Here is a 261,347-nt window from a genome sequence, read left to right as displayed (position 1 = left end):
ACGGATCTTTTAGAGGGAAATTAATGTACCATATTCAAACCAGATTTCTCTCGTTTGCTATTTTTTTGGCTCCAACAACAAGCAATATTTTTTAGAAATTAGAAATGTTTAGAAAGAGCACTTAATGTTTTCTGAAGCAGACATTGTTACTATTTGTATAAATAACTGACAAACCATGCTGCTGTTACTTTTCTACAAAGAGTTTTATTGCTTTTTGCCTTCGCACTTAATTCACAGTGTGATATTTATTTTCTCTTGCAAGTGAGGGATGGGTAAGGGGAAAGATGTCACCTGGATAAATATATATATCTAAGCAGAAATGTAAAACTGAATGAATAAAATTGTGCAATATTGTAATGTGTTATATATATATATATGTATATATTTATATATATATCACACATCTCTAGTTTTACAGAGATCACTGGTGCTGCTATATATATGCATGCAGTGATATTTGTTGAAACAAAGTTTTTATCACAGACATTTCAAGATTGTGACAAGATCTGAAAGCTATTATGTCTCTTTTTGGATCCTGAGTGAAATAGAAAGTGAGAGAAAATGCTGATTTGGGTGTGATTTTGTGTCTGGTGTGTGACAGACGTTGCATAAGTATTTTTTCTGCATTGAAGTATGTCTTTCCATTTGCAGGCAGGCCCTGTGAATTCCATTTTTGTTTAAAAAACATCATAAAAATGAGGCATATTTTTTCAATGTGGTGTTCATGCATTGTGTGATTTTTTTGTGTGTGTGTGTTTTGTGATTAGCTATCATATTTTTAATGTATAGGTTTGAGTTTTATAAGAGAGATCATCTTTCTAGATCCATCCTATTGAAGTAATTAAGTCCTTGACTGCATAATAATTTTTCCTGTGCAATAGGTGTGTCATTCTAGACAAGCATGTTATCTCCCTAAGGCTGCGACCCATCTGCAGGAGGAATCCACTCAGGATTTTTTTCTGTGTCCCTCCTACTTCACTGTGAGCTCTACTGCCACCTGCAGGTTTTCCCTTCTGCATGTGAGCCGGAAGGCATATTTCTGTTCTGCTCTCTCTTTTTGTATTTTATTTTATATTTTTCTTTTTTGATGTTTTCAGTGCTCGAAGCTTTCACCATCAGTTCTGCCTGCATAGAAAGAAGCAAACTATACAGTCTTTAGCTTGTGGTACCTGTTAGCCAGCCTGCACTAGTATCTTTGAAGCACAGAGCCGTCCCCGCATTTAATCTTCACCTACTGTTTAGCAGGGGTTCAAGCACAGGATGTTAGGCATCCTTAGGAGGCTCAGTGGCTGCACTTTTAACCTCCCCTCTTTTGTAAGTGTGTTCACCGGTCTGTGGGTGTGGGAGTACAGTCAGGCTCTGTGTCTGACTGGCAGCCTGAAGATCAGCATTGAAGAGGCATTTTCCAGCTACTATAAAGGGCTGAGGCAGGCTGCAGCACAGGTCACAGTGAGTAAGGCAGTTACAGCTTATGAGATGAATCTGGGGGAGGTTTGAAATATAGGTTTTTGGGAGTTTCTGCATGTTTCCCTATGCCCCCCCTCCCGAAAAATCCTAATTTCACCATTTTTTTATTTAGAATGTTTTTATTATCGTTTTTGAGCACAAATTTATTGACGGTGGTCATATTGGATTTTATTTGGAGACCCATCCTGGACCTTGTATGAATGCAGTGCTCAGAGTTCCTAGCCTCTCTAGATCTGACAAAGGCCTATTTGCATATTCCTATTTTCACAGGATACAGGAAGTTTTTTCCAGGTTTCATGTCCTGCAAAATCCATCAATTTTCAGTTCTACCCTTTGGCCTGATGACAGCTTTTCATACTTTCATCAAAGTCGTAGTAGCAGCTCACCTACACAATACGGGTCTGCAGGTGCACCCCTACTTGGATGACTAGCTGATCAGAGCCCCCTTATTTTCCGAGGAGCAACGCACAGTGCATCAGGTGATCTGGGTCCTGGAAGACCTGGGTTGGATTTTGAATTATCGTAAGAGCAATTTGACATTTACTCAATGAGAACTTGGGTGTATTGTTCGATACAGCAGCCAGCCAAGTCCATCTACCAAAGGCAAGCAGACAGTTGTACTCTCAGATTTCTTGTCTCCTGGTCAAATGGACTCCGTCAGCGTGGGACTATCTTCAAGTCCTGGGATCCATGGCTGCTACAATAATGTGGTGCCTTAGGCAAGAGCCCACATGCAGCCTCTCCAACATGCATTCTCATGTGGTCTCCACAGACGGGTGAGTTGCAGAAATGTCTACTGTGGACACTAGAGACTCGAGCCAGTATGGAGTGGTGGCTTTTTCCTCAATCCCTCTCTAAGGGCATGCCTTTCCAGATTGCTTCCTGGGTGGTTGTAACGACAGATTCCAGTCTTCTGGGCTGGGGAGCCCATTGCAACCACTGACCAATTCAGGGGCATTGGAAACCTTCACAGAGAAAATGGTCGATTAACAGGCTAAAGTTGTAAGCCATTCGGTTGGCTCTAGTGCAGTTGCAGAAGACTCTGGAAGGCCATGCGGTCAGAGTCTTTTCTGACAATGCCACAGTGGTAGCATATGTCAATCACCAGGGAGGCACCAAGAATGCATATCTAAGGCTAGTAGCCCACCTGCTCTTCCATTGAGCAGAGTGTCATCTCCAGGTGCTCTCAGCAGTGCATGAAGAGGGAGTGGACAATGTTCAAGCAGACTTCCTCAGCTGGGGTTGTCCCTATGTAGACCTCATGGTAAAGGCAAAAAACAAGAAGGCAGACTGATTCTTCAGTCAGAGATTCGAGCCTGGAAGCGGCAGTCTTTGTACTCTAGTCCAGCCATGGCTTCAGGGAGTCGTGTTGTATCTTTTTCCTTCCTGGCCTATGATAGGCTGAATCATCAGATGGATTGTGGCTCATCAGGGAATAGCCATTCTGGTGGCTCCAGATTAGCCTCAAAAGCCGTGGTACTCAGATCTGATGCATCTTCGAACAGGCCTCAGCCTCAGGTTGCAGGTGCATCCAGACCTGCTTTTATGGGGTCCAGTATGCATGGAGGATCCCAATTGTTTTGCTCTTAAGACATAGCTATTGAACGAGAAGTGTTAGAACGAAAAGGATATTCAGATGTGGTCATTGCCACCCTTCTCAAATCAGAAGTTGACTACAGTTTCTGCCTATGCTAAGGTGTGAAGGATTTTCCAGCATTGGTGCGCCCAAGAATGTGTGGGGCTGTTTACAGCTCTGGTGTTGGTGGTGTTGGATTTTCTCCAAGTGTGCCTTGACAAGAGGCTCACTGTGGCTTTGCTTTGGGTCCAAATCACTGAGCTCTCTTGTTTCAAGGCCTGGGACCGTAGACAATCTAACATCTCATCCAGATGTCGCCAGATTTATGAAGGGCACTCTACACATTAGACCACCAATCAAGACACCATGCCCTTCGTGGGACCTCAACATGGTTCTCAGAGACTTCACCAAGACTCTGAACCTTTGGAAGAAGTGTCCCTCTTGTTCTTGACGCTTAAGGTGGTTATTCTGGTAGCAGTGACATCAAAGTGGCAAGTTCTGGAGCTCCAGGCTCTTGTCAAGAGCATTTCCTCAGAATTACGGAGACTGGAATCTCTATGTGTACTATTCCTTCTTTTCTGCTGAATGTGGTGTCTGCATTTCATGTTAATCAGGAGGTTAATTATAATTTGCCTGTGTTCCATCCTATAGGTTCTAGGAAACAGGACCACATTTTGCTCAAGTTAAGACATGAGAAGGGTGCTTCTTCACTATCTAAAGGTCACCAATGAGTTTGGGCTCTCTGACAATCTGTTTGTGCTGACTCATTTGTCTTAAGTGAGGTGCACCTGCTTCCAAGGCCACAATCTCCAAATGGATCCATAAGGCCATTTCATCAGCCTACATTGTCTGTGGAAAACAGCCTCCTGTTTATGTTAAGGTGCATTTGACAAAGTATAGCTTTGTCGGTGCTGAAGCTAAAGCAGTCTCTCCAGAGATTTGTAGAGTGGCGACTTGGTCCATGATACACACTTTTGCAGTTTTACAGGGTGGATGTTATGGCATGAGAAAACTCTGCCTTTGGTTCTTCCATGTTGCGGGTCAGCATAGGCAGCCCACCCTAGATTCCTGGGACTGCTTTTGTACGTCCCGCTTGTCTAGAATGATGCACCTATTGCACTGGAAAGAGAGATTGTCCTTACCTTGATAATATCTTTTTCAGTAGATAGGTGTGTCATTCTAGACTCCTGCCCTGTCCTTCCTGTGCCTGCCTGCTGTCTCATTCTGTTATGCTTCTCCAAGTTGCATCTTGGATGCCAGTCAGCCCTTTGGGCCCTGAAGAAGGGGTGCTTCCTGAGCTGCTTTGCTTCTGTTGGCTGTTGCTAATTTTTAGGTTTAAGCAGAAGAGTTAATTTGTTTGGGATGTCCCCTTTTTTTTTTTGTCCTTCACCTAATTTAGATGGAGCTTTTGCATGCTTGGGTACTAACTGCAGATGGCAGTAGAGCTCACAATGAAGTAGGAGGGGTATAGAAAAAAAATCTGGAGTGGATTCCTTCTGCAGATGGCTTGTGGCCAGGGGATATAACCCGCTTGTCTAGAATGACACACCTTTCTACTAGAAAAGATATCAAGATAAGGACAATCTCTTTTTCACTGGTAAAATAATTTGAATGACTGATAAGATTGCTAGCAAAATATCTATATCATAGTATGTTAACCTGTGTATTCAAGTACCAGTACCCAATAGCTATTTAATAGTTACAACTTACAGTAGTTAAGTTCAGTCTTACAGTTTGTTCCGTATCACCTATAGCAAATACTTTGAGTCCTGATTTAACAACATACAGATTTGCTACTATGTTGGAATATGTTGGAGCTTCGTGTCAAGTTACATTTATTATACTTTAACATTTGACTTATAAATTTGCATTTTTAAATATAAAACTGGGGATTAATCAAAAGAATACTGATGTATTAAAATAGTTAAGCCATATATATTTGCATATATATTATATATATGTGTGTATATAGTAACAGGAACAGATAAACCAAAAAAGTATTCCTTAATTCTGGTTGGCATAAGAAGTTTGAAGAAATTGACAATATTTGAGGAAAGCAATCTTTTTTTTTTTTTTGGAGGGGGGAATTTTAAGCTTTGTATTTTCTATATATTATTCCTCGATGTTTTTTAACATATCTTTTTGATTTGTTTAGCTATCTAAGCAACAACACATGTATCAATTCCAAAATGTCTAAATGGGGGGGGGGGGAAAAACCTTGTATCTTTGTTTACATTTGTATGAGAGGAATGCTGTGCTGGTGGTGTGACAGGTTATGCAAGAGTCAGTATTACTGCTTTTTATAGTAATGCCATTTACTGTTTACATCTCTGAGATCTTTTTATGTGCTAGGCTCTCTCAGGAACTTAACTGTTATTTATTGATATATCGTTGCCTTTGAAAGCTTTATATTGGCAGTTTACTATTAAAAATGTATCTAAAAAAAAGCAGATGTCTGTTATTTATACTATAGACCATATAAAGTTTGCATGTGTTTGTTTCTTCATCAAACTGAAATGCCTTATCCTGTTTAGCTACTTTCATTAGGAATTATTTTGGTGTTCTCTGAAGCTTTTCTGGTTCTGCTCTGTTTTTAGAGATGGGATGACTAGAGTTGCACAAAATATGAGGGTAAATCAAAAAATAAAGGCAAAATGCATTTAATGGCTTTAATAGAAGAAACTGTGAGCAATTGAACATATCACTTTTCCATATAGTTACCATGCAACATGACGCATTTGTTGTATCGTTCAACTAGCTTCTGCATTCCCGCAGAGAAGTTTTTTGGCTGCTCCCAAAGCCAGGTGAGCACTGCTTCCTTTACTTCATCATGCTTTCTTTTGCTCTCCAGATTACAGTGATATACACTTGTCTCATAGCTGGTGACGGTTCTCTCTAGAAAATCTTAGATCTTCATACTGTCTCGGGAACTGGGTCGCAACCTCCACATGCTGTTGCAGATCAGTAAGATGTTTGGGAAGCCATTGTGTGCAGATTTTCCTGTATCCCAAGGCATAATGCATTATGGCAAATGCAGATCCATAGCTGATATCCAAACTTGCAGCCAATTGCAACGTTATCTGTTGGTCTTCTCCAATCAAGGCATCCACCCTGTTAGTGTGCTCGTGTGTGATATGTTGATGGACAACCAGAACGACCTTTGTTGGTTACACCTGTTCTTTCTGTTTTAAGCCTTTTTACTTACTCATAAACCTTTTGTTGATTCATGGAACTATGTCCATACTGAGTCAATATCTGACAGTGATTTTCCACAGGTTTTCACTCCCTCTTCTCAAAAAGTGCACTACTTCTTCAACGGTGCAATCTTGCAATGGAGCATCCATGTTTCTGACCTTATGGCTGCCACATGACTAAAGGCCAAAGCGCTGCACTGTGCATGGACAGACTCCCAACAGGCAACGTATAAGTACTTATATTGCATCTTGCTAGCTCTGTTCCGGTTATTGTTTATTCCTTAGCAACAGCAGCAGATGAATCCAGAGACCAATGGGATAGCACACATCTATCAGCAGGGGGAGATAGAGAAACTGATTTAACAACAGGTGGTCCTATTGGCTGGCACTCCTCCTGTATCTTCAGTATGCTCTATCTCCCAGCAGGTGATGGTCGCTATACAACTAGCTCCTGAATTCTGGCTGTGACTGGAAAATTATTTTCTCCTGTTGAGGTTTCTCTTTAGTGAGACTGCCATTCTGTTTCTCCTGTTGAGGTTTCTCTTCAGTGAGTTGGCAATTTTATTTCTCCTGTTGAGGTTTCTCTTCGGTGAGACATGGGTGTCCAGCTGAACAGTGCCGGCTATAGGGGTTACACCTGGGCCCCCCCCCCAGGTCCCTGCCTCACCCTCCCTCCATTGCTAGAGGGTCTGACTGGGTCTTGATTTTTTTTTCTTCTTTCCCTTCTTTGTTTAAACCCCCCACACCCCCCCAAATAAAACCAAAAACAAGGGAGACCACAGTTGCTACATTCTGCCCTGTTAGTGCTGCACAACCAGCTCTTACTGGCTTCAACCGGCCCTAACAACAAGCTTGTGAGTATGTATGTGTTTTTTACTGTTGTTTGAACTTTAGGTTCTGTTTGGGAGTCTTAGTACTGTGGGTTCGGTCAACGCACGTTTAAGGAATGGATATTTTATTGAGGCTAAGTTTTTATGACTAGAAATCCATTGAGGGAGCCGGGACTTTCCCGCCCTTTGCATGCACGTACTTGATTTTCTTGTTGGTTACAGCATGACAGTAGCAGTGCGATTTCATGCTCGCACTTGTTCTCCTCGTTGTGTTTCAGTGCAGCTGTAGTAGTCCTGTTATTCCGAGGCTCTCTTTCATCTGTTTGTTGCGGTCATGTGTAGCTGATTGTGCAGGTGCTGGTTTATAGCAGCGCGCATGAGATGGGACATGTTTTTTTCCGGCGCTGTGGGAAGCATCGCACCGTTCTTCTAGTTATTCCCCGAGTCTGATTTTCTTTCTATGCAGGCCACGGCAGGGTAAATTTTGCGGGGCTTGAATCAGACTATGTTTCTAGGAGCGTTGATGCAGCGGCCACGTGTCGGTGAGAATCAGGCGCGTACTTGGGTCTCCGGCGATGGCGGGAGAGCTGCAGTAGTTTATTTCCAGCTGACTTTGGTCAGGGTATGCTGCGGCTTATCTCCTTTCCGGTTCAGACAAGTTGTTCGTGTTTCACCAGCTTTGAGACAAACTTGGACAGATTTATATGTCTATGTCTGTGTTCCTGCTGTATTCATTTGAAGAAAGCTGCTAGTTTAATCGGACTCTGGGGTTAGCACTCAAGGGGATTACCAGAGAGACTCTGACCTGTACTAGGTCACCCAGTCTCTGTTTGTCTCCGGACTGGGTCGACATACGGCAAATTACGACACAGTGAGATCAGCAGTATGATAAGGCCCTGTATTTCACACGGGTATCTCATTGTCTCTCTTGGGGTCCCTGCAGTTTGAGCCTTTGTCTGTTGGTAACTATCCTTCTTATTTGGGCCTCTATGCTGCGCTGCATGTGTCTAGTAGTGGCATAGGATATATATGTCTAAAGGTAGTACAAACAGTTTCCAAGTTCGGGCTGTCTCTAAGGGCATAATGACACTTCGCATCTTCCTGCGGCCAGGCCCCTCTATTTCTGAGGGGGCCTGGACTTCAGATTTCCATGCTTATCAAGCTGGTTTCTCCTGTCGCCATTTTCTCATGGCACATGCTAGACCTGTGGTCTCAAACTCAAACCCTTTGCAGGGCCACATTTTGGATTTGTAGGTACTTGGAGGGCCTCAGAAATGACAATTTTGCATGAGGTCAAACTCTTTATAGTTTATAAATCTTTCCTTTTGGCTAAGTCTTAATAATAATATTGTAATTTATAGCTAAAGAGACATATTTTCAAGAAATGGTTTTATTTTACTTTTGTGATTATGATAAACATACAGAGGGCCTCAAAATAGTGCCTGGCGGGCCGCATGTAGTCCCCGGGCCGCGAGTTTGAGACCACTGTGCTATTCGGACCCCCTGACCAGACAGGAAGGACTATACAGCTCCTTCTAACCAGGAGCCCATTACCTATTCTGTCAAACCTGTGGAGGAGCATGCGCTACGTGGCTGTTAGCCTCATCCCTGAAGCTCTCATTAGCGATGTGAGCTTTTCCGATACCTGTTAGGATGCCGTTGTTTTCCACGGGGCGGTAGATGCAGCATCTTGATTGCGTCTAGTACGTATTCACTTTAAAGGACATACATATTTCGCTCACGTTGCATGGAGTTAGTACTGTTTTCATGTTTCCGGTATACACCTCTTTGCATTGCGAAACTTGATTTTTCCTAGGAGAGTTTTTCTTCTTACAGATCCTACAGTTCTCATCCTGCCGTTCCCTGACCTACTGCACTTCATTCTGAGAGGATCTTGACTTCTTCCAATGACTCTTCAAGCTTTCTCATGAGGGGGAAGATGCTATAATTTCAGGTCAGGGGGCTGTGAACATTTTTCAGGATGCTTGCAACTTTGCATCCTCCTCAGGTTTACGGTTCGTTCTTGGAGTCTCTATGTTTTGTGTTACTGGTCCTCAGGGCAGTTCTTGTAGTTCATCAGGAACTAAGGGACGTTGTTCCACTTACTGCATAGTGCCCAAGACGGGGGCATTGGGCAGGCTGGATCCCATTCTGCTGAATTAGTTTCTCAGGGTTACACATTTCTGCAGAAAAACTGGGAGAATATTTACATTTTCACTATGGACTCCGAATCGGCACTAGGTTTGCTTGCATTTCTTGGAGCAGCGCTTTCGGTTTTGGCACATGCCATTTCGCCTACCCAAGGCTTCACGAATATTTTTGAAAATGTGGGCAGTGGTACCGTTTTGGCACTACCAGGCAATTCACCTACTTTCTTCTTGACTGACTGCTCGATTCGGACGTCTTCCAGTCGGGCCATTTGACTGACACGAAAAGGGTGGTTTCTTTTCCTCAGTTCTTTGGACGTGAATCTTCGAATTTGCACAGTGCTCTTTTCTCCTGTACTATTTATAGGTATATCGGGGAGATGTTTTTATTCTTATAGGAGAGAAATGTGTTTCTTCCCAGAGACTAGGGCGATGGGTCACAGTCTCAGGTTTGCGTTCTTCTTCGGTCACCATGACCAAGAGTTTGGGATTCTGTACAGGTTCTCTACAATTGCTGACTCCACTGGGAACTTTGGCTTGCTTTCCCATTACAATGCTACAGCAGTCGCTTTTGTTCTGTTGGTTCCGGGTATCTCAGGCTCCAATTATTTGGTAGGTTCCTCAAGTATCGCTCTGTATGATTTGGTGGCTCAGCGAGATTTCTCTTTTCAAAGCCATGCCTCAGTCTTTGCTGGACTAGCTCATGGTCACCAAACATCCGGGGCTGTCGGCTTGGGGGGCTCGGTGCCTTCCATCCGCAGCTTTAGGAGTCTGGTCTTAAGAGGCGACTCAGTACTTGTTCATTCTTCTACTCTGGAGCATGGTCAGGCTACTGTTTCTGGAGCTTCAGACCATTCTTTTGGAATGATGCTGAAGGTCTTTTCAGTCAGTATTATGATGGGGGTATTTCTCCAGCCTGGGCAGTAGGTGATGTGCTCAATTGGCGGGTAAAGTTGTGGTTCTACTTCAGTGGGTGGACCCTCATCTTCTGTTGGCAGATCATTTTACGGGTCACGAAAAGAGTTTGGATAGACTTTCTCTCTGCGAAATCTGAGCATGGCCCATTTATTGTATGTTACAGTGTACAGCCCTGTGTACGCTCTAGAAAGTGTAAATGTTAGTAATAGTGAAATCTTCTACATCCTGGATATTGAGAATTTTGGCTCGGGCGTTCCAGCTCTTTTTATGGAAGTGAGATTTCCTGGAACTAGACCTCATGGCCTCGTCTCGAAATTCTAAGCTTCCTAGCTTCTTCAGCGGGCACAGGGAGTGGGTGTCAGAGGGGGTAGCAGCGTGGCTTCTTTCTTGCCCCTGGTTTCTTTTTTTTTCAGTGTTTTCCCCTGGCTGATGATGGCTTGGATTTGCCATCTCAAGCTTGCTTTCAGGGCACAGTATTGTAGAATCTCTGGATTGGCTGCGCCATCCTTGCTATGCGGATCTGATGAGTCTTTCGACAGCCGGACTGTTGAGTTTCCTGGTATCTCTGGATTTGCTCACCTAGGGTCCGATCAACATGGATATTCGTACTACTTTGGTATTACGACCTAGCTTTTGAAAAGTCATGGCTGATGTGTAAGGGTTATGCGAAGCAGGTTGTTTCTTCTCTTATCAAGGCGATACAGACGTCTTCACCTGTGGCTTCTGCTTTCTTTTGGAGGTTTTTCCCTTTCTTGGGTACTTCTCAACATTTACACCCTTCCAGAGTTCTTTTTTGGCACAAGTGTATTGCCAAGGGCTTAGCGTTCAATTCCCTTCAGCTTCAAGTGCCATTCTTAGCTTGTTACAAGGGCTAGGTATATTGCTCTTCGATTACTTCTCAGCTTCATGTAGTTAGTTCCTAAACAGAGTACGGTATATTTGTACACCTCTTAGAAAGCCCTGTCCAGAGTACAGTCTTAAGGTACTTCTTCGCAGTTTACCGAAGGCTTGATTTCAGCCTTGTCTTTTGAGACTCTAAAAGGCTGTGCCGTTGAACACGGGGTTTCTTGTGTCCATGACTTCAGCTCGGTGATTTTCTGAGTTGCAGGCCTTGTTCGGCGGGGATTCCTATTTCTGATTTACAAAATCTGGGGTGTCAGTTTGGATGGTATCACAATTCCTTTCTAAGGAGGTATCATCCTTTCTTGTATGACACTCTCACTTTTCCTTCTTTCTTCCTGGGAGGAGAAATGGGGAGATGTGCTTTTATTCACTGCATTTTTTTTGAAAGTGCGGAGCGTTCTCTGCGAGCTAGGTTTCTAGCGACTTTTAGTTGTTTAGATCACCTTTTTGTATTCTTCAAGGGACGCCTCAAACATATGGCGGCGTCCAAAGCCTCCATCGCTCGATGGGTCCAGGAGGACATTCTTTACACTTGCTTGATGGCAGGGAAGTGGTTGGCGAAAGAACTTCAGGACCATTCCGCCAGAGCGATGGCTACTTCTTGGACTCGGTCCAGAGGTTTTTTTCCTTAGAGGAGTTTTGTCTCGTGGCTACTTGGTCTTCCAAGAGTGCTTTATCTCAGCATTACCGGTTGGATGTGGGGGCGCATGCAGTGGATGCGTTTAGTGTTTCGGTTGTTGCTGAGGCGGCGTTTGCTTCCCACCCAGAATGAGGATGCTTTGCTACATCCCATTGGTCTCTGGATTCATCTGCTGCTGTTGCTAAGGAAGGAAAAATTATGTTCTTACCTGTTAATTTTCTTTCCTTTAGACGCAGCAGATGAATCCAGAGCCCTACCCTTTCTGGATATTGTCTGTCGGTTTTTTCTTTTGCAACTTTCGGAATTTGTTTTTATTGATGGTTATATTCTGTATTATTGCCTTTTGAGATTTGTTATGGGAAATAAGTTTTTTACACACTATTGATGGTTACGGATGCTTGGGCAAGGAGCTATACTGAAGATTCAGGAGGAGTGCCAGCCAATAGGACCACCTGTTAATCAGTTTTTCTATCTCTGCCTGCTGGTAGATGTGTGCTATCCCATTGGTCTCTGGATTCATCTGCTGTGTCTAAAGGAAAGAAAATTAACAGGTAAGAACATAATTTTTCCATTTTTGATTTACCCTCGTACTCAAGGCTTGGTCATACTAAAATTTAAAGTGTTTATGTTAAACTCCTCTTTCCTTTTTGACTGCAGAGCTTTATAAATTCTTACAAGAACATATATTCCTTTGGAAGCGTATTTTGATCAGCGTGTATGAATGGGTTATTTCTGGCATATGCAAATTGTCTTACAATCGTAGTATTGCCCAAACCTTGTAGAGATCCATTACTGGTGGATTCTTAGACTTATATCAGAGGTTCCCAACACGCGTACGTGTACTCCAGGGAGTATGTGGCATTCGTATCTTCCACCCTTCTACCGCTGTTGTAATTTTGTCTCCTTGTCTCCTGTTCCCCCCAGAGCAGCAGCAGCAGCTTTGCCTGCACAGCTGCCATAGCATCAACTCAGGGATTTTCTCAAGCAACCTGGCATCATCGGATGCAGCTTAACCTAGAAAATGCCCCAAGGCTGCCCGAGGGAATCCCTGAGCTAACTCTATGACAGCTATGCAGGCAAATTGAAAAGGAGAATTGCTGCTAGGAGGGAGAGATGCTGCTGGATCTGGTTGGGGGAGAGGTTTTCTGGATCTGGGTATTGTGGGGGGTGAAGGTGAGAGAGAGGTGCTGGATGGGGAGGGGGAAGAGAGATGCTGCTGGACCTAGGTGGGGAAAGGGGGGGACAGAGTTGCTGCTGGACTAGGAGCAGAGGTGAATCTAATCTGTTATTTATGGATCATACTATACCTGCATAGGTTCAGGATGAATTACAAGCAAGAGAACCCTTGTTAGAGTAGGGGCGACATACAGTTGAAGGTCAGATCAGATTTACAATGAACTCATTATAAAGACTGAACAGATAATAACTTGGGTAGAGACAAATAGCAGCAAATGTTTTACGATTTGATATTGGGCACTGCTGGAGTAGAACTGATAGTTTTGTTGTAGAGAGGGATTACTGTAATAGGTTACAGGCTGAGGAGCATTAGGGATGAGAGTTGGATTCATAGTCATTGGAGCTTTCCAGTGGACATTGCTGTGGTTGAAGTTCAAACAGGTTGCAGTAGAGGTATGTTTTTAGGCTTCTGAATTTTAGATATTGGGATTCTTTTCTTGTGTTTGTAGGTAGACTGTTCCAGAATTTAATACAACATAAGTGAATAAAGACTTGAATATTCATTTGTATCTGACTCCTCTAGGAGTAAGGAGTATCATTAGCGTAGCGTTCAGTATGAATGGCTTGTTTCTGTAAACGTTCTAAATTTGCCAAATGTTCTGTTGCATGTTTCACTATGTGAACCAAAAAGAGGAGGTGCTGATAATAAATTGTAAAGACATGTCTCTTCGTTCTGAACTGCATGCTTTAACTGTGATAGAGTATTTGCTTGTTAAGAGCATTCCACGTGGTTTGAGAGTTTTAAAGGAACCCTATCTATAGCAGGAAGATACAGAATTTGTTTCTAGTTGGAATAGAATTTTGAATAAGCGTGCCATGCATTTAATGATCTTGATATTTGAGAAGCACTAAAAATATCTATGGCCTTGAAAGTGGAGATTTGCAACAGAAGATGTCCTAATGTAAGCAGTATTGTCAAACAGGTAACTTTGTAGGGCCAGCAAAAGGGGGGGGGGGAAACAGATGCAGTATAGACAAGAGAAAACCGGACCATGGAGGGAATAGGGAATGCTACACTTGGACAGAAGGAGGTAAGGAGATGGGAGAAAGGCTGTACTTGGATGGAAAGGGGAGGAAGAGTGGGAAAGTTTGCATATAGATGGAAGGGAGAGGGGGGAAAATACATATGGATGGAATGGAAGGGCTTAGAAACTGGCCCATCCAGTCTGTCCATCTGCAGCATCCACTATCTCCTCCCTGAGATCTCACGTGTCTGTCCCATACTTTCTTGAATTCAGACAGTCTTTTGTCTCCTCCATATCTATAGGGAGACTATTCCATGCATCTACCACACTTTTTGTAAAAAAAAAAAAATGTATTACCTTAGATTACTTCTGAGCCTATCACCTCTTAACTTCATCCTATTTGATGAAAATTCCGGAAATTCCTTTCAAATGAGAGGCTCGCCTCATGCACACTTATGCCATATAGGTATTTGAACGGCTCTTATCTCCCCTTGCCTGCCTTTCCTCCAAGACATGGAGAGGGGGAAAAACTACACTTGGATAAGAGGGCAGGGAGAGGAGGAAAGGCTACAGCTGAAGGGAAGGGAGAGGGGGACATGTGCATGGATGGAATGGAAGGGCAGGCAGAGGGAGAAAGACTGCATATGAAGGAAGAGAGATGTACTGCACATGAAAGGAAATGAAAACTAGATTTGAGGAGGCCGAAAAATTGAAGAAAGCTAAAATCACTTCCTGCCTTGTGTCTGGCACTGAAGAAAGGAAGTGAGAAAAGAAATAAATGGAAAGGAAGTCTGGAAACAGAGTTAAGACCACAAATGGAGGAAAGCAGAACAAGATTATTAGAATAATAAAATCACCACACAACAAAGGCAGGAAAAATGATTTTATTTTCAGTTTAGCGATTAAATTATACCAGTGGTGAGAATTTACATCTGTTGGCTTTATTTTGCACTGAATATGAGGACATGCATTTCTTTATATTTCTCTGATGGTGCATGACATGCGAGTCTGGTATCTCTGCCTTCAGTTTTTGTTTCCATGTTTTTTTGCAGTTCCCTATTTTGTATTAGGTGAGAGTCATGTTCTGCATTTGCAGCTGAGGTTAAGGATTCTTCTGGCAATGTGTTATCTGGGTTCATAGACATAATCGCGGAAGACAAAGGCGTGCGCCGACAACTGAGCGCAAGATGGAGGTGCGCGCCGAAGAAAATTACTGTTTTTAGAGGCTCAGACAGGGGGTTTTGTTGGGGAGCCCCCCCACTTTACTTAATACAGATCGCGGCGGCGTTGTGGGGGGTTGTAACCCCCCACATTTTACTGGAAACTTAACTTTTTCCCTAAAAACAGGGAAAAAGTGAAGTTTTCAGTAAAATGTGGGGGGTTACAACCCCCCACAATGCGGCATGATCTGTATCCCCCCATTCCCCCCGTCGGAGCCCCTAAAAACAGTAATTTTCTTCGGCCCGCGCCTCCGCACTGCGCTCAATTGTCTGCATGCGCCTTTGTCACGGTGCGCTTTTGACTTGACACCGTTATCTGTGTAGAAATCTATAGCAGTCCATCTTATTCCAGTTTGCTGGCAGCAGGTATATTGGTGCTCTAGGGCAGTGTTTCTCAACTCAGTCCTGGAGTACCCTCTTGCAAGTCAGGTTTTCAGGATATCCACAATGAATATGCATAAAAGAAATTTGCATATAATGGAAGCAGTGTATGTAAATCAAGTTTATGCATATTCATTGTGGATATCTCAAAAACCTGACTGGCAAGAGGGTATACTCCAAGACCGAGCTGAGAAACACTGCTCTAGGGTCTGCCTAGACAGCTTGATAGGCAGTATATCAAAATAAAAATAAAGCTTGGAAAAACTTGATTTATAGGTGAATTAGGGCTATTATGGTTTGGTCTATGGTAAGTTTTCTATATAGGTTTTGATTGCCTTTCTGTAGGGTTTTATGTTGTTTGAAAAATAAAAATGCTCATAACTAGTGGCCTCTCCAAGTCTCGTAGAGCAATGCTGAGAACACTTTGCCAGTTGAGTTTTGGTGATAGCCACAATAAATACGAATGAGATTTTCATATAATGCCTCTGTAAACCGTCTCCTCAAAACCTGACTATCTGATTTAGCAGCACTGCAATTGTGTCATCACACAACTCCATCTGCTCCTGGTGCTGCACTGGCATGTCTCAGAAAAACAAGAGGGGCTTGGCATCCTAACCTATCACCTCCCATAGGGAGATGATGTGATGGAGCTACCAAGACTCTCTTGCTGATTTCTATGGGGTGAAGCTGACATGCTGGAACTGCTGAGTAGAGAATGACACGGTGGCGGTTTACCCGCGGCCACCGCATTTTAGCCGCGAGTCACCCGCCGAAAACGGGGAAGAAAACTAGCAGTCGCTGCGGCGACGGGGACAAGGCCATTCACCGCCCGCGGGGCGGTGAATGGGTCTTGTCCCCGCAGCTCACACCCGCCTGCCCTATCGATTCTAGTGTTTAGCCAGCTCTCTCCCTTCTCCTCACCTTAGTTTGTAGATTTTCTTTTTCGGCGACCCGCACGCTATCAGAGAGCCGCGCACTCGATGCTGCTCAGTTTCGATCTTCTGCTCTGATGCAACCGGAAACAGGAAGTTGCAGCAGAGCAGAAGATTAAACACTGAGCAGCCCCGCGTGCGCGGCTCTTTGGGAAAGCGTGCAGGTCGCCGAAAAAGAAAACCTATAAACTAAGGTGAGGAGAAGGGAGAGAGCTGGCTAAACACTAGGATCGATTGGGCAGGCAGGTAGTGGCTGCGGGGACCGTGCGATCGCTAGTGTTCCGGGCTCAAATTGTAAGGAGGGAGTGAAAGGGAAAATGATTCTGGGCCAAGGGGATGAAGTCGGAAAGAAAAACCCACAGCAGGAAAGAAAGGGAAGGACTGGCAGGTGAGCCAGATGCTAGAAGCAGGGGGGGGGGGAAGAAAGAGGGAAAAAAGCTAGATGGGGTTGAAAAGAAGAGACACACTGGTATGGAAGAGGAAGATAGGGGAAATCTGGACACAGGAAGGTAACAGAAAGAGGGGAAATTATGTGCATGGGGCATAGGGACAGAGACATAAAGGGGACATGCCATGGGGATGGTATATGGACACAGGGGGGGGGGGCAATGACAGATACATAGGGGAGATATTAGAAATGGAGAAAATAGGAGCACAGAAGCGAGATGGTTTGTGGGGATGGGACAGGGACCGAGCTTGCAGGCTCCAGTGGCTTGCACAAATTACATTGTAACGTGCCATGAAAATAAGAGGAAGGAAGGTAGATAGGCCACGCGAGAGGAGCTGAAGGGTAGTAGAAAGGAACAGATGGTAAAGGAGGGAGGGAAGGGTGGTGGTGGAAAGGAATAGAACAGACATTGAAGGAGGGTGGAGAGGAACAGACCCCCAAGGGAAATGTGGAAGACAGAGTGGGAAGAAGACAGATGCCAGACTATGCGGGAGCGGAGGGAAGAAGATGGGTGCTAGACCAATTGGGGGGGGGGGGGTTAAGGGAGAGGCACAGTAACAGCAAATGGAAGACGCAGAGAGAAGACACACAGTGGATGGAAGGAATTCAATGAGAAGATGTGGAAAGCAGAAACCAGACAACAAAGGTAGAAAAAAAAATTATATTTATTTATTTATTTTTTGATTTAGGATAAAATAGTATATTAGTTGTGTTGATAAAAATTTATAAACAAAGCCCTGCCAGCTGAACATCTCTTTCTCTAGTTCAGCAGCAGGAACTTTGATTTATAAGAAAGGAATAAGCTAAATATTACAGTACTAAGGCTTATATGGATGCAGCGGGGACGGTGACGGGGCGGTGAATGGGATGGCAGTGGCGATGACGGGGCGGTGAAAGGGATGGCGGTGACGGGGCGGTGAAGGGAACGGCGGTGACGGGGCGGTGCAGAGGATGGTGGGCCGGTGACGGGGACAGATTTTTTCCCCGTGTCATTCTCTACTGCTGAGCACCTCTCTTTTCTTCTCTGTGGTGTTAAATGTTGAGATTTTAACTGGTATTGTTTTGTGTTAAAGAAATTTTCATGGATGTTGAAAGCAGCTGTACCATCAGTTCAGCCCAAAGCCACCGGATTTGTGATCAAGTTAACTAGTTCTGTTTCAAGTGTTAAGGACAGTTTCATGGATGGTCTTCTCCCTTAGACATCCTCTGTGCTTTCTTGAAATCAGTCTTCATCTCGACTGGGAGGCCGTTCCATGCACCCACCACCCTTTCTGTAAAGAAGTATTTCCTCAGGTTACTTCTGAGTCTATCCCCTTTCACCTTCCGTCATCCTATGCCCCACACCTCTGCTCTTTTCCATTGATCTTTAAAGGTCTCCATCATAACTTTCCTTTCTTCCGAGATTTTTAGTTCTGTCCTTATGTATGTTCTCTCTCATTCTATAATCTTGCATACACATTTTTGACCTTGCACGAACAAGGCCACTCCTCACCTCTACCCCTTATCTAGTCTGTCTGCCTGCCTGTAGTGTATGAATAAGAAGTGTGCATTCTTAGGGCCTTGGTGATATAATGACTTTCTAAGTCTATTGGAAAAAGACTCACAGAGAGTAACACAGGGTTGGGATTTATCCCTTTCCCTGTGGATAACTGTGGTTATTCATCCCCGTGTCATTATTTAAGGACAGAGGGAAGAATTGAAGTCTAAATGGGCCCAGCCACTGACCCTCAAACCTTGCATTGAAGAATGCTGGTGTAGAAGGATTGAGGTTGAGAGAGACACTAAAGAATGACAGTCTCTGGTATCCAGAGCAGATATTGTGATGCCATAATGTCTCAATCCACCAATGCCTAAGAGTTAATGTCATCAATGATGTCACAATGGCTTCATTATCCTATACTTGGCTCACATAATAATCAGAGTCTGAATGGGCCCAGCCACTGACCCTCAAGCCTTGCATTGAAGAATGCTGGTGTAGAGGGACAGAGGTTGAAATGGACACTAAAAAATAACACGGGATAGTTTCCTGTGGTTACTCACAGGGACAGGGTTCTCAGCTGTGTACATGCTGCTTGTTTACTCTAGGGCTGCAGGTCTCCTTTCTCTGGGGCACCAGACCTCCCTCATACAAAGGCCGGGAATGCAGTAGGGGATGCCTCGGTAGGCTGGACTGCATCACGGCACCGGCTCACTGCTCAGCCACTGGGAACCCAGATTTGGTCCTGTTCTGGGTGGAGGACACTTGGGGGGAGGGGAGGAGGGGCTTGTTTGCGCCATCATGTTGGCTCACCACTCTGCTGGCAAAAGCACAGAGTCTGTCCCATTCTAGGGGGAGAAAACCTAGCAGGGACCTGGCTGCACCACAATACTGGCTTCTAGAAAGCACAATGGACTGGGGGGGGGGGTCTAGCAGTGTATTTGGACCCATGTAGACTTGCACGGCCATTCTGATGCTGATCTGAGGTCCCTTTCTCTCCAGCATCTTCCCTCTCCTCCATTTCCATCCAGCATATGCCCTCTCTCTTCTTTCCATCCAGCATCTGCCCCTGTTTCTGATCTGTCTCCTCTCTTCCTCCTTTCAGCCCTCTCTGTCATCCCATCCATCATCCACTTTTCTCCCCCTTCCATCCAGCATCTGCCCATCTTTCCCCCCTTTCAGCCCAGCATCTGCTTCATTTCTCTTTCTCCCCCTTCTATTCAGTGTCTGCCCCATCTTTCTCTTTCCTCCCTTCAATCCGTATCCTCTCCCTCTCCATTCAATGTCTTCCTCCCCTCTCCTTTTCTTTACATCCATCATCTGTCTTTTTCTTTCTCCCCAGGCATTCCAGCTTATCTTTCCCCTTTCATCCAGTGTGTCTGATCCCTCCCCCTTTCTATCTACAGTCTGTCTCCTCTCACCTTCTACATCCAGTATCTACCCCCTCCCACCTGACACCTCAGCTGCCACCAGACTAATGCAAAGCCTTCCCCCCGATGTCTGCTCTGATTTCGGGGGAAGACTTCTGGGTCGGCTACATATGGCGTGCTGCAGGCTGCCTCCAACCCCTGCTGTTATCTGGACTCGAATGAAGTGGTGGGAAGGAGTGCATTTTTGGACACAGAAGTCATGAACTGGGGAGAGAGGAAGGGAGGGAAAGAGATACTGAGATGGGGGAGGGAATAGAAAGGGAGAATTGGGCGTGGGTGTGTCAGTGAGCGGGAAAGAGAGATGGTTGTGTATACACGGCGAATGGAAGAAAGAGGAGAATTTTTGGTCGAAGGGAGGGAGGTACAGAATATGATAGGGAAGAAAAAGATGAGAGTGAGAAATGTGGTGGCAAGGAAACAATGGGACAGATTGAAAGGGATGCAAGAGGGAGGAATGTTGGACAGTGGTGAAGGGAATGGAGGGAGAGATGTGGCATGGTGCTGGAGAGGGGTGATAGAAGGAGAAATGTTGGGCATGGGGCTGGTGGTGGGCAGGCACGAAAGATGAGAAAGGGATAAATGCTGGACCATGGTAGGAGGAACCAATGGACAGCAACAGAAGAATTACAGAAGATGGGAAAGTGGAAAAAGACCAACTTGATGGAAAAATAAGTTTCCAGACAACAAAGGTAAAAAAACAGAATTTATTAAACTAAGTTTATATACCATATCTTCTCCACAGATGTAGAGCTTGGCACGGTTTACAAGAACTTAAATATAGGAAGAGCAGAATAAAGGGTTGGGGTTGCATAAAGGGGGAAAGAGACTAAAATATGTTAGCTTTGGGAAATGTATATAGCAGATGTCTTTGTATTGTGTTCAAAAGAAAAGGAAATGCATTTCTGGTTTTATTTCTATAGTGTTGAAGTACTTGCTGACCCTTGCTGTGACTGGTGGGGATCCCCAAGCACCGCCAGCAGAGGGCCTCCTCTAGAGATGGCCAGAACTCCCCTCCACCAAGCACAGCAGTCGCTGGCAACATCCATGAGGTGCCAGCATTTGTGACTCAGGGACGCTACTGCTGCCTGCCAAGCTTGGCAAAAGCCCGGCCAACTGCAAAGGAAGTCCTCAGCTGACAGCTTGGGGGTTCTCATCAGCTGAGTATTTATATTTTATATTTACATTAGAGGTTCTGGTAGAAACCCATTTACAAAGTATGTATTCTTCCCAATTAATATTTCCAAATTAATAAAGTCTCTTTGCTTATTTGTAAATGGGTCTCTACCAGAGCCTTTAATTCAATAGCATAATTAAATGAAATAACTATTTCTGAAGTTTATAGGGACAGGTGGGATTTTTCGGGGACGGGTGGGATTTCTGTTCCCGCGCAACTCTCTAATGTGCAGTGTGTAGGAACTGCTGCCCACAGGTCTGTGAAGAAGTGCAGCTTGAAGGCAGATGGCTCTAATACACACTTGGGACATAGGAGGGAGTAAGCGTATTGGGACAAGGGAGAGAGGGGACACGAACTTGGGCCACGGGGGGAGGGTGGGGAGGACATTTAGACACAGGAAGGGAGGGGTATGAACTTGGGGGACACAGAAGGGTGAGAAGAAGGTGGAATGAACTTGGGACATAGGAGGGAGGGAATAGAAAGGGAGAATTGTTGGGCAGGGGTGTGTGATTTTTTAAATTATGGGGAACCACAAGTACAAGGGGACACTCAGAGAAATTGAAAGGGGGAAGGTTTAGAACAAACGCCAGGAAGTTCTTTTTCACCCAGAGGGTGGTGGATACATGGATTAGAGGATTAGAGGCAGTTACAAAGTTAGTCATGGGCACTGTTCAGGCAATTAGGCCTGATGGGCCGCCGCGGGTGTGGACCGCTGGGCAAGATGGACCTCTGGTCTGCCCCAGCGGAGGCAACTTCTTATGTTCTTATGTGAGAGGGAAAGACAGATGGTGCACATGGGACAAGGAAGAGAATTGTTGGACATAGTGGTAGGAGAGAAATGAGGTAGAGATGCAGGGGGAAGAGAAAGATGAGAGGGAGAAATGTTGGATATGGTGGTGGAGAAGGAACGATGAGACAGATTGAAAGGGATGCAAGAGGGAGGAATATTGGACATGGTGGTGGAGGTAAGGAAGAGAGAGATGTGCCATAGTGCCTGTCTAGACAAGAGTGCTTTCTTTTATACTGCCGCACAAGGTGTGTCACCTTGCTAGACTTGGTAAGACAGGAAAGCATTCGGGGCTACCAACGGCTTTTAGAAGTTTGGGAATACTGGATATAGCGTCCACCCCTGGGCTCCGTTGGGAGACGTCACCCAATTATGTTTTAAGCATTTCACATTTTTATAACGTAGCCTTTGTTTGGAAAAGCAATATACAAATGTAATATTAGCTCTGGGCAATAAAATTATTCAAAGCGTAATACTGTCAAAGATAATTACATTAGGTCAATAATGACCAATAGAAACCCCAGAATAATCACCTCGAGGGTGATGATTCTTACAGAACGATACTTATTTGTACCACGGAACAATAATTCACACCCGGCTTGATGATCAGTAGTACCCTGGTCGAAAGCTCATAACCCGCGCAAATAACGCTACTTTATTTTAGAGTAAAGAAATAATCCGAAGGCAATAAGTCTAAGGCAGGGCATCAAGGCTAATGATTCTATGATCCTTACCTCATGATTATTCTACTTCGGGGTTGTGGTCAGGACCCCGGTATAAAAATCTTATCCTACCCACTCAAATAACCGCCGGAAACACCGGTCCCCACTAACGGTGCGCTCGCGAGCGCGACCCAGCCGCTTGTCTGCCCGCAGCCGCCCATTGGCTGGTAGCGGCGCTTTCTCCCACAATGCCCCGCATGGCGCGTCATTGAAGAGAGACCATGATGGCGGCCGTCGGTGCCCCAGAAGTGATCACACAGCTGGAGAACGCAGCCAAAGTTTTGATGGTAAGGTCGGGCTGGGAGGCGGCCGCTGTTCTCCGGCTCTGCCGTTGCCGTGACCGAGTCCTGCGGGGCTCGGCGGGAAAGGGCTGTGAGCGGGACGGGGCACAGAGACTTTGCTTGTTCAGTCTGAAGTCGGAGCTCTTGGGGGGGAGGGATAGGGGCTCCGTGTGCCTGGCAAGACTTTTCTGGGCAGCGCGCACTCTTGGTTGCCTCTGTTCTTCTTCTCGCTCTTGGGACGCGCGGAGCTCTCTCTCACTCCTCCTCTGCTTTTCCTGGGTCTTTACATTCGCTTTCTCATCCACTTCTCTGCAGTGCTGAAGTTTGACTTCAATATTCTACAATAATAGGGTCACTTTATAAAGCACTTATCGGGTTTAAAGCATGTTCCATTGGTTGAAGATGCTGATTATAAACGGTGCCGGATTAATACTATATTGGGCTATAGACAAAATATTTGTGGGTTTCCCTGTAGTAGTGGTCTGAGAATCAGGGAAGCTGGGCAAATCATTCTCCATTGCCTGTGGTACAAATCAGAGACTCCAAAGGTGGACTTATCAAAAGAGTGAGATTTCATGGCAATGTACAATATAATAAGATATACATTTACAAAGCTTGACAAGTGAAAAAGGTTCACATGGAAAAAGCACAATAAAATATTTAGTGGTTTGGCTTTTTTTTTTAATGTTTCAGAAAGGATATAGGCAGAGTGGAGACAGTTTTAGGACATTTGCCTAGGTAATTTAGGGTAATTTTTTGGGCTAAAAACTTCCCTTCACTTAGGGCCCCTTTTACAAAGCTGCAGTAAATGCACCAAAGCCCATAGAAATTGAATGGGCTTCAACGTATTTACTGCAGCAACATTGCTATGGCGACTTTGTAAAAGAGGCCCTTAGTATGTGCACAGGTACCAATGAACTCTCTATTCTAGCCCAGGTTTTCAAAGGGAAGCTTTATTTATGAGACTCTCCTCTCCAGAGACACAGAAACATAAACAAGTGTATGCACACTCTAATTCTTTTCTAGTTCTGTCCTATTGCTTATATGCTCTTTCAGGCAGTGCCCTGAGTAGTTCTGCCCATCTTGTAAATCCTGGCATTTGCTGCCAGTTCTTTTCCTCAGCTGCCAGCAAACCCGTCACATTTCCCCCATTCTTCAGTTCTAATCCTTTTCAACAACCCCAACTCCTAGATCATTCACTAGTTTCACTGATTCTCTTTCAAGACACCATGCAGTGTTCAAAGATCTGCTCAGCCCCTCCTTCCTGTGACTAGAGCAGCCGTGACTGGCGCTTTCCACAGCCTCTTCAGTGGAAGGAGAGATCATGGGAGCTGTAGTGGGCTAAACTCTGAAAAAATATCCACACATTTAGCCATCCTTCTGGCTTTGTGACGTGTAATTTACAACTTTTTAGAATCCAGAAAAAAATCCAGATAGTTGGCAATCCTAGCTTCCTGAATCCTGAGCACATCTGACAGCCCCCCCTCACCAAAAAAAACCCTTTGGGTGCATGCCTTAATCTAGCTCTGGTTAAAAAACTGCCTACAGTTATGAGAATGCTTAGGTGTTCTCAGGGGCATGTGAGCTGTGATGAATGCATGTATTTTGTAAAATATCTTAATATGAGCATACAAATTATACATACCTTTACATCTTTGAAAAACATATAGTCTATTTTATAAGGACACCTATGTTACTTTTATAAAATAGGCATGAAATAGAACCTCTTTGGACATTTCACATCAAGGTCCTGTTATGAAATTAGTATGCTCATCCCTGGTATGTTCTGTTACATTTGTACCCTACCTTATCTATACTGATATGAACTTCTGTGTAAGTTGCTTTGGGTGAACCAAGTAATTGCTCATCCCCAAACATAGATTGTTGATCATGCTTGCCATACAAAAGAATAGGAAGTCAGGCTTGTTGCTGAACTACCAGCAAATCCAGTAGGATGATGTCCTTAAACTTTCCAAGAAAGTGAATCTCAAAGAGGGCTGATGAAGCAGACTGCATAGTTTGTTGCCATGCCATATTACTATCGGCTTTTCTGGTTGGTGGAGGCTTAACCTTGTGTTTACCACTGCAGCATGTGGTTATGGTGGGGGGGGGAGGGGAGGACCCAAAAAAGTAACCATCCATGGGCTGGATTCAGCCATGGATGGGAAACATCTGGTTGGTTAGAGAAACAGGCTCCATGGGTTACAGTTTAGGTACTTGTGCTATAAGACCTGGCTTGATGCTCAGAAGGGGAAACAAGCTTTTGGAATCAAAACTTCAAGACCTGTCTGAGTGGAGAAGTGGACTTTCTCATTTTCTTTCTTCTAGTGCAGCATTCTAATAATTTATCTTGTTTATGATTAAAAAAACAAAAACCTTCTGCCCTCTTTCACTCAGTTTGATAGTATGGTATTTTACATGGGTTCTTCAATAAGTTTCCACACTTTCATATTTTTGTGGAGAATGGGGCGGGAGAAGTGTTAAGAAGGACGTGTCTTAGAATGTCATGTGACTAGGCAGGCAACAAGGTGATTATGTGGAAAAGTGATGTAATTTGCTTTTGAGATATTTAATAAATAGTATTTAAAAAAATAAGTGCAGAAACATTTTGAAGATGTCTCATCCTATAGTTGTTAGTGCATTATTTTTCTCAGATGATGTAAAGTTTGTGAGGATGGTAAGCTAATGTATTGAACAATATTGCATACTTTTGCTTCAGACTTCTCTGATATGTAAATGTTCCCAAACTTACATTTTAGGCCATAATCAAGACACACAGTTTGGGACTCTGGTGGTTTGATATATTAGTGGAATATTTGATGTGTTACTGTTGATCTTGTTTTCAGTGAAGCAAAAATGAAATTTGAACTTCAACCTGAACATGGTACATGACATTGAGTGTTAGAAAATGTTATTTCTAGTTTGTCTCCATTGCTGGATGTTTATGCTGCTATCAGAATTAAAGAGCATTATGGAAGTAATTATATAATCCTCTCCTGAGCTAGAATCTAGTGTTTTCTGGCTGTAGTTTTAAGTAACTAGTTATCGCATATGGTACGCTTCAAACAGGTGTTCATCTATCGACATCCTCAGTTCCTTTCTCTTGAAATAACCTCTGTGCCTCACTCTTCTGTTTGCTTTGATGTGACTAGTCTTACAGCTTTTTCCTATTAGACTTCTTTTCTCTGTAATTTCTTGCCTGCTTATCTTTGAATTTAGACTTGCAGGATCAAATTTAAGATTGCTCTATATATTAGGATTTAGATTTGTCTTTTAACTTGGATACAGACTAGCAAAGTCCATAAGTTTGTGCCTATTGGAGGTAATGGGGCTTTTTGGAAGTGGTGGTCTAGTTTTTTTTTTAATTGACTTTCAAAATTGTCACTGCAAATATGTAATTGATAACAGTAATTTAGAAACAGAAGTATATAAATTCCATTTTGATATTTCTTTAAGAAAGAACATAAGAACATAAGCAATGCCTCTGCTGGGTCAGACCTGAGGTCCATTGTGCCAAGCAGTCCGCTCAGGGCCGCCATCAGGGCAGTACTACCAGTCCTGCATTCAGGGGCCCGGGCTCCCCCAGGGTCCTAGGCAGTGTTCTAAGGCAGGGGCGCCAGTAGCTCGCCAAGGCAAAGTGAGTCGATCACCCAGGACTCACTTTGTCTTGGCAATCTAATCTATCGGGCCGATCAGTCTTCCTCTCCCCGACGTCAATTCTGCAGTCAGAGAGGAAGTTCGGGCCAGCCAATCGCTGCCTGGCTGGGCGGAACTTCCTCTCAGACGGCAGAATTGACGTCGGGGAGAGGAAGACTGATCGGCCCGAAGCAGGGAGAGCATGCGTCGGCTTTTGGGGCCTGTTATCCATTGGTGGGTCCTGTTCCCCGATGGCAGTGGCAGTGGCTTGGGTAACGGCAGGGAGAAAGAAAGAAAGGGGGCAGGCAGGGAAACAGAAGGAAAGAAGAGAAACAGAAAAAAAGAAAGAAAGGTCAGGGAGAGAGGAAGAAAAAGTTGGGAGAGGGAATGAGGTGTGGAGGAGAGAAAGCATACAGGCTGATAGAAGGGAAGAAAGATTGGATGCACAGTCAGAAGAAGAAAGTGCAACCAGAGACTCATGAAATCACCAGACAAGGTAGGAAAAATGATTTTATTTTAAATTTAGCAAAGTGGAGGCAGTATTACCACAGTTTTCAAAGGAATTTGCCCAAATAACTTAATAGTTAACTGGATAAATTCCCAGAGATGAAAACTTCCCTTCACTTACTATGTACAGTTCTGAATTTATATCTGCTGTCTATATTTTACAATATGGTCCCCTTTTACTAAACCGCAATAGTGGTTTTTAGCGCAGGGAGCCTATGAGCATCAAGAGCAGCGCTGGGCATTCAGCGCAGCTCCCTGCGCTAAAAACTGCTATTATGGTTTAATAAAAAGGATGGAGGGTATATTTGTCTATTTTTGTATGGTTGTTACTGAGGTGACAATGCATAGAGTCATCTGCCTTGACCTCTTTGAAAAAACCCCAGAATAGGAATGATAATTAACATTTTCTCAGCGTATAGTGTGCTTTGTGTTTTTTAATTTAATGTTGGTAGATCATTTTGACTTGGTCATTTTAAAGTTTGGGCACCTCTGAGCTAGAGCATTGAAACTGTGTATTTCTATTTTATCCTCCCTTTTACAAAACTGTGGAGCGTTTTTTAGCGCCAGCCATGGTGGTAGCAGCTCTGATGCTCAGAATTCTATGAGCGTCAGGGCTGTTACCACTGTAGCTAAAATCCACACTACAGTTTTGTAAAAGAGTGAGGGGTTAGTTTGTGATGACATATTCCATACTAGGCGAAGGTGTTTTCTGTGTTCTGTGTGTTCGAAAGACATGGTTTTCTGTTAGGATTGACTGTGTAGGATTGATTGGTCTGGCTTGTTTAGTTTTACAATGGGTGTATTGATGTACTGCTCACTGCAATATGTAAGATGCTGCCTTTTCCTAGGTACTCATGTGTGACGTGTCGTTTGTTACTAAAAATCATGTTTTTCTTACAGATGGGGGGGGGGGGGGCCAAAAAATGATGGGTCCCGGGTGTTACATATGCTATGTACGCCACTGTATGTAAAGATACCAGAAAGCTGGCGTAGCAAAAACTTTAAGTAAATTGTTGTTCTTCTAAGTTTTGAGTATTTAACCCTCCCACAATCTCACGGGCACTTGTTTCAAGTTTATTGAGATTTTGATTTAAACGCAATATCAAATATTTTCAATGCGTATAACAAAAATAAATTTGGGGAAATAAATAAAACCATTTGAACAATAAACATACAAACATATATATAGATGATTAAAATTACATAAGGAGTACAAGGATAAACTACATTTGTTTAAAAATGCGTTCTCCGCGCCTTCTCATAAATTTGTTGACTGGAAGGATCCAGCAATGTGGCCAGATGCCATTCAGGACAAAGACAGAGAAAGAATTGTGCAATTTGGATTAACGATGGAAGATGATTTAAAGCAAATGGCACAGTCTATGAGTAAAGATCTTGACGGATGTTCTTTTTATGAATATCTCCTCTATGCCAAATCACCCAATGGACGTGAGAAGATTTTACGGGACTGGCTTAGGTGGAGCATTAGCAGAAAAGTATGTGTGTATTCGGCCCATGGAAGAAGGGGGGGGGAGAAGGGGTGCGTGGGGGGCCCAATAGGATTGCTTAGTAAGGGGCCCAGAAATTTCTGATGGCGTCCCTGAGTCCGCTCACGTGGCGGCCCAACAGGTCCAGGACCTGTGCAGTAATCCTCTATCTATACACCTCTATCCCCTTTTCCAGCAGGAAATTGTCCAATCCTTTCTTGAACCCCAGTACCATACTCTGCCCTATTACTCTCTCTGGAAGCGCATTCTAGGTGTCCACCATACATTGGATAAAGAAGAACATCCTAGCATTTGTTTTGAATCTGTCCCCTTTCAACTTTTCAGAATGCCCTCTTGTTCTTTTATTATTAGAAAGTTTGAAGAATCTGTCCCTCTCTACTCTCTCTATGCCCTTCATTTCTAATAGACCACAATTAATGAAAAGAAAAAGAGGGACAAAGAAAAATATACTGGAGATAATTAACATCAGTAAATTTTATATTGAAAAGGCATAACTTCCCTCTACTTCACATCCTTCTACTAATTATCCATTAGGCAAAGAAGTTTATCTGGTCAACTTCTTAATATCAAAAAACAAATGAAGTTGTTCTTAGTACAAAGTACATATTGTACATTAACATTGACATTTACAAAGCCGCGGTAGAAGTTTCTACCGTAGGTCTGCGAGGTAAATGCTCATAGAATTCCTGTGAGCATCAGAGAGTTCACGTAGAAACCTCTACTGCGGCTTTATAAAAGGGAGCCTAAGGTATTTACAAGGATAATGAAGGAAAGAAAATGTGGTAACCAAGGGAAGAGTTCTTGTTGCAGGTTTTAGGGTAGAATTGATCGTAGCATGTTCATATGTTTGCCTTAAAATATTTATGTATTTATTTTAGGTTATGACAATTTTTTTAATATGTAGAGAATTTCTGACTGGGCATCCCTAAATAGAAACTAATGCGAATTTCTTTCTGTGGAGTGAATTAAGTCCAGAAACATTAGAATGAATTCCTCTCTGGCAATTTTGAAGAATTTATTCAATATATCTAAAATAAGTAGGATGTTTAAATATTTGGTTCTGCCTGGGAAGGGGCAAAAGCTACAAAATGTTAGGAGAGAACCTCCAGTATGTGCCTTCCCCCCTTTCTCATAGCCATATTTCCTCTGAATTTTTTTTTTTTCTAGGCACCACCTTCCATGGTCAATACTGAACAACGCCAGCATGCAGAGCACATCTTCTTATCCTTTAGAAAATCAAAATCGCCGTTTGCAGTCTGCAAGCATATCTTGGGTAGGTTTCTTATATGGTGCATTCTGTTTTAATAGCAGCAAAAAGAAGTCCAACGTAGCTGCACACAAGAGTATCAATAAAATCCAGAGCAGTGTACATAGGTTAGTCCCATTTGACTTAAGCTTCAATTTATTAATAGCAACAATAGATAAAAGTAGAAACTAAATCTAATTAGATTGTCCATATGCTCAACATGTGTCAGCATCTTAGTATCTGCTTAGAGGCAATAGTGCTCTGCTTGCCATTAGCTGATCATGACAGGGAAATCCCTGATCAGCTGAGCTGGCAGGACTCCCTGAAATTGCGGCTTCAGGGAGTTCTGCTGGCTCAGCTGATTGAAGATTCCCCTGCTGTGATCATCTGAACTAGCAGGGAAGGACTAAGGTCCTGATTGGCTTAAGGCAGTAGGCCCCTCCCAGTGCATCCCAAGATACACTGGGAGGGGGAAGGCCACCATTTTAAAGAGGCGGCCCTATCGGCAGGAGGAAGTGGGCATCCCATCTGATGATGTTTCATCCAAAGGTGTGTGGGGGTGTTGGGGGTGTGTGTGTAGGATATCGGGAGGTGGGGTGTCACGGGAGCTGTGGGAGAGAATCTCTTTAGAAGAGTGCTGGGGGGATTGGTGGAAGGGAGGGAGAGAAGAAATGGGATCTCCCTACTAGTTCAGCTGATTGCAGCAGGGGAATTCCCAAGCAGCTAAGCCGACAGGACTCCTCGATGTCATGGTTTCGGGGAGTCCTGCTGGCTTAGCTTATCAGGGATTCCTTTGCCATGATCAACTGATGGCAAGCCTAGGACTATTTAGATTTTTGAGATGTGATTCTATAATAGGCACCGTCACGTGATTGACACGTGATCGCCAGCTACTTTTAAGGTGGCCACCACCTTTGGTGCTGGTTAAAGAATCTGGCTGAAAGATCTTACATGATAGTGAGAATTGAATTACTAGTGGAACCCTCAAGTGTGAAATTAAGAAACTGATAAATCAGAACCAAAATTTTTACCCCCAGGCATTCTGAAACTCCAGGCATAATTAAAAAAGAAAAAAATACTTAAATCACAGCTTAGAAGAACCTTTTAACTATATTAAAATATAAGCAGTGCTAAATAAGAGAAAATATCCTTGTTCCAGAAATGATGGGACCAGTTAGTGCAGGTCCATTTGATCATAATAAATCTTGTTGAGCAAAACTGCTCTTAACACAATTTATTTTTAAACAATTTTATTGTTTTTTGTTTCACAATTAAACACTTACATCCAAGCAGGTAACAATGTGTAAACAAGAAGCAGTCCATCCCCAACACCCCTCCCTTTATGCATTTTAATAAAATCTTATGGTACAGATCTTAAAACAAAAGCAGTCCAAACCCCCTATGTACTTATCTATTCATTGAGGAAACAGGACCACATCACAGAGGCATACCTCAACTCACACTGACTTCCAATTCTGGCAAGAATTCTATTCAAATTCTACTGTCTACTATTTAAAACAATAAACGGCAACATCCCAACCTACCTGAACTGCTTCATCCAAACTACCTCAACTAGACATAGGAAAACCCACACTCCATTCACACACCCTTCAATCAAAGAAGTTAAATGGAAAAAACTGTAAGATGGCCTCCTAGCCACAAAAACAGCAAACTAGACAACCAAATTTCCAACCTACTGACACCCTAGACTACAAAACGTTCAGAAAAGAAATAAAGACACTACTGTTCAAGAAATTCCTGAAATCAACTTAATACCGCAAGCACATTCCCATTTCCCTGAAGCATCCTGATCTACTCTTTACCTCCCTTGGAAATTGCCAGATATCGTCTTTTGTAATCCGCCTTGAACCGCAAGGTAATGGTGGTATAGAAATCACTAATGTAATGTAATGTACTTCTAGAAATTCATAAATCTTCACTGGCATATAGTACCTTTTAATATTACCTTAGTCCTCTTGGGGGCACCCAGATGACAACTTTTGGCCTCAGTAAATTCTTTCCATAAGTTCTGTGCTTGTACCATATTTTTTCACGAGAACTGACTGCAGTCATTCTGAAAGCAGGGCGGGCCCAGGCAGCAGCGCAGACAGCATGCTCCTGCCAGCCCATACAACGCTGGATCAAAAGGCTTAAGGAGCACTTAAAAAGGTACTGCGGGGCGGGGAGTGTTTTAAATGGAAAGGCCGGCAGGTGTGTTTTAAAAGGAAGGGCGGGCAGGTATGTCATGTTTTAAAAAGTAGTACCGTGGGGGGGGTGTGGAGGAAAAATTGTTAGTTGGTTGGGGCAGATCCCACATGTCCCAGCCTACCATTAGACCACCAGAGGTGAGGGGGGTGGTAGGTTACAGGTCAGGGAAGGGGGGACAGAATGCAGAGCCTGGCAGGAAGTGAGGGAGGCTGGGTGCACAATTTGGTTCAGAATGTTTTATTTCTTGTTTTCCTCCTCTAAATCTGGGGTGTCTTATGGTGAGGTGCGTCTTACAGAGCAAAAAATTTGTATATTAACAAAATATAAAGGTAAAAACAACCCCATTTAAACCCCTCCACACACACACTAAAAATAGGAACCATTGGAGGTTAAATTAATATAACATAAGAGCTCTCCTTAGAGTGTGCAATGTATATATACAAATAAATTTTAAATGAAAAAAATTCTAAAAAGCCTAATGAAAATGACTTAATCAACTGAGGAGTAAAAATTATACATATTAGTATGTATTTTTATTTATACCTTTTTACTCATTTAAGCATATATCTTGTGTAGAAATAAAGGAAAATCAATTTTAACTGCTATTACAGTAATAAAATTATCACTACAAAATAACCCTGAAGGGCTCCTTTTACAAAGCTGTGCTAGCGATTTCCCATGCAGCAAATGTGATGAAACCCATAGGAATTGAATGGGCTTCATCACTTTGGGCTCCTTTTACTAAGCTGCGTTAGCGTTTTTAGCGCATGCAGCATTTTAGCACATGCTAAACCCGCGCTACGCAGCTAGAACTAATGCCAGCTCAATGCTGGCGTTAAGGTCTAGCGCGGGCAGCAATTTAGCGTACGCTATTCCGCATGTTAAAGCCCTAACACGGCTTAGTAAAAGGAGCCCCTTGTCATGTAGGAATTGCTAGTATTAGGCTTTAAATTTTTTTGTTCTGGATTTAAAGTACTGGTAAACATAGCTTATATTTTTACTAGTACTTTAGATCAGAGCAAATATATGCATGTGTGTAATAATGATGTAAGATTGTGTAGTTTATTTTGAAGCTGGTGTTGGAGTTGGTACATTTGTACCGAGTTTAACTTTCCCAAAATTGCTTCTGACTCTATAACCCTTTTATGGTGGAATTTTTTTTTTTTTTTTTTTTTGTGGGGATTGGGTAAGTATTTGAGAGTATTTAAAAAGAAACTTCTAATGAAAGTTATCCCAGGACAAGCAGGCATCATATTCCCATATGTGGGCGACCTCATCCACGGAGCCTAGTACAGACAGTCCAAAAGTGCAGTATCACTTTAACTCTTCAGAAGTCTCGAAATGGCCCATACCTCACATGCACAAGTGCCTTCCTGCTTGATTTTGGCTCATGGGACCATCAGTTCTTAATTTTCTGTGGAGCTAAGATGTGTTTTTTCAACTTCTTCCAAAGCACTCTTTCTCCTTTCATTTTTTGTACCTTCCTGTGGTGTGTTTTTCCCATTTGTTGCTCTTATTTTTCTTTGATTTCCTGTGAAAAAAATCAAAATTTTTCCCACTCTTCTGGGACTAGGCCCTGTGTCCCCTTTAAAGCTGGGGTTCCTGCGGGGTGCTGTGAACCTTTTTCGGTCTTTCTTTTATTCAACCCTTGGTAAACATTGAGACCATTAACTTCATCAGTGGTGTTTCTGTCCATGTCGAAGCCTTCCATGGGCTTCAAGAGGTGTGGCTGTTGCAACAAGGCCATTTCCATTACTGACCCACACAACTGGTGTCTCCAGTGCCTTAGCCCTGAGCACCGAGTCAACTCTTGTGCTTGTTGTTCTATGCTACAAAAGCGCTCCTTGAAGGCTCAATGTCTACAACAGGAGAAGTTATTCAAGTCTTTTGAGCTTTCCACGATGTCAGCTGTGTCTGACATTGATAAACTGACATTGACACCTGTGTCCCAGCCTTGCTTGATGTTGGCTTACCGGGCTTCATCTGGTAAACCAGCTAAGAAGCATTTCTGTCCTTCTCATCAACATTTGTTGCCGGCATCTCCAGCATTGAGTAAGTCAGTGCATAAATATGTCATCGAAAGTAGTCTCTATCACCATCCACATACTGGTTGCCACCCTTGCGGTGTGCCTCTATATCAAGGTCCCTAACGCCTTGACACCCTTTGCAGCCTGCAGTACCATTACAATCTTTGGGACTTCAGTTAACCATCCAGGATCAACTATGAGAACCGCTTCATAAGAAGTTGGCAGCCATGCTCCAGAGCCATTCAACCCTATCTGTACTGACTTCAGCTGTACTGGCCCAACCTGAGCAAGGCTCATCAAGACCCCATGGTATACGCTCAGTGGCTCCTCTTTGATGCAAGCCAACATCTAAAAACTGCAGTACTACTACTTCTTCATCGGACTGACATTGAAGGAGACATTGAAGTCCTTCTTGACGCTCCCATCGGCACTATAGCTGTCGGTCTTCTTCCAAGAGTACACATGCTAAGTCTCCAGGTAGAGAATGATGTGTGGAAAAAAATTGTCCCCACCCATCCCCGCGGACTCTTGTCTGATACCATCCACACAAGTCTTGAATAGCTATTTTATATTAACATAGTAATATTGAAACATATTGAAATTGTTTTAGTAAAGTATAAAAAGGAACAATATGCTGTACAACTGTCATTTTATAAATCACAAATACAGAAAAAGGATCAAGAAAACCCATCTCCCCTCACAATATCCCCTCCACTATCAGGAAAACTGAATGCTACATAGAAAATTCATCCTAACAGAATACCTCGGTCACACACACAGAACACAAATGGCAAATACATAATAACTGACTAAACATAATAAACATAAATTAAACCAAAATCCCAAGAAGCCACACTTCCATATAGTATAGTACAACACCAAAGAAATAAAAAGATTCATTTCCTCCTATACTGTGCAAAATGTAACGATCACACATGCCAGGGATGGTGTTAGGCCAAGGAGTGCAATTAGAGCAACTGCCCCCTGGCTAGAGAAAGCCCTAAGCCTGCTGGAAGCTGAAAATGGCATGGGCTAGGAGAGGGTTTTGGGGTCCCCTCCTAAATTTCTGCCCAGGCCCTACCCATGTCTAACACCAGCACCAGCAGGATAAACATTTTAATTCTTAAATATTCTAATCACGAAATAGAAAATAAAATTATTTTTCTACTTTTTGTTGTCTGGTCATTATTCAATCATGTTGGTCCCAGGCTCTGGTTTCTGTTTGTCTTCTGATAACTTGCTTGCCAGGGTCTCCTGCCCATTTGACGTTTTATTTTCTTTCTCTGTGCTCACCATCCATCTTCCATCTCTGTTCTTCCCTTTCCCTTCCCTTCCCTTCCCTTCCCCGGAGGTCTGGCATCTTTCCTTTCTTTCTTCACCATCCTCGCAGTCCAGCATTTCTCTAATGACCACTCCCTCCCCCGCCGATCCTGCAATGGTCTCCTGCATTCCTGTCCTCCATGGGATCCGATATAGCAACTTGCGCTCTTTGGGCCACCAGCAGCATGAGTGAAACTTTCCCTCTTCTACTTTCCCTCTTCTACTGCTTCGCACCTAAGTGGGGCCAGGAAGTAGTAGTAGAGGGAAGGCAGAAGCCACAGAAGGCAGAATGTTTACTTCACTCACGCTGCCAGGGGCCTGAAGAATGAAAGAGCGACTGCAGCGATGGATCCCACCATCCCTAGATCACCATCTCCTTTTCTCAACTACCCTTTCATCCAGCATCTCTCCCTCCTTCCCCACCACCCTAGGGTCTATCATCTCTCCCTTTCTCTTCCCAACTGCCCTCCTTTCCAGTATTTCTATTCCCCCCTTCCCTGTATACAACTCCTTGGGTCCAACTTTTCTCCCTTTCTTTTCCCTCCCTCCATCCCATTGCCCACCTTCTTTCTCCCTCTCCTCTGTTTTCAGACCCATTATTTCTTCCACCCCCTCCTCCCCCCCTCAGTCCGGCATATGTCTCGCTCATTGGACCCTTCCTTCCCTCCCTCCCTGTACTTCTAATAGCTACACCAGGGGCCTCCCCAAAGGACAGCATGCTTCCCCTCACCACCATCATCGGGCATCTTCCAGTCTCACTTTAAAAACTAATTATGGCCTGCGGAGGATCACCTGTTCACTTTCCCTCTGCCGCGGTCCACCCAAGACCAAAACAGGACGTTAGGTCAGAGGAGGGGTGGCACCATGGCAGAGGGAAAGTGCACCATAATCCTCCACAGGCCGTAGTTAATTTTTAGAGTGAGACCGGGAGGTGAATCGGGCGGCACTAGCTCGCGGGTCTAGACCCTGGCAGAGCAAGCCATTGAACACTGGCTTACTTGACAATTCTCATGGCTTTCCCTCTGCCAGGCTCTTCCTTATGACGCAACTTCCTTTCTTTGCCACCATGATTCTCATAGCTCCAGGGAACTAATCATACTGCAGATTTTTCCAGCTTCTATTGACCCAGAACAAAGGATCCCTTCTCCATCCCAATCTATAGTCTCTCCACCTCACATTCTGGTTCCTGGCTCCCAAGCCATGGATGAAATCGAACTCTCTGCTCCAGTGTCAGCCATCTTAGACACCTCCAGGAAACTTTCTACACAGTGATGCTCTCACTTTAAGTGCCATTTCACTCCAGATGCTAAGGGTACTGTGAACAGAATCCGCACATTCACTATCAGATGTATACAAGGTCTTTGAGAGCAAATGAGAAATCTACATAAGCCTATCCAGCTATTATACTATAATCTGTGTTTAAGAATCTTCAGACTGCCATTGGAGCAAAAGGCTCTCAATTTGGCACCATTTTTCATTGATTCTTCATTAGCCCTTTGCTTCTATGAAACCTACTGAGTAATATTTTAATTTATTGGTTTTTTGTTGTCTTGTAAAGTATGTTTCATCAAACACCAATGGTGACTGTTAAGGGGTTTCCCCTTAACAGTGAGAGTGAGAACGCCGCAGCCGTTTGTAAGTGGTTGCACACCCATTGGTTTCTAGGTTTATGAAAGGTCTCATGCATTCTAAGCCCCCGATTTGAACTTCTCTGGTGTCTTGGGATCTCAATGTCATCCTCACCACTTTGATTACACTTCCATTTGAACCTCTGTCGACTATTCATCTTAATTATCTCACTTGGAAAGTAGTATTTCTCATTTGTATTACAACTGCATGCCGAGTCAGTGAATTGTAAGCACTTGTCTCAGATCCTCCTTACACAACTTTTTACCATGATAGAGTTTTCTTTGCATTCATCCAAAATTCCTTCCAAATGTAATCTCTGAATTTCATCGCAACTAGTCTATAGTACTACTGATCTTTTTTCCAAAACCACCTTCTTATCCTGGTGAAGCTACTCTCCACACATTGGACTGTAAACGAGCATTGGCTGACCATCTGGATCAAACGAAGCCTCACTGCTCAACTACCCAACTGTTTCTCTCCTTCAATCCTAAAGGCTAAGAATCCCTATTAACAATCCGCTTGGTGATTGTCCTCTTGGTATCTCATTCTGCTATGCTCAGGCTAGGCTACCACTGGAAGGTCATGTAACAGCATACAAAGTATGAGTAATGGCTACCTCAGTAGCTTACCTCAATTCCACTCCTATTGAGGACATTGGTAAAGAAGCTACTTGGTCCTCAATTCATACTTTCACATCGCATTACTCTCTGAAGTCCCATTCCAGACAGGATAGTCAGTTCGGCCAAACAGTTCTATAGAATTTATTTGCTACTTAGATGCCAACTTCCTCTATTCCTTCCATATCAGCTAGGGAGTTCCACATATGAGAATATGCTGCCTGCTTCTCCTGGGATAAAGCACAGTTACCTGTAACAGGTGTTATCCAGGGACAGCAGGCAGATATTCTCACAACCTTCCCACCTCCCCTAGTTGGCTTCTTAGCTTTTTTACTGAACTGATTATTCTGCGAGCTCACTTTGGACAGGAAGGCACTCGAGCATGCATGGTGCAGGCCGTCTTGAGACTTCTGAATTAAAATGATATTACACTTTTGGACTGCCCTTGCTGGATGATGTCGCCCACATGTGGGAATATCTGCCTGCTTTCTCTGGATAACATCTGTTACAGGTAAGTAACTGCTTTATGGCCTCCAGCATTGACCATTAGATTATTTTGTGGCTCCCATTGGCCATTATCCCTAAATTTGCTTAATGTTTATCTACCTTTCTTTAACAGACTTAATAAAATGACCAGGATACATCTACAGCAAATTAATATTAGTGTTGCTAATTGCTGCAAGGTATATATTCACAATCATAATCCATAATTTAAAAAAAAAAACAACAAAAAACTTGAAGCCATTATATAGGGGCAGATAGTCTGCATTTGAGGGTTATATGGACCAGAAAATATGTCTAATTTTGTATGCAAAAGACAGTTTGCTTTATAGACTGTCTTAAAGAACATACTTTGTCTCCAACAGAAACTAGTAAGGTGGACTATGTCCTTTTTCAAGCTGCCACAGCGATAATGGAAGCAGTGGTGCGAGAGTGGATCCTGTTAGAAAAAAGTAGCATCGAATCTTTACGAACATTCCTTTTGACCTACGTCTTACAGAGGCCAAAGTAAGTGTGTTGTTGAAGATAATACATATACAGGTTATCTGTTGGTCTAATGTAGAAACAGTGTAAAGGTGCAGCACAATAGTTTTACATTTTAAAACCAAAGTATACTTCATTTTGTCTTCGCTTCAGTTTGTGTGCCTCTTTATCGTTTTGGGTATTGTAGACTTAAATTATATTTCCAGTGTAATAGGGATGGTATGCTGAACCATAGAGTTCTCCATGCGTGCTCGCAAGCATTCTTCAGATGTCATTTACAGCTTTTCAACAACTCCTCCTCCTCCTCCCTGGTTTCTGCTGCCCCTTCAGTTCTTCCTTCTGAAGATAGGCTGGAGAAAGGCAGTTGGTCCCGTTAGGAAGGAATGAAGCACCTTCTGGAACCCTGGGACAGCAGCCCTATGCATCATAAGGGCGTAGATGCATCGCAGCCCAAGAAAAGGTGTTTGCTCCACCCTAAGGGTCAAGGAGAGTTGCCCTCTCAGGCTTTTACCCCAGAATTTATTAATCTTCTGTGGCAGGCTTATTTATGCACAAGGCAGAAATCCACTGTTCAAGTCTGCAGACGAGCAGACCAGTGTGCAGTCTTCCAGGAGTGTTTCTGAATTGCAGGTCCTGTTGTGCAAAGAGTCGTTCTTCAGGATCATGCAGTTCCCTCCTTCCTATCGAAGGTTGTTTTGGTGTTTCATGTCAACCAAGAGATTAGACTGCCAGCATTTCACTCCACAAGGTCTAAGAAGAAAAATAAGGCTTTAAAAGTTTTGGACATCAGGAAAGTCCTATAGAGTTCCCTGGAAGTGACCAATAAGTTTTGTGTCTCTGATCATCTTTTTGTGTTAACCAATAAGGCAAGATGAAGCAGACCCACTTCCAAGGCTATCTCTAGATGGTTGTGGCAAACAGCTGCCTATCTAGTTGAAGGCGCATTTAATGAGGAGTGGCCCCATCTTGGGCAGAAGCAAGGGCAATTCCTCCTGAGGAGATGTTTAGATCAGTGATTGGTCCTCCCTTCATACTTTCACTAAATTCTACAGGGTGGACATAGCAGCACAGGAGGATACCGCTTTTTGTTCCCTCAGTACTAAGTGCATGCTCATCTCGCTCACCCTAGACTTTGGGGACTGATTAGGTACTTTCTGATGGTTCAGTATACCATCCCTATTGCACTGCAAAAAAAGATTAGGTTCTTACCTTGATGATATCTTTTCAAGTAGATAGGGATGGTTTGCTGAGCCCCCCCCCCCCCGTCCAGCAGTTTATCTGATGCGCCTGCTTTTTGACTTGTTTAATGGTCAGCTCCATAGCTAGGGAGTAATGATTGCACTCCATAAACATTTGGGTTGTTTGTTTCTTATTTAACTTGTATTTTCTTATTCATTGTTCCTCTCAGAGGCTTGTTGATGTTTTAACAACATTGCTATTCATTCAGTGACTACCAAAGGTTAGAATCTAATCTTCCATTGAGGGAGCAATGGGCTGAATGTGTGACAGGGAGGGTGGGTGGTTAGGGAGTTGAAATTTAACAAGCTAGGGAGGGTTATGGCTATTGGTTTTGGGACTGCTTGTAGAATGGAATGTTGGGACTCATGGGGCTATCATTTTCAGGATGAGGAGGGATTTCCCATAGGAACTATGAGAATGGCATGGTGCAAACCTTTCTTAAAACCAGCTACGATATCCACTCTTACCACATCCTCTGGCAACGTGTTCCAGAGCTTAACTATTCTCTGAGTGAAAAAAAATTTCCTCAAATTGGTTTTAAAAGAATTGCCTTGTAACTTCGAGTCTCCCCCTAGTCTTTGCAATTTTTGATGGAGTGAAAAATCGATCCACTTGTAGCTGTTCTACTCCACTCAGGATTTTGTAGACTTCAATCATCTTCACTTGGGAGGCTGGTCCATGAATTCATCATCCTTTCTGTAAAAAGTATTTCCTTAGGTTATTCCTAGGTTTGCCTCTTTCACCTTCATACTATGTCCCCCCTCATTCCAGACTTCTTTCAATTAGAAGAGGCTTGCCTTCTATGCGTTTATGCCATTTAAATGTTTTTTGTATTGAGTGTCACATATATGATTAGCTCCCAAAGAGATTGTATGTGTGCTTGATATAAAGAGCTCCTAGCTCTTGGAGAACGAGTTGGCCCATTCTCTTGTGGCTAAGGTTGCAAACTTGGAGAAGCTGAGGGAGACGGAGGTACATAGAGGAAACCTACAGACATTGTAGAGAAGAACCACCTCAACTCTGGTAGCCCCTATGCTGCCTTGGAGAAAAGAGGTCTCTTAAAAGGAGAGCATCATCTTGGTGAAGTAGGAAATAATCATGTAGCCAGAACCTACCCACTAAAGGATGCAATATCTTCTTGAACTAAGGATGTGTCTCGAGGAGCTTCTGCTCAGGAGGAAATGATTAGGACAGCTATTATATTTTGGTGATTTTATCATTAGGCATGTACAGTAAAACCTTGGATTGCAAGTAAATTGATATGCAACTGTTTTGCAAGAGAAGCAAAACATTTTATTAAATTTTAACTTGATATACAAGAAAGGTCTTGCAATACTAGTACATACAGTATACACATCATATCATCACAACTGAGCCAATAGTTCTTCTCTCTCTCTGACACTGCAGGAGTGTAGTGACTGTTCTAAACAAGCAAGGTCTTACAATACGAGTACATACAGTATTTTGTATTAAAGGTTTTGGGTTGTGGAGTTTCTGTTATTTCTTATGGGGAAATTTGCTTTGATATGTGAGTGTTTTGGATTTCAAGCATGTTTTTTGGAATAAATGATGGTCGTAAACCAAGGTTTTATTGTACTTGGATTTTTAGGTTATTAGGCAGGATATAAGTTTGTTAAGTAGCTGAGTGGCTGCTGGACATGAAGATTGCCTGGTCACTTGCCTGCCTGGTGTGAAGGTGTCGTACCTCATGTGTCACCTAGATAGGATTTTAGATAGTGTTGGGGAGGAGCCAGCTATCTTGGTAAATGTGGGTACCAATGACATAGGGAAATGTGGGAAAATTTAGGCTGTTATGTAGAAAGCTGAGATCTAGATCCTCCAGGATAGCATTTTCAGAAATGCTCCCCATTCCCATGCAGGACCCAAGAGGTAGGCAGAGCTCCAAAGTCTCAATACGTGGTTAAGACAGTGCAAGGATGAGGGATTTAGATTAGTTAGGAACTGGGCAACATTCTGGAAAAGGAGAAAGGGCCTATTCTGAAAGGATGGACTCTATCCACCTTAACCAAGATGGAACCAGACTGCTGGTGCTAACATTTAAAAAGGAGATGGAGCAGTTTTTAAACTAAAATGAAGGGGGAACACCGACACTCGCCCAGGAGCTCATTGTTCTGTGTGGAGCACTTAAAACAAATCCACTGGATTTAAGACTGCTTTTTCTTTTGACTTTTGCAGGCCCCCCCCCCCCCCCCACTTCTATAGCTTTGGAATAGTAACTAATGAATCTTGAAAGTTGTCTTTCCCAGGCTCTCTCCCCTCTTGCCAGTTAAGGCTGTTGACTTGTGGTATTTTAATGTCATCACAGATAGATGGCACTGCTGCTATACTACTCACAAGGTGATTGGATACATCTGCATATGATTAAGCAATTGCTTGGATGAGACTTCTCTGGTATAAGAAAATGCCTTTCCTTACTTCGCAACAGTGCTTTTTCTAGAAATAATTAAACCACAGGGCTGACCAGGAAATGTTAAATGGTAAATGCTGGCTAGTGCATGGTTTGATCAATGTTGGGTCCCTCGCTCCTCAGATTAGGGACAGAATGTTGGGAGAGAGTAGTCACTACTGCTAGGATAATGAGTTGGGGTTGGTTTTTAAAGGGAACTCCCATTCTGAACACTCAAGTTAAAAACCCTTTAAAACAGGGGTGTAAAAGTCCCTCCTCGAGGGCCGCAATCCAGTCGGGTTTTCAGGATTTCCCCAATGAATATGCATGGGATCTATTTGCATGCACTGCTTTTCATTGTTTGCTAATAGATCTCATGCATATTTATTGGGGAAATCCTGAAAACCCGACTGGATTGTGGCCTTCAAGGAGGGACTTTGACACCCCTGCTTTAAAATATCCAGTTACATCTTCTATTACTAGTCCAATGGATCTTTCTCATACTTATTTTTCTCCTACTTGTAAATCTTGTACCTTCAGGGATTAAATATAATGCATTTGCACATACACCAAGGTTATGCCAGCCACAAACATTCTTAAATATTAGCATGTCTTGTACCCATATAGAATGAGGTTAGTTGCTCAAATATCTCATCAGATTTTTCATTTACCTGAATAAATGGTGTTTTGGAAAATACCTTAATTTACCTGAGGGTGTATATAATTTTGCATTTGTGTACTAGGCATATCCAAATTGATATGAAACAATGATTTAACATTTAAAAAGGTGTAATTAAGGGGCTAATTCATTAATATGCCATGTTAAGTGTTTACCATTTTAACAACCAACACAGCTGTTAGTTCATATTAATTTTTGCATTAACCACTTTGTCCATTCCACATTCTCCTTTGTGCTGATACTTCACCATATAATTAATGCAGAGGTAGTTAATGTGCACTAATGGGGTGCAATTAATGTCACTTGAATAAGCACAACTAATGATTTGGGCTATCTGCCATACAGTTAAAACGTTAAAAAAAACAAAAAACCTCCCTCGGAGCTCTGACCTGATGGCAAAACTCTTCTCACAGTTAATGCACAGTAACAGTAAAAGCTCTGCATTAACTTGGAAATTAATAAAACTACTATGCAGTAACTGCAAAACATTACTACAAATTATTAAATAGGCCCCTATATGTTGTTTACATGTTGTACTGGAAGGGATGGTATTGGGTGATTGTAACTGATTTCAATTATCCAGATCTCTGGAGAGGAATGTACAGGGACCTTATAAGGTTGAAGGTTTTGTGTGTGTCTTTGCATAGGGTATTTAATATTTTTGTGCCTTCCCCAGATACAGTTGAATGAAGGTTTGGCAACTTGTGTTGTTTGGTTTCAGGAATTCAAATTGAAAATCAATGTAAGAAAGAGGAATTGTGGGTTAGTAGATGGGATATGCCACTTGACTTCTCTCTAGAGATCTATGACTGGTTCAGGGTAATATTTGGCACAGAGTTATCTTTTCATGATTGAATTTCTAGATGTCTAGTGTTGGTGCATTCTTTGCTAGTCTTAGGCTACTGTGATGACTTAGCATGATCTTTCTGCTGTAGAAAACATTTGTTGGTTGATGTATTTGTAACAATGAAGTTGGACTATTGTAATGGTCTTTTTTATTGTCTTCTTCCCAAATATCAACTGAAATGTACAGCAGCTCAACTGTTGACTAATAAGAAACGTTCCAGTCATATATTTTTAATAATACATAGTGATTCCCCCCAAAAAAACACATCAAAATGTATTTTTGTTGTATCTTTCACAGAACTCTGCGTAGTCTTATGAAATTTAGTGCATCATGTCCTGAATGAAGCTGATGTAAAATGTAGCAAATATTTCCTACCGCACCACAACACTACTTTGTGAAAATGAATTGTGAAATGTGAATTGAATGAAAACACGCACAATTTTTTTTATGGCGTTTCTTGCAGAAAAATGTAAAGTCAAAAAGTAATGTTTCAATTAAGCAGATGTTCGAATGTGCTCCCTTTGCAAGAAGGCACACCCTCGACCTTCACAGCCACTGATCTATGGACTTGTCAACGATGCTCTTATTCCGCTCAGCTCAAACAGAGATGATGTGCTATTTAATGTCTTAGATGTCCGATATCGCTGTCTGATAGACACATTCCTGTATCAGTCCCCAGATCCAGTAGTCAACTGAGTTTAGGTATGGTGAATTTGCAGGCCAGAGGTCTGTACCAATGAAGTCTGGGGTCTCCCGATGTAGCAGTTCTAAGGTGTCCTTTGCCCGATGTACTAGAGCATTGTCCTGTTGGAAGATAAAGTAGTCTCCTGACATTGGACAGATCGTTGGCAACAGCTTCTGCATCAAGAGGATGTCCCAGTAGTATGCGACATTGATCTTAACCCCATGATCAATGAAGAACAGATCTGTGAATTTGAGTTTTGAGATTGCGACTAAGACCATGACTGATTTGGTTGAAGGTCAGGCAGATCCATAGTAGGCATTTGGCATTAACCTTTTGCTTTGGTGTTTTTGAATGCACATACAGGCGATCATTCTGTGTGTTAATCTGTGGAGCTATTGTAAATACCTTTTTTCATTTGTAAACCAGATGAAGCTGATGCTGTGTTCCAGGTACTTGATCAAAAGCTACTTGTACCTTTTCAGGATTAATAATAATAACAGTTTATATACCGCAGTTCTATACCGTGAAGTTCTATGCGGTTTACAATTTTTAGAAGTGTTACAGATTGGAAATGTTACAGATTAAATGGAATAAGCAAAGTACAGACTTAATTATTGATAGATCTAGCGATCATTTGTTGAGGATTGAGATTGTATAGGTTGGTTTCCTAAGTATTTCAGGAACAGATGTGTTTTTAGGCGTTTCCTGAATTCCACATAGGTAGTGGAAACAAGCAATTGTTAGAGGACGTTACCCCATAAAGCTGCTTGATGTGCGAGAAGATGTTGGTAATGACTTTTAAATTTACAACCTCTGACCGGATTGTGCCTATGTTGTGTAATGTTAACTCTTGGGCACAACACTTTAATTTCAGATCATTGTGAATTATCCTAACCATAGTTGTCAGGCTTATTTCTGCTTCTCTTACTATTTGGTGAGTTTGGTGTGTTTGCAACTCATCCTCCTGACTCAATACAACAGTGTATCGCAAACTGTGTGCCGCAGCACACTAGTGTACCTCCTGAGATTCCGAGTGTGCTGCGACTCATAGAGGAGGAAGAGAAGCGCCGGCCAGCTGACTTGCCTCTCACTGCGAGGCACCTCCTGTAGTGCTGGCGCTGCATCTTCCTGCTGCCGTTGCATTTCTCTCTGTGTGCGCACCCCCCCCTACAGACAGCATCTTCCTGCTACCGTCACGTTTCTCTCTGCACCCCCCTGCCTACCAGCAGCAGCAGCTCCGTGTGCTTTTTTTTAAAATCAATATGTTTTTTTAAAGTTTTCAAAAAAAGATAAAAAACACACAATACTCATGAATACATGGTGGTCAACAGAATACATGAATACCAACATTCTCCTAAACTTCACCACGTACTAAAGCTCCCACCCTCCCCCACCCCATCCCCATACCAGTCCCAATACAACATAAAACACTCCATTCCAGCATACGCTATTGAATAAAAATCAGACATTAAGCAAATGACTACGAGCTCTGTGTGTTAAAGTGAGCCAAAAGGGTTCCCAACACAGACTAAAAGTTCGTCCCAATTCAGTGTCCAAAGAAGAAAATTGTAAACGTTCCACAGAGGCCTGCTGCAACATCAAAGTGGTCAATGAGAGAGCGTGGGGGAATCCGAGGAAATCCAACAGTGCAGAATCACCTTTTTCCCCAACAACACTGAGCGCGCCAGAAAACTCCGAAACCCCTTCGAAGAGGGGAGCGGAAGATGGTCCAATGTGAACAACATTACAGGACCGAGGACAAAATTGTAGTTCCACATAGTCTGGATATGTCGATGGAGCTGCTGCCAAAAGGTTTGTACCCTCAAACAAGACCAAAACTGATGTCCAAGAGTAGATGGAGATTGAGAACATTTGAGGCATTGATCAGAGGCACCGTGTGCTTTTTGACTTGGTAACACAGCTGCCACTAGGATTAATTTAGACGTGGTTTCATCCAAGAACCTTGGGGCCTTTGCTAGACTGGCCAGCATTTTCACAGTGTAGTGTTGTGGTGAGGTGGGAAATATTTACAATATTTTACATCAATTTCATTCAGGACACGGCACACTAAATTTCTGTGGAAGATATGACAAAAAACATTTTGCTGTGTTTTTTTTTTTTTTTTTTTTCTTCAGTTCGGTGTGTATTCTTTTTAAAATTCTTTGTTTAGTCTTTTCAAGCTTTATTTGATGGACCATTGTATTTCAGGTCATTAAGTGTTATTTACATGGGAAGATCTTTAGATTATTGCAGCAGCTTTTTTGTGGCTCCAAGTGGTTTTCATCTAAAGTGCACATTTTGAAGAGCCTTTGCAATTCAAGGTCCACAACTGTGGAACTTATCACTAGAGGTGCTGAAAGAGAAGATCCTATGTTGTTAGAAAGAAGGCAAAGACCCGGTATTTAGTCATGGAGGGCAGTTTTGGGGGGAAGTTAGGATTGAGTTTTTCCTTTTGATTTATATTTATATAGTAATATACTTTAATATGTACACATCACCATAATGTTCAAATGTGTAGAACAGGATTATATAAAGCATTGCATTAACATTGATATAGTAAAATTTATCACCTTTTGTGGTAACACTAACCCCCTCTTCTATTAAACTGCGCTAGCAGTTTTTAATGCAGAGAGCCGCATTGAATGGCCCATGCTGCTCCCGATGCTCATAGGAACTCTTTGAGCGTCGGGAGCAGCGCAGGCCATTCAACACGGCTCCTCACACTAGAAAACTGCTAGCATAGTTTAATAGAAGAGGCCCTAAAAGTGGTTAATGAAGGCATATAACACATACCAAAATACAAAGTGATAATATAATAGAGTAATATATACAAATTACAGGAAAAAAATGTTTTATATATTCAAAAGCATATAGTGGGAAAGAGAAACAGAAAACTACATATTCATAGTATCTTGACTACCACTTTGCTGTAATGCCGAGCATGTCACCATGCATTTGCAAACATTGGGTTGCATTTCCACAGAGACCACTTTGTTTGGTGAATGCTACAACTTTGAGCATGATTCCAGTCTTAACATCACCATGAAAGCCAGCCATGTTAATACTAGTGTTCAGTTAAGAGCCTTGAAAAACTTTATGCCAAGCCTTGTGGCATATCACTGGGTATATCTTACACCAATGACCAACTGGAGCTGAGTGTTAGTTGCTTCTCTAGAAATACTACATTTTTGCTATGAACTATTTTTCCAAACTTAGCACTTGGTCATAATCTATGGACTTTGGGAATCTTGGGAAATTCATTGAATGGCATACATTTTAACTGTACAAAATTCCAGATCAGTTCTAAGAGTTATAACAATCTCTAATATTTCATAGTCTGCAGAAGTATGTGCGGGAGCAGATCTTGTTGGCAGTAGCAGTTATAGTGAAACGAGGGTCCCTGGACAAATCCATTGACTGTAAAAGCATATTCCATGAAGTTAGCCAGTTGATAAGCAGCTGCAACCCTACAGTGGTAAGTTCTAGAAATTTAACTTTTGTTTTCCATGTATTTCATTTATACATTTTGCTACTATAGGGTAGAATTCCTCTCTCACCCATTTGTCTTAAACCCATGCTTAAAAGTTTGATTTTAGTATTAGTAAATGTTCATTACATAGAAAAGCTATACAGTGTCAATTGCAAAATCATGACAACATTCAATACAGTAATTTATATAACCTAAAACTGGAACCAAATCCTCTCCAAGGTCCCTTTCCTCCCTTTTCATGCTAGACATAAGTATGTGAGCTTCAACATGCTTTCTAGTGCAAAAGGCATATGAGTTTTTGAGCCAGTAGATTATTCACCTCTGCTTGCTTCCCTGTATCAGTGGGCTGTGCTAAAGCTCCCTCAGTTTTATCTTCTACATGTGAGTTGAAAGTGTCTGTCTGTCTGATCTGTTCTGATTTTGGTTTGGAGACTCTGCTTTCAGGCTACATTGAGCAGGCTACCTTTCACAGGCCAAATGCTGGATGATCTTATGGCCAATGTGGCGATTCGTCACCCTAAATCTTTGCCAGACAGTAGACCCTGTGCCCTTGGAGATTAGGAGTCATGGTTCTCAACAGTTTTGTCAGCCCTCAGTGAGGTCCTTTGCTGATTGTTTTATGGCTCTCAGCAGCAGTTTGAAAGATCCAGGCACGCTCAACCCTCAGGTTTACCACCCACAACTGCTTACAAGAAGTCCCAGAAGCTTAAAAAAATGACTAATTCAGTATAAAAGACATTATCATGATATATAAAAGACAAGTATAAATGTCAAATTAAAGGCAAAAGATTGCTTGCTTGAAAGTTTCACATGCTCATATACACAGATATATGTGTGTGAAAAACACACATATTACATACTCCTACAACCCATGTCCACACACTTACATACATGTATCTATTTTGGAAGGTAGGTGAATAAAATGAAATGCAACACTTAGCTTAACAGACCTAGTCCAGAGAACTAATTAAAACATAGTTGTACTTGAAACTATATGTAGGACATATGAAATTAGTGTTGACAGGAAATGTGTACATAGTAGCATCATATCTGCAAACACACAAACATTATGACTAATAGAGTTCATTATCCTATACACAAATAAGAATTACTTGAACAAAAGACTATGGGTTCCTTTTACAAAGGCGTGTTAGGGCCTTAACGTGCGGGATAGCGCGTGCTAGCCGCTACCGCCTCCTCTTGAGCAGGTGGTAGTTTTTCGGCTAGTGCACACTATAGTACACGCTAAAAACGCTAGCGCATCTTTGTAAAAGGAGCCCTTTATATAGTAAATAATGAAAAAAACTATAAAATATAATAATCAACAATATTTATGAAGTATTTATGAATTATTTATGAATATCTGCATATAAGTATTGTAAATAAAAATATGATTCAAAGAAAACCAGAAAGATCAATGTCTGGAATTCAAGTATTAAAATCATAAATAAGTCTTTGGAGGAACAATCAAGATAAGGAATTTTAGAACATCAATGACATGTCCCAGTTGATACCAATGATTCACCAAAGGTGTAGATATATTTCTGCTGATGTTTCAATGTTCAATAATATGGGGTTTTACCATACGTTTTGTTTACCTATTGTATATCAATGGACAAGGACATTGTAACAAATATATAACAAATTGCTGTGTTGCAATTGGAGCTGTGTTTGTTTGAGAAAATAATTCTGTTTTGTACATGAGTGTATGACATAGTTAGTAACTAAGGCCTGTTGATAAACATTATACCTGCCACATTTTTGATGACCTTTGTGTATAGAATCCAGTTGTGGATTTGGATCTGAAGGTAGCAAGGATGGTACCAGTTTTTATTTAAGATTTTTCTCTCAAGTATGTGACAAGTCTGCCTTAAGTGTCATCAGAATTTTAAGTTTAAGCCTCCATGTGCTGGTAAGAGGGACATAACATACAAATCTGGACTGGTGTAGCAGGGTTCAAGGAAATTTAGTAAGAAAGAATATATTTTACCATACTACAAATATCAACCAATAAACAAGTGGTTTCAGAATAAAAATTAGATAAAATACATCAGTCTAAACAACAAAGAAGACCTAAAACCAGTCAAGCCCTCTTCGCTAATATTTTAATTCTAAAAGTGCCTCTACTCATTTCATCCTATAATCAAACTCCTCTGACACCAGACTTTGTTCTATGACCTATCCCACTGGAAAGAGTTTTAACCAACTTGGCAAAATTTCCTATAAATAGTTTACATTCTAGTCTCCCTAGGTAGCATGTAATGGCTGTTGAAATACTCTGTTTTGTAATCTAGACCCCCTCAGTTCTTTCTGAGTTGGTATCCAACAATGAAAGAGAACTCTGACTTAAACATCTATTCAGAGCATACTTCAACCTTGTTGTTGTTATAAGCCATTGACCCATGATCGAGTCCTAGCGACTTGATAAATTGTGGATCTAAAAAGAAATCGGTTTTGTGCTAGTCCAGAAAGGTTCTCCAGTGTCATCCCCATTGTTGTTTTCAATGTGTCCAGCCATCTTGATTGCAGATCGCCTTCTTCACCTGGTTCCTTCGATCTTCCCAAACTTGATGTCCTTCTCCAGTGATCTCTCTTCTGATGGTGTGACCAAAATAAGACAGTCGTAACTTCATCATTTGGGCTTCGAGTGACATAGCTGGTTTGATCTCTACCAGAATCAATTTGTTAGTTCTTCTGGCCGTCCATGGCACGCCTAAAATCCTATAGAACTACATCCACTTTCACATAATTTCATTCTCACACCAATGACACCCTTTATCACTTGGTCTCTTCCCCGCTTGTAGTGCACATTATAGCATCATATCTTAACTCCTGGCAGGGTTGTGGAATCGGTAGATAAATCCTTCGACTCTGACTCCTCAGTTTCTGGTACCCATGACTCTGACTCTGACTCCAGGTACCCAAAATGTCTCCGACTCCTCGACTCTGACTCCACATCCCTGCTTTTAGGTCCTAGTTCACGGTTGCTGTCTAACACCAGCTCTGACAGGATACACATTTCAAATTTGACATATTGTAATCACAAAAGGAAAAATAAAATTATTTTTTCTACCTTTTGATGTCTGGTCATTTTGTTTTTCCATCATCTTGGTCTCAGTTTCTCTTTCTGCCTTTTGTCTATCTTCTACTATTCTCTTTCCAATGTCTGCTGTCCATTTTTTCTCCTCTTTCTGTTGTTCCATTCCCTCCTTATGCCTGTCTCCAACGTATTGATTTTTCCCATTCAGCTTTCTTAACTTTTCTTTTCTTTTTTTTGTTTCTGTGCACTCAAATCTTGCCCTTTCTCACCCTTCTTTTTTAAATTTTCAGCTACCTCTCAATTATCCATATTTTCTGTCCCTAGCTCTCCCATTTCCTTTCTCAGCCTCCTATTTCCTTCTATCTACTCCCCATTACCACATCTCTCCTCCTCTCTCCCTATGGTCCAACATTTTGCTCCCTCTCTTCTGTTCTTCCCTCCTCTCTTGATGCTGAACAATGAGATGGAAGGAAAAAAAAGAAATGCTGCATCTCTCTCTCCCTTCCACTCCCAGGCCTAACATTTCTCCCTCCCTTCCATCCCCAGATCCAACTTCTCTCCCTTTCTCTTCCCAAATGCCCCCATCCCATTTCTCCGCCTGCCTCCCTCCCTCCCTCCCCCTCACGGTCCACCATTTCTCCCTATCTCTTTCCCTCTTCCTCTACACCACTCCAGGGTCCACCATTTCTTCCTTCCTCTACACCAGCCCAGGTCAAACTTCTCTCTCTTCAGACCATTGCCCACCATCTCTCTCTCCCTCTTCCCCCTCCCCCCACCAAAAGGACAATCTGGCACTGCTTTTAATACCCTCCCCCTTCATACTTTAAAAAAAAAAAAAAAAGCCCAGAAGGCTTCCTTGGCCTAGCATGTCCTCCTCCTTCTCTCTGCACCGGTCCGATGTTGCCCTCACCTTCTGTCACGCTGAAAAATCTGCTAGCTTCGGCAGTGATTCAACAACATTGCCCGCAGCTCCCCTTCCTGCTTTCCATCAGCCGTGGTCTGTCTCCAATGAGGCAGCATCCTGTTTCCACATAGGTGTACCACGTCAGATGGAAAGCAAGAAGGGGAGTCATGGGCAACGTTGCTGAATCATTGCTGAGGCTGGCAGATTTTTCAGCATGACAAAAGGTGAGGGCGACATCAGACTGGTGTGGAGAGAAAAAGGAAAAGATGCTGGGTCACAGGGACCACCCAGAGCCTCTGTGTCGGGCCGTGAGAAGGGGAAGTTTCTAGACCATGACTCCATGGCAGGGGGCACTGCTGCGGGCCACATAAAATGGACATGTGGGCCGGATTCAGCCTGCAGGCCTTGTGTTTGACATGTACTTTAGATTCAGGGTGATGAAAATGATAAAAGGATTGGGGCAACTTCCCTATGAGGAAAGGCTAAAGTAGCTAGGGCTCTTCAACTTGGAGAAGAGATGGCTCAGAGGTGATATGATAGAGGTATATAAAATCCTGAGTAGAGTGGAAAGGGTAGATGTGAATCGCTTGTTTTCTTTTTCCAAAAATAGTAGGACTACAGGGTGTGTGATGAAGCTACTAAAGTAGTAGATTTAAAACAAACTGGAATAAATATTTCTTCACACAAAGTGTGATTAAACTCTGGAATTCTTTGCCAGAGAATGTGGTGAAATCAATTAGCTTAGTAGGGTTTAAAAAAGGTTTGGATAAATTTCTAAAAGGGGAAGTCTTGGGGAAATCCACTGCTTATTCCTAGGATAAGCAGCATAAAATCTGTTTTACTACTTGGGATATAGGTTGGCCACTGTTGGAATTGGGATACTGGGCCTGATAGACTTTCGGTCTGTCTCAGTAAGGTAATTCTTATGTTCATTGCAGTGTAGCTGTCTAATAATAGACTGCTTGAGGAACCTTATTTAAAAATAAAAATGAAGCCACTCTCCCTGTTTCCATTCTTAGTAAGTTGCTTCAGGAACCACAACAGCCTGATTTAAAAAATGGATTTTTCATTTACTGGCAGTTATATCCAAACACTGTCCAACTGACATATGACCTCCCTTAAGGCCATCTGTCCACTCCAAAATTTTGTTAGCTTTTTCACTCCTTTGCACAGGATAGAAAAAAAAAGTATGTTTCTGGAAATGTTCGATCCAAACCAAGAGTGTTCATTCACTATTGTCTAGGGTATGCTAACAGTGCACATTATCTGTCAAATGGCTCATTTTATTTTTAATAGGTCTTGTGGCAGATAATGTGCACTAATAGTGTTAGTGTGTGCTAAGTGTTGGTAAATGACCCTTCTTATTGGGAAGGTGGGTTTCCTCTTCTGCTCCAAGGAGAAAATCAAATGCATACCACGTTTTACTGTATATACTCTAATATAAACCGAGATTTTTGGACCAAAAAATGGCTCAAAAATGAGGTTCTCAGTTTATATTTGAGTCTGCTACTATAGTTTAAAAAAATATCTAGAGTTGCGGGTCAAGGGCAGACCCGACATGCAAGGCAGGCAGCTGATTCCTCCTGCTTGCAGCTGCGGCAGTCCTCCGTGCTGTTTGCCAGCCGCCAGGAGGAGGAAGGGGGGGTGAGGAGTCGGCAGCGCATTCAGATTTTGAGCAGTTCTGCCTTCCGTTCTGTCCTGATCCTGCTAAACCGGCTGGCAATAAGAAAGCCAGACACCGTGGGGCCTTCCCTCTTTCCAAATCATTAAAGGCTCTGCTGGTCTCAATCCTGCCCCTCTGAAGTTGCTTCATGATTTTGAGGGCGGGATTGAGACATCAGAGGCTATAGCAATTTAGCAAGAGGGAAGGCCCCTGGGATGTCTGGCTTCGGGACAGGATTGAAGGCAGGGCTACTCACAATCCAGATGTGCTGCTGACTCCTCACTCCCTCCTCCAACTGGCAGCTGGCAAACAGCATGGAGGGCTGCCACAGTTGCTGATGGGAGGAATCAGCTTCCTGTGTTGATTGTTGGGCCTGCTCCTGACCCGTGACTCTATTGGAAGAAACAAAGGGAAGGCTTCTGGATTAGCCACCGGCCAAATAAGAAGGAATGCTGCCAGTGGCCTGAAGAGAACGAGAGTGGCTGGACCCGGGACCATCTGCCCCCCTCCAAAATAAAATAAAATAAAAAATTGGTGGTCGGAGGTCCTCCTTCCCTCCTCTCGACTCCACCTACGCTCCTCCCTGGCTGCTATTATTTTAAATCTTTGGGCAGCCGGCAGCAGCAGCGAAGTGAACCTGCTGGCGTCTGCCTGACCCAGAAGCCTTCCTTCTGCAGCGACTTTTTGTTCCTGCTTAGGCGGGATGCTGCAGAATGAAGGGTTCTGGGGCAGATGGCAGCAGATTCGCCTCATCACCACTGCTGTCTCCCCAGAGATTTAAAATTACAGCGGCCGGGATGGAGGTAACTAAGGGAGTTGGAGCTGGAGAGCAAGGTCTTGCCATAGAATCCCACTGGGGAGTGGGGGTGGAGAACATATGCTGCACAGTCTAGGGGTGGGAGGTTTGGGAAGGCAGGGAAGTACAGATGCTGAATGGAGGGGGGTAGGAAGGCAGGGAAGAATAGATGCATGGGCTGGAGGGTTTGGAAGGGAGGGAAAAAGAGATGCTGCATGGATGGGGTGGTGGGAAGGGAGGTAAATAGAAATACTGTCAGTGAGAGAGGAAAGAGAAAGGGAGAATTGTTTCACATAGGTGCATATGGAGTAGGAGGAAAAGAGGAAACAAGGAGGATTATTGGACAGGATAGTGGTGGAGAAGGAGGGAGGGAGAAATATTGGATATTGTGGTGTAGAGGAAAGGATGGGATAGTTAGAAAGGGATACAAGAGGGAGGAATGTTGAAGATGGTGATAGAGGGAAAGGAAAAGGAGATGCAGCACGGTGTTGGAGACAATTGATAGAAGGGAAATGTTTGGATGGGGCTGGTGGGGATGGACAAAAGATGCTGTACAGGAGCCAGGAGATGAGAGAGGGAGAAATGTTGCACTTGGCAGTAGAGGGGGTGGGAGAGATGTGCCCTGGATTCCCCACCCTCTCTTTTATTTCCCACTCCCTTTGCAGCAAGAGAGGGAATGAGGAAGATGAACAGTGAGAGAAAGGGAGGCATAAGAACATAAGAATTGCCGCTGCTCGGTCAGACCAGTGGTCCATCGTGCCCAGCAGTCTGTTCCTGCTGTTCCTGCAGCGGCCCAAAGGTCAAAGACCAGTGCCCTGACTGAGTCTAGCCTTACCTGCGTACTATCTGGTTCAGCAGGAACTTGTCTAACTTTGTCTTGAATCCCTGGAGGGTGTAAACGCATGTATTAGACGCCTGAGACGCATGTATTAGATGCATTAGACGTATGTATTAAGACACATGTGATTGCTAAACACATGTATTAGATGCATAGGATGCATGTATTACACATCAAATGCATGTGTTAGATGCATGTATTAGACGCATGCATGATTTAGGTTGTGAGAGCTAACTTCCCCAAAACAACCACTACTATCAGTAACTGGCTACATCTTAAGAGCTGAATCAATCTGTTTGCTATCAACTAAACAACCTAGAAATTGGGAGTGTTAGGGATACCAATATAGCTATTGCGACAGGAAGAGACATATTACCCTGCAAACATGAATTTCCTATTGATTTTATTGATCTGTCTAATAAGCAGTAGCATCAAGATGTTAACTCACTCTATCCACAATTACATTCAGTCCATTACCCTGATCTATCAATCAAGCACATAATTAACCCATAAGAAGACAATACAAAGACATCTGCTATATACATTTCCCAAAACTAATATGTCAGTCAATAAATTCCTTTTTTTTACTTTTGCAGTCTGGAGATTTATTTTTCTATCACATCAGTACCAGTTTCTCTTTTTTACTGCTTTTCTGTCTTCTGCATTTCTTCCTCTCTCCCCTCTACTCCCATGTGCTCAACAAGGTCCTGCATGAACGACTGCTTCAAAAAATTGCAAGCCATGGAATCGAGGGTGAAATACTCACATGGATTAAAAACTGGTTGGCAGATAGGAAACAGAGAATGGGGGTAAATGGACAATACTCGAACTGGAAAAGCGTCACGAGTGGAGTACCGCAGGGTTCGGTGCTTGGACCAGTGCTCTTCAACATATTTATAAACGACCTGGAAATTGGAACGACAAGAGAGGTGATTAAATTTACAGATACGAAGTTACTCAGAGTAGTGAAGACACAGAAGGATTGCGAAGACCTGCAACATGACATAAACATGCTTGAGAAATGGGCTGCGACATGGCAAATGAGGTTTAACGTGGATAAGTGTAAGGTGATGCATGTCAGTAACAAGAATTTTATACATGAATACAGGATGTCCGGGGCAGTACTCGGAGAGACCCACCAGGAAAGAGACTTGGGAGTACTGATCGACAAGTCGATTAAGCTGTCCACGCAATGTGTGGCGGCGGCAAAAATGGCGAACAGAATGCTAGGAATGATTAAGAAGGGGGATCACAAACAGATCAGAGAAGGTTATCATGCCGCTGTACCGGGCCATGGTATGCCCCCACCTGGAATACTGTGTCCAGCACTGGTCGCCGTACTTAAAGGAGGACATGGTACTACTAGAAAGGATCCAGAGAAGAGCGACTAAAATGGTTAAGGGGCTGGAGGAGTTGCCATACAGTGAGAGATTAGAGAAACTGGGCCTCTTCTCCCTTGAAAAGAAGAGACAGAGGGGACATGACTGAAACATTCAAGATAATGAAGGGAACAGACTTAGTAGATAAAGACAGGTTGTTCACCCTCTTCAGGGTAGGGAGAACAAGAGAGCACTCTCTAAAGTTGAAAGGGGATAGATTCCATACAAATATAAAGACGTTCTTCTTCACCCAGAGGGTGGTGGAAAATTGGAACGCTCTTCTGGAGGCTGTTATAGGGGAAAATAATAATAACAGTTTATATACCGTAGGACTGTGAAGTTCTATGCGGTTTACAAAGAATAAAAGATGGTACAAATTTATTGAACTTAACAGAGGTGAAAGCTAGTGATTAACAGGTCAAGGGATCAGTTATTGAGGAGAAAGAGTTGTATGGGTCAGCTGCCTATATACTTCAGGAACAGATATGTTTTTAGGTGTTTCCTGAATTCCCCATAAGTAGTAGGCGTAAGCAATTGTTCTAGATCTTTAACCCATAATGCTGCCTGATGTGAGAAAAGGTGTTGATGGTGTCTTTTGAGTTTACATCCTTTAACTGGAGGGGAAACGAAGTTCAAATGTGAGCTTCTCTTATGTCTGTTGGCTGAGAAGGAGAAAAGGTCAGTTATGTATTTAGGGGCTAGACCTTATAGTACTTTAAAGCAGAAACAGGCGAACTTAAACTTTACTCGTGCCTCCATCAGTAGCCAATGCAGCTGTCGGTAGTAAGGTGTCACATGATCAAACTTCTTCAGCCCAAAAATCAGTTTGACCACTGCATTTTGCACTAATTGCAATCGTCACATATTCTTTTGGGAAATTGCTAAATAGGCGATTTTACAGTAATCAGCAGTAGTTCAACAGAAAAAAGAAATGCAGGTTTTATTTCTCCAGTGTTGAAGTCTTGCTGATCTTTGCTGTAGCTGGTGAGGATCCACAAGCATGCCAGCTCCAAAGGTGGCCAGATCTCCCTTCTACCAAGCGTAGCAATCACTTGCAGCATCCTTGAGCCACTGAGGTGCCAGTATCTGTAACTTAGGGATGCTGCTTCCTTCCAAGCTTGGTAAAAGGGATTTTTGGCCATCTTCAGAGGAAGTCTTCAGCTGACATAGCTTGAGGGTTCTCATCAGATGGAATATTTTATATTTACATTGGAGGCTCTGGCAGAGATCTATTTACAAAGTATGTATTCTTCCCAATTAATATTTCCAAATTAATAGTGTCTTGGCTTATTTGTAAATGGGTCTCTACCAGAGCCTCTAATTCAGCAGCATAATTAAATTAAATTACTACTTCTGAAATGGGAAGAGATTACTTGCAGGTGCAGCCAGGGACAGATTTGATTCCAGTGGGCACGGATAGGGATGAGTTTGGTTTTGTCTCCGTATGACTTGCTAATGGGCTCAGAATCTAAGTTAATGGCTTAAACAAACAAAAAGTTACTTTTTTTTTTAAAATGAATATATGCCAGTTTGTACCTTTTACTTTCTGTCTTTAAAAAATAGTATCATAAGTAATGGAATTGCACCTACATTGCATAGATTAAGTATGCACATAAGTGACATATTTTTATAATTTATGCACATAGAGCATGAACAGAGTTTACAAATATCTAAACTCTGCCCCTGTTCAGCCTGCTGGCTGAGTTCAGGGTACCATATCTGTGCGTACTTTTTCTCTGAGCAAGTAGAGTAGTGCAAGCCTCACAGATGGGTGATGACATCCAATGAAGCCTGCAAGGGTAACTTTTCACTCTCAAAATTGTGTAGGTCTGTCAGTGTTATACAATACTCTTCCTTAAGCTTCCCACATATTTGCACAATGATTTTTATATGCAATTATCCTGTATATGTGCTTAAAGGGTTTCATTCTTAGCTGTAGTCAACAGAATATAAAATTTGGCTAGAGCTTAGTCCAGGATTAACTTTTATATCTCTATCTTTATTGTGCCTCTATTCTGGTGTGGGAGTGCAATGAATGCATATTTTTGGTAACCTTTACATTGTTTTACTCATCCCAGCTGAAATCTAGGTATGGTGGTTTTTAAACTGTAGATGCCCAGTGCATCACATGGGTTTTCATGGCATTAGAAACCCTGAGGAGGATGGGGTCAGGCTGCTACAGGGCCTATGAGTGCGAAGGCTTTCCCAACTTGCTGCTGCTGTACAGGTCAAATGGAGAAACCACAGACCTGGATGACAGTGGCAATAATATTCATACTTCTGTAAAGGTTTGGCATTGAAGGTAGTTGCCTATGTCTAGATTTGGGCATGAGTACCAATGAAAGGCATGCTTGGAGGGAGGGGGTTGTGCAGCAGAGAGGGCATGCTGAATCAGTGTGGTGTGAGTGAGGCAAGAAGATGGTGTGTGTGTCGGGGAAAAAAATCTGTTGGCTGGGGAAGGGAGGTCAGATTTGTCTGTATATGTGTCCAAGTTTCCAAGTTTATTGTAAATTTGATTGAACGCTTATCAAAATATTAAACGTATTACAGCAATAAAATAGGGGTAAGAACAGAATTAAAAACAACAGTATTAAACAGACGAAATATACTCGACTCATATTCTGATAAAACCAATTTTGGTCATTTTTAGTCCCAAAACTGCACTCAACTTATAAATGAAATCAACTTTTATAGATGAACATACGTATTTGTCCTTTATGCTGTATCATTCCTACCTCTCCCATATATCAATCATTCAGCTTTGTATTTTGAATCCTTGAGCAAAGCTTGATTTTAGAATTCTAATTTCAACCTTTATTTACATCTGTTTTAGGTGATGCGTTGTGATACAGAAATATTTAAAGTTTTGAAGACAGTTCATATTGCTTAAGCCTATGTTTCTGTTCAGCTGAGTGACTTTTGCCAGTATGTGAGCTGCAGTCATAAGTTATGTTTATGGCTGATTATACTACGACTTTCAGCTGATCTATGTGGAAACATTTTGTAAAGTTTATTCTTGGTTATAAAGCTCTACTGGGGCAAGAGCCAGGGCTATTATAAGAGATAATCTAGTCTCCAAACAAGAGGAGGATTCTGTTTTGTCAGCTGGAGTTTGAGTATGTTGCTCTTGTGACAGAACTGCTGAAATTTCTGGAGAGTGTGACAAGTCATGTCCATGAGGTACTCCAAGTGGTATGAAGTTCAGTTACTTCATTGGGAGATAAAACATCGAGGTAGATATCTTGGACAGACACAATAATATATTGCAGTTTTACCAACTTAGGTGGTGATGACTACTTTCTTTTTCTTTTTTTATATTATCATTTCAAATGCGTTTTTGTTTGCTTCGTAAGGTAGCAGTTTTCAAACCTTATTTTGGGACAAAGTATAAGAATAATGTACTTTCTACCTGCTGACTTTGCTCCAGTTTTGAAACTGAAAGTACACTTGGTTCTTTTTTTGTATAATTGGTCCTTTTTTCCCCCCACTTTGAAACTTACTACAGGTAGAATACCTCAGAGGTTGCACTGGGAAACATGCCATTGATGCCTGTTTTCCAAAACACATATGCAAACATTGAGCTATATTAAAGGAGAGCGGTTTCCCAAAAAATTATTTAACTGGGGTAAATTACTTAAATTATCTTATAAAATTGTATTTTTTGACCTTCAGTTTCTTCCTCTCTAAGAGCCAGCCTCTACTAGACTACAATATCACAATCCTTAACTTGCGTTTACCTAGGTGTTTTCCCCCTGCTTTTGTACCTCAAGCAGCTCAGCCGCTGCTGTAGCTAGGAGATGGAGCATCTAGAAATACAAGCAATCTGCTACTAAATTCATATTTAACAGTCCCTAGAGGGGCATTTTTATGATTTTTTTTTTTTCCATGGCACCTATTTGTGATCTACCTTGTCTTTTATGGCTTGTGAAGAGAAATCCTCCACCCTGAAATATGCCAGTCAGTTTATGTGCATCATGAAGAAAATACAGTACAGGCCATTATCCAGATTGTGTTGAACCTGCTACTTAGCATACCAGAAGTAGCTGTTCCTGCCTCTGTTACCAAGAGGCTCCTTGTTGGCATGGCTGTGCTTCCACAACAGTAGGAAACCGTGCTTAGAATTGGCCAGTTGTTCATGGGACTGATGATGATAGAGAAGTCAGCTGTTAATGATTATGACTATATCTTGTGGGAATGACCAGACTTTGAGGACCTATATAAAAGAAAAAAGGGGAAATTATAATTTTTTAAAAACTTTTGTGAACTCTTTTCTCCTTACCTTCATTTTTTTTTCCTTACAGTTTTAAACTAGTATCTTGTGGAGAAATACTTCAGTAGAACACAGTTGAAATCGTAATACCTACTCTATCATATAAAAAAAAAAAAAAATATATATATATATATATTTTACTGTGTTTAATACTTACTAGATAGAGTGGCATATTTTGCTATCTCCAGGCTTGTTTGGGTTGGAGGTGAAATAGTAGGCTATCTGAGTATACAGGGAAAGTGGCTATGTATCATACTATATATTGTTCTCTTTGGATAACGGTCATTTGTGTTCGTATGTATGTGTGGGTGGGGGGGGCATGATCGTGGAAGTAAATAGAACTGAGAGTACCTGGGGTAGGGGTGGGAGAGATAACTTTTTAGCATGGATAGAGATGCAGAAGATTTTTGACAGCATATTTTTTTCCTTACACCAACCCATTTGATAATCTCATACTCCCTTTCCCTCTTACCCTTTCTCTCATTCCTCTTTGCTCCCTAAACACTGGCATCGATGCCCCCCCTTCGATGTCTCACTCGGTACCATCATTGACATCGTCAGGTTATCAGGGTAAAAGCATGCTTCACCTTAACACCATGCGTCACTGGCATCTCTAGCATCAAGTAAGTTGATGCATGCCAAGTGATGACACAAGTTGCACTGTCGGTGTTCTTTGCTAAACTTTGGCACTAAGGCGTCGACATCGCCAACATCGAGTGAGTTGAATACCACAAGATGTCAGCATTTCTATCATCGAGTGAGTCAATGCATGCCAAATGATGTTGTAAACAATCTCTCTCTCCATTATGGCAAAAACTATCTCCTTTGAGGCGTGCCTATACATTGAGGTCATCAATGCTTCTGTACCTTGTACCACCAGCGATACATCTTTACCGCTACTTGCCATCCAGGATAAACTTTGTGAGCTGCTTCATAAGGAGTTTAACAGCTATTCTTCAAAGTTGTCACCAACTACTGCACTGACTCTTCTGGTACTGGCCTAATTCAAGCAATACTCTGTGAGGCCTCATGGTACTAGGTGTGTCTCCTCCTTGAAGCAAATTCAGGCCCCATCATCGGAGCACCTCCTCATGAATGTAGGACTGTCATTGAAGGAGACATAGGAGACCTTCCTGACACTTTCACTGGCACCATATCTCATAGCGTTATACTCCTTGAAGTATATTATTAAATAGTTACCTCCTTCTTATGGCCTCAGTCACCACCAAGAAGCCTTTTTCTTATAAGATTCATTAGATATGAGTCAAATTTTTTCTCTCAGCATAGTCTGAATCTGCACCGACTGCTGAGCTTTTCGATGTCCTAGATTTTGAACAATTCCCTATAGGCTCTTTGATCCTCCCACTGTTCCAACAACTGGAGTGAAAAACTGGAGTGAAAAATATGGTATGTGATGCAGGGTTCCATGTTAGGAGTCACTGCTTAGGAAAAGGATCTAGGTGTCTTTGTTGAGGATATGATGAAACTCTCTATTTAGTGTGCGGTGGTGGCTAAGAACGCAAATAGAATGTTAGGAATTATCAGGAAAGGATTGGGGGAGAATGTGGTACAGTGGTTAAAGCTACAACCTCAACACCCTGAGGTTGTGGGTTCAAACCCACTCTGCTCCTTGTGACACTGGGCAAGTCACTGAATCCCCCCCCCCCCTTTTCCCCAGGTACATTAGATAGTTTGTGAGCCTGCCAGGACAGATGGGGAAAAATGCTTGAGTACCTGAATAAATTCATGTAAACTGTTCTGAGCTCCCCTGGGAGAATGGTATAGAAAAATTAATACATTAAATAAAACAAAGATAAATGCTATGCCTTTGTATCACTCTGTGGTTTGGCCACACCTCAAATAATATGTGCAATTCTGGTTGCCACATTTAAAAAAAAAAGATATAGCAGAATTAGAAAAGGTACAGAGAAGGGCAATAAAAATGGTAAAAAGGATGGATCAATTTCCTTTTGAGGAAAGGGTAAAGCGGTTAGGGCTCTTCAGCCTGGAGAAAAGTCAGCTTGGGGGGAAGATATGATAGAGGTCTATCAAATACTGAGTGGAGTAGAAATGATGTTATTTATTTGGATTTATATCCCATCCTCCTAGAAGAATTTGGAACAGGTTACAAGTTTACACACATAATAAAACTTACCAGGGTTTACATAATAAAATAGAATAGGGTATAGTAATGTAGAGCTTGAGTACTTAAATAAATTAATGTAAACCATTCTGAGCTCCCCTGGGAGAACAGTATACAAAATGGAATAAATTGAATAAATAAATTTTTGGTAATGATATGATAGCATGATTGTAGTCAAAAAGGTAGCATGACTTAATAGGACATGACAGAATAAGACCTCATGACAGCATGGGGTTGTGATGTTATGAGCTTGGTTTGATATTGCAGTAACTAATAGAGCTTGATACCACTATATCATGCCTGACAGTATGAAGCGTGGTAAGGCAGTACATAACAGTATGGCAGTGCATTAGGATGCATGATAGTACATGGTATGTCAGACAAATACATACAGAAGCATGGCAGGAATATGACAGTGTTTGGCATGATAGAACAATATGGTAACCTGTCATAGCCATGTGGGACAAACGCGCGCTGACAATTGCGTGCAGGACTTATGCGTGCAGATTAGAACAGTTACTGTAAGCGCTCCGAGGGTGTGTGTGTGTATATATGTGTTTGTGGGACTCCCCCCCCCCCCACTAAACTTAGAAGTGTTCACGCTTCCGTTGGGGTGTGGGGGGAACCCCCATTACAGAGGAAACTGCCGATTACCCCCCAAAACGAGATGGGAGTGCTTATTGTAACTGTTTTAATCCGGTACGCATAAATCCTGCACGCGATTGTCGGCGCGCATTTGTCCTGCGTGTTTTAGTTAGTGTATAATACATACCTGTGAATAATATATGCTAGCATAGAATGTTTGGCAAAGTGGAATTATTGGCATCGGAAGTGATGAGGCAGAGAAAAGCCCCTGCCAGGGCTGGCCAGAAGCAGCCTGTTTATGGTGCTTCCTCTTCTCACTGGCTGCTGCTACTGCTTTGGGGGAAGGGAGGGGGATTGTCAAGACTGGCTCTGCTGCTTTAGGAAGGGAGGTTCTCAGGACTGGCTCTTCTGCTTTGGGTAAGTGAGAGAGGGAGGAGGGGTTGTTAGGACCGGCTCTGCTGCTTCGGGGAGGGAGGGGGAGCTGTCAGGACTTGCTCTGCTGCTTCAGGTAAGGGAGGGGGGTTGTCGGAACCAGATCTGCTGCTTCAGGTAAGGGAGGGAGGAGGGTTGTCAGGATTGGCTGCCTGCTTCTTTGGGGGTGGGAGGGAGGGAGATTATGGCTGCCATTGATGCTTCTGGGACTGGAGGGAGGGAGGGGATTGTTGGATCAGGAGCACAATTTTGGACATTGTCTGAGGTGCGCGGGAGACAATTTTTTTTTTTTAATGGTTGTGTGCCAATTAGTTTAATACCAGTTAACTGAGATTCTACTGTAGATTTAAAATAGGAGAAAATATTTCTTCACTCAACATGTAATTAAACTCTGTAATTTGTTGCCAGAGAATGTGATGGAAAAGCTTAATAGGGTTTAAAATGGTTTGGATAACATCCTAAAAGAGAAGTCCATAAGCCATTATTAAGATGGATGTGCAGAAATCCAGTGCTTATTTCTAGAATAAGCAGCATAAAATCTGTTTTACTCTTTGGGATCTTGCTAGGTAGTTGTGACCTGTTTTCTCTAAGCAGAGTATGTGTGCAATCGCTCATATATTCTAGAACAGATTTTATATGGTTACTAAACAAAAAAATTATTGGGTTTTAGAACTTGTTGCTCACACCATAAAAACATTTTTAGAACTTGTTGCTCATGTGAGAAAAAAAATATGAATGCACCTGGCCAGTCCTTAGAGAGATCATTGCTTGTGACCTGGGTTGTCCACTGTTGGAAACAGAATACTGGGCTTGACGGATCTACGATCTGTCCCAATATGGCAGCTCTTACGTTCTTATGCTATGTTCATGCTATTTAGATATGCCAGCACTGCCCTATAAAGGGGCAAGCCTATTGGTGGGCCAACCACTTCAGAGCCATGCCAAAGGGCCCTGTTCCTAAGTGTGTTTTAGTATGAACTGAAGAGTGGGGCATTTAGGTTAATTTTTAGCTGGTTGTGGGATGCTGTGGGGTTTGGGAAGCTTGGCACCATAACTCTGCCATATTGGGTAGGACTAAAGCTCCATCTTTTACCTAGTATCCTGCTTCTAATAGTGGTCATGCCAAGTCATAAATACCTGTTGGAATTCTAAGAAGTAGCAAGATTCCATGCCACCTATTCCTCGGGATAAGCAGTGGGTCCTGCCCTCCACCCCTGTACCTACCTTAAGTTTATTAACTTTTGTCTCAGGAATTTGTATAAGCCTTATTTTTTAAATCCAGCTACACTAACTGCTTTTACCATATCCTCAAGCAGCAAGTATCAGAGCTTCCATTGCAAAACAGATTTGAGTCTTGATAAGTTGTTTCTTCCCTTCACCCATGAGGATTGCGGAAGGCATCTACATTTTTCAACTCTGCCTCCTTGTGTCACTGGGAATTGCCTCAGCTCTTTGTTTTTTTCTTCTGAAAGTGAGTTGAAAAGGAGTCTTTTCATCCACTCTGCATCTTATTATTTTGGGGGGTTTTATCTGATTTTTTTAGGCTTCCTGGTGCTACAGAGGTTACCAAAAGTCCTGGAATAGCTCTGCCTGGAAGAAGGTACAGCCTCTGTGTTTAGAGGGCTATAGCTGGGGTGCAGCAACTCTTTTACAGGGAACCTACCTAGCAGGTGTGCACTAACTTTTAAAACAGCTCAGAGAATCCCCCTGGGAGCGCAGCTCACCCCTGATTTTCAGGTGCCTGAGCACAGGCTGAGTGGCCCCATGTCAGTCCAGAGGACTTTAACAGGTGCCGGATATGTCCTCCCTGAAGACACAGAAGAGAAAGAGGGGTCAAGGGTTTCAGATACTGACTAAAAGATAGCCTGAAGAGACAAGCCCCTGTAGGAATTTATAAGCTTGTCTGAGGCAGAAATCTTCTCCAATCCAGCTGCAGGCACAGCATCTTCCAGTTCTGTGAGTACAGTGTAGTACTGTCTAAGGGAGACATTGGTGGAGTCCTGAAAATCAATTTTTTGAGGGTCTATGGGGCTTCCATTAGGGTCCCCCACCTCCAAAACCCCTTCTCTGAATTTTAGAACTTTACAGCTCTCCCAGGATGTTTTATGACACTAAAACAGTGCTGTGGCAGCCATCTTGGATTTCCCAATTTTATTTTAAAAGCCTTTATTTGCCTCAAAAAACTGTTTTACTAAAAATTGATTACTATGGACTCCTCAAGTTGTCTGATCCCTGTTTTCATGCCAGATTTGCTTTGCATGGGCAGCTGAGGAGCATCTGTGTGCCATAGGGTCTTTAGTTGGGCATAAATCCCCTTAGAGTCCTCGAATAGTGACTTGGCGTCAGTAGCAAAACGCAAATACGGAGACTCCTCTGAATTCATGAGAACACAAGAAGTTCCCCTGCAGAGATCCTCAGGAGATCTGGGTCAGGGATTTGACTCTGATTTTGTAAGTTTAATGTTTGAAGCATATGTGAAGTATAAAGCATCTGCCTTCAATCAAGTTTCCAGAAATTTCATAGCACTGAAACTATCCTCGATATCATTGACGACTGCGGGAAATTCATGGACAAAGATACCTTGTTGGTGCTACTTGATTTCAGTGCAGCATTCAACAACATGGACCATCTCGCACAAACACGTGACAATCCTGGGAGATTTCAATTTCCCAGACTACCCCAACACTTCAGGACAAATTGACAACTTCCTCTCCTCCCTCACCGACTTGGGATTCCACCAAGCTATAACCACCCCCACGCACTCAGCAGGCAACACCTTAGACTTGCTCTTCACCCTCAGAGACCCAACTGCAGAGCCCCAACAAACTTATACCACCACACCTGTCCCATGGTCAGACCACCACCTCATTGAATTCGAACTCCCACTCGAAACTACCCTAGCCCCGCGTAAAGATCCTACCCCTCCCACCCTACGTCAACTCCCTAATTCAGTCAGCCCTCCAGCCATGGCCGCGGGTATTCGCACCCTAAATGAAACCTGCACCCAACATTCCCACTCCATTTACCTGGCAGCCTCCACATGGCACTCCAACATCCAATCCCTCTATAATAGCCTTGCCCAGACAAAAACAACCCAAATAATCACCAACAAAGCATCTGCTCCCTGGTACACTAGTGACCTCCGCTCCATAAAACGATCGCTGAGAAAAGCAGAAAGGATCTGGATCAAACACCCGTGCTCTGAAACCAAAGCACATTGGAATAACATATCCATCACCTACAAAGCTGCCATTCTAGAAGCGAAAAAGACCTACTACTCTCGCCTCCTACAACTAGCCCCTTCTAGATCCAAACAACTGTTCACCCTCACAAACCAACTCTTCACCAACGCCCAAAGAAAAAGTCACAACAACCAAACAGAACTTGATAGCGAGACTCTCTCGGACTTCTTCCAATCTAAAGTACAAACCATCCGAGATAATCTTGACACCAGCACCACACCCACTCCTACTCAGCCCCACCCGATTCCAAATACCCCATCCTCCGCCGCTCTCTCCCAATTTCATATGGCCACTCATGCCGAGGTTCTCGAAACTCTGAGGAACTCAAACCCTCCAACACCATCCTCGATCCCTGCCCATCCAGCCTCCTGCTGTCCACAGAAGACGCCATGGCAGAATCCATCCTCCCCATCATTAACACCTCTCTAACCACTGGGACTGGAAGTCAGCTATTATCAAGCCCACTCTCAAAAAACCCACCCTTGATCCTAACGAACCTGGCAACTATCGCCCAGTCTCCAACCTCCCATTCGTCTCCAAACTCCTTGAACGAATTGTGCTCCACCGACTATACCCTTTCATTGAAGAACAAGCTGCTCTATCCCCAGCCCAGTCCGGCTTCCGAAAAGGCCACAGCACAGAGTCAGTACTCCTTGATATCATTGATGACAGCTGGTCAATACTCGACAAAGGCAGTGATGCCCTACTAGTCCTACTTGACCTCAGCACTGCCTTTGATACAGTCGACCACCACCTCCTCACATCCAGACTCTATGACCTCGGAATCAAGGACACAGCCCTCCAATGGATCACCTCCTTCCTCCATCAAAGGACACAGACTGTCCTACTAGGGACACACAAATCTAACCCCAAGCCTATCAAATATGGTGTTCCTCAAGGCGCTCTTCTATCCCCCCTTCTATTCAACCTCTACATCAGGCCTGTCATTGATATAGCACAGAAATATAGCATTAAAATCCACTCATATGCAGATGACATCCAGCTGCTCCTCCCACTAGGCGAGAACCGGTCGTCCCAAATTGCTAACCTCCAACACTGCCTCTCTGATATGAAAACTTGGATGTCAAAAAACAAACTTCAACTGAACGCCTCTAAAACCGAACTCTTATGGATTAGAAAAAAAAGCACCAAATACACACGTCCTACACTAGCATGGGACTCCACTCTACTAACGGCAACAGATCAGGTTCGCAGCCTAGGAATAACCCTAGACGGACACCTATCCCTATCTGCCCACATATCCCAAGTAATCTCCACCTCCTTCTACTACCTTCGCCAACTGAAAAGGATCAAACTCCTACATCTCCACACCTGACCTCGCCCAACTCCTCTACGCATATGTCCTCTCCAGAATGGATTACTGTAACTCCCTATTTAATGGACTAACCAAAAATAATCTCAAACGCCTCCAACGGGTCCAAAATGCAGCTATCCGCCTCCTACACAACCTCAACTACCATGATCCCATCTCCCCAGCACTCCGTGCTGAACACTGGCTCCCAATTAGCCAACGCTGTGCTTTCAAGGCCCTGGCAATAGCCCACAAGAGAATTTACTCCACCACCCCCTCCTACATAAAATCCAAGCTTCCCATCTACACCCCTACTCGCACCCTCCGCTCAAAATCGGAGATACGCCTATGCACCCCCCGGAAGGTCCCTCCTCTCAGAAACTGCCCGCAAACGATCCTACAGCCACTTCATTCCACATCTCTGGAACCAACTCCCCTTTCAACTCAGACAACAGAACTCATTATTAACATTCCGTAAAATGGTAAAGACCCTCCTCTTCAACTAAAGATCACACTCAGTCTACTCCCCCCCTTAAGCCCACCTCTCTCCTCTCTCCCCTGTCTATCTTCTCCCTAAATTTCAGTATAGTCTATACTCTGACAAATTGTATCTAAACTCAAATAACTTGTACTTAAACTAAACTACTTATTCTTAAACTCTGCTCTTAATTTGCTGTATACTCCCTGTATTTAAATTATGTATGTAAATCTCGTATGTCCAAACACTTAAACCTATTGTACTTCTTATATGTCTAATTACTCTCCATTGTGTATGTTCACTTGTAGACCGTTCTGAGCTACTGGGAGGACGGGATAAAAATCTAAATAAATAAATAAATAACAACCTCCTCGCTCGACTTGCTGACGTCCGATACAGCACTACTCTGGTTCGCGTCCTTCCTAAGCGATGGATCCCAATGCGTGCTACTCAGTACTACCCTATCAAAGCTAATCAAGTATGGGGTACCACAAGGAGCACTACTATCCCTTATGCTGTTTAATCTCTATATTATGTCTGTCCAAGATACAGTCCACAAACACCAAATCAAGATTCACTCATGTGCCGATGACATCCACTTTACCTACCGCTAGGAGACAACCGTGACTCCCAGATTGCAAAACTACAAAACTGTCTCTCAGAAATCAAAATCTGGATGTCCACAAACAAGCTCCAACTAAACGCCACAAAAACTGAACTCCTTTGGATCCATAAAGAACATTGCGCCTTCAACTACCTCTCTAGGAATCATCTACCAAACCGCCAAAAAACAAGTCCGCAGCCTAGGGGTACTTCTCGACTCTAACTTATCACTTACCATATCTTGCAAGTGATCTCGTCTTCATTATACGATCTATGACAACTACGGAAAATAAGAAACTATTTCTCTTAACCGGACTTTTCACAACTTCTCTGCCTTCGTCCTCTTCCGCATGTACTACTTGCAACACATTAATCAATGGACTGACGGCAAAAAATATTAAGAATCTCCAACGTGTACAAAACATAGCAATCAGACTACTCAAGAACCTTCACACCCATGATTCAATATCCCAAGTGCTAGCGTCTCTCACTACTGTATTTACATAATTCAAACCATGGCAAATGTGTGATCTTTTCATGATGCTTGTTTTCTCTGGTATTTAATTTGCATATTGTTGTAACTTAATGAACAATGTTCAAATGACATCACAATATAATTTGATTGCCCTCAAATTTGATCTAACTAGATAACAGGAAAGGAAATAAAAGGATTAAGTATCAGGGACATTAAGGTCAAATGAAAAGCACAGATCGGGGGTCACTGGACACAATACACTTCTCCCTCCGTATGTGCTGTGATAGGGGATTAACAGACCCGCAAATACAGCAAAACCACAAATAACTTTTTCATTTGTTATTTGCGATTTTCTATTAAAAATCATCGTGAATATGGTGAAACCGCGAATAACATGATGGGAGACCTGGCCTGTTCTTGAAGGAGAGGCAAAACACAATGAAGAAAGTGCTGGGAATCAGCGATTTCTCTATGCAAGCTGATGTAATTTGGGGGGCAAGCTGATGTAATTTGGGGGGAGGAGCCAGCAAGCTAAAAACTGCAAATAATCAAAACCGTGATTGCTGAAACCACGAATATGGAGGGAGGAAGTGTACACTCTATAGCACAGTGGTTCTTAAATCTGACCTAGATGACTCCAGCCAGTCGGGTTTTCAAGATATTCCTAATGAATATGCATAACTCAGATTCTTAAAACCAGCTATTAAATATTTAATACAAACAAATATTATCTGAATCAATTAAATTTTAATCTTATCTCCCACAATTCATTTCATTATAGTACTTTTACAACTTACCAATACTTAATTTATCAATAAATTATCAGAATAATTTTGTCAGTGAACCTAATCCCCATCACTCACATTCACACTCGCTTCCCAACTTTCACATACATACTACAGTCAATGTGATTACTTTTATCCAAAATTGGATCTTGGTTAGTTCATGGGTTCATTAGCCCATGATCATCTAGTCAGAGAGGCTTCAAACTGAGAGTTGCACTACAGTCTAGAGCACATGAAAATCACAGTTTCTTAAACACAATCAGCAGGCTTCTCTGTCCTCATGATAGTCCTGTTTTTCAATTCATAAAGTATTCAGCTCAACACAAGACTGTGTTTTGCCACCTGGCGTCTTCAGGAACTGTGTTTGCAAGGCTCACCAACATCACAACTTCACCTACAATACAAAATAATTCACATACATTCCCTTTCATTCATGCTAAAACCTCACCAAAATCTTAAAAACACCTTTCACCTACCAGCAAACTAAGTATGACTCGAGCAGGGACCCAGGGTTAGGCATAAGCCGGGATCAGCTGACAAGCAGGAAACACACCGTCTACCAGGAAATCAAACTGCATGTCCTCACTTCCTCTCCATAAACCTTATATCCCTGTTCAAACAGCTCCCATTCCAGTTATAACAACTTCCAGTCCACTTCTTTGTTGAATACAACCATATTCAGCCCTCATTCCTGTTACAATAGATGCCATTCCACTTCTTTGTTGAGTCCATAAGGCTCAACCGTATTCCACTCATAAATTAATCTCTGTTCCCTTCTAAGCAGTACCTCAGAAATATTACCACCACTTGGTAAAGACACTTGAATCAAAACCACAAACCGCATATCCTCTACCTCAGGGGTGTCCAACCTGTGGCCCCGTGAAGTATTTTGTGCGGCCCCGATCGTGGGTGAAGCAGTGTTTTCCTCTGCTGACCCCAGGTGTTTACCGTCTTGCCGGCTCCCTCCTCTGTCTTGCTGCAGCGTTTGCACATTTGTGTGGCCCCAGAAACATTTTTTATAGGCCAATGCGGCCCAGGGAAGCCAAAAGGTTGGACACCCCTGCTCTACCTTATGAGCATTTGTTTTGCCAGTGCGAAAAAAGCGGGGTATCCTCCTTACCTAATCTGAGAGTACTAAGATGTTGAGCCACCCTAAATTTGATCTTTCGTCACGTTTGCTCCGAAACCATTTATCACACGGGCAAACTATACCATACACAACCTGCTTAGTGTCACAGTCCGTGTGTGAAAAATTCACAATCACTTGCAGGGACCACAACCCTGTCAGTTACCAAGTCAAACTAGCAATATACACACCCTACACATTTAAAATGAATGAAAGGGAATGTATGTGAATTATTTTGTATTGTAGGTGAAGTTGTGATGTTGGTGAGCCTTGCAAACACAGCTCCTGAAGACGCCAGGTGGCAAAACACAGTTTTGCGTTGAGCTGAATTTTTTAATTTAATCTAATTCTTATATACTGCTAATAACCGTGAGGTTTCTAAGCGGTTTACAAAAATGATGCATTAAAAAGATACAATAGATAAAAATAAATAAGATAGGTACTTGGAAATTTCCTTAACTGTCCCAAAGGCTCACAATCTAACTAAAGTACCTGAAGAAACAATTAATGAAAAGTAAAGATAAAAATATAAAGAGAGAGGTAGAGATAGAGATAAATATGAATATTCCAACAAGTAATGTATAAATAACTATTTTACATCTTACAATTGAAAATATTCTAACATCAGCGAAATATCATGATACAATTATGAAGAAGGAATTTTTAGCAGACAGGGAATGTGGATACCTAGTGTGAGGAAGAAATTCAGGATAAGGTGTTGAAGTTATGTTCGCGGGAGAGTGTCTGGCTAGGACAAGAATTTCTTAAACAAAGTGGTCTTTAGTTCTTTCCGGAAGATGCTGTAGGTCAACCTAGCGGTATCGATGAGATAGCCTAGCCATGATTGCTGTCTACCAGCTTGAAACTTGAAAGTTCTGTCTAGGAAGGTTCGATATCTGCAGCCAACGATTTATGAATTGAAGAACAGGATCATCATGAGGACAGAGAGGTCTGCTGATTGTGTTTAAGAAACTGTGATTTTCATGTGCTAGACCAGCAGTCTCAAACTTGTGGCCCACGGGCCACATGTGGCCCTCTGGGTACTATTTTGCAGCCTGCGGTCTGTACGTAATCTCAGAAGGCACACTGGGTGGGAAGAGAGGCTCCAGCGCCACTGCGAGCAACGCCATTAATCAAAGCACTGTTTGGCTGAAGCCTGGGATATTTTACCCAATGGACGCCAAGTTTAGAGTGATCGATGCCACCGTTGTCAAATGAGAGGCATTGCAATTAGAAAAAAAAAAGGTGTTTTATTTGTGTTTTTACAACTAATTGACCAATGAGTTCTCACGCTACTCTTGATGGACAAATTGTTTGTCCAACCGGCTATCAATGCTGTGCTGTTTTTGCCCCTTGCACGGGAAAAGTTTGCCGTTGCCATAGAAATGCCGACGGGGTTCGGTAGCAGATTGGTTTGCTTTTACGGCGGCATAGTTGCCCTTCTCTGAGGCATGTTAACATACTTGTAGGCCACAAATTATTTTGCGTTTCAATAACTCTTTATCGTCATCAGGATGGCGAAGCTGACGGCTGAATTCATATTGGCAGGTGAGTGGGAGTTGGCGGAGGGGATCTCTTGAGGCCTTCCAGAATGATGTGTTTGTTTCGATACTTTTTCTTTGAATGCTTGCAGCGCTTTTGTTAGGTCTTTTCTGGTATTTTATTTATTTATTTGAATTTAGCTTATACCTTTCGGTAATGGTGGTTCAAACCTGAGTTACTTTCAGGTACACAAAGCATTTCACTGACGTCTGAGAGCTCACAATCTAATTTTGTACCTGGGGTTAATGAAGAATTAAGTGATTTGCACAAGATCACAAGGAGCGGCTCTGGATGTCAAAGCCTAGTGCTTTAACCATTAAGTCTCAAATTGTTTTTTCCTTTAGTTTCTGTTGGTAATCAAATGAAGATGCTACATATAATATAGGGCCCACTGAACATGTGGGGATCAAAAGGCCAGTCTTGAGTGCAAGGGTCTGCTAATAATACTAGGGTCTTTTGGAAGACTCTTTTCTAGTTTGCTTTTTTGTCCAGGGAAACCGGACATCTGGAAACCCGTGCACCCACCATCACTGCGCACCTATCTGGCGTCCCCTGCTCCACCCCCCCAGCCCCTTTGAGATCCAGTGCTTGCTCACCATTCTCACAGTGCTGCTGCTTTAACTCTTCGGCCACAGGCAGTGTGAATGAAGCAAACACGCCGCCTTCAGCGACCTGGAAGCTTTCCCTCTGCTACTGCCTCCTAACCCCCGCATAGGCAGGAAGCACTGACAAAGAGAAAGGCAGCATGTTTACTTCACTCACGCTACCCATGGCCAAAGAGCCAGAGCAGCATTGGATTCCACGGGGGGGGGGGGGAGGGAAGGGAATAGCATGCGGAGGGTAAGAGATGCTGGACCGTGGGGATGAGGAGGAAAGGGAAGGAAAGATGCCAGACCTCCAGGGGATAGATAGAGATGCCAGACCATGGGAGAGAGAGGAATTGAATGAGAGAGATGTCAGATCATGTAAATAGGGAGGGAAGGAGAGAGACAGAGAGAGAGGAAGGGAAGGGAAGACATGGAAAAGTAGATTTTGAGAAGAAAGCAGAAAAATTGAATGCTAAGTTAATGCCAAAGATGGATGCAAGGCAGAAAGTGAAGAAGGAGAGAAAAACAGTCAGTGGATAAGAAGGCCCAGGAATCGTAGTTAAAAGCACAGGAAAATAAAGTCACCAGACAACAAAGGTAGGGAAAATGATTTTATTTTCAATATGGTGATTGAAACGTGTCAGTTTTGAGAAAGGAAAGATTTTAAACTTTAACGATGAGGGCTGCAGAAAAAGGAAAGATTTATAAATTATAGAGTTTTACCTCATGCAAAATTGTCATTCTTTAATAAGACATTAACTATTTTTTTTCTGCAGCCCTCCAAGTACCTACAAATCCAAAATGTGGCCCTGCAAAGGGTTTGAGTTTGAGACCACTGTGTTAGACTGTTGTGCAACTCTGTTTGAAGCCTCTCTGACTAGATGACCATGGGCTAATGAACCCATGAACTAACCAAGATCCAGTTTTGGATAAAAGTAATCACAATGACTGTAGTATGTGTGTGAAAGTTGGGAAGTGAGTGTGAGTGATGGGGATTAGGTTCACTGACTAAATTATTCTGATATTTATTGATAAATTAAGTATTGGTAAGTTGTAAAAGTACTGTAATGAAATGAACTGTGGGAGATAAAGATTAAAATTGAATTGATTCAAATAATACTTGTTTGTATTAAATATTTAATAGCTGGTTTTAAGAATTTGAGTTATCCAATAGGTAGCTATTTAATTAACTGAAAAAAAACCCCAAGCTTAGGCTTTAGGTTAATGAATATGCATGAGACAGAGTTGCATGTCTGTCATCTCTGTTATATGCAAATGTGCCTCATGCATATTCATTAGGGATATCTTGAAAACCTGACTGGCTGGGAATCCCCTAGGACAGGTTTAAGAACCACTGCTATAGCAGATTCTGTGTTACAAAGTCAAGCACTGCAAAGTGTACAAAAAGGAAATGAATCTCACTCATTTAAGATGACACTTTAAAAATCTTGCTAAACAAGCCATCTGTGATTTGGAAATATTTGTTTTCATTTACTTCATAACACAGTTTTCAAGTCTTCAAAATGTTATTCCTGAAGGGCTAAAAACCACATTTGATCTTTGCTTCAAGAGACTGGCTTCCTCTCAAAGGCAGTGTCCAACATTGCTATAACTTCAGAATTACCAACTTTAATCCTAGACTAATTGGAGCCAAGTTACCATGGATGGTCAGAGGGCTATAAATTTTTACAGGGTCACACATGCAGGCAATTGTCCAGGGGTTAAATGGAAATATGTATACTACCTCGGAAAGATTAAAGTTGAGATGATACTATTTATGCGAGCTAATTTAACAGCTGAATGCCATGCCACCCACCCACCAACTGCAACATCTTTGTTCAGAAATGCTTCTAATGTCAGTACCTTGACCCTGCAGACACAAGTTGTCTTAGCACAGACTGAACTAAATCTCTGCTTGCAGCAAACACCTAATCTGACCAGGCTTAAGTTTTAACGCATGTTTCCAGCAAGCATTAGCTACATGAAAGCTTTCATTGATGCAGAACCTCAGTGCCATGTCTTCAGTTCAGCAATAAATCTTTACTGGTTCAGATGTACCCGCCAATACTCCCCCTTTATAAAACAGTACTTGAGCCCTGGAACTTGAAACTGTTGTATGCAATTACAAAACTATTAGAGCTACATTTTTTTAAATCATAAAAATTTTAAAGCCTTCAATGAAAACAAAATATGGTTCCAGTTTAGGTTTTATTTATGGTGATGTCATCTCTGCAAAAAAATAAAATAAAAAAATTATGCTTTGATTAATTCTAGAGTCCAATGAGGCTCAAATTTGGATTTCTCAAATAAGCCCTTCATTGAGACCCATAACCAACAAGCAAAAGTGCACAGAGTATAAAGTTGCACTGTATGACTCAGGATAAGAATCAGAGATCAATTAATTTCACTCCTTTTGGAATTTCTGCACAATATTTTTGCTTCTACCACCTCTTGAGAATGTATTCCCTGCATCCCCACCCTGTCCATAAAAAATAATTAATGATTTTATTTTTTAAAATATAATTTTCCCAATCAATAATTTTTCTTGAAAAAGTTAAATACACAGCCAAACCAGAATATTCAATTACAAAATAGCAACCCAAAATACAGAACAGAAGAAACCCAAACCCACCCCCTATCCCCATCAGTGAAAACATTTAAAAGCTGAGTTCTGCACCCTCTCAGTGCCCACTGTTTCTTCAGCCAGCATCCTATTCAGGTTACCCCCCCTCAAAAACAATTAACTCATTCAAATGGGTCCATTTGTTTTATGATGGATCAAAATACCTAACGCTTATCCTTGAGTTTCTCCAAGTCTCAAATCACTTTTACTCCTAATATCCAGTCCAATAAATGTTGGGCCCTTGCAATATTTCCGTTTTAGAGCAATTACACGTGTAGCTTCCACCAATACGTTTAACTCTAACCTGCCACTTGAGACCTTTTGTACTATGAAGACCCAATAAACATGCTGCAAGTAGAAATCAAGTACCCAAGCAACGTCCCAAATTGCCAAAATGTGCAAATCTTTCGACAGCGGCCACCTTTGTGACACACGCCTGCCATACTAGGTTACGTTAGATTCCAGAAACATGATGATGTAGGCTCCTAGTTTGTGCTGGTGGTGATGGATTGTATGGCAGATGCTTCTGCTTATTTGATTTCCACCTGCAGAATGCTGTGGATCAGACAATGGGCAAAATATTCATCTTCTAAAGTCACGTTGAGCAGGCTTCCATTTAAGGGCCAGATGCTCTTTGGTAAGGGGCTGGCCGCTATTATGGCCACTGTGGTAGATCACCCTAGAGCAGGGATCTCAAAGTCCCTCCTTGAGGGCCGCAATCCAGTCGGGTTTTCAGGATTTCCTCAATGAATATGCATGAGATCTATGTGCATGCACTGCTTTCAATGCATATTCATTGGGGAAATCCTGAAAACCCGACTGGATTGCGGCCCTCGAGGGATTTGAGCTCCCTGCCCTAGAGGGTCTGGTTGGGGTAATTATTTTTGTTCCCTTGAAGCTTGTGCGTATTAGGGATTGATTTTACCTTTAGTGATTTGGCACTGATTCCCAAACCAGGTCCTAGAGGCACCCCATCCAATCAGGTTTTTAGGTTATCCACAATAAATATCCATGAGAGATTTGCATGCACTGCCTCTACTGCATGCATATACCTGTGATATTCTTTGTGGCTTAGGTGCCTCCAGAACCAAGTTTGGGAATCACTGGACTAGTGTATTTTTATTTATTTATTTTAAGTGACTTGCCCAGTGTCACAAGGAGCAGCGTGGGTTTGATCCCACAACCTCAGGGTGCTGAGGCTGTAGCTTTAACCATTACGCCAAAAAAGCTTGGTTTGTGCTCATTTAATTTTCACAATTTTTGGAGACATTTTCATGCTCTTTTCATCCATTCCTTCTTTGAACGTTTATTGTAGCTTTCTAGAACTTATATGTATATTGATTTATATATATCTACAAGTATTCTGCAAGTGCTTAAAATTTTAGACACCCAAACAAATGTGCGTTCACATATGCACATCCTTGTTAGTTATGGCAATGTCCCCCTTCTCTTTTCTGCAAGAAAAGCAGGTACTTTCTATAATTAACCATATTGTTTGTTTTCTCTCTTTAGCAAACTTTGGCCTGTTCCATTTTAACAGCACTATTGAGTGAATTCTCAAGCTCCAGTAAAACTAGCAACATTGGACTTAGCATGGAATTTCATGGCAACTGTAAACGAATATTTCAGGTAAACTCAAATACTGATTATTTCTGATGCCTTAGTCCGTAAATCACTTTGAGCACCTGCAATGAAAGGATATACAACATAAATATGGTTACTGTATATCTTAATTTGTGTTATGGATAAGTCTATATGTATGATGTAAATCGGTGTTTCTCAACTGCTTCAAGCCAAGTACCCCCTAAGCCTAACAAATACCAACCGAGTACCCCCGCCCATGGTTCACCCCCACCCCCATAATAATATTAATTGTAAAGTAATTTCTTCCATCCATTTTTCATATACACACAATATAATCTTATTAATACATACTGACAATCACAACATTAAAAAAACACACAACACACTGTACGCAGAGAAATTGTTAATTATCATTTATATTCTTTTTTTTTTTTTCCCAAAGAAGTCAAGGCAGATGACTTTAAAATATGCAATGTCACCTCAGTAACAACTATGCAAAAATAGACAAATATACCCCTTCCCCTTTTACTAAACCTTGATAACGGTTTTTAGCACAGGGAGCTGTGCAGAATACCCTGCGCTGCTCCCAAAGCTCATAGGTTCCCTGCGCTAAAAACCGCTATTGCGGTTTAGTAAAAGAGGGCCATAGTGCAAAATACGGATAGCAGATATAAATTCTCAAAACGGACACATTTTGATCACTATTTTGATCACTAAATTGAAAATAAAATAATATTTCCCACCTTTGTTGTCTGGTGATTTCATGAATCTCTGGTTGCATTTCCTTCTGCTTGTGCATCCAATATTCCTTTCTTTCTGCCTCCTACATGCTTCCTCTCCGGACCCCATTCCCTTCCTCAACCAACATCTCTCTGTCCCTCCATGAGTCCAACTTTTCTTCCTCTCTCTTCCACCCCTATTGGCAATATGTCTCCCTCCCTCTCTCTCACTGTCCATCTTTCCTGAGAGATCCAGGCATCTCTCCCACTCCCTCTACTGCCACATACAACATTTCTCCCTCTCTCATCCCCCAGATCATGTACAGCAATTTTCACCACTGCCCACCAGCCCCATGCCCATTTCTCCTTCTATCACCCCTCTCCAGCACAATGCCACATCTCTCCCTCCATCACTAGGACAGAGTACGGTATTGGGTTTCAAGAAGGGATTAGACAATTTCCTGAACGAAAAGGGGATAGAAGGGTATAGATAGAGGACTACTATACAGGTCCTGGACCTGATGGGCCGCTGCGTGAGTGGACTGCTGGGCATGATGGACCTCTGGTCTGACCCAGCAGAGGCACTGTTTATGTTCTTATGTTCAACATTCCTCCCCCTTGCATCCCCTTCAATCTGTCCCCCTGTTCCCTCTCCACCACCATATCCAACATTTCTCCCTCTCATCCTTCTATTACCCATACATCTCTACCTTAGCACTCCTCTTTTTCTCTATGCCCAATTTTCCTTTCTTCCTTTCCTCATGTGCACCATCTCTCACTCACACACTCATTCCCTTCAATTCTCCCTTTCTATTCCCTCCCTTCTGTGTCCTTATTCATGCCTCTTCCCTTCCTTCTGTGTCGAGTTCGTTCCCCCTCCCTGCCTTCCAGCTTTGTCTCAAAATTAAGTTGCATGCCTGGGATCCCTGCCTGCCTTGCCCGCACCCCTCTCCCCCGAAGCCGAGTTGTCCACAGAAGCTGCAGGCGCCGGCGGGGATCCCTGCCTCCCTCCCTGCTGCACCACCTCCCATCCCCAAAGCTGACCTTGTTACTTTATTGGAGCCGGACTCGCTCCATCCTCCCCCAACAGCATACGGGGAGGCTCCATCCTCCCCCAACTCCATACAGGGATGGCACTTGCAGCAATTCACACACAAGCCTTCCCCCTAACGTCAATTCTGATATCGGAAAGAAGGTTCCTGGTCAGCTACGCAGCGTTGAGTCGCTGCCTGCATCCCTGCACATAGTGCTGCTGCGTACCTCCAACAAACAGCCCGCGTACTCATACCGCATGTTGAAAAACACTGATCTAAACTGTATAAAGATACTTTACTTTGAACTTTATTAAAACATTCAATGAAACATTGTATTGAACAGAAATGATTCTCATTTGCTATAGGTACAATGCCTTGTAAAGATTTCACACCTTTGTACTCTTTATATTCTGCTAAAATTACTATTCAGAATAAGTTTTTTTTTACTGATTTATATAATGTGAAATAAGAATTTTAGAAATATTGAAAAAGAAAAGAATATGAAGTTACTCTCTCTTAGTAGTTTCTGGAAGTTCCTTTTGCAGCAATAACTATTAGTTGTTCAGGATAAGTGTCTGCCAGGGATGTACACAAGCACTTTACTCTTAAATTTTTCCCTGGTTTTCAGTTGGGTTATTTTGGTTCATTTTAGACTTTGTTTTCATGAAATCAACATGCATTACAACATTTTTTAATGTGACACCTCCCCCCCCTTTACAAAACCATGCAAACACTGGCTGGCATGTTGAATACTCTGCGCTGCTCCGACTTTCAAAGAGTTCTATGAGGATCAGAGCAAGGTTAATTTTTAAGTTAACATGCATTAAATTGGTATCCCCTGCACTAACTTTAGAATGAGTTAAACAAAATGCATGTGAACTAATGCACAAATATCTACCAACTTTGCCCAGCAGATGGTGCAGTTTTTGCCCATTTTTCTTGACAGGTACATTGAGATATTTCAGGTTGTATGTGGTACACAATCTTCCAGTTTTGCCACAGAATTTCTGTTGCATTCAGGCTTGGATTCTGGGGTTTAACAGGGAGGCTTGAGGATATTTGCTGAGATGCTTTTGCTTTGTATTTAGGATCTTTCTAAAAGGTAGAAATTCTTCCCAGCCCTAGGTTAGTGGCAGTCAAGAATCTTATTCTTGCAAAACTTAGGGGATGATTCAGAAAGGCTCATGATACAGTCATGTACAAATGTCTGAGCACATGGCTTCCACAGAGAGTATAATACCACAGGCTGTAGTAAATTAATTGGTGGTACCTGAGGGGAGTTTACTGAACACGTGTGCACATGTCCAAACCGAAATTGTCTGCACACATTGATGCTTGTTTTTCTGTGCCTAAGTATATGCCTTGCAAAAATTGTTTGCATTTGAAATTTTTGAGAGGCTCATATTTAGATGCAGAAAAATAGGCACCAATGTATGCTTTCATTTTCAGTTTTGTTCAGACATGAGCACGTATTTAGAGGCAGATGCTAACAAAAGTTGCAAAACAAGACAAAATAAGGGCTTAACATAGAAACATGATGGCAGATAAAGGGCAAATTGCCCATCTAGTCTGCCCATCCGCAGTAACCATTATCTCTTTCTCTCTCTGAGAGATCCCACGTGCCTATCCCATGCCATTGTGAGTTCAGACACAGTCTCCATCTCTACCACCTCTTCCTGGAGATGCATCTACCACCCTTTCTGTAAAAAAGTATTTCCTTTGATTACTCCGAAACCTATCACCTCTTAACTTCATTCTATGCCCTGTCATTGCAGAGTTTTCCTTTCAAATGAAAGAAGCTCGACTCATGTGCATTTACATTACGTAGGTATTTAAACGTGCCTATCATATATCCCCTCTCCCGCCTTTCCTCCAAAGTATACAGGTTGAGATCTTTGTCTATCCCCATACGCCTTATGATGAAGACCACATACAATTTTAGTAGCCTTCCTCTGGACCAACTCCATCCTTTTTATATCTTAATGCTTAAATGTGAAGATGGCCAAAAAATCATCTCTGCAAAACCTATGCAGCTCAGACCTGGTGAAAAAATTATTGCTTTTATGCACACGTCAGAAGTGGTGGCATACTTTTCACTCTGCATAGAATACCTTGATTAGCACATTAGATACCTGCACACAATTTCTCTCTGCATTGCTAGGCATATACAACCTGCAGTAACCTCGCAGATAAGCGCATGGTTGCTTTCTGCATTGGCCCCTTAGTTGCACACCACAAAAATTACATGGAGTTGAGTGAAACTCACTGAGTGAAAAAAATAACAAAAACAAGTTCTGTTCAATTACTTTTGTTATTTCATATCCAGGCATGTGAATGGAGAACCATATAATTTCATTGTCACAAAATCCAACTGTTTCCTCCTTATATACTGCAAACTGTAACTCCTTTTCTTATCTTCCAAGAAAGGAGACAAGGTGGCAGACTTAGGGCACAAGAAGTTCCCCTTTGGAGATCCTCAGGTGATCCAGGGCAGGGATTTGACTCTGATTTTGTAAGTTTGATGTTTGAAGCTTATGTGAAGTATAAAGCATCAGCTCAGCCTGGAGTATCGCCGGTGGTGGTGCATGGGGGTTTACCTTAGCAGAGCACAGTTCCCCAGTAGAAAGCTTTGAAGTAGAAACCAGAGGTCCATTTGGAAAAGGACTGGGATGAATGTGGGCCAGGGTTAATGCCTTTACTCCCTCGAAAGTGAATCCTCAAGTTTAGAGGATTCCTGGTCTCAGGTGGGTGATAACATACAAGTCTGTGGTAGCCCTAGACCAAGGAGAGCACCTGATAGTGTGCAGACTTTTTAAACTGGTGCGTTTGATGGTTTTGCTTTTGACCAGTTCTAAGATCCAGTCCACATTTTTTCCTTCGCATCCTGAGATCACCATGATGCTGATGGAGTACTGGGAGGTGCCAGAGGGTCCTCTGAGGGTTGCCAATGCTATGACAAAATTGTACCTGATGGCTCCTGATTTCCAGCAGCTTTTTTTGATTCGTTATTAACACAGGTACATAAGAACATAAGAATTGCTGCTGCTGGGTCAGACCAATGGTCCATCCTGCCCAGCAGTCTGTTCATGCGGCAGCCCCAAGGTCAAGACCAGTGCTCCAAATGAGTCCAGTCTCACCAGTTTAGCATGAACTTGTCCAACTTTGTCTTGAAACCCTGGAGGTGTTTTCCCCTATAACAGACTCCGGAAGAGTATTCCAGTTTTCTACCATTCTCTGGGTGAAGAAGAATTTACGTTTGTACGGAATCTATCCCCTCTCAACTTTAGAGAGTGTCCTCTCGTTCTTCCTACCTTGGAGAGGGTGAACAATCTGTCTTTCTCTACTAAGTCTATTCCCTTCAGTATATTGAATGTTTCGATCATGTCCCCTCGCAGTCTCCTCTTTGCAAGGGAGAAGAGGCCCAGTTTCTCTAATCTCTCGCTGTACGGCAACTCCTCCAGCCCCTTAACCATTTTAGTCGCCCTTCTCTGGACCCTTTTGAGTAGTACTGCATCCTTCTTCATGTACGGCGACCAGTGCTGGACGCAGTACTCCAGGTGAGGGTGCACCATAGCCCGTACAACGGCATGATAACCTTCTCGGATCTGTTCATGATCCTCTTCTTGATCATTCCTAGCATTCTGTTCACCTTTTTCACCGATTTAGCACATTGTGCAGATGGCTTCATGGACTTGTCGGTCAGAACTCCCAAGTCCCTTTCCAGGGAGGTCTCTCCAAGTACCGCCCCTGTCATCCTGTATTCGTGCATGAGATTTTTGTTCCCGACATGCATCATTTTGCACTTATCTACATTGAACCTTATTTGCCATGTCGATGCCCATTTCTCGAGCTTGATTATGTCCTGTTGCAGATCTTCGCAATCCCCCTGTGTCTTCACTACTCTGTATAACTTCGTATCGTCCACAAATTTAATCACCTTGCTAGTCATACCAATGTCCCTAGTGAGGGAGGAGTGTTATTAAAGAATGCACAGGATTTCAGGGTGGACTTGGTTCTCAAAAGACATTTTGAGGCTTTAGCTCTGAGTTTGAAAGTCAGACAGTGGCACAAGTTATACAGCTTCTGCAGGACCTGAGATGGATTATCAATTTCCGAAAGAGTAATCTGGACCCAGTCCAATCCCTGGAGTATATGGGAATTCTGTTTACATGGAAGAAGACCATGTTTTCCTTCCGGAAGCACACAAACTGAAGCTAAGATGCTAGATTTTGAAAATCCTGGCAATGCCAATTCTTATGGCTTTAGCCCAAATACCAGTAAATAAAATATGCTACCAACCCTCTCTAATAGAATGCATAAACAAAAAGGACTAGGTTGGTGTATTTCAATGTAGGAATCTTAACCGAAAACCCTCAGCCCCACCACTCCACCGCTATAATGATTTCTAAAGCGGGAGATTTCTGTGGTGCCTCATCATAGGTAATTCGTTGTTCACTGCTGTGATTATATTCATATAAATGTTTTTTGTTTCTTTTTTTCTTTTTTTACAATGAATGAAATGATATAAAGGTGTATAAGAGTGTATACTTAACTTCTATACACAGCTGGACCTGGGAGTCTGACCCGACATGTTTCGCACATTCCGTGCTGTCTCAAGGGTCTCCCGAGGTCGCCGTAGTCATCCGACTCGCAAGTACAAAGTCTGTGAAAGATCTTTCACAGACTTTGTACTTGCGAGTTGGATGACTAAGAGCCTACACTGGGTGGGAAGGCACTTGTGCATTCGCGGTACAGGCATTTTTGAGACTTCTAAAGAAGTTAGTGACAGTGCACTTTCATACTGTACATACCGGGCTCCATGGATGGCGTCACCCATCTGTGAGAATATCTGCCTGCTGTTCCTGGATAACACCTGTTACAGGTAAATAACTGTTCTTTTTTGTTAGATATTTTGATTTACAGATTTTTTTTTTTTCCCTCTGGAAGTGATGTCCTTTGTAGATATTGCTATACTGCATTTTTAAAGAAACTGATGTGTGAAAAGGTAACATAAAAATAAATAACATTAATACAGATATATTGTGCTTCAACAATTACGTTTGCTGGAATAGAACAGTGTAACATTTCACAGCTCAAGTTGAAATCATTCCTGTGTGGGTGTGATGGGGGAAACTAAGATCTCACTGTTCAAAGTTTTAAGAACCCAATAAATATTCTTGTGCTTTGGCTTTTAGGAAGAAGATCTTCGGCAGATCTTCATGTTAACAGTAGAGGTACTCCAAGAATTCAGCAGACGAGAGAACCTTAATGCTCAAATGTCTTCAGTATTTCAACGGTATCTTGCACTAGCCAATCAGGTCTTAAGTTGGAATTTCCTTCCGCCAAATTATATCCTTTCACTATGTGAGACTGTTAACTTGTAACAAACAATTACCTGTTAAATCATTATCTTATTTGTGTTCACTGAAGTCCTGTTTCTTGTCATTAACTAATAGATGTTAATATTCATGAGTTGATCTCAATAAGGTCTTATACTTGGGCTATCCTTTATTGGGTAGACCAAAATGCATTGTATGCCTCTTTCTACAGTTTATTCAGGTTCTGTATGCTGTCCCATTTTTGCTGTGTTGGCTCTTTACTCATGACTTGAGTACGGAGGTAGTTAGTCATATGAAAAAATTAGGCCACCCCATGAAATATTCAGTTCTTTCTTAAAAAATGTTTACATATCGATGTCAAATCATTTTTTATTTATCTCTGGAAAAGAAAATGATGTAATTGCAGGTAAACAACAAAAATTTTCCTTGATTTCCTCATGAAACAAAAGATATCCACAAAAATGTGTATTCTAAATGAGGAATAAATTAGGTGTACACCCTACACCCTACTAGCTAGTGTTACCCCCCCTTGGCTGAAATAACTGCAGTGAGATGCTTCTTGTAGCAATCTACCAGTCTTTGAGGAAAGTTTGGCCCACTCCTCAATGCAGAAATCTTTCACATGTGAGATATTTGAGGGGTTTCTTGCATGTACAGCCCATTTCAAATCACCCAATAGCATCTCAGTGGGATTAAGAGCAGGGCTTTGACTTGGCTACTCCAGGTATTTCCATTTCTTAGTTTTCAGCCGGTCTTTGGTGGATTTACTGGTATGTTTTGGGTCCAGTTCCGCTTCAGCTTTAATTTTCTTACAGATGGTCTCGCATGTTCCTCAAGAACCCTCTGATACACAGTAGAATTCATGGTGGATTCTATTATGGTGAGCTGGCCAGGTTCTGCTGCAGCAAAGCACCCCCAAACCATTACACTTCCACCTCAATGCTTCACAGTTGGTAGGAGGTTCTTTTCTTGGAATGCTGTATTTGGTGTACGCAAAAAATGTCGTCTTTTCTGGTGTCCATATAATTCAATTTTAGAAACCTTCTCTCATCTCTGATCTGAGGCTTTCCTTTTCAGTTCTAGCACAACACAACAACATAACACAGTGAGTAAGGCTATTGCAGCCTATGGGAAAATTTTTTTTTTGGGGGGGGAATTCTTAAAACTAATTTTTGAAGGTTTCTAAGGTTAGAACTCGGGTTCCCCACCTTCCAAAATCCCTTCCCTGCATTTATTTGAGTTTGCATTTTTTTTTCCTCCACGGGCTGTTTTAGGCTGTTGCTATCTTGGATTTCCCAGTTTTATTTTAAAAGCCTTTATCTACCTCTATACCCCTAATTTTGACAGAAAACAATATAGATGGATTCCTCAGGAGGAGATAATTTGGATTAATGTCACATTTGCAGTGGATGCCTATCTCAATGGTGTTCCATGTGCCGCACAACATGTGAGAGGGGCAGTGTTCCCTCTAAGCTGCGCTGGCGTGCGCTGGCGCACAAAATATTGCCTCGCAGCGCACAATGTCACGTCACAGCGCACGGCGTACGGAGATGGCAGGCCGCGGCGAGAGGAGAATCGGGCGAGTTGGCGCTGGCGCCCGATATTTTTAGCGCACGGGGAAAAAATTTTGCTCACACCACCCGCCCGCTTAGAGGGGACACTGGATGGGGGCTTTGTCTCCCATTCTGCTTAGGGTGGCTCAATTGGAGTGTTTTTGTTCAGAAATTCTGGAAGGAGACAGAGAAAGAAGATGTTGTGTCCCCGGTGAAGCGCAGCCGAGTCCTTTTAGACAAACACCAGAAGCCACCACGTGAGACCCTGCCAGGATCCTCTAGGCAACCTGGGCAGTGGTTCTCTCCAGAATTCATACACATGATGTACAAAGCCTTTTTAGGTTTTAAAAGCCAGCCTAACCCTGCGAGGGCCTCAGCAGAGGTAGCACCAGGATTTTTACCTGAAGGAGCAGGGTCTACCTCAAGGAGCCATGCTGATTTCTCAGGAATAATATGGACCCCTGCTTTTATTTGTAAATCGTTTTGAAACTATGATATTGCGATTGAATCAAAATTTTAATAAAACTTGATATGTGTAGATGGCACACAGGTAGGTGGTTCCTTTTATTACCACCTAGAGAATGACATGGGTACAAAGTTTTTCCCCATCCTCTCAGGAACTCAGTTTCCCCGCGCTGTCCCTGCCCCATTCCTGTAAGCTCTGCCTTAACCACACAAGCCTTGAACACTTATGATTTTAAAGTGAGTGAGGTTTGTGCAGGTGAGGACAGAGCTTGCAGGAATGGGGGACGGGGCAGGGAAAATTTTGTCCCCGTGTCATTCTCTATTACCACCTTTTATGTTTTGTTTAATAGTAGTTTATAGTTTTATTTTTAGTCTGTCTGGTTTTATAGTCTGGTTTTAAAAGCATTGTTGTTTAATATTTGTATTTTGAGCAGAACAGACGTGCGTAGTTTCTGGGAGCTTCTCCACCCCCCTCTCTTCTGTTTGTACTCTAGGACTTGCTAGATGCTTTGGTACCAATTGATGGGAAGGAGCTCATCCCAGAGTGATGGGAGGTGGAACATGAAAACAAACGGGCTCTCTACAACCCTCGCAACCAGAGGGGGTTAAAACCCGATGGTCAAGTCCTGGTTACAAGAAAGAAGATTAACAAGGTAAGAACCTACAGTAATCTTTTCATATTATGCTTGGTTCATAGTATATTATGTTAACTTTTGTTGAAGCTTAATTTAAAAAAATTTCTTAAATTCTAATCTGCTTGAGACCAGTTATACTGTAGTAGTTTACCTATCTTGAAAGGTTGACAAAATATTGAAAGGTTTGAATGCATGCCCAGTTACTCATTATTGGTTGAATTCTTAATATTGGTCATAGGCAAAAAAAAAAATTAAATGTCAATGATTTTAACATTTTTAAACTTGAAAACTGAAAATTTAAGGTTTGTTCTAGTGGACTCAAATCTTGAACTTTTTAATGTTACATAAGAAAATTTGCGTGTATGTTATATGTAATTTGTTGTGGTGTGTCTTTGAAGTGTTTTGTATGACAAATGTAAAGGTTTTATTTTGTATGTTAATATTAACTCCCCTGGATAAGGGCGGGTGAGAAATAAACAAAATATATCTTAAGACAATTGATTCCTTTTGGGTGTAACTTTGTCATGCTTTGTGTGTGTGTAATAGAATATGAATTGCTTAATGAGAGCTTGTTTTCTTCATGAATAGGAACAGTCTTTAATCTATTGTCAAATGTGTCAACAGTCTATTAGTATGACACCCAGTGCTAAAAATATTGTTGTTAAATACTGAGGCTTGTTAAAATAGTGACTTCCTTTTTCTTTTACATGAGGTACCATATTTTTTGCTCCATAAGACGCACCCCAGATTTAGAGGAGGAAAACAAGAAAAAAAACCATTCTGAACCAAATTGTGCACCGAACCTCCCTCACTCCTTGTCAAGCTCTGCACCCAACCCCACATTCCTTGCTAGGCTCTGCACCCTGTCCTTCCTTCACCTACCACCCCCTTCACCTCTGGTGGTCTAATGATAGGCTGGGACAGGAGGTATCCGTCCCAGCTGACTTAACAATTTTTTCCTCCCCCCCACGGTACTACTTTTTAAAACACAGTCCATACACATGTTCTGGTCCTGCCCTGCTGTTCAAGATTTTTGGGCTGCTGTTTTTGCTTTTGTGGAACGCATTTGGAAAATTACCATTCATCGTCCCCTTTGCTCCTGTTTGGTATGGTTCCTCATTATTTCCCTCGTATGAAGGGAGTTGCAGCTTTTCTCAAGTGGACTGTGCTTATTGCTCTGAAATGTATCTTGTTAAAATGGCTTGAGACTGATGCTCTGGACTATTCATTATGGCGATGCCAGATGATTACTCTCTTGATGTGGGAACGAAGGGATGTGAAAGATATGTCTTCTCTTCCAGGTCATATCTTTCAGCGCACTGGGAACTGTTTTGGACTACCATGACTCCTCTGGCTCGCAGCCATTTGCTTAATTGCTGAATTTTTGTCTAGTGTCCCTTATTTGTTATGCTTGGTATGACTGCTTCTTTTGGGTTTACTTTTGTACTATTTATTTGGATGGAGGACCCGGGGTGGGGAGGGGAATGCTTTGTGGGTTGGTTTTGGGGTGGGGGGGGGGTTGTTTGGGGGGGTTGGGATATGTGGGGAATAGGTTACTCATGACAAAAGGTTGAGCTGTTTTGCTTCTTGTATCGTTACTGTGATGCTGTCTTTTACTTGCTCAATAAAATATATTTGACTAAAACACGGCCCACCTGCCGGCCCTTCCTTTTAAAACACCCCCTGCCCCGCAGTACCTTTTTAAGTGCCCCTTAAGCCTACAGCGTTGTATGGGCCGGCAGGAGCATGCTGTCTGCGTTGCTGCCTGGGCCCACCCTGCTTTCAGAATGACTGCCTCAGTTATTGCAGGACTTGAGAAAACTCACTGCAGCCTTCTGAAAGCAGGGTGGATCCAGGCAGCAGTGCAGACACCATGTTCCTGCCTGCCGATACAATGCTGGACCACCAGGTTTAAGGGGGCGCTTAAAAGGTACTGTGAAGCGCGGTGGGGGGGTGTTTTCAAAAGGTACCTGGGGGGGTGTTGTCATCTTCTCTCCAAAAGATGCACTCCCTTTTCCACCCCCTTTTTGGGGGTGGAAAAAGTGTCTTATGGACCGAAAAATATGGTATCTTGGTTCATGTCTATGCTGTTAAATCTTGAGGAAATGTAATTGTAACAATATATTCTTGGATTAACTTTTACTAGCATTTGAGTATAGTATATATTTGAACTTTTATTTCCTTATCAGTAGATTTAAATTCGCAGTTAAGAAAAAGTTATAATTTCTATGCATGTACTATGGGAAAATTGTGCTATGAAACCACTTGTAGAACAGGGCTAAAACAGTGTTTATAGCAGGAGATACCACGATTGATGGCTTGACATCTGTGAGTACAGTAAAAAGCTCAAGTTTTAGCATTGACTGCCGATAAATTCATCAAAGTTTCACTGCAAAAATATATTTCATTGTCTGTCCCCTGCTCCTTTTGAGTTAGAGGACTTGATGTGCTACAAAATGTCAATATCTACATCAGAATTATAAGAAATCAACAAGTGTTTAAGCCTGTTACATTAACGGGTGCTAGAGTAGATGTGTCTTTCTTTCTGACTCCCTCTCCTTAGCTGCTTTCTACACTCAGGCCCAACAATTGTCCCTTTCTATTCCCTCCCTCCTTCCTTAGTGCCCCCATTGCCTCCTTCCTATGTCCTTAGGGCCGGATTCTGTATAGGACAGCCCAGGAGAGGCGTTCTGTACAGAATCGGGCCTACACTAAACCCTGATTCTGTAACCGGCGTCCATGTTACAGACGCCGGTTACAGAATCGGGTTAGAGTAAACGCGGCCACTATACTTATCGCAGCAAGGGATCTCTCTGCCGCTAAATGTATAGAGGCCGCGGCCGCCTGTCCGATTGCCAGCAGGAGGGTGCCCAACCCCTCTTGCTGGAAGATGCCCCCCCCCCCTACACTACCGATCACTGGCAGGAGGGTGCCCAATCCCTCCTGCCAGAAGACGCCCCCTCTCCGCACCCCCCCCCACGCTAACAGCCCCCAATCCTCCCTCCCACCAAGCTAACCTTTAATTGTTGGCCAGACGGGTTTTGCCCGTCCAGCCGGCAGGCCCGCCTCATCGAAATGAGGCGGGCCCACCCCTTCCCGGCCCATCCCGCGAAGCCTAAGGCCTGATTGGCCCAGGCTCTAGAAGCCTGGATCAATCAGGCCTTAGGCATAGCGGGTCCGCCCATCCCCACTAAGCCTAAGCCTAGGCTGGAAAATATGTATAGAGCGAGGAATCTCCGCTTGGTTAATTTCCCAGTGACTCATTTGTTATCTCCTGAAATATTGTTAAGAAAATTTTTTTAAAGAAATACTGGGATTATCCAATGCGGAAAATTTCCCAATAAATAATTGTTATTATATTCCGCAAAAGAAAGTACAATCCGACCAGGAGGTGGACCACCTGGTAGCAGATGATATAAACCTGACAGAGTTTTTGGAGGATACTCAGGATGTGATCCAGAGTAGGTCCACCATGGTAATAACATGCATGAGTGAGAGAGATGAAATGCTAATAATGAAACTTTACTTTAAAAACAGGTTGACCAAATTTTGTGGAGATTTGGTTAGAATTTTTCCTGATGTCTCAAGAGCAACGCAACTAAGAAGGAAAGAATTTTTGAAATTAAGAATAAGAGTCTTAGCACTTGAGGCATCTTTTTACCTAAAATTTCCATGTAAATGTCTTGTCAAAGTACAAGACATTGAATATATATTCTGGGATCTTATTCAATTGCAACAATTCCTAATAGCTCGAGAACAGAAATGAGTTTATTTTTTGTTTTTCTTTTGCCTTAAATGATTCACTACTGAGAAAATGGTAGGATGTTAAGAGTCCCAATTTGTAGGAAATGGTTGTGATTCATCTGAATCAAAAACCAACTTCTTAGTTTTCCTATATTTTGTTAGTTGTAAAGTAGCATGTCTCCCCATTATTGTGGGCTTGAAAAGGATTTTTCTGTGCTGTACAATTATTGTTAAACTTTGTGTTAGAAACCTTTTTTTCCTTGGTATCATCTCATATTGTTAATTATTAAATTTATAAAAAAAAAAAGAATAAATGTAGATTCTGCTGCATATCAAAATAAAGGCGAAAATTATCAGTCAGCATTTTAAGGACAGCATACAAGGTAGGCCATATTAAAGCTTATGGGCTGGCCAGTATAAAGAGTAATATGTTAGGTGTTTTCTGAAAATTTAGCAGTTTAGGAGCTAGTGTGATTCCCTCGCCCTCTTTTTTACAAAACCATGCAAGAGGTTTATAGCTCCAGCCGGTGAGCTGAATGGTCTCCGATGCTCAGAGCAGCAGAACATTCAGTGTGCTGGCTTGCGCTAAAAACCTCTTGTGTAGTTTTGTTAAAAAAAAAGGGGGGGGGAGTAAATGTTGGTGACTGATAGAGTTGGAACTGATTTCTGTTTGCTAAACAAGGTAAAGATTATTGAAACACGTGGGTGGCTTTAATGTACTAGATACACTGGCCAGTTCAACAATATGATTTTCAGACATCCAAGTATAGTGAAGGGTTGTACTCTGACCTTTTGTTGTTTGTATGTGTCCTTTGTTTTGTTTTCTTTCTTCAGGTTAGAGATGACAATCGGGTTCCAGTGAGCATGCACATAGTTCCTGTTCCACCGATGCCAGGGAGATGGCTTCAGCTGACATGACAGGGTCACTTGCCAAAGAGCAGCACAGAATTTCTAAAAAAAATAAAAATTTAAAAAATGGGTCAAGAGCATAGGTGCTTTGATTCAGCAGTAGTCGAGTATGCCACTACTCGTAAGGAAATGAAGTTATGGTCTATTAAATCAGGTTAGTGATTTCTTTTCATACAAAGGCAAAGAACTTTGTATTGGAATAAATCTTGTACAGCTTATTTTGCCATCTACTGCTAATGGAGAAATTGGAATCTTTTTTTATTGACTTTTGACTCTTTCAGAGCTAGGGACTATGGAGTTAAATGAGTGCTCTCATTCTGTCCAATTGGACATTTTTAAAGCTTGGCCTACAAACCTTATGGCCCAGATCAGTGGTCTTCATTAATTTTTAAGTGAGGGCTAAAGAAGAGAAAACAAATATCTTCGTACCAGAACACCTGGCCTTGGTCACACAATGAATCCTGTGCAAATACAGGACAACAAACTAAAAGTCCTAATATAGATAACTGAAAACCATGATGCCAGACTTTGCATACAGCACACCACCAGAGAAATAAAGAGAAATACATTTCCTCCTGAACAGTGCAAAATATAGATGGTAGATTTAAATTCCCCAAATTGACATATTTCAATCACTGAATTGAAAATGAAATCATTTTCCTATCTTTGTTATCTGGTGACTTCATTTTTCTAATTATCTTTTAACTTCCTTCTGTCTGTGCTCTTAACTGTTTCCAAGACCAACTTATCCATTTGCTGTTTTTCTCTTCACTTTCTGCCCTTATATCTATCTTTGACATTAACTTTTAACATTCAACTTTCTTCCATTTCTCTACTTTTCTCAATTTGTCTACTTTTCCATGTCTTCCCTTCCTCTCGATCCATGTGTATCATCTCCCTCTCTCTCTGCCTTTCCCCTTTCGCTCACGATCCATGGGCGTCATCTCCTCCCTCTCTTTCTGCCCGTCCCCTTTCCCTCCCCTCTCCCTGTCAGAATTGGCACTTTTTTCCAGTGCTGCAATCCTGCATTCTTTGGGCTATGGGCAGCGTGAATGAAGTAAACACACTGCCTTCAGTGGCCCCGGAAGCTTTCCCTCTGCTGCAGCTTCCTACCATGTGGACAGGAAGCTGTATCGGAGGGAAAGCTTCCAGGGTTGCCAAAGGTAGCATTTTTATTTCATTCACACTGCCCATGGTCTGAAGAGTACAGGACTGCAACACTAGAAAAAAAAGTGCCAGATCCCAAAGGAGGGATGACATTCTGCACAGGCTCTGTAGACCACCACAGAAGTCTCTGAGGGTTGTCATTGGCTCGCGGGCCTTGCAATAAAGACCACTGACCTATATTATTGAACTGGGAGATTTTTTTTAAAGAATAATTTGTAGAATGACTATTAAAACTCTTTGTTATTCACTTTGAATGTTATGGTTCCTGAGAAACCTAGTGCATATATTATGGGACACCTTTGATGGAGCTGTAATCTTTTTTAGACTATATTTGTGTTATCTGGTTGTCATCCCCTCATTACGAACACGTCTATTAATATATCTATGTGATTGTGGTGTCAGGCAGTTCCTTTGTCGCTTCACAGCATGTGTAGAAGCTTAAGCTACCATAAGGCCAACATAATTATCATCTTTCTGTGAAACATTCCTCGAGTAATACCATATTTTTTTTGTGTGTGTGTGTAGTAGAGAGCTATCTTTAGGCTGCTTCTTGCAAACTGCCAGGAATTTTTTTTTTCCCCTCCAAAATTTCCTGTTTTGAATATATGTCGACATTTGTTAATTGTGGTTGCTGATTTCTGCTCCCTGTCACATTTAAGTATACTGGTTATCAAAGTGATTGTATCAGTTTGGTATGCAATCAAACCGTTATCTAAAGTTCCTAGTGCAGTCTTTATTTTTGGTACTTAATACCTTTTATTCCTTGGCCTCATGCAGGAATTATGCAGTGTATGTGAAGGGGCTTAATATTTGTTTCCATTGCATTCTTTCTCAATGGATCCTTGCTGTATCTGAGGTTTCTTTTCTTTAAAGCCAAGTAGGAATGTTATTGTTGACCTTGACACCAGATAACTGGGCAGACATTATATAGCTATGTTTGAGTCCTCACAAAATGTGATGCTAAAACCAACTGAGTCCTGGCGTGAGACCCTTCTGGACAGCAGAGTTATGGAGCTTTTCTTTACAGTAAGTCTCTCATTCTTCATCTTAAGCATTAATAATACAACTTTGAAAATAATCTCACTTGTGCTATGGTACAGGGCAGGTACAGTGTAAAACTTATTGTTGGCATTTATGTGCCGTTTTATGAATTAAATAATTTTGAATGGATGTTGTGCTCCTTTTTTCCTGTTTTTTGGGGAAAAAGTGCTGGGAAGATTCATACAAAATGCTTTTATGAGCCCTTTGATTTTGTAGGCAAATGATACTTATAGTTTGAGTTTGGAATTACAATTTTATGTAGAGCTAACAAATGTGTTCAGAGAGCTTAAAACAGTTTAAGGAACTGTTGCTGTGGATTCAGATGTTTTGTCTGGGCATAGATAATTAGTGGATCGGTGAATGTAAAATATTTTGTTCCAGCCAGGATACAGGTCTATCCCCAACAGGTCTGGTATTCAGAAAAATCATGCAGCATATGTAGAAATGTTCATTTGTTTGGGGGGGAGAGGGAGGCCTTTAAGTTCAGAGCCTTAACTCAAGCAAGAATTTATTTGCTATTCACCTAATTCGTATATTTTTTTGTTTCAACAGATAAGTAATATACCTTTTTTTAAAATTTATATCAGCACAGCAGTAACAAATTTCTGACATGGGCATTGTTCGGTTGACAGTACTTTTTAAGCTACATATTACACTACACACATAGGAAACTGAAATGCCTGTATTAATCAGACTATTTTCATTTTTCAGTAAAAAGCATTTGGATGCTATAGTTAAAATGGTTAACAGAAGAGCCTTAATATTTTTACAGCTTACACTTGGGTCTATTTGTGTATACATTCAGTAAAAATTTGCTGGATTGAAAGCTAAAATTTCTCTTAAACAAGTTTTCTTTTTTTTTTAAAGGTAAAACAAACTGAGACTGTTAGATCTCCACAAACTGAGCAGCTGTCTAGACCATCCAAACAGCTGCTACTGTCAGCTGTGAACCTCCTCTTCCAAATATCTTTAGGGTTTACAAGTTTAACCCTTTATAGCGTAATTTTGGTTTTCAGTTCTCATAATTATACCTAATTAAATATTACTACAATATCATAGTTAAGTTAATGTGCCTTCATTGGCAGAAATGTTGAGGTTAGGTTTTGCTCTGAAATACTGTTTTACATGACTGCTGTAGCAAGGTAAAAGAACAGTGCCTGAAAGTGACACTTTAGGAGTTGCATGTGATAGACAAAACAAATTTCCAAAGACCATATGTCCATTTTATCCCAGGACAAGCAGGCAGCATATTCTTGACTGATGGGTGACGGCACCGATGGAGCCCCGGTATGGACAATTTTAGAGTGATTGCACTCTAAGAACTTTGAAAGTTCTAGTATGCCGCACCGCGCACGCGCGAGTGCCTTCCCGCCCGACAGAGGCGCGCGGTCTCCAGTTTCTTAGTTTCCGCGGAGCTAAGAAGACGCGTGTTCCAACTGCTGTTGGAAAATTTTTTCAAATTTTTCTCGCCTTCCCGCTCGCGCGTTATTTTCTTGTCGTGATTTATTCACCTTATCGTTTCTTTCTTTTATTAAAAAAAAAAAAAAAAAGAAAAAAAGTCCATTTTCGACTTTTTTCCGGTCAGCCCCAGCGGGGCCTGTTGGCACCATTGAAGCCTCGGGCTTCGATTTTGCTACGGCCGTTTTTCCCTTCATGCCCCCTTCACCGGGTTTTAAGAAGTGTCAGCAGTGTGCACGTCCTATTTCTCTTTCCGACCCGCACAAGTGGTGCCTTCAGTGTCTGGGTCCGGACCATAGGGCAGAAACGTGCACCCGCTGCAGTTCTCTCCAAAAGAGAACTCTAAAGAATCGCCAAATTCAACAGCGAATTCTTTTCGGTGCCGCCATGGAAGTTCCCCCGGCATCGACACCGTCATCTTCCTCCAAATCGGCACCGGTGACTTCGACACCGCAAGATCCATCCTCGGTGTCGCACCCTGTTGGTAAGCCGGCTAAGAAGCCATCCCCTACTGTCCTTAGCCCGCCAGTCGAACAAGCAGTGAGCCAAGTCCTGCAGACTGTGCGCCGGCCTCGCAAACGCTCCGCTCCTATTGAAGTCACTGCCTCTTCATTGGCATCGACTTCGCCTGAGCGTCGAGCTGCACCGCAGGTACCGAGCAAGAAAAAAGCGGTACCGGTGCCATCGGGACCATCTCTGGATGAGAGAATAGCATCCATCCTTCAGGTCCAGCTTAAGGAGCAGTTACAACACTTGCTCCCGGCTCTGCTGACTCCGAGCCTTCCAGTGTCGGTACCTACTGAGCATTCGGTACCGATCGTTGAACAGCCTGTTTTGTCGGCATCGACGTTGTCGGCACCGCAAAAATCTGTTTCTATGCCTGTTCTCTCGGCGGAACCGAAGTCTCTTCGACGCACTGCTTACTCGACTTCGGAGCCGGTGCCGTTCTCTGACACCCGTACTGCTGTACAGTCACCCGTTACGGTGTCCATGAGGTCTGGTAAATCGGTACGCAAAACCAAGCATACCGAACCTTCTACCCCACTTTCTCAGGGCCGTCTGTCATCGGTACGGGACCCTGATTTGTGGGATGATTCTGATGACCCCCTCGGTACCGAGGCAGATTATTCCTCGGAGGAGGATGTTACATCGGTGCAGGATCCTGCTGGTAAGCCAGAGCACTCATCCTTCACCAAGTTTCTTAAGGAGATGTCGGACACCCTTTCCATCCCTCTAGAGTCTGACTCTAACAAATCCAAAGTATTTCTTGATGCTTTGGATTTTGACCAGCCTCCGAAAGAATTTTTAAAGTTACCCCTCCATGACATCTTGAGGGAAACTTTTTACAAAAATTTAGAAACTCCTCTCACCGTTCCAGGAGCCCCTAGGAAGCTGGAATCGCTTTACAAGGTGATTCCTATTCCAGGGTTTGAGAAACCCCAGCTGCCCCATGAATCTCTGCTGGTGGAGTCCACCCTCAAAAAATCGGCAGGCTCTAGTGTATATGCCTCTGTCCCTCCTGGCAGAGAGGGCAAGGCCATGGATAAATTTGGTAAAAGACTTTACCAAAATGCAATGCTGGCCAATCGTTCAGGTAACTATGCGTTTCACTTCTCTTTTTACCTGAAACATTTGTTTCAGCAAGTCTCTTCTTTTCAAAAGTATCTTCCTGACCGTAAGCTTCCTGCATTCCAACAATGCACTTCCAGTCTCCTACAACTCAGGAAGTTCATGGTCCGGTCCATCTATGATACTTTTGAACTCACATCCCGAGCCACGGCTATGTCTGTAGCGATGAGACGATTGGCATGGCTCCGAGTCTCCGACCTTGATGTGAACCACCAGGACCGCCTTGCCAATGCTCCCTGCCTGGCTGATGAGCTCTTTGGAGAATCTATGGATACCACCACTCAAAAGCTCTCTGCCCATGAGACGAGGTGGGATACTTTGCTGAAAAATAAAAAGAAGTCTCCTCTTCCTCATCCATTTAGACAGCAGCCATCATATCAGAGGCGGTTTTCTGATCGGCCAGTTCAGCCTCAACCTCCACAACCTCGGAGGCAGTGGCAACAGCACCAACAAGCACGTCAGCAACAGCCGCCTACCATAAAGCCTGTCACTCAGACTAAGCCGACTCAGCTCTTTTGACTCCCTTCTCCTGGGCATTGCCAGTCTCCCTCCCTCCTGTCCTCTTCCACAGCCCATAGGAGGTCGATTAACCATTTTTCACTCTCGATGGGAGGTAATCACCACCGACCAGTGGGTGCTCTCGATCATAGCCCATGGCTACTCCCTCAATTTTCAGACTCCTCCGCCGTTAGGCCTGCCAAAAGAGTCTGCTTCCAACAAGTCTCAGTCCCTCCTTCTCGCTCAAGAGGTTCAATCCCTCCTTCTTCTCAATGCCATCGAAGAAGTTCCTCAAGATCAGCGAGGTCAGGGTTTTTACTCCCGGTACTTTCTAGTTCTCAAAAAGACCGGAGACCTCAGACCCATCTTAGATCTCAGAGATCTCAACAAATGTTTGGTCAAGGAGAAGTTCAAAATGCTCTCTCTTGCCACCCTCTACCCTCTTCTCGCTCAGGGCGACTGGCTGTGCTCCCTCGATCTCAAAGAGGCTTACACACATATTCCTATCCATCTGACGTCCAGGCAATATCTGCGCTTTCTCATCAATCATCATCATTATCAGTACAAAGTGCTACCCTTCGGCCTGGCCTCCTCTCCCATGGTATTCACCAAATGTCTGATTGTGGTAGCGGCCTATCTCCGCTCTCACAACTTTCAAGTCTTCCCTTATCTGGACGACTGGTTGATCAAAGCTCATTCCCCTCAGGCGGTTCTGCTTGCCACCAATCAGACCATTCACTTCCTTCGACTATTAGGGTTCGAAATCAATCTACCCAAGTCTCACCTCATTCCGACACAGCGACTTCAATTTATTGGAGCCGTTCTGGACACTGTTCTGATGAGGGCGTTTCTTCCATCCAACCGCCTTCACGCCATCCTCCATCTCTGTCAGCAGGTGTTTCAACAGATTACCATTTCTGCAAATCACATGATGGTACTATTGGGGCACATGGCTTCGACAGTACATGTCACACCCTTCGCACGTCTCCACCTGCGTACTCCTCAATGGACCTTAGCGAACCAATGGTCCCAAGCGACGGATCCTTGTTCACAACACATATCTGTGACCTCGTCTCTTCGACAGTCGCTTCTTTGGTGGTTGACATCTTCAAATCTATCCAGAGGTCTGCTGTTCCATCTACCTCCTCATCAACTAGTCATCACCACAGATTCCTCCCCCTATGCCTGGGGAGCTCACTTGAACGAATTCCAAACTCAGGGATTTTGGACTGCCCAGGAAAAGAAACACCACATCAATTTCCTGGAACTCCGAGCGATGTTCTATGCCCTCAAGGCGTTTCAACATCTTCTCTTTCCTCAAGTACTACTCATTTGCACAGACAATCAAGTTGCAATGTACTACATCAACAAACAGGGAGGAACGGGCTCTCGCCTGTTGTTTCAGGAAGCCCAACGGATTTGGTCTTGGGCGACAGCTCGTCACTTATTCCTGAAGGCTATCTACATTCAAGGGGAACAGAATTCCTTAGCGGACAATCTCAGCAGAATTCTCCAACCTCACGAATGGACTCTCGATCCCTCGACTCTTCAGACCATTTTCGCTCAATGGGGCACTCCTCAAGTGGACCTTTTTGCAGCTCCCCACAACCATCAGCTGCCCCTGTTTTGCTCCAGACTCTCCTCTCCTCACTGTCTGGCGCCCGATGCATTTCTCCTGGATTGGACCAGTCTCTTCCTATATGCTTTTCCCCCTCTACCGCTCATGCTGCGAACACTGTTCAAGCTCAAGAGGGAACAAGCCACCATGATTCTCATCGCTCCACGGTGGCCCAGGCAACATTGGTTCTCCCTTCTACTTCAACTCAGTTCCAGAGAACCCATACCTCTTCCACTGTTTCCTTCTCTGCTTTCTCAGCATCAGCAGACCCTACTGCATCCCAACCTACAGTCTCTGCACCTGACAGCTTGGTATCTCTCGGGCTGACTTCGGCTCACTCACTCCTTTCTCAGCCTGTCCGCTCTATCATTGATGCTTCCAGGAAACCGGCCACGCTCCAGTGTTATCAACAGAAGTGGTCTCGGTTTTCTTCCTGGTGCTTCTTACATCACCATGATCCCATGTCTCTAGCAGTGGGACTGGTGTTGGACTATCTTCTTTCCTTGTCTGACTCTGGTCTTAAATCTACTTCTATCAGAGTTCACCTTAGTGCAATTGTTGCCTTTCATGAGCCAATTAATGGAAAACCCCTCTCGGCTCATCCTTTGGTTTCTCGGTTCATGAGGGGCCTTTTCAATGTGAAACCACCTCTCAAGCCTCCTCCTGTGGTCTGGGATCTCAATGTGGTTCTTTCCGCTTTAATGAAGCCTCCTTTTGAACCTTTGGCCACAGCGCATTTCAAATTTCTTACCTGGAAAGTGGTCTTCCTTATAGCTCTCACTTCTGCCAGGAGGGTCAGTGAACTGCATGCACTAGTGGTCGATCCAGCTTTCACTGTTTTTCACCATGATAAGGTGGTTCTCCGTACACACCCCAAATTTCTTCCTAAGGTTGTGTCTGACTTTCATCTTAACCAGTCCATAGTCCTACCTGTATTTTTTCCAAAGCCTCATTCTCATCCAGGTGAACAGGCTTTGCATACCTTGGACTGTAAACGTGCTCTGGCTTACTATCTTGAACGTACTAAGCCCCACAGATCATCTCCTCAACTATTTTTGTCCTTTGATCCTAATAAGTTGGGTCATCCTGTATCTAAACGCACTCTCTCCAATTGGCTTGCTGCTTGCGTTTCTTTCTGTTATGCTCAGTCGGGCCTGACACTGGAAGGTTCTGTCACGGGCCACAAAGTTAGAGCTATGGCAGCGTCTGTAGCTTTCCTCCGATCTACTTCCATTGAGGAAATCTGCAAGGCTGCTACTTGGTCCTCAGTTCACACTTTTACATCATATTATTGTCTGGACGCATTCTCCAGACGGGATGGACACTTCGGCCAATCTGTTTTACAAAATTTATTTTCCTAATGGCCAACCTTCCCTCCATCCCTCTTTTTGTTAGCTTGGAGGTCACCCATCAGTCAAGAATATGCTGCCTGCTTGTCCTGGGATAAAGCACAGTTACTTACCGTAACAGGTGTTATCCAGGGACAGCAGGCAGATATTCTTGCGTCCCTCCCACCTCCCCGGGTTGGCTTCTTAGCTGGCTTATCCTAACTGGAGACCGCGCGCCTCTGTCGGGCGGGAAGGCATTCGCGCGTGCGCGGTGCGGCCTACTAGAACTTTCAAAGTTCTTAGAGTGCAATCACTCTAAAATTGTCCGTACCGGGGCTCCGTCGGTGCCGTCACCCATCAGTCAAGAATATCTGCCTGCTGTCCCTGGATAACACCTGTTACGGTAAGTAACTGTGCTTTTTTGTTGTCTGACTAAAACGAATATACTTTAAGTTTGTTTTCCTGAATAACTTTAATCTTGATGTCATCTTGATATCAGATAAGCTATTCTGGAGAGCAGTCTGCTTAGCCTGTTGTTTACCAGTTTCTAACAGTAAATGGTAGTTATCCTAGGACAAGCAGGCAGCATATTCTCACATGTGGGTGATGTCATCCACAGAGCCCCCGTTGCATTGTCACTTTAAGAACTTGAAAAAGTTTGTGAACTGCCCACACCCGTGCATTTGCGAGTGCCTTCCCAACTGATGCTGTTTGCGGCTCCTCAGTTTGCTCCATCGAGTAAGCCATCTAAAAAGCCGCCAGCTTCCCAACAGGTCTTGCAGGTCACCATTGCATAGAGTCCCTTGATGGTGACCAAGCGACGACCATCCTTACGTCTGGCCTCTCTTCACGGTCACATGCAATCTCTTCATGGTCACCCTTGCTGAGGCCAGACAAGGCACCGATGGTACCGGCAGAACGCCAAATGGTACCGGTGTGCTTGTAGCATGAGAAACTCAAAGCGCTTTTCCAAGTCAGTGATATGTTCAAGCTTCTTGTTTCGGCACTGACCCAATCGGTACTGATCCAGCCTGAACATAAGGCCACTAGGTCCTGTGGTACCGACACTGGATCTCAGGTACCGTGCCGATGTTCCACGCATAAAAACAGCATGCCTCATCGCAGATCCTGTTCTCCATCATGGTGTCATACAGCTGTTCCAGCCATCAGCGTTCTTCTTCATCCTCTCAAAGATCCAAGTCTGCTCAGCATTGTTTATCTTCAGCTTCCTTGAAGCATAAACATCGCTCTCCTTCCCACTCTTCCAAGCATAAAAGGAAGTCACATCATACATCGTCATCTTCATCGGACCAACACTGGACTCGACGCTATCGGTCACGATGCATTCCTTCACCAAAAGACTTTTTTGACTCAGACTTAGTCTGATGCAGCGGATGATGTTCCTGAGTCTACTACAGAAGCTTATGACACTACTTCTGAAAAGTCTTCTCAAAGTCCCCTCACAGAGCTAAGTCTCCAACCGAAAGATTTTCTTTCATAAAATTCATTCGGCAATTAGGTAAAGAGCTTCTAGTCAAATTAGAAGCCAATTCTGCTCATAGTACTGAATATTTAGAGGCATTAGACTATAATGATCCTCCTAAAGAACTCCTATGACTACCATTACATGGTATTCTCAAAGAGACTTTGCATAAAAACTGGGAGACCCGCCTTATTATTGCTGTAGCTTCCAGAAAATTGGACTCTTTTTATATAGAATTATCTCTTCCCCTGGTTTGACAAACATCAACTTCAGCATCAGTCCCTGATGGTAGAGTCGACTTTGAAAAAAAATCTACTCCATCCAGGGTAAATGCCTCAGTGCCTCCGGGATGTGAAGGGCGCACTATGGACAAGTTTGGCCATTGCCTATATCAAAACTCCATGTTGGCTAACAGAGTCCTAAACTACAATTTCTATATTTCCTGTTATGTCAAACATTGGTTAAAAAATTGTCCTCTTTTGATTAGGAACATTTCCTTCACAGCACTTACAGGATTTTCATCACATCTCTTGCATCCTTGCCCTGGCTAGAAGATATGTGGTGAGATAGGCTTATGATGTCTTTTGAGTTGTCTTCCAGGCGCTGGTCTTTGACCAAGGGCTGCCACGTGAGCGGACTGCTGGGCATGATGGACCACTGGTCTGACCCAGCAGCGGCAATTCTTATGTTCTTAGTGGCAATGAGATGTCTGGCATGACTTAGAGTCTCTGACATGGTTATCAACCTCAAGGATAGATTGGCTAACATTCCATTCTTGGGTGATGAGCTATTTGGTGATTCTATTGAAAACGCTACCCAAAAGCTCGCTGATCATGAGAAACATTGGGATGCTTTTGTTAAATCTAAGTCTAAGCATTCAACTTCCAAGAATTTCAAGTCTTCCTATCGGAGACATTTTTCTTTCAAACCTGCTGCTCCTACTAGACCACAGCAGAAGAAACAGAAGCAACTGTGTCCTCAAAGAAATCCAGGCCACAGCTCCAGAGAAGCCTGCTCAGTCTTTTTGATGTGCTTCTCGAGAGTATAGCCGCTATTTCTTTATCTCAGCCTCTTCCTCAACCCATCGGAGGATGGCTTCAACTTTTTTATCCTCACTGGGAACTGGTTACAACAGACTTCTGCATGCTAACAGTTATTCGAGAGGGATACTCTCTTCACTTTGTTGACATACCGCTGGATCATCCTCCAAGAGAGTCATCTTTCACCTTCAACAGACATCCCTTCTTCAGCGAATCTGATTTTTTTGGGACAATGAATCGATTTGAATCAATTCACTAAAGTGAATCGATTTGTACTGAACAGCACTACTCTACAGTAATTGTAAGGCACAATCCCCACCCATTCCCTGCATTCTTGCATCTGACAGTTAATATGGCAATCAGTATATGCATTCAAGCAGCTGTGCTGTTATTAATTCCCAAATTAATTACATAACACAATTTAGTAAATAGTCCCTTCATTTATAGACTACATTTCCTCAAAAATTGTGTATACAAAATTTATGCATGAAAGAATTACCAGTGCTGTTACATGTTAGAAATCAATTACAAATGGAAAATGGAAAGTAATACTTTAGAATCTTAAAAATATTTTAGCTATAGATATAAGACATTATAAAATTTCTACCTAGTGCATATGATAAAGGATCTCTGTGTATAAGGTTGACCTGATATTGCATGGTTTTCAAGAGATAAAGGGTTGTGTGTGAGAGGAGCTTTGTTATCACAGTTTAATGTCAAATCCAATTAAAAAAAATAGTTGCAGTCCTGAAAGATCCATGTACCTCAGGAAATACCTGGAAGCGGTTTTGCTTTTTTTTTTTTTGATCCCGAGTCTGAACCAGAAATAGGCAGTTCTGTTTGTATACATTTAGCCTGGTAATAAGATTGTTGGTATCTATAATAATAAACCCTAGAGCGTGCATGCACTCTTGAAACTCCGTGATTCCTGGCGCCATGAGGTGTGCCTCCATGCCGAATTCGATTTTTGAACACGAAGGCAGGCCAGAACACGGAGCAACTCCTCCCTCGCTGTCACTCACCGCCAGAGGAGGTGGAGGATCCTCTGCGAACTCCAGCCATCTCCCTCTCGAGCGCTCGGTCCTGTGAGCACTGCGACTCTGCTCGTGCTCCTCTCCTCCTGCCTCTCGATTCCTGGAACGCCAAGATGACGGCGGGGCTGAGGCTGCGGGCGCTGGGCCGGCAGCGGCAGCCACCTTCACTCACAGAGAGCTGGGACATGGGGAGCCATGACCGGGAAGGGGGGGGGGGAGGAAGAAGGAAGTGCCATTGGTCAGGCCAAAGGAAACTGGTGCGAGGCTTACAAGTCCACGGGCGAGAAAAGCCCCCGACTGATGCCTCTAAATATTGGAACCGGGTGTCCGGCAACAACTTCCAGCGGCCGCAGCACTCTAAACACGCTGCTTCGCGGCCTTCTACTGCCCTGATTTGCTCTGCCCGACATGGCAGAGCAAATCAAGGCAATAGAAGGCCGCAAAGCAGCGTGTTTAGAGTGCTGCGGCCGCTGCTAAGAGTGCACGTTTGTCGGGACTGTGGGAAGGGAAGGGGGCGGTAAGGGACTAGAGACAGTCAGGGAGGAACTGGAGGGGGAGAGGGAATGGGGGCTGCTTTGGGGGAGGGGTGTGCTGGGAGGCAGACAGCTTTGCTTGGGGGGGAGACAGAAAGGGGGCCACGGAGGGACAGAGAGGAACGAGGGGGAGAGGGAAAGGAGGCTGCTTTGGGGGGAGGGGTGTGTTGGGAGGCAGACAGCTTTGCTTGGGGGGGGGAAGACAGAAGGGGGCCACGGAAAGACAGTCAGGGAGGAACTGGAGAGGGAAAGGGGACTGCTTTGGGGGAGGGGTGTGCTGGGAAGAAGACAGCTTTGCTTGGATGGAAGACAGAATGGGGGCCATGGAGAGACAGGAAGGAACTGGAGGGGGAGAGGGAAAGGAGGCTGCTTTGGGGGGAGGGGTGTGTTGGGAGGCAGACAGCTTTGCTTGGGGGAGGAGAGACAGAAGGGGGCTACGGAGACAGGGAGGAACTGGAGGGAGAGAGGGAAAGGGGTCTGCTTTGGGGTAGGGGTGTGCTGCGAGCCAGACAGCTTTGCTTGGGGGGGGAAAGACAGAAGGGGGGCCACAGAGAGACAGTCAGGGAGGAACTGGAGGGGGAGAGGGAAAGGGGCCTGCTGTGGGAGAGGGGTGTGCTGAGAGCCAGACAGCTTTGCTTGGGGGTCGAAGACAGAAGGGGGGCCACGGAGAGACAGTCAGGGAGGAACTGGAGGGGGGAGAGGGAAAGGGGGCTGCTTTGGGGGAGGGGTGTGCTGGGAGGTAGACAGCTTTGCATTTGGGGGAAGACAGAAGGGGGGCCACGGAGAGACAGTCAGGGAGGAACTGGAGGGGGAGAGGGAAAGGGGCCTGCTGTGGGGGAGGGGTTAGCTGAGAGCCAGTCAGCTTTGCTTGGGGGGAGGAAAGGCGGGGGGGAGGAAAGGCGGAAGGGAGGCCACGGAGAGACAGTCAGGGAGGAACTGGAGGGGGAGAGGGAAAGGGGGCTGCTTTGGGGGAGAGGTGTGCTGGGAGGCAGACAGCTTTGCTTGGCGGGGAAAGACAGAAGGGGGGCCACGGAGAGACAGTCAGGGAGGAACTGGAGGGGCAGAGGGAAAGGGGGCTGCTTTGGGGGGGTGTTGGGAGGCAGACAGCTTTGCTTGGCTGGGAAAGACAGAAGGGGGGCCACGGAGAGACAGTCAGGGAGGAACTGTAGGGGGAGAGGGAAAGGGGCCTGCTGTGGGAGAGGGGTGTGCTGAGAGCCAGACAGCTTTGCTTGGGGGGGGAAGACAGAAGGGGGGCCACGGAGAGACAGTCAGGGAGGAACTGGAGGGGGAGAGGGAAAGGGGGCTGCTTTGGGGGAGGGGTGTGCTGGGAGGTAGACAGCTTTGCATTTGGGGGAAGACAGAAGGGGGGCCACGGAGAGACTGTCAGGGAGGAACTGGAGGGGGAGAGGGAAAGGGAGCTGCTTTGGGGTATGGGTGTGCTGAGAGCCAGACAGCTTTGCTTGGGGGGGGGGAGAGACAGAAGGGTGGCCACAGAGAGACAGTCAGGGAGGAACTGGAGGGGGAGAGGGAAAAGGGGGCTGCTTTCTAGCACCCGTTAATGTAACGGGCTTAAACACTAGTCATCATATAAAAGCTAATCCAGTGTGTTTCACCATGTTCCTAGAAAATACAGTATATGTATTAAAATCCCAAAATAGTTTGTAGTTTTGAGGATAGTTGAATGGGTTTAAAGTTTGGGCCGGTAAGTTGATTTATTTGGTATTTCAGTAAATGTATACAGTGCATCAACCTTAAATTTGACTTATGGAAAATAAATCCTTTGAATTTTTTTTCTGAGTATTCTATACATTTTTTAAAAATTGGGTTGAAAGAAAAGCAGATGTATATATAAAAAAAATAAAAAAAATCAACCATTAGACATTAGACGTTTACCTCCCGCAATTGTGTTTTTTAGTGCAGGCCGGCGCACTGAATGCTCTGTTCTGCTCCTGATGCTCATAGGAACTCTGAGTTTCAGAAGCAGCGCAAAGCATTCAGCACGCTGGCCTGCGCTAAAAATCTCTGTTATGGTTTTAAAAAAGGCAAATAGTTGATTGAGATGCCAGATCAGGACTGCTTTTCTCTATTTGTATTTGTTTTAAATGTATTCCGATGTCTAAAAAATGGTCTCTCATGTCACTCACTGTTCATAATACTAAATTCAGTGGTGTACCACATCTGCCAGAGAAATGAAACCCAATTATAAGCAGAGGTAATGTGAGGGTGTTGTAATGGATGATGCCTATTTGTTTCTTGTGTCTTGTGTTTACCTCTACTAAAAAAGCATCCATAAACTCCTGATTGAACTTATTAGCTAACTTTAGCAAAGATGCTGTCGCCTAGACATAGTAAGCATAATAGAAATGACTGTCATTATTGCTGTTTTTAGATGGAGCAGTGTCTGACTAGCTGGCATCTGTCTCACTCTTTAAGCACAAAATAGAGTAGATAGTCCAGTAATCAAAATGTAAGTAGCACTTGGTTAAATGTTAGTTTTCATAAATGTTATTATGGATCAGGAAACAAGTGAAGTGAGGTATGTTTGGAAATTCTCTTGGTTTAACAAGTCAGAGATGTTCTTTTGTTTTGAAAGTTACTAGAATAAAGCAAGCTGCCTCATGTCAATCTGAATTGATAGCTGTGCTTTATTGTGCTGTTAATGTTCTTTTCTTGATATAGTTGATCGTTCTTTATAACAGGTACATCGTAAAATCCGAGAAGATTCTGATATGGCCCAGGACTCATTACAGTGTTTAGCACAACTTGCCTCCCTTCATGGATTGATCTTCCCAGATGAAAGATCACAAGTTGATTACCTAGTGCATTTCATTGAGGGCTTGCTGAATACTATTAACGGGTATGTAATCATGAACTTTTATTTTCTCTGTATATGTACGTAGTTTTGAATTTACTGGTATGCTGGTAACTTTTAAATTTTCCCTGCTGTGATCCTTTAACTCTTTATTCCTTGGTCCTCTCTGCATTCTGTTCCCCTAGCCTCCTATGTATATGGGGGGTATATAAATGTTCCGTATTGAAGATGTTAAATGTGGAGCTGCCTTTGAAATTCTGAAAGCACCACTGCATGTCTATTGTGTGTTCACAAATTTGTTGAACAAAATCGGATGCACTTCAATGTTTTTACTCTACGCTTTTTCTTCAGAAAGAAAAATTGTTGCTTTTTTATTTAGAATAGAAATCGAGGACTCAGAAGCAGTAGGAATCTCCAATATAATCAGTAACCTGATAACTGTCTTCCCTCGAAATATTTTAACTGCCATTCCGAATGAACTTTTCTCTTCATTTGTTAACTGCCTCACACATCTTACCTGCTCGTTTGGGAGAAGTGCTGCCTTGGAGGAAGTGGTGAGTGCCCCAGCTTTCTGCAATTTATCCTTGCATGCTTCAGCAGCTGTACTGTGGGCTTTTAGTTTGCATTTCTGAATACAGGCAGTCCAGGGGTTAAGAACTTTGCATTTCTAAATACAGGCAGTTCCCAGGTTAAACTATTCTTAAGTTGGATTTGTATGTAATTCAGAACTTGTAGATTTTAAGATTTTTGCTGCTTACCTCTACTCCCAGCCGACAAAAGGGCCAACTGTCCCTACCAGTGTTCCCTCTGTTACAGCATGCACAACCACATGCTATTCTTAATGTGGCCATATATCATTCCTGAATCTGCTGCAGAAGTGTAGGAGACTGTGCCACTGAAAATACTGCTCAGTGAAATGAAATGAAGCTGTGCCCACATTTTTAAGAATGAGTCGTACTTACCATATATACCCGAATATAAACAAAGATTTTTATATTTGAGACTACTAGTGTAGTTTAAAAAAATATCCAGGGCTGTGGGGAATGGAGTCGTGGGGCAGGGGCAGGCCCAACATGTGAGGCATGTAGCTGATTCCTCCCGGTGGCATCCACAGCAGTCCTCCATGCTGTTTGCCAGCCACCAGGAGGAGGGGGAAGTGAGGAGTCAGCGGTGCGTCTGGATTGTGAGCAGCCCTTCCTACGGTCCTATCCTAGTCCTGCTAAACCGGCAACAGCAAAGCCAGCCATCGCGGGGTCCTTCCCTCTTGCCAAATCTCTTAAAGGCTCTGCCAGTGTCGATCTCACCCCCCTCTGAAGTTACTTCCTGATTTTGAGGGGTGGGATCGAGACTAGCACAACCTATAACGATTTAGTAAGAGAGAAGGCCCCTGCGACAGCTGGCTTCGTTATTGCCAGCTGGTTTAGCGGGACCGGGACAAGACTGAAGTCGGAGCTGCTCACAATCCGGATGCGCTGCTGACTTCTCATTTCCCCACTCCTTTTGGTGGCTGGCAAACAGCATGGAGGACTGCCATGGCCGGCGGCGGAAGGAATCAGCTGCCTGCCACACATGTCGGGCCTGTTGGAAGAAGCAAAGGGTAAAAGGTGATAGGGAGGGATCTGGGATGTAGGTGGAGAGAAAGAGAGATGTGTTGGAGGAAAGAGGGGAGAGGATATGCTGGATGGAGGGGGGCAAGACAGTAGATACTGGTTAGAGTGAAAATAAAGGGAGAAAGATGATGATGCTGGAAGGGGGAGGGAAAGAGGGGAAGAGTTAGCAAAAGAACTGGAGAAATAGAAGCAGATAGAGATGCAGAAAAATAAATGGAGGAAAACTGAAAGGAAAAGGTTAAAGTCAAAGATGGATATAGGAGAGGAAGTGAAGACAGGAATGAGAGAAGAGGCATATAGACTGCAGAACTTGGAAAGAAAATTAAGACAAGACAGAATAAAGCAGAAACTGGGATAAACATAGGTAAAATGGCCAGTCAACAAAGGTAGAAAAAATTTTTATTTTTAATTTCATGAACAGAAAATGCGGTTTTACTGTAAATTTGTACTGCTTTTTATATTCCAAAGTGTAGAGTGCTGTTTCTCTTTCTCTGATGTTGAACTTCATATGGCTTCTTGAGGTTTAAGTTTGATTTTTGTCTACATTTATTTAAGTTTGTGGTTGCTTGTAGTTGCGTTTTCCTATGTAGGGGCCTTGTTGTGAATATGTTAGCTTTGGCATATATGCATCACAGATATTGGTATTATGTTTAGTGACTTATGAGATAGCTGATGGGGAGGGAGGGTGAACAGTCTTTATAGATTGGCTCACCATGATAACCCAAATTTCTAACCTCAGTTTATATTAAAGTTAGCCTTTTTCCCCCTTTTGAGGGGATCCGATTATATTCGAGTATTTACGGTAAGTCGGGCGTTTGCAATTCAGGTACTGCCTGTACCCCTCTCTGATGTAAGATCTGTAAGTGCAATAATAAAGTGCCAAGAAAAGAAATACAGCAAACTAAAGGTTCCATATATAATCTCCAAATGCATTTCTAAAAAGCCAGGCCTTTATTTCCTTCTGGAATGCTAAGAACTCTGCAAAGTTATGCTTTGAATGGTAAAGAATAGAGAATGACATGGGGACACATTTTTCCCTGTCCCTGCGAGTTTTGTCACTGTCCCTGTAAGCTCTGCCTTAACTGCACAAGCCTTGAACACTTATGATTTTAAAGAGTTTGAGGCTTGTGCAGATGAGGATGAAGCTTGCAGGAATAGGGCAGGGACAGGAAAAGAAGTCGCTAGGACAGGATGGGGAAAATGGGTTCCCCATGGGGACAGGGAAAAATTTGTCCCAGTGTCATTCTCTAGTAAAGAATTCAAGGCTGTAAAGCCTGCACATGAAAATGCATCTTTTGACTATGTCTAAGTCCTTTTTCAAGGCATTGACTTGGTGGCCTCAAAGTGGGAAATGTTCACATTCCTGTATGTAATGCTGGCTATCTGATTTTCAGTTTTTTGTCTTCATTTATTTATTGAAAAAAATTCAATAATGAAAATGATTGAACAAATGTATAACAGAATTGCACAATAAAGAAGGGGGGAACAATTATACCAGATAAACTTGTAAGGTAAACGAGTGACAAAAATTTAGTTATCTTTACTCAATGTAGAAAAATATAGTTTTAATGCAGACCATTTACTAGTAAATTTACAAGTTGAATTAGATTTCTTAGCATAATAACTTTCATATCTCTATGTTAAAAACAGGTCAAATTCCACCATTTATCATAAGATAATTGCTTTAAATCTTTCCAAGAAGAGCAAATTATTTTCAGAGCAAGTGACAGAAGTGAATCTAACAGTACACAATCCGAATCGGATAAGGAAGTACAAAAGCAAATGCTCTTCAGTATCAAAATTTTATAAGGAACAAAATAGAAAATACTTTGCAAATCACGGCCCAAACTTTGGACCAGTACTCCTGGGAAAAAGGACATTCATAGATATGTTTGATGCTCCCCAAGTTTATACTACAGGACCGGCAGTCTTTAGAATATGTATTATTAATGTAATGGGATTTAGCTGGTGTCCAAAGGGCCTTATGAGCTTGAAAATAAAGGGATTATGTGGCCAAAGCAGATTTAGAAAATTTAAATACAGAAAGCCAAAAGGAGTCTCAGTCTTGATCTATAATATCTATTTCCCAGGAATGTTGGAAGTCCATGCAACCTAGAAAGAACTTGTTTTGGAGAATTTTATAGAACTTAGAGGCTGCATGATCAGTGTTCAATATTGTTCAGCACAATGTAACAATATCTGGGGAAATTCATAAGCTAGAATATGGAATTTCACTTTTAGGAATTGCTGTTCTCAGTTGGAGCCAAGTATAAAATTGAGAGGAAGGTATTGGCCTTGGGCAAAAGTTTTCCAGGTTTTAGTAAGAGGGTCAATGGAAGGCGCTCAAATCCCAAATGTTGAGACTCTGCCATTGATGCCAAGATATAGGTTTATTATCAATAAGTAATAGTGGATTGTTTCATAAAGGGATAGAATAGGTGTTAGTGTGGGGATAGTTTGGATGGAATCTAAGAATTGTAGCTGTTCAAAAGTATATCTGATCACAGGGTTATTCTGAAGCTGTTTAGGGAGGGACATTCCAAGTATGCTAGATAAAGGCAGTGACAGCCATCTTGAACTATTAATAGGGTTGTGTGATAGAAGCTGCAGAATGAAGGCTTTTTGATAAAGTAACAGATCAGGAACATTAACTCCACCTAAAAGTTTTGCAGTTTTTAACTTCATTAGGGAGATCCTAGGGGTCTTATTGCATAAAAATTTAGAAAGTATCCTTTCCATATTCTTGTAAAAGCAGTTAGGGAACAAAATTGGGAACATACTCAGAAGTAGAGAATGACACGGTGGTTGTTAGCCAAAACGGTGATCAAAAAAAAAGGTCACCGCGAGTTCGGAGACAAGGCCATTCACCGCCCCGTGGAGCGGTGAATGTAGCACAGGGCAGTGAACAAGTAGTGAACGCTTGGTGAACAAACGTTCAATCCGGCAGCCCAATCTCTCCCACCGGCCGTCCATGCATCTCCCTCCTTCCTTTTCCCTTACCTTTTCTTCTTGAAACTGGCGATTTCTATAAGGCTACGAGCTGTATTACAGCCGGAGCCTTGAAGTCGCATTGCGTTGCCTGCTGGAAAAAGTCTCCTCTGACGCAACTTCCTGTTTCCGGTTGCATCGGAGGAGACTTTTCTAGCAGGCAACCCGATTTGACTTCAAGGCTCCGGCTGTAATACAGCTCGTAGCCTTATAGAAATCGCCAGTTTCAAGAAGAAAAGGTAAGGGAAAAGGAGGGAGGGAGGGAAATGCACGGCTGGCCGGCGGGAGGGAGCTGCTGGACCACGTGAAGGGTGCTGGGGATGGGGGGATGGAAAGGAGAAGACCCTGAAGACGGGGACGGTGAAAGAGACAGCGGGGACGGTGACGGGGCGGTGAAGGGGACGGCAGAGACAGGGACGGGGCGTTGAAAGGACCAGTGGGGACGGGACGGTGATGGGGACAGAATTTTTCCCCATGTCATTCTCTACTCAGGAGGTAGTTTTTGGTGCAATCATCATCTTGAGAGAATCTAATCTACCCCACCAGGTTAAATGTAGGGGAAACTAAGGTGAGATAGCATCTTTAACTTTAGATAAAATTTTCTCCATGTTAAGTTTGGAGGTTGTGAATAAATCTCTATCAAAGAAGATATTTAAATACTTAATTGAGTCCGTCATCCATGTCAAAATGATATGAGGAATGGTAAAGGGAAGATATTTATCATTCGTTGGCATTAATTCAGTCTTATCCCAGTTAATTTTATACCCAGAAAAACTGGAGAAAAGTGAAATCGGATTGAGATTTCAGATTCAGTGAGATATAAAAGGACATTGTCTGCATAAGCCGAAAGTTTATATTTGTTGGAGCCAAAATGAACCCCATAAATGCCAGAATGTTGACATATGGCTCTAAGGCTAGATTAAAAAGTAAAGGTGAAATGGGACAGCCCTGTCTAGTACCACGATTCAATGTAAATTGGTCTGATGTACTACTATTGGCTGCTATTCTAGCACAGGGAGAAGTGTATAATAAGTACAGGCAGTCCCCAGGTTAAAAATGAGTTACGTTTTTAAAGCTTTTAAGTCAGATTTGTATGTAACTCGGAACTTGTAGATTTTAAGATTCTTGCTGCTTACCTCTGCTCCCAGCAGACAAAAGGGCCAACTGTCCTTACCAGTGCTCCCTCTAAGGTACAGCATGCACAACCACACACTGTTCTTAATGTGGCCAAGCATCATGCCTGAATCTGCTGCAGGAGAAGTATAGGAGCCTATGCCATTGGAAATACTGCTCAGTGAAATCAAATGAAGCTGCAACCATGTTCTTAAGTATGAGTTGTACTTAAGTCAGGTGTCTGTAACTTGGGGACTGCCTGTATATCATTTTGAGAAAATCTGTTGGAAAGCCAAAGACCTCGAGCACCTTGAATAGATAAATCCACTCAACCCGATTGAAGGCCTTCTCATTGTCGAGTGAAACTGAGAGGATTGGATTTGGTCTAGCTTGGGCAGAGTGGATCATATGACAAAACAGTCAAATTGTCTGAGCTAAATCTATACTTTAAAATACCAGCTTTGTCACAATGAATCAGGGGCTCTATGACATTTTCCAGCCTAGTGCACATGAGTTTTTCATATATTTTGTAGTCTTAAGTTCAGAAGCGATATAGGTCTGTAATTCTGAACAAGTTGTATGTCCCTTCCAGAAAGCGACCTATATGGGAAAGATGTGCTAGTAAACATCAATAACAAGTCAATAAAGCTGGGACTATTGGAGAAGTGAAGGATTTATAGAATTCGGCTGGTAAGCCATCTGGACCAGGTGATTAGGCAAAAGGAAGAAGGTTGATAACATTCATGATTTCCAGTTCTTGGATAGGTTGTTGAAGGAAGCTGCTTATCAGTAGTAGACACTTGAGGAAGGTGAAGATTATACAGAAAGTTCTTAATGATATCTGGCGAGACATAAGACTCAGAAGAGTATAAAGTTTTGTACAAGGAACTGAATTCCTTTAAAATCAGATGATTAGTGGTGTGGAATGTGGATCAGCCCAGACGAGGATTTAATACTGGCAATACAATGTTTAACCCTTTTTCCTTTCAAATAAGTTGCTAGTAGTTTCCCTTCTTTATTGGCTTCCGCATAGACTGATGACTGTTTGAACGATATAGCAGAGGAAATATTAGACAGTAAGGAATTATATTGAAATTTCAAAGCTTGAAGTTTCTGGTAAATGTCATCATAGTTGGAATATAAAGTTGATTACATATCATGAATTTCTTTGCCTAATTGGGAGATCAGTGAGTTCATATTTGTATGTTTGAAGGCTGAGAAGCTGAATACCTCACCTCTAAGCCAAGCCGTATATGGCTCCCATATGGTAATGAAAGAAAGATCAGGATCTTGGTTTCTAGTGAAGAAATCTGCAGATTTAGATTTGATGAGAGATATGAAATCATCATCATGAAGCAGTGAAGTGTTTAATCTTCAGAAATAAGATGCAATTTTGTCAATCATCTATTGAAACAAGCACCTTATGACCAAGTGATCCGAAATAATCAAGCCTGGAGTAGGTATGATGGGGTGTTGAAAAAAAGGTTTAATCTCTTCCAGTGAGATTGTGCAATCTCCAAATATCGGACCACCCATTGAGCTGAATTAGTGATGATAAAGTGGGTCTTGCATGGCTTTGCTGGATGGTATTTTGAAGCTCTATCTAGAACAGGATCCAGAGGAAAATTGAAGCCTCTACCTAAAATAGTATGAGAAGTCAAGGAGATTGGGGCTGCATAATTGAGGTGATGAAAAAAAAGTGGAGGAGTCAGAGTTAGGAGCGTAGACATTGAGAGTAATAGGAGAATTAAATATAGTTCCTTCCAATCATAGCCATCTACCCTGGGAGTCAGAAAGTTGCTAGATCAACTGAAATGGACAGGATTTACGAATTAAAGTTATCACCCCATTCTTTTTCCCTAAGGCAGGAGAGGTATAACACAGATTGAAAATGCCAGTGGCAAGTTTAGCTGGCATTAATATGAGATTCTTGAAGAAAACATATATCAGAGCGCTGCTTGTTTAAATATGCTATAATCTTCTTATGTTTGATGGGATTTGATAGTCCTTTAACATTCAGCAAAGTAATATTAATGGTAGTCGGAGTAAGAAGTAAATATGAGATGGGTGGAAAATGATCTTGATTTTTATTTAAAAAAAAATCTGTGCTTTCCCTGTTCCCTAGTACCTCACCTTTACTGATGGTGAACACCTGGCTTCTGTTTCATAGTTCCAAAGAATATAGGAATCAAAATTAGAGAATGACATAGGGACTGTTTCCCGTGGCTAATCCGCAGGAATGGGGGAAAAAATTGGCCGTTTGCCATGGGTACGGGAACAAGGCTTTTCACTGCCTGGTGGAGAGGTAAATGGCCTTGTCCCCACAGTGAAGGATCTGCCGTCAGTTGTCTCCCTTCCGTCCCCTCCTGGCCAGCAGCCCTCCTCATGATCGCAGGTCCAGTAGCCCCCCCCCCCTTGCTAGTCCAGCAGCTGCCTCTCTCCCTATCATGGGTCCAATAACCTCCCTTGCTTCTGTAGGGAACTCTGTTCAATTAAGCATAAGAAATTTCAGCGAGATGCTAAAGATTAGTGTGATTAAGAGATAGGTAGGATTCGATTTAACATCCATCATCAAGTGGTGGAGCAGTGGGGCCACTACCCAAAACCTGCTATCAGAATCAAGGAGGTTCGAAAACCTGGGAAACGGGGTCAGGGTTTGGAATCACTTCAGGGCAGACCGAATTCCAAGTCCCAGAGAAGGAATGACCCGGATTGAGCAAGATGTGTTAACTAAAGATTTATCCTTTGCTTCTACAAAAAGCATGATTCTTCACTTTAGAGTGAGTTGGGAAGGGAGACAAAATTATTTGTACAGCAACTCTCAATCAACCAGAAACTAGTTATCTGCCATCCACCAATCCCCATGGGATAACTGAGAGTTTACTGTAATTTTGATAGTTTGCGTTGTACAGTTATTACATTACAATTTGTGGGGGTAATGTGAAGAAATGGCTGTCTGTTGGAACAAAGATTAATATACCCCATGGTTTAAATACTTCAGTGGAGTGGAAAACATTTTTTAAACAAACCCTTTTTCTAAGTACAGTATGGTTAAGGAGCTGTGAATGTTTCTTTAAGTCTTATCTTTGGGGTCTGGTGATATAAATGACATGGTTTGTGGTGTCGGTGTGTTTGGTATAGAGTTTTGAGATTTTTCATCCTCCTGATGTGGCTCCATGCGAAACAATGACCCTTGTCAAAATGAGAAATTTTCTATCACACCTAGAATATTGATGTTTTAACCAGGGCTGTGGAGTCTGTATATAAAAGCTTTGACTCTGACTCCTTTATTTATGGTAACCCCACTTCCTCCTTTATATATCTATATAGGTATTGTACCTCATGTAAGGTATGGCTTTTTGGGATTTTGGTTTAATTTATCTATCATTTTTGGTCGGCTATAATGGATTTAGCATTTGTGTTGTGTGTGTGTGTGACCGAGGCATTCTGTTGTCATGATTTTTCTATGCAGCAATTATGTAGTAATTTGGCTCGTTCAGTTGTCTTGATAAGGGGAGGGGAGCGGGGATTTGTTGATCCTTGTTCTATATTTGATTTATAAAATGACAGTTGTACAGAATATTGTTTCTTTATATATTTTAATAAAATTATTTCAATATAAAATCATAGCTATTCAAGGCTTGTACGGATGGGATCAGACAGAGTTATTGGAGACAGGGTCAGAGTTTTGCTGGGACAGGGCAGAGATGGGGACAAACTTTGTCCTTGTGTCATTCTCTAGGTACCACTTTCACTAATATAAATACAAAATATATTACATTTTGTAATCAAAGAACTTGATATCAAAATATATTCTGTAAATAAAACGTATCCTGAAAAAATTGGGTTAATCAAATTATTATCTGTGAGATAAAAAATGTAAGCATTATAATATTTTCATGACATAACAATTTAACTTTAATTAGGAGTTGGAGTTGGTACATTTTCACCGACTCTGACTTCAGTAACCCAAAAATTGCTTCTGACTCCACAGTCCTGATTTTAATAGAATGATATTTGTGGTATATGAAGATTATAACACCATTGTGGATTACAATCATTGGTTCCAAGTTTCCAAGTTTATTAGTTTTTAATATCCCGACCATCAAGCAAATGTCTGACCGGTTAACAATGTTTTGTAGAGGCTAAAAAATATTATAAAATAATGTGAACGTATATGACATAGACTGGACAAACTGGAAGGTGAGGAAAATAAGGGAAGGAGGGGATAAGTTACATAATTTAGTAAAGAAGGAGAAAGTGGGGAGGGGATAGAACGTGAGGAATAGGGTAGCATTGTTGCGGCAGATACTTATTCGCAGTAATAGGCAGAAAAAGGGAGAGTGGGAAACAAATAAGAGAAAGATTTAAGAGAAGAAAGAGAGTGATTTAGATTCAACCGAAGGCATCTTGAAATAAGAAAGTCTTTAAGCCGGTCTTGAATTTGATTAGATTTTGTTCGCCCCGTAAATATTGTGGGAGAGAGTTCCATAGTGTGGGTGCAGTTACTGCAAAATTGGTTTTTCGGGTGTAATAGAATTCTTTTAAAGAAGGAATGAAGAGGAGTTTTTGGTCAGAGGATCTTAAAGTACGAGGGGAGCATTGTGGAATTAGTAGTTTATCAAGGAATAGTGGTTGATGCATATGGATTTGAAGCAGCCAAAGAAGATCGATTTGTGGCAGGATTTACTGATAAGTCTGGATTGATCTTCTCTGGCTTTTTATTTTGCTCTTAAGAATATTTTTATTATTTTGTGTTCACTGATCTTTTGTCTATTAGACATTATATAGTAGTTCATTATATGGGTTTTTTGGACTGGGAACTTTTTCTTCAGGTGGGAGTTTTTCTTCCCAGCAGTTTTTCTGGTTTGATTAAGCCAATGAGAATACTTGGAACACCAATGAAGAGGTTATTTATTTATTTAGTTAGTTAGTTAGTTAGTTAGTTAGTTCTCCCAAGGGAGCTTAGAACAGTTTACATGAATTTATTCAGGCACTCAAGCATTTTTCCCCTGTCTGTCCAGGTGGACTCACAATCTGTCTAATGTACTTGGGGCAATGGGAGATTTAAGTGACTTGTCCAGTGTCACAAGGAGCAGTGTAGGTTTGAACCCACAACCTCAGGGTGCTGAAGCTGTAGTTTTAACTACTGTGTTAAAACAAGCGAGTCTACATCTCTTGGTTTTGTTTTGTCTATGTGTGTAGACCATAAGAATAGCCATACTGGGGCAGACCAATGGTCTAATATATCCTGTTTGTGACGGTGGTCAATCCCAGATCACAAGTATACAGCAGAATCCCAAATAGAAGTAGCAGTTGCTTTCCCCATTTCTATCTCCGTAGCATGGGAAGTACCTGTGGCTGTACCACCTGTTCCAGTGGCAAACCTGCCCCCCCAACTCCTGTCTCCCCTGATGACAAACCTAACCAGTCCAATCTATAATCCCACACACTTCAAGATGCTTCCCCCCTCTACCCCAGCACTTACCTTGGAGAAGGGGTCAGTATTGGTGGGGAATGGTCCTAGGCAGTAGTGATACTCCTCTGCTATGACACTGACTCCTAGGGGTAGTCTTGCAGTACTATTGCTAGAGGGCGAACAGCAAAAGAAATCCAGCAGGATCTGCAATGCAGAAACGGCAAGCAAAAGGCAAAAAGAAAACTGCAGAATAATATGTACAAAATGCAGGCTATGTTTATTGTACCAAATATTTAATCCAGTTAATGAAACTACCTTATTACAAACCAAGAGATCCGACATGGTCCGGTTTTGGAGAACATGCCTTCTTCAGGGATCCATGGTTGATAAGGTAATAAACTGCAATAAAATGGTAAAAAACGAACACCTGTTTGAAAAAGGTCACCAGTCAATAGTGCAACGCCGAAAAAAGCTAAAACAAAACAGGATCTTCAGGTAAGTCTCAAAAGGGGAGGGGGGAGGTTGAATGGCTTTTTGAAGAAACATGAGAATTTTGGACATGGCAGTTGGTTTTGTTTTAGTTTTTTTCGGGATTGCACTATTGACTGGTGACCTTTTTCAAACAGGCGTTCGTTTTTTACCATTTTATTGCGGTTTATTACAAACCTTATCAACCATGGACCCCTGAAGAAGGCATGTTCTCCGAAACACGAACCGTGTCGGGTCTCTTGGTTTGTAATAAGGTAGTATCATTAACTGCATTAAATATTTGGTACAATAAACATAGCCTGCATCTTGTACATATTAGTCTGCAGTTTTCTTTTTGCTTTTCTATTGCTAGAGGGGACATTCTTCTATTTGAAAGATCATTCCCCCACCAATGCTGATCTTCAGGTAAGTCTCAAAAGGGGAGGGTGGGGAGGTTGAATGGCTTTTTGAAGAAACATGAGAATTTTGGATCTGGCAGTTGGGTTTGCCATGAGGAGAAGTTAAAATTTTTTACAGAGGGAATTGGGGAGAGTGCTGCTCTCCCATACTGCTAGTAACACAGCTGCATATACTGCCTCCTCTTGAGGTGGCAGTAAGCTTAACTGTGTTATCACAAGTCATGATAGCTAGCATTTAGTACCAACGAAAGGGACCTTGGGGTGATAGTGTCCGAAGATCTAAAGGCGAAAAAACAGTGTGACAAGGCAGTGGCTGCTGCCAGAAGGATGCTGGGCTGTATAAAGAGAGGTGTAGCCAGTAGAAGGAAGAAGGTGTTGATGCCCCTGTACAGGTTATTGGTAAGGCCCCACTTGAAGTATTGTGTTCAGTTTTGGAGACCGTATCTGGCGAAGGACGTAAGAAGACTTGAAGCGGTCTAGAGGAGGGCGATGAAAATGATAGGAGGCTTGCACCAGAAGACATATGAGGAGAGACTGGAAGCCCTGAATATGTATACCCTAGAGGAAAGGAGAGACAGGGGAGATATGATTCAGACGTTCAAATACTTGAAGGGTATTAACGTAGAATAAAATCTTTTCCAGGTTGGGTAGACTGAATGGACCATTCGGGTCTTTATCTGCCTTCATGTACTATGTTACTATGTTAACCCATGTGCTAGCTGTCACAGACTGCCAAACCTCTACCCACCCATCACAATCATATCCCATCCACTCCCACATTAGACAGCTAACATGGGATTTTTATTACTACTATACTAATCATTTCTATAGTGCTACTAGAAATACACAGCACTGTACATCAAAACATAGGCGAGCTTACAATTAATCAAGACAGACAAACTGGACAAAAAGGTGATGGCTGCCTTTTTAGCTTAGGAGGCATTAGCATGGACCTGCGTTAATGTATACTGCATGGTAGAACCCATATTAGCTGATTAATACAGCTTAGTAAAAGAGCCCAATTTTTTTACCTTTTCTTTTTGAACAGTATTTGCGATGAAAATGGTACATTTCTCTTTCATACCTGTTATGTGGTGTTGTGTTGTTTTTTTGTTTTTTCTCTCTCTTTCGATTCACTTTGTACTGGTACCATTTTGATGCCAGTGGGTAGGAATGGTGTCACAAGATTAGCTCAACCACACTTGGTTAATGATAGAAATAGCTAGATCAAATGAGCTTTCACAATTTTAAACATAAGTATTTCTATAATATATCAGAACAAAAGGGGAATATTCAGATAATTAAACATGCAGATTTAAATATCTACAATTTTGCAGTTATGGGTGTTTAAAATAAATATTAAAGGGGGGTTAGTCTTTCCATTCTTGATAGTGATAGCAAAAAATGAAAAACTAGTTAATTGGTAATTATACTGCACTGCTATGCATTCCTGCTAGAATGACCTATTTGTACCATGATTTCTAACAAAGAAATCCTTTAGAAATTGCAGAAGTAGAACCACCACTTCAACAGCAAGCCACAAAATAGCAATGAAAGATGCATAATAAAGAATTGAATAATGAAACCCATTTACATGCAGGAGCCTGACAAGATTGGAGAAGCACAAATTTTCACACTATTGGGCTCCTACACTTTTCAACAGGAATTTAGTATATACTTTTGGAATTATTTTTCTCAATTGGTCTGCATGTAGTGAGTGGGCTTTGTCCGTTGCTTTCTGTTGCAGAAAATCTGCTGCAAGCTTTGCATATGATGTATACATCACTGGACTGTGCTGAAGTGGTGGTAAATCCATATCCTGCTTTGCATGCCTAACCAGCGTTTCTGGTGAGAAAGTGACAGCGCTTCTCTTCTTGCAGCTTGACAAAGATGACATGGTGTACATGGAAGCCTACGATAAGCTGCTTGAATCCTGGCTTACTTTAGTACAAGATGACAAACATTTCCACAAAGGCTTCTTTACCCAGCATGCGGTTCAAGTTTTTAATTCATATATTCAGTGTCATTTAGCTGCTCCAGATGGCACCAGGAACCTGGTAAGTTTTTAAATTAGGCAATTTAGGGAGATTTCATTATTTCCTTGTGAATAACAATTTAAAAGCTCCAGAGCTTGTTGAGTTTTATTCATATCTATTTTTTTTTTAATTTACGATTTTATTGCTTATTGTTTGCAGTAGTTATCTGTAAAACTGTTTTTATTCAGGGTAATCGGCGTGCTTTTTAGTTGTAAAGTATTTGATTTGATTTATTAGCTTGATATACTGCTCAACACAGATTCTTTTGATTGTATTTCTAATTGATAGATATAAAATATGCCCTATATAAAATATTTTTATCTTAATCTCATGCATATACACTAGCAGCCAATTAGCATAGAATGAGTCATAACTTTTTTTTTTGTTCTCATATTGCCAGCTTAATACAGCTGGTGGCCACAGAGTGGAACATAGTATTAGGCTTCTATGAACAAGTCCCAGTTTGTTACCTCCGTAATAAAGAATGAACCATCAAGGGAGGGGAGGAGATGGTGGGAAAGGTAGGGGTGGTTTGGGGTAAAACTCATCTGGAGCTCTACAGAGCAGTTTTTGGATGGGCTAATATTGCTTCTGAATTCTGTATCTGGCATTCTTTCAAGAATCTTGTGTGCTATTTCTGCAGACCTTTCAGATTTGACTATCAAATTAGGTATGGAATTTGATTTTCCATGTAATATCACAGGGTCTCTTGCTGATCAGGTGCTCTAGAACTACCAAAAAATTAATTTTGATTCTCCTTTATGGCCTTAAGCAATTTTCATTATATTGCTTGGAATAAAAGAAATTGGGATTATTTTTTCTCTCCTTTTAAAACAATTCATTACAATTTCCTATAGCATTTTGAGTACAAATGTCCCTAAATAAATTTATGATCACATTCAAGCTACAGTAAAATTCAATATTGTTATACTTTTAAAGGTTGTGTCTAAAATTAGTACTCCTAGACAAGGGGATGCATTTCCTGAGACAGAGATGGTAAGGTATAGAAAGACTGCTATAGTAGTGTGTGTGTGTGTGTGGGGGGGGGGGGGTTGTGCTAAAATAGTCAGAGATAAAGATCTATCACCAACTATGACCAGATTGTGCTCAGATAGGTGAAAGAGGGCTGATGGAGATCAGAGATGCAAGCAGGAGTATGTTCATAGTCATGAGCCATTCATTTATATTTTGTATGCTGAAGACTTTATGTTCATTATCATTTCAATCATTGCTTTAGCATATACTGTATAGCACGCCCTATTCTTTGAAGTTTACAGTGTAATCAAGACTAATAGGCAAGACACAACATCTTATTCACTAAGCTGTTAGTCCTAGGGTTAATTTAAAAGTCATGGCTGCGGGCGTGGTAGGCTCGGGGGGGGGGAGTTCATGGTGCGTGAGAGGGCTAATTCTTCTTTTTCTTTTTTTTTTTCCTCTTTCTTGGTTTGTTGTGTATTGGTCTCTTTTTCCTTCTTTTTTTTTTTTTTTTGTTTCTTCTTCTCTTGTTTCTTTTCTTCTTGCTTCCTACTGGGCTGGAGGGGGGTTGGAGATGGGGTTTCATTTTCAACAGTGGGCTATCAGAGTCCAAGCCTACTGCCGCATGGTTCGTCTTGTGTTTATGGAATTGGGGTGTGGGATGACACGGGGAGTGGGGGGAGGGTTAGTTGATTTGTACTTTGCTTCCTGTTGGGAATTTCTTCACAGTTGATTGTGCTTTGTATTTGCTTCCTGATGGGTGTTTCTTCTTTGTTGATTGTACTTTGTTGGTTGCCTCTAATATTGAAAATAAAAAATTGCTTACATAAAAGTCATGGCTGATAACTTGGGCCTAGATTCACTAAGGGCATGAATTTCCCCCAAACGACTGAATCGGATTGCTGAGCAGTGACTTTTAAAAAAAACTTTTTCGTTTTACTTTTATTCACAAGCCCGCAGGCTTGTAGTGCGGGGAATGGCAGGAGAGTTGGGGCGACGAGAGGAGGAGATTCAGGACGGCGAGAGAAGATCCGGGGAAGGAGAGCGGAGTAGGGCGGTCAGAGGAGAGTCAGGGCAAGAGAGCAGACAGCGACCCCCTCTTTTACTAAGGCTGATGTGTCCATTATATTATATGGATGAACCCTGCTTCCAAAGCCTTCCATCCCCGTGGAAGTCCCGTTGGCGTCCCGTGGGCCAGAGAGGGGTCCCCGAGGGAGTCCCGTGGGTTAGGGGGGGATTTCCGCGGGACCCCCAGGATTCCCGCGATCCCTGTTCCCGTGCAGACCTCTAGTCTGCAGGTTTTTCTAACAGGCCTGCCTGTCTTTTTTTATTCTTTTTTTTTTCCATGGCACAGATATTTTGCGTGTGTTACACACACAAAATATCTGCCCCATAAAAGACAGGCAGGCCTGTCAAAAAAAATGTGCCCCGCACACACACAAATGTGTCTGCCCCCCTCCTCCCCCCCCCCCCGAAGAAAAAAGCAGGAGGGATGCCAACTCCCTCCTGCCATCAGCGATTCTAAAAAAAAAAAAAATCAACCCAAAAACATTCCCGATGTTGCCCCCCCCCATCTGCATGAATATGGCAGGAGGGATACCAACTCTCCCTCCTGCCATCCCCCCTCCCCCCCGACCGGCACGGCCCCAAAAAGTTGGTAGCAGGAGGTGTTCTCAGTCCCTCCTGCTCCATAGGCCTCTCACCCCACCCACAGCCCAGCCCACCCGCGGCCCGGCCCCCCAGTAGGAAGGGTGCTCAGTCCTTCCTGCTCCGGGTCCAGCGACGCATCTGCTGAGCCTTAGGACCCACCCCAGTGCATCATGTGATGCACAGGGAGGAGCCTAAGTCCCTGATTGGCTCAGGCGCCTCAGGTTTCTCCCTCCTTGGGAGGGGCCTGAGGCGCCTGAGCCAATCAGGGACTACCTTAGGGCTTCCTTGCACCTCAGCCAATCTGTGCCTTAGGCCCCTTCCCGTGCATCAGATGATGCACTGGGGCAGGGCCTAAGGCTGCTATTGCGCAGCGGTGGCCAGGGGACCAGGAGTAGGAGGGTCCGGGCACCCCTCCTGCTCCCGAAGATGGAGGGAGCCTTGCCCTAAGGAGCAGGAGGGACCGGGCATCCCTCCTGCTCCCAACCGATTAAGAGGTAAGCGGGGCGGATGGCATGGGCCGGGCCCGTCCACCTGAGCCAACCTGGGGTGGGCTGGTTGTGCTTGATAGGGGGAGTGTCAGGCAGGGCCGGTGTGTCGGGCTAGGGTAGGCTCTCCTGCCTGGCCTGCCCTGCTCTGCCCTTATCTCTCCTGCCTGCTTGCCGAATTCTCCTGCTCTCTGCTGCCATTCCCCGCAGTGCAGGCCCGCTTTAAAACCATGGGCTTGCACTGTGGGGAATGGTGGCAGAGATCAGGAGAGTCCGATGAGCAGGCAAGAGCAATCGGGGCAGAGCAGGGCAGGCAGGAGAGATCAGGGCAGAGCCCTGACAACAGTGACAGGAAGCTGCTTCTCCTGTCACTACTGTCAGGGTCTGTGCATAAGTGGAGATCGCACATTTGTGATCCCTGCTCGCAAATGAGGGCATTCCTCCGATCGCGCCCATTTGAATATGACTGATTGGTGAATCAGTCAGATCTGCCCGAATCGGAAATGGATTGTTCCGATTAGGGCAGGTTAGTGAATCTAGCCCATAATCCCTCCTTCCATTAACTAACTCATCCTTCCTACCGACCTGATTTTCCTCTGACCTGATTCACTACCTTGGTGCCGATCAAATATAGCCGGCAGCGATTCACTAAACATTTTCAGGCACACTGACTGAGCTGGCTGATCCCAAAACAAGTGACTGCTGAGGATCAGTCGCTTGTGCAAAAACCCTGCACTCTGCCGACTCTCCTGCTCTTGCTGCCCTGACTCCGTGGTTTTAACCTGTGGGTTAAAGCAGAGCTGTACTATGATATGTTCTGTTAAGTTCCAGAACATGCCGTAGTGCAGCCCCGCTTTAAACCCATGGGTTAAAACCACGGTGATTAAAAAAGTTAAAAAAAAAAAATTGCACCAAGAGCATTAAAAAAAGCACAGAGAGAAAGTGCATGCGTAGGCCATCTACAAACAAAGAAGATGGTCTGTGCATGCGTCAGGATCGCTCTTCAGCGATCCATGTGGTCGGTTTGGGGCGTGCCTCCGATTGGCCTAATTTGCATGCAGACGTGTTGTGGATCGGATTGCCCGTGGATCGGATCCATGAGGTTAGTGAATCTAGGCCCTTGTGTCTTATGCCCCCTTATGTTGAATTGTAATTCCCTTATCTCCCTTCTCCAGTTACAGACTCTCCCCTCCTCCCCCCAATCCCCTCCTATCCTAAACTAAGATAATACAGAAGTTGGTGTGTCAGGAACACAGTAGTGCCTCAGATGAGTCAGTATTAAACAACAAGCTGATCCAGGAAGGGATTGTTTGTACCTGTCCCAGGTAGACAAAAAATTTATTTTTAAAGTGAATGTAGCATCTTTCAGAATCCACTTTGGGAATAGTATTCCGAATTGACAAATTCAACTGCTTAATGACAAAGGAAGATTGCTCACATTACACAATTTCCTCCTTGCCACATCTAGTAAAGGATCATCTTTAAGTTCGCCTGCCTCTGTTTCAAAACTCTAACAGGATCTTCCCCAATCTACTTGTCTGAGCACCTTGAAATAGCAGGCCCCTCTCGCACACGAAACGCCCACCTATTCACCTTTCCCTCCCTAAAAGGCTGCCTCTACAAGAGATTCACTGATAGAACCCTAGCATTCCAAGCGGGCAAATGGAACAATTGCCTTACCGTCCTCATCTCCAACTCTCCACCCTACCACCTGTTCAGGAAGTCACTAAAAACCTACCTCTTCGACAAATTCCGCTAACGCTGCCTTCCCCCCTTCCCTGCACCCTCCTGACCTCGACATGCCTCCATTCCCTCTGACTACGCCCCCCTCCCAAGCCACTATGGCCTCTCTTTCTCAAGCTCTGTTTTATCTAATTGCCCTGCCTTTTCATAGCCTCATATTTAACATCACTGTAAATGCACCACCGCTTTAACATGGAACATCGCTGTATACGTACAGTCTCTTCTTTAGTATATGCCTTTTTATTACTGCTATTTATGTAACATCTTTGTAAATGTAATAACACTGTAATATGTATCATCGCTGTAAATGTACAGTCTCTTCTATTGTTAACCGCATTGAACTTCCATGGTATTGCGGGATACAAGAATAAAGTTATTATTATTATTATTATTAGTAACTCCTGAATGTTCACTGCAAATAATTGCGAAGGATCTGAAGTAAGATGAATTCCCAAGTAATGAAAGAACCTCTCTACTCTTGCTAAATGACAATGCCTGTAGCCAGAGCTTCTGACTTAAGAAAATGTAACTGAAAACCAGAGACATCTTTAAACTCTCTAAAGTTTGCTAGAAAAATAACTATGACAATTGGGGCACTCTTATATGGATTAAAATATTGTTCACAAATGCTGCAATTGAACACATTGCTTCCTATTGGGATCCCCTTGATGTCAGGATTAGGATCAATTTTTCAATGCAGGGAATCAAAGAAAAAGCACAAAGGAGAAAGTAGGCATCTCTGCCTGGTGCATCTACAAATCTCAGGAGTCTGAAAAGATTTCATTTACACATAATGCCTTTGGGTTAAGAACATAACAATTGCCATACTGAGTTATAGACCAAAGGTCTTTCAAGCTCAGTATCCTATTTCCAACAGTGGCCAACCCAGATCAGAAGGAGTAAAACAGATTTATGATCGATAATGGGAAAAAAAGAGAGAAAAATGTGAAGATGTCTGTTCCTGACATTCCCTCACCCCTATAGTTTTTTTCCTGCACCCTTTCCTTTTATTTTCAATATTGTATCCTTACCCTTTTTCCTTTTGTTTCAATCCTACTTTTTTGTCTTAATTATCAGTATTGGTTTGTTTGTCTTTCCCCCAAGTTTTTAATTAATTTTTAATATTGTAAAGATGTAAACCACTTTGGTATGTAGAAGTGGTATATCAAGTCAGAATAAACTTGAATAAGCAGTGGATTTCCTCAAGCCATTTCAATAATGGTCTATGGACTTCTCATTTAGGAAATTATCCAATCTTTTTTAAACCCTGCTAAGCTAACTGATATCATCACATTTTCCGGCATTGAATTCCAGAATCTAATTACATGTTGTGTGAAGAAATATCTTCTCTAGTTTGTTTTAAATCTGCTACTTAGTAGCTTCCATCGCATGTCCCCTAGTCCTAGTATTTTTGGAAAGAGTGAACAAGCGTTTCACATCTACCCTTTCCACTCCACTCAGTATATTTTATCATCCATGAGCCGTCTCTTCTCCAAGCTGAAGAGCCCTAGCTGCTTTTAGCCTTTTCTCATAGGGAAGTCATCCCAAACCTTTTATAATTTTTGTCATCCTTCTCTGTACCTTTACTAATTCCACTATACCTTTTTTGAGATACAGCGAGCAGAACTGTACACAGTATTCAAGTTGTGGCAATACAAGGGCATTATAACATTTTCATCTTTATTTCCATTCCTTTCCTGATAATTCCTAACATTCTGTTTGCTTTCTTAGCCACTGATGCACATTGAGCTGAGGGTTTCAACATATCCTCAACAATAACACTTAGATCCTTTCCTGGGCAGAGACTCCTAACTTAGAACCTAGCATCATGTAGCTATAGTTCGGGTTCCTCTTTCCCACATGCATCACTTTGCACTTGCTTACATTAAACGTCATCAGCCATTTTGGCACTCAGTCTTCCAGTCTCCCAAGGTCCTCTTTCAGTTTTTCACAATCCTCTTGCAATTTAACAACTTTGTGTTATCAGCAAATTTAATTATTGTACTAGTTATTCCCATCTCTAGATCATTGCTAAATATGTTAAAAAGCAGCGGTCCCAGCACAGACTTCTGGGGAAACCCACTATTTACCTTTCTCCATTGAGAATATTTACCATTTAAACCACTGGTCTCAAACTCGCGACCCGGGGGTCACATGCAGCCCGCCAGGTATTATTTTGAGGCCCTCGGTATCATAATCACAAAAGTAAAATAAAAGTTTCTTGATCATATGTTTTTTTAGCTATAAATGACAATATTATTATTAAGACTTAGGGCTCCTTTTACTAAGCCGCGTTAGGGCTTTAACGCGCTAGACCTTAACACCAGCACTGAGCTGGCGTTAGTTCTAGAAGCGTAGCGCGTGGTAATTTCCTGTGTGCGCTAAAAACACCTTAGTAAAAGGAGCCCTAAGCCAAAAGGAAAGATTTATAAACTATAACGAATTTTACCTCATGCAAAATTGTCATTTCGTTAATAAGACATTAACTATTTTTTCTGAGGCCCTCCAAGTACCTACAAAACCAAAATGTGGCCCTGCAAAGAGTTCAAGTTTAAGACCACTGATTTAAACCCACTGTTTTCTGCCTTTCAACCAGTTCTTAACCCATAATAGACATTACCTTCTAAATCTATCCCATGACTTTCTTTTTTTTGTAATTCTTTATATCCCATGACTTTCTAATTTCCTCAGAAGTCTTTCATTAGGTACTTTGTCAAATGCCTTTTGAGAATCCAAATACACAATATCAGCCAGTTCACCTTTTCCCACATGTTCATTCACCCCCTTCAAAGAAATGCAGTAGATTGTTGAAGCAAGATTTCCCTGGACTAAAACTGTTTGCTTTCTCTCATTAATCCGTGCGTAAGTATATGTTCTAGATACAAGAGTCATGCGGAAAAGATGTATCTGGGACCACTGTGTAACCTATTGCAAACTCTTAATGTATCATAAAGGGTTTACGCTGATGATATTCAATTTTTTTTCCCATTGAATTTTCATTGTTGTCGGCAGTTGCGTTTTTGAATGAGACCATGAGGCATATTAAGGGATGGTTGGATAATAACAGGCTGAGACTGAATGTTGACAAGACAACTCTGATGTTCCTGTCTAGGGACCCACAGCAGCATCTGATATCTCCAGTGATGTTGCTGGATTCAATGGTTGAGATGTCATCCAAAATATGCTACTTAGGAGTAATTTTCAATGCTCAGCTGTCGTTTAAACAGCCATGTATCTGCCGTTCTGAGAAAAATCATATTTCAAGCTGTGGGTGTTGCGCAGTTTGTGGGCCTACCTTTCTTGGGGTGATTATAAACACGTTCTTCAATTGGTTGTGATGTCGAGTATCAACTACTATAATCTTGTCTTGCTTGGAGTGCCATCTACTATACTGCTTGCATTGCAGGGAATACAAAATTCCATCATAATGACGTTGTTTAGATTAATAAAAGGTGAACATGTATCTATTACATCAAGTTAAATTGGCTTAAGATGGATTTGTGGGTCTGATATAAGCTGCTGTTGGTAGTTTACCAAAGTCTGCATGGGTTGGCCCCAAAATACTTAACTGATTGTCTGGCGTATTATATTGCGCTTCCCAAGTTGCATTCCTCTGAACATTGGGATCTGCAGATCCCAACAAGAAAGGAGTTGAGACTTCAAACATCAATGGTGGGGGTGTTCTCCTGCACTGGTCCAGAGGAATGGAACAGGCTTCCACAATATATATGGCAGCAAGATAATATGGAGACATTTAAAAGATTGCTGACATGCCATTTTTTTGTAAAATGAATTATCCCAGGACAAGCAGGCAGCATATTCTTAACGTATGTGTGACGTCACCGACGGAGCCCTGGTACGGACACTTTTAACTAGAAAGTTCTAGTTGACCGCACCGCGCATGCGCGGGTGCCTTCCCGCTCGACGGAGGAGAGCGTGGTCCCCAGTTTCTTCGTTTCCGCGGAGCGAAGAAGACGCATGTGTTTTCAATGGCCGTTGAAAAATCAATTCCTGCCTTCCCGCTCGCGTAATTTTTCGTTGTTTTTCTCTTTTTTCCCTTCGGGTTACTTTCCTTTTTATTTAAAAAAAAAAAAAAAATCGTCGGATTTTCTTTATTTTTCAGGCCGGCCCCGGCGGGGCCTGTTGCCACCATACAGGCCTCTGACTTTGACTTTGCGGAGGCCGCGTTTCCCTTCATGCCCCCTCAACCGGGCTTTAAGAAGTGTGCACGCCCGATCTCTCTTACCGACCCGCACAATTGGTGCCTGCAGTGCTTGGGTCCAGAGCATCGGACGGACACCTGCACCCGCTGTGCTACGCTTAAAAAGCGCACCTTAAAAAATAGGCAGATCCAGCAAAATATTCTATTCGGTACCGGATCTGCCATGGAGTCTACCGCGACGTCGACGGCACCACAAAAGTTGACACCGACTACTTCGACTCCACCGGATCCTTCTTCGGGGTCGCTGGCCCCAGGTAAGCCGGCTAAGAAGCCTTCCACTTCCCTTGAGCGCCCTCCTGCCACGGTTGCGACACCAGCAACCCCGGCACTGCATCGACCCCGCAAACGCTCCGCTCCGATATCGATGAGTGCCTCGTCATCGGCCTCCTCATCCCCGGAGCGTAGAGCGGCACCTATGGTACCGAAGAAGAAAAAAGCGGTACCGGTGCCTCCCCTGGACGACCGCATCGCGGCCATACTCCAAACACAGTTACAGGAGCAGCTGTAACAACAGCTCCAACAACTGTTGCCGGCGTTGCTGGCACCGCACCTTCCGGTACGGGACCGGTCCGAGCCTCGCACCGTTCCATCGGTGTCGACCCCCCTCGGTACCGCTCAACACTTCCATGCCGGTCCTCTCGGCTGAGCCACATCTTTCCCAACCTACGGTACAGACCCGCTCTGATGCCGATCCCCCTCGGTACCAGGTACGGCACCGGTCTTCCTCACCCAGTACCGCCTCGGTCCGCTCTGGCAAGTCTCTCTCCAAAACCCGCCATGCCGATCCCTCCACACCGATGTCCCACCGTGCGCACCCCGACATCAGGGACCCAGACTTATGGAAAGAATCCCCACACGGTACCGAGGAAGACGCTTCCTCCACGGACGAGGAACCTTCAGTGACTGATACCGTCTCAAAACCTGAACAGTCCTCGTTCACCAAATTCCTTAGGGAGATGTCTGCTGCTCTTAGAGTCAGACTCTAAAAAGTCACAGGCCTTTCTCGATGCCTTAGTCTTTGAGCAACCTCCTAAGGAATTCCTCAAGTTACCCGTACATGACATCCTACGGGAAACTTTTTATAAGAACTGGGAGAACCCCCTCACTGTCCCGGGGGCCCCTCGCAAATTGGATAGCTTGTATCGGGTCATTCCCATCCCAGGGAATTGACAAGCCTCAATTGCCCCATGAATCTCTCCTGGTGGAGTCCACCTTAAAGAAAACTCAGGGCTCCAGTGTCTATGCCTCCACCCCTCCTGGCAGAGAGGGAAAAACTATGGATAAGTTTGGCAAGCGCCTTTTCCAGAATGCAATGCTGGCCAACGGGGCAAATAATTACACCTTTCACTTCTCCTTCTACATGAAGCATCTGGTGCAACACCTCTCCGCCTTACAAAAATACATCCCTGAACGTAAGGTGCCTCTTTTTCAACAACAAATTTCCAGTCTGCTTCAACTCCGGAAATTCATGGTGCGCTCCATTTATGACTCATTTGAGCTGACCTCTCGAGCGTCTGCCATGGCTGTTGCCATGCGGCGTCTGGCCTGGTTGAGAGTTTCTGACCTTGACATTAACCACCAAGACCGCCTGGCTAATGCACCTTGTCTTGGTGATGAACTCTTCGGGGAGTCCCTGGACTCAACAACCCAAAAACTCTCGGCTCATGAGACCAGGTGGGACACCCTGGTGAAGCCTAAAAAGAAGACCCCGCCTGCTCGCCCCTACAGACAGCAGTCTTCCTACCAACGCAGGTTCTCGGCCAGACTTCTCATCCCGCCTCAACAGCAGCCTCGCCGACCTCGTCAACAGCATCAAACTCAGGCTCGCTCACAGTATCATCAACCTGCCAAGCCTCTTCCTCCGTCAAAACCTTCTCAGCCCTTTTGACTTTTTCCTCCAGGGCATAACCAGTCTCCCACCATCATTGCCTCTTCCTCAGCCTATCGGAGGTCACCTCCAACTCTTCCTCAGCCGTTGGGAGGTCATCACATCAGACCAATGGGTCCTCAACATCATTCGCCACGGCTACTCTCTCAACTTCCAGTCTCTTCCACCAGACAATCCTCCCGTAGAGTCTGCTTCTCACTCCTCCCAAACCCCCCTCTTCCTGAGGGAGGTCCAATCTCTCCTTCTCAATGCCATCGAAGAGGTGCCTCCGGACCAAAGGGGTCAGGGATTCTACTCCCGCTACTTCCTGGTTCCCAAGAAGACAGGAGATCTCCGTCCCATCCTCGATCTCAGGGACCTCAACAAGTGTCTGGTCAAGGAGAAGTTCAGAATGCTCTCCCTTACCACGCTTTACCCTCTTCTCTCTCAAAACGACTGGCTATGTTCCCTGGACCTCAAAGAGGCCTGCACTCACATCCCAATCAATCCGACTTCACATCGCTACCTACGGTTTCAGATACAGCACCGTCACTATCAGTACAAAGTGCTACCCTTTGGCCTCGCATCATCGCCCAGGGTGTTCACCAAGTGCCTTATTGTGGTGGCGGCCTTCCTCAGGTCTCACGACCTCCAGGTGTTCCCCTACTTGGACGATTGGTTGGTGAAAGCGCCTACATCTCCGCTTGTGCTCCAAGCCACTCATCACACCATCTCGCTCCTCCATCTACTGGGATTCGAGATCAACTACCCCATGTCGCACCTACTTCCCACACAGCGACTTCAATTCATTGGAGCAGTTCTGGACACCACTCTGATGAGGGCGTTTCTTCCCGCCGACCGACAACGGACCCTGCTCCATCTCTGTCGTCAGGTGCTCCTTCATCACTCCGTCCCAGCTCGGCAGATGATGGTCCTCCTGGGCCACATGGCCTCGACGGTCCATGTGCTTCCTCTGGCGCGACTCCACCTCAGGACACCTCAATGGACTCTTGCCAACCAATGGTCACAGACCACGGATCTTCTTTCTCATCCCATCTCTGTGACATCGTCTCTTCAGCAATCTCTTCACTGGTGGTTGAACTCCTCAAATCTTTCCAGGGGTCTCCTCTTTCATCTACCCCCTCACTCCATGATCATAACCACGGATGCCTCCCCCTATGCGTGGGGAGCTCACCTGGGAGATCTACGCACCCAGGGACTCTGGACCCCTCAGGAGCGTCAACATCACATCAATTTCCTGGAACTCAGAGCCATGTTCTATGCTCTCAAGGCCTTCCAGCACCTTCTCTACCCTCAGGTTCTTCTCCTGTGCACAGACAATCAAGTCGCCATGTACTACATAAACAAGCAAGGCGGCACCAGATCCCCCCTCCTCTGTCAGGAGGCCCTCCGAATATGGACCTGGGCCACGACCCACAGTCTCTTCCTCAAGGCTGTATACATCCAGGGCGAACAGAACTCCCTGGCCGACAATCTCAGCCGCATCCTTCAACCACACGAGTGGACTCTGGACCCTCCCACACTCCACTCCATCTTTGCTCGCTGGGGCACTCCACAGGTGGACCTCTTTGCAGCTCCTCACAACCATCAGCTGCCCCAGTTCTGTTCCAGACTCTTCTCTCCTCATCGTCTGACCCCAGACGCATTCCTGCTCGACTGGACGAATCGGTTCCTCTATGCCTTTCCTCCTCTACCTCTGATGTTGCGGACGTTATCCAAACTCCGCAGGGACAGGGCCACCATGATTCTCATCGCCCCTCGGTGGCCTCGCCAACACTGGTTCTCCCTCCTGCTTCATCTCAGCTCCAGGGAGCCCATTCCTCTTCCTGTGTTTCCTACTCTACTTACGCAGCAGCATCAGTCTCTACTACATCCCAATCTGTCTTCGCTCCACCTGACAGCTTGGTTTCTCTCGGGCTAACCTCTTCAGAGAATCTGTCACAGCCCGTCCGTCGCATTTTGGATGCATCTAGGAAACCGGCCACCCTCCAATGTTACCATCAGAAGTGGACCAGGTTCTCCTCTTGGTGTCTCCTGCGTCATCACGATCCCACCTCATTGGCGGTGGAAACTTTATTGGACTATTTGCTCTCTCTCTCCGACGCTGGCCTCAAGTATACCTCAATCAGAGTCCACCTCAGTGCCATCACTGCGTTTCATGAGCCTATCCTCGGAAAACCGCTTACGGCTCATCCTTTGGTTTCCCGGTTCATGAGAGGCCTCTTCAATGTCAAACCACCTCTGAAGCCTCCTCCTGTCGTCTGGGACCTGAATGTGGTTTTATCAGCTCTCATGAAGCCTCCTTTTGAGCCTCTTGCCACAACTTCGCTCAAACTTCTAACATGGAAAGTGCTTTTCCTCATTGCCATCACCTCTGCCAGGAGGGTTAGTGAGATGCATGCACTGGTCGCTGACCCTCCTTTCACTGTTTTTCACCATGACAAGGTGGTTCTGCGTACCCATCCTAAATTCCTTCCCAAGGTGGTCTCGGACTTCCACCTCAACCAGTCCATTGTGTTGCCTGTCTTTTTCCCTAAGCCCCATTCTCATCCTGGGGAATAGGCGTTGCACATGCTGGACTGTAAGCGTGCCCTTGCATACTACCTTGACCGTACCAGGGCTCACCGCTCTTCACCTCAGCTCTTTTTGTCCTTCGACCCTAACCGTCTAGGTCGCCCTGTCTCTAAACGAACGCTTTCCAACTGGCTTGCTGCCTGCATTGCGTTCTGTTATGGTCGGGCTGGTCTCTCACTTGAAGGTGCTGTCACGGCCCACAGGGTCAGAGCTATGGCTGCTTCTGTGGCTTTCCTCCGTTCCACGCCCATCGAGGAAATCTGCAAGGCTGCCACTTGGTCCTCAGTTCACCCGTTCACTACTCACTACTGTCTGGATATCTTCTCCAGACGGGATGGACACTTCGGCCAATCTGTGTTACAAAATTTATTTTCCTAATGGCCAACCATCCCTCCTCCCTCTCTGTTAGCTTGGAGGTCACCCATACGTTAAGAATATGCTGCCTGCTTGTCCTGGGATAAAGCACAGTTACTTACCGTAATAGGTGTTATCCAGGGACAGCAGGCAGATATTCTTAGGACCCGCCCTCCTCCCCGGGTTGGCTTCTTAGCTGGCTTATCTTAACTGGGGACCACGCTCTCCTCCGTCGAGCGGGAAGGCACCCGCGCATGCGCGGTGCGGTCAACTAGAACTTTCTAGTTAAAAGTGTCCGTACCGGGGCTCCGTCGGTGACGTCACCCATACGTTAAGAATATCTGCCTGCTGTCCCTGGATAACACCTGTTACGGTAAGTAACTGTGCTATATGGCTGAAGAACAGATAACTGTATTGTGGTTGTTGGGAGGATGCTGTGTATGTTGATGATCACTGTTAACTCTTATGTTTTTATTGTATTTTTATATGGTTCAATGTTTGTAATGGTATTTATTATGTCTGTTCATTTGTCCTTTGCTTTGTATAAGGCAAATAATAAGTAAAAACAATACAATACAAAGTCAACCATACAGCAGTGGGCAATCCAAAGCAAACTTTATTTTGTCAGCAACATAGACTCGACACTAACAATGTTTCAGCAATTCTGCCTTTGTCAAGAGTCTCTCGCCAAAATAAATATGTGTGGTTCCTTAGTTTGCAATTCACATTCGGTGGTTTTACAGAAATTGAAGGAAGAAAATTCCCTGGCAACAGTGCACATGATAACGTCAGACTTGCCAGTTTATAATTTCCCAGATCACCTCCAGAACCCTTTTAAAAAATCAGCGCCACGTTAGCCACCCTCCAGTCTTCTGGTACTATGCTGGTTTTTATGCTGGTCTGCATATAAAGCTCAAACAATATTACCAAAATAAGGGCTGGGTTGGTATTTATTTATTTATTCTGCCAATTCCTATATGGCACCAAACCAGTTGATAGTAAAGAAGCTGAGACAGAAACCAAGAACTACATTATTACAATTAATACAGTTCAAATATATATAATAATCTTAATACTTAGGCAAAACAATTGTCAGCTAAAAAGGTTTTCAAATGACAATAAAAATCTAAAGATACCAGAGACCAAATATCTCTAGGCACATTATTCCAGATCATAGGCTCTTGATAACAAAAGGGAGGGGGTCCATATTTCATATGTTATAAATGTTGTACAGAGGGGAAATGCAAAATTAGATTATTCTCGGAAAGTGATGTTCTAATAAGCCTTGAAAAAGATAATGAAACATTCTGGGCTTGAATCCTCAAATAGTTTTTAAACCAAGCATGCCACTTTAAATATGATTCTTGCCTGCACAGGTAGCCATGATAAGTGGCTTGATAAAGATGACACGTGATCATATTTATGTGATCTGTAAATCAATTTAGCAGCTGAATTCTGTAGCAATTGAACTTTAGATCTTGATTGATTGGACCAATTCAGATACATAGCATTACAGTAATCCAGTTGAGAATTAAAAGCTGAAAATATTCATTAAAAATTAACATATTGCTCATAAATGCGCAATCTAAAAAATACTTTTAGCTATTGAATTTACTTATGAGTGTAAAGTAGGCATGGAATCTCATTTGACTCTAAAACTTTAACAGACTTCTACTTGAAAAGTGATCCCTGATGATGATGTGACAAAATCCAGGGCAGAGCTCAGACCGCCACGTTAGTCTCCCCTTCCACTTATTAACCCCCCACCCTTTTACAAAACCGTAGCTTGGTTTTTGAGCATCGGAGTTGTTAACCGCTGTGGCTGGCGCTAAAAACCGCACTATGGTTTTGTAAAATGGGGGTAAATTAAGCTTCAGTAAGTCACATTTTCATTTTGTACCATTTTTATACATATAATTACTTTTGTGTTTGAGAAAATTGTTTTCTACAATGTTAACTGATTTTAGCATTGCTATAAATATTGAATACAAGTGGTGTTTACATTTAATGCAAAATGCTTTTGCTTCAGGCATAAGACTACTTACTATACAATCATTGCTATTGTTTCATAGCATTATCATATGACAACTATGAGGTATAGCACAATACATTTCTGTGGCTGTATAACACATCGTGAAACTTTTGTGATGGCATGTATAGCCATAAAGAATTTTTTGACCTGGCAAATGTTCTACTTGTGTTTATTTCAGTTCAGTTAGAAATGTACTGTAGTACTATCTTTAGAATTTTATATGCCCTCCCCCCCAGCATATTTTTAGATGGACTAGATATGTAAATTGACTCCCTTTGGAACCTACTATATATTCTTGAATATAAACCAAGATTTTTGGGCCCAAAAATTGGGGTCTTGGTTTATATTTGAGCCACCATCTGACTAATGGTGCAGCTGTCCTCCAACTGCTGAATTCATACCCCCCCCCCCATGATGAACCTTAAAGCCGTGCACACAAACCTCCACCACCACCCTCCTCCATGCACACTCCACTCCCCCAACATCGCACTTACCATTAGTACTGGAAACCTGCTGCCACCGTCAATGCTGTACTCTGATCTGACGCGGGGCTTTGAGCATCTGCACATGCTCAAAGCCTGCCAGCTCCCGCCCCTCCAAAATTCTCAGAGAAGGTGGGAACAGGCAGGCCCTGAGCATGTGCAGATGCTCAATGCCCCACACCAGATCAGAATACAGCACTGATGGTGGCAGCGGATTTCCAGTACTAATGGTAAGTGCAATGTTGAGGAATAGGGTGTGCATGAGGAAAGCGGCGGAGGTTTTTATGCACAGAGGATAGCGGCTTTGAAGTTCATCACGGGGAGCATGTATTCAGTGGGGGGACGGGACACATCGTCCTATTGAAGATTACAGCCCTGGTGGTCTTTGGGAGTTGAATGGAGGACAGCTGTGCCATTGGTTGGGTGCATGGAGGATAGCAGTACTAATGTTCATTCTTGGTGGGGGAGGGGGCCTGTATGGAGGATAGGCATACTGATGTTCAACAGCAAGTTTCTTTGGTACCAACAGTAAGCACGATGCTGGCTGGGGGAGGTAAATATCTCACTTCTAATTCCATGTCTGTGTAAATGCCAGAATGGTTTATAATGAAAAGGGACTTGCTTGTGAGTGGAAAGACAAAGAGGAGGTGTTTGTAATTATAGAATTCAGGTCTGTTTTTCATACTCCTAGTATACATGGAAAGGGACATCAGATCTTGTTGCCTATTCTCTTAATGAAGAACATAAGAGTTGTCGTACTGGGACATACTGAAGGTCTATCAAGCCCAGTATCCTGTTTCCAGCAGTGACTAATCCAGGTCACAATTATCTGGGAAGATCCTCAAAAAATAAAACAGATTTTATGCTTCCTAGCCTAGAAAAAAGCAGTTGATATTCTCAAATTTTTGTCAACTGGCTCACCAGGATCACCCCACTTTCTAATCTCGGTTTATATTTGAGTCATGCTTATTGCCTCCTCTTTTGGGGGGTTGTACGGTCACCTTGGTTTATATTCGCATATATACAGTACAATCGTGACCCTCTAATAGTCTTTCTCAGAATGGCTTCAACTCCCCCATCTTATTTCTTCATAGATCCACAGCTCTAGTCAACTCAGGGAACAGAAGTCTTGAAGCAGGAACCTTGTGCATGGATGTGCACAATACTTATGTGAGCTACCCTGTGGGCTATAGTAATCCACAGCTTTAAGATAAATGTTGGTCTGTAGTAAACTGCTGCTTGGCCTAGTTTTAATGTCACACTGATTTCAGAAAATTAGTTGTACACAGCGGATTGACATAACGCAATTTCCATGATTTAACTTGATGGGCGATCAATCTGTTTTGTTCCAAGCAACAAAATAAAAACCTTAAATAATGAACCAGTATAATTCAATTTATTCTGCAGAAAGGTTGTTTGTTTTTAATTCCCAGTAATTATCAAAGTCACATAAACTAGGTGAAAGGCCTGTGAGATTATCTTTTTTGTGGAAACTCAGGAAACTATCCTTTTGTCAAATGGATAAAGGCAAGGAATTCCAGAGCATCAGACCTAGATAAGAAAAAGCACTAACCTGAGTTTCTGGAGATTTTATGCTTTTAGTTCACTCTGAATTGTGTCGAGTAAAAATTCTAAAAATAAAATTTTATTTTGATAAAGGCTCATTTGGAAGTACATATCATTTTCAAATTTAGTTGTATTTACTATAGAATCATAACAGGCTAGGCATCCTCTTATCTGTTAGATGTATTTATAGGTCGTAATCAAAAATATTCTCGCAAAGCTCATGCTTTTTTCATTTTCCCATCAGTGAAGGGTTGTAAATTTATAAGATATCATGAACGTACATTGTCATTTCAGGCTGCTCTTTGGGATAAAGATTTCAGGCAACTATTCTTTGTATCTGTCATACTTGGAGTTCAGAAGACATGTGAAGACTTATTTATTTTCTAGATTTTTGGGTAATTAATTTTCTTCACTGTTCTATTTGTGACATAAGTTTAATCTTTTGTAAACCACATAGATCCTCACGGTTATGCAGCCTATAAGTCGCTTTTATGTTTGTTTAAATGCCAACTCTTCCGCAAACACCTAAAAACCTGGCTATTCTCAAAACTGTAACACTTCCCCCCTCTTAGGCCTCTCACCTTCCCCCTTTACACCTAACTCTTTAATCTCTCCACTGTAGTTCCTCTCTCATCTTTCTTCCTGTAAACCGTGCCGAGCTCCGCATTCGTGGAGATGGTGTGGTATATAAACCCAAGGTTTAGTTTAGTTTAGTTTAGTTTTAGGACACTGACCTGACTAGTGGTTAGGCCCAAGTGACAAGGGAAAAACCTATCTCAATTTGCTGAGATATAGTATAGAAGTGGTCAGTATTTGACACCGTGTAACCCCTTAGGTAAGTGAGGTGGTAAGAGGGTAATGGCTAGTGACATAGCTGGTTTTCCAGCTTCAGTGGTAGAACAGAAAACAAGTATTAAAGCAGTAAGGTGCAAATGTCATTCTATAGCTTCTCTTACTGTTTCTATCTTGGGATATAAAGGGAAGCAAGATGCAGAATTAAACTTTTTATTTCTTTGAAGTGAAAAGGGTCCATTTCTGTGATCACACCTAAGAATGTATGGTTTGTTTGGGTTATTTAATTGTCGTCTTGATTTCATTCTGAACCTATTTCATTGTGATGCCAGTGGGTATTTAAGTGGTTTCTCAGGATTAGCTGAAGTATTTAGGTTAGAGATTTTAAAATTTATTTCCAAATGTCTTATTCAACAACCTAACTGTTCCATATAATTCCGCAGGGCAATGTTACAACCAAAGTACAGTAAACATATGACGACCACAAAATTTAATTCAGAATTTCCTTAATTGATTTCTACCTGCCTTTTACCACCCTTCCCCCCTTTTTGTCCCCTCCTCTTTATCCCTCCCCCCTTGTAACTTTGTACAAATAAGTAAAGTTTGTGCTTTCCAAGAGAGAATTTAATTTGTTCTTTCTTTTCCCCTTAGGTATATCTGTAGCCAAAAATTTCATAAACCATTCTGAATTCCTGACAGTCTACCCCTCCTTCCATCACCACCCAATTTCTGAGTGACCAAAGTTTTATATAGTATTCAATAGCTCAGTAACATATTACAGGTTCAGTGTGAGATCTGTCCAAGTTAGTTCCTATATTTGCTGGATCTTACAAAAGAAGTATCTTATCAGAACAAAAAAAGGGGGAGGATTAGACATTTAAATGTTGGTAGATTTCAGAAAGCGAAGTTACTCACCTGTTTCAGGTGTTCTCCAGGACAGCAGGATGAGTATTCACGGATGCATGACATCATCCGATGGAGCCTGGTGCAGGAAACACTCCTGAGTATGTATACTAGAAGTTTTAAAGTGGCTCACCACACATGCGCATGCCTTCCCACTTGCCATTGTTGCATGGGACCAACTCAGACTGATGCACTATCTAATAAAATTCAAAGGAAGGTGGGCAGAGTAATGAGAACACTTATCCTGCTGTCCTCGGAGAACACCTGCTACAAGCGAGTAACTTCGCTTTCTCTGAGGACCAGCAGGATGTAGTGTTCTTAATGATGAGAATCCCTAGCTACCAGGCTGTCTTAAAGGGAAATAACTGAGGTCTGCAGCAGGCAAGATTTTAATCAAATGAGCAATAATGAACATCAACAATTTTTTCTTTTTTTGTTGACAGCCTGGAGCAGAAAACAAATGAGCCTGGAGGATAGAGTTGGATTTTAGACTCCAAATAAGTTCTGACCAAACCAGCAGTTGCATTGGGAGCCCTGTTCTAGGCAGTAATGAGATGTGAATGGAAGACCACATTGCAGCTGTGCATACATTCTCTATTGAAGCTGACCTTATGGGCTACTGAAGCAGCCATGGGTCTGACATTGTGAGCTGTGACATGACCCTCCAGAGTCAGCCCATCTGTGGCATAAGTAAAGAAGATTCGGTCTGCTAGCCATTTTGAGTGTATGTTGGGGGTCAAAAGCTCCCTTGTAGGCCAATATGCACAGTATGCGTTTATCTTGATGGACATGTGGCTTCAGTAAAAATTGTTGGCAGAACAGTTGACTAGTTAAAATGGAACTCCGATACTACCTTAGGAAGAAACTTAATCTGTGTGGCAAAACTACTCTGTTGTAAAATTTAACATAATGACATCAGCTACTAAGGCTATTGCTCAGTGCTCAAGTGACTGTCATAAAAAAATAGGAGCTTCCAGATCAGGTACTTGGTTGGCTGGTATCATGTGACTCAAAAAGGGAGCCTTCATCAGCTGGATAAGGACAAAATTGAGATTGCATGACATTGGTGGGAAGGAAGCTTGATGAGAGGTTTTAGTTGAAGCAAGTTCCTCATGAAGCAAACAACTAAAGCCCGAGAGAGGTTGGCTACCCTCCACATGGTGAGCAGCAGTTACACTAAAGTGAACATTCAGTGAGTTGGTCTCGAGACCTGACTGACATGTATAGAACGTATTCAAGCAGTTTTTGGGAAGGACAGGAAAAGGGATCTAGGGCCTTGACCTCGCACTAGATGCATTTGAAATCATATTATCATCTAATAGAACCTCTCCTAGAAGCAAGCAGAACCTGAGAGACACCCTTGTTAAGTTCAAGGTGTCCACATCTAAACTGTCGGTGTTGAAGCTATGAGAGCTAGGGACTGGAGGGTGGGATGTAAGAGGGACACCTGAGTGGTGAGGGTCAGAAAGTATTTCAGTTTCCATACATCTTCAGAGGCCAGCTCAGACATTAGCAGAAACTAGATCTTTTGCAGCTAACATGGTGCAATGAGAATTGTGGTTCCCCTTATCTAATTTGAGTTTCAAGAGTGTTTGTTATATGAAATGTTTGGAGGAAACATAGAAGATCTTTCCCTCAGTTGAGAGGAAAGGAATCTGAGGCTCGTCTGCTGTGTAATCCTAGTCTGGAGCAGACCTGAGGGGCTGTCTTGTTGAGATGAGTGGCAAAAAGATTATAGAGGAGGCACCCCACTTTCAAAAGATGATATAGGTATTGCCTCTTTTTAAGGACAAAATGTGTGGTTGCCTGAATTGACTGTCTGCCAGACACTTATTTTTCCCTGCCCTGTAAGTGGTTCTGAGCGCCAACCCATGGGAAATGGCCCATGTCCTTGACTTGATTTTCTATCTTAGGTATGAACTTGGGCTGCCCTGTTTGTTGACATAATACATTGCAACCTGACTGTCTGTCTGGATCAGGATAATTTGGTTTAGCTGATCTCTTGAAAACCTTAAGCATTCCAAATAGCTCTTTTCTTTAGCAGATTCATTTGGTGATGTGTCTCCTGAGCAGACCACTGACCCTGGATGTGGACCCTCATCTACATTAGTTCTCCCTTACTGGTCCTTGGTTAGATGCTTCTGTCATAGCTGTCTTTCGGAGTTGAGGAATTTGGAATGGCAGTCCCTTGTCCAAACTGCTGCAAATTAGCCATCAAGACTGTAATTTCTTCAAAGGAGCTGCTATTGTGATTTACATCCTGAGGAAATCCCCGTTGCCTGAATCTATTGGGAAGACAGGGTCCATTGAACCTGCCTCAAATTGAGATGTCATGGGAGTAACAAGGATGGTGGAGGCCTAGCAGTGTCAAAATCTGTTGAGCTGGTATCTGCTGACTCTGGCCCACCTTTTGGGCTACTGAAGTGAGTTGTTCTATCCTCTCTGGTACTAGGAAAGTGCTCACTGGAGTTATGTCTAGCAGGGTTCCAATGAACCCCAATTGCTGGGACAGGCCAAGGTGGGACTTGGGGTAATTTAAGACAAACCCTAGTAGTTCTACCTCCTGAATGGTTCTATATATTCATTCTTTTGCACCTTCCTCTGATGTGCTCTTGACAGCCAACTGTCTTAAGTAACTAACTGTGTTTAATTCCCATTGTAGTTCCTTGTGACTCTGGCCAAGTCACTTAACCCTCCATTGCCTCAGGTACAAACTAAGTATCTGTATTAGCAAACTGGATTTAAAATATTTTTGGTGCTTATTGACCATTTTTAAAGGAGTGTTGTTCTGTAATAATTGAACTATGTACCGGTATGTTTGTTTAACATTTTATGCCTGTTATTATGTAAACCGTATAGGTAATATATGGTATATAAATTTTTAAATAAATATGTAAACTGCTTTTGATTATAACCAAATAAAGGCAGTATATCAAGTCCTATCCCCTTTAAGTAGGGAAACATTTATTTATTCAATTTTCTATACCGTTCTCCCAGGGGATCTCAGAACGGTTTACATGAATTTATTCAGGTATTCAAGCATTTTTCCCTGTCTGTCCAAGTGGGCTCACAATCTATCTAATGTACCTGGGGCAATGGGGGGATTAAGTGACTTGCCCAGGGTCACAAAGAGCAGCATGGGTTTGAATACACAACCTTGGGGTGCTAAGGCTGTAGCTTTAACCACTGCACCACACTCTCCCCAGTATGTGTATGTGTAGCAACTTTGCAGCCACTGCTAGACATTTTGTAAAGACTCCAGGTGCTGACATAAGACCAAATGACAGAATGCAATATCAGTAGAGTTATATTCCTAATCAGAAACTCAGATACTTCCAGTGACTGGAATGTATCTGTATGTGGATATAAGAATTCGTTAATCCCAGAGTGCATAGACAGTCTCCTTTCTGAATCATATAGAGTACAGTGCCCAGGGAAACCATCCTTAACTTGGTTAGAGCCCTTGTGTCTCTTTTAGTGATCAAGAAGTACTTGGAGTAAAATCCCTTTCCTTTTTCCCTTGAAGGAATGGATTTGATCACATTGGCCTGTAAAAGGAAAGAGTTCCTTTTGAGAGCTTAATTTTGAGCTCTTAGTGGACAACTTGGAGGTAATCTTTCCAGTTGAAGTGTGAACCAAATGGGATTATTTTGAGGACCTACCAGTCTGAGATTAAAAGGAGCCACTCAACTGTTCCTGCAAAGAAATTCAGCCTCCCTCCTATTTATTTAAAAAGTATTTTTATATCCCACATTGTCTCCAAATCTAGGAGGGAAGTCCTCCAGGGCAGTGGTTCTTAAACCTGTCCTAGGGGATCCCCAGCCAGTTGGGTTTTCAAGATATCCCTAATGAATTTACATTGTAACCCACAAAAAAAAAATACAAGCTCAAAACAGAATATTCATTCAAAATTTTATATATATATGTGATCCATAACCAAAGTGCCACAGATTAGGCAAGGGTTACCATGGGACCATCATTGGCACATCACAGTCCTTAGACTGCCTACTAATGAGAAGTGCATTTTAAAAAGTTACTATTTTTTGTGTGAAGGGGAGCTGTGGGTGGTCTGAGAGGGACTGTGATGTGATAGTAATGATCCCATGTTAACCCATGCCTAATCTGTGGCATTTTGGTTATGGGTCTGAGCACATCACTTTATATATAAAAAATGTTATTGAATGAATATTCTGTTTTGAGCTTGTGGCTTTTTTTTGTGGATTACAATATTTAATGTGCTCAAGCATTTATTATTATTTATACTCCTAGTTTTGATGTTTTGTAATGAATTTGCATGAGGCAGATTTGCATATAATAGAGGTGACAAATGTGCAAATCTGCCTCATGCATATTCATTAGGGATATCTTGAAAACCCAACTGGCTGAGGGTCTCCCAGGACATGTTTAAGAACTATTGCTCCAGGGCATTCATGGTAATCGATACTCCTGGAGCTGGCCAAAACTCATCCTTTATTTTGACTGGGAAGCAAGCTGAGACTTCTTGGGGAGGGGAGGGTAGTAGGTCTTCCGTTGCCCTCCACTAAAATAGCTTCTGGATGTGGACAGGCCAGGATTCCAATGTTCAAGTCTCTCTTCCCAGAGGCACCAAGGAGTGAGTTTTGGGAATTATAGTTCTTTTGAGATTGGATTTCACTACCATGGAATGATGGAAAAGCTGGAGCTTCTGAACTCTACATAGTCAACCACCTTATTAATGCGCCGTACAGGGAGGAGGATTTCCATTGTTTGATCTGTATAAGCTTCAGGAGTCTGTGCACAAGTGCTGTTGCAGCTTCCTGGGGAAGCCTTCAAACTGAAGGATGTCCAACATCTGCCTTGGGCTCATCCTTGGTTTCCAATTCAAATGAGATGGACTTGGCCATCTCTCGTACTACAAAGTCTAAAAAGGAGACCTCCATCTGTTCTGGAGGATGTTCCTCAACTGCACTTCAGGGACTGCCATTGATGAAGACTGGGGCTCCAAAGTTATTGGGGAAGTATCGGTAATCTGGATGGCTCATTGGATGCTTTTGCAGACATTGCATCAATGTTGCATCAAGGGTATTGGTGACACACAATGCCTTTTTCTCTTAATGCTGTGCTTCAAGGAGAATTAACGCTGATGCCTGATACATGGAAATAGAGAAAATGGTTAGATGTGTGCTATGTGGGACATCAAAGGGAACATATCCTCACTTTTCTGTAGAAAGCAAAAGACTGAGCTGGTCATATGCAGTGATAGTGGTTGGAAAGGCATGTGCATGCATGGTGAGTCTCTTCCAAAGGTGACTGAGGAGCATTTTCCACGCTGGGCTCCATTGATAACATCACCCATCAGTGGTATAAACTACATACTGCTTGTCCTCGGAGAAAATAGACATCTTCGGTTGCAATTTTGGAACTTGTACTTTTGAGGATGCACGTGTCATGCTCCTATGGAAATGTTTTTCTTTTATTTTGGCAATAAAGAGATGCAGAAAGAAAGCAAACACTACTATGTAACTCAAGTTTAAATTCTTTGGAATTATAACCAGACTGCCAATGGTGTAGCCACACGTGAAGAAGAAGAAATCAATGAATTGCAAGAAGATGATAGAGACTTGTTTTCTGACCAGCTGGCCAGCATAGGCATGCTAGGAAGAATTGCTTCGGATCACTGTATACCTCTTCTCATAAGGTAAAAACTAAACCATCCTTTTTAAAGGCTCTGCTTAGATAGTATGGCTTGCTGACTTTGTTTAGAACAACTGATACAAGTGTGTGGTTTTAAAGACACTTGGGTCAATATTCAACCACCATTGTCAATATTCAGCTTCAAACATTGGATATTTAGGCAGAGTGATGTATTCCACTACTCACCGGATAAAGTTAGGACAGCAATTTGTCTTGCCTAACTCTATTTGGGTAGTTATCCGGATAGTGGCCTGAATATTGCTGTTGTCCAAATAACTTCCAGCTCTGCTCATTCACTGCCCAGGCACTAACTAGATCGGGGGGGGGGGGGGGGGGGTTGTCAAATGTCAGTTCTCAAGGGCCGCAATCCAGTTGGGTTTTCAGGATTTCCCCAATGAATATGCATAAGATCTATTTGCATGCACTGCTTTCATTATATGCTAATAGATCTCATTCATATTCATTGGGGGAAATCCTGAAAACCTGTCTGGATTGTGGCCCTCGAGGACCGACATTTGAAACCCATGAACTAGATAGTGCTGTTGAATATTCATGGCCAGCACCAGCTAAGCCATTCATATGGATAAATGGCCACTATCTGGATAAATGATTTTGAATGTTGAACTGGTGGTTAACCTCAGTACTGTGATGTACATTTACTTGATTCAAAATGGGCAATGTTGCCTGTCATGCCCCATGGTGCCACTGAAGTTCTGGAGTGTGCTTGTCAGTCTCATTTGCCATTCTGCTGCATTGCTCCTCCTTTCCAGATACTTCATAGAACCATGAGGTCTCAGAATTCACCTTTTATGTGCATCTGCTCTGTTTAAAGTTCCCCTCTCGAGTCTTACACTTTTCCAGTGGTATTAAGTTAATTCACGTATAATTATATTGTGAAAAATGGTACAAAACTTCAAAAAGAGATTAAATACTGAAGATTGCTAGATAAAGTTAGAGATCAGTATAATTGAAATATGTAACAGACTTGGAAAATTATAGGTATTTCATTATGCTTGTGTACCCCATGGCATGTCTTAAAAATTTGAAGTTCGATAGAATGCTTTTGGGAAAGTTGGTGGAAGAAACATAGTGCACAGTGCCCCTTTTCTTTGGAAAGTAGGCTAAAATGTTTTAAAGTGGCAAAGAACATGAAAAAGAATAAGATGAATCGTGTGTCTAATCTAGAATACTTTTTATCAATTTTGTTTATCCTATAAAAGGTACAGAGTATCTCTGTCAATATACATAGGTATGCATCTCAGGTTTTATAATAGAAGTAAATGGAAAAAAATGTTTTGGGGTTTTTTTTTTTGCTTTGTTTTAACTGCTGAATATATATTTAAGCAGTTTTATCAAAGTATTAAAAAAAAACAATGAATAGGCTATTTAGAAACCTAAAATATGCACTTGGAAAGAATGAAGAATCTGGGAGTTTGGTTACTCTAAAGCAAGGGTTTCAAAGTCCCTCCTTGAGGGCCGCAATCCAGTCAGGTTTTCAGGATTTCCCCAATGAATATGCATGAGATCTATGTGCATGCACTGCTTTCAATGCATATTCATTGGGGAAATCTTGAAAACCCGATTGGATTGCGGCCCTCAAGGAGGAACTTTGAGATCCCTTCTCTAAAGGGCCATGATGAAACTGTTGCAATCTTGTGTTCAGTCATGGCCTCTAACAAGCTATTTTTAGAAACAAACATCATAGAGACTCATAAAAGAACATAGGACAATCTATCCAACAAGTGAGTTCCTAAAACAGCCCAGTTACTTTATCAATAGTAGAAATTTGTCAAATACAAAAATCTTCAGAGATTCTATGTTGCAGCTCGCGGACTATGGTCATCCTTATCTCTTTGTAAGCCTTCCTCTGTAAAAATTTGTTTTCTCACCATATTGTGAAATCTTCAGTTATCGGCCTGCATACTTATATTGTAGTTCGCGGTTTCTACTCAGCCTTACCTCTTTTGTAAACCGCCTAGGACCAAAAGGCTTTTGCGGTATATAAAGAAAGATTTAAGTTATGTTTAATACGAAGTCATCAAAAAAGCATGCTTACATCTAAATGACATTTTATACCTAATTTCTGACCATGTATTTGATACAGCCATTATGGATACAAATAACTTGATATATAGCAACAGTACTGCACTGTGCACTGACAGTATTAGCAAAACTGTCTTTTAGAAAATTTTGAGGACCTAGAAAAAGATAAAGATCACAAAAATGCTTTTTAAAAAAAAAAAATAAAAAAATACCTCTTAGTAGTGAAAAAAAGCTATTGGATAACTGGTAAAAGGTATCTTTTTATCCATTTCATACTTTGGTGGCGATGCAAAACATCTGGTATCCTTACATACTGTACCTCCTATATTATTACAAGGCCCGCGAGCCAATGGCAGCCTTCAGAGATCTTTTTGGTGTCTCACACTGCAGTCCAGGGTTCCATCAGCCACCCCCTCCATGGGATCCATTGCTGGAGCCACTTTTTCTCTCTTTGAATTGCCAGCAGCTTGAGGGAAGTAAACTTGCTGCCTTCAGCGACCTGGAAGTTTCCCCTCTGCTATAGCTTCCTGTCCCGTATAGGCGCAAAGCAGAACAGAGGGGAAGCACCTGGGCCGGCGAAGGTATTGTGTTTACTTCACTCACGCTGCCATAGGCCCGAAGAATGAAAGGGCAGCTGCCGTACAGGATTCCAAGGCAGGGAAAGTCACGGGGGAATCACAGGAGGGGTGTGTGTTATGCTGGACTGCGAGGATGGGGAGGAAAAAAAGATGCCAGACCGGAGGAGGGAAGGGAAAGGGAATGAAAGGATAGAGATGTCAGACTATGGGAGGGAGGAAGAGAAGGAGAGAAGGGATACCAGACCACAAAAAGGGAGAAAGGGAAGGAGAGAGATGGACTATTAGAGAGGGAGGAAAGGAGAGAGAAATGCTAGACCAGGGAAGGAGGAGGAGAGAGGTAGGGGAGAGGGGGAAGAGGAGGACAGAGATTTCTAGACCTCAAAGCAGAAGGAGGGGAGAGAGATGCCAGACTGTGGGAAAGAGAGGATAAAGATCCCAGACCAAAGGAGAAGGAAAGAGAGGGAGGAGATAGGGATGGGGATGGGAGGGGTGGGGAAGTGAAGAGATGGAGGAAATGCTGTTTATGGATAGATAGAAATGGGGAGAAGAAAGAGAGAGGAGATGACACATTTGAATGATGGAGAATGGCAGAGGGAGGAGAGACTGCATGGATAGTTGGGAAGGGAAGACATGGAAAATAGATAGATTAGAGGAGGAAGCAGAAAAATGGAAGAAAGTTGAATGTTAAGTTAGTGCCAAAGATGGATGTAGGGCAGAAAGTGAAGGAGGGAAAAACCAGCAAATGGATAAATGGGTCCTGGAAACAGAGTTAAGAGTATAGACAGAAGGAAATGCAACCAGAGACTGGGAAAAGATGAGTACAAAAATAAAATCACCAGACAACAAAGGTAGGAAAAGTGATTTTATTTTCAATTTAGTGATTTGAATGTGTCAGTTTTCAGAATTTACATCTGCTGTCTATATTTTGCACTGTTTACGAATAAATGCATTTCTATTTCTCTGGTGTTATCCTGCATGCAGAGTCTGGCATCTTAGGGTTTTATTTGTGTATATTAGGACTTTTAGTTTGTGGTCCTCTTTTTGCATAGGGTTTATCTATGTTCTGCACATGTGACCAAGGCCAGGTGTGCTGGTAGGAATGAATGTCGTGAAGCATTATTGGTGTCATGGCCCCAAGTAGGACGGTCCTTGCTTAAAAATTAGTGAAGACCACTGCCCTATATTGTAGCGAATGCATAGCCTTAAATAGTTTTTGAAAGATTACTGGATTCATATAATTGTCTTGCTGTCTAGGCCTTTAAGAATTTGAGGTGGTATTTGCTATGTTATGCTAATCAGGTTTTTTATTCTACCTTTACTTATTCAGTTTAGGGTTGGATTATATTACAAGAGGTTGGGTCAGTTACCCAGGAATTTACAATGGACAGTTTGACACTGATATTCAATAGAGTTTCTAGTGCAGGTAGATCAGTAAGACATAAGAATAGCCTTACTGTGTCAGACCGATAGTCCATCTAGCCCAGTAGCCCATCTTCATGGTGACCAGTCCAGGTCACTTGTACCTGGCAAAATCCCAAATAGTAGCAACATTCCATGCTACCGATCTAGGGCAAGCAGTAGCTTCCCCCATGTCTTTCTCAATAACAGACTATAGACTTTTCCTCCAGGAAATTGTCCAAACCTTTCTTAAAACCAGCTACATTAACCACTCTTACCACAGCCTCTGGCAGCGTGTTCCACATCATTAGTTCCACATCATTGTTTCTATGACGTACCCAGAAGTAAAACAAGTACAATTTTTCAGTTTTTACATTTTTCTCCCTATACCTCTACCCATTACATCATAAATACCTTACCATTCAATATCGGTTAGCAAAATGCCATTCTCATCGCTGAAAGAGCATGGGCAGGAGCAATTGGGACTCACTTCTGCCCCATCATGTTGCTAGACCACCAGGGGAAAAAAGGTAGTCCTGGGGACCTTCCTCTGGGTCTGGGATGGGGATTGGTGATGTCTGTTTGGAGAGGGAGAGGGAGGGGGGAATGCTGCCTATTCTTGGCGGAGGAATGTCTCCCAGTTCGGAGGGGGAATGGTGCTGCTGTCCCATGCAGGAACTTAACCCCATTCTCCCAATAGGATCCACTGTTCACTTTCCACAGTTTTGATGCGGGAGGTGTACTGCTGAAACCTAGCCTCTATTTTTCCTTAGACTCTGTGTTTCATTATTCATGATTTCACAGTTCACAAACGTTTTCACGATCCATACGACTGTGAATAAAACTAATGGACTGTACACTATAAAACCTACAAAAAAAAAATAAAAATCCAAACGAACCCCAACCTAAGGAACTGAGGAGCTTCAATAGTGAGAAGTCTGCCAAAAATATTTACCTGTTCAGGCAGCCTGAGCCCCTACCACCCTCCTCTAAAGAAAAAAGGAAAACATGCAGTTTCTGGATGAAACCTGAAATTGCTGCTTAAACTCAGAGCTTATAATGAGTTATTAGATATTGCGCTTGAGTATTTTAAACCTTTTTCCCCTGTATAAACAAAGGGAGTAATTCTAGAAGTTGCTGTCTGAAAGGCATGTAAATGGCAACATTTTAACTATTTACATGCATGTGGTCACTAAACAGAATACTAATTAGCAGAAAAGTAAATGCCATGATTTGATGGTATGTACTCTGCTGGTGGACGTGTGCATAAGTCTTCCCTGTACATTATAGAAAAATATAATGTATTCTAGCTTGAAACAAAGCATGGGTATTTATACCAGCTTATATGGCTAGTTTAAGCGTTCATGCCTTAAATGTAAGCATGTTTTTGGTCACTTGTTCTAGTATTCTATAAAAGAAAATAGACACCACCTTTTTAGAAGAGACTTAAAATAAGTGCTCTGGTAGAATTACACTCCACATGGGGTAAAAAGCCTTGGTGAATTTCCCCAAAGTGACTTCAAGTACCGTAATTCCCTAACGATAGACCGCCCCACATGATAGCCTGCCCCATTCACAGAAAATGCTGATTTATGTTTTAAAACTGTTGCATAAGGCACCCCATGTTGTTAGCCATGGCATTACTGGAGTAGCTGTACCTTTTTAAATCCCCCTTAAATACCTCCCTCATTGGACAGCTGCCTCCTCCATTCTTGCAGCCAGCAATGCAGGGCAGGAGCTATCTTTTCGGCATCCAGCCTGGCCCGTGCTGCTTCCTGAATGGCTCCTGTCAGTTCTCGTGGGGGACTCGTGAAAACTGACGGCAGCCATTCAGGAAGCGACACAGGGCCAGGCTGGATATCGAAAAGATTGCTCCTGCCCTGCACCACTGGCTGCAAGATTGGAGGAGGCAGCCAGCAGCCGTCCAGCGAGGGGGTGATTTAAAAAGGTACCTGGAGGGGAGGATGATTTACAGGGGGGATGTCTTTAGATAGGCCCGCCCCATTTAAGCAAGCAGCACCCAGTACTCATGTTTGTAAAATCAATCTATAAGCAGCAGCCTATTATTGGGGAAATTCAGTAGTATGAATAATTTTTCTTTTGTTGAATTTGGCTCACATCTTTTCAGTAATAATTCAAGGAGAGTTAAATCAATATGATAGCTATTTTCCTATCCCTGGAAGGCTTACCCTCCAAGTTTGTGTCTGAGGCATTAGAGGGATTATCAGTAGGATTCAATTGTTGGGTTCCTTGGTTCTCAGCCTGCTGCTCTAATCACAAAGCAGCTACCCCAATACAGTTCAAAAGCAGATTTGATAGGGAGAAAATGGTGAAAATATACGGAAACATGTTGGTTTTTTTTAGGAGGGGGGAGTTGTAGAAGTATTCTACAACCTAATCTGTGTTCTCAAATTACTTAGCATAATAGATGATGGCAGATAAAGACCTATATGATCCATCCAGTCTGCCCATCAAGATAAACTTATAAAATATGGTATGATACAGTACTTGGATCTTGATTTGTCCTTGCCATTCTCGGGGCACAGATTATAGAAGTCTGCCTTGGCACTGGCCTTGTTCTCCAAATAGTGAAGCTGTCATCAAAGCCCCACTCCAGCCCATCCAAATTTGTCCAGCTATGATCAATTACTGGAGTTGCCATCTAAAACTTATCTATGTAAGTGTTACCATGCAAATGCCATAATTTTAGCTGATTTGACCTTTTTTGTATATTTAGTTTATTAGAAGACAGAGTGACAAGACTTCATGGTCAATTACAAAGGTATCAACAGCAGCTACTCTCCTCACCAGGCTCGGGCTCAACTGATGACAACAAAGTGCTTGATGACCTGTATGAGGATATACACTGGCTTATTTTAGTCACAGGTTGGTGATGTAGCTCCTTGTAAGCAGTGCCACAGGATGACAACTTCATAGTGCTCCTAATATCTCTAACCAAAGCTATTGGGTAATTATCAGCATACGATAATATATTTGGAGTGAATTTGTTCACATTTAACACATTTCCTTCCAGTTTACAATGGAGCCTGCAATTAAAACTACCATCGGCCTCCGTTTGTCTATGGGCTCCTTTTACAAAGGTGCGGTAGCGGTTTAACGTGTGAAATAGCGCGCTAGCCGCTACCGCCTCCTCTTGAGCAGGCGGTAGTTTTTTGGCTAGTGCGGAGGTTAGCGCATGATGAAAAGTCATGCACGCTGAAGTCGCTAGCGCGGCTTCATAAAAGGAACCCTATATGTTTGGGTAGAGAGGGAATGTCTAACAATATTGGCACAATTTTGCATCTCTGTATGGGTAAATAATTTGGTACACTCAGTAAGTAATATCTCTTGTTTTACAGAAAGAACCAAAGTAATCAAATCTCTTGTGTGCCCTCATTTGTTTTGATTACATTACTGCCTTCCTTATTTCAAGAAATATGGAATGAATAGGATTCAGTACCTGGGCCTTTTTACAGGGGATATGCATAAAGACAGTTTAAGTGCTTCCATTATTGACCATGTTTGTAGGCTCATATGCTAAATATTAGTTTAAAAATATTTTATCCAGCCGTGTTTACGGGGAAAGCTCTTTTGGGGAAAATAAGACAATATAATTTTGTGAAAACACGCTTTATCCTAATAAATGGGTGACTTGAACCTAATTAAAAACATCTGTGATAACAGTAACAATAAATGGAGCACATGGCCTCTATAGGGTTAATTTCTTTGTTTCTATAAGACTGCATTTTGTGTTCTTCTTAAGGATTTTTTTTCCCCCTTAATTTTTAGGCTACCTCTTAGCTGATGATACTCAGGGAGAGACTCCACTAATACCTTCAGAAATCATGGAATATTCCATCAAGCATTCAACTGAAGTGGATATCAACACAACACTGCAAATCCTGGGGTCTCCTGGGGAAAAAGCATCTTCTATTCCAGGATATAATAGAACAGATTCTGTAATTAGGTAATATGCCAGCCTCATATTTCCAAATACTCTAATATATCAAAAATAAAGGGAGGGCTTTATTTGCTCCTTTCAAGTATTTCAGCTTTGAAGAATATAAGAATAGTACTGTGTAAAACGCAGTTGGGCTAATTGTTGTATACTAAAGGAAGACTACATCATGCAGTTGGTCATTCTCTTGCACGTGTGAGGGGACTATTTGTTCAAAACTAAAAAGGGCAGCATATATTTGCTTTATTACTTGTCAAAAGCCAGGGAAGATAGGGATATGAGAGTACAAGATTGTGTACCAGAATGTGATGGGAAGGCTTAGAAAAGCCTGAACATTGACCCAGCAAACTTGTGGCAGTGTTTAATGAACTGTTGTCTGATTGCTTTTTTTTTATTATTATTTTCCTCTCTGAATCTTTATATTAAATTGGAAGCTGCCAAACTGGGAGCTCTAGGTCAAGTTTAGCAGAAATATTGAAGACTTCCTACTAACATTTTCCAACTGTTTGAGGACTGGTTTTAAGTACCCAAAGGTAACACCATACTGATGACTGCTCATGATAAGAAGGTAACGAAGTATAGAGCTGATACTTTTAACATAAATTAATTTTGAAGCTCACTGCCAATTTATTTAAAAATCACCTAGAAAAACTGACAGAACAGACATCCCTTACATTTTCCATTCGTGTGTCATGGGAGCTGACTGTTCATTGCCTCAGAGCTTTTCCAACAAACCACCAACCACTGTTCCCTTTAAGCTGTGCATGTGTGCAGATGCACACAGCAAAACGTAGCACACAAAAGAATATACGAGTACTGTAATAATTTTTAATTAGGTGTTATAAAGCATCTACTGCTAAAATCTCTTATTTTACTGCTAACCCCAGTACCTCTTAGGTATTGTTGCATAAAATGGGACCTGTGGTAAAATAACATGTTACAAGTAGCACATGTTAGTAACTGTGCCCCTAAAAGAAAAGAAAATCTACACAAAACAGCGATCAAAAAAAAAAATCAAAAACATAAGCCCTCCCTATCTCTTTTAAAACATCTTGTCCCACTAGATAAGTTGCTTTTGAGAGATTTCTCTGGGGAAATATATAAACAGAAATGGTAACAAGTAAAATCATCATGTTTATGGTAGCTATCCCTCCCTACCCTCAGCAGATTAGCATCAAGGCCTTCTGTGACTCCAGATCTTCCTGAATTTTATGTCACTTTTACATAGTTTGGCTTAACTTACTCAGATTCCTCTGTTTCTCCCAAAATATCTAATACTCCCTCTCGTAATCCAAAAAGGAAGATCATGGCCCAACTGAATTGCTTGATTCTCCTTCCCCCTTTCCTGACCACTGTGCTTAAGTGATCACATGACAATGTGATTTATAAAGAAACACATCACTGCTCTAATTCATTTTCTTCCTGGTAGCGGGAATTTATTTTTACCCATATTTAGATTTAGGCGGACTGGCTGGAGGAAGCATACTCTGGCTGGGCTAGGGGATGGGGGTCCGGCTGGGCTGGGGATCGGGCAGCCTCCTACCTTTCGGGGGATGGGGGAGTCCGGCAGGAGGGACTGGGCATCCCTCCTGCCAGCAATGTTTGGAGTTCGTGGAGAGTGCCTGACAGGAGAGATTGGGCATCTCTCCTGCCGACGGGGTTCGTGGGGGTGTCCAGCAGGAGGGATTGGGCATCCCTCCTGTCGACAAACTTTTTTTGGGGGGGAGGTGTCTGGCAGGAGAGACTGGCTTCGTTTGTGGGTACACCTAGAAATTCAGGAAATATATTACCTTTGGAACCCAAAAACATCTAATTCGTATACTGAAGAAACAATTTGAGAACAACATTCCTGTCCAGTTCTAAAGCAAAGTTCACAAAGTAGTTTGTGTCACTAGGTCCAAAGATGCCTCCAAAAACTAACTTAAATTTAATCTCATTTCAGATGGGCTAGTTCCGTCCGATGGCCTTGACAGAGATAGATATTAAGCTCTCACAATAAATGTCCAAAGCAACTACCTTGACCTCTTGCTGGTTACATGCTTGAACATGAGCATTCAGAGCTCCCTTCACATTAGAAATCTCAGAAGAAATATTAGTAGTCACTTCCAGCAAAGAAGAATTCGGTGTTTTTTTTGGCATCCCATAGTGCATTCAAAGTCACTATATTCAGCCTCACAAGCACAGACAGCGCATCCACAGTTGTTCGTCCCCCAAGGAAGCTAGGGTACTCACTGCTGGTAATTTCTGCGCTTCTGCTCCTCCTCCAGTGATGTTTCCAGGGGAGAAATCCAAAGCCAGAGGGCTCTCCAAATGAATATATTAGATCGCTTCTCGGGCAATCACTACCTCCATTGGCAATGGGAGAAATTCCTGGTTGTGGCAGGACTGGTACGGGAGCGGGGCTCAGGGAGACCCTGTCTATACTGATGCTAGATGAAACCACCGACAGATGAACCAACGAGTCCACCTTCCCTGAAGCAGCTACGGAGTAGAAGTACGGAGGGAACTGATGCAATTTTCCCCTTTTCTTCCCTATCAGTAAACAAGAGAGGGAGATTGTCAAAGCCTTCAACTAAGATAAGCCATGGAACTGCAGCTCGAGCAACTGCTCATAACACCATCTTAGTCTTCATATGGGACACTCTTTGTCTGGTTTCTCCTCAGAGGTCAGTCTGATATGGGTAGCCCTACATCATAGCCCTCCAAGCCACTGAAACACACAAGCACCTTCACCACTGCAAGGTGGTATCCCTTTGGAGGGACTATTAGGATTTTTTTTTAAATACCCTCTTGCTTCATCTGGCAACTATTTGATTATCTTTCCTTTTTTGTTTAGTTTATATTTTTCTTTAAAAAAAAAAAAATTTTCTTCATTTTTATCATAGTAGCTCTCTTAAAAGTTGAATGCTGCTACAGTAGATTTCATTAGTGACTTCACTCCATTTAACTCAACTTTGATTGTTATGATTATCGGTCTTAGCTAGAGAATGCAACGGGGACAAATTTTTCCCCATCCCTGTGGGAACTCATTTTCCCATCCCGGAGAGTTCCTTTCCTGTCCCTGCCCCATTCCTACATTCTCTGTCCTCTTCTGCACATGCCTCAAACACTTTAAAATCATAAGTGTTCGAGGCTTGTGTGGTTAAGGCAGAGCTTACAAGAATGGGACAAGGACAGCGACAAAACTCGTGGGGACGGGGAAATTGAGTTTTGTGGCAATGGGGAAAAATTTGTCCTCATTTCATTCTCTAGTATAGACACTTGGAATCCATCTTTCATTCTAGGCTTCCTCTTTCCCAGAAGGTTGCCTAGTTCCTAAGAAATCTAAATTCCTCTCCCCTACATCATCACATTTAAACTTCAGAACTTTTGCCTTCTTCTTCCCATATATAAATCCAGCATAGTAAATTTTGAGATGAAAATTAATCACCAAGTTGACACTAAATGTAAACTCCAGACTGCTTCTAATGACTGCTTTAAAAATAGGAGGAATGGAAAGATCTGATAAACAATGCTGTTAAAAGAAAGATTTTAGGGAACTTAGAATTTTATTGAAAGACATAATGCCAAAGGCTATTCTAAACTGGTGCATGTCGTTACAAGCTGTTCTGTGACAGTGTGCATAAATGCAAGGGGGTTATAGGAGGAAGAGTAAAAAAAGGGGGGCTATCCAGATGATGTAAGATAAACCATTACGATACCAATTTTATAATTTAAATATTGTAATGACAATATAAATATTATTTATTTTCAATGAAAGATTTTCTTCATATGTTTATTAATTTTTATTTTTATCCCAGGACAAGCAGGCAGCTATTCTTGACTGATGGGTGACGGAGCCCCGGTACGGACAATTTTAGAGTGATTGCACTCTAAGAACTTGGAAAGTTCTGGTAGGCCGCACCGCGCACGCGCGAGTGCCTTCCCGCCCGACAGAGGCGCGCGGTCCCCAGTTTCTTAGTTTCCGCGGAGCTAAGAAGACGCGTCTCTCTCAACGGCTGTTGTGAGAGGATTTTTTTGTGAACTTCCCGCTCGCGTAAACTTTTTGAGGAATCTTATTTCCTTCCCTTTTTTCTTTATTTTCTTTCTTAAAAAAAAAACAAAAAAAAACTTTGTTTTTTTTTTGCCTGTTTTTCGGCCTTGCCCCGGCGGGGCCTTTAGCCACCATCGAGGCCTCGGCCTTCGATTTGGCTGAAGCCGTTTTTACATTCATGCCCCCACAACCCGGCTTCAAAAAGTGCCAGCGGTGTGCACGACCAATTTCACTGACTGATCCTCATAATTGGTGTCTCCAGTGTCTTGGTCCCGACCATCGAGCGTCAACCTGCACCCGCTGTGCAACTTTAAAAAAGAGAACTCTTAAAAATCGAGAGATTCAACAAAAATTATTGTTTGGTGCCGAGATGTCTGATTCTACACCGGCACCGACATCGGCACCGGCGCAGTCGGCACCCACATCATCGACACCACGCGATACCACGGCGGTGTCGACTCCAGGTAAGCCGGCTAAGAAGCCTTCCCCGCTGGAGCGTCCTCCGGTCTCGATGGCAGCGAGTCCAATTCTGCCGACCTCGAGGCGCCCACGGAAGCGCTCCGCTCCAATAGAGGTGAGCCCCTCGACATCGGGGTCCTCATCCTCGGAGCGTAGAGCGGCACCGCAGGTACCATTAAAGAAAAAGACGGTACCGGTGCCTTCCCTTGAGGAGCGTATAGCTGCTGTTCTGAAGGCACAACTTAAAGAACAGCTGCAGCACCTCCTACCTCCAGCCCTGGCATCGAATTTACCGGTACCAGTCCGGTCTGAGCCACCGGTACCGATAGTGGACCGTCCTATTTTATCGACGTCCACTCTATCGGTACCGGTACAGTCGGTTTCCTCGGTCTCCATGCCGATTCTGGCGCCGGAGCCGAGAGCTCACCATCAAGCTGTACAAACTTCGGCTCCGGTGCGTACTGTAGCATCTCCCGGTACCGAATCAGGCAGGTCGGGGAAGTCTCTTCACAAGTCCCGGCATTTAGAGCCTTCCACTCCAGAGTCTCGAGACCGGAGTTTTCAGGTTCGAGACCCTGACTTATGGGGTGACTCGGAGGATCCTCTTCTTTCGGAGGGAGAATGCTCTTCTGGTGATGAGGACCCGTCTGTTTTAGGAGCCTCCTCTAAACCAGAAGTGTCTTCCTTTTCTTCATTTTTGAAGGAAATGTGTGATGCTCTCTCCATTCCTTTGGAGGCTGAGTCAAAGAAATCCAAGGCTTTCCTTGATGCCTTGGACTTTGACCAGCCTCCAAAGGAATACCTTAAACTACCTCTCCATGATATTTTGAGAGAGACGTTTTATAAGAATCTGGAATCTCCTTTAACTATCCCTGGAGCTCCTAGAAAGTTGGATTCCTTGTATAAAGTCATTCCTATTCCTGGGTTTGACAAGCCCCAATTACCTCATGAGTCCCTTTTGGTTGAATCCACTTTAAAAAAGTCCAAAGGGGCTAGTGTATATGCCTCAGTCCCTCCTGGCAGAGAGGGCAAATCTATGGACAAGTTTGGTAAAAGGCTATACCAAAATGCTATGTTAGCAAATCGATCAGGAAATTATGCATTCCATTTCTCTTTTTATCTTAAGCACCTAATACAAAATCTCACTGCTTTTGAGAAATATCTTCCTGATAGAAAAAAGTCTGCTTTTCACCACACTTGTTCATCTCTTTTACAGCTTCGAAAATTCATGGTAAGATCTATCTATGATACTTTCGAGCTGACCTCCAGAGCCACTGCCATGTCAGTGGCCATGCGAAGGCTAGCCTGGCTTCGTGTTTCAGAATTGGACGTTAATCACCAGGATAGGCTAGCCAATACACCTTGCTTAGGGGATGAGCTGTTTGGAGATTCCATGGACTCCACTACCCAGAAATTATCGGCTCATGAGACCAGATGGGACACGCTTCTTAAACCTAAGAAGCCTCCACCAACCAGGCCCTTTCGTCCACAATCAACCTACCAACGTAGATTTGTGGCTCGTCCTCTGCCTCAAACTGCACAACAACCTAGGCGTCAGAGGCAACAGCGTCCAGCTGCTAGACAACCTCAGCAACAACAGCAGGTAAAAGCTACTCCTGCACAAAAGTCTACCCAACCCTTTTGACTTGGTTCTCCAGAACATAGCCAGTCTTCTCCCTCCTACTCAACTTCCACAGCCTATAGGAGGACGCCTTTCTTATTTCATAAGCCGTTGGGAACTTATCACGTCAGATCAGTGGGTTCTGAACATCATCCACCACGGCTACTCTCTCAACTTTCAGACTCTACCTCCTCCAAGTCAACCAAAAGAGTCTGCTTCGCACACTCAGTCTTTCCTTCTTCTCCAGGAGGTTCAATCCCTTCTCCTTTTGAACGCCATAGAGGAGGTTCCTCTAGATCAAAAGGGACAGGGATTCTACTCCCGTTACTTTTTAGTCCCCAAAAAAACAGGAGATCTCAGACCCATTCTAGATCTTCGCGATCTCAACAAATGTTTGGTCAAAGAAAAGTTCAAAATGCTCTCTCTAGCCACTCTTTATCCTCTTCTAAATCAAGGCGACTGGCTATGTTCTCTCGATCTCAAAGAAGCATACACTCATATACCGGTCAATCTGGCCTCCAGACAATACCTACGCTTCATGATCAATCGTTGTCATTACCAATACAAGGTGCTACCCTTCGGTCTTGCCTCCTCTCCGAGAGTATTCACCAAATGTCTGATTGTGGTGGCGGCCTTCCTGCGTTCTCACCACCTTCAGGTCTTTCCTTACCTGGACGATTGGTTGATAAAGGCCAATTCATCTCAGACTGTTCTTCTGGCCACCAACCAAACCATCAGGTTTCTTCAACTTCTGGGGTTCGAGATCAATCTACCCAAATCTCATCTCATCCCCTCTCAGAGACTTCAATTCATAGGAGCTGTCTTAGACACAATCCTCATGAGAGCGTTCCTGCCGTCCAATCGTCTTCAAACGCTTCACTCTCTATGTCAGCAGGTGCTTCCACAGCGTTCCATCACAGCAAAGCAAATGATGGTTCTCTTGGGTCACATGGCCTCTACAGTTCATGTCACGCCTCTTGCACGTCTTCACCTGCGCACTCCTCAATGGACACTAGCTACCCAGTGGTCCCAAGCGACGGATCCTTGCTCACGTCACATATCTGTGACATCATCTCTTCGTCAGTCTCTACAATGGTGGTTGGTATCCTCAAATCTGTCCAGAGGTCTTCTGTTCCATCAACCTCCTCATCAACTAGTCATCACCACCGATGCCTCCCCTTATGCATGGGGAGCTCATCTGAACGAGTTCCAAACTCAAGGTCTTTGGACTGCCCAGGAAAAGAAGCGTCACATCAATTTCCTGGAACTCAGAGCGATGTTTTATGCCCTCAAGGCCTTCCAGCATCTTCTCTTTCCTCAAGTTGTCCTGTTATGCACAGACAATCAAGTTGCGATGTACTACATCAACAAACAGGGTGGGACGGGCTCCCGCCTCTTATGCCAGGAAGCCCAAAAGATCTGGACTTGGGCCATAAATCACCATCTATTCCTGAAAGCTATTTACATTCAGGGGGAGGAGAATTCCTTAGCGGACAAGCTCAGCAGAGTTCTCCAACCTCACGAATGGACAATCGATCCTGTAACTCTACAATCCATCTTCGCTCAATGGGGCACCCCTCAGATAGACCTCTTTGCAGCTCCTCACAATCATCAGCTGCCCCTATTCTGCTCCAGACTCTACTCACCTCACCGTCTGGCAGCGGATGCTTTTCTCCTCGATTGGTCCAATCTGTTCCTGTACGCTTTCCCTCCTCTGCCTCTCATGTTGAGAACCTTGTTCAAGCTCAAGAGGGATCAAGCAACCATGATTCTGATTGCTCCGAGGTGGCCCAGGCAACATTGGTTCTCCCTTCTACTTCAACTCAGTTCCAGGGAACCTTTTCTTCTGCCTCTGTATCCTTCTCTGCTTACTCAGCATCAGGAAACTCTTCTACACCCCAACCTACAGTCTCTGCACCTGACAGCTTGGTATCTCTCGGGCTGACTTCTCATGATACTCTCTTGTCTCAGCCTGTTCGTTCAATTCTGGATGCCTCCAGGAAACCGGCCACTCTTCAATGTTACCATCAGAAGTGGACACGGTTTTCTTCATGGTGTCTTCTTCATCATTATGATCCCACTTCCCTTGCAGTGGAGACATTGTTGGATTATCTCCTTTCTTTGTCAAACTCTGGCCTCAAGTCCACTTCAATCAGAGTCCATCTTAGTGCTATAGCAGCTTTTCATGAGCCAATCCATGGAAAACTCCTCTCAGCTCATCCCTTAGTGTCCAGGTTCATGCGGGGTCTTTTTAATGTGAAACCACCTCTTAAAGCCCCTCCTGTTATCTGGGATCTTAATGTAGTTCTTTCCGCTTTAATGAAGCCTCCATTTGAACCCTTGGCTACTGCTTCTTTCAAGTTTCTCACTTGGAAGGTGCTTTTTCTTATTGCTCTTACCTCTGCCAGGAGGGTCAGTGAGCTCCATGCACTAGTGTCGGATCCACCTTTTACGGTCTTTCATCATGACAAGGTGGTTCTGCGTACTCATCCAAAGTTTCTCCCGAAGGTTGTCTCTGAATTCCATCTCAACCAATCCATTGTTCTGCCTGTCCTTTTTCCAAAACCTCACTCTCATTCTGGTGAACAGGCTTTACATACTTTGGACTGTAAGAGGGCTCTGGCTTACTATTTAGACCGTACTAAGCCTCACAGATCGTTCCCTCAACTCTTTCTGTCCTTTGATCCAAATAAATTGGGACGTCCTGTTTCTAAACGTACGTTGTCTAATTGGCTGGCAGCGTGCATTTCATTCTGTTATGCTCAGACCGGACTGCCACTGGAAGGTTCTGTCACAGCCCATAAAGTCCGAGCTATGGCAGCATCTGTAGCTTTCCTCCGGTCCACGCCCATTGAGGAAATCTGCAAAGCTGCCACTTGGTCCTCAGTTCATACTTTTACATCTCATTATTGTCTGGACACATTTTCCAGACGGGATGGACACTTCGGCCAATCTGTTTTGCAAAATTTGTTTTCCTAATGGCCAACCTTCCCTCCATCCCTCTTTTTGTTAGCTTGGAGGTCACCCATCAGTCAAGAATAGCTGCCTGCTTGTCCTGGGATAAAGCACAGTTACTTACCGTAACAGGTGTTATCCAGGGACAGCAGGCAGATATTCTTGCGTCCCTCCCACCTCCCCGGGTTGGCTTCTTAGCTGGCTTATCATAACTGGGGACCGCGCGCCTCTGTCGGGCGGGAAGGCACTCGCGCGTGCGCGGTGCGGCCTACCAGAACTTTCCAAGTTCTTAGAGTGCAATCACTCTAAAATTGTCCGTACCGGGGCTCCGTCGGTGCCGTCACCCATCAGTCAAGAATATCTGCCTGCTGTCCCTGGATAACACCTGTTACGGTAAGTAACTGTGCTTTTTGTCTCCCTGAGCGATTTTGAACTGTGGTGGGCATATCATCTTATACAGACATCAATCTTCAGAACCTCTTATGATGTATATATATTATTTCAAGTTCCTGTCTTGTATATATTTTATAATCATCTTTGCCCACCACCTCCTACACATTTTTTTACCTTATTTTATTTATAACCCTTAAATTAATTGCCCATAGAACAGTAACTATAAAAGTCGTCAAAATTATTATAAAACATGCGAGACAAATGATATAAAGCATGTAAGACAAATCTTTGTCTAATTCTTATTGAAAGGCACCACTTATCTCAAATTTATGGTGGATCCTGCCACCATCAACGTTGACAATCAAAACACTCCCGACACCATCTCTGTGTTAGGACGTTTCAACCCAAACAGGTCTTCTTTAGGGGTTATAGGAGGGGCATGGCCATCTCTAACTTAAGCATGCAACTTATGCTATACATTAAACACATTGCAAGGTGCTGTTAAATGCACTCATTAACGCCAACCAAAACTTGTTGTAAATAATCACACTTAAAACTGTATAGGTGTGCCTAAATTTATGCTAGTATTTTATTTATTTCAAAAATTTATATAATGCATAAAAACGATGTGGTTTACAAAATTACATGCATACATATTAAAAATACTAAACATGCTTCGACAAGACAAACACAAAATTGGTGCTATGGGTGCTGTTATAGAATGGGCACTGCATTGGGGCACCTAAATGGAGGTGCCCTATTTATAAAATCTCCCCCAAATGTCTCTAAAATCAATAAAATAATCTGTATGACAATGACATCAGTTAGGATTTTTTAAAAAATTCCTATTGCACTTAGAAGTAAAAAATCATAAAAGGAACAGTAAAACTGTGGGAAAGTCAGACCAAAGAGCTTAGATGACTTTTACATTTTAATTCTTTTCTTGCCATTTAGGTATTTTGATAGGGAAAAAAATTAAGCAAATTAAACCAAAACAAAGGATTCATACTAAAAATGAGAGCTCTTAGGTAAAGACCTTTATTAAAACATATATTAATCACACAAAACCCAATATGTTGCATCAAGGCAACTGTTCAATATAACAGGGTGTTCTTCTTAACTGCAATATATGCATAAAATAGAGAAGCAAACAAGAAGGATTTAAAACATTCCAGGATCTAAAGAACTTCCTTAAATCGTGATGTCTTCTACAAACCTGGATGTCTATAGCCGCAATTGAACACTTCCAGACAGATATATAATTGTTTTAGATGGTAAATATATATTTAGAAATAAGGACATCAGATATAAACATGATCAGTTTTTCTCAATTAGTACTTTTTAGCTACAAGAAAAAATTAAAGGAACAAAGGATCAATTTGTTATTCCAAAGAATTGAACCTCTTAAATATATGTGAGTTCTGCACAGCACACTTTCCACCAAAGATAAATCACTTGTTTACCTTGTCAGTATAAAGTTTCCATATCACATTCACCTCAGGGTTGCTAACTCTGGCTAAACAGGTAATAGTTTCCATTGTATACACATGCCAAACATTTTTGAACCATTGTTAGAAAGAAGGTTTGCCAGAAGTATTTTGGAGGTTAGCTATACACATAGCATACATATTTGGACCATTGTTAGAGGGAAGTCTTGCCAGGAGTATTTTGAAAGCTTATGTGCATTTCTACTAGCTCCAAATAACAAGTGATTTCCAAATAAAGAATTTTTCTTACCCCTTAAAGGTAAAACCTTATCAAAGGAGTCCAAATAATAATACCAAGGAATCTGTAGAAATTCAAATATAAAAATCTGCAATAGAGTAGATACCCCTAATGGTGTGAATAATATGAAGAAGGACATAGCAAAGCTTGAAGAATGGTCTGAAATTTGGTAGCTAAAAAATACAAAGTCATGCATTTGGGCTGCAAAAACCCGAGGGAACGGTACAGTTTAGGGGGTGAAGAACTTTGTGCATGAAAGAGGAGTGTGTGTGATAGTATGTGATGATCTTAAGGTGGCCAAATAGGTTAAAAAGATGATGGCAAAAGCTAGAAGGATACTAGGTTGTATAGGGAAAGTGACCAGTAGAAAAAAAGAGGTATTGATGCCTCTGTATAAAATTCTGGTGAGACCTCATTTAGAATATTGTATACGATTCTGGAGACTTCACCTTTGAAAAGATATAAACAGGATGGAGTCGATCCAGAGTAAGGCTACTAAAATGGTCTGTGATCTTCGTCATAAGGCGTATGGGAACAGACTTAAAGATCTCAATCTGTATACTTTGAAGGAAAGGCGGGAGAGGGGAGATATGATAGAGATGTTTAAATACCTACATAACATAGATGTGCACGAGGCGAGTTTTTCATTTGAAAGGGAGGTCCGGTATGAGAGGGCATGAGATGAAGTTAAGAGGTGATAGGTTCAGGAGTAAACTAAGGAAATACTTTTCTTTTTTTTTTTTTTTTTTTTACAGAAAGGGTGATAGATGCATGGAATAGTCTCCTGGTAGAGATGGTAGAGACAAAGATTGTGTCTAAATTCAAGAACATGTGGGACAGGCACATGGGATCTCTTAGGGAGAGGAGATAGTGGATGCTGCAGATGGGCAGAATGGATGGGCCATTTGACCGTTGTCTGCCATCATGTGTCTGTTTCTATTGTTACATTAATTTCTGTATTTTGGATTACATAGAAAATCTACCAGATATGGAGAAAGGTAACTATCACTGTTGCAGTTAAAACTCATTGTGAAGTAGTACAAAATAATACACTTGGGGTGTAGAAATCCAAAAGAGCAATATGTGCTTGGAGGTGAAAGACTTGCATGCGTGGATTAGGAGAGAGACCTTGGGATGATTTTCACTGCCTTGAGATCATCAGACACTGATAAGGCGATGGCTGTTGCCCAAAGAATGTTAGTCTGCATAGAGAGAGGCATAACTAGCAGAAGGAGATGTTGATGCCCCTGTACAAGTCATCGGTGAAGCCCCACTTGGAGTACTATGTCCTGTTTTAGAGCCTTTATCTCTACAAGGATATAAAAAGTGGTACAAAGGAAGGCAGCAGAAATAGTGCAGGGTTTGTGCTCTAAGACACAGTTCTTCAACCGCCGGTCCGCAGGAAATTTTTGCCGGTCCGCAAAGGGCCAGCAAGATTAACTCACTTCAACTTCCTGCCGGTTCGCGCAGGGCCGGCAAGATCAACATCCAAAGCGTGCACTGGGCCGGAGAGATCTTGGGGAGCCTCCGACAGTGGCTTTCTCCCCTCTCTGCAGCTCTCCTTTACTTCCCAGCGCAGCGATTCACGAAGGCAGCCTCGGGGCTTTTGCTGAGTCGCAGCTGCCTCTGATGATGCAACTTCCTCTTTCCTCAGAGGCGCGACCCAACAAAGGACCCGAGGCTGCCTTCGTGAATCGCTGCGCTGGGAAGTAAGAAGAGCTGCTGGCAGGGGAGAAAGCCACTATCAGAAGCTGCTGGGCAAGGGAAAAAAAGGGTCAGCTGCTACTGGAGAGGGAGAAGGAGAGATGCTTCTGGGAGGGGAGGAGGAAAAGGAATCTGGGAAGCTGCTGGGCAAGGAAAAAAAGGGACAGCTGCTACTGGAGAGGGAGAAGGAGAGATGCTTCTGGGAGGGGAGGAGGGAAAGGAATCTGGGAAGCTGCTGGGCAAGGAAAAAAAGGGACAGCTGCTACTGGAGAGGGAGAAGGAGAGATGCTTCTGGGAGGGGAGGAGGGAAAGGAATCTGGGAAGCTGCTGGGCAAGGAAAAAAAAGGGACAGCTGCTACTGGAGAGGGAGAAGGAGAGATGCTGGGAGGGGAGGAAGGGAAGAGAGTTACTGCTGGACAGGAGGAGGAGGGAAGGGAGAATGAAAAAAGGAAGGAAACAGCTGGCAGAGAGATTAGAGGAGGGGAAGGGGAGACACAGGCATGAGAAAGTAGAGAGATTGATGATAGGAAGGGGTCAGCAGAAAAATAAGCAGAGAGGGACAACGATGATAGATCTGGTGTAGGAGAGATAAAAATGAAGAGAGCAGTGAAGCTGGAATGAATCATGTAAAAAGGAGAGAGGGGGCACAAGCTGGATGGAAAGGGGAGAGGGGCATAGAAAGAAGACAGATACCATATGGAAGGGGAAGAGGACAGACAGTGGATGGAAGAGCCAGACGCTGGAAGGAAGAGAGTGAAAAGAAGATTGAAAGCAGAAACCAGAGACGACAAAAGGTAGAAAAAAATAATTTTATTTCTATTTTGTGATTAGAATATATCAGATTTGAAATATATATCCTGCTAGAGCTGGTGTTAGACATAACTGTGGACTGCAAAACCCAGGCAGTGCTTTAGCTTCCAGCTGGCTTAGGGCGCTCTCTGACCAGGGGGCAGTTGCCCTAGTTGCACTCCCCTAAAACTATTCCTGTCATGTGTGACTTCAGTATTCTGTTAGCATGATATTTCTGTGTAGCATTCTGTAATAATTTGGCTTGTTCAGTTTTCTTGATAGTAGAGGGGATATAGGTGAAGGGGAGGGGAGACAGGGTTTTGTTGATCCTTGCTCTGAATTATTTGTATTTATAAAATGACAATTCTACAGAATATTGTTTCTTTTTATACTTTAATAAAATACATTCAATATAAAATCATAACTGAGGCTTGTGTGGATGGGATCAGATGATTTGTGGGGACCGAGCTCGCGGAGATGGGGGCGGAAACGGGGTTTTTAAATTTTAGTCCTAGTAGTTTGCTGGTCCACAAAATAATTATTTTTTTTCTGCCGGTCCACGGGTGTAAAAAGGTTGAAGAACACTGCTCTATGAGAAGAGTCTGGAGGACCTGGATATGTACAGTAAATGCTGGAAATAAAGAGAGAGTGAGATGATATGATCCAGACATTTAAGTACTTGAAAAGTAATAATATTTAAACAAACCTCTTTCAAAGACATAAGAGCAGTAGAAATAGAGGTCATGAGTGGAGGTTGCAAGGAGGAAAACTTTAAGAGTAATATTAGAAATACTTTTTCACAGAGAGAGTGATGGATGCCTGGAATGTACTTCCAAGAGAGATGGTAGAATCAAAAACAGTGAACAAATTTAAAAAATGCATGGTACAGACACAGGAGATGCCTAAATAGAAAGAGAATAGAAACATAACATGGCTGTTGAGGTGTTATCCTAGGCAAGAGTAGTAGGAACTGAAGCTGATGCTGGACAGACTTCTGTGTTCTGCAGATTGCAAGAGACTGAAAGATTAGCCAAATCCGGCTTGGGAGAACTGAGGCCGGTGTCGGACAGAGTTCTATGGTCTGTGTCCTTCAAATGGCAAGAGACAGGTGATGTTTCAACACCTCCAGTGTTAGATTATTTTATTTTCACATACTGTAAGAGGGAATGTTTGCAGCTTGGGGGGAGGGGAAGGCATCTTGACTGGTATGTTGAATACTGTCAACAATACTTGGAGTCTTGGTTATAACCATCTAATAATAATAGCTTTATTTTTATATACCGCAATACCACAAGCCATTCAGAGCGGTTTACAGAGGAAGAGACTGTATACGGACAGCAATATTACAAAAAAACTTTCAAAATTACATTAGCATGGTAAGATTAATCAAATTTTTCCTGGAAGTGCTTTAGAAGTACATCAAGGCAGAAACAAAGTCAGAAAAATTTATCAAAGAGATAAGTTTTGATTGACTTCCTGAAAGAGCGTTTGAGATAAAGTTGGTTAAACATTTATTCCATTTGCCTGCTTAGAATGATAATGTTCTATCAAGGAATCTCTTGTAGATACAGCCTTTAAGAATGGAAAAGCAAACAAATAGGCACCATGTGTACAAGTTGTGCCAGGAAATTCAAAATGATGAGATAGATAGATTGGGGATGAACTTGTTATGGTTTTGAAGCAAAGGCAAGCAAACTTAAAAATAACCCTTCTTCCATGGGCAGCCAGTGTAGATTTTTGTAATACAAGCTTACATGATCCGATTTCTTGAGACCGTAGATGAGACTGACTGCCACATTCTGAACAATTTTCAGTCGTTTGATGGTTTTCTTAAAAGATCCCAAATATATAATATTGCAATAGTCTAAGATACTTAAGATCAAAGATTGAACCAGCAGTCGAAAACAGAAGAAATCAAAATAGTGTTTAATAGTATGAAGTTTCCATAAAGTGAAAAAACATTTTTTTTTAACCTCAGAGTTAGTGTGATCTTCAAAAGTCAAGCTTCGGTCCAAGATGACACTCAGGATTTTGATGGTAGAATTAATTGGGTGATCTGACCCATTTAATCTCAGAGGTATTTGTGATCTTGTTATTAGGACTTGCCAAAAATAACTTAGTTTTATCTGAATTCAGTTTTAATTTAAATTGCGTAGTCCATTGTTCTACCTTTCTATGATTTCACATATTTCCCCAATGATACCATATAGACATTGAGCCCTGTGGAACTCCACAGGGATTACACCAAGCCTGGGAGAAAGTTCCTTCCCTGTAAACCTGGTAGATACGTTTTGTTAAGAAATCCATAAACCAGTACCTGTCCAGAAATGCCAATGGAATTGAGGCATCTAAGCAAAATGTTGTGATCAACGAAGTCAAAGGCACTGCTCAGGTTGAACTGCAGTACCAATGTGCTTTTTCCCAGGGAAAACAGATGGAAAAGATGATTAGTCATGGAAGTTAAAATTGTTTCGGTACTAAGATTTGTACAAAAACCAAACAGAGTCGTGTAGGATATTGAACTTCTCTAAATATTTCATGAGATCGATGTTAACCAGTCCTTCCATTAGTTTAAGAAAAAATGGTATGTTGGCAATAGGTCTATAGTTGGCAGTCAAGGAAACAGACTCCTTAGAATTTTTAATAATAGGAGTCACAAGGATATGACCAAGTTCCGCTGGAAATTTGCCAGTACACATGCATAAAGAAACCCAATTAAAGAGTTCAGCCTTGAAGGAGATGGGGGCTAATTTCATAATAGGCGGTGGACAGTTGTCCAATAGGCAATTGGATTTTACATATTTTGAATACAGCTTGAGGAATTGGTTCCAGTCTGGATTTAGCTGCCTATATGGTTGCATGGTGGTGACTTCACAACCAGCATTTAAATAGGGGTGACTGGGGCCTGCAGAGAGTGGTGGGCGTGATTGGTCATCATTTACTATTACTGTGTTGCAGTGCCAATAGTTTGTTGATCTAAGACCCATTTTTTGTATAATTTGAGGTAAAGCATCATCTGCCAAATGTGCATCACTTTGCATGTGTCCACATTACTGTATTTCCCAATGTATAGGCCTTAGGAAACACCGATTTAAGTTTTAAAACTGCTAGTAATAGTAAATGTGCCTGCCTAGCTTTCAAAATCTTACACGGCATCCTCCCTCCCTGTATCCCTCTTTCTTGGAACTCCTCTAACCCTAATACCACCAGATCCACCCACAAATTTAAACTATCCTTCCCTTCATTAAGAGGCATTTCCTATACAGGAAAACTAGGGACCTCCCTCCCCTTCAGAATCACCGAACTCTGGAACAACCTTTCCTCCCCTCTTCGGAACCTGAGCTCTCTCCAACTTTTCCGCAAACATCTGAAGACCTGGCTATTCTCAAAAATCTGATACCTATTCCATCTCTGGCACTCTAAGCCCTCTAAAAACCCTTCATACTTGGACCTCTAACCTTTCATTGTTAGTTCCTTTCTATCCCATCTCCTGTAAACCGTGCAGAGCTCTACGAATGTGGAGATGATGCGGTATACAAACCTAAGGTTTAGTTTAGTTTAGTTTAGATAAGCTGCCTCATAGCTGTGTCAATTTTATACCTTTCCTGGAAGTAATTTTACTGTGTAGTCTTGAGTGTTCCGAAACAAAACATTCCTGTATGATGATCATTGTTTCTTTTGCACATTTAAAAACTCGGATACTAAGAGTAAGGTTTGTAGTTTTCTGGAATGCAGTTCTAAACTGGAATCAGATTTTTATGCAACTCTAATCACTGATTGGGAGGTAACATAAAACAATCTACTAACATATTCATAGATTCAAGTGGCATAGCAAGAGAGAGATTTCCCCTCATTTATTGTTAGTTTCTGGAGTTGTTAACACCTTTTTGCACTTGATCAATGCAGCTGGTTTTAACATATCTTCAAAATTCTCAAACCATAAATTGAATTCAAAATCACATTCTTAGCTGACTAAAGTATTACTTTCACAGATTATTATCTGCTGTTTTGAGAGCCTCTGAGGTTGAATCTCGAGCAACGAGGGCAGATTTAACTCATCTTCTGAGCCCACAAATGGGAAAAGATATTGTGTGGTTTCTAAAGCGTTGGGCGAAGACATACCTCCTGGTTGATGAGAAACTCTACGACCAGGTTAGAATCCAGAGCTCTTTTTGTCTGGCTATAAAGTTATCTAGCATCTGTTTGATTCCTATACTTATTTAACCGTCTCTTGCTGTCACCAGTTTATATAGAAATTCTAGACTTGCTTATTGAAAAATATACAGTAGCATTTCTTATCAGGAGTAAGTCATATGTACGATAGCAACCTAATAGGCAAGAAAACTGTTTTGGATGTTTTTAGAAAAAGTGAAGATCTATGTTAGAATTAGAGAATGATACGGGAACCGTTTACTGCGGTAAACCGTGGCCACCACAGTAAATCCACAGAAATGGAGAAATGTGCAACTGGTTTACCGCAGGAATGGGGACAAGATCTTTCACCGACTCGCGGGAATGGGGACAAGACCTTTCACTGCCCCGCGGGAATGGGGACAAAACCTTTTACTGCCCCATGGGAGCGGTGAAAAGTCTTGCTCCTGTGGTAAAAAAAATTGTGCCTGTGTCAGACTCGACATCTCCTCCCCAGCTCCTCTTGCAACTATTTTACCTTCAGGAGCCAGCCATGCCACGATAAAGACAGAAGGAACCCAAAACCAAAGACTGATACCAATGTGATTTGAAGAATAAAATTATCAGACAACAAGAGGTAGAAAAAATAAATTTATTTTATATTTTGTGATTAGAATATTCCAGATTTGAAATATGTATCCTGCTAGAGCTGGTATTAGATATAACTGGGGACAGCAAAGCCCAGGATGTGCTTCTTTAGCTTCCAGCTGGCTTAGGGCTCTCTCTGACCAGGGGGCAGTTGCTCTAGTTGCTCACCCCTAACACTATTCCTGCCATGTGTGACTGAAGTATTCTGTTAGCTTGATTTTTCTGTGTAGCATTCTGTAGTAATTTGGTTGTTCAGTTTTCAGAATAGTGGAGGGGATATTTGTGAAAGGGAGGGGAGACAGGGGTTTTGTTGATCCTTGCTCTGTATTATTTGTGTTTATAGTGGGAGGGGCCTTAGGTGCTTGGGCCAATCAGGCCCTAGGATCCTGTGGGTTGGGCAGGGGAGAGGCAGGCCCGCCTTATTTGGGCAGAGGCGGGCCTGCTGGCCGGACAGTGCGAAGACCCATCCGGCCAACTTGGCGCAGTAAGCTTGAGGGGGGTTCCATGGTGGGGGGGGTTCATTGGGGGAGGGGGTCCGGCAGGAGGGGTTGGGCACCCTCTTGCCAGCGATCTTCGGGGGGGGGCATTGAGGGGTCTGACAGGAAAGGTTGGGCACCTCCTGCCGGCAATCTTTGGGGAGGCCGTTGGGGGCCGGAGAGGGCGGTTAGGGCATTTTGTTTTGGGGGGGTCCAGCCAGAGGGGTTGGGTACCTTCTTGCTGACAATCTTTGGGGGGGGGGGGCGGGTTCTTTTGGCAGGAGGGTTTGGGCACCCTCCTGCCGCGAACGTCAAGGGGGGTTGGGGAGACTGGTGGCTGTAGCTGCGGCCGCTATATTAATCGCGGCAGGGAGATCCCTTGCCGCAATAAAGTATAGTGGCCTCGTCTACTTACCATGTAGGCCAGCATTTTGCTAGCCTACATTGTAAGCGTCTCCCGCTCTGCTAGGGAGATGCGCAGGGCCACCTAGGTTCGCCTAAGGCTACCGCCTAGCGTTAGGCAAGCTTAGATGGGCTTGTGGGCCTCCCTAGGCTCCCAAAGGCGCCTTCAATATAGGCGGCCTGCCTGGGGAGCATTTTTTTAGAAAACGTGCCTCCCGATTGGCTGATTAGACAGCTGTAGGACGCCTACAGCTGCCTACAATCAGGACGCACTTTGCAGAATCAGGGCTGTAGTATCCAGTAACCTAACAGAAAAAAATAATTCCTAGAATAGCATTGTGAGAGAGAGTAAATCATATGAACAAAACATGAACTAATTTAGGATTATACCACTGTTATACAACTGTTTCCTTATATAACATTTTAGTATTGTCAGGCAATTTACACCAAACCTTTGCAGATTTTGTAGTTGACTGCTCCCACAGCTATCTATGAACAAACATTTAGCCTTGTCAGTTGCATTCAGGAGATTTGTCAAAAGAATCTGTTTAGCTTTGTCTTCCATCAGCCTGAATTTCTCACCAAAAGATCAAGGCCTAGATTCACTAAACTCACCAATTGTGTCCTGACTTTTTGCGATCATTCCCCGACCTGATTCATTAACCTTCTACCTAATCAATCTCCCACCTGATCTGATCCGCCCATGCAAATGAGAGAAAATGGCATGCATAAGTAGGAAGCCATCGATTCACCAAGCAGAAGAAGAAATACCGATTGGGTTTGCCGATTTGAAATGAAGCGACTGCTGAGGACCAGCCGCTTACTGTCCTTGCCAACTCTCCTGCTCTCTGCCGACCCTGAAATCCCAGTATCGAGGTTACAACCCCAACCATCAAAATAAAACTGCAAAACTGTGAAATATCTATACATATGCATACAAACTCCCTTTTTATATATTCTGCAAAAAGTGCAGCGCTAACCCTCTATTCCATAATCTGGCTTCACAAACAGCATGTTCTGTTCCATAGTCTGGCTGCACAAAAATCATTCCTTTTAATGTCCACTCGTAGGGCCAGCTGCAGCCACCCCTTCCCCTTTATTTTGAGCTCACTTGTGCGAAGCGCATACGCGAATGACATCTACAACCAACAAGAATAATCTGCGCATGCGTCTCAATCGCTCTATAGCTATCCATGGGATCGCTTGTGGGCATGCGTCTGATCAGATTCATCTGCATGCTGAATCTGTAGTGAATCAGTCGCTCAGCAAAACTCGACCCTGAATCGCCCAACAACGATCCAGATTGGCGAGTTTAGTGAATCTAGGCCAAACTCTGAATAGATCTAAAAACAATGATCTAACATTGTTGGCAGCAATCCTTAAGAAAGCTAATTGGTGGGGGGGGGGGGAGGGTTCTTTCTTTTCTACTTCCAGTCTTAGGCCTCGATTCACTAAAGTCAGCGATCGTCGCTAAACCTGTTTTCACAGGTTTTGCGACGATCGCTGCTACCCACCCGATTCACTAAACATCCCACCGTGTGTTTTTTCCCATTGTCCAATCTGATCCAACCCATGCAAATTAGTAAAACTCCATGCAAAATAGCCAAGTGATTGATTCACTAACATTTGTTTGGCTATTTTGCATCGTGTTTTACTATCCTAAAACCCAAAACAATGGCCAATCAGGGACTTCCTTAGGTTCAGCGAGGAGCCTGACATGCCTGAGCCAATCAGGGTCTTAAGCCCCTCCCTGTACATCACATGATGTATCGGGGCAGGGCCCAAGGCCCGCATTGCGTCAGAGGAGGCTGGAGGAGCAGGAGGGACTGAACACCCCTCCTGCTCCCAACGTAAGGGGACTTCCCTCCATCAAGAACTCTCATCCCTATTACAACTCAGTACCTTTAAACCAGTACCTCCTCTGTAGAGGGGCCAGGGGTTCTACTCCAAATATTTCCTCATTCTGGAAAAGACCGGAGGTCTTTGTCCAATTCTCAACTTCCATTCTCTCAACAATTTAGTCAAGGAAAAATTCTGGATGGTCTCCCTGGGAACTCTTTATCCACTTTTGGAGAAGGACTGACTTTGCTCTCTAGATCTCAAAGAAACCTATACACATATCCCCATCCTTCCAGCCCACAGAAAGTATCTTCACTTTCGAATAAGAACACACCTCCAATACAGGGTGCTGCCTTTTAGCCTAGCATCAGCATCCAGAGTATTCATAAAGTATTTGGTTGTGGTGGATGCAACACTCAGCTTTTACGGCTTTCATGTTGTATAGGTTGGCTCTGAGACAAAGCGGTTTTTCATACAGGTACTTCAAGCATTTTCCCTCTGCAGGTGCATTGTCTTGCAAAAAGAGAACTCCTTTCTGCAGCTTCCTTCTCCATTTTTCTTTCAATGTCTCATTTAATCAGCACAGCAAGTTACAGTAGTAGTCTGCGTTAACTGTTTGGCTTCTTGGAAGATAGTCACTACATTACCTTCCTGATTCCAAAACATTGTGGCCATTACATTTTCTGTTGACATTTGGGTCTTGAATTTACTTGGCTTTGGAGAACATGAATGTTACCATTGCATGGACTGTTGTTTTGTCTCAGGATCATAGTAGTATAACCATGTTTCATCAACAGTAACTAGTTGTTTGAAAAAATTGGCATCAGCTCGCTGAAAATGCTATAAAATTAACTTGGAAGTGTCCACTCAACATCATTTCTCATCAGCATTCAACCATTTGGGCACCCACTTGGCTGACAGCTTCTGCATACCCAGCTGCTCGTGTATTATAATACACCCAGCACTTTTCCTGGATATCTGTAGTGTCTCAGCAATTGTTTTAGCCAATATTTGCTGGTGTCTAAATCAGATCATGGATATGGTCAACAATTTCAGTAATTGACACCATTTGAGGCCTCCCAGACCTTGCTTAATCTTCATCTCAATCTCCATACTGAAAGTTTGCACACCACTTCAATGTGGAGTATGATGGGTATTTGTCATTCAATGTTTGCATCATACATTCATGGATTTCCTTTGAAGTTTTCTTCTGTAGGAATAGGAACTTCATGAAGCTTGAAGTTCCACACTTGAAAGTTCCACACTTTTCATTGACATGGTTCAATTAATGATCTGAAACAATGTCAAAACATAGCATTACCGTTCTGCAAATTTTCACTTTGCAAAATTAAATAGCTCTCTTTTCAGCTACAGTGGCAAAATAATGCTCAGAATTTAGGAAGTTGGTTGGGCTGAGAACTTTTCAGCACCCCCTAGTATTTGCTTCTCAGACTGAGATTTTAAATGTCTCTATGGCCAGGACAAATAAAGCAGCAGACATTTGTCCATTCATTTGCACACCACCTGAGGATTATGTATATAAAGCTTTGTGGCAGAAGTTAACACCTAAATTGAAATTGGTTATAATTTTGAGAGAGGCCACTGAATTTTGTTAATTTTAACAAAATTCAGTGTCCTCTCTGCATTAAATGTGAAGCTAGCGCAATTGACAATATGAAAACACTAGGCATCGAATATCCTACCCCAGGAGTGCCCAAAAAGTCGATCGTGATTGACCAGTAGATCTCAAGGGCGTTGCCTTTGTGTTCTCCCTGCTTCCCCAATGCCGCAAAAGCCAATCGCTGCTGGACTGGCCCAGAACTTCCTCTACGACATCAGAATTGACCGGGGGGAGGTGGGGGGGAAGGCTTGTGGGCCCGGCATGGGTCTTGCTTTTACGGCATCAGGGAAGCAGGGAGAAATCTGTGGTGGTGGCTTGGGGGGGCAGGGAGAGAGAAAGAAAGACAAAGAAAGGAGGGCAGGGAGAAAGAAAGAAAGAAGGAGGCAGGAGAGGAGAGAGAAAAAAAAGGGGGGGGCAGGGAGAGAGGAAGAAAAAGTTAGACTCATGGAGGGACAGAGAGAGATGTTGGTTGGGGAATGGAATGAGGTCTGGAGGATAGGAAGCATGCAGGAGGAAGAAAGAAAGAAAGAAATATTGGATGCACAGTCAGAAGAAAGTAAAACCAGAGACTCATGAAATCACCAGACAATAAAGGTAGGAAAAATGATTTTATTTTCAATTTAGTGATCAAAATGTCCGTTTTGAGAATTTATATCTTTTACACTATGGCCCCCTTTTACTAAACTGCAATAGCGGTTTCTAGCACAGGGAGCCTATGAGCGTTGGGAGCAGCGCGGAGCATTCAGCGCAGCTCCCTGCGCTAAAAACCGCTATTGTGGTTTAGTAAAAGGGTAGGGGATATATTTGTCTATTTTTGTATAGTTGTTACTGAGATGACATTGCTTATTTTAAAGTCATCTGCCATGACCTCTTTGAAAACCCCCCTGAATATAAATTATAATTAACATTTTCTCTGCATACAGTGTGCTTTGTGTTTTTAAAAATTTTATTGTTGGTAGATCATTTTGACTTGGTCATTTTAGAAGTAGCTTGCAAGCCAAAAAAGTGTGTCTACCCATTGTATTAATTGTTTAATCAGCTGTATAAATATGATTCTTTATTCTAAAGCTAAGAAGCTTAATGATAAAGTCCTAATTAATTTTCAGCTGAGAAATGGGTCTATAAGTGGTATAATGCAACATTAATTTTTTTAAATATATATTTAGAACATTTATAACCTGCTTGAACCAAAGTGGCTAACAATAAAACACACAATTATCAAGATTTATAGACACAATCTCCTGGACCTTACATAAAGTACTTATCTACAACAGCTTATCAAACACCCAACAGTATAGGGCCCCTGTTCTGAGCCCCTTTATCAATGAGATTAATATATTCACATTATCCAAAAAAGTTAAGATCTATCGAATACTGATATAAAATTATAAAATTTTTTGTGCAGATAAGTTTTTATTTGCCTAGATGTAAGATAAAAATAAAGAGTGCGATATGTTAAATAACAAAAGAGAAAAATGGTGATCCTTGAGGAGCACCACATGTTGAGTGATAGGATGGTGATTTAGAACCTGATTTTAATAGAGAATAATATCTTATACTACGAAAATCAGAAAACCAGTTTAAAACCTTTTCAGAAATACTAACTGATTAATCTCAGTAGTAACAAAGAAATAGCCAACAGTATAAAATGCTGTAGAAATATCCAACTATATATAAAACAACCTGACAACCCCAGCTTAAATACTATTAGGGGCATTAGTGTAATCTGGATGTTTTGGAAAAAAATGTCTAGAAATCTAGTAGAGAAAATGTCCATTTTCAAAACAGCCAGCCATCTCTTTTTTAGTATGTCTATCTTTTTTGGCTATTTTGAGTCAGTCAGGGCCTTAGGCCTCTCCTTCTGCATCCCAAGATGCATTGGGAGGGGGAAGATTTGTCATCCTGAGCATGCAGCCCTATAGACAAGAGGGGAGTGGGCTTACCTCCTGCTGATTTGTCAGTGGAAGGTACCGGGATGTTGGGAGGAGGGGGTGTAGGGGATCGGTGGGTGTGAGGAATGGAGAGGCAAATTTTTTTTCTCCTTGCCAATTCAATTGATTCTTGCAGGGGAATCCATGATCAGCTGAGCCGGCAAGACTGCACTAAAATTGGCTCAGCTGATGGGAAGCATACTGTTGTTTTTTTTCTCCCCTCTTTGGGTGGTGGGAAGGGGGTCATGACCATTGGGGGAATAAGGGAGGGCCATGCCTTAAACCTTCTAGTGGTCGTCTTGTCAGTTTGGGCACCTTTGTGGAACTTAGATGCAACTAAAACAGGTTTAACTTCCTGCGTCTTAAGTTCTGCCTAGGTCAGTCCTGGGAAAGCTTTTTTTTTTGTTTTAAGTTTTTTATTGATTTTTTCATATAACAACAAGTGTCATAAATTTTCATACAAGTATTTTAACAATACACTTGATATTTCTATAATGTACTCTATATAAAACATATCTTATATTATCCTTATTATGATTTTACATATCATATAAACTGTAATGATTTTATCAATTATTATGTAATTATGAATCTTCTTCCCTCCCTTTATTTTGTTATTGTCACATAAGAATAACATGTATTATGATAAAGTATTTATAATTTATGACAAAGAGAATAAAAATCTTACCCCTCCCACCCTCCCTTCTCTCTTTTTTTTTTTTTTATTAATTTTTTCATATACCAACAAGTGTTATAAATTTTCCATACAATTGTCTTAACAATACACTTGAATTCTCTATAATGTACTTTATATAAACCATATTCTATATTATTATTCTTATGAATTTATATAACATATATATTGTAATAATTTTATTAATTATTATTTAATTATGAACCTTTTTTCCTCTCTTTATTACATTAATTTCACATAAGATTATCTCTCATTATAATACATTATTTATAATGTATTATAAAGAGAATAAATTCTTTACCCCTTCCCTCCCTCCCTTCTTTAACCATTATCTTATTATGGGAAAAAATTAAAATCATTCATTGCAAAAATTTGTTAATGGTCCCTAAATCCTCTTGAACTTATCTATATATCCTTTTTGTGTTGCAAATGTACGCTCCATCTTATATATATAGCAAACTGAGTTCCACCAAAAATTATAGTTCAATCTGACATAATTTTTCCAATTATGTGTAATTTGCTGTACTGCTACTCCAGTCAATATAAATAAAAGTTTATTGTTGTTTGATGAAATTTGACTTCGAGTTCTCATTGCAGTACCAAATAAAATCGTATCATATGTCAAGGCTACCGGATTTTCTAACATCCTATTAATTTGAGGCCAAATTGATTTCCAAAATATTAATATGAATGGACAATAGAATAAAAGATGATCTAATGTCCCTGGTTCAAGATGACAATGCCAGCATCTATTAGACTTAGAGCTATCAATTCTATGTAAACGTGTAGGGGTCCATAAAGCTCTATGTAAAATAAAAAACCAAGTTTGTCTCATAGAAGCTGACAATGTACATCTTAACCTCCAAGACCAAAGTCGTGGCCATTGAGATGCATTAATCTGATGCTTAATCTCAATGCTCCAAATATCTCTAAGACCATTTTTTTTCTTTTTATGTACGAATCCAGATATCAATTTATACCACATTGCGGCCTGGTGACCCATGGAATCTATCTGAAAACATAAGAATTCCATACTATGATAGTTATTAAGATTTTTCCATTCAGGGAACCCTACCTGAATGGTCTGCTTCAATTGCATCCATCTGAAATATTGTGATTTATTCAAACTGAATTTATTTTGCAATTGTGAAAATTCCAGCAGTTTACCTTTATTTATTACATCCTCTAAAATCCGAATTCCAGCATTCATCCAATGTTTCCAGATAATTTTAAAACCGCCAACTTTGATCTTTGGATTGAGCCATATTGTTTGAGTCGTTGATTTAGTTATTGGGATAGGAGTTAGATTACTTATATATCTTATAGTTTTCCAAGTATCAACAAATATTTTGTGATCCTTATATAACCTTGGCATTTGAATACTGATAACATGACTCAGACGTAAAGGAAACATTAATCTCCATTCTAACCATAATCTGGTATATGTTCAATGGGCTCTGGGAGGATCCAATACATACCATGACGCATAATATAGGCTTGATGGTACCTATAAAAATTTGGAAAATTTACCCCTCCCTCCGCGATTGGTCTTTGTAAAGATACTAGAGCAATTCTGGGGGGTTTTCCAAGCCAAATAAATTTTGTTAACATCTTATCCAATTTTTTGTAAAAAGACCCCTGAAAAAAAATTGGTATCATACCCATTTGGTAACAAACTACTGGTAATATCATCATTTTTACAGTTTGTATTCTCCCCCACCAAGATATGCATAAAGGATTCCATTGTTCACACATTTCTGACACTTTTTGTAATAAATTTTTTTCATTAATTTTCATAGTCTCATCTACAGTTTTTGTAATCCAAATTCCTAAGTATTTTAATCCTTCTTCTTTCCAAATAAAAGAAAATGAGTCAAATAAACTTTTTGTACAATATACATTGAGTGGAAGCACTTCTGATTTATTCCAGTTTATTTTATAACCTGAAAATTTTCCAAATTTTTCAATTAATTCAAGCAAATTTGGAATGGTTGTTTCCGGATTTCTCAAATAAAGTAAAATATCATCCGCATATGCTGATAGTTTATATTCTCTATCTGAATGCGGAATACCCTGTATCTCCTTTACCTGTTCTATAGCTAATAACAAGGGTTCTAAAACGATATCAAAAAGCAAAGGAGTAAGTGGGCATCCTTGTCTAACCCCCCTCTGTAGAATAAATCTTTCTGAAAAATTATTATTGATATATAATCTAGCAACAGGGGAGCTATATAATGCTTTTATTATTTGTATAAAACCGGATCCTATACCAAACCATTCCATTGCCTGAAACATGAAGGACCATTCCACTCTATCAAAAGCTTTTTCAGCATCTAATGAAATAGAGAATGCTGGGTCATTAATGGATTTTGTCAAATATAACATGTGATGTGCTAATCTAGTATTATGAGATGAATGTCTTTGAGCAACAAAACCTGTGTCATGCATATCTATAATGAAAGGGAGAGCTTTAGCCAATCTTAATGCTAATGCCTTAGTTAAAATTTTTCCATCCACATTTATTAAAGAAATAGGTCTATAATTTGAAACCAAAGTGGGATCTTTATTTGGCTTAGGTAAAACTATAGTTATTGATTCAGCCATAGTACCTGTAATACAACCTTTATTTAGTTGTGTCTGATATAGTTTTAATAAATAGGGCATTATAATGTTTTGAAATGATTTATAAAACTCCACTGTATAACCATCTCCACCTGGAGCGGATCCAACCCTAAGGATTTCAAAGCTGTATCTAACTCTTTTAAGGATATTGGTTCTTCTAAACTTCGTTTTATATGTTCAGGAATTTTTGGTCCCTCTATTAACTTTAAAAAATCTAAACCATCCTTTTCCTTTTTCGAATAAGGCTCAGAAGAATACAAATCTTTATAAAATTTTAAAAACTGTTTTATAATGGGATCAATTTGAGATAAAATTTCACCATTCTCATTTTGAATAGCAATTATTTTTGTTTTTCTTTTTTTTGCTTTAAGATAATTTGCTAGCATTCTTCCTGCCTTATTCGAATTTCCATAATACAAAGCTTGCTGTACAAATAAATCTTTTCTAATAATTTTTGAAGAAATTTCATTATATTTACCTTTAGCTTTTAAAAGTTCTTGTTGTGTCAAATAATCCCATTTTTCAATTAATTTTGATTCTAGAGACTTCACCACTTTTTTCTGTAAATTGTTTTTTTTCTTTTTTTATTTGCAAAGCTGAATAAGAAATAATTTGTCCTCTAATGTATGCTTTAAAAGCATCCCACAAAGTCTCTATTGAAATTTCTTCTGTATCATTAATTTGAAAATAATCTTTTATTTTTTCCAAAAGATTTTCACAAAAATCAGTATCTGTAAGCAATGTATTATTTAATCTCCATATAGGTCTATTTCCATTCTGATCTATTATTTTAATTTCAATCCACACTCCAGCATGATCAGATAGTATAATTGGATCAATGACAGCCTGTGTGACTTGATGTACTAATTGATTAGAAACAAAAATGTAATCTATTCTAGAAAAAGAATTATGAACCTGTGAGCAAAACGAAAATTCCCGACCATCAAAATGAAGAATACGCCAAATATCTTTTAAATCACAAGATTGTACCAAATTATCAAGGCCTAATGATTTTATAAATCTTCTCGGACTTTTATCTATCAGTGGATCCATAACAGCATTGAAATCCCCTGCTACTACTAAATTTGAAGTTGCAAGTGGAAGAATCAATTGTTGCAGAGTTTTAAAAAATTCATTCTGATTCGAATTAGGGGCATATATATTGAAGAGTGTCATGGTGGTATTTCCCACGTCCATTTCCACATATATCCACCTTCCAAGAGGATCAGCTGCCTTAAATTTAAATGAAGCAGAACATTTTTTATTTATTAATATAGCAACACCAGCTTTTTTCCCTATTGCCGAAGAAAAATAACATTGTTTGACCCAATCACCTTTTAGCTTTATAGATTCATTATTTGACAGATGGGTCTCTTGTATGCAGCATATATCAGCGTTTTGTCTTTTTAAAAATAATAATGCTTTTTTTCTTTTAATCGGGTGATTGAGACCATTAACATTTAGAGATATTATTTTAAGATCCATCATGTATTATTATAATTTGTAATATAGCAATTTCATCTTCAATATTCTTTATGATCTCCATTTTCCCATTTATAAGATAATTTCAAAAATTGCCTACTTTACCTAAACCCTTAAAGTTTAATACCCTCCCATTCCCTCCCTTCCCACCCCATATATATACGATCACTTGGAAACGCAAAATTAGATCAAGTTTAACATCACTCCTTACAAGCCAAAATAAAATATTTAAATTCTCTTAAGCTCCATAATAGTAAAATTACTATTAAATTTTAACATTTTATATATCTTTACTTTCTTATTTATATGCATACTTTCATCTATTCCAAGTTTGTTTTGTTAAGATGAATTAAATGTATTGTAAAATAAATTGACGTATATAAAATTCTTATATTGGATTAGTTTACAATAAATCAGTATGTATTTATTTTATCATTCATATCTATATTCATTCATCACATTCATTACTTTTTCTAATCCATAAAATCCATTCATCTATAATTTCATACAAATTAGAATGCAAAAGTTTTAATAATTTTAAAATCTATCATATCACAATCTCTTTCTCATTCTGGTTCATTTTTTACTCATTCAATTGAAATCTTTAGTGAGTTCTATGCTTAAATTTCCTCTATATCTTGTGTGAACTTTATCTTGAAAATAATGTATATTAATATGTATCTGGAAATTAAATAACTTATCTATCTTATGTAGATATTATTTCTTCCTATATTTAGACAATTTATTTCATTTTATATAATATATCTTATATTTTATATTGATCCTTTAATTTATTTTCGCTGGTATGAACGTTTTCTCAGACTTATTGGTCATGAGGGCAGGATCAATCTTTCAACGTTCCTGTAATTCTTGAGCGTATGGCAGTGTTAGTCCCGATCAATCAATGTCGTCGCACAGCGTCTTCATTAAATCTAGAAACGCTGTTTAATAAATATTCCCGAGTCAATGGTATATAATAGTTCACCTTCAATGGGAAATTGTGATCTCGCCATTACTCTCTCTGAATTGCTCTGTTGACCATCTTAACAATGCGTTCCGTGATGATTCAAACAGATAGCACATTCAAGTGGCAGCTATCGAGATTCAAGTACTGTTCACAATTCAGATCAGCTGTTTAAAATGTCTGGTTTTTCGATGTCCCTCTTCTTTTTCCATAGACGTGGTGAACGTTTTTAGTTTTTGTTTTTTTTTTTCTTTCTTCAATATTCCTCTTCTTCTTCCGTAGGCGTGATGACGTGAGAATATCCAATCCCATCTACTTCCGGTACAGTTCATTAGTTAAACTAAGGCTTCTTTCCATGCATGTTCTATTGCCTTTCCTTTCTTTTTTTTTTTTTTGACAAAGCGACCACCATTTTTCTGGTCTATATACATCTCCTAGGGAATGTCTGGCCATAATACAGTCTCCACGTATCCTTCTCAGTTTCTCTGAAATCTGGCGCATTCAATCAACTCTCAGAGTCCTGCAGTGTCACCGAATGGAAGTCAACACTTTGTTCTCTCTGCTCGTCATCTCTCTCTCTATGTCTTCATCAAAATCAAGTTCCACGCTCGTGACATCGATCTTCCTTAATATTTTTTTTTTTTAAAAGTAAGTTAAAAAGTTCCATATATTCGAATCAGTTAATTTAAACTGTTTTTTTTTTAAAGTATATTTGCAGTAACGATTTTAAAAGAAAATGAAATATAAACATAGTCATTTGATATGAATTCAGTTTTAATAAACTTACTCAGCATTTTAATTAAGAAGTCATTGGTTGTTCATTTTGTTCCAGATATTCTGCTAATTTCTTGTGATCAGTGAAGTTTTGCGTTTTATTTCCCAAAGTTACTTTCATAATCGCTGGATAAAGTAGTCCATATCTTGCTCCTAGTGCCCTTAGTTGAGGTCTTAAATCCAGTAGTTGTTTTCTTTTGATGGCAGTTTCTCTAGCAAAATCAGGAACAATGTGTATACGTGCATCTTGACATCGTAAATTTCTATTTTCTTTTGCTAGCTGACATATTTCAGCAACATGTTGATATCTTAATAATTTAAATATTAGAGTTCTTGGACCTTTTTGTACCGCTGTTTTTTGTCCTGGTATTCTGTGTGCTCTTTCAATTTCTAGAGGCACTTTGGATTTCAGAGGTAGTATTTTTGGAAGGAATTGTTCCAAGAAAGAGATGGGATCATTTTTTTCCACTCCTTCAGGCATCCCTATAATTCTTAAATTATTTCTTTTTTCCCTATTCAAACAGTCTTCCAAGTCTCTTTTCATTATTTCCATTTCTTTCCAAGCTTTTTTGTTTTGCATAATTTCAGTATGTACCTCTTCCGATTTTTCTTCTAAGTGATTTATTTTGTTATCAATTAGGTCCACTCTTTTTGTAAGCATGGCAACGTCGTCAATTGCCTTTTGAAGTTGTTTTTTAATTTATAAAACGATATCTTTGATCTGTCTTATTTCCATCATCATGTCTGTATCTCCTTCTGAAGGCAGCGGAACTTTTGAAGGTGTCCCTGGTTCAGGTTTTGATCTTTTATTGCTGTTTGTTCCTGATCCTCCGGCTCCTGTATCGTTTTTATTTTGTTTGCCCGATGCCATTTTCTTCTTATCTATCTATTTTTTTTAATGGAAAAATCATATTTGGAGCTTTAAATTTGAAATAATAGCTTGTCTGGTATAGAGCACAGCTATTACCCGACCATTTGCTTGCGTGTCCAAGTTCTAGAATCAATCCTGTCCTGGGAAAGCTTTGATTATCTCTGCAGGATATCCAGGTCTAAGCCCACCCGATTCTCGCCAACAAAACACCTCCCAACACACCCCTTTGAGTTCTGGATGTTCAGCAGCTTAGAAGCGCTGTTGAAGTTGAACATCTAGAAAATTGTTTTTGATTATCAGCACTTGGACGTCTCGGCTATTAGAACGTCCAAGTGCCTACTTAGGCAGGTTTTTGGATGTTTTAAAGTTTTGATTATGAGCCTTTATGTGACTCAGATACCACAGTGCAAAGTAATTCTTCTGTGCTATGCTGAGATAGAAACAAAACAATCAGAAGTTAAGATTTTTAGAATACAATATCAGGTTCATTTATAATTTTCATAATATATTAATAGGCTACCAAATTATTAGCATGTTCCAGAGCTTGACAAATTGCAGACACCAGGTTGACGTAACTAGAAATTTCCCTCTAGTGTCTGGTATTTTCGTGCCCTTTTTTCTCATGTCTTTTTTGTTGTTGCAGCTGCTGCTGCACCTGCTAATCAGAGCAGGAATTTGTCTGCATCACAAGACTCTCTGTGAATATGCCATACAGTCTTGAGCATTCCTGCACTGTGTGGCTCAGACGTGGAGCTCTGCAGTGCAGAAAGGAGGATGTTTCTCTAGTATGAGAGAAAAGTGAAGATCAGTGGCATTGAGGAATTGCTAGCTGGGGAGTGTGGGTCTGAGGGTTGACCAACCTGTCTGGATAATAAGGGCTGACTGAATTGGGGAGGGGGAAGGCTGAGTGGTTTTCTGGGTGTTGGAAGATAGAGATTTGAAGGGGACAGATATTGTAGGATAAGGGAAAGAAACTTGTGAGGAAGAAAAGACACAGTGATAGGGTTGAGAGAAGAGAGAGACTGACTTGAAAAGAGGGCTGATGGCTATGTATTTCTGCCAGTGGCCTACAGGACGCATTAAGGGCCTGATTTTCTAAGCTTTCTTTTTCCTTAGACATAGAATTAGTATAACAATTCCTTATTAAAATGAGGCCCTGAAAGAGCTGCTGCAGGCCTCTAATCTCTTCCTCTCCCCCATGTTTCAGCTTCAGTAGAGACAACTTGTGAATAGATCCCAACCTAAACTAGGGGATTTTTGCCAAACCAAATCTGTGATCAAAATTGGAGAAACTGAAACCAAGCCTACTCCCCCCCATCCCCAGCAGCAGCCCCCTCCTGGGCTTAGCTTGTTGGTGGTAGTTAGCTGGGCTTAGGAGATTCTCTACTCTATATGCCAGTTTTAGTAGAAATGGCTGCCAAGCCGTGGCATAGCTACAGGTGGACCAGGGCCCACCCAGTTTGGGGCTCAGGTCCACCCAAAATATCATTTCTAGCTATGCCTGTGTTGGCAAGACTTCTGCTTGAGGTTCTGGCAGCCATTTTGAGTTAGAAACCAGCACAGGCAGGAGTGAGTCTCTGAAGAGCTCCTAGACCACCAGGGCTGCATTAGGTAGGCCCAGGAAGGGTAGAAAGTGATTATGGGGATAGGGGAGTTTTGGTTTCAGATGAAAATGGACTGGTGTTTTCACCCGAAACCTGAACCTGGATTTTGGACTGGTATTGGTGCTGAAATTGAAATTTGATCAGTCTCTACTTGGGCGAGGGGAGATAGTCTCTGCTGCTGGCTCCTAAAGTGTTTTTGGTTGATTCATAAATCCCCCCAAACTGTTGATGCCTGGCATGTTCATAGAAATTATATACTGTATTTAGGTTAGGCTTGCTTATATATCGGGCCTACATTAAGGCCCTCATTTTACAAGCTTGTCTTTGCATTTGAGATGTGTATAAAGTGTCACTTAAATATTTATCTTGTCTCCATTTTACAAAGCCAAGATATACAGGTCTCAGATCCAAGTGCGTGCAAATGGCAAGCGGGCACGGTCTAGGCATGTTTTGGGTGGGACAAGGACATGGCCATCTGGTAAACGTTTTATCCACTGAAATATCTTTGTTCTAAAAGATTGATGTCGGGAGTTATACTTGCCACCAAGCACATTTAGGAATTGTTAAACAGCTGCTATTGAGCAGCACTCCACTGGAGGGATTAGGGAAGATTTCCTCTTAATCACCATGGACACTTGTGCTCCCCCCCTCAAATGCCAAATAGACAAGGGAACCTGATAGTGCTAGGAAAATACACTCAAGGGAAGACCCAGGAAACTACAGGCCGGTGAGCTTGACCTCGGTCCCGGGAAAGAAGATGGAAGCGCTGGGAACACATCGAAAACACTGGGCAGCTAAAGCCAAGCCAGCATGGCTTCTGCAAGGTCAGGTCATGCCTCACTAATTTATTATACTTCTTTGAGGGGGTAAACAGCCAGGTGGATAAAGGGGAATCTATAGACATCATTTACCTTGACTTCCAAAAAGCCTTTGACAAGGTACCACATGAAAGACTGCTAAGGAAGCTATGGAACCACGGGGTGCAAGGGGAGGTCCACCGATGGATCAAAAACTGGCTGGCGGACAGTAAACAGAGGGTTGGAATAAAGGGCCACTACTCAGACTGGCAATGGGTCACGAGCAGAGTTCCGCAGGGGTCGGTGCTGGGACCGCTCCTGTTCAATATATTTATTAACGACCTGGAGGCAGGAACAAAATGTGAGGTTATTAAATTTGCGGATGACACCAAACTATACAGCAGGGTTGAAAACAAGGAGGATTGCAAAAATCTCCAAAATGATCTGACAGCGCTGGAAGAGTGGGCCAAAAAGTGGCAAATGAGCTTCAACATAGGGAAATGCAAGGTCATGCATGTAGGGAAAAAGAACCCAATGTTCACTTACAAAATGGGGGGATCACCGCTAGGGGTGAGTAACCTTGAAAGAGACCTGGGAGTGATGGTAGACACATCATTGAAGGCGTCGTCGCAGTGCGCCACAGCCTCAAGGAAGGCAAACAAAATGTTGGGCATCATTAAGAAGGGTATCACGACCAGGACGAAGGAAGTCATCCTGCACTGTATCGTGCAATGGTGCACCCGCACCTGGAGTACTGTGTCCAGTACTGGTCGCCGTACCTCAAGAAGGACATGGCGGTACTTGAGAGAGTCCAGAGAAGAGCAACTAAGCTAATAAAGGATATGGAAGACCTCTCATATACTGACAGACTGAAGAAGCTGGGGCTTTTCTCCCTGGAAAAGCGGAGACTTAGAAGAGACATGATAGAAACCTTCAAGATCATGAAGGGCATAGAAAGAGTAGACAGGGACAGATTTTTCAAATTATGAGGAACCACAAGTACAAGGGGGCACTCAGAGAAATTGAAAGGGGAAAGGTTTAGAACAAACGCCAGGAAGTTCTTTTTCACCCAGAGGGTGGTGGATACATGGAACGCGCTACCAGAGGAAGTGATAAGCAGAAGCACGCTACAGGGATTCAAAGAAGGTCTGGACCGGTACCTGGAGGACAAAGGGATTGAGGGGTACAGATAGGAGTCGAGGTAGGCAATAGGGATAGGATTAGTGGCAGTTACAAAATTAGTCAGGGACACTGTTCGGGCAATTAGGCCTGATGGGCCGCCGCGGGAGTGGACCGCTGGGCAGGATGGACCTCTGGTCTGCCTCAGCGGAGGCAACTTCTTATGTTCTTATGACCCATTGAGCAAAAAGGTGCCAACAGTGGGGTTACAAATGAAAGCTGCCCTTCCCAACTTTTAACATAACATAACTTTATTTTTTCTATACCGCCTCAATCAAAAGAATTCTAGACGGTTTACACAAAAAAGAAAAACTTGACAATCGGTGAAATACAAAATATTAATAGTAATAATACAGCATATTAAGTAAAAGACAATAAAAATCTAAATTAATGCAGTAAAATTATTATGTTGGGAATAAAACATTTAATTAAGAGATGAATTTATCAAATAATATTGTCTTAATTTCTTTTTGGAAGGCACCGTAAGACATTTTAGCTCAACTAATATAGTTGCCCAACCAGGACTGTTGTTTACTTGCTTAAAATGCAAGCATCCTGTCTAAAAAAGACCTAACTTTACTGCCTTTATCTCTCATTTTTGAACGTTTTGTACATGTATTATAGGGTCAGTAGAGTGAGGCTATGTAAATATTTTCACAACTTTGATGTTTTTCATGTTGTAAAACCTAGAAACTGTAAGTACTTAAGAAATGCCTAAAGTGGAGTATGTGATTTCTAGGGTTGGTTGTTAGTTTATTGATACACGTTTCTAATTTTGAGTCAGAAATTTTGCAGGATTCTGCAGTTAACTCTCTATCTTGTGGTATAAATAAGTCACCTGCCCCACTTTGATACCTTTTCGCTCAGCAGTTCACATTTATTTTTATAAAATAGCAAAGATGCACATGCTAGCACTTTCACATATATGTTGCTATTCTCCAAAATAAATGTGCTTGTATGCTGATTTTCAACCTGTTGAAAATTTTCAACATTTTTCCCTAAAGTGAAATTTTATGCTGCCTGCACCCGGTGCATAAACATCCATGTCTTCTGTATTTTAGAACAACTTTACATCAGTAAATTCTGTTCTAAAATACTAGTGAAACTTACCCCCTCTTCTACAAAGCCACACGGTAATGGCCCCGAAGCCCATAGAGATTTAAAGGGCTTTGGGGCCGTTACCGCGCAGCTTTGTAGAAGAGGGGGTTAATGTCTTTACCTAGATATCTCAATTCTGATTTCTATGCCCTTTCTAAAATGTATTAAATGTATTGCATAGATGCCCATCATACCTGTGCAGCTGATAAATTCACATATGAGTGGAGCAATTTTCAGCACCTAATTGTTGAGAAATTTAAAGTTATTTACCCTTCATAGAAAGTTATAAATCATTTTGAGATTATTGAGAAGAGCTGAATAATGAGCAACTGCTTTTATTGTAGGTCTCTGGAATCCTGTTTGGATGATAAAGGCTATTTCAGAAACATCTGTGTAAATGATTTCAGAAAGCCACTGTTTACATATAAAGATCCACTTCATTTGGAGATTTCAAGGGAGCATGGTTTGGGAGGGACTAAAATTTACAATGTATTGCCCATTTTACAAAGGGTATATTTTTGTATGGAAAAAAAATTCAAGTCAGGTTTTCTATTAGGCCGTATACATATGTTTTAAGAGTACTCATTTTGGTCAGGGCTTTACATTCTCCTTCATCCCATATAGTTTTTATGACTTCAAAATGATAAAATTATGGCTTCACTATTTAATTCTGAAATAACACATCCCTCGAAAATGGCAAACTTTCTTGAAAAAAGCTTTACATATGGTAAGATTAGCTCAGACACACAGATTACCCCTCCATGTTTGAGCTAATCCTACCATATGTAAAGCTTTTTTCAAGAAAGTTTACCATTTTCGAGGGATGTGTTATTTCTGACTTAAATTTATGCTTTTACTCCCCATTGTTCATACCTTATGGTATTTTTCATGTTCCCTTTGACTTTTTGACTTAGTTCACTATTTAATTGGCAGACTTTTTACAGGGAGAGGGGAGATATGATAGAGACGTTTAAATGTGTTAACAAATTATACGAGGACGCACAACATATAATATGTTGATATAATGAGTCAAAATGTTGTGTGATCGTGGCACCGAGGTACCCCCCTCTTCAAACCCAGCATGTACCCAAAAGAGGAAGAAAAAGCCTCAGACTAATGTAATAATAATAATAGCATTAATTTAGGGCATAGGACGAAGTTAATAGGCTCCAGAGTAATCTAAGAAAATACTTTTTTACAGACAGGGTGGTAGATGCATGAACAGTCTCCTGGTAGAGTTGGTGGAGCCAGAGACTTTCTAAATTCATAAGGACCTGGGATAGGCATGTGGGATCTCCTGGAGATGATGGTTACTGTGGATGGGCAGACTAGATGGGCCATCATGTTTCTATGAGTAGCGAGAAACTGCAGCCTGCAATCTTCCCTGGTTATCCGGACATTGTCAAGATACTTACGGATAATTGGGAGGCACCTGAGGATCCATTACGATGCGTTAGAGCTATATCCAGCCTCTACCTGATGGCGGATGCCTTTAACCAGCGTCTTGTGTCCCCAAAAGTAGATTCCTAGGTGACACAGGTCATTAAGCGCATTTCTCTCCCCAGTGATGGAAGGGTGTTGCTGAAGGACGTGCAGGACCATAGAGTGGATTTTGTCCTCAAACGCCTCTCTTATCTTCAACTGCCGGGCTAAAGGCGATAGCGGCAGTTTCCTTCATGGTCAGAGCTTGTCATTCTAAGCTTCGCCATGATCCTAACACTATCATGATCCAGGACTTTCCCTTTCTGATTTAGGGGGTGCATGCCTTGTATGATATCTTCAGATTGTTCAGCAAGCTCTCGGCGTATTCCATTTTGGCGCGTAGGATGTTGTAGATCTACCAGTGGTCCAGTGACTAGTTCTTCATGGTCACCCTGAGCAGGCTTCCTTTGAGAGGGCAATTGCTGTTTGGTAAAGGTCTGGATGACCTTATGGCTAGTGTGCAGGACTGTAAACCCAAGACCTTGTCAGATAATAGGCTCCAGCCCCTTAGGGATATTCCCATCAGTACTATGGGGGCTCCTCAGGGCAGCCTTCTCAATCAGCCAAACAGAGGTTCTGTGGTTCCCGGCGATGAGAAGTCGCTCAGCTTTGACCTTTAAAAACCAGTTCTGATACCATACCTCTGGCCACTCCACTGCAGGTCGAGGGGGTGGCTCTTGGCCTTCCTGGTGGAATGGAGGGCCATCACCTCCGACCACTAGATCTTGGATGTTCTTCAGGACAGCTGCAAGCTCGAATTTTCATTGGCCCCTAACAGAGCTCTTTCTGGATTTCCCAGTATGGAGGCCATAGTCCAAAGGTTGCTAGACAATGTGGCAATAAAACTTTCTGGAGCTCCAGCAGATACTCGATATATTTTATCATGCCAAAGAGAGGCTCTGAAGACTGGAGGCCAATCTTGGACCTCAAAGCGGTCAGTGCAGCCCTCAAAATTACTTGTTTCAGGATGGAAATGGTGCACTCGGTGATCGCATCAGTGGCTTCTCTGGACCTGATGGAGGCCTATCTCCATATTCCCATTTTTCCAGAGCACAGAAAGTACCTGAGGCTTCATGTTCTGCAGCAGCATTACCAGTTTGCAGCGCTATCCTTTGGGTTGACGACGACGACACCCAGAACCTTCACCTGAGTTCTAGTCCACCCGAATCTGGACGACTGGTTAATCCGGGCTCTGACAGAATCCAAGAAGTGTCTGGCAGTTCGCCAAGTAGTCGGACTGGTTCAGTGCCTAGGCTGGGTCATCAACTTCCACAAGAACCACCTAGAGCTGATGCAGGACATGGAGTACCTGGGGGTTTGTTTTGCCATGGGTCTGAACAAGGTGTTTCTGCCTGTTTCCCACCAGGAGAATCTTTGCCACTTAATCCAGGCCTTTCTGGAATCTCTGGTCCTGACTGCCTGGAAGTACCTTCAGGTCCTGGGATCTATGATGGCAATAATCGATGTGGTTCCATGGGCCCAGGCCCACCTGCTCCTGCTGCAGGATGTGCTTATTTTCCACTAGGATCTGTTGCATGCCCAGCTCCCCTGGACAGCGGAGACTCAAAACAGTCTAACCTGGAGGATGTGTCCTCTTTCCTTGTCCAGGGGTCTTCCCCTCTAGATCTATGATTGGGTGGTCCTGACGACAGATGTCAGCCTTTTCAGCTGGGGTGATCTTTGCCTGGATAGTCCCGTTCAAGGCTGCTGGTTTCTCTCCAAGACAAAGTGATCAATCAATCCCTTGAGCTTCGGGCAATCCAGCTGGCTCTCCTCCAATTCGAGCAACTTCTCCGGAATTGGGCCATGCGTGTCTTTGCAGACAATGCCACAACAATGGCTCATGTCAGTTGCCAAGGGGAATCACCTTCGCCTAAGCAGTAGCAGCAACAGATTCTGATCCAGAATTATCTTTGCAAGATTTTTGGAAAGATTACAATATTTGAAAATGTATCAAAAATACTACTACTGCATGTGAGGCTGTGACAAAGAAATGCATGAATGGAATCTGGAAAAGGTGTTAAGCATTGTTAATAAAGATTTGAAAGTGAACTTTAAATGATTACAGAAAATATAGTAAACTGATGCAAGATCTTTCTTTGGATTGTGAAGTGGATGATGTTGAGGAATTGTTAGAGTTTAGAAGCCAGCTGTCTTTGTACACGTAGGTACCAGTGACATAGGAAAATGTGGGAGGGAGGTTCTAGAAGCCAAATTTAGGCTCTTAGGTAGAAAGCTGAAATCCAGATTCTCCATGGTAGCATTTTCAGAAATGCTTCTATTTCCACACGCAGGACCCAAGAGACAGGCAGAGCTCCGAAGTCTCAATGCGTGGTTGAGATGATGGTGCAGGGATGAGGGATTTAGATTTGTTAGGAACTGGGCAACCTTCTGGGAAAGGGTGAGCTTGTTACGAAAGGATGGACTCCACCTTAACTGAAATGGAACCAGGCTGCTGGCGTTAACATTTAAAAAGAAGAGAAAGCAGCTTTTAAACTGAGATGCGGGGGAAACCGACAGTCGCTCGGGAGCGGATGGTTCGGTGTGAGGTATCCTTGAATGATACTATTGAAACAGGATTTTTAGGGAGTTCCAGTAGAGAGGTTTCAATAATGGTGAAAGAAAGTCAGGAGTGTTTAAGGCAGAGTAAATTTTCCCTTTTTTCTCAGCAACCTGTATTTACAAGGAAAAACCACAATTTGATGTGTTTGTATACAAATACTAGAAGCCTAAAAAAATAAAATAGAAGAGTTCAGAGTATATTGCACTGAATAATGAGGTAGATATAATAGGCATCTCAGAGACCTGGTGGAAGGAGGACAATCAATGGGACACCGTATTACCTGGGTACAAATAATATCAGAAGGATAGAGTAGATCAAATTGGGGGTGGGGGGTGTTGTGCTATATGTTAGAGAGGAAATTAAATCAAATCAAATAAACCTTCTGTATGACATAGATAGCAGTGTGGAATCCATATGGATAGAAATTCCATGTGTGAAGGGAAGGAATATAAAGGTAGGGTTATACTACTGTCTCCCGGACAAAATGATGTGGAAGAACTGAAAGAAATCTCGGTGAATCTGGAAGATGTGCTAAGTCAAATCGACAAGTTAAAAAGTGATAAATCTCCTGGACCGGATGGTATACATCACAGGGTACTAAAAGAACTCAAACATGAAATTGCTGACCTGCTGTTAATGATCTTTAACCTGTCGCTAAAATCATCTGTAATACCTGAAGATTGGAGGGTGGCCAATGTTACACTGATTTTTTAAAAGGGTTTGAGGGAAGATTTGGGAAATTACAGACTGGTAAGCCTGACTTCAGTGCTGGCTGAAAAAGCAAACAGGATGCCAGGAATTATTAAAAAAGGAATGGTTAAAAAGACTAAAAATGTTATAATGCCCCTGTATCGCTCCATGGGGCGATCTCACCTGGAGTATTACATTCAATTCCGGTCTCCTTATCTAAAGAAAGTTATAGCGGCACTAGAAAAGGTTCAAAGAAGAGCAACCAAGATGATAAAGGGGACTTAACTTCTTTCGTATGAGGAAAAGGTCTCTTCATCTTGAAAAAGAGAAAGTTGAAGGGAGATATGATTGAAATCTACAAAATCCTGACTGGAGTAGAACAGGTCAAGTGAATTGATTTTTCACTCCATCAAAAATTACAAAGACTAGGGAACACTATGAAGTTACAGGAAAATACTTCCAGAGGTTGTGGTAAGAGCGGATAGCGTAGCTGGTTTTAAGAAAGGTTTGGACAATTTCCTGGAAGAAAAGTCCATAGTCTGTTATTGAGACAGACATGGGACAAGCCACTGCTTGCCCTGGATCGGTAGCATGGAATGTTGCTACTCCTTGGGTTTTGGCCAGGTATTAGGGACCTGGATTGGCCACCATGAGAACGGGCTACTAGGCCTGATGGACCATTGATCTGACCCAGTAAGGCTATTCTTATGTTCTTAAGAATCTGTAGAATTTAAGAATGAAGAACTAATTTCCTCAGAAGAAGGAAGAATAGTGGAAGAAAAAAGGAGGAACAAATTTGAAGAAACAAGGAGGAATCAGAAAGGAAATTCACCACTAAGGGGTTATCAGAAAGAAAGTTTATCTCAACTACATAAACTTCATGCACATTTTGAGGGAATGGACCCAAATATTGAATGTTTACAAGGATTGAGCAAATCATACAAGATGCTTTTTGTGCCTATTGTGAAATTTACAAGGACAATTAGGAACAAACAACTCAGACAAAGCTCAACATATTTGAATAAAATTCCTTCTCCTGCTACTTTGGAGGCTGACCTGGATGACAACATTGATGATCCACAACTGAGCACAGTCAATTAAAGATTTTGTATGCTTTGTGTTTTATCTACACAATGTCTAAAGAAAGATAATAAAAATAGTTAACTAAGAAAAGGATTGAATATGAGTATTTATATGACATGTAGAGAGATGATGATAAAGGGTATAAAAATACTTGTTTTTAAAAAGTAAAAATATTTTAAAAAAATTATCCGACTTAAATCCAAATCATTTTACGACCAGTCGGTCAAAGCTGAACATGGTCATAAGTCAATGACTACCTGTATATGTTTATATATGTGTATAGATATAGATGTATGTATATATTTGTATATTATATATAATATAATACATAAGAGGTTCCTGTTTGGGCCTTTGAGAAGCGATTTGTTTTACATTGTGTATATTTTGCTTCTTATGTTTGATATATATTGCCTTTTCTTTGTAATGTTGACTTGAGCTTCCAATAAGACCTCTAAAATTATTATTATTACTAGTATTTAAGCCCATTACATTAATGGGTGCTAGAAAAGCCTCCTTTCCTCACATGTCCCTTATTTTCAGCCCCAGCTCCAGCTCGAAACCCATTTCCGCCCCCCAGCCCCCTTCTCCGATCTTTTCCCTTTCAGCCTCAGCCCCCTTTTCTCACCAGCAGCATTTCTCTCCCCACCCCACTTCCCTGTACAGTAGCAGCATACCCTCCCTCTCCATTTCCCTGTGCAGCATTTCCCTCACCACCCCACTTCCCTGTGAAGCAGCACCTCTTCTGTGCTCCCCTGTCCCTCTTCCCTGCTTCCATAGTCCAGCAGCACCTCTTTCATGCTTCCCCTGTCCCTAGAAGACAAACTCACCGAGCACGTCCACCGTCTGGTGCCGGGCCACGAAGCAAGCGTCGTCCCCGTAGCACATGCCATCTGCGGAAGAGGAGCAGAGCGCGGGGAAGAGGGAGGGTGAGCCTGTTAGAGCCGGTTCCTGCACTTCTGCCGTGAGGTGAGCCAACCCACCGCCGTCTTCTGGACGCAGTAGCTGGGGAGCCAGGCCCCCTACGCCCACGCTCCATTAATATTCAGATGCCATCTCTCTGTCTCGCAGTGGGCTTGCCGGCTCCGGCCAGACAAAGTTCATTTTTTAGTTCAAAGCCGACGCTGCGTTTCCTCTCTCGATCCCCGCCAGAGTCGGAAGTCTTCTCCGACTGGTGAGGTTCGATAGAGGAGCTGCGGCGGGGGCTTTGAACAAAAAAATGAACTTTGTGTGGCCAGAGCCGGCAAGCCCGCTGCGAGACAGAGAGATGCGCTGTAAGCGCGCATGCGCACTCTGTCGGCCACGGAACTACAGATCAGGCAACACGGCATCAAGAGTGCGAATGCGCGCTTAGCGTTTTATTATTATAGATTATTTTAAAAAGCAGCTGTTTTCCTTTTTGGCACAGTATATTTACTTAACATGACAGAAACCTGGTACTACTGGAGCTTTAGATATTAACAAGTATTTTCAATGTTTTTTCTTCAAGATAAGCCTGCCATTTAACACAGCTTTTGGTGCTGATACTGAAGGCTCCCAATGGATTATAGGTTACCTTTTAGAAAAAGTCGTCAGCAACCTGTCTGTATGGAGCTCGGAGCCGGACCTAGCAACTGACACTGTACAATTGTTAGTAACGCTGGTTGAGAGGAGAGAAAGGTAAGTATTAGGCTTCTATTGCTCTGTATTTCTCATTTTGCATCTTTGTCTATAGGTAGAAATCTAGAGGCAGTTGCAGAGTACTTGTTTGCATCATTAAAGCAGGAACTCACTTATTAATCAAAGTGCAGTGGTCTGTTAGTGTGCTTTTACCTTTAAGCTTTATTTCCATATTGTCTATGCCAGCTTTGCACTGTACAGTACGTATTGCCATAAATGAGAGAAATTTTGAAATCTAAATTAATATCTAAAGCAATCTTTTCTTTCTTTATCCATGATTTCTAACTCTTTAAATGTGATACCGTGGCTTATTGTATATTATAGATATACTCTACTGTATAAATCTTCAAAAAATTTCATAATTTATGGCTGTAAAATTCTAAGTGCCATTCTGTAGAATCTTATCTTTAAGCTATTGCTAAAAATGAGGGCTCTTGCATGTAGTGGACTGTAGTTTTACAACATTCAGGGCTAGCTCAAGTGTATCTGATACCCTAGGTGAACCACCCAAAGGGTAGTTCCAGTTCAACAGATGTAGAGGTCCTGAACAACTGGGCAGTCACCCCCGAACTGCGTGCTTCTTGCAGAAGGCATCAATCATTTTATCCGCTCTGCCTCCTTTCCCAGATGACTATGCTGTAACTCCTCAGTTTTTCCCTTCTGCAAGTGTTCAGAAGGTATCTGATCTGCTCTGACTTCTTTGTTTTTAGGTTTTTGTTCCTGGAGTTTGAGGCTTTCAGTGCTGCAGGAGTTCCCAGTGCTCCTGGGACAGATCTGCCTTTGAGAAGACACAGATTCTAAGTGAAGAAGTCTGTAGCTGGCAGGCTTCTCTGGTTTCAGAGTACTTTACTAGCCAGTCTGCTCTAGCAGTTGAGGATGCTAGGGGACCATTTCTTTTGTAGTGAGGCTCGCCCCAGACTTTGTCTGGGCCTTGAGTGCAGACTGAGAGGCCCTGAGTCGGTCTGGAGTGGGATCCAACTGCACCCCCCCAGCATAGTGGGGGTTGAGGTCTCAGCCCACCTTTTCAGGTTTGGCTGGCAGCCCAAAGAAGCAAGCACCTGGATTCCATGCTTGCCTGAGGCAGAAAGTCTTCTCATTCATAGCTGCAGTGGCAACTCAGGCTATTGCAGCCTATGGGGAAAATCAGAGGAAGGGGGGTCTGAAAAGTACAAATTTTAAGGTTTATGGGGTCAGATTGGGTGTTCCCTACTTCTAAAAACCTCTTCCCTGAATGTTTTTAGTTTTTATATAGCTCTCCGGGCTGTTTTTAGTGCCAAATCGCTATTGTGGTGGCCATCTTGGATTTCCTGAATTAAAAAGCCCCTATCTGCCTTAATATCCCTTGATTTTGTGATAATTCAGTATAGATGAACTCCTCAAACACTGATACAACGGATTCATGCCAGATTTGCAGTGGATGGCTAGCTGGGGGTGAGGTATGACTATGCAAACCAAGAACAGGGAAATTAGGTGTCACAAGCAGATTTGCTAAAAACCCTCACGGGAAAGATGTCAATCTATTTACCATCTTGGTCTTTGTGTTCTGAGAATTCAGCATTATTAAAAACAAATGCTAATCCAAAATATGTTGAGACCAGTAAAATAGTCTTTTGCTGTGCGGGGGTCAAACTATGGAATTCACTTGGTCAATTTTTAAAATGTTATGACAAGGGTAATTTTAGAAAACTATTAAAAACATAAGAACATAAGAACATAAGCAATGCCTCTTCTGGGTCAGACCTGAGGTCCATCATGCCCTGCTCACGCGGTGTCCCAACGGGTCCAGGACCTGTGTAGTAATCCTCTATTTATACCCTTCTATTCCCTTTTTCAGCAGGAAATTGTCCAATCCTTTCTTAAACCCTAGTACCGTACTCTGCATTATAATGTCCTCTGGAAGCGCATTCCAGGTGTCCACCACCCGTTGGGTAAAGAAGAACTTCCTGGCATTTGTATTGAATCTGTCCCCTTTCAACTTTTCTGAATGACCTCTTGTTCTTTTATTATTTGTTAATGCATTTTTCTGGGAACTGATCTTTGCAATTGTTCTTTTCATGGACACTTTACATGTTTTTCCGATGATTATATGTTAATGTTTGATTTTATTTGTCTTACTGAATTATGTATGTAATGATATGTAAACCATTTAGGTTTAAACAGTATGTAAATTTTTTAAATAAATAAATAAAATATAGTAGGCTTGGCAGAGAATTATAGGCTTATAGAAATAATATATGCAAAGGGCAGTAGATGTATAAAATGTATAGCACAGGAGGGGGAAGGTTGAGTGACATTCTAACCCTCATTTGCTAGCCTGAGGTCATAGAACTCACTCCCCTGTTATTGCTTATTGGATTACTAATCATTGAATTAGTTCTTGTTTTTGTATATTTTTTTGACTGCATTGATTTTTATTGATACAATAAAACATTTGGATTTGAAAAACTATAATAGGGCACTAGTGGTTATTCCTGTGAAGGGCTTCAGTAGCCAGATCTTCAAGTATCAATATGCATGGTCCCATCCTTCTTGCCAAATGTCATTTCATCCTTCCATGTTAACAAAGGTTTCTCTGTCTGCCTTCAATCCAACGGGGTCCAAGAAGGACGATAGGATTTTGCAGGTGCTGGATGTCAGGAGAATCCTTCTCAGGTATCTTGAGGAGACCAATGAATTTCGTATGACTGATCATCTGTATTGACAAATTCAAGCCAGCAGGCAAGGCTGGCTTCTAAAGCCTCCATCTCAAGATGGATTCATCTGGCCATATCTGCAGCATATCTGGAGCATATCTGCAGCATATCAGGAGTGGAAAATAATCTCCGATTTCATTGAAGGCACATACTACTAGGAGTGTGGCAACTTCCTGGGCAGAGTCCCGGGTAATTCTGCCTGAAGAAGTTTGTAGGGCGGTGACGTGCTCCTCCCTATACACTTTTTTACAAATTTTTACAGGATGAATGTAGCAGCTCGCCTGGACATAGCTTTTGAGTCCTCAGTGCTGCCAGCAGGCTCGTCTGTCCCACCCTGGACTCTAGGGACTGCTTAGGTACATCCCAGCTGTTCAAGACCTCTATACTCATTGCACTGAAAAGAAAGATTAGATTCTTACCTTGATAATCTTCTTTTCTTTAGAGGGTATAGAGGTCCTGAAATCCACCAGTCAGTTGTTACGTCATCTGCTTTTGGGGTTCCAAGATATGTACTGCAATATAATAGACTGACTGCCTCAGTCAGATATGTCTTAACACATGTTTGTATCCCCCTATCAAGCAGGGTTGCACAGTGATAAGGTTTCTTTAATTCAAGAGCCTAGTAAAAATTTGTAAGAACTCCTTAATTGTTAGTGCAGGTTGCGCTCAGATAGGTGGCCGTTTTATTCCACCTTGTGTTTTTTCATTCAAATGTTTAATTCATGTGGTTTTGCATGGTATTTACAGAGCAGAACAAAACCATTGTTAACCGGAGAGTTTTCCCAAGCCCCTCCTTTTGTGTATTTTGCTTATATACTGATATTCAATTTCTTTGGTACAAACTGAGGAGCTGCAGCATAGCCCTCTGGGGAAGGAGGTGGAGCCGAGAAAATGATCGATTGCCTTCTGCAAGGAACGTGTGATTTAAGGGTGACTATCCAGCTGTTCAGGACCTCTACACTCATCTATAGGAAAAATTATCGAGGTAAGAACCAAATATTTATTTTAAGCCCAGTTTCCCTACCACCAATGTCTAGCATCTCTCCTTCCCTTCCCCTCCATAGTCCAGTATCTCCCTCTTCCCCTACCAGCATCTTGGCATCCCTCTGGGACAACAGTCAGTTTGTTTAATGATCCCTCATCATTGCCAAAGTGGAACCTTGAGCATTTGCTCAAGGCCCATTGGGTCCCATATGCAGTTCAAAGGGGGAACCAGCAGGCCTTACTGGCAGCAATAGGACTGTTTTTAGACAAGCTGATGACTGCCTTACTGCTGTTTCCAAAATTATGCCACCTTAGGCAGATGCTTAGTGAACGAGGCTGGCCCTGCACACACCATGAAGTGGAATGGGATTATTTTGTAAATCCTTAGTCATGTCCTTGCTCATATATAGCCTATCTAAAGGGAAGAACATTATACTGTGTTTGAAATAGGAAAATTTACCCTATATAAAGCACAGATAAAGCCATGGTTTAAAAAGTGAAAATTTGATCCAAGCAAAATAACTGAAACAAGTGATTTTAGGTCTATGGTGGTGTGTGCTGGATTACATTTATAACTCAACACACAGCTGCAATTGTCAATGATCCTGATATTTTTAATAGTTTTCTTCCTCTTGCGTTCAAAACATTTTATAAATATGTAACCCTCTATTTTCCTGAATGCTGGCAGAGGGCATGCAAAGTTTAGTAAGTGTGTATTTTGAGGACCCAAAGCAGGAGCCAACTTTCACAGCTGAACTCCCAAGCAAGCATGCATGCATCAAAATTTTTTTTTGTTCTCTCTCTCTCTCTTTCACTCTCTCTAATAAACTGTAGACCACATCAGAGGGATTGTTGAATAACTTGAATCTTTACTACTTCTTAGTTAAATTCAGAAGAAGCAATATCCTTAAACAGCAACAGTTTCATAAACAACTCCAACAGAATGCTACAGATCTCCAGAATCAGATGTGCTTGACCCTAAAGGTTATAGATCTTCCATGTTGGAAGCATCATATAGTATAGTCCCAAAACAGGTCTATTGGTCTGGAGTAGACCTGGCTTGTAGACTTAATAGACATGATCAGTTGGTTCTGGGTTTTCCAAAAGACTCTTGCCAGAACCAGGGCTTAAGACTCCTGGAGTGAGGTCATAATCGCCACCCTTCAAGCAGTCCCAAGGTTGGTCTGGGTTCTGGAAACTACTAGAAATCTGTGACAGTTCCAGAGGTGCCTCAGTCTGTGGCCTGCCCCTGGTCCTTGTGGAAACCCAAGTGCAGAGAGCTTTGTATAAAAACACAGTTCAGAAGTTCACTCCTTCACTTCCTATTACTACTCCTCACTTGCTGTGGAACAAAGCACAAATCATGTTATCTGAAACCACAGCATATAGCTTGCCAATGCACTTGGCTGTCATAGATATGACACATGCACAACTCCCTCACTCTCAAAAAGCACATATCCACCTAGTGCTACAAATATATATATAATATATATATATTATTTAAGATATATATATATATATATATATCTTAAATAATAAAATGCTAGCCGCGCATGCGCACTTGCCTCGCGTGTTCCCTGTTCCCTTTTCTGTTGGGATGTGGCAAGACAAGTGCGCATGCACGATTATTACGTCACTGGCGGAGAGCAGCGAATGCAGGAAGCGGAGTGGCCAGGTAAACAAAAAAAACAAACAACCGAGCGAGCCGGGCCGCTGATAAAGCGCGGGAGGCCTGGCCCGGGCTGCGGACGGGTAAGGAGCTGGGGCAGTGAGCCTTCCCTGTGGCTGAAATGGAGCCGGGCCACCCTCCGCGACAGACCACAGGAGTCAGAGTCCTTTTCCGATCACCCCCCTTCCCGCGGACCTGACTACCTTGGCGATTCAAGCAGCGTGTGCAGCAGTCTTCACACGCTGCTTCGGGCCCTTCTACTTCCCTGATTTGCTCTGCCAGACGTGCCAGAGTAAATCAGGGCAGTAGAAGGACCCGAAGCAGCGTGTGAAGACTGCTGCACATGCTGCTTGAATCGCCGAGTAGGTAGTCAGGTCCGTGGGAAGGGGGGGGGGGGGCGCAAGGACTCTGGGGAAAATGGCAGACCCTGGCCCTGTACTAACTCCCGTGGACAGGGGGAGCAGGAAGGGGTGCTGATGGACAGGGGGGGGGGGAATGAAGGGAGGCCTATTGCTGGACAGAGGGAGCAGGAAGAGGTGATGATGGACAGGGGGGGGAAAAAAGGAAGGGAGGCTTATTGCTTGACAGGGGGAACAGGAAGAGGTGCTGATGGACAGGGGGGGAAAAATGAAGGGAGGCCTACTGCTGGACAGGGGGAGTAAGAAGAGGTGCTGATGGACAGGGGGGAAATGAAGGGAGGCCTACTGCTGGACAGGGGGAGCAGGAAGAGGTGCTGATGGACAGGGGGGAAATGAAGGGAGGCCTACTGCTGGACAGAGGGAGCAGGAAGAGGTGATGATGGACGGGGGTGAAAGGAATGGAGGCCTATTGTTGGACAGGGGGAGCAGGAAGAGGTGCTGATGGACATGGGGGGGAAATGAAGGGAGGTCTACTGCTGGACAGAGGGAGCAGGAAGAGGTGATGATGGACACGGGGAAAAAATGAAGGGAGGCTTACTGCTGGACAGGGGGAGCAGGACGAGGTGCTGATGGACAGGGGGGAGGTAAAACAAAGGGAGAAGGGCTGCTGCTGGATAAGGGGAGCAGTGAAAGGGTGGTGGTGGACACGGGAGGTAAAAATAAGGGAGAATGGACAGGAAAAAGCAGCTAAGGAGACAGAGAGAGAAAGAAATAAAGACAGACACACATATATTCTAGCACCCGTTAATGTAACGGGCTATAAAGCTAGTATATGTTATATTATGACTTATCTTTATCTGCAGCGATACTTGGGAGAGGTGTCGCTGCAAATGAAGATAAGTCATAATACACTATCTATCTATATCTATATATCTATATCTATCTATCTGTCTATATATCTCTCTCTCTCTATATATATGTATATGTGTGTACCATTCTTCGCCGATTGTACCACCGTTCGCTGATTGTTCTATTTTTCTCTGTTTGTACCATTTTTCTCTGCCACCCTTTTTCTCTGTTTGTACCATTGTACCAATTTCGCTGATTGTCCAGCTTGTAAACCGCCTCGAACTACTACTACTACTACTAATAATAATAATTTTATTTCTTATATACCGCCAAAGCCATAGTAGTTCTAGGCGGTTTACAACTAAGAAGGGCTGGACAATCAGTGAAAATGGTACAATGTTACAATCAGAGAAAATTAGGTGGCAGAGAAAAAATGGTACAACAGAGAGAAAAAACAAATGGTACTATGGCTTTGGCGGTATATAAGAAATAAAATTATTATTATTATTATTAAATATATTGTTTTGAATGCAAAAGGAAGAAAAACTATTAAAATACTCACATCAATGACGATGGTAGCTATGTGTTGAGTTATTGACCCACACAGCTTTCTGAAGATCCTGATGAACAATTAAACAACTATACAAAAAAATAGTATAGATTTTCATGGGCTTCACTAATCAAGAGGAGTTTTGATATGTGATTGATATGATTTGCCTTAATATTTTCAGGGATTAAATTTATAGCACTGAGATTCCAGGCATGCTACCATATATAAACTAAGTCTACTACTTTGCTGTGTCCTCATATACAAAGCATGATTAGTGGTAATGTAATATGGAACTCATTTTCAAAAGAGAAGAGCTTCCACAAAGTGGTTGATGGATGTTTTTGTTGACAAAATGTCTGCATTGCTATTTTTGAAACCCATTTTTTAGATTTTCTATGCTATTCATATACAGTGCATCTAGGGGACATGTTTTGGGTGGGTCTAGGTTGGGCTTATGACTTGAATGTTTTTCTGCAATAATGGAACATTATAGAAAACATCCAGAGCAAAAATTAGAAATATGAAGCTAGACGTGTTTCAGTGATGAATACGTACCAAAAAGGTACCCAAGCTGACCAGATGACCAATGGAGGGATTAAGGCCCCCTTACTCCCCCACTGGTCACTTACTTAACCCAAGCACAGTACCGGGTAGAACTTTGAATTCTTGCCCAGAAATAGCTAAGAAGAAAAAATTAAAAAAATTTCAATTGAATCAGGTTGGGCAGACTGGATGGACCATTCGGGTCTTTATCTTCCGTCATCTACTATGTTACTTCTTTCCACCCATCCCAGATATGTAAAAGAAACAGTTAATTCCAGGTGTTATGGCTGGTCCTATTAGAGCAGCAAGCAAGTCCTTGGAGTAGCCTAGTGGTTGGTGCAGTGGACTATAGAGATGATGACCCAGGCCCATATCCCACTCTAACAAGTACATATATTGTATAAGGAACTTTGAGCCTACATATAGGTGACACCTGCAGACATAAGGGCTGCTGTTGTGGTGTACACTTGGGTATAGTAGGATTTTAGTGAGTTTTTGGTGGGCTTCCCATACAATGTAAGGGGGTAATGGTGAAAAGTGTACATGAGACTTTTTATATGAAATCCACTGGGGTGCTCCACTACTGTGCTGGGATGTGTGTGGCCAGTCTGCTAAGAATGCTGGCCCCCATACATCTTAATGGCGTGGCTTAATGGATAAAGACTAGCAAATTGCCATTTTCAAAACAAAAAATTAAATGTATTTCTGGTTTGAAAATGGCCATTTTCTCTACTGGATTTAAAATCGGATTTAGACAATTAAAAATGCCCCTGTATGTATAGTGCAGCGTACGTCTAGCAGCACTATAGAAATGATGATAGTAGTAGTATACGTTAGTATTATGCAGATCAGAGAGTAAGTGTGGGGGGAAGGGGAATATCGTGAGTGAACAATTAGAATGAATTAGTCTTTTATTGATATTAAAGCTGTTGGTTAAACAAAATGAAAAACATATATTTTTTAGGGCAAACTTAGTAATTCAGTGTGAAAATTGGTGGAATTTGGCCAAGCAGTTTGCAAGACGAAGCCCACCTCTTCACTTCTTGTCTAGTCCTGTGCAGAGAACATTAATGAAGGCTCTAGTTTTGGGAGGCTTTGCTCACATGGATACAGAAACAAAGCAGCAATACTGGACAGAGGTAAGAAATCTGTTGAATCAGACAAGACTAAATTTGACTTAGAGCAGGAGCTAGATCCAGCCACTGGTCATAGCAGGAAATGTGTGACACTGGTTTCCTAGATTTCCAAGTTACAAGACCTATGAATAGTGTCTATCATCCTCCAGTGAGGAGCAAGATAAATCCTCGCAAGTAGATGACATCATCTGAGAGTGTATGACACAGGAGAGTTTCCATTAGCTCTTAGAAATGTAAAGCTTTAGAGCTGGGATTGTGTATGTCCAGAACTTTGCACACAAAAATACAGTATAAGACCACCTTGGTTATAGTTTTTCTGCCAAGACGTTAAGATCAAATATCAAAGCAAATCACACAGACACACAACTATTTAAAGTTATTTAATTGTGCACTGTTATCACCACTCATTTAGATCATTCCAAATCCTTCTAAGCTGTGCTCACAATTGAATTCTTCACAGAATGATGATGAAGCTTTGAAAATGGGAGCGGACTGCTGGGCACGAAGGGCATAATGAACCACTGGTCTGACCCAGCAGCAGTTCTTATGGATTGGACTGTTTGTCATTCTAATCATAGCACACGGATTGATATTGCTCTATGCAAATAAAAAAGTATGTACATATATTAGCTTGAAAAAAATCTGTACTTATCTTGTCACATAACCCAACTGTAAACCTGATCTCCGGACTTTGGCCTCCTTTTATTAAAACTGTGCTAGCAGTTTTTAGCGCTGGGAGCCGTGCTGAATGCCTCGCGCTGCTCCCGACGCTCATAAGAACTCTATGAGCGTCAGGAGCAGCACGGCTCCCTGCGCTAAAAACTGCTATCACAGTTTAATAATAATATCTTTATTTTTATATATCGCAGTACCACAAACAGTGCAAAGTGGTTTACAATAAAAAGTGATTGCATATAGACAGCAATATTACAAAAATCAATTCAGAAATACAACAACAAGAGTATGAAATCAGACAAATTTATCAAAAAGATAAGTTTTAACTGATTTTCTAAAGTTTTGGTAAGAAAATGCATTTAAGATAAACTCACTTAGTCATTTGTTCCTTTTGCCAGCTTGAAACGATAGTGTTCTATCTGGGATCTTCTTATGTTCAAACAATTTTTATTGATGATCATTGATAGGTATAAAGAAATAACAGAACAGGATACAGAGCTACAGTCTCAACTCGTCAAAAGGACCCACAATCCAGAAACCAATGTCATCAAATACATTTAAATAACACAAGAATGCAAAACCACCCCCCTGTCCCCAACCCTAAAGGATCCCCCCATAGCAATACCAACCCTCCCCCACTCCCCAAAGAAACTGTCTGTGGCCAAACACTATAAAGTCCATCAGCTCAGAGAGGGCAGAGGAAGAGGATAAAGTGGGGAAAGAGTACCTACCGACCAAATACTCATCCCCCATATACATACACCTCAGTACCAAGATATGTACACAAACGTCCCTACACGAGGTTAACCACTCATTACTAACCCCCCTACCACTACGTACTGAGGCTATTGAAGAACCTACTCACCCTTTCTAACCCCCCTCAATTTGGAGCCCCCCCTGAAATACTCTCAGCTGTGGTGAATCACTCGCTACAAGCAGAGCCGTAAAAAAAGAGGCCCTCACACATCCAAGGTGTTTAAGATCAAGCTCCGAGCCCCGTGAGGCAAGGATTATAAGTAGGGTTCCCAGGTCTGCATGAACAAGTGCTTGTGGCTTGCCTGATGAGCTTCCCGCACCTCATAAGTTATCAGTAGATGAAATTGGTTTCTCCAATGCCAGAAGGTCAGTGGAGAGTCCTTCAGCCAATACTGCAGGAGACACTTATGGCCCACAGTATATGCCTTATAAAATAAAGAGCATCCTCCCTCTCCATACACTCGACAGCTACCTGCTTGGCCAAAGAGAGCCCCCCTAGGGGATTCATTCACCCCCACCCCCCATAACAATCCCAAGTAAAACAAGATAAAATGCCAGAACCGTCTGACCCAAGGACAGAGCCACACAACATTTTTTCCCTATTGTTTATTGGGTTAAGTCTTTATGATCTGCTTTCTATTCTCTTTATGGTTTTTCATCCTATTATTTTTGGGAAAGTAAATTGTTTACCTCATTTTCACCCCCACCCTATTAGATCTTTAGTTAAGCTTTTCAGACATTTTTTAAACTTGATATTAGTATTAGGAATTATCCCAGGACAAGCAGGCAGCATATTCTCTACATGTGGGTGACGTCACCGACGGAGCCCCCTAACGGACGTTTTCACAAGCAGACTTGCTCGAAGACCTTCAGGCTTGCAATTGGCCCGTGCATGCGTGCGTGCCCCTCCCGCCCTGCCTAGGGCATGCGTCTCCTCAGCGTGTCCTCAGTTCTCTGTTTTCCGCTGAGCCAGAAGCACTGCTCCCTTACTTCGCGCAATCTCGTCGTCCCTCTTGCACCACGGCTTATTTGGTTAGTTTCTGTTGAGTCGCTATGCTCGCGTCTTTAATTTTCTTTATTTTCATTTTTTTCAGTTCGTATATTTTTGACCGGGTTCCCGGTCTTCCTCTGGCCGCCTGGCCTCACGGGGCTGCGGCCCTCCTTTTTATTATGTCCCGGCCTCGTTCCGGATTTACTAAGTGCAACCGGGTTATCTCCATCACCGATCCTCATCGTTGGTGTGTGGAGTGCCTGGGTGCAGAGCATTATGCTGAGTCGTGTCCCTGTTGTGCGACTTTACAACCACGGGCTCTTCGTCGACGGGTGGCCAAGATTCTCCAACTCTTTGGCCCCATGGATCATGTGGGACTGGCCTCGAGCTCGGCCTCGACGCCCTCGTTGGGCGCCTTGACCTCGAAGTCCTTGGCCTCGAAGACTCCGTCGGCCTCGAAGGCTCCGGCCTCGGCCCCCTCCTGCTACTCCGGCCTCCTCTTCCCTCCTCAGGCATGCCAGCGAAGAAGCCTACCTCGGAGTCTCATGTCAGCGCCGCCTCGTCGGCGTCTTCGAGACATCAATCTAAGCGTGCCTGCTCACATAGGGAATACTCTTCCAGAAGCTCGCCCCCGAAGGAGCGCATTGCTGCACCTCCGACCCACCTACCTTTGGTCTCGGTGCCTATGTTCGAGGACATGCTTAAAGCTATTATTACCACACAGTTTTACTCGGTGGTAAGCCAACTAGTCCCGACTTTGACGCCTTTGACCTTGGTCTCGACCCAGTCTCGGTCTGACATGCCTGAGCGCCCCCTTGTCTCTTGAGGCCTCGCCCATAAGACTCGTCGGATTCCCTCGAGCGAGTCTTCCTCCCCTGAGTCACCAGTGACTTTTCGGGGCTCCAGGCCGGGGACCAGTTTTTCCCCTGCTACTGTGGCGAGGCTCACCTCTTCTAAATGGCCCCGGTCTTCCCCGTCCTGTCGGGGCAGGTTTCCGACCTCGAGACCATCCAGACACATGCTTGTCCTCGAATTGGACTCTAGTGTATGTTCCCCATCAAGGCGATTGCTGGCTTCTAAAGGGGCTGCTTCGAAGCCAGTTGGGGATTTTTCCTATACCCCGTCTTCTCTGAGGCTTCCCCAGCTATTTCCTCGGACCCCGGGGTCTTCCCCAGTCCATCTGGCACGGGGCCGTTCCTCGACGCCCCCTACATACCTTAGTCGAACCTCTTCAGTCTCCTGTTCACGGGACTCTGAGGCTCCGGCTTACTACTCCAGGGAAGTTTCTCCCTCTTTCTCGGCTGCACCCCGATCTCGATCAGTCTCCCCCGGAGGATGATTCTTCTTCTCGGACCTCCTCCTTTTCTCGTTTCATCTCTGACATTGTCAGAACTCTGCACTTGGATCTTCAGTCCAACTCCCGCTTTACCCAGGAATACCTGGTGGAAATGGGAGTTGACAATGCGCCTCGTGAGGCGCTTCGCCTTCCGTTGCATCAGGTTCTCTGGCAGACGTTTCTCCGGAACCTGGAGACACCTTATGCGGTCACAGCTATTCCCTCCAAGTTGGAGTCCCGTTACCGGACTATCTCGGTGAAAGGGTTTGAGGGTGTTCAGCTTTCCCACCAATCATAAGAACATAAGAAGTTGCCTCCGCTGGGTCAGACCAGAGGTCCATCGTGCCCAGCAGTCAGCACCCGCGGCGGCCCATCAGGTCCATGACCTGCCTGGTTTTCTAAATTTAGCCCCTTAGATCCCTTATTGTTCTAACCATACTCTTTCTGTACCCTATCTACCTCTATCTGTACCCCTCAATCCCCCTATCCTTCAGGAATTTATCCAATCCCTCTTTGAATCCCCGTAGTGTACTCTGCCCGATCACATCCTCCGGGAGGGCGTTCCATGTGTCCACAACCCTCTGAGTGAAGAAGAACCTCCTGGCATTGGTTCTAAAACTGTCCCCTTCCAGTTTCTCCGAATGCCCTCTTGTATTTGTGGTTCCCCGTAGTCTAAAGAATCTATCCTTGTCTACCTTCTCTATGCCTTTCATGATCTTGAAAGTTTCTATCAAGTCTCCTCTAAGTCTCCGCTTCTCCAGGGAAAAGAGCCCCAGCTTTTCCAGCCTGTCAGTGTATGAGCAGTCTTCCATGTCCTTTACCATCTTCGTCGCTCTTCTCTGGACCTCCTCTCAAGTATCGCCATGTCCTTCCTGAGGTGCGGCGACCAATACTGGACACAGTACTCCAGATGCGGGCGCACCATCGCACGATACAGCGGCATGATGACTTCTTTCGATCTGGTTGTGATACCCTTCTTAATGATGCCCAGCATTCTGTTTGCTTTCTTGGGAGCTACTGCACATTGTGCCGATGATTTGATTGTTGTATCCACCAGCACACCCAAGCCTTTTTCAAGATTACTTTCCCCTAGCAACACTCCCCCCATTTTGTTCTGAACATCGGATTCCTATTCCCTATATGCATGACCTTGCATTTCTCTATGTTAAAGCGCATTTGCCATTTATTTGCCCATTCTTCCAGTTTACTTAGATCTCTTTGCAGGTCTTCGCACTCCTCTGTGGTTCCAACCCTGCTGCAGAGTTTGGTGTCATCCGCAAATTTTATAACTTCAAATTTCATCCCCATTTCCAGGTCGTTTATGAATATATTGAACAGCAGGGGTCCCAGCACCAACCCCTGCGGAACACCGCTCATGACCTTCTGCCAGTCTGAGTAATGGCCCTTCACTCCAACCCTTTGCTTTCTGTCTGCCAGCCAGTGTCTGATCCATCTGTGTATATCCCCTCCCACCCCGTGGTTCTGCAGCTTCCTAAGTAGCCGCTCGTGGGGTACCTTGTCAAAGGCTTTTTGGAAGTCGAGGTAAATGATGTCCATGGGTTCCCCTTTGTCCATCCGGCTGTTTATCCCTTCAAAGAAGTGCAGTAAGTTTGTTTGGCACGATCTTCCCTTACAAAAGCCATGTTGGCTCGATTTCAGTTGTCTATTTCTTTCTATGTGTTCACTGATGCTGTCCTTTATCAGTGCTTCCATCATCTTACCCAGAACCGAAGTCAAGCTCACCGGCCTGTAGTTCCCCGGGTCACCCCTCGATCCCTTTTTAAAGATAGGTGTGACATTCGCCAGTTTCCAGTCTTCCGGTATCTCCCCAGTTTTCAAGGATAGGTTACAAATTTGTCGGAGTGTTTCTGCTATTTCGTTCCTCAGTTCTTTCAGTACCCTTGGGTGGATTCCGTCCGGGCCGGATGATTTGTCGCTTTTCAATCTATCTATCTGTTGGAGCACATCCTCCCGACTTACCTCTCTGTGCTCCAGCTTTTCATCTTGATCCCCATTTATGATCTGGTACATTGGATGTGTCTTCGCTAATGAAGACCGACGAGAAGAACCTGTTTAACCTATCAGCTACCTCTTTTTCCTCCTTTACCACTCCCTTTCTGTCCCCATCATCCAACGGTGCTACCTCCTCCCTTGCTGGTTGCTTCCCTTTCACATATCTGAAGAACACTTTAAAGTTTCTTGCTTCCCCAGCCAGCCTCTCTTCGAATTCTCGTTTTGCTTTTCTAACCACCTGGTGACATTCCTTTTGGTGTTCCTTGTGTTCCATCCGGTTTTCCTCAGTTTGGTCCTTTTTCCATTTTCGGAACGACATTTTTTTGTTACCTATCGCCTTCTTCACTTCATTTGTTATCCACACTGGGTCCTTTGTTCGATTTATTTATTTATTTATTTTTTTTTCACCCCTTCCTAAACCTGGGAATGTACATGTTTTGGGCTTCTTGCACTGTGTCCCTGAGCAGGAACCAGGCTTTCTCTACGGTCTCTGTCTTTCTTGCGCTGTTTTTGAGTTTCTTTTTCGTAACAAAAACACTTTCACCAGAGTGGAATAAATAAAGGTATAACAGTAATGAAACACAAGCAGAAACCCATCTTAACGGAGGAAAAAGCCTCAGACAGGTGCCCGCCCACCTCCACAATGGTGGAATAGCGGTGTTCGGGCGGTCACTTCACTGGCACAAAACCTCCTGTTTTGATGGTCCTAGTTTCTTTTTCACCATTTTTCTCATAGCATCGTAGTTTCCTCTCCTGAAATTGAGCGCCGTCGTTGTGGTTCTCTTCACCTTTGGTGTCCCTACTTCTAGTTTGTACCGGATCATGTTGTGATCGTTGTTGCCTAGTGGCCCCACTACTTCCACTTCCCTTGCAGGTCCCCCTAGTCCGTTGAGGATTAGGTCGAGGGTGACCTCACCTCGCGTGGGTTCCTTGACTAGTTGTTCCATGAAGCAGTCCCTCACAGTCTCTGAGAATTGCGCCTCCCTAGCGCTGTTGGAATGTCCATTACTCCAGTCTATCCCAGGGTAGTTAAAGTCCCCCATCACCATCACACTTCCGCTTTCGCATTCCCGTCTCAATTCTGCTTCCAGGTCATGGTCGTATGCATCTGGTTTTCCAGGTGGGCGATAGTACAGTCTCAATTTTATGTCAGCTCCATTTCTTCCTGGTAATTTGACCCATAGTGATTCCAATCCTTCTGCCTCTGCTGCCGTATCCATCCTTATTGAGTGGATGGAGTCCTTTACATATAGTGCTATTCCTCTCCCCTTCTTGTAGGTCCTGTCTCTCCTATAGAGTTTGTACCCTGGCAGTACCACGTCCCATTTGTTGTCTTCTGTCCACCATGTTTCTGTGATTCCAATTACGTCTAGGTCCTCTCTTTTGGCCATGACTTCCAGTTCTCCCATTTTGGTCCTTAGACTCCTTGCATTTGCGTATAAGCAATTTAAGTCCCGGTTATTTTCTGCCCCTGCTGTTTTTCGTCGTGATTGGTTTCTCTTGCTGTTCCCCTCTGGGCTGCCAGCCCCTGAGTTCCGTTTTGTTCTTCCTTTCCCTGTGGTGTACCCTCTTTGTCCTCAGCCTGTACCCTCTTATTTATCTGTGTCCATAGCTTCTGCTGTTTCCTTTTCTTTTTGGTCCCCAGTTTCACTGAATCCCCGGACCCCTGTAGTACGCCTTTTGATTGTTCCCAGCATTTTTCCTGCTCAGTATCTTCACTGGATACTCTTGTCCGAAGCGTCGATGCCAGGTCAGCTGTCGGCTTTCCCCTTCTCCTCAGTTTAAAGCCTTCTCTATTTCTCTCTCGACGTTATTTGCCAGCAGTCTCGTTCCTGCCGTGCTCAGGTGTAGTCCGTCCCTCTTGTAGAGTTTGCTCTTTCCCCAAAAGGTTGTCCAATTCCTCACGAAGTGGAAACCTTCCTCATCGCACCATCTCCTCAGCCATGCGTTTATTGCTTGCAGCTCGGCCTGCCTCCTCGCATCTGCCCTCGGTACTGGCAGGATCTCCGAGAATGCTATCCTCCGTGTCCTCAGCTTCAGTTTCCTTCCCAGGATCTGGAACTGGTCAGTTAGTGTAGTCCTGCTGTAGTTTCTTCTGCTGACATCATTGGTTCCAACGTGGATTATCACTGCTGTCTCTTCCGTCTCTGCTCCTTCTAGGATCCTCTCGATTCTATCGCTGATGTCCTTCGTTCTTGCCCCTGGGAGACACGTCACCAGCCAGTCCTCCCTTCCTCCTGCTACGTGACTGTCCACTTCCCTCAGGATTGAGTCTCCCACTATGATCACAGATTTCCCCTTCTGCAGCTTCCTCTTTTGCCTCAAGTCTGTGTCCTTAGCATGGTGCGACACTTCTCCCTCAGGGTTCTGGTGAGTCTTTGCCTCTTCTGATTGCTCAGTTCCTTCACATGGTCCTTTTCCCCTGGTGTCCCCTGATTGCTCGGTTCCTCCACAAGATCCTTCTCCCCTGGTGTCAGGTGGTTTCTGTCTCTCGTCCGGTGTCAGGTAGTTTCTATCAGGTGGTTTCTGTCTCTCATCTGGGGATTCCTGCTCGTGCTGCTGATGGTCCTGTTTCTTCGCACTCCTGTAGGCCTCCTCGATGAATCTCTCGAGCTCCCTCACCTGCTCCTCGATGTGGCTCTCTCTTGTGGGGTCCTCAGCTGCCCAGCATGGTATTTCCGAGATGTGGAGTCCTCCAGCTCTTTGACCCTGTCCTGTAGTCTTCCGACCTCCTTTTTCAGGCTCTCCAGTTCCTGACACCGACCGCATATGTACGCCCACCTACCCGCGGGGAGGTAGTCGTACATATGACACTCCGTGCAGTACACTGGGAAGCTCCTCTGGGTTCCTGCCGTCTCCATTTCTCATCCTCCCTTAGTCTCCTGGTGTGTGGTGCGCAAAAACAGGCACCTGCTGTGCTGAAAGAGTAGAGAAGAAAAGAAAGAATGAGTGGAAGAAAAGAAGTACCTTGGTGGTTAAGTCTTCCTTGAAGAAGTCTAACTCCTCGAAGGTTTACGCTGCCGTCCCCCCGGGCAGGGAGGGACGTACGATGGACAAATTTGGTCGCTGCCTTTATCAGAATTCGATGATGGCGAACCGTGTCCTTAACTACAATTTCATCTTCACGTCCTATCTCCGGTTCTGTATAGATGCCCTCCGCTCGTTCCGGGAGGTCGTACCTGAGACTCGGCGTCAGGAGTTTTGTCTCCTTGAGGAGACCCTCTCCCAACTCCGCCTGTATATGTTTCAGGCCTCTTACAACGTCTTTGAATTGTCCTCGAGAGTTACAGCCTTTGCGATCACCATGCATCGCCTCACTTGGCTCCGGATTGTGGATATGGGTCCAAATCTACAAGATAGACTTTCCAATCTCCCATGTGTGGGTCATGAGCTCTTCGATGATTCCATCTAGGCGGCCATGAAGCGCCTCTCGGAACACGAGCAGTCCTTTGCGTCTCTGGTGAAACTTAAACCTTCCAGCTCGACAATATAAAATTCCTCTCTGGAGGTATCCACAAAAATCCACTCCTGCTTTCTCTAGGCCTCCTTCGAAACGGCCACTGCAGCAGCAGCAACGTCAACCTAAGACCCAGCCGCTGGCCCCGGCAAAGCCCGGGCCATCCTTTTGACAATACCAGTCCGAGCCTTTGGGCTCCCTTCCTCCTGGAGCCTTCCCCCTTCCCCATCGGGGGTCGTCGCCATCATTTCTATACCCAGTGGGAAAGTCTTACCACTGACAATTGGGTACTGTCTATCATCCGGGAGGGGTACTCCTTCCACTTCAGTCGCGTACCCCCGGACCTGCCTCCAAGAGAGTTTCCTTCTGCTCAGTCTCGGCTTCCTCTCCTTCTGCAGGAAGCTCGGGCCCTTCTTCGCCTTCGGGCGGTCGAGGAGTTTCTACAGAACAGTGGAACTCCGGATTTTTTTCCCGGTACTTTCTGGTACCCAAGAAGACCAGGGATCTGCATCCGATCCTGGACCTCCATGCTCTGAACAAGTTTCTGGTCCGGGAATGATTCAGAATGCTCACCTTTCCCACGTTTTATCCCCTCTTGGACGTGGGGGACTGGCTGTGCTCACTGGATCTCAAGGAGGCATACACGCACATTCCGATACACCCGGCCTCTCATTGGTATTTGAGAGTCCGGGTGGGGGATCTCCATCTCCAGTATCGTGTTCTTCCCTTCGGCCTGGCGGCCTCTCCGAGGGTTTTTACGAAATGTCTGGTTGTGGTAGCTGCGGCCCTGCGCCTCCATGGCTTGCAGGTGTTTCCCTACCTCGACGACTGGTTAATCAAGGCGTCCTCTCGCACCAAAGTCCTGCAAGCGACGAGACAGACCATCTTGCTCCTTCAGAGTCTCGGCTTCGACGTGAACTTTCCCAAGTCTCACCTCTGCCCATCCAAGTCTCTTGAGTTCATTGGAGCGGTCCTGGACATGGTTCGTCTCCGCTCCTTCTTGCCTCGGCCTCGTCAGGAGGCCCTTATCAGTTTGTGCCGATTGGTGACCCATCTGCACTCGGCTCCGGCTTGGCTCATCATGGTCCTCCTAGGTCACATGGCTTCCACAGTTCATGTGACTCCTTTTGCCAGACTTCAGCTCCGTATTCCTCAATGGACTGTAGCATCCCAATGGACCCAGGATCGGGATTCTCTCTCTCGCCGCATTGTCGTGACTCCTTTGTTGAGGTCTCTTCGTTGGTGGATGCTCTCTTCCAATCTCTCCAGAGGTTTTCTGTTCCATGCTCCTCCTCCGCAAAAGGTTCTCACGATGGACTCGTCGACCTATGCTTGGGGGGCTCATCTGGACGATCTGCGCACCCAGGGTCTTTGGTCCTGTGCCGACCGCCTTTGTTACATCAATCTTCTGGAGCTTCGAGCGATTTTCCTCACTCTGAAAGCCTTTTGTCACCTACTTCACGACCAAGTGGTGCTAGTTCGCACGGACAACCAGGTCGCCATGTCTTATATCAACAAATAGGGGGGCACGGGGTCCAGGCTCCTGTGCCAGAAGGTGATGCGGCTGTGGGATTGGGCCATCCGCTGCAACATATTCATTCGAGCTGTCTACATTCAGGGCCGGGGGAACTGTGTGGCAGAAAAGTTGAGTCGTCTGCTGCAGCCTCATGAGTGGTTCCTCCACTCCATAACCCTGCGTCAGGTGTTTGCTCGTTGGGGGACTCCGGACGTCGATCTGTTCGTGTCCCCCCTCAATCACAAGTTGCCCCGCTTCTGCTCCAGGGTTTACACCCCTCTCAGGATCGAGGTGGACGAACGAGTTCCTGTATGTGTTCCCTCCATTCCCTCTGATTCTGAAGACTCTCGTCAAGCTCAAGTCTTCACGTGCCACCATGATTCTGATTGCTCCTCGGTGGTCCCAAAAGCTGTGGTTCTCCCTTCTGTTGCAACTCAGTTCCAGGGAGCCTCTTCCTCTGCCTGTTTTTCCTTCTCTGCTTATGCAGGGTCAGGGTTCTCTGCTCCATCCCAACCTTCATTCTCTGCATTTAACAGCTTGGTTCCTCGAGACTTAATGCCCTCGTTCCAGTTCTCCCAGCCTGTGCTGGATGTCCTGGAAGCGTCCTGAAATGAATCCACTCGCCAATATTACCATCAGAAGTGGACCTGCTTTTCTTCCTGGTGTGCTACTAGGCAGCTGGAGCCGCTGTCTGCCTCCTTGTCGGCTGTCCTGGATTATCTGTTGCACTTGTCTGGCGTTGGGCTCAAATCCTCTTCGGTTCGAGTCCACCTTAGTGCCATTGCTGCTTTTCATCAGCTGATTGACGGGAAGCCTATCTCTGTTCATCCTATGGTTTCTTGCTTCATGAAAGGACTTTTCCATGTACATCCGCCCCTTTGGGATCTTAACGTGGTCCTTGCTAATTGATGAAACCCCCATTCGAGCCGCTAGCGCAGGCTCATTTAAAGTATCTTACTTGGAAAGTTGTGTTTCTTATTGCTCTCACTTCTGCCCGTCGGGTCAGTGAGCTTCAAGCCTTGGTAGCGGACCTACCTTTCACTGTCTTCCATCATGATAAAGTGGTTCTCCGTACCCATTCTAAGTTCTTGCCTAAGATTGTTTCTGATTTTCACATAAACATATTGTTCTTCCTGTGCTTTTTCCAAAGCCCCATTCTCACCCTGGGGAAATGGCTCTACATTCTCTTGATTGTAAGCGTGCGCTGGCCTTCTACTTGAAACGTACTGCTCCTCACCGTTTGGCTCCCCAGCTGCTCCTCTCTTTCAATCCTAATCGCTTGGGTCGCTCTGTCTAAGCGGACCATTTCTAACTGGTTGGCCGCTTGTATTTCTTTCTGTTATGCTCTCCCTGCCGGGTCGAGTCATAGGCCACAAGGTCAGGGTGATGGTGGCGTCTGTTGCTTTCCTCCGCTCCACTCCCATTGGGGAAATCTGTAAGGCTGCCACTTGGTCCTCGGTTCATACGTTCACCTCTCACTACTGTCTTGATGCTTTCTCCAGACGTGATGGCCACTTTGGCCAGTCAATTTTGCAACATCTATTCTCTTAAATTGCCAACTCTCCCTCCATCCCTTTCTGGTTAGCTTGGAGGTCATCCACATGTAGAGAATATGCTGCCTGCTTGTCCTGGGATAAAGCACAGTTACTTACCGTAACAGATGTTATCCAGGGACAGCAGGCAGATATTCTCGCAACCCAGCCACCTCCCCGTGGTTGGCTTCTTTGCTTGCTATCTGAACTGAGGACACGCTGAGGAGACACATGCCCTAGGCAGGGCAGGAGGGGCATGCGCGCACGCGCGGGCCAATCGCAAGCCTGAAGGTCTTCGAGCAAATCTGCTTGCGAAAACGTCCGCTAGGGGGCTCCGTCGGTGATGTCACCCACATGTAGAGAATATTTGTCTGCTGTCCCTGAATAACACCTGTTACGGTAAGTAACTGTTCTTTACTGTGCATTTAAATTTTAGATGATTTGTCCCTTTTTTGTACTGTTTTATCTATTATGTATGTAGGTATTTTGTAAACAGCCTAGGAATTAGACAGAATAGAAATTTTTTTAAATAAATAAATATTAGAATTCTTTTACAAAACAATCAGTTTCCCAAACTTAATTTTACATAACCCTTGAAAAACAAGTATTGATCTTCCTTACAATTACAGTTCTACAAACATGAACCTCAAAAGGAAATAACTCTTCCTGTTTTCATACGAATAGCTCTCTTTATTTCCTTATGCATTCATACCAATATATCAATTATTTCCTTCTTATGCATTCATACCAATATATCATTGCAAGCAACCCCCATCTTTTCATGTACTGAAAAGCTCCCTACCTGCATCTTTTCCATGCAATTATCTCACCAAGCTTTACCTGGTATGCAATCAATGAAATAAATATGGAGATATTAAATTGAAATCTAATAAAAGGATTAACATAACGGTATCAGAAATATAAACATTTAACAGCTATAAAAGTCTCATAATAATGATATGGTATCATTTATATTTTGCTGGTATTTAAAATAGGTAGCATGGAAGATCATAAAACAGATAACTTATGAAATTAACACAAAACAAATCAGGATTTAAGTATAAAGGGTATTTGTAAAGTTGTATTTTCTTTTTCAAACTGGATTGTACAGAAATATTGTGGTAGTACAGGTTCTTTAGTACTAATCTTCAATATTTTTTAAAGTAGTCAAAAAAAAATCATAATGTATAATATTAAAATAGGTCTATTGCTAAGGCTAGTTATGGTTTCTTGTTGAAGCTGTAGTGAGAACAAGTACTGTCTGAAGTGACTTTTAGAACTGATTTGTTTTTTAGGTTCTTCAGCCTCTCCAGCAGCGTTTTCTGAATGTGATAAACCAGGAGAACTTCCAGCAAATCTGCCAGGAGGAAGAAGTGAAGCAGGAGATCACTGCCACACTAGAGGCACTCTGTGGCATTGCTGAGGCCACGCAGATAGACAATGTAGCAATCCTCTTTAACTTCCTCATGGACTTTCTCACCAATTGTATTGGGTTAATGGAGGTTTACAAAAATACTCCAGAGACTGTTAATCTGATCATCGAGGTGTTTGTTGAAGTTGCACATAAACAGATATGCTATCTTGGTGAAGTAAGTACAAATGTGAACCCTTGACTGGTGCTTGACAATACTATGGTATCTATACAGATTGTTCTTTCCAAGTAATTAGAAATGGTACTGTGCTTTGAATTTGAGTAGAATAAATGAAGTGAATGCCTGGAAAAATTCAGCTCTAGTCTGAGGGAATGCTAGAGATCATCAGACTGTGTTGTGGTATGATAAACCCCCCAATATTTTCATCTGATTGGAAAACAATTTTATTTGGCATGCATAAGTGATATAGCTGCACGCATCCCTGCAAACAAATATGGTTGAAGGCAGGAAGGAGCAGCCCACCTGGAAGGAGGACTGTTGAGGTAACTGGGATCCTCAGTTGATTTGGAAGGCTTCACTCCGACGTCAGCTTTGACATCGGAGGGAAGCCTTCTGGATTGGCTTCGGTGGAGGGAGGCATGCCCAGCTGGCGGCCCTGAAAGGAACAAGTAAGGGAGAGAAGGGATAACATGGAACAAAGGATGAAAGGGGGTGGAGAGTGTTGGGACATGGTAGGGGCACGAATTTGGGATAAAGGCTGGAAGGCAGGGAGTGGAGGACACAGAAGGAAGGGAGGGGGCATGAAATTGGGACATGAGGGAGGGTGGGAGGGAGTAGAAATGGAGAATTGTTGGGCATTAGTGTGTGAGTGAGAGAGAAAGAGATGGTGCACATGGGGAAGGAAGAAAGAGGAAAATTGTTGGGCATAGAGAGAGAGAGGAGTGAAGTAGAGATACATGGGGAAGAGAAGGATGAGAGGGAGAAATGTTGGATATGGTGGTAGAGAGGGAACAGAGGGGCAGATTGAAGGGGATGCAAGGGGGGGAAAATGTTGGACATAGTGATTGAGGGCGAGGTATGACATGGTGCTACAGAGGAATGATAGAAGAATAAATGTTGGGCAATGGTGAAAAATGCTGCATATGATCCTGGGTATGAGAGAGGAAAAAATGTTGGATGTAGCAATAGAGGGAATGGGAGAGATGGACTCTGTATCTCTCTCTCTTTCCCCACTCCCTGTACACAGGGGAGGGGATCATAGAATGGTGAGATGATGAAGGCAGGGAGATGAGCACAGGGGAAATATGAGAAAGGGACATATAGGAGACATAGAGAAGAGAAATGCTGAAAATGGGGAACAATACATGCACAGAGGTAGAAGATGGATGGTGAGCATTGGTGAGTATGGAGAAAGAAGAAATGTCAAATGGTCAGGAGACCTTGACAAGAAAAGACAAAAGAAAACAAGAGACTAGTGCCTGAGACAAACATGATTTGAAGAATAAAATGACGAGGAGAAAAAATAATTTTATTTTCTATTTAGTGATTAGAATATATCAGATTTAAAATATGTATCTTGCTAGAACTGGTGTTGGACATAACTGGGGACTGCAAAGCCCAGGCTGTGCTTCTTTAGATTCCAACTGGTTTAAGGCTCTTTCTGACCAGGGGGCAGTTGCCCTAGTTGCACTCCCCCTAACACAGGGATCTCAAAGTCCCTCCTTGAGGGCCGCAGTCCAGTTGGGTTTTCAGGATTTCCCCAATGAATATGCATGAGATCTATGTGCATGCACTGCTTTCAATGCATATTCATTGGGGAAATCCTGAAAACTCAACTGGACTGCGGCCCTCCCTCAAGGAGGGACTTTGAGATCCCTGCCCTAACACTATTCCTCTCATGTGTGACTGCAGTATTCTGTTAGCATGATTTTTCTGTGTAGCATTCTGTAATAATCTGGTTTATTCAGTTTTCTCGATAGTGGAGGGGATGTTTGTGAAGGGGAGGGGAGACGGGCTTTGTTGATCCTTGCTCTGTATTATTTGTGTTTTATAAAATAACAATTGTGCAGAATATTTTTAAGTTCAGTATAAAATCATAACTATTCTAGGCTTGTGCGGATGGGATCAGATAGCTGATAGGGGGGGACAGGGATTGAGCTCAGGGGGATGGGGACTGAGCTGGTGGCAAAGGGATGAGGTTGGGGACAAATTTTTTTCCCCTGCGTCATTCTCTAGTGCAATGTGATCATATTGCTTACAACCCTTCAGTTCTGCAGCATTTTGAATCAGTTGAAGCAGTTACAAATCCTTTGTAATCACACTGATATAGATTGCATTACAATAAAGCAACCTTTATAATGTCATAGCATAAACCAAGATAACAAGATGTTCCACCTTAATGTTCAGAGACCACATAATTGTCACAGATGCTGAAGGTTAATTGGATTTGGGGGATCAGCATGGATATTGAGTCCAGCTATACCTCAAGTCTCCCAAAAGGAATTTTGATGTCAGATATATAGTTGCTTATGTTGGCTAGCATATTGTGGTCCAAATTTGATTATATTATGCACTATTGCCAAGTGGTTTCAAAACCACTCATGCATCAAGTATTGTACTACGTTCCGCTAAAGAGAAAACCTAAAATAATTTCCCATCTTATCAATTCCTGAACCTCCTGCTTAATGAAACAATCATTTACTTCATCTTTAAACTTTACCTCCCTGGCATTTCTTGATGTGACATTTATTCAGTCAATATTGGAGTATTAACTGAAATCAATCTGAACAAATACAGGGCTGCAGAAAATCACCAAAATGTTTTGCAGAACGCTTTTAAAATTAGTATAATTGGTCATGCCCAAACCACCAATAAAATATCTTATCAATCACAAATAGAATATTAAAGAGGAGGGGAAGGAGGTCCATTTTCAGGCTCCCATTAGCTACACTCATGAAAATGTTATTTTATACCAGATTTTCTATTTCGTCTCTTCCTTACCAATTCAGGGTGGATTACAGTATGCAGGAGGTCAGCTACATTTTTTTTTTTGAGAATTACAATAAAAAATACCTCAGTTAATAACAGTATTTCTACTGCAATTGGTGTGTCATTCTGAACGGAGGGATAATTTCCCTGTAGTTGCAAGACCTGCAGAAGGAATCCACTCTGGATTTTTCTGAATCCCTCCTACTTTAAAGAGGGCTCTGCTGCCCCTCTTCAGCATTTTCCTTCTGCACACAAGACTGAAGGAGTATTTCTTTTCTGCTTATTTCTTTAATTTACTCAGTCTTTTTTAGATGTTTTTCTTCAGTTTTCAGTGCTCAGAGCTCCCCTGTTCAAGGGTTCAGCTCTGCCTGCGTGGGGAAGAAGCAGACTGCAGTCTGCAACTGACAAGTCAGTGCCTTGTGGTACCTGCTGGCCAGCCTGCATAAGAATTTTTGCAGCTTGGGGCTCTCCTTTCATAGCTGGCTCACCTATTGCATGCAGGAGTTTGAGCACAGGCTGTTTGGCTTCCATAGAACATAAGAACATAAGCAATGCCTCCGTTGGGTCAGACCTGAGGTCCATCGTGCCCAGCAGTCCACTCACGCGGTGGCCCAACAGGTCCAGGACCTGTGCAGTAATCCTCTATCTATACCCCTCTATCCCCTTTTCCAGCAGGAAATTGTCTAATCCTTTCTTAAACCCCAGTACCGTACTCTGCCCTATTACGTCCTCTGGAAGCGCATTCCAGGTGTCCACCACACGTTGGGTAAAGAAGAACTTCCTAGCATTCGTTTTGAATCTGTCCCCTTTCAACTTTTCCAAATGCCCTCTTGTTCTTTTATTTTTCGAAAGTTTGAAGAATCTGTCCCTCTCCACTCTCTCTATGCCCTTCATGATCTTGTAAGTCTCTATCATATCTCCTCTTCTCCAGGGAAAAGAGACCCAGCTTCTCCAAACTCTCAGCATATGAAAGGTTTTCCATCCCTTTTATTAGACGTGTCACTCTCCTCTGAACCCTCTCGAGTAACACCATATCCTTCTTAAGGTACGGCGACCAATATTGGACGCAGTACTCCAGATGCGGGCGCACCATCGCCCGATACGACGACAGGATAACTTCTTTTGTTCTGGTTGTAATACCCTTCTTGATTATATAGGAGGCTCAGCGGTGTCTTGCAGGGTGCCAGCTGCATTTTGCCTACCCCATTGATTTTTGGCATTTTTGCTCAATTTTGGTAGATGCTCAATTAAACAACAGTCTGACTAGGAGCCTAAATATTCAGTGCTTGACGAATACTTTTTTTTAAGGCAGTGATTGTCTTCTTCCTAATCCAGCTAGTTTGAGCTGAGGCAGGCTGCAGCACATTGAGTATGGCTGTTGCAACCTATGAGGTGAATCGGGGGGAGGGGGGTCTCTAAATGTGAAATACAATGGTTTCTGCATGTTCCTTTGTGTTCCCCCCACCTCTAAAATTCTAAAGTAGCCGGGGTTTTTTAGTGCTTTTTTTAAAGCAATTTTTGGCACTAAAACGCTTGGATTTTTATTGGTCAAGTTTTACAGAGTGAATGCAGCAGCAAGGGAGGTCTCTTCCTATGGGTTCTCAGTGTTACAAGTTGGCACAGTTTTCCTGCCCTAGATTTCTGGGACTGCTTTTGTATGTCCCATCCGTCCTTAGGTACATTAGATAGATTGTGAGCCCACTGGGACAGACAGGGAAAAATGCTAGAGTACCTGAATAAACTCATGTGAACCGTTCTGAGCTCCCCTGGGAGAACGGTATAGAAAATTGAATAAATAAAATTAATGACATACCTATTGCACTAAAAAAAAAGATTAGATTCTTACCTTGCTAATATCTTTTCTTGTAGATGTGTGTCATTCGGGACCCCCGCCTTGTCAGTCATGTCCTGTGCCTGCCTACTATCTCGCTTGGATTGTTCTTATCCAAACCTGTAGGTTGGATGTCAGTCAGACCTTACAAGTGTAAACAGTAGTTGTGTGCTTGCTAGGTCACTTTGGGGTATTATTTCAGCTCTATTACTGTTTGTTTGGCAAATTTGTATTGCTGTTTGAACTGTTCAGTGTCTAACATATAGGTTATAATTTCAGAGCAGGAATTGTCTTGTTGCTCCTGTTCTCCTACTGTGCTGGCCTGCTTTTGGACTAAACTGTAGGAGGCAGCAGAGCCCTCTGTAAAGTAGGAAGGATTCAGAAAAAATTTGGAATGGATTCCTTCTGCAGGTCTCGCGACTACAGTGAAATTACCCGTCTGTCCAGAATGACACACCTATCTACTAGAAAACATATTAGCAAGGTAAGAACCTAATCTTTTTATATTCAGAGTTCTTACACCTGAAAATTATTTCATTGAGTCATAATCTGATAAACCAAATTTACAAAAAAAGCACTTTAATTTTTTCCTGAAATTTGTGGTATTGACTGCAAGATCTTAGCGAATGAGGTAGTGATTTCCATATATTTCCTATCTAGTATGATATAGATGAGGAAAGATGTTTAATCGATTTGACTTTATTTATTGATGGAAAATGCAAGAGAAATTTGGTTAGGGAAATGAAATAATGTTCAATTAATTATGTAGAAAGGGACTTCCTCATCTAGGATTTTGAAAACAGTACTGCATTGTTTAAACTGCATCCCTGGCTATAACAGGCAACCAATGCAACTTAGTCTAAAAACTTTTAACCAGTACAAACTTATGTTAACCAAAAATCAGCCTAACTGCTGTTTTATATATAAATTGGTAGCCAATTGAGCAGGACCTTAGAACAAGCAGCAGGGAGATCACATGATTATCTTAGACTGAGTACATCCCTCACACCAGCTCCAGGGCACCTCACACAAAAATCTTATTAAATTACCTCCGAAGTGTGTCTTCAGCGATTACCCACATCTACTTAAGTGGAAGAATGCTCCTGCTAGTAGGAGATACAATTTTGTATGGTGTTCTTGTGGGTTATGTCTCAAAAACAACCAAAGGGAACATGAGATGAGCACAAAGTGCAGGAAGGCAAGATGGTCGAAGAGTCCATAGGCCCGATCTTTACCTTGCACGAAGCAACAAACTCACTAGAAACCTGTCAGCTGTGATGGACAAGTTATCAAAAATCCACACGGCTGTCAAGGATCTTAAAGAAACTTTTGAACATCAGGCAAATAGAATTCAGCAGGCAGAAGATAGAATCACATAAGAGGACTGTACCCACAACTTCAAAGAATGTATCCGCAGCCTGGAAACGTTGAATAAAAGCATATTAGACCAGATAGAAAAAAAAAAAAAAAAGTAGTAGAAGAAACAATGCTCTCCCATTTCCCTTCTCACTCCTTTCCCAGCCTCCTATTTCTTCCCCATTACCCCATATCTTCTCCTCTCTCCCCTTGATCCAACATTTTGCTCCCTCTCTTTTCTGTTGTTGTTGTTCTTCCTCCCCCCTTGATGCTGAACAATGAGATGGAAGGAAAAAAAAGAGATGCATCTCTCTCTCCCTTCCAACCCCAAGCCTAACATTTCTCCCTCCCTCCCATCCCCAGATCCAACTTCTCTCCCTTTCTCTTCCCAACTTCCCCCCATCCCATCTCTCCCCCTGTCTTCCTGCAAGCCTCTCTCCCTCCCCCCAGGTCCACCATTTCTACCTTTCTCTTCCCAACAGTTCTCCCTTCAAGTATCTCTTTCCCTCTTCCTCCACACCACCCCAGATCCAACCTCTCTCCCTTTATCTATCTATCTCTCTCTCTCTTCAAAGCCCAGCATGTCTTCCCTCCCATGCCGGTCCCTCTCTCCTCACAGCCCAGCATGTGTTTTCTCCCGTACCAGTCCGATGTCGCTGTTAAGCTGAAAAATCTGCCATCCTCAGCAGTGATTCAGTAGCGTCCATTGCTCCCCTTCCTGCTTTCCATCTGCTGTGGTCTGTCTCTAATGACATGCAACTTCCTGTTTCCACCTGGGTGGTCCACGGCAGATGGAAAGCAGGAAGGGAAGCCACGAACAACATTGTTGAATCGCTTCAGAAGTTGGCAGATTTTTCAGTGTGACGGTGACATCAGACTTGGGTGGGAGGGAAGACATGCTGGGCTGTGAGAAGGGAAAGTTTGGGAGCACTGCCGTGTGACACATAAAACGGCCACATGTTTGACACATGTAGTCTAGTGGAACCATCTATTTTGGACAATGAATAAGTTTGTAATTGACGGAGACTCTTGTGACATTTATTTATTAGTTTATTTATATATTTAAAAAGCTTATATTCCACTTATACTTCAACGATGATACCAAGATCCTTTCCTGGGCAGTGACTTCTAATGTGGAACTCTGCATCACGTAACTATAGTTCGGCTTCCTCTTTCCCACTTTGCACTTGTTCACATTAATCATCATCTATCACTTTGACGCCCAGTCTCACAAGATCCTTTTGCAATTTTTCACAATCCGCTTGTGGTTCAACAACTTTGAACAACTTTTTATCATCAACGTATTTAATTATCTCACTAGTTATTCCCATCTCTAAATCATTGTTAAATATGTTAAAAAGCAGCAGTCCCAGGAACCCTACTATTTACCCTTCTCCATTGAGAATATTGATCATTTAAACCTACTCTGTCTTTCAACCAGTTCTTAATCTATAATAGGACATTACCTCCTATCCCACAACTCTGATTTCATCAGAAGTCTTTCATGAGGTACTTTGTCAAATGTTTTTTGAAAATCCAAATACACAATATCAACTGGCTCACCTTTATCCACATGTTCATTCACCCCTTCAAAGAAATACAGAAGATTGGTGAGACAACTTTGCAGTGGCCCCTCATATAATAAGATCTTTTATATGGAACTCTTTTTAAAAAATAAAAAAGCCCACATCAGCTCTGATGGCCTTACCATGCCAAAGGCTTGGGGAGGGCTTGAATTCCCAGACTTGACTGTACAACCCTACCTTATAATTGCCCTGATACCCTGGATCTTTGAAGAACTGAACAGCTCCTCTAAATTCTTGCCTATGAATTTGTTGAGAGACTGTTCTACCCCAACTTCTCTCATGGCTTACCCCCGTGGACTGGGCAGCACTAAGGCTCCTCCTTTTCTTGCACCCAGTATAAGCGTGGAAATGGTAAAGGCTGATGGAAATAAGAACAGCATGTGCTTCACCATTACCATTAACCAGAATCCAACATTTTCACCTAGGACCCCTGGAGGTGCCTTTAGAATTGGAGCAAAAGCCACAACTCAATGCTCGACATGATCTTACAGCTGGGAGATAGACAATTCTCCTCTATCCAACAATTGCAGCAGCAATGGAAATTACCAGCCACACAATATTTACAATACCTGTAAGTGTGGCATTACTACAACAACCTAAAAACGCTGTATGGAGAGGACATGGATGTTGGCCCCCTTACAAAATCTTTCAGAACCATACCCACCACCCTAAACTGTCTGTCCTTCTGGTACAAAATGGGGAAGGAGATACAAGGAGACAAGTATATAACAACTCTTTGCGAAAGAGTAGTCGGTGACCTAGCCTTACTAATAAACAGTTAAAAAAAAGAACAAACAGCAAAGGTGAGATTGCAATAATCGAGCCTTGACAGAATGAGCAGGTGAACAAAGATTCTACATGTCTCAGAAGGGCTGTTAAAAATATTTTTCTCAATTTCTTAAGAGTATGAAATGATTTCTTTACCATTGGTATAATTAGTAAATTGTCCATTTCCTCTTCAGGATCACCAAGCTGTGGAACAGCTTTACTGCCCATCTTCGGAGTTCGACCTCCCTCCAACGCTTCAGAAAACATTTGAAAACTTGGCTTTTCTCCAAAATGTAACTACTCCCTCCCTCTCCATTATACTAAGTCCCCTCTTTCCTTCCTTTTTACCAAGTCCTTCTTCTTTCCATTGGAATTCCTTTCTTTATTAATTCCTGTAAACCGTGTCGAGCTCCACTTCTGTGGAGATGATGCGGTATATAAACTTAAGGTTTAGTTTAGATCTCCCAAAATCTTAGAGTGCAGAGCCAATGAAAAAAAAAATTACCATTGATATTAAGTTTTTTGATGTACTTTGGATCTTTGATAGATCTTAGCCATAAGATGAAACTGATAACAATCATTGTATTTTAAAAAAACAATATCCTCAAAAGCAAAAAAAACAAACAAACCTCCACAACCCAAAAACTGGAGAAAGACCCAAAAATGGCCAAACAAATGCCACAGTTATTCATGCTGTACAGTACTAGGCTGCAGAAAATAGGTCTAATCCAGAACACTGCGGTCCGTCTAATCTTCGATTTAAAAAAAATGGGAACACATTACCCCTTGCTTCCAAAAACTCCACTGGTTGCCTGTGGAATCTAGAGTTCTCTTTAAGTTTGCCTGCATTAGCTACAAAGCCATTTTCAGGATGCTACCAGCTTACCTTGCCTCTCGGTTCACTCTAAACTGTACCAACAAGAGCACCCACAGAATAAATCTATTCAATTATCCCTCTCTGAAATCATGCCAATACAAGAAGTTCTTTGACAGAATGTTATCATTCCAGGTAGCTAAACTGAACACATGGCTTGGAAAACCCATACTAGAGGCCATCTCTTACGCTAACTTTAGAAAACTACTGAAGACACGTCTGTTTAACAAGTTCTAAATCTCAAAGCATGTCTTACCTATCTCATCTTCAAAACATGTTCGATCCTATCCCATCATCAATTCCCAACATCTGTTCACACCTTAATCATGCCACTGTAATAACTTTCAATCCTCAGAGCTATCTGATGAACTCTTTCAACCATTATTGTATTTCAGAATGAATGCTTTTGTACTTCTGACCGAATGCTCTATGTACTTCTGACCGAACGTTTTACCTTGTATCTCTATCTCTGACTAAATATATCTTCAGTTGTATCTTCTGTTGTAAACCGCTTTGAACTTCTGGTATAGCGGTATATAAGAAATAAAATTATTATTACTCAAAACATCAGCTTCAAAGTATATCCCTACCAGTATTCTCATGTTCACATATGAAATTTCAATCCATACAAATAAGAATTCCACATTGCTATCTGTTTCCTGCAGAATTTTTGTTTCATTTCTCAATTCTTACATATAATGCCACTCCCCTCCAATTTAATCTACCCTATAATTGCGATATAATGTACTATGGTAACACAGTAACCCATTGGTTGTCCTCCTTCCACCAGGTCTCTGAAATACTTACATATCTTCCTCTTCATTTAGTGCTATTATAGAATTGGCACACTACCCACTTAATTTTGGCATCTCACTTTGGTTCCTCCATGTTATTTTGCTTCCTTAATGTATCCTGAAATCAGTGCAGTTCTACCTACCTGCTTAATAAAAGAAAAAATATAGCCTGCAGGTCCTGTGCTTCCAGACAGATTTCCTAGGACATCAGGCAGCCCAGTGGTATAAATTAATATCGGAATTCTTGAATAAAAAACCAAAAATTAGTCTTAGAGAAATTTGGAGCATTGAGATAAAGCAGCAGATTTCTGTCTCTCAATGGCCACGAATTTGGACTTGGAGGATGAGATGTACAGTGTCAGATTTAAAAATAAATAAATAAAAGAAAAAATAAATGAAATCTTTGTTTTAAAATATTTGTTGCATGTGAGCCAAATTTTAAAAGCCCCTATTGAACTGTTTCATAAATGTAGGTAGTCTCTTGATCAATTTAACTTGTTTTATCACAATCAAGATTTGTATTGAGGAGATTCTGGTTGCTAAAAATAATCCCTTCCCTTTCTATATACCTATTTTATTTCCTAAAACCTTGAAAGTTCTGCTTGCCCTTTTGGATTACAGAAACACTGACAAAATGTATCCAGTAGCACATGCATATAGTACTGTAATATTTGTATACCTTAATTCTACTTTTACATGTGCCCCTTTATTCGCCACCTGCTGTCAGCTTACAATTAAAGGTCTGAAGCTAGGTACTCTTGTCATACAGTAAAACTAAGAATTTCTGAGGGTAAATTCATTTGGGGTAGCTGTAGAATCTGCAGGTATTTTTCCCCATTCACACTGCACTAGTCAAAAGGAAAAGTACACATAACACCTTTCCTTTGGAAACCTGTCAAGGGTAAAAGTACCTGCTGATATTTGCACCTGCTTGTTTTACAGATACATTTTCCTTAGAAAAAAGGTGCATTTTGAAACATAAAAAACTGTTCCTTGTTGTCTCCACTGACCTGATCCCACCCCATCCTTGAGCTTGCCCACTTTTCCCTATGGGTAAAGTATGCATATCGGTGGTCCACTGACCTGATCCCACCCCATCCTTGAGCTTGCCCACTTTTCCCTATGGGTAAAGTATGCATATCGGTGGTCCATGTGCATATTTTTATCTGTATACAGGGCAGACAGTTTTTAGACAGCCTGTTTACCTAATTATAAATAGTCTTGAGAATTCTATGATCTTCTATAATGTTTTTCAGTCAGTTGTGGTTTTTTTTGCTGTATACTGCATTTACCCACCCTCCCCATTTTTTGTTTTGAAGTCAAAAGCCATGAATCTGTATGAGGCCTGCCTGACTCTTCTCCAGGTCTATTCTAAGAATAACCTAGGACGGAAGCGAATAGATGTCACAGCAGAAGAAGATCAGTATCAAGATCTTCTTCTTATTATGGAACTTCTTACCAATCTTCTATCAAAAGAATTTATAGACTTCAGTGATACAGGTACAGTAGGTACATTTGGTAACTACTACTGCTATTTATTATTTCTATAGTGCTACCAGATGCACGCAGTGCTATATATTAAACATGCAAGAGATGGTTCCTGCTCAAAAGAGCTTACAATCTAATTATGACACATACAGGGTAGATCAATATATAAGAAATATAACACTCTGTGAGGCAAATTCAAATAGCCTGTATATGTAAAATCTGTGGCCCAGTGCTGCTGCCATCTTTGTTGCCTGCTTTTCTCACATCCTTTAACTCCTTCACCAACGTTTTCACTCCTTTTTCCTCCTACACTTTTTCCTCCTACCTGTTCTACCACATCTACTTGTACGTCATCCAGCATTCTAGTGCCTCCTTTAGCTATCCTTTCTACTACAATTTTTATACCTTACCCCTGCCAACCCTCCATTTTTCTCCTTTCTACCCTATCTGCTCCCTGCTCTTCCCCCTTCATCAGTATCTGTCTTGCCTCTTATCTAATACCTTCCACTCCCTTTTTCCCATATCCTTAGTATCCATCCCACTGCATACACTCCCGTGCCATCTATGTATAGGCTAAGAGTTCCTTCTCTATTCACCCCTGTGTCTAGGGACAAAAGGTACTGAGATCATAGTCATGCAACAAGCTCTGCTCTGCTTCACTTCCCACTAGAAAAAGGGAAATAACTACTTCTATTATTTCTATAGCACTACTAGACATACACAGTATTGTACACAAATATTAGCTTGGATTTGAATAGAGCCAGGGACAGAGCATGACCTACTGACTCAAGAAAAAAAAAACTTGAAGGAGAACAAACCTTAAATTCACTTTTTCCTGCCCTTCCTTGCTCTGTACTTACCAGAGGTAACTTGAGACTCACTCAGGCTTAGTAGATTGGTTCAATGCAACAAGTCCTGTTGTATAGAGCAGTGGTATTCAACCCAGTCCTCAGGGAGCAGCTGGCCAGTCGGGTTTTCAAAGCCTCTGTCATCCATATTCATTGTGGATATCCTGAAAACCCGACTGGCCAGGTGGTCCCTGAAGACAGGATTGAATACCACTGGTATAGAGGATCTCGCAACAATAGCAATAACATTCCAAAATCCCAAGTAATAGTTATTCCAGTGCAATAGGGATGGTATGCTGAACCTTAGGTCTTCAATCCACTCCTGAGTCCAATGCAGGAGATCCTGATTGCTATTTTGTGGACTTTTCAAATATATGTATTTTTCTCTCCTGTAGATGAAGTATTCAGAGGACATGAACCTGGGCAGGCAACAAGCAGATCGGTCTCTGCTGCAGATGTAGTTTTATATGGAGTAAATATAGTTCTGCCCCTGATGTCACAAGATCTACTAAAGGTAAGGAACAAAAGTGTGAATGTAAAATAATTTAGAAGATTTCTGTGTAGGTATTTACAAAGCTTACAGATGAAAGTCATATTTGAAATTACACATTCTATTTTCATTATGTGGACTGATAGTTGTGATTAAGAACAGCTAAGTTCCTTGCTTTGAATAGAAAATGATATAATTCACAGATTCTCAAAATTTGTGTAGAGTTGATTAAAGATCAGATTTAGAAATATGATGGAGGATTTTTATGCTAATGAGTGAACAAGTGAGCACTTTACAAATGCTCAGTTGGGTTTTTAAGATTTTCATGAGCATGCATAATTGATCTGCATATACTGCTTTCATTATTTGCAAATAAATCACATGCATATTCATCATGGAAATCTTGAAAACCCAACTGAGTTGTGGCCCTCTAAGACTGTGGTTGCCAACCACTGAACTAACCCAAACAGCAAACAAAGAAGCAAGGCAGTCTTACAGTCCGTGAAGTCAGCTGTTTGGTCCAAGAAATGCTGCTACTGCATGACTGGTTTTATCCTCTGTAGCAGTTCTAGCTTAACTGGTGAGCCTTTATCAGTGTCAACATTCAGAAAAGTCAGGCAGCTTAATGTTTTGCTGGGAAAAGTAGTACAGAGACAGTCTGTCATACATCATTGGTTAAGGAACTGTGTGAAGAGAGTGAAACAGTTAATGGCAAAGAACCAATGAAGTCTCTCTGCTAAGCTGATAGCAGATATAGTCTTCCTATATCCTGTTTCTCTCCCTTCTCAAAAGTTTTTATCCTGAGTCATCAGTGCAGTGAGTACACAGGGCTAACCCTGGAAAACAGCATGTGGGTGATGTCATCCACGGAGCCCGGTACAGACAGTGCAAAAGAGTACTGGCACTTTAAAAACCTTAAGACTGCATGCGCAAGTGCCTTCTCGCCTGACACCGCCTCACAGGACCATCAGTTCTTAGTTCTCCATGGAGCAGAGAAGCTGTTCTTAGTTTCTCTAAGTGCGTGTACTTTGTGTGTATATTTTGTGCCTTCCCAGCATTTTTGTCATATGTGTCTGTTTTTTTTATTACTTATTTTTGTTTTGGGCCTATAGGCACTTTTCAGCCTTTTCTCAGGTTGGGAGCGTCAACTCGTTTTTGATTTACTAACTACTCGATCTCTCCAGACTATTGAGTTCTTTGACCTCATGTCGGCGGTTTTTCCTTCCATGTCCAAAGTGCCTAGTTACTTCAAGTGGTGCACTCAATGTCACAGGACCATTTTAAGCAAGGATCCACATAACTGGTGTATCCAGTGTCTAAGTCCTCAATATTGGAATACTTCTTGCCCGCTCTGCTCTAAGTTACAGAAGAGGTCACCTAATGCCTGGAAATTGCAGTCTGAAAATTTTTTTGGATCAGCTTCAACTGCATTGACTATGGCTGGAGACTCATGCTGATCATCAACATCAATCGACACTGGCATTGATACTGGTACTGATGGCTTCGACAACACCTACATCGGGGGAACTTCATAAGAACAAAAGAATAGCCTTACTGGGTCAGACCAATGGTCCATCAAGCCCAGTAGCCCGACCTTACGGTGGCCAATCCAGGTCACCAATACCTGGCAAAAATCCAGAGAGTAGTAACATTCCATCATACCGATCCAGGGCAAGCAGTGGCTTTCCCCATATCTTTCTCAATAACAGGCTAAAAAGCATAACATCTTTCCTCCCTTTGAACTGGCATCAGCATCGTCCCAGATATCATCACCATCAATGCACTCCAAGTATCTAAACACCGATGTAAGATTGCTATAATTACAATTGGTGTCTCCTCTGAAGCGTGCCTTGACATCGAGGTCTCCAATGCTTCAGCACCTGATGGCAGACTATGCTTATTTTATCCTTGCCAATATGAGCAAGGGACATCGACGCCTCTTGAAAGCTTAGGTTTGAAAAATAATAATCCATGCAAAATGACACCAGCGCAAGGTTTTAAAATTTAATTAAGATTTATTGAGTTATTGTTTCTATTTTTCCATTATGAGATCAAAAGAATCAAGCATAATTGCTTAACAGTTGCGCTAATGGGAGATCGTTATAGTTGCCAAATGCTGGCCTTCTCATAACGAGCTCATCTTACTATCTCATTTCATTCTATTATATACTTTTGGCTTATTGTGACATCATCAGGTTGACAACCAATAAAATAACATGGGTGGTCTTAAAAGTTAGACAAGGAAAAATTCCTCCATGTTTCAAAGTTAGACAGTTTTAGAAAATTACTTTTGATTTCTGAATTAACATTATAACATTATAACATATTCAAGAGAATCTACAATTATTAACATGGTGCTGAGAAGTTCTCAACCTCTTCCTAAATTGACAGGTTCACATTACATAGCCTTAGCCTGGAGGAGGAGGGGCTGGTCTCCCCCTCTCCTCCTAAACTGACAGTCTCACACACAAAGAGCAGGAGTCTCTGACTTAATTACTCCCAGATGTTGCTTTAGGATTTCTTTAGGTTGCAAAGATATATAAATATGTTTTTTCAAAACTCATTCCTTTGTTCAACACACAGTCATACACAAATCACTCCAGGGGCCCCCATTCATTCATAACTCGGCCATTCATACTTAATGCATTTTATATCTTAGTTTAGCTACTAAATAGAGAGATAATTTACTCAGTAATCTGTGACACTTATAACTATATACTCTTATGATCACAGCTATAGTTCAAATAGAATTATTCTTCATTAACTTTGATTTTTAAACTCTTGTTGATTATTATATAAATTATTTGTGAAGTGCTCAGACCAAGAAACCCATAAATTGTTGGGTACATCAACCAGATAGGTATAGGGAGGGCCGGGGACTTGTGAAGGCAATGATGGTCCCCTTGAAAACCTCATTGTAGTGACATCACTATTTTATGGGTTTCTTGGTCTGAGCACTTCACAAATAATTTATATAATAATCAACAAGAGTTTAAAAATCAAAGTTAATGAAGAATAATTCTATTTGAACTATAACTGTGATCATAAGAGTGTATATATATATATATATCTTAGTTTAGGACACGTTATCTTCCTAGCCAGTCTACAGCACATGTGGTATTAATTAACACCACGATGCTGAGAACAAAGACCTGGACACACAAAATGGATTCCTCAAAATGAGCAGATATAGCCAAGACAGAGAACTCAAAATGGATTCCTTTGGTTTCCTTCTGATCTGACCCAACAGCAAAATACATTAAAAAAACACCATTCTTTCCCTTATATTAATCTATAGTGTGTTTTTCTGGCTTTAGTTACATATTATTCAGATTTTTATTCACCCGTTTTTCGTACGCTTCTATTGGGCATGTCCCTAACTGACACAGATGTTTGTATCTAACTAGAATTACCCAGAATCATACGAAAAACAGGCGCTTTTGTAGAAAAACTCCACAAAAATACTGCACTTATCATGTTCTGACATCCATTCCATTACCGTCCCATAACCATCACCCCCTGCTGGCCACGAGCCACTACTCCTCAAATATCAGTACTGGTGCCATTGCTGCAGGATCTTCTCAAAAAGCTGTTGCAGAAGGAACTAACTGGGTTGCTGTAGTCACACTCGATGCAAAAACCTGGTTCAACGCACCCAGCCTCAGCGCAATCCGAACATCGCCCTCAAACTCCATTGGGCCATCAGTCTCCAGCACCACAACATCAAGTATCTAAGTCGAGGAGATATCCATCTTGTTGGGAGTGCAGTTTGTTGATGCTCTGCTCGATGCTCCACATCTATAAGGGCTGACATTGAGGAGTATGACTCAGTCCTGTCACCATGCTCTTCTAGCAACTACCCTGACTTGTCTTCAGATGAGTCCTACGGGATTCATTCTGATCCATCTCCTCCACCTCTTCGACAAAGATCGCCTCCAGAAAGTATGTCTTTTGCAAAATTATCAGACAAATGGTGCAGGCACTTCCAGTTAATATGGAATCTGAATCAGAGCCTTGAGCAGAGCTCATGGATGCTTTTGACTACAAAAAGTGGCCTAAGGACTGTATAAAGGTACCTTTACACAATCTTTCAAAATATGCCTTATTCAAAAACTGTGAAGCTCCATTTTCTGTCCCAGTAGCGCCACGAAAATTGGGTTCTCTCTACAGAATCCATTCGTGTCCAGGCTTTGAGAAACCACAGTTGCAACACCAGTCCTTAGTTGTGGAATTTGTCTTAAAATAAGCTAATAGTTCAGATCTTATGCAAGCACTCCACCAGGCAGAGAAGGCAGAACAAAAGATAAATTTGGACACAGTATTCTAAGGCTCCATGCTCGCTAATAGAATATTAAACTACAACTTCTATATGACATTTTATATGAAATCATTCATCCAAAAAAGTCATCTTTTGATCAGTATATACAATCAGAACATTTGAATGATTACCAACATCTTAGGGACTAGAAAGTACATGGTGTGTTCCACTTTTGATGCTTTTGACATAGAGACTGCCAAGGTATGAGAGACTATTGCCATGCATAGACAAAATGAGAATTTTAGACCCTGAAATCAGTGTTCAAGATCAACTCTCCAACATACCCTGTATAGGAGATGATCTTTTTGGAAACCGCACATAAAAAGCAACTCAAAAGATCAAAAGACATACTGATTGCATGACCATCAGGTCATCTTCTAAGTCAACCTAGTCTAGAGCACTAAACAGATATTCTACTATCTTTAGATGTTACACTTATTATGCCAACTGGATGTATAGCCAGCCTTCCACATCTACTTGTTCTTCAAATCAGAGGCAACCCAGATAGCAGTAGACTCGGCCACAGCCTCAACCCAAACAGCAGTCTTTTTGACTTAATACTAGAGTGTTGCCAGAATTTCCCAACCTTTACCGCAGACTCTCCCCATAGGAGGTTGACTTGCCCAATATTCTCAGCTCAGTGCCATAGATCAAGCATCTATGCAGGAGAGGGGCCGAGGGTTCTACTCAAAGTATATTCTCATTCCAAAAACGACCAGAGGTCTCGGTCCTAATTTGGACCTCCATGCTTTAAACAAATACTTGGTGAAGGAGAAGTTCCACATGGTGTCGTTGGGAACTCTGTTTGCCACAGTTAGAGAAGAACTGGCTTTGCTTTCTAGATCTGAGAGAAGTCTACGCACATGTTTCCATCTTCCCAGCCCACAAAAAATATCTTCTTTGGAATGGGAGTGCACCACTTTCAGTACAAAGTAATCCTATTGAGAGGGGAGAGTGTGGCATAGTGGTTAAAGCAATAACCTCAGCACTCTGGGGTTGTGGGTTCAAACCCATGCTGCTCCTTGTGACACTGGGTAAGTCACTTAATCCCCCCATTGCCCCAGGTACATTAGATAGATTGTGAGCCCACCAGGACAGATGGGGAAAAATGCTTGAGTACCTGAATAAACTCATGTAAACCATTCTAAGCTCTCCTGGGAGAACGGTGTAGAAAATTAAATGAATGAATAAATAAATAAATAATTGTCTTATTCTGAAGAAATAATTATTGACCAAAGAGTTGATATGTTCTCTAAAGGTTAGATAAGAATCCAGAATAATGTCTAGAATTTTTTGTTTTCTTGATCTTCAGTTTCTCATCTGTGGTCAACACCAGGTCTGTGCATGGTAGTGAGTTATAGTCACCAAACTATAGAACTTTAAGGAAGTTCTTCTGTGTCCATACACTCAGATCTTTAATAATCCTCATTAGATATTGTTGAAGGACTCTTTGGCTGGACAGAGAAGAAAGGTATCATCTGCATAAGAGAATGTGTGGACTTGAAAAGAGGAAACTTTTTTATCTAAGGCTCTTAAGTATACGTTAAAACAGGGAATGGGTCAGTGGGGAACCTTGTGGCACGCCACAGAAGGCATTCCAATTTTGGGATTTATTAATTCCCTTTCTCTTCATACATTCTGTTTCTTAAGAATTCTGTGAACCATTTCAGTACTACACCATTGAAGCCTAATTCACTCAGTTTTAGAAGTGATAGAGAATGGTTGACTGCATCAAATGCAGCTGAAATATCAAACTGCAATAAAACTGACTGATTACCTTTACTGAGATAAGATTTCACTTTTGATGTAGTTCTAACAATAAGGATTCTGTACTATGTATCAGTCTGAAACCATGTTGAGGATGATAAAATCTGTCAGGTATAAAAAGTCTGCTAGTTGTATATTAACACAGAATTCTAACAGTTTGGCAGGCCAAGGTATACTAGCCACTGGCCTAAAGTTTTCAGCTTTGGTTAAATCCAGTCCCATTGCTTTGGGTAGAGGAGTAAGAGCAATTGCAGAAATTGTTTGTGAATATATGCCCTCTTCTAAGCATTTGTCAACCATACTAGGAAAGTGGGAAGAATGCGCTCTAGTGCGCAGGTGAAGCTGGACTCTTTTAGAGCACTGGTCTTTGACCTGGGGGCTGCCGTATGAGCAGACTGCTGGGCACGATGGACCACTGATCTGACCCAGCAGCGGCAATTCTTATGTTCTTATGTTCAGTGTTCTTCAACCTTTTTACACCTATGGACTGGAGGAAATAAAATAATTTTTTTGTGGACCGGCACTGGTCCGCAGACCAGCGGTTGAAGAACAGTGGGCTAAGTTATAGGCCAGACCCCACCCAATCTCCACCCCCATAACAGTACTAATTGTAACACTATTTTTTCCATTCATTTTTCATATATACACACACAATATAATGATTAACCACAAAATTAAACTACACAAAGCACACTGTATTTTTATTTTTCCTCTAACTCTGCTTTTCACTTCTCTATTACCCTCCAGGTACTTTAGTTAGATTGTGAGCCTTCGGGACAGTAAGGGAATTTTTCAAGTACCTTTCTTATTTCTAATCTTAATGTATATTTTCTGTAAACCGCTTAGAACCTAACGGATGTAGCGGTATATAAGAAATAAATTACATTACATTACATTACTGTATGCTTCTCAACATTCATTCCTACCAGAACAAATTACCCCTATGCAAATACAGGACCACAAACTAAAATTACTAATATATTCAAATGAAACCATAAGATTCAAGACTCTGTATGCAGTACAACCCCAGAGAAAAAGAAAAAATGCATTTCTTCATGAGCAGTACAAAATATAGACAGCAGATGAAAATTCTCAAAATTGACACAATTCAATCACTAAATTGAAAATCAAATCATTCCCTTTACCTTTGTTGTCTCCCTCCCTCCATGTTTCTTTTTTTTACTAGATTTCTCTTTCTCTAATTAAAGACAAATAGTACATGACTAGCTATACTTCTACCTTACCTATAACCGTTTACAGGGAAAAGGAGGCAATTTTAACAAAAGCTCTATCAGACACACTGAATCAGACAATTTTGCCTAAATCAGTTAATGCTTCATTTTGTGGATGGAACATTATGTAACAATGTGATTAAAAATTAAATTAATGATTGTGATATATGATTTATCCACCATGTAAAAAATCAGGTTAGAAAATAGGGCAGTGGAAATCTAGCCTAGGATACTATTTAAGCAGTGAGGTCTCAAAGAGCAGGGTTTTTTTTCATTATACACATGCTGTGTTGCCTCCATGCTGTGCTCCTGCCTGGACATTTTATGCTGCCCCCAGTATTATCTTCAGGCTGGCTCCCCTCTTCCTTACTGCCATAGTGCACAAAGCCATGGGCAGCAGCTCCACGCACGTCCCATGCCTCATCTGGAAGCTTTCCCTCGGATATTGCGATGTCAGAGAGATGGCTTCCAGTTTAGGTGCAGGCACTGACAAGAAAATAAATTAGCTCAGACCCACCACTGAAATGGCCCCGATTCCCTCCCTTCCTGCAGATCCCATAAACAAGCCTGGTGGTCTAGTGCTCCCACCCATTCCATTTCCGCCCCCGTCAATGGTCCCCCCCAAATCTCATGTGGAAGATCAGCAAGAAGGATGTCCACACCCTCCTGCCACAGGGTCAGGGACTCCCCCATGCTGGTACGAGGGAGTGAGCATCTTTCCTGCTGATCGTCTAAAAACGAATGGGGAGTTGAAGGGGGATGACCCACTAGACCACCAGGGTTTCAAATTGGGGGCTTGGTGTGGTGAAGGTTTGGGGGAGCATCCCTCCTGCCAATCTTTAAAAAAAAAAAAAAGTACCTCGATGTCGGGGATGGGGGGTGGGAGTTATAAGCACAACTCTTTTGCAGGCAGGGAGGAGGAGCAGTGCTATCGATTGCTCTTCTGCGCAATCACCGTGCACAATTTTCCCCCCCTATACCTGCAATTCTCTGCACAAACAGCATGCGTATAATTTGCATGCTATTCTGAGAATCGCCAGTAAAACAAAAATTGCTCCCACCACGGTATTTTTACCATGGTGTTGGAGCAAAGAGAATCTGGCTGTAAGTTTTTGTTTCTTCACATTCTGAGTGCTGGTTCCAGGTTCATAGTGCTCTGTGATAATCCATACTGGCTTGGTTTTGTTCTGGCAGTATAGGCAACACAAGACTAGTCAGGCTGTCCTACAGCACACACCTAGCCAGTCAGGTTTTCAAGATACTCAATGACTATGCTTAAGGAATTTGTATGTGCTACCTCTATTGTATGCAAATCTGTCTCCTGTAAACCTGCCTGACTGGGTTAAGAACCTCTGGTTTAAGAAAATCTGCTTCCAGGGTTAACATTGCTACATTTCTTCAGATCTATTTATTGGTCACATTGGTTCTTATACTTCAGCGATTGTGGTGTAAAATATAGGAGCTGAGATTAGAGCAACGTGTATTGCATGATATTTTAGATAATCTCTTTGCTTTTCATGTTCTGTTAATAGTTCCCATCATTGTGCAATCAGTACTACAAACTTATCACCTTCATCTGTGAGATTTTTCCAGAAAAAATTCCACAGCTTCCTGAGGATTTATTCAAGAGCCTGATGTACTCTCTTGAATTGGGAATGACATCGTATCCTTTGCATTGAAATGGCTGTTTTGCTTAAAATCAGTATCTGATTAATGATATGCAGAGAACACATCTGTTTAGATATAATAATAATAACAATAACAGTTTATATACCGCAGGACCGTGAAGTTCTATGCGGTTTACAATAATTAAAAGATGTTACAGATTGAGTAGATTTAACAAAGTTAAGGGTTAGTGATTAACAATTCTGGGGATCAGTTGTTGTGGACTAAGATTGTATAGGTCAGTTACCTAAATACTTCAAGAACAGATAAGTTTTTAGGTGTTGTCTAAATTCCCCATAAGTAGTATGCATAAGCAGTTGTTCCAGATCTTTACTTCATAATGCTGCTTGATGTGAGAAGAGATGTTGATGATGACTTTTAAATTTACATCCTCTAACCGGTGGGGAAACAAAATTCAGATGTGAGCTTCTCTTATTTTTGTTGGTTGTGAAAGAGAAAAGGTCAGTTATATATTTAGGAGTTAAACCGTATAGTACCTTAAAGCAAAAACATCCAAACTTGAACTTCACACGCGCTTCCATCGGTAGCCAGTGTAGAAGTCAATAGGAAGGTGTTACATGATCGAACTTCTTCAACCCACAAAGTAGCCTGACTGCCGCATTTTGTACCAGTTGCAATCGCCGCATATTCTTCTGGGAAATTGCCAAGTAGGCGATGTTACAGTAATCAAGTTGGCTCAGTATAAGGGATTGTACCAGAATTCTAAATGATGAAGCATCAAAGTATGCTCTAATGGACCGAAGCTTCCAGAGGGTGTGAAAACTCTTTCTAACCAAGGAATCCACCTGGTCTTCCATGGTCAGGCTCTGGTCCAATGTTACTCCCAATACCTTCATAGTAGATTGAATAGGATAGCTAAGATTATTGATGTTTTAGTATCAAGCGGGTGTGGCGACGCTACAAAAAAATTTGTTTTTTCTGAATTAAGCTTTAGTCTGAATTCAATCATCCATTGCTCCATAAAATTTAGTACTTCTGTTGCTTTTAGGAGTAGCTTCCGAGAGAGAGGTAGTGAATGGGATAATGATCGTAAAGTCATCTGCATAGCTAAATAATTTTATCCCCAGCAGGGACAATTGCACACCTAATGAAGACATGTACACATTGAAAAGCAATGTGGATAGTGGTGACCCCTGCAGCACGCCAGATGGATTGCTCCATGTGTCAGAGAGATCGTGATTAAAACGTACTTGATAGGGGTGGGATATAAGGAAACCTCGAAACCAGTTTAACACTTGTCCTCTGATTCCAATTGTGTATAAGCATTATAACAGTTTCCAATGGTCCACCAAGTCGAAGGCAGAACTCATGTCAAATTGCATGAGCAGGGCGTTAAGGCCTTTACTAAACAAGAAATGCAAATCATCCAAGATAGCTACCATTACTGTCTCAGTGCTAAACAAAGGCCTAAAACCGGATTGAGTTTCATGCAGAAGAGAGATATGGGGAGTAAACAAACATTTTATGTTTTAAATATGTACACTTAAACCCAAGCAATATATGCACTTCTACAGAAAGAGGAGAAAGAAGAAAATTTAATTAAATCACTATCTCATCAACCCATCTTTTAGTCCAAAATAAGGGAAAAATCACATTTAGAAATCCAAATAAATATTTAAAGTAAAATAAAGGGGGTAGCAATACACTGAATCTATGTGAATTAACTAGTCTTTTGAGATGGCAAGGAATGGACTAGGCACATCTGAGATACCAGACATAGCTAATTTATTATTTAATAATATGGTAAGCTACTAAGTTTCAAAGAACATGAGTGCCCTAGTATTTATCTAAACATTTACAAAATAGAAATAAAAAGAACAGAACTCCAAGCTATGGAACTTCTGCCAATCAGGGCCTTAGGCCTCTCCCCGTGCATGAGATGATGTGCGGGGCAGGACCTAAGGCCGTTATTGGGCGGCAGCGGGCCGGAGCAGCAGGAGGATTTTCCTCCTGCTCCTGAAGAGAAGATCGTCAGCATCGGAGTAGGAGGGTGTGGGCACCCCTCCTGCTTCCATAGATGGGAGCCTCGAAGGAGCAGGAGGGACCAGGCACGCCTCCTGCTCCCAACTATTTTAAAAGTACCGGGGTGGGTGGGCCGGGCCCGACCGCCTGGGCCGACCAGGGGTTTGGAGGACTAGGAGCAGGAGGGCTGAGCACCCCTCCTGTTCCCAACTTTTTGGTGCTGTGAGGGCTGTGCCGGGAGGGGGGCGAGAGCCGTGCCGGTCATGGGGAGGGAGGGAGGGCTGGCGAGGGCCATGCTGGTCAGGGGTGGTGGTGGCCAAGCTTGGGGGATGCGTTTAGGTGTGTGGGTACTTTTGACAGGCTTGCCTGTCTTTCTTTATACATTTTTTTTTTATGGGGCAGATATTTTGCATGTGTAACACACGCAAAATATCTGTGCCATGAAAAAAAAGAATAAAAAAGACAGGCAAGCCTGTCAAAAAAACCTGCAGACCTGTCGGTAACTCAGTTACCAACAGGTCTGGAGCAGTCGGGTTTGTCAGTAGTAAAACCCGACTCAAAATATCCAAGCAATTGTTAGTGAATCAATCGCTTGGCTATTTTACATGGGGTTTTGCTAATTTGCATGGGAGGATCGGGATCGGATCGCTACTGCCTTTAGTGAATAGTGCAGGAGGGAAATTTGGTCGCAAAGGGTTCGCAAACCGATCAGCTTGCTTAGTGAATCTAGCCCTTTGTTTTTAGCATTTTTGATTTCTCTATTTTATTTTTGCACACAGCACTTTTGGAATTTTTAAAATTATTTAAACATAGGATGGTGACATGTGATGTTTGTGGGTAGACCCTGCCGTGCACTCTAAGGTGCACATTAATTGTGGACATACCCAGGTGAACTCCTTAATTACTGATAGGAGGTTCCCATAGACTGATTGATCACCCTCTGTGAGTAATTGACAACCACTAAAAGTAAAAAAAAAAATGCAATTTTTTATGCAGGGTTCTGTGTGCAAATTAGAGAATTAGGAACAGGTCTTTTGCATTAACACTCCAAATTTTTGTTGGTTAGATATATTTCTGCTGTGGTTAAAGCTACAGACTCGACATCCTGAGGTTGTGGGTTCAGACCCATGCTGCTCCTTGTGATCCTGGGCAAGTCACTTAATCCCCCTATTGCACTAGATACATTAGATAGATTGTAAGCCCACCGGGACAGAAAGGGAAAAATGCTTGAGTACCTGAATAAATTAATATAAACTATTCTGAGCTCCCTTGGGAGAATGGTATCTTCAATTGGGAGAATGGTATCTCCAATTATAATACAATTACTTCATTAAGATCCAATGACAAATTGCATACTTCAATATTCTTTTGGTTAATTTTGATCTCATGATTTCTTGTCAATCTTATTTCAATAGTAATTTTTCCCTAGCAACAATATAATGACTTAATTGTCACGTGCTATTTAGTTTCCTTGCTGTCAGCATTTACATCTAGACTAGCTGAGATTTTTTATTTCAATGCATTGGACATCTTGTAACAACGCATTAGCTTAGGGCACAGTGTCCAGTTTCCTATTCTAGGACCCATTTATTTCTCAATCTTAAAGGAAGTAACTGCTGAGATAAACATATATTTAAAAACTTTAATACTTGCCAGTAATACTAACCAAGCAATATTCTTTTAATTGTAACTTTAAAGCAGTTCTATATTACTCAGCTTCATCTTTTTTGGTGTCTTTCCTCAGGTGTCCCAGGTAAAGGGTGTGGACCCCCTCTTATTTCATGCTTAATACTATTATTGCCATCAAATGTGCTGTCATATTGGATCCTTCAGTTAGAAAGCCCTTTTTGAATGAGTTCCATAAAATTAATTTCTTAATTTCTTCTATTTCTGTAGCCCTGGTTGGAGCTTCTCTATGGCTACTTGCTTTCTTCTATTGTCACCTCTGTTTTTTGTGTTAATTTCTTTATTTTTTTTTCTCTATTTATCTTAGCCATTTTTGGTTTTCCTTCCATCAAGAATTGTGTACTGAATTGCTTGTTTGTGTTTAATGTAATTTGCTCGTAATTTGCTCGGAGTTTTGTCATCTTTGTTTTGGCACTCGCAATACTTGTAGAAAACCAGTCGCCTTAGAATATTAACCACTCTTAGCCCTGCTGCCATGGAGAAAACCATGATTCCACTGGAGGTGAGATTGGCTTAAGGCTGTTTCTTCAAGCCAGTCAGAGCCTGCTTAAACAAATCTTAAGCTTGCACAGTGATGAAAGCAAGCATAATCAGTGTTGTAATGTGCCATCATAACTTAGCAGTCTGATTTCAGATTGATTTATGGTGATTGTAACAACTTTTTCAAGAATATTCTGCACTTATTTCACCTTGTTGCTGATTGGAATATTATATCTGTGTATTAGGCTCTCCAGCTGTAGATTCCATCAGGTTCAGCTGTGAAGTTTCAAAAGCTGCATGTATTCATGTCCAGTCTTCTCCAGATTTTTCTGTTTGGTAAAGTTTTGAAAGAGTTTTCTAATGTGTCAAAAAAAAGGGAACCACAACAATACACTCTAAATTTTGCCAAAAATCCTACTATGGAAAAAACACAAAAAGGCAACCTAGTCACATCAAGGTTTGTGTGGGGGACGCTCAGGTTGCCCAAATAGGCACACAACTTACAGACCAAAGTGGAATAATATGAATATATTATAGGGTGCTCTCAGTGTGAACCCTCAGTGATAGGAGCGCTGCTCCAACACTTCACTTCTGGGTCAAGGCGGGAAGCCTCCACCCACACACCATCATTGAGCACCCTGAGTGTGCTGAAATTAAAGGAACAGAAGTCCACTAAATCAAACAAATCAACCAATCAAAGTGAGTAAATCAAACTCCACGCAAACAACCTGAGCGACCCCCACACAAACCCTGCCAGCCAGACCCCCCGAATCGCACAACAAAATCAAAAAACACCATACAAAAAATATTAAATAAACACGATACTTATCTGGAACAATCTCAAAAACTGGTAAACGCAAACAACTGCGCCAGGAGAAGAGGTTCGACCGCGCTGGTTTCGGGAGGAGCCCTTCTTCAGGAACCAGACCCCCGACGGGACACAAACGAAGAGGTCGGCTGGAGGGCGGGGTGCCCGGGCGGAAGAGCACGCCACCTAAAACGGCACTACAGGTGACGTCATGCACAAGCCAACCAATCACACAACCCTAACAGTCCACCAATCACACACAGGGGCGGGAACCCACCCATGAATATACAACCACACTAAACAAGAGACATAACACATAAAACGTGCTGGAGACAAATCGATAACCCCAGCCAAAAAAACCCCCACTGGAACCCAAAACCCAGATGGAATCCGAAGAACCTGTTAAATAATGGTATTCCATTCCACACCTTCATTAAGACCATTGGGATGGACAGATTGTAATTGGAAAATCCAATATTGTTCCCTGAGATTCAAATGGGACTGTCTGGGACTGAAGCCTTAAAGATTGTTGAATACCATTTATCTGGGGGGCTTTTTCACCACCACATAACTAAAGCTTTTCTCATGCAATTAGCCACCTTGGTGTTACAAAAAAATTTTTTCGAGGTGCGCGGGGAGTTTTATCTCCAAACGCACGGGGTAGCCATGGGCACAGCCATGGCCCCCAGTGTGGCTAATCTTTATGTTACAAATTTTGAGGAACAGTTGTTATATCCGTCTGGGTGGATGTCACACATTGCCACATGGCTCCGTTTTATTGACGATGTGTTCCTCATATGGACCGACACTAGGGCCAGGTTTTATGAAATTTTGACCTGGCTTAATACCCTTGATAGGCATTTGAAGTTTACTGCCACTGTCAATGCAACCAGTGTCACCTATCTAGATACCAGGGTTAGCAAAAACGATGGGCAATTGGTTACGACGGTTTTCCGGAAGTCCACGGATCGGACTTCATATCTACACTACACCAGCTGTCATCCTGTCAGGTTGCGCCAATCGTTGCCTGTGGGGCAATTCCTCAGGATTCATCGTATTTGCTCTTCTTTGAGGGAGTACAAGGCTCAAGCTAAGTTACTATTCCAGCGTTTCAAGGCCCGCGGCTATCCTGAGTGGACCATCAGAAGAGCGTATCGCAGAGCACGCTATGCTAACCCTGAGTTATTACGGGCTCCTGCCATTAGACCACCTTTAGATCAACAGATGTGTGTCATTGTTTTCCAACCAAGCCCACCAGATAGCGAACATTGTGAGAAAGCACTGGCATGTTTTGGATCATCATTCTGTTTTCAAGGAGGCTCCCTGTATAGCTTATGCCCGTCCTAAAAACTTGAAGGACTTATTGGCCACGAGGAGCCGGGCTCATATTGGGGGCAGTCATAAACCATGTGGACATTGTGATATGTGCCCTCTATCCTTGTCCATTTCTACCTGGCAACATCCCCGGACTCAACGTACTTACCACCTCAGATCTCAAACGTCTTGTGAGTCTGAATGGGTAGTTTATGTCATCATCTGCCCTTGTGGGTTGTGTTATGTGGGGCGGACCAGCAGAAGAATTAGGGTCAGATTGCAAGAACATAGGAGCCGGATTCGTACCAGATCTCACTCTGCCCCCCTTGTGCCACACTGTGCTGAACTCGGTCATCGGTTCACCGACTTGTCTTGGTTCGTGCTTGAGTAAGTCCCTTGGGATTTCAGGGGGGACAGACAGTCCCATTTGAATCTCAGGGAACAATATTGGATTTTCCAATTACAATCTGTCCATCCCAATGGTCTTAATGAAGGTGTGGAATGGAATACCATTATTTAACAGGTTCTTCGGATTCCATCTGGGTTTTGGGTTCCAGTGGGGGGTTTTTTGGCTGGGGTTATCGATTTGTCTCCAGCACGTTTTATGTGTTATGTCTCTTGTTTAGTGTGGTTGTATATTCATGGGTGGGTTCCCGCCCCTGTGTGTGATTGGTGGACTGTTAGGGTTGTGTGATTGGTTGGCTTGTGCATGACGTCACCTGTAGTGCCATTTTAGGCGGCGTGCTCTTCCGCCCGGGCACCCCGCCCTCCAGCCGACCTCTTCGTTTGTGTCCCGTCGGGGGTCTGGTTCCTGAAGAAGGGCTCCTCCCGAAACCAGCGCGGTCGAACCTCTTCTCCTGGCGCGGTTGTTTGCGTTTACCAGTTTTTGAGATTGTTCCAGATAAGTATCGTGTTTATTTAATATTTTTTGTATGGTGTTTTTTGATTTTGTTGTGCGATTCGGGGGGTCTGGCTGGCAGGGTTTGTGTGGGGGTCGCTCAAGTTGTTTGCGTGGAGTTTGATTTACTCACTTTGATTGGTTGATTTGTTTGATTTAGTGGACTTCTGTTCCTTTAATTTCAGCACACTCAGGGTGCTCAATGATGGTGTGTGGGTGGAGGCTTCCCGCCTTGACCCAGAAGTGAAGTGTCGGAGCAGCGCTCCTATCACTGAGGGTTCACACTGAGAGCACCCTATAATATATTCATATTATTCCACTTTGGTCTGTAAGTTGTGTGCCTATTTGGGTGTTCTGAGCGTCCCCCACACAAACCTTGATGCCTTTTTGTGTTTTTTCCAAAAAAAAAGGGAAAGCAGCTTCCTCTTTAAATGAAGTATCTATTTCTTTAACTATCAATACAAGAATGAGCTCGGATGTTAGCCAGCTTTGTCTGGAAGCCTTGACGCCATTAGCTGAACAGTGTGCCAAAGCACAAGAAACTGATTCACCTCTCTTAGTAGCAACAAGACACTTTCTTAAGGTAGGTTGTTCATGGAATTAATTTGTGTAAAACAATATGTGTTCAACCTGCGCTTGAAATATAAGTGGTATGTTTTGTCATTTCAGCTTGTCTTTGATATGCTTGTGTTGCAAAAGCACAATACAGAGATGACGGCAGCAGCAGGAGAAGCCTTTTACACATTAGTGTGCTTGCACCAGGTACAGAAATATGTTCATTTTTTCCAGCATTTATTTCCAAAGATACTGGCTAACGAAGATAGATGTGTATTTTGGCATATCACCAAATAAAGATGGATAATCTGTCTGAAGTTGCTATATTGTATTTTTAAAACTAAGCATGTGCAGGTCAATTTTTAGCCAAGACATGCTTAATCTAAGCCACTGAGTTTGGAATGAAAACTGATTCTACCTTGTCCACCCAGCTAAAGTGCTCTCCCTTCTGTCATGGCATGTTAAGGTTGTTAGTCTCTCCATCCCTTCTCTCTGCCACTACTTATAAATGGTTGCCATGGAGACTTCTAGCCCTACTGTGATTCCAAGTTTATTCAAATCGTACTATCCCGCACCAAGGGTAAAAAACCTGAGCAGCTTCCAATCTAAAATTATATTAACAGGATAGAAACATAAAATCACATACAATACAATACAATACATACAATACAAATTAGGGTTTAAAAGAGAGAACTACAATATTCAAAAACAGAATGGGTTGGTAAACAAAAAATATTCAAAAATAGAGTTGGTAAGCACATTCAGTTAGGACTTCTTGTGTTTAGCAGGAGTTTCTATAGTACCAATTGCCACTATTTATTTTGGTAGGCATCAAAAAAAAAGAAAAGTTTTGAACTCAGTTTTAAATTTATTGATTATTCCTATTATTTGAAGAGATAATGGTATATAGCGTTCCAAAGTTGCGGACCTTTTACAGAAAAAGTATCAGCCCTAATATGCTCATGGACAATTTCTCAATGGGATGGAACTATAAGATTTTTTGGTTCTCCGATCTAATTGTTCTCGACGGTGTATATAGATTCAAAAAACATGACAAATAAAGAGGCTTACCTGTCATTAAAAGTAATACAATGACCCCTCCCCCCCCCGATTCATAATTTCCTTTATTGAAGTGATCTGCATCAGCCATCATCAACTTATGACTTTTCACAAGACCCCTTCAAGTCTGAGTGTCAAACTCGGAGAAACTTTGCCTTCCTCCTGGTTTAGAACTTATGCTGAGTCAGCAGGGGGCTTAATACTGCAGGGTTGTGTCTGCGGTTGGGGAAGACCCTTTCTTAGGCTCAGACCTACCTCTCTCTCTTCCTCCCCCCCCCAGGATGATGATTTGGGGGATGTTCTGGTGGGAGATCCCACGGGCTTCCAGGGGGAGGAACCGACCTCTTATTTCTAAGGTGTTACAGGGTCTTAATATCTCGTAAGCTGACCCAGTCACCTTCGGCTGCCAATCCCCCCTCATGGTTGGCACAAGAAAGCCAAGATATTTCCTGTCCATGAAGCTATGCAGGAGCTCATTTCAGCTCAGTGGTCCATGCCAGAGGCGGGTCTTCCTCCCCCCCTGCCGTCACCCTCCCCCACCTACCTTTAAGTTGGGAGCAGGAGGGGTGCTCTGTTCCTCCTGTGGCCTCCTGCACAATGCGGGCCTTAGATACTGCCCCGGTGCATCATGTGCTGCATGGAGAAGGACTTAAGGCCATGATTGGCTTAGGCACCTCCCTTGGGAGGAGCCTGAGCCAATCAGGGCCTTAAATCCCTCCCCATGCAGCACATGATGCACCGGGGTGGGGCCTAAGGCCCGCATTGCGCAGGAGGAGGCCACAAGAGGAACAGAGCACCCATCCTGCTCCCAACTTTAAGTTACGTGGGGGAGGGCGATGGCAGGGGGGAGACACCTGACCTGATCGCATGGGGCCCGAGGGCAGTGGGCATCTCTTCTGCCATAAGTTGGGCGGGGAGAGAGGGCATCCCTCCTGCCATTTTTTTGGGTTCGGAGGGAGGGGGCTTATGTCGGGAGGCTTTCATTTTTTAAAATTGGGGCAGATATTTTGCGTGTATAATACCCGTAAAATATCTGTGCCATTAAAAAAAAAAATGAAAAGAAAATAACACCTCCCAACAGAAGCCATGACAGCAGTGACAGGAGCTGCTTCTGCTGTCACTATTGCCAGGGCTCTGCACCGACTCAATCGCTGTTTAAAAATCAGCCAGAGAATTGGCCATCGGCGACTGAGTCGCTATCTTTTTGTGAATCTGGGTCTAAGTGCAAAGAAGGAGAGACAAATAAATTGGGAACAGGACAGATATCTCAGATTGATAGAATGTAGCCAAGGGGGATGGAGAGTAGAGCTGTTAGGTTTGGTGTGAGCGATGCTGCTTAAATCTGTTGCTTGTTAATTTCTATATAGATATTTGTTTCTTTTTGAATCCCATTATTTAAGGACTTCAGCTTTGTTTTGATTTTGTTTGATATGTGCCTCTTTAGAGTTATGATATTCATGTATTATAAGAACTTGAATAAAATTATTTAAAAAATAAAAAATGAAGGAAAATCTAGAATGAGAAAAAAAATGAAAAACCAAACGGTATTAACAAAAATAGAAAACAATTTCTATGTCCATGCTTTCAGATTCAGAGAATAATTCTCTGGGGATCAGTATGGAAATTCTATATCACAAGAAATCTTCTGTCTGCTAGGACATAGCAAATTGTCATAAAGAACTGTTTCTCAAGTCAGTCCTGGAGTATCCCCTTGCCAGTCAGGTTTTCAGGATATGCATGAAAAAGGGGTGCATATAATAGAGGCAGTATATGCAAATCAATTTCATGCATATTCATTGTGGATATCCTGAAAACCTGACTGGCAAGGGGGGGTACTCCAGGACTGACTTGGGAAACATTGTCATAGAACAATTAAAATCCAAACATATTGATCGTTCTATGCTATATTCATATTAGGTACAGCATTTGATGCTACTGTATATATCTCAGTGGATGCAATTTTTACATAAACACCGATTCCTTTATCAAGTTTATGCTGTGATATGTCCATCCTTTTAACGAACTTGATCATGTTATTAAGCAGTAAAATGATGTATAAGTAATTCAGTACTTGAATTTTTTAATGGCCCCCTTCACTAAATTCCTAAACTACTTCAGGTTTTTGGTAATAGGTTAAAAATTGAGTCCATAATCTGGTTATAGTTTCATACCTTTTTGTTCTGCTGTAAAGATAACCATGAACTGTTTGTACCATAGGCTGAATATTCAGAATTGGTTGAAACACTACTATCAAGTCAGCAAGACCCCTTGATATACCAGCGTTTAGCAGATGCCTTCAACAAACTTACTGCAAGCAGCACTCCTCCCACACTGGACCGTAAGCAAAAGATGGCCTTTCTAAAGAGCTTAGAAGAATTTATGGCAAATGTTGGTGGTCTCCTATGTGTAAAATAAACAGAAAAACTCTGAGTAGTGAAGACCCTTTCTGCAAAATGCACTGAAAATTGCTGAGAAATGACTGAATCCTGTACCTTTCCCAGGTTCTTTTGTGGCCCTTTCGGATTTTAAGCTCTTGGATATTTGCAGCAACACCATTGAATAGGAGAGGTCACTTTTTGACTTTGCTTCTGCTACTATGTGTTAACCACAATCTATAATAATGTGTTGTAAAGAATGAATGGCAAGCTGAAATATTTTTAAAAGAAATTCCATATACAGCTATGTGCAAACTGAATGGGCACAGTGATAAATATATTCAGTGCCTTTCCCCAGTTGATTGAAAATGTACCCGACTAGACAAACTTTCTGAATTCATACAGAATTTTTTTTTGTTACTGAACTCTATCAAATCTTAGATGGAATATATTGTACACATACAAAACTATAAATGATTAGCTGATGTAAGCTTTATTTTCCTCTGGGAAGATTACGTTTCTGATCCAGTGAAAGACACCAAATTGTATTTTTTTAACTTCTCCAGGGTGGGTTTTTTACTTCGGCCAGGTGTTGCATGGATTGTGTAGCACAGGATTCTTCTTTTTTTTTTTTGTTCTGTTCAAAGTTCAGAAGAAAAAAGGTGTATATGTTCATTTCTTCCAAAGAACTTTTGGAATTTGTCACCATTTCATTGCCTTAAAAAAAAAAAACAGCAAAGATAAAGGTCTGATATGAAATCAAACACGTTTTGATACTTTGCAAGAGGGTTTTGGATATTTGGATGTCGACCTGGAACTGCCATGTACAAATTTCTGCCTTTCGTTTTTCTTTTCTTTTGTTTTTTTTAAATACATACCTGTTATTTGGGAACATAATTTTAGTTCAAGGTTTACATCCAGTTTACTTTGTTTTTCTGCTTATGTGTTTAAAAATCCAGACCTAAATCCAACAGATTTCTATGTTGGCCTCTTTGTTTCAGCAATAATAATTTGGGAAAGGGTGCAAGTTATTGATTTATACACACTGTGTTCTTTTTAAGTTGGGCATTAGATGAAATAATTGTTAGACCATGCTATCATCTGTTCTCCATGTGGTTCTTAAATTTGTAAAAAATGTATAGTTATATATGCTTTCTCAATGCCATGTGTAGCAGTATGTTTGCAACTCTGTGCCATCTTCAGGTGTTCATCTCAACCCCAACCAAATCACACAGAACTAAACATGACAATTAGTTCTGCAGATTATTAGAGTAGCTCAGTGCATACTTGTTGAATTTCATCCTAGTGGTGATATTCTGTCCTTGCATGTGCTTATAGCAGCTTTTACTTTTGACACCCTCCTCATCCATTTACTCAATTAGTAACAAAGTCTAGCCAGAACTGTGCCAGTGTTTCTCAATAGGTTTATTATATCTATCATTCTGCTCCAGTCAATGACATCTGAGACAGACTGATAAAATACTGACCTTTTTAGCATCATGGTTTCACTCCCCCCCCCCCAGGATATGCAGTTTCTTCCTTTTAAGTTTAAATATTATGAAGAGTCCATGTACAGCAATAACCACTTTAGCAGCAATGATGACTAAAGAGGCAAAGGCAAATCACTAAACATGAAATTTCACAAATAGGTCACAGGGCTTACAAAAGATGTCCTTAATTGTGCTGGAGAATACCTTACTTTTTTGGACTGATTCATATGCTCTTTGTTTTCAACAATGAAATCTGTGCTATATTTGTTTTACCATGAGATACACTTGCATTTTGTGCCCCAACAAAATGCATTGGTTCCGTTTACCAGGTTTTTAGTCAGTCATGGGTCTCTGTAATAGATTACAGTAACCAAGGTACCTCTTTTTCAACTTTGAGTTAATTCACAAAATGAAGGATATATTATGTGGAGCTACTAGAATTCTTAGCTCCAGATTAGTTTTTGTCCTCTTTCCACCAGAACACTGAATGGCTTTTTTATGGCAGAGGTGTTAAATTTGTAACAGTCTTGGGAAGAAGCAGTAGATTTTATTTAGTAAGGTTGATCTGTGTTAAGATAAGCTTCCAAAAATCATTCCAATTTGAGCAGTGTTCAGGAAATTTCTTTACACTATTAGGGAGCTTCTCTGGTTATAACCTTGTGTCCATAGAAGAAAAATCACTCAAAAGAGCTAAATGGTTAAATCTGTATTATGACAGAGGCTTGCTGATTTCACTGTACTTGTTTCTATTTGTTGTGCAAACTGCATGCAGTGGAAACGCACAGTTCTTTTTGGAAATAATTTTGCACAGTTCTGTGTTTACAGTGGATTCCTCTTATGGGCACTTTTCCTTGAACACTGGCAAACGTATGCACACATCCAGAATGTTTGATTAGTTTTATTTAATTATGTCATGCTGTAGAAAATTATTTTTGTTAAGCTTTTTAAAGATTTTGATTTGCATTCCATAATGGGTAGAACATTACCTGTTGGTGGAATGGTCTTTAAAGAAGTAGATTACGACCATGCATTTTTATTGATGCTACCTGCATAGAGCAGCAGGCTATTTAATGATGTGTACTAGCTGTTACTGTAAGTGGTGGTCATTGAATATTGCAAACCAAAGTTTAGCAGATTCTGTGCACACAATCAAAATCCTGTGCATTAGTTGATACTGAAGAATGTGTTTAATAAAGTACTTTTCTATGTAAAGGCAGTGTGCATACATTTGGAATTGACTATGGTTGTAGACTTGTATTTTACAAAAATGAAGTTAATTGGTCAAACTGTAAGCAGATTTATTGCAAAATTGATTTTTTAAAGTTAACTTTTATGATAGTATTAGGTAAACAGACTCATTAGGCAGTACATGTGCAGTGGGGTACAAGTATAACAGTTGGATTAAGAGATATTCATGCTAATGTAAGTTAGATTCCCCCCCCAATATAATTGTAACTGCATAGGTATTCTCTTGACTATTAATATGTCAGTGGTTTATGCCGTGCACTTAACATGGAGGGCTGTATTCAAAAGCAACGTCACATTCTTAGCTCCTTACATCGTTGCTGAATGTGAAGTAGAAGTGTCTTTGTCAAACTTTTATAGGATTATGATACAGGGTAAACTCTTCATAGCCAAATGGTCTGAAGCAAGAGAAAAGACCCTGTTAAAATGGTCCCATTATAAAATAAATTGGATTAATATTTAATTACCTGACTACTAAGAAAATAATCAAGTCCTCCATCTTTTCTTTTTCCTTCCTCCTTTTTGTGCCATATGTCTGACTGCCAACTAGGCATTTTCAAAGACAGATGCTTCACACCCCTTCAACAATGTTTAGTAAATGATTCAATATTCTTTGATATAGTGTCTCTTCCTGGACTCTTAATTGGTGAGAGGTGACTGAGAACAACCAAAACATGTAAAGTGAGAGCAGAGCTAGAAAATGAATGGATCACTTGAGGCGAAAGTGTCAAGAAAAGTCTTACATTTCCTCCCCTAGCCCCTTCTTATTTCAACCAATAAATGTTGTGGTTTGGATATTACCTGTGTAACTACCTGGCTTCTTAGCACAATACTTGTGAAGGGAACCCTTTACAAGAAGACAAAGCCAACACTCTGGATAAATTAAACATTGTTTATATTTTTTATGATACAGAATTAGCTATGTTCTTCAAAATATAAACTTGCCTATTATCAACTTGCTTATGTTTCTTTTTTATACTGTACAGTATATTGCAATTCTTAACATTTAAGTGGCTTACAATTTGACTGTTCAGAAAGAAAAGGGGAAAACAAAGGAAAGATGTTAGAAGTATAATGTCTCTCTTCCACAACCCAACAGTTAATCACCAAGGCCCATCAGACACGTGGGCCTCAAGACCTTCCCTGAATCTAGGTTTTTGCCATCCCCCTGACTAAAGCCACCCCAACAGCATCAGTCATTTAAAAAGCCCATTGGAAAATGTAGGACTTGAGACCTGCCTTGAATATAGGCAAGGATATCTCAAGTCAGAGCTACATAGGAGTAGAATTCCAAAGTAAAGGAGCAAGAATATAAAAAGCAGAGCCACATGTAGAGTCAAGTCGGGCTTGAAAAGGAAGATGGTATTACTATCAACGTGTAAGATGAATGAAAAGGGTAGATATATATGGAATGAAAATATTGAAAACCAAAAGTAGGCTGTCCAACATGCATCACTTTAAATGCCAAAACTAGTTAACATAGACTTAATCCTGTGAGCTTGTATTGCTCCTAAGCAGTGGAGCAACTTGCCCATAGAAATTAATATTATAAAGAAGCTTAACTGCAGTATTCTGTACTAGTTGTAGTCTTAAAGTAAAATTTATCGTATACTGATGCAAAAAGTTATAACCATCAAGATGACTGCCTTATGACAAGCGTGTGAATCAACGTAAGGAGGGCATCCCTTTCAAAAACTGCCCAAAGGGACCTAATTTGCCAGAGTACTATAACATGATTTAACAATGGAAATGACTTTGAACTTTCTTTTGACTTGCAGTCTACAGTGACCCCAAGAACCCAAAGGGATGAGTAAAGGTTATCCTTTCCCAAACAAAAAGAGAAGGAACAATTAGTATGACTGGTGCTCTACATGGCTAGACATTTCTACAGATCAAGAACACCGTTAGAAGAGAACCATACTTAACCATTAAACCTGCAATACAGTTTAGTGAACTCCAAAAAAGCAGCATTAATAAAACAGAGAAGATAGATATTATCAGCAAATTAGGTAAAGACTCCTAGAGATTGGATCAGGGTTACAAGGGGACTAAAAACAAATTGATCCTTTAGAAATTCCAACAGCAAGGGAATAAAAGGAGTTTGTCTTCAAACGTTTGATCTCCTAGGAAGAATCCAAACCATTTAAGAATTGTGCCATCAGTACTGGTTACAGCAGAACAAATGGCAATATTTTGAATATCTCAATCAGGAGCTGTATCAAAATGTCTGTCTCTAACTCAAAGCTCCAAATGTAATCTTATCACCACTAGTAGTATCCAATATCAGCCCCACCACTCCACTGCTGTAGACCATTCAAAAGCGGGAAGAATCACGTGGTGCCTTTCATCATTGGTCTCAACATGTAAATATAGCTTTGTTGTTTAGGTCATTTATAGAGTATAAATAGTATGAAATAGTATAACAAAATATACTTATTTTGATAAATATTAATATAAAGCACTTAGCTCAGCCTTAGAACGGGAGTTGTGCCCCAACATGTTTCGCACACATAGCGCTTTGTCAAGGGGCTCCCTAAAATAGCAAAAGGACAGGTGTAAAACCCTTATACAACACTCCCCTCTTTCATACTCAAATGCATCTAATTCTAACTCACCCATACCACAAAACTAAATTCTCTTACCGGGGCTGTATCTGTCATCCGACTCCCAAAATTATGTGAAAGGAAGCTGACGGCGGCATGCAGACCCGATGTTTAAATAACAGGAAGTTAAATGTAGAAGTACCGCCCCCTGTACCAATTGGACCAGAGATCAATCAGTCAAACAAGGACACCCATACTAGTTCCCCGTTCAAACCATTAGGTTCCACAGTGTCAAACCTGAAAATGTATCTCTGCTCCTGCTCATTCAACCTTCTAAAATCTTTCCCACCATCCCACCCAGTAACCTTTTCAATGACCCGCCATCTGATGTCTTCAATCCTGTGATGCAGGCGTCCCCAATGATCTACCAAAGGGGCTTGGGCGACCTTGTTGACAATACGAGACTTATGTTTAGTCAGTCTAATACGGACCGCCCTATTTGTCCGTCCAAAATATAGTAGCCCACAGGGACATACACTACATCTGTAGAATTACAATCAGTATTAGATGTAGGTTTTAAAATCACCTCCCTCCCTGGAATCTTCCAATGGCTCCC

At 42.4% G+C, this 261,347-nt stretch overlaps 1 protein-coding gene across 1 annotated transcript; it reads left to right on the top strand.

Moving 5' to 3' along the window:
• The first annotated feature begins 22,533 nt into the window (after positions 1-22,533).
• XPO4 (exportin 4) lies at positions 22,534-260,411 on the top strand. Its single transcript, XM_033949810.1, has 23 exons — positions 22,534-22,734; positions 29,547-29,652; positions 38,293-38,434; positions 47,604-47,742; positions 78,093-78,209; positions 85,113-85,266; positions 94,643-94,755; positions 108,091-108,248; positions 108,583-108,757; positions 122,101-122,277; positions 147,457-147,599; positions 154,352-154,500; positions 155,404-155,581; positions 173,244-173,403; positions 199,689-199,858; positions 208,470-208,644; positions 222,213-222,506; positions 233,807-233,987; positions 235,219-235,337; positions 244,163-244,293; positions 251,930-252,047; positions 252,134-252,226; positions 255,296-260,411. The coding sequence occupies exons 1-23, from the start codon at positions 22,669-22,671 to the stop codon at positions 255,491-255,493; spliced, it is 3,456 nt and encodes a 1,151-aa protein (XP_033805701.1). The 5' UTR covers positions 22,534-22,668; the 3' UTR covers positions 255,494-260,411.
• The last annotated feature ends 936 nt before the right edge of the window (positions 260,412-261,347 follow it).

The sequence above is a fragment of the Geotrypetes seraphini genome, chromosome 6 (assembly GCF_902459505.1).
Source record: "Geotrypetes seraphini chromosome 6, aGeoSer1.1, whole genome shotgun sequence".
In the NCBI taxonomy this organism is placed as follows: domain Eukaryota; kingdom Metazoa; phylum Chordata; class Amphibia; order Gymnophiona; family Dermophiidae; genus Geotrypetes; species Geotrypetes seraphini.
Note: the sequence above shows the minus strand (reverse complement) of the source record. Positions and strands in the feature narration are given on the sequence as shown.

What these genes read in the sequence shown, in the direction of transcription:
- XPO4 (XM_033949810.1), top strand. Translation starts at nt 22,669, where the DNA reads ATGATGGCGGCCGTCGGTGCCCCAGAAGTGATCACACAGCTGGAGAAC. An exon ending in AGTCTGCAAGCATATCTTGG is followed by an intron (nt 29,653 to 38,292) that starts GTAGGTTTCTTA and finishes TGTCTCCAACAG; the next exon opens with AAACTAGTAAGGTGGACTAT. An exon ending in CTGGTTGAGAGGAGAGAAAG is followed by an intron (nt 199,859 to 208,469) that starts GTAAGTATTAGG and finishes TATATTTTTTAG; the next exon opens with GGCAAACTTAGTAATTCAGT.